The sequence below is a fragment of the Schistocerca cancellata genome, chromosome 6 (assembly GCF_023864275.1).
Source record: "Schistocerca cancellata isolate TAMUIC-IGC-003103 chromosome 6, iqSchCanc2.1, whole genome shotgun sequence".
NCBI lineage: Eukaryota > Metazoa > Arthropoda > Insecta > Orthoptera > Acrididae > Schistocerca > Schistocerca cancellata.
The window spans coordinates 432,581,749-432,870,106 of NC_064631.1; the positions used below are offsets into that span (position 1 = coordinate 432,581,749).

The following is a 288,358-nucleotide window of genomic DNA, read 5'->3' on the forward strand; positions in this document are numbered from 1 at the left end:
TATCTACATTTATCCAGTCAAAATAATATAATTACTCTAAATGAATAAAGTAATTTTCATTTACAATTCAACTCTAATCAACATCAGACTCATAATAAATTTGGGTTTTAATATTACTTCTACACAATGGGCAATTATTTATTTCCTTTAACCATTCATCAATACACTCTTTATAAAAATTATGATTACACTTTGTTTTTCCAAATTGCCGATTTTCATCACTTAAACATATAGAACATTCAATATCGTCAGGTTGTTCAATATTTTCTAAGAATGAAAATTTTTTTGTAAGAGTGAATCTGATACATATTGACATTTTAAAATTAATTCTGAAATAAATTAATCTTGAAAGCTTTGCATAAAATCTTCAGTCTGATTTTGACTACATGATATACTAGCCCAATCTAATTTATCCTGAAATTCTCTCATAAAATCTTCAGTCACTTCTTCTCTATATGATATACCTCCCCAATTTACTTTATCTTGAAACTCTCTAATGAATCCTTCAGACAATACTTGGTTAGATAATATACCATTCCAGTCTAATCTGTCTTGAAATACATGAGAAAATCTTCAGTCAGTTTTTGGCAGAATGATATAATATGCCAACCTAATTTCTCTTGAAATTTTCTCATAAAATCTTCAGACACTTCTTGTGAGTCTAATATAATAACCCAAGTTACTTTACCGTGAAAGTCTTTAATAAAGGCAACATTTAATTTTTGATTAGATGACGTACCTTTTCAGTGTAACTTATTTTGAAATTCTCTCTTAAATTCTTCAGACAGTTCTTGTGAATATATAATATCCCACTCTAATACGACTTGAATTTCTCTCATAAGCTCTTCAGATATTTCTTATTGTTCTGATAAGTATTCCCAATCAGTTTCACTATTTCCTTTTGCTTCAACTTCCAGTTTGCAGACTTCCAGGTTGTTGAGGCTCGCCATTTATAAGAAATAATTTTTATTAGATTTGTAAAAAGTGAAAATAGATGAAGATGATAAACTAAAATATGAAAAATATTTCTAGACCCAGTAAACTGTGACCCAGTGAATTGCTGGGTCTAACGTATAACAAAGAACAATTTTCATCAACGAATCTGGTCTTTATAATTTAGTTATGAGCTCACAATTACATCCTGCAAAACATTTTAAAAGATGGGTTACTCATGCAAGAAAAATGTGGTGAATACAAACTACAAATTTCAGGTACTGTTTATTTTTTGCAAAACTAATAACAAAATGTTTCTCGTAAATAGCAGCTTCCAATGCATTTGTCGCAAATTCAAATTCGTTAATGCTGATAATTTTCGAATTGTTTCGAGTGAGAAACTATGACTTGGGCTCTTGGTTCATCGACATATGGGTGCCTCTGTATGAGGAGAAGAATGTCTTGATCACTAACGACATTCTTAGCTTTATTTATGGCAATTGGGCCTGTATTACAGGGGACAATCATTTGTACTCTGGAAAGAAACAAATGAAGATACATTATGTACCATTTCTCAAACAAAATAGTCTGCCATACATAGAAATAAAACATGACAAATCTCTTGTGGTGGAGTATGAGTACATCCAAAATGAGGCCAGAAATCTGAAGCACAACAACCTCGTCCAGAAGTAATGGATCCTCTTGAGCGTCGACAGCTTCAAAGAGTCTGTGATGATGGCGAACAATGCAAATACTAAACGTGTGCTATCTGACCATAGAGAAGATCTCCGTAGACTATCTCAAGTCATGAAAGAACAGCAAATGCAGCAACTTACCATCGACTTCCAAAATCAACTGAAGATCAAAGACCGTGAACTGGAAGAGTAAGAAAAAGAATGTCTTCACTTGAAAGACGTCGATTGCAACGTTTTAAAAATGAAGAAAGGAGAAACTGTCTACATTGCGACAACCAAACATTATGCAAAGAGAAATTATTTTAAAGTAGGCAGTGTGTTGTCTAAAAATCATCTTTCCAGAAGATTTTCTACTGACAGTAGTGGTCGTTTGGACGACGACAAATTGTTTTATGATCCATCCAGAAATGAAACAACTATAAAATGATCGAGAACATGAAAGAAAAAATATTAGGTGTCCACAAAGACATCAAAGAAAAAGAAATGTTTCAAATTCACTATGACAGTCTGTAACATTACGTTGGTTTGTTTTGCGCTGACTCGAACATGTATGTTGACTTAGTCATCTCTCATCGACGCGAAATTTATGGAAATGCCAGAAAGAAAGAGCCTATAGAGTTCGATCCTATCGTCATCAAACAAGAAATAATTGTCCAGTTGCAGATTGGAAACAAAGTACATTAAACAGGAACTATCGTGTCAGACAATTTAACTAAGGAGACACTAGCTGATATTGTTTCTGAAATCTTCAAAGGATGCCAAGCAATAGACAAAAATAAGAAGCAGTCTGGCGATTGCTTTAGCTGTCGCTATGTGGATAAAAAAACATTCAGTGAACTTCTAGAATCAAAGAGCTACAGAATTAAAGGGAAGATGAAGATTTGGAAAGAAATTGCAGGCATCTTGAAAATAAACCTTGCACAATAAGATGAATGAGAATGTAAGTCAGTCACTTACATCACCCAGCTATTATGCGAATTGTTGATGCCCACCTCTTAACATACACTTTATCTCCATTCTTTCTCAAAACTTTTTCAACAAGATATACATATGGATATTTTGTTTTCTGCAGTTCTTGTTCATAAAATTGCCTTTGATATCTTTCAATTTATATGTGATTAGATAGGAATGAATAACATCTTCAATTTCAAAAATATCTGTTGACCAGTTAACAGTGTATCCTTTTTCAAAAAGTCCCTTAAGTTTGCTAATTCTCACTTTATCTCACTTTTTTAAATTTAGCCTTATCATTAGGCACAATGATGTCTATCTTATAGTACATTTCATAAACTTCTATTGGCTTCGTTTTTATAGTTGAATGTTTTGTGTTGTTGTATTCATTGACTAATTTTGAGACTAGTTCAATCGATTTGTAATTTCCTAGTACGTCAAATCTATTGCACATCTTTTCTTTAAGTGTTCTGTTTAATCGTTCAACAACAGATGTATTTAGCTCTGAAAAAGTTGAATAATGATTAATCTTGTGTTTCTTCATCAGTTGTTGGAATTCTTTGTTGTAAATTTCTTGGGTGTCTGACAGTAAATATTTTTTGAAAAGCGTCAGTTACATTTTTACCTGTTTCATCTTTAAGTGGGATAGCCCAAGCAAATTTCGAAAAGACATCAATAACAGTCAATAAATATTTGTATCCTTTGTTTATTTTTGAAATTCCTTTCAAATTACCAGAGTCGGTTTCAACTAGATCAGCTTGCGATAAATCGAGCTTGCCATAAATCGTCTATACCAAGAGAGACTATCTGTCTTCTTTTAAAAATTTTTCTCATAAGTTTAAGTAATTTGTTAATTATTTTTACACGAATATTATTCAGACCTTCACCACATATAATTTTTTTAACGAATTTACTCTTTTTAGTTTTACATATTGTACAAAGACCTTCAATTCTTTGTCTTCCATTTTATGTTGTTACTCTGTGTGGATTATGTGTCTCAGTAAATTTTTCACACTTCAAGCGATAAATCTGATCGTCTTTAAGGACTAAATGCGAAGTGTGAATAAAATTTATTAAATTTTAAATTATTTCACCAGCTATAATTAACTTTATATCTACAGGAACAGTTTTCACTGTATTTTTCAATCTTAGAGATTTGTGTACCATGATTGACTGATTGCCATTCCTTACTTCATATAGCTTATCACCCGTGCTTACAGTGATGTCAAAGTCATCAAAGTACAAGTCTCTATTTATATTCTTAGCAATAACAATAACTCTTTTAAGCCTGAAATCGTATTCGAAATTGTGCATAAAAGTAAATTGAATCATTTGTCTATTTTGTATTATATTTTCTAGTCTATTACACCTCTCTAAAGCAAATGTAAGACGAGGTACTGGCAGAAGTAAAGCTGTGAGGATGGGGCGTGAGTCGTGCTTGGGTAGCTAAGTTCGTAGAGCACTTGCCCATGGAAGGCAAAGGTCCCGAGTTCGAGTCTCGGTCCGGCACACAGTTTTAATCTGCCAGGAAGTTTCAACTGTAAGATCTCTGTGCATATTTTTAAAATTTTGATCAAAATGTGTGATAGTGCTATATGTATCATTATGAAGCTGTAGAATTTTTTCATCAAGCTTTATTTTAGTGACATAGTTAGTAAATTCTTTTCCTACATATTGTTTAGTAACAGCATCATAATCATTTACTGGATGTTTTATATCTACTAATAGTCTGCCTCTAAAATCAATAAAAGTTTTACATATTTTAAAAATGCCCCATAATCCTTCTGGAATTGTTTGATAAAATTCTCTGTTTTTGGCCCTAATTCTCCTATAATTTTTTATTTCAATGTGCTTAAACCATAAGGTGGCTCCTCATCAGCGTTGATTTTATTCCCAAAAATGTCCATTTATTAGATTCAAAATATCATTAAGCTTATAATTCTCACATAAATATTTTAAAACCAATAGACACAAATAGCCACATATTACTTCATCGAAATTTTGTATTCTCTCAGTGTTGTAGTACAGATCAGTTTTTCCTAAATATTTAACGAATTATTTTGGTATATTGGCACCAAATGAATCAAAACCATATTTTTTATCATTATTTTTATAGTAACAAATCCAGTGATTACCAGCGTGGTCATAAGTATCTAAATTTACTATTCCGCAGTCAATTTTTGATGTTTTATTTGGTAATTCATCAGTCATGAATACACCATGGAATTGTTTAATTTTCAATTGTTTAGCAAGTTCTTCTATGTCAAAATTAAATAAAAGACTTAAATTTTTCGATCAACTCTTCAAATTTTTGTGCTTTCTTCAGTCTGACACCAACATTTTCCTCCATTGTTTGATTATATCTTTTCTGTTCTAATTCTTTGTCGAATTTCTTCTTATTTATGACTTCATTTGCGACTGCTGCAGATCCGCCAGCAAGTAAACCAATAGTTGCTAGATACGGTAATGCAGCCAAAAGTAATGGTAGAAATCCACTTTCATGTTGTGTTAGTCCTTTTCCTTCCTTCATATTTGTTAGATACTCAATAATCTTTTTCACAAGAGGAATAGTTGATGTAACAAGTAAATTTCCTCCAGTTTTCTCTTTCTTGCGTTTTTGTGGGTCAGTCAAAAATGTTTCAATCGCATTAAAATGTTCTTATTCAGTTTTAATTTAATTCATTTTGGTTTAGTCTTGCCACTAGGTAGCAAAGTATAATCGATTGTAAAGTTATTCATTTATATAGATTAAAAGTCAGTAAAGATTAATATTTTTTAATATTTTCGTCAAGGTCTAAGCCAGCACCAGCCGAAGCAAGCTGAGGACTGCATCTCATTCCTCTAACTAATTTTGCTGCAGCTTTTTCTCCTGATCAAGCATCAGTACCATACATTCTTTCTCTTGCAGCTAATTGAAGTTCTTTATCAGCTTGGTGTCTAGACTCTAAATCTTTATGATCATGATAAGCAATATCATGTCTTTTACAAGCCTCGTCTAGTTGATTAATTCCTGGATTACCACCTGCTAGTCTTTCTTCAAGATTAGTGTACAGTCTACAGTAATTATATCCTGGTAGATGCTTCTCTGAGAATGGTAAATTCAAAGCCCAGCTGACTAATCCTTTCCCATATTTATCACTTTTCTATAACGTATGTGGCAAATTATTCAAAAATCTAATCAGATATGGAATTCCTTTTGGATTGTCGATTATGAAATCACTAAATTTATTTGTTAACATCTGCGATTTGATAACTTTTTCATTGTGAAAATTTTTATTCTCCACTAGTTCTTTGTCATGGATTACTCCATGACTTCGTCTGTGACTGACAAAATAAGCTTAGAAGGACCTATTTTTAACACAGGAAAAATAAAGATTAAGAGAAATGAAGTCCTTTATCGGTTGTCAATGCTTGGTGGATTTTTTAAAGACTACAAAGAAATTATGTGGGAAGGAGATCTGACTGCAATTTTTACGCATAGCTCAAGTTCTGGAGATGCTATCCTTCGATGGTCAGACTATAATTAGGCCAGAATTGAAATAAAAGACATTCTTCCAAAAGAAGGAAAAAGCGTCATAGAATCGATGGCAATTCGTGTACCAGTTGTTAAATACGAACCAAATTACGAGCTTGAACAACGAGAGAATATTCTGAAAAATCCGAAAATTCAGATCTCTTTTTATGAACTTCAAACTGAAGAAGTTTCCCGCTTGTCTGGCAAGATGAACTTTGATCTCGATATCACAAATTACTATAACTCGACAGAATTTGATATGCAATATTTCGTATTCGTTGCATTTCAGGCAAATAGTAAAAATAATCAATTAGTTGACTCTTCATTATTCGATCACGTTAAACTACAGAATATATGTGGAAAACGATAGAAGCGAAATTTTTCCATAGGAAATGTGGAATATTAATCCATCAAATAATTTTCTCAAAGCATGCAACTCATTTCTCGATTTTAAACTAATTACTCTACTGAAAGCAGTCATCGATATTAAGGCATTTAGTTTCATAACGAATTATCCGATTTATATAATCAATATGACTTGTAGAAAGAATGTTGTAACTGTACAGAAAACGATTATGAAACTTTGTACAACTTTTAACGAGAAACTTCCAAATGATACACTAGCTTATATAGTTATGTATGGTAAGAAGAATCTTACATACGATGCACAACATAGAATATTTACTGAAAATTTTTAATTATTTAAATAAATAAAAAAAACTAGAAGAAGCTATAGAAGTGTTAACTTCATGTTTCCAATTCATTCTGAAATGTTTTCAGAAAGATAGAGAAAATAATGAAGTGACTTCAGGATAGCTCTATGTATGTAGATTATGTTATCATCTTCCATTTTTATAATCGCTTAAAATATCGACCGCCGCTGACCGCTGCATGTGCAAGAAATCGCATAGCTCTTGTCCGTATGAGATCGCTAACTGTAATGATGTCTAGAGGAAACAGCAAGCTGTTATAAAGCAGGTGGCGCAGCTTTCAGATAACTAGCCACGCCTCCCTATCTCTGTCTGTCTCAGTCTCATCTACACTTGTCTTGCAGCAGTTCAGCAAGGTCTAAATAGATGTCTCTGACTGCAGAAAATTAATGTTACGATAATTCTGCTCTTTCTGAACCGATTTTGATGATTTACACTCTGACATGAAATTAATTAAACAGTTTACTATAGTTTCTAAGTGATTAAAATCGATTTTAATGATCGTTATATAGCTCGAAACTTTTTGATCTTGTACCAACTTTGTCACTCAGATACCAACTATATATATACAACCTTCGAGACTCTTTACTCTGTCAAACGTCGTAACTGAGTACGTAAACTAAAGGATTTTGGCCATTATCTCATGGAGCCATCAAGTGTCAGTGGTTTGAGGAGAGCTAACCATTTGACAGGGCCTTTTATATCCTTGCTTCTGTACGACTTATCGTCATCCATGGGCAGGTGGCATGTTTCAGCCCAAAATACTGGAGCACTCTGTTAACTCAGAGGCGAGTCTCTGGGATGTGCTAACGTACAGAAGGCAGAGGCCTGAAGCTCAGTGATCACTGAGTGGAAGGTGTTTGATAGGGCATGTTTTGCAATTTTTTTTCATACATTCACCTTGGGAAATGAGTCATTTACTCTCGTTCACCATTATTTACTTACATCACCTTTTTTATTTCCTTACCTCCACCAAGCTGAGAAAGTGAGTGAGTTAGACCTGAATAGAGGGGGACAGTAGAAGGATTATGTAAGTTCTGGCTAAGTTTTGGCGAAATAGCGAGTGAACGGAGTGAGTGACCTAGTAAGCCAAAGGTGAGCCAGAGCATACAGAATCCTTCTACTGCTGCTGCCTCCATCATACGGTCATGCCTTCTGCAGTTGCTTCTGAGAACTTTGTGCATTGTTGACTGTCATGGCAATAGCCGCAGCACCCCGTAGCCAGTGAACTCACCGCTGATAGTCTAGCTAAGGCAGGAATAAGGAAGGGGATAATTACACCCGATATCCTGGATATTCGTAGAACCCTGGGTGGTTTAACCAATCTTTTTTTCCTCACTCCTTTCTGATTCAGGGAGCTTTTAGCTGCATACAACGCTGTCAGGATACAGTTTTTCATGCACCCTTGGATTTTCATCTTCTTCCTTAGCGCCCTACGTGCAGCGCTCATAACTTGGGTGAACTTCTTCACTCCCAAACCCAACTTAACTTTACCACACACATTTTTTTTTTCAACTGCAAATGCTGCAATGCTTTATCCTATACCAATATCCTTTTTCGTACATATTGCCTTAGCTTTATCAGCTAAGATTCGATCTGTATTTGCTGCATAAGCGATGTTGTGTTCCATACATGCTTTGTCGAGTAGATTTATTCCCTTAACACCGTGTGCTAATCGTTTTAGAAGTTTTGTTCCAGGTCTACAGTAGTTGCATCCAGGAATGTGTAATTCGACTGCTAGTTTGTCGAGAATACCTCCTCCTTCTCTAATGCGTCTCCTATCACACATGTTATGCTACTGAGGTGCTTGTGGTCTGCGCTCCTTGTTATATAATAAATTGTCAACGTCGATCCAGCTGTTTTGTGATGCGGGAAAACCAAGCCATTTAACCAACTGTCTATTCCCCCGACGCCGTATGACCCTCTCTTCGAGATACACATCTGATTCCGAGCTCTTCTGTAACTCTTGTGTGTAAAAGCATCCTGTAATTTCAGTATCACTGCTGTCCTTTAAGAGGTATGTTCTAGGATTGATTCTCTGCACTTTGGAAACTGTGAATATCTCAGCTGACCAGTTTGGCATGTATGATTTCTCAAATGTTGTTTTGTATTTTGAAATACATACTAAATCACCTACATTAAATTGCCGTTCGCTCGGATCTACCATTTTAATAGGATTGTATACTGTATCTAGAAGTCTATTATCACGAACATCGATTGGTCACATTTTTATTGTGCGATGTTTGGTTTGATTATACTGTGCAAAAATTTGTGTGAGCCATAAAGATTGAATTGCATCCACTTCTGGATTTTCACTGTTTTGTTCACACGTCTCCGTCACAGCCTTGAAATATTTATCGTAAAACTCACTATCGTGATCTGTTTGAAGGTTGTATGGGCTTCGATTCGACCCAATCTGCAGCAATCCATCAAACACATATGCAACTTCCTTCCCTGTTTTTGCTTTCACAGGTAATGCCCAGGCATATTTAGAATAAGTATCAATGACCATTAAAATATATTTGAATACGTTATTCACGCGTGAATATTCTCTTATGTCGACAAGATCCGCCTGCCACAGGACGTCGTAGCTTTTAATAATAACATATCTTCGAAGGTATGTTTTGCGTGCTGATTTGTGCAGTTCTCGAACTACGGTCTCCATATTTATTCGATGGTGGCTCTCTAAGCTCTGAAATTACTAAAACAACTACATTGGAATGAGCTGCATTACCAGCGGCAGCTGATGCCATGAACAGTCATAGCCAGTCTATTAGATCATTGGGGTCGTCGTAACTGCGGGAGCCGATTGCTCACTCTTTTATGCTGAATGTCAATACCATCGCCACTGCTATTTTTTTCACCATCCCAAATAGGTAGTACAATCGATTTGTATTTCACATTTCTTCGACTTTTTGCATTCTTATGCAGATCAGTTAAAAGCAATATTTCAAGATATATTTCCAGGTCTTAATTAACAGTTTTTGTGGGCCTTAGGAAATTAAGATTTAGTAGACCAGGTGTTCTTTGAAATTGTTTATCAGCGATCTGTATCGGTTCTTATTTAAAGTTATAGGCTGTGTGCCCACCATGTATGGTTTCTCACCACTCACACCGAATGTTTTGTCTATCCTAGCGTCACTCTGATGGTTAATGAAATCGGCAATAGCCTCATCGTCGTCGTTGAGGAATTTCGCTGAGAGTTCATCAAGATTCAGTAACTGGTTTGAAGGTTTCTCGCAATGTCTGCTCCCGCTTCAAATGTCCTAACCACACCAACCGTAACTTCTCGCGAACGGCCTTCCGTGCCTTGATGATTTTATGCTTAGTCGACATCTCGGTGTACACTAATCGGACTTCTGTGCAGCCTGAGGTTTTATATATCCGCTATTCTTCTACTTATGCTGCTCCCCTTCCTCGGTATCAGCTATTTTCCCTTTAGTTAAGTTGCCTATTTTCTTTTCAATTGCGTTAACCCGTTCGTACAATGTCCCATTCTCAATGACAGCTATCCCCACTTCAGTTAAACCGTTTAATTCCTTCTCGATTGCATTAATACGATAGTTCAGTGTATTGCACGGTCTCAGAAGGGTTTGACAATATGTGTCTAGTTCCTTGCGTACACCTCGAACTTTATGTTCGAGAGTTAGAATTTTCTCGTCCACGTACAAGCGAATGTTTTGTCTATGTACACCCATCCTACCAAACTGAGCTCCCGGCAAGCGTGCAGATTTATCCATGGTGATGCGTATACTGATGTACTCGCCTCTTTGCATAGCTATATATATAGGAACTCTTGGAAGTTCCATCTGTACCGGCCAACATTCAGTTTTCTTGTTTTATCAATAACGAGGAACCCATACAGTGATTGATTCCAGCAATCTGCACATATCCTTACAAAATCACTGAACGACATGTCGGTTCCTACATGAGCCTGGTAAATGTGTTTTAAATTCCGAGTGTCCTGTTTTGACACTATAATTAGGTTTGCATTTTCCCTCATCAGCTGTTTCGGGATTCTGGGATATGTTTGAATCAGGTAAAATAAATCAGCCATACGGCGGCCGGAACAGAAATATCGCCTAATTTGATCTTGGTTTTCCACAGCAACATCATCAAATATGAACAATGTGTTTGGCTTTAATTTTTCCGGTGAAGGGATATCACTCCTCTCACTGAATGTCGTGTATGTCACAGCATCTACACCCTGCAGAATATCCTGTAATAGTTGGTATTTCGGCTGAAACAGTTTTTCTGAAACTACACATACATGCTCAAAGCGGACACCATCCAGATGTGTTAGTACCGACAGGAGAACATTAGTCTTGCCGTGATTGGATGCACCTACAATTGTTACGCGTATGTTGTCGAGGATTACGCCATTTTTCTTCTTCCGATCTTGTTGCTCGTGTCACTGCTCCAGTCTCTTACATCGAAGTCTTGATGCTTTACCCACTCTGCCATGACACCAACTACGTCAAGTACTGGCGTGCAATGGGTTTTTATAGATAGTAATGAACACTTCGCCCTTTCCATGATACTGGCCATTTCAGGTATTAAATGACATAATTTTCTGCTATTGCATGCATCCAATGAAAATACTGGGGCAATATCTTTATGACTTGCAATATAATAAGAGGTAAGAAATAAAAAACACATACATGGTAATATACTATTTTTTTATTCAGTAATCATACACAAGATGCGCTACATAAACTGGTTCTTTCTTTGTGTTAACGCCAGTACAGAATATAGAAAATAAAGCCTTTTTGTAAGCACAGATTTCAGCCTGTATTTCTCTCAAACTTATTGGCAGTATATTAGTTTTCGCCAGCACCATACTGACCCACTGTTGGAAGTCGTCTACATGCACACTGTTCATACTTAGATACACAGATTTAACATAAGGCAGCCAACTGTTCAGTCTTTCCAACACAGTTCATAGCACCATCTATAGATCGAAACAATTTTTAATGGTGGAGTGCTGTAAGATAAACGGGTGTGATTTCACAGGGAGTGCAGTCATTGTACACTTTTGTAATGGCTAGAGTTAGAGCAGCACAGTAAATGTCCAGAGAAGGATGGCTTGGGTGATACTCGGTGGTCAAATGCTGCATGATATACGCTTTTGCCTCCGTAAATCGCACTTTAACACTTTTAGCTGCATTCTCGATTTCTACCACAATAGCCACACTCTGTCTATGGCTTCTTCTATACCAATATGTAAATTTTTCGAACCACTAGCGGTTAAATTTGACACTGAAGAGAATAGTAGTGGTGCACAATGCTTAATTGGTATCTTCTCATCCATTACATCCTCACTCTGTCCATGTAATAGCACTGGAATATTCTGCGATGGCGCATACGAAGGAGTCAGTACCGAGCTGCGTCACGTTGATTAGGACCTCTGGTGCACTTTAGTGAGTCAAGGGCTGACTGGGTGCCCTCAACCGACAATAGCAGCAGATTGTCCTGCTCCATCAAACTGATCAGGTGTGCGACTGGATCCCAGGATGCTGCCTCCGCTGCGGGTCCCGATGGGCTAGAGGACGTCGCATCCGCTTATGAACGAAGAAGAAAACCCTTACAAACGATGATAGAAGCACAAAGGCCCTCACACAGTATTAGACACAGACATTAAGCAGGGGCCCCGCCCACGACCTCCCTGAGTGATGTCATGTGTTTTTCTCAGCTGCACGTGTGCCCCTGTCCCTCTCTCCCCCACACTTATCCTATAGGCGGGAATTTCGAATTTTGGCGGGATTTTCGAATTTTCGTGGGAATTTCGTTTTCCCAGGGCTGTGCTGACATCCCATCCCACTCACCACCTGGGAATTGGCATGAAATTAAACTTGGCGGCATCCTTTTCGGGACTCGAACCCCGGTCCTCCCCCCGGCGGAAAGCCAAACAGAACCCCTGCCCTCCCCCCCCCCCCCAACGCAATTAAATCACCAGAGGCGCTTGAAATTTGTAGTAGCCAATAGGAGCGCAGGATCCTATCACAGCAGGGACATAAGGTGGGCGCAGCAGCTCTTCAGCCTCAGCTGTAATCAGTTAACCAGAATGAAGCGACAGTCGAGATCGTCCAGCGCCGTACAGCTGCAGCATCAGCGGAATATGAAGAAGCCACAGAAGAGTAAGTCAGTGGTAGGGGTGGGTGGGGTTGGGCAGAGGTGATTGATTGATCAATTTAAATAATTTTAATATCAATTTGACGTCAAACTTGCGACCGTAACCCCAACTCGATACTAGTAACGTCTTGCTGCATCAATAATTCACCTTCCGTGTACTGCTTCCCTCGGAGTTCAGCCTTCATTGGCGCTCGGAAGGTGCGAAATTCGGGCTGCAGAATGGTTGAGAAAGAACAGTTCAATTTAGTTTTGTGAGCTACTTTCGGGTGTGCAGATTTGTGTGAGGCTTTGGGTTGTCGTGGAAAAAACATAAGTTCGTTTGCATTTTTGTGGTGACGAACAAGCTGCAGTCTTTTCTTCAACTTCCTGAGGGTGGCACAATACACTTCAGAGTTGATCGTTGTACCATGAGGGACGACATGGAACAAAATGCCCCCCTCAGAGTCGCAGAAGGCCGTCGCCATGACTTTACAAGTTGAAGATGCGGCTTTGAACTTTTTCTTCGGAGGAGAGTGATGAACCCATGTTTCATTGACTGTGACGATGTTCGACAAAATATTGCCACGATCAGCCTCGTAACGTGTAAGCAATTCCGCACAGACGGCCTTTCGTTGCTCTTTACGGTCTTTTGTTGGGCACTGGGCGTTCATCTTTGAGTGAACGCTTTGAACACTGCAGGAGTCACAGCTGTGTGCGGCTGGCCGCAGACACATTAGCGCGACCTTGTTGCGATGATGACAGACACGTCGCCCAACGACTCACGGTGGTTTTGTTCACTTCCAGGTCTTCGTAGACATTCTGCTAGCGCCTATGAATATCTGTGATGCTCTGCTTTTTCGCGAAAAGGCAGTCAATGACAGCTCTCTGCTTGGAATGCACCTCCATCACAGATGTCATTTTGAAGACTGACTTGAGTGCCGCCACCTGTTGGAAGTTCATGAAGCCATAAGGGTCGAAGTGGGAATATTCACGAAGCGGCGATATTCCACAATGTCCCACAACAAATTCCGCATTTTTTTCAACCGAAATTGACAGAGAATAAAAATTTGTTGCATTACTTATTGAACGCCCCTCTTGCATCAGTGTCTTCAAAACTATCCAGGGATTACCTAATATGTTGGAAAACTGTGCTAGAAAAACGTAGGTCAACATGCCACAAAATTCACGAAATGCAACTGGATGAGGAGGAAGTTCCTGGTGTACCTTATTTAATATCGGGTTGAGTCTTGTCCGACTACTCACACAGATGTAACAATATAAGAACTAAATGATGATATGGCTTTATGATTCATAGAAAATGACGGACATAGAAATAAACACGGAGACGGACACATATTGCCAGTTTGTAGTGGCATTCCTCACAGCAGAATAAAGCTGTTCGCCAGTGCTAGGTTCTAATGAGTTCTTTTCTTCTTTTTCGTTAGTGTATATGTCGTCTAGCTACGGAGTTCCATGCACTCAAGTTTCTCCAAATTTGTTTTATTTGATTTTGTGGCCGGAAGCCCTTCCTGTCACCGCAGCCTCCAGTTACCTAAAGGAGGGAAGTCAGACTGAAAACGGAGACTATCCCAAGATTTGCCTAAACGGACGTGGGAAACCGCCTAAAAACCACACTGAGGCTGGCCGATGTTCCAGCCGCGGTCGTTAGATCACCGTGTGGATTCGGTCCGTGTCTGCCTCACCCTCCTGTTTCGCAAACTAGGTCGCTCTGCATTACCCAATCCCAGCAGGTGGCAGTGTCTGCTGACTACATATGGTAATTAGATTCTAAGCACTAAGACGCATTTAAAAATTACCAATTACTTATAATTGTGTACGTGAACTCTTGGCGTTTCACTTATCGTTAACAGATGCCAAGTACTTCACCATCATTTACTTTCTTTTAGGCTAATATTAGAAGTACAGTACAACAGTGTCCGTATCTGCAGCGTCTGAATAGTTCGACACTGCTGACGTCTGGCAGCCCTATTTAACTACGAAATGCATTCGCAGATTGAGAATGTGATTGTAAAACAGTTATATGATTTACTAGTAGCATATGAACATTTGTGCTGGACCGTCTAACAACCCTACCACAACCAAGGTCCAAATTTTAATAACAATTGTGGTGTTGCTCACGCTACTAAATACTGCATTTTCGGGCAACATCAGTCATATTACGTGGCAGGTGTCATTAGAGCACAGTTAATAGTCATTTCATGCAATAATGAAAAAAACTAGGCACTCATCTTTTCGTGTTTCCCACGCTGATCTCGTCGCAAAATCATGGCTCAATCGTTGAAAATCTAGGTGTTTATGATTCCAAGCTCGGATGCAAAGAGGCCTAGGTTTTATTCTGCTATATTCAAAAGTTTTGTAGATGCGCTTCACTAACCATCCTTGAAGATTACACTTTTGTTGAAAACATCTTCCTCACAGTCACTGTTAAAGTTCACATTTTATAAGCTGACGACAATATTCTTCTTTCCAGCATGACGTCCACGACTTGACTTTCTCAAAGTCCGACTCTCTAACAACTTAACAATTAACTAGCAATCGCTTACGCGCCCAAAAATCAGAGTTACAAGTACGTCAAAGATCATAGTGACAAAAGAAAGAATACACATAAGAATAATATCATTGCAATATAAATATATCGATGTATCAAAAGTGAAATCAAATCTGAATATTGTCTCAGAAATATGTTAAGTAGTTAACAGAAATACAGTAGAATATTACTGGTATCGAGAGGTGCAGGTGAGGTACCATAATGGTTACGTAATTCAAGTACCATTGCAACTGGGACGCAAACGCAGATTTTCCGCTTCAAGTGAGTGATCGCCTAAACCGCCTCGGACATTCCTGCTCGGTTCTACGACCTACCCAAACTTCCATATGCGCTGGCGTACAAATTGTTTAACTCCGACACAGCAACAGACATTGTTTTTCTCCCCAGACTGGCTTGATTTGGCATGATATTATACAGGATGTATGTATTTTACAGTGTATGTATAGTTTGATTCAGTGTTATTTGGACATTTATGCACAGCTGAAGGACATATGGAAGTTAAGGTTAAGGCGATCGCTGGGATAAAGTAGTAAATCCGGGTTCGAGTCCTGGTCGGGCACAAATTTTCATACGTTACTAGTAAATCCTAAAGCTGTTGTGCAGTCGTATTCACAAATTCCGAACGATTTTCGTAATATCAGAGGATTGCATTCCAATTTATCTTCAGGCGCTTCTCGTCATGTACTGAAATTGAAATAACTGCCTTTAAAAATTACTTTCTTTTTACACAAGTTTGATAATGATTCCCTGTCATTGTTGCTAAAGCAGCTCATTTTAACGACGTATTTTATATGTTAATTGTGGGAGAGTAATCCTCAGCCACAAGGCCGCATCGCTGTTTCTAACAGGAACAATATTTTGGCAAGCGATCCATTTGCAATCATCAGGCACGCTGTGGGATCAGGGTGACGACAGCTGACACTCAGTGCTGTCCAGTAAAACTGCAGCACCATGAAGGGTGCTTGCAACAAATGTCTAATTAACCAAATTATACAATAAATTGCGAGAACCGACGAAGTTGCAACATTAATTTCCTTTATTACTTAATAACCAGTTTCAAGCCTAAGCTCATTATCAAATTATCCTCAAAAACGGAAACCAAATATTAAGCACTTTGTACATATAAAACTGTGCCACAGGACATAGATAACTGATGACAATTGGTAAACACCAGTAGGCTATGCAATAACTTACGTTACAATAGCCACATGAATCTTCATTGTATTCATAGTTCAACGCATCTTTAGTATAAATCAGTATGTGGCTGAACTTTATTCTCCTAACTAAGGCTAGTTAGATATTTTATTTTGTAATGCTTTTAAGATTTATTAAGAGAGCTATGTGTACTTTCATCATTAGTATTTATGTTGGATTAATGAAGTTAGATGATACTTGCTGTTTAAATCTCAATGTTTGTAAATCAATTGTGAGTAATGTAGCTTCAATCGTCAGATGTTTTTGAAAAGACAAACTTATATAATTTTGCTAAAAAAACTGAGTTAGTAATTCACCATAATCAGTACCGCCTCGCAGTCCAGATCATATATTTTTTAAAGAAGTTGAATTTTCTAAAACGTTCTCTTTTGTCAGCCAAATGAATTTCAGGCGCATTTCATTATGGCCAGCACTGCACAATGCTGAGCCTGTAGCTAACATTTACATTTTTTTTAATGAGAGGCCAGAATATATCGCGTTCCACCCTCGCTACTCCAGAAAAAAAAAATTAATTTATTTGTTTTGTGCACAGGGACCAAGATTATCAGTTTTGAACAGGGCCAGATGATTCAACCTCCAATGTATAAATAGGACGGGACATGTTTGTTTGAAGTAATGCGGACGCCTTTAAGGACGAGGTATGTGCTGAACTTAACCCATGCACCGAAACACAAGGGCGAAGCTTCGGCAGCACTTCGTTCGGAGTTATTTCGAAAGAAGTTCGAAAATCCAGATCGTCCGCAAACCCAGCCTAGTATAGTCGATCTCTATAGCACCCACATTACCATCCGAGTGGCAGAATTTGACCACGTTTTTAGTCTCTAGAAGGATCCTGTCGCAGACTGCATCATTGGGAAGCTTGACATACACCACACTGCTGATATGGTGTATACCAACTAGTTCGTCACTCGGGATGTTTACTTAGTCTCGGAGAAACAGTTCTACTTTCAGAGCTTTTAGCCGAAAAAATACACTCCTGAATCTGAATTTCTAATCGATGACAACACTACGACGCTCGAAACGACCGAAGCAAGTAGACAAAAACGAGGCACGCTCTCCGCGTCACGGACATGAACAACACTTCCGTGCCGCACGCCTTCCCGTGCAAAATGTCAGCTATGCATCCCGTGACTGTATTAAATGCAGCGCCTCGGAAAACTATAAAGCCGATTATTTCCGTAAATTTGTGAGAGACATTAAGAATAACCTGTTTCTCGCCACTTTTTAATGGTGTTCCACGCGCGTGTTTCACTACGGAGCAGGAAGAAACGTCAGCTATTTTCAAAAAATAGTTCAAATGGCTCTAAGCACTATGGGATCTAACATATGAGGTCGTCAGTTCCCTAGAACTTCGAACTACTTAAACCTAGCTAACCTAAAGACATCACATACATCCATGCCCGATGCATGCTGCGACCGTAGCAGCAGCGCGGTTTCGGACTGAAGGGCCTAGAACCACTCGGCCACTGTCGCCGGGCTGCTATTTTCAATCTGTTTATTAGCAACTCGAAGATCAGAATACAAAAGTATAAAGATTGCGACTATAAACGACTGTCTAAATATAAGCCACACAGCTACAAAAAGAAAAACTTTGATGGTTGTTAATACATTAGAATACTTTAAAGCCTCATTTACTGTAACTTAGTTCAAAAATGGCTCTGAGCACTATGGGACTTAACATCTGAGGTCATCAGTCTCCTAGAACGTCGAACTACTTAAACCTAACCTAACCTACAGACATCACATACATCCATGCCCGAGGCAGGTTTCGAACCTGCGACCGTAGCGGTCGCGCGGTTCCAGACTGAAGCCCCTAGAACCGTTTGGCCACACCGGCCGGCTGAAACCTAGTAATTAGGTAGCTAATACATAGGTAGAACCTACTCCATCAGTGTATGTGTGCTACGGTTGCTGACGAGTCATCACCTTTTTATTTGTTTACTTTAGGTTTATTCTTATGATCAAGAAACTATACCAGGGCTCGACAACAGCAAAAACTGTTGAATCCAAAGACTCTCCTCTATACATGTACTTAGGAAATACACTTTCTGTGAAAATGTTGCAAACAAATCTGCCATATCACATAATACAGAAATCTTACGCACTTCAACAAGGCTCGGACCGAACACTGCAAGGAAATAAATTACCTGAGACTATTTCCCTAATAATCACGACACACATTGAAAGAACGTCGCCCAATGTTGGCAGCACAGCAGGAAGAAACAAGATGAACCTGAGAATACCCTAGTTACTGCTTTTCTCCCATACCGGGCGTTGTTCGGGAAAGAGCACCAGAATAATACAATTTACTGATCGGCCGCCAATATGTCGCGAAAACTAGGTAGCTTGCAGGACGACTCCGGACTATGCCAGTCTGGGGTGCATAGTACCTCATACCATTGCGGTAAGACGTGTTAGCTCAACCGGCGAGCAGTATTGAATATTGCTGCTACGAAAATCAGTAACGTACTCTGCTACTATCGTCAAACAAATCTATAGTCCCAGAGAATCGTCTGTCAGAGCGACACGGAGCAGGCACCGCCTGTAAAAGGCCCCCACTGTTCGTATAAAAGCTATCGATATTCGAGTAAGGGACAAAACAATCAGTCTCGACGATGACCACAATCTCAACATGCCCTGCGAACTTGCGCTTGGATCAATTAAAAGTCCTAGAGAGCTTCGGTGAAAGAACAATGAACAATGTGAATATAGACTTCCCCAGCACACACTACTCTTGAAATTTCCCAGACTGGAAAACCACGGAGCTTCGACGAGTGTCATACTTATCATGCTCGGGCGAAGTCAGAAGATAATGAGCATGAAACTTGTCGAAATGTCGCGGTTTTCCCACACTACCACCCTATTCATAAACCTGAGAACCTTCCATCAACAATGAACTGTTTTCCGATGCGCGTCCTTTGCGCCGATGATATGGTCGCTTGCCGCGCTATTGTGCTCGTTGAACACAAGAGGTCCGTTGTACGACTGACACTTGTTATCTCTACCCATTTTTCTTTGTAATATACATAATCCACGAGGCGCAAAGTATGGCGGTCTTTGAAACGTGGACAGTGAACGGTAAGAGCTAAATCTGACAGCAATGATGCCTCAGCGAGCTCCTTATCTTGAAGCCATTACACTTAACGATGATAACGCAAGAGATTCATGTCGGGATTGGAGCCGAATCTAATTTAACCTGTAAAAGATACGATAAAATGCTAGATAACTTTTATAAGAATTTTAAACGCAGGAGCCATTTATAAAACCTCTTCGCTGGCACAGAGTATATGCTAGTATATTTAACAACTGAAATAAAAAGGCAAATACTAAACAAAGTATTTAAGGCACCAAGAACCAGAAGAGCCCAAAACACAGACACAGAGTTTAGAGAAAAATGGATGTTTATGATTTATAGACAAACCGCCAGTCTCAACATTTGAAACGTCCCCTTCGAAAAATTATAAATGACTGTGCTTAAACTGACACACAATATTTTTAGCGCAACGCAATCTGACTTTCAAAGATCCCCACAAAAGAATGCCCCTGACTAACAATAATCTATACCTTTCATGAATCACTTACCTCACAAAAATCTTCGTTGCTCGAACTACTGCAATACAGCGAGCGCCAATACTGCCAGCTAAATAAAAGATTCTAACTACTGAAGGCACTAACTACTGATAGGCATAGTTAGCAAATGAAAGATGTTGATAGAGAACAAACAATGTATTTACCTTAATAGTGTTCAAAAGTTATAATATATATATCAGTTCATGATATCCAGTAATACAAATTTACTCTTTCTGGAGGACACACGTCCAGATCGTCCGCTCTTAAAATTCTGCCATCTCTCTCCCCACATCCACCACTGCTGGCGGCTCACCTCCAACTGCGCAACTCTACGCGCTGTTAACAGCCAACTGCCCAACACTACAATAGCAAATTCCAACAATGAAAACCAGCCACGGACTTCACACAGCACAGTCAGTGATTTTCATATAGAGCGCTACGTGGCGTTACCAATATAAAAACCTAAACAGCCTACTTACACATTCCATATTTCCTATGAAGAAATAATGTCACCACTTTATATTATGACATTTTAATGAATATTTAGATTGTGATTATTATTAATGTCAATCACAAAATTTCTAATATATATCGCTAGTGACAATAGTATCTTCTCGAGAACTATTGAGTTGTACTTGATATTGAACTACAATCAGAACAGAAAGAACAGCTACCGTTCGCTTCAGGCATGAAACCTAATAGTTTTGTTAAGTCTTTGTGTTTCATGGTTGATATTTGTCATCCATCTACGTATTTGGGCACTTGATTTTGTGAGGAATCTACAGACTGCATGGAAATGACAAATTACTCTCTCTGTTGATGTGTTGGCCTCCCACGATTCCAATGAAGAATGTTACTTTAAACAACAGTTCATGACAACCTGTTGAAAACTTCACCATTGTAAAATTTATGAAATTTACGTTATTTCCTTGAACATCAACTTGTGGTATGGTAGTAAGGTCTGCACACTCATAAAGTTTCTGAACTCCTCAGCGCCCATTTTACAGACTTGAATGATGAAGCCATGAAAATTGAGCTTATGGTGGGGTATTTCTTGAAGAAATTTCAGCGTTTATGAAGAAAGGGGTGCCATGACTGCCAGTGAGCATTCCTACAGCAATGAAAATATGTGCTTTGTGCCAGAGAAAGTGGTGAGACATCTTTATGAGAATATTCTTATATACAGTGTGACCTAGAGGACAGATAAAGCTGGTTCAACGTAAGGTCAGTAGATGTCAGGAATATGCATACATATTACAGTCTCAAAATCACGAACGTTGTGCTTTAGGACCTTCTGATTCTCAGCGCGTCGTTCCAGTATTCCCCACACATTCCATTGCGGAAGCGAGATGTGAAACACGGAGTTCCAGAAGTTATTGGTGCACGTACGCCAGTGAAGTTCATGAAGATTATCTGTTCAGAGGCTGATATAAAAGCATATGTCTTTCCACCTCATCCCAGGCGTGTTCTATGTACAACAAATCAGGGAATGGACGGGCCAGCGAAGCTCCTGCACATTCCTCAAGGCGTAGTGTGTGCGAACCGCAGTGTTGGTGTTCCACTATCCTGCCGGAAATGCCGCTTCGTACCCTGGTGACATAGGGTTTACCATTCTTGCCGCGTACTAGCGAGCATGCAGAAACTCTTCGACAGTCACCAAATCAACCCTGCTGTCATATGAAATAGCTGCCCACAATGTCATCTGGTAGTTGTACACGTACGGACCCTGAGAATCGCTCCTGGGACCTATCACTAGATCGTCCATAGAGGCATTGGCGTCGATCTGAACGCCATAAACACAACCAAAACTCAACACCGAACCTCACAGACTGCCCCTCACTATCCTAGTACTCTCTCGTCCTACGCTTGAGTTTATCTCTTGTCTGTGGTATAGTGTCAGGGGTAAGCGACATGTGGAAAGTCGAGATCTCAACCAAATTTCCAGAATCTGTACCCGACGATTCGTAGCAACATTCTACCTCTAACCTAAACTCTGCCTGTATGTTATTTGTTGTCTGTTTTTCTATCCATCTATTTGTCAGAGCGAACTAAACAACCCAAGCGTTTTCTCGTGCTGCAGTCCTTCAGGAAGGATCTGTGCCTACTCTTCTTGACATACTGTTGTTCCGCGTTTACCAATAGTTCCATACTCATTGCACTACAGCTGAATGTCTGCATGACTTGTCACCATGTGCCCCACATGCCAACGATTCGACCTATTTCTAAGTTCAAAAGATTTTGCGAAGCTGCTCGTACATGTACTCTGGTCGCGCTGTGTTGTGATATCCCATGAAGAGTCACAGCAATGCTAGGTACACCCCTTACCGTTACATACTCAAACCATTTTTCATCTGTAGGAATAGCTTTTTTGTGACTGAAAATAGTCTCGAATATGGATGAAAGTTTAATCAACACATCACACAGGCCTTCAAATACTGCTGTGTCAGTTTGGTAGCGTTCGGTCAAGGTGTTCGTGGTGTAACACTTCCCATCTTTATCAGAGCATTTACAAAGGAAGTAAAAAAAGTGAAGGGACTTTTGAGAAAAGGAATATTTATTCTAATGATACAAAACGGAAACATACATCATTTTTGTACAGAACCTCCCTGCGCTTCAACGCAATTTGTCCAAGGTCTTACAAGTCTTTTTTATTCTGCCAGAAAAAAAGTATTTTGGTTGCACCAGTAACCAATTTTGCACCGCATCAATAACTTCTGTGTCGGCTGCAAATCTTCTTCCCCTGAGCCTTTCCTTCAATGGTCCAGACAGATGTAAATCGCTTGTATCCAGGTCTGGACTGTATGACGGGTTTTCCAGCAATTGGAATACCAATTTCTTTATTGTTTCGGTTGTCCGTTTGGCAGAATGTGACCCAGAGTTACCTTGTGGCAGTTTTTCGCGTCGTTTGGATCAGGTGAAGATTTCAGTTTAGTTCAAAACATATCACAACATTTCTCACTGTTCAGTTTCTCCTCTTGAAGTGAAATGAACGATTGCCACACCTTCCATGTCCCAGAATAGTGTTAGTATAATCTTACTAGCAGCTGGTTGACGTTTAAGTTTTTTAACTTCTGGTGATTCTGAATGTTTCCAAACGATGCTCGCAACACAACTTTCCGGGACGTGATGATGAACCTACGCTTCGGTTACAGTAACAATTTCCTTTAGAAATCTGTCTCACTCGCAATAATAATGGGACAAATGTTTACAAGAGACGTCCATCGTTGGCGACTTATGCTGCGTTGACAGTTCTTTTGGTATCCGCTTTGCATACACTTTCTGAAAATTTAGCTTGTCGTGTAAGATGGAATACGCTGAAAAATGACTGATATGTAAAGTACTGGCGATTTCGTTCACTGTGATTCGTCTCTTTTTCATCACCATACCCTCAACGACTTCCAAACAGTCCTCAGTTGTTGACGTCAATGGTGTACCCAATTTTTCCTCATCACACAAAGGATTTCTTCCCTGTTTGAAGCGCCCTATGCATTCGTAGATCGTGCTTCGCAATAAATAGCTGTCACCATACTGTACTTGCATTCGACGGGTAATATCCACAGGTTTAACATCTTCCAAAAACAAAAAGGGCATCTCATTCCTCATTTCACCCCTGACCTGCCACCATGTTTCACGGTCTGCAACAATACTACAACTAACACGATAAAGAGTGATACGTTGTACAGAATTGTTGCGGACGACAGTACTTCAGCCCTGGATAGAGTAGTGTTTTACCAAGCCCTATGGGCAGAAATTGCAAAAGTCCATTTACTTTTTGACTTACCCTCGTTCAGACGGCCGGGTGGCCGAGCGGTTCTAGGCGCTACAGTCTGGAACCGCGCGACCGCTACGGTCGCAGGTTAGAAGCCTGCCTCGGGCATGGATGTGTGTGATGTCCTTAGGTTAGTTAGGTTTCAGTAGTTCTAAGTTCTAGGGGACTGATGACCTCAGAAGTTAAGTCCCACAGTGCTCAGAGCCATTTGAACCCATTTTACCCTCGTTCAATCTAGCTATGGATAATATAAAGAAAACAACTACGTAATGCAAGCATATTTTGGGCTCAAAATAGATTCGAAAAATTGTTATATTCACGCATAAACTGTTTGTAGTGCGGACGAAAAAATATTTGACATTCGCTTCGGCACTGTAGTGGGTCCTATTTTTTTTTTATGAAATAGAGCATTGAGAAAGAAAGGGAAAGGATGGGTGGGAAACTCGTGACTTCCAGCTGCACAGGGCAGTGTGGTAACACATTAGCAAAAATTGATTTGTGTTTTTAGTCCAGTCTTAGATCACAATTAAATTCCTTTGACGATGACCAGTTTTAGTCAGTAATTACCATCTTCAGATCTACAATATAAAAATTATACACACCTAGCGTGCAGTCTATTTTTCAACACAATACAGGATTTCATATCACAGTATACTACCATACAAACTAGTTTTTTTTCTTTATAGGATTTCGATTCTCTCCCCCCCCCCCCCCCAGAGGGGAGGAGGGGGGGGGGGGCTGACAGCAGCACAATACGCCGCTCTGCAGCCTATAGAAAAATAAAAAAAAAAACCAGAATGAGGACATATGAGAACAATGAAAGTAGGTGATAAAACGGTGAATGTTAAAAACTGAAACATGGAGAAAAAGATGCGAAGAAAATATAAAAACAAACAGTCGGTGATGCTGATTGAGACACATAATAAATAGACAGGCACAATTAAAAAACACGGCGCCAGTCTGGTTTCTGTTCGTACGACATAAAAAACAGAACTAGCTTCAGTATGATGGCTGTTAACCACACTGACAGGGGTTATAGAGGCCAATTGTGATAAAATAAAAGACGAATACAGCTAACTGTATAAAATTACTAAAAGGAAATACAGGGTGGCGCACGAAATGTGTTACCAATTGTTTCTTTCACAATTTTCGACGCACATTAGATATCCCGCTGGGATCTCTACAGCAGTACCAGCAGAGCTTGGAAAAACAAATGAGTTGCGAAATGACGTGTAATTCACGATACTGGCGCTAGGAGACTAGTAAGCAGCAGTGGCTGACAATGGAAGACTGACGACACAGCAACGATCGGTAATTGTGTTACTTTTTCATGAAACGAAAAGCCTTGTGACTCAGAGGCATTTTCGACAACAGTTTAACACACGATGGGTGCCTTGCAAGAAGACCATCCACAGGTTGTACGATAAATTTGTACAGGAAGGAACAGTATTGGAAGCGAAGCGACCTCGGCATAAGCCTGTTTGTTCGCCGGAGAATACTGAAGCGGTACGAATTGCTGTACAGAGAAGTCCCGGGAAATCGTGTAGAAAGGCAGCAGTGCAACTGGGAATATCCAGACGCTCCGTTCAACGCATTCTTAAAACTGACCTCCGTATGTACCCACACAAGATGACCTGTGCACGATAGCTCACTGAAGAACACAAGCAGCAGTGACTACTGTTTGCTCAGTGGGCGGAGGATAGGGAAGAAACTCTCAACAATGTTTGGTTTTCAGACGAGGCGCATTTTCATTTAGACAGTGTGGTTAACAAACAAAATGTACGCTTTTGGGACACTGAAAACCCACAAGTGCTTCATGAACGACAACATTACGCTCCGAGGATTGCAGCATGGGCAGCAATTTCCAGTCACGGACTTATTGAACCCTTTTTCTTTGAAGACACTGTGAACAGCGAGCGTTATTTGAGCATGCTTCGCAATAGCTTCATTCCACAGCTTCTTGCTACTGCCTTGCCCTTCAACACGCAGTGGTTCATGCAAGCTGGAGTAAGGCCACATACTGCAAACACTGTGTTGGAGTTTTTACACGAGCATTTCGACATGCGGATCATTTCACTCAGGTTTCCAGGTCACTTCAACGACGGACAAAATTGGCCTCCCAATAGTCCAGACCTCAATTCATGTGCCTTTTTGCTTTGGTGGCACCTAAAGGAAAAAATTTTCCCGAAACATCTACGTGATTTAATGGAGCTCAGAAGACGTATTCTTCAAGCTTGCAATGAAATTATGGAAGACATGTGGCGTAGGGTAATCACTAACTTCAGTGTTCGTTTGAAGGAAGTTAGGAAACGAAATGGTGGACATATTGAGCATGTGCTGAGTTAGAACAAATCTTCATGGACAGCTCGTCATTGTAGTATATATTCCTTTCAGATTGTATTGACAATAAAGTTTATGTTCAAAAACAAAATGGTAACACATTTCGTGCGCCACCCTGTATATAAAGATAATAGGTCTAACACTTCTAAGGTGAAGTTACGAGCAAAACCAAAATATATGTAGTAATTGCCTATAGCAACCTATAAATTACCTATGAAAGATAAAATGTCTACATGACAAAAAACTGAAGAAAGGACACATCAATGATCAGCGCCCTCTGTTGGCTCGGCCGCCAGGACGTTACGTGGGTGCGCAACGATTGTAAGAACTCAACCACTAGAGGGCTTTTCATACATCGTGATATCTCTCCCACAGAAAACGTTTATACAACATATTAACAGTCAATAAATAAAGTCATATAGTCTATCCATGAATACGTGGGATATAATCAGTTACAGGATTAGAGCGACGAATGTATGGAAGTAAGGCAAATGCATACTGTTTTTAACATAAATCAGCACGAAGGCTAGGTATAAATAAGCGAGGCATTAATTGATTGTTGAATACGATCTCATCCCCTTCCCCCACCTCCTCCTTTTCCTTGAAAGGATACAGATCCTATACACCTCCCGTAAACTCGGTCCTCCTCACCCGCTAGTCTCCCCGATCCTCTCCCACCCCCGCCCGCTGCCGCGCCTGTACTCCCACGTCCCACCCAGTCACCATCTCTCAACTCTCCTTACCCTCTCCAAAGGTGGCTTCCACCAGCTCCCCCTCCCTGATGATGTCCTCCTCCCCTCCATGTACCCCTCCTATCAACTTTGACCCTGCCCCACCCCAACTTCCGGTGTCCTTTCCTTTAGGCACCCTCCCTCCCTTCTCTTCTCTTCCCTTCCCTTCTCTTTCCTTTTCCCCCACCCCTCCCTCCACCCCTCTTCCCCCAGGCTTCCCCTCCCCCTTCCTCCCTCCCCCTATCTCCCCTGACCGTGGCATCTCTGCTCTCCCCTCTCGCTCTCCCACTCCCCTTCCTCCTCCTCCTCTCTTGGCAGGTTCCCAGACTCGCACACGCACAGTGAACATTCGCGCGCCGGAGGTCATCGCCATCAGTGTCTCGTGTGTGTGCCTTAGATTGTGTTTAGTGTTTGTTCGCCGTCACGCCGCCACTGTTCACGTGTACCGTCGCCATCATCCATGTTTTGTGCGCCGTGTCAACTAGTGTCAGTGATGTTTTCTCGTCCCGCGTGAACGGCTCCATGTTTTTTGGTTTTTAGTGTCTACATTGTTCTGCCCGCCGTTTTGATTGTATTCTCTGTGCCCCCTCTATGTATTACTTATTGTAAACCTAAAGGTTGAAGAGCGGCCTACTCAGCTGCTGACAGCCCGCCTTGTGTAAGGTGATAAAAATCACAATAAAGAAAAAAAAATTGATTGTTGAAGGTGGCTTCCATCAACTCCCCTTCCCGGATGATGCCCTCTCTCCCTCCATTTATCCCTCCTATCAACTCTGACCCTCACCCCCCCTCCTTTTCTCTGGGCTCCCTCTTCCCCCCCTTCCATCCTGTTTTCTCCCCGCCTAACATCTCCCTCCCTACCTCCCTCCCCTTTTGTATTCCCCTTCTCTGCCTTCCCCACTCCCTGTCGCGTCTGCCCACCACCCCCACCCCTCTTATGGGTCCTCATCCTCCATCGGCACCTTTCCGCCCTCCCCCTTCGTTTTTAGTCTCCTTCCCCCCTCCTTTTATTTCCCCATCATCTCTCCAGTTTCCCACCACCCGCTCTCGGCTGTGGTGTGTCATATTTTGCCAACATTTTTGTGCAGTGTTCAAGTGAATGTTCAGTGATGTTCGTCTTTCCAGAGTGTTGCGAACAGAAACCATGCTGTCGCTGGGTTGAATTTTATGTCTTTTGCGAAAAGAAACCAGACTGTCGCCGTGTTTTTTAATTGTCTGTCTCTTATTTTACCTGTCTGCTTCATATGTATTTTATTAGCATCATCATCCCTTTGTTCTATGTTTTAAGTTCCACGAGTTTTTCGCCATGTTACCATTTTAGTCTCCGATTTTATCGCCTGTTTTTCTTATTTATTATCTTCATCTTTTTAAAATAAAGTCTTTAGGCTGAAGAGCGGCATACTAAGCTGCTATCAGCTCGCTAAAGAATAAATAATAAAACAAATAATAAAGAAAAAAATTGATTCTTGAAGTATGATATCACGCAAAGTAAAGTAGGTGTTGGGTACAAAATCGCTTTGTCCTTTGAATATGCTTGTGTGCTCATGCTTTTTTGGTCTTGTAAGTCTCCAACAACTCGACAACTCGACAGCACGACGCTCCTCAGCTCTGTGTACCTTACGCATACAACTCTCAATATTCCTAAAGTGTGGCCAGTCTCTGCTAAATGCATTCCCAATGCAGTTTCGTTATGTACCTGCAAATGCTCCATGATCTTTATTTTAAAAGAACGGCCAGTTTGACCCATATAAAAATTTGTCACAACTGCTACAAACAATCTTGTAAACCTCAGAACCATCAAATTTATCAGCATTATTACTCAAATTCTGTTTTACACGAAATTTCAGAGCTTGATAGTATTGAATCACTGTTCATATTCGTGATTATGTCGCAGCTGGTGAAAATTGAAATATGTGCCAGACCGGGACTCGAACATGGATTTACCGCCTCTCGGAGCGGTTGCCTTAACCATTTCGGCCATCCGGGGGCGGTCCCTGACGGTCTCAAATTTCCAACATCGCCCATTAACCCCTACTCGCAAACTGTTGATTCCCGTAGGAGTTCGTACGATAGTGCATCACACTGAAGCAAACGTCAAGGAGCCGTTGACAATAGACACCACCCAGATTATTCAGGTATATGGAAGCCTAGATTTACTTCTGGAGGAGATCGAGCAGACAGCACAAGATACTAGACCACTTCACTAAAAATGAACAATCTGAAATACTTAACTCGGGAAGTATCCATGTTCACAGGAAAGACAAAACGTATTTGTTACTGTCACTGACTTTATCACTTACTACAATACAGAATGACGGTCTTATCTCTGTGTACAATTGACTGTAAGCTTCGATATGCAGCTCTGGTTTCTAATACAACTCGCGCTGCTGGATCTGTAGTAAAGACGATGCTGTCGTCGTAAACGATGATTGCACTGCACTCTAACGTAAGTAACTTCTGGCAGCGATGGCGTATGGGACCTCTTGAGGACTTGTCTTCGCCGACGTCTCTCACGCACCTGACAGCGATTGACCTTACCTGTGGCTCCAAAGCGAGGTAGTAACTTTAAACATGGGATCCCGTCCTTCGGACCAAACCACAATATTAGAGATGAATAAAGTGTGCTGTCTTACGCACATTATTCTGCGTGTAGCCACACAGCTATAGTTTTAAACCTCTAGAGATCAAACATTTATAGTTTCCGAGAGTTTCTAAAGTGTCCCTATGAGAGCGATGTCTTGATTCTTCAGCAAGCGGATGGGTATATGACATCGATGCAGAACTACTTAGAAACTGAGAGATGACTTTCTCAAGACTTTGACCTAACCAGCATTCTTCAGAGCCGTCACTGAAATAGCAAATCGGTGCACTAGTTTAGCACAGCATGAAGTACGTGAACTTTATGTGTGATTACTCTAACCAACAGTACCACAGTAATAATGGTGTCTCACCTCCACAGTAATTTAACGCAAGTGATCTCTGGGAGTCAACCAGTGTCACACTGGTACGACTGGACTTTCTTTCGAGAGGACTGAGGTTCGAAGCGCTGTCCGGTTATCCAGATTTAGGTTTTCCTTAACTTTACTAAATGGCTTAAGTCAATGTCCGAGAGGGTTCCGTTGAAAGGGCGCTACCGATTTTCTTTGCCACCTTTCTGAAATCCCCGTGTCTAATAATCTTGACGAGACTTCAAACGCCAAATTATCTGCTTTCCATCCTTCGGAAACCTGCTTTCAGCGCGACATGTGCACAGAGAGTGGAACTACAAGCAGTAATGTGCATCATGAGAGCATGACATTGTACAATGTTCCGTCCCAGGATTGGAGTTTGACGGAGGATTGGGGACAGAGTCCTTGAGGTTAGATACAGCCTGTTGACTGATAAAAAAATGTCGTGTGACTATTGTGAGACATTTAGTTGGCTGATAGGAAATTACACAGGTACTCTCGGCAAGAGAGCGAGCTGATACGGTAAATGTAAATTGCTAGTTCATTCGAAATGAAATACGCTACCCTAAACGGAATACCTTTAGGCCGAAATGCCAAATTTAAAACCAGACATTGTGACAGTCTATCACTGGTCTCGCTCTCAGAGCAAAATTACACTCCTGGAAATTGAAATAAGAACACCGTGAATTCATTGTCCCAGGAAGGGGAAACTTTATTGACACATTCCTGGGGTCAGATACATCACATGATCACACTGACAGAACCACAGGCACATAGACACAGGCAACAGAGCATGCACAATGTCGGCACTAGTACAGTGTATATCCACCTTTCGCAGCAATGCAGGCTGCTATTCTCCCATGGAGACGATCGTAGAGATGCTGGATGTAGTCCTGTGCAACGGCTTGCCATGCCATTTCCACCTGGCGCCTCAGTTGGACCAGCGTTCGTGCTGGACGTGCAGACCGCGTGAGACGACGCTTCATCCAGTCCCAAACATGCTCAATGGGGGACAGATCCGGAGATCTTGCTGGCCAGGGTAGTTGACTTACACCTTCTAGAGCACGTTGGGTGGCACGGGATACATGCGGACGTGCATTGTCCTGTTGGAACAGCAAGTTCCCTTGCCGGTCTAGGAATGGTAGAACGATGGGTTCGATGACGGTTTGGATGTACCGTGGACTATTCAGTGTCCCCTCGACGATCACCAGCGGTGTACGGCCAGTGTAGGAGATCGCTCCCCACACCATGATGCCGGGTGTTGGCCCTTTGTGCCTCAGTCGTATGCAGTCCTGATTGTGGCGCTCACCTGCACGGCGCCAAACACGCATACGACCATCATTGGCACCAAGGCAGAAGCGACTCTCATCGCTGAAGACGACACGTCTCCATTCGTCCCTCCATTCAAGCCTGTCGCGACACCACTGGAGGCGGGCTGCACGATGTTGGGGCGTGAGCGGAAGACGGCCTAACGGTGTGCGGGACCGTAGCCCATCTTCATGGAGACGGTTGCGAATGGTCCTCGCCGATACCCCAGGAGCAACAGTGTCCCTAATTTGCTGGGAAGTGGCGGTGCGGTCCCCTACGGCACTGCGTAGGATCCTACGGTCTTGGCGTGCATCCGTGCGTCGCTGCGGTCCGGTCCCAGGTCGACGGGCACGTGCACCTTCCGCCGACCACTGGCGACAACATCGATGTACTGTGGAGACCTCACGCCCCACGTGTTGAGCAATTCGGCGGTACGTCCACCCGGCCTCCCGCATGCCCACTATACGCCCTCGCTCAAAGTCCGTCAACTGCCTATACGCCCTCGCTCAAAGTCCGTCAACTGCACATACGGTTCACGTCCACGCTGTCGTGGCATGCTACCAGTGTTAAAGACTGCGATGGAGCTCCGTATGCCACGGCAAACTGGCTGACACTGACGGCGGCGGTGCACAAATGCTGCGCAGCTAGCGCCATTCGACGGCCAACACCGCGGTTCCTGGTGTGTCCGCTGTGCCGTGCGTGTGATCATTGCTTGTACAGCCCTCTCGCAGTGTCCGGAGCAAGTATGGTGGGTCTGACACACCGGTGTCAATGTGTTCTTTTTTCCATTTCCAGGAGTGTATATTTGCCAAACAGAAACAGCAGTCAAGGAAGCAAAGTCCCAGAGGCACTGTACGATGTTATGAGCCCATGCGTCTCAAAACACACTGTCAGTTTCAGAGTAAATTGCCCGTACTAAAGGATACCGATAGTCTTACATCTTGCATAGCATCGGCAATCGGAACAGGAAAGCGGACAGCACAGTACTACCAAACAGAAAAACTGCAGCGAGAAGTCAAAATAATCTACTGCTTGAGGACAAATTCCTATATGTGGCTGAAGTAGTAAAGACGAGAAAGAAGAGGGGACAGTAATGAAAATATTGGTCAGTAAAACTAAAGTCATATCAGGAGACACTGAAGAAGCTATATTTGTAAACGTCTGTTAGTGCAACAGGACATTTTTGATATATGTTACACTTGACAAAGATGATGCTAAAATGTATTTCAGTATTACATTAAAAAACAACGCAATAAGTGAAATGAAAAGACAAAATATACGCAATGAACAAACCTGAGCTTCACAAGTAAAGATAATTTTCTGGAGGAGGTGGCTGAATGATGAGTGGTGCAAATAATAGGGCTGCTGGATAGATAGCGTCAATTAGGACGACCGCCCTCTGACAAAGAAAAAGAGAATGTAGAAATAAAACATGAAGTCAAATGTAGAGATACGTAGTAGACTCTCATTTTTTTTTTCAAATTGAGAAACATCGGTAAAGCCCTACAGCGAAGTACTTCACTCAATTCGATGCTTTTTAAGGGTCCGCAAATGTCGTAATGTTACTGTATTCCATGTGACGTTCTGGTGACGGAATAGGTTAAATGCTGTAGGGCCATCCGAGAGTACAGACATGATCCAAGACGGGGTGTAGCTGTCAGCCACTACCAGGGGACTGAGTTCTTGGCCACTGACTGAGCATAACCGACGGCCAACGAAGAAAGTAAGACACAGAGAGAAAGATTATTGACGGCGATTGCTGAAAATTAATATAAAAAATCAGTAATAATATCTATTCTGTTACATTATTCATGCAACAATGTTCTAACAGCGCCTATAAATCTTGTCAAGTGAACTTTGATTATGATTACTGAACTTGTAATATTGGTAATTTTCGCCTCACAAACATTAGTATACGCTCAATAGTAAATTCCTGATGGCCTGAAGTTATCAAACAATTGTAATGTAAAAGAAATGAACCATCGCATAGCAGCAACAGAATCTATTATTCTTTATTTTTGCCGCTCCTGCGCGGCGGCTGTAAATCTCTATGTACACTATCGTTAAATGACATAAAAATAATTCTGTTGTTTGAAGACAAATGAGGCCTTGAGCACTTCACCTTTTAGTGTTTCTGTTCAATGAAAGGCGGACGCGAACTTGCTGCGTTCCGCAATTTGTATTTTATAATTTGTGCAAAATAGTCTGTAAATGTGCTTATTGTCTTCTCAATCAGAAAACATATAGTTTTATGTAATTAATTACGAGCAGGCACTATCAAGAGGACATTAATCTCAAGTATTGCCTATGATGTGCAAAGTTTTTGTTAATACGTACCAGCTATTGTAATTGTAATATAAAAAGGTAAGTAGCATTAAAAAACGTATGTTATATATAAAGTGTGCCGATTTAGACAAATTATCCTTAAGTATCTCCATCTCCTCAGTACTTGAATGTAAATCATTTTGTATCAGTTTATCTCCAGAAGTTACGATCACGCTGATGGAACGAACGCAGCCTTGAGGCAGGAGGAACATTGTCGTCTTCCTATAATTACTGAAACAATCCTTTTCATTTGTGTAGTGTTGATTTCTTTTAAAATCAGTAAATTTTTTGGTCCCTTAGTGTCGATCCGGGTAAGACTGCATCGCGGTCATGAAAACGCGCCGAACTGATAGTGTTACTTCCTACCAAACTCAAATAAATTAATGTGCTGCTTCATGTTCAAAGAATGTCAGGTATCTAGTGACTTGTTACTACAAGATAATTCAATCAGTCTCTGATTCTGTCGCCAAGTTACACACAAAACATCATTATATCTTATAACACTACAAACTTCATAGTTAAGGATTGGATGTCGCAAACTTGTATTACATATTATAAAATGTGAGAGTGTTAATTGGTGTTGGACGTTATTCAGTAGTTCAGGCAGTATGGCTTAGAATAGATGAGCAGTGCGTGTGTATAAAACACTACACTTCATTTCACGAATATGTTTAAAAAATTTCAGTTCTTGATCTCATAACTGTTTCCTTTTTTCATGTGGATGCAATTCATCCAAGAAAGAGAAGTGAGAGAAACTACTTAATCGATCCGGAAGAACGAACGCAGGAAATACCAAAAAACGCGAGTATCCAGCCGTACCGCTATCAAGACAGCAAAAAGTAAGTGAAATTTTCATACGCAGTAGCCAAGCTTTCGTAGTGACGTAGCATCTTTCGAGTTGATCAAAACTTACCCCTGTCTTTTGCCGCCTTGAAACTGCTTTATTTCATTTTTTCTATAGTTCTGTCTTCGGTAGTTAAATTCAGTGAAAGTGTACTATTGTTTTCAGTGCAGCGCAAAATTTTTACAATATGGCGGATAGTTACGCTCAAAAGTGATAATTGTAATAAATAGGAACCATCTTGTCTTCTTGACGAACGTGAACGTCAATTGTTACCCGCAGTTAAAATTTCATCTCAGGTCCCAGCAAGCCATAGCACTACGTCACAGACAAACGACTGACAGCAGTGACAATAATATCTGCAGCATTTTGACGTTTGACAAATAATTCGCGAACATGGCTGATGGTAAACAGCGGACACAGACAAAAGCACATAACGGCGGTGATCCGAATGGGCCTCACTATCCCTTACGATCACGCGCTAAGTGTGGTCTGGCTGCAATGACCGAATCAATAACGGAAAGCAAGTTCGAAAGTCAGAGACTGAAACACAAAGAAAGGAACGTGAAAAGCAGGAAAAAAATGGATAAAAAGGCTCGCGAAGGAAATGAGAAGGCCGAAGAAAGACGGCGTAATAAAGACCAGTTCCTTGCAAAACTTAATGAAAAGATAAATCCAGTAAAACAGACATAAATTCAATAAAAACAGACATAAATTCAGTAAAAACAGACTTGCAAACAGAGATAAATGACCTAAATACACGGTGAAACTTGGTAAAGACCGAACTAAAAGTAGACATAACAGCTGATTTAAATACCCAGTTGCCGGTCGCGGTGGTCTAGCGGTTCTAGGTGCGCAGTCCGGAACCGCGCGACTGCTACGGTCGCAGGTTTGAATCCTGCCTCGGGCATGGATGTGTGTGATGTCCTTAGGTTAGTTAGGTTTAAGTAGTTCTAAGTTCTAGGGGACTGATGACCACAGATGTTAAGTCCCATAGTGCTCAGAGCCATTTAAATACCCAGTTGGGTAACGCACAAAACCAAATCAATAGTCAGATCAAGGCCGAGGTTAGAAATTGCCCCACAAGTAGCATCGAAATTAGAGGGCATATCCAAACGGTTAGATGCTAAAATCGAAGCAGCCAAGGGAGAGATAATTTCGAAAGTGATGGAATACCATCAACAAGCTGCGACATTAAAAGAAGATTATAATGCAATCTCTGATGACGTAAAGGGAGTTAAAACCGCAGTAGACACGATCGATAATGTTGTCGATGATCTTTCCAAACAGATCCAAATTTAATAGAGGATCAAGTAAAGACTACTGTAAAGGCACACGCCGAAGCATTGTCCGACCTCTACCAAGAGTGGATTAGAAACGAAGACAGATTCATAGAAATGAATGTCAAGAATGAACTCAGGGAAACTGTCAAAAATGTAACCTTTGAAATACTGGCAGCCCCTGGAAAAACAGGAGACACGCCAGATAAGACGAACGTTAGCTCAGGATTTACCTGAATGGTGTCAGCAGATAGTTGAAGTTCGTACACTCAAATGTCGAGTTGAAAATTCCCTACATCGCGCGTCAGGAGAGTGGAATAATTCACCACAGGTGGTGAACAACAGCAGATACATTACCATTCACCACTTGATAACTCTCAAACCCACAGTTCTATAGCAACACAATTCAATCAGAGTATCAGCCCACCAAGTTTTATCAGGTTGATGCAGAAGGAAAGCGTGATCAAGCATCGTGTTTTTACGACTTTTCACCCACAGAAAAGAGAAATTCGTCCTATAGTATTCCTCCGAAATTTTTCAGGAATTTTTCCGAATAGCTGGAGTGACCGCCTTCGTTACTGGTTTTATCGTAGGAGACGCTGCCTTATGGGGAACCGAAATGGTCGACTCTTACAGTTACAAGGAGATCGAACAGATGTTTTTAGCTAAATTCTGGAGTTCTGGTGTGCAGCAGCGCCTGAGAAAAGAGGTTTACAACGCCAAAGTGTTTAACAGCCAGTGAGGTAACCTGAGGAGATATTTCGAGAAATATTTAGCGAAAATTAAGTTCTGGGATTCGCCAATCACCGCCAAAGAAGTTTTATGATCACATAAACAAAGCTACCTATTGCGACCAGAGAAAAGTTAGTAAACGTCTCTGAGGAAGATACTGATACCTTCCTAGCAGTGTTAGACTCCTTAGATCTGATTTACGAGGAGCTACAGTTAATGTTCGCAACGCCCACTTCAGTGCAGGCAGCCAGCACAACACAGAGTAGGCTGGCAACAATGGTAGCCGAGAGAAAGCGCCCCACAGCGACAGCCAGTACCAACCCCACAGCGGTTTTAAAAATAAACGCAGCACGTACTTCAACAGTAAATACAAAACTAACTACAATAACGGGCAGAGATACAATCCAATATATAATTCGCCACCACAGCAGTATGGAAACACACATTATAACACACAGTCCCAGCAATATGGAAACACGCAAACGACCAACGGCAATTATCAAAACGATCAGTCTTGCAGTTCAAATCGCCAGTGTAAAGGAAATAAGTGGCATAATCAAGGTGGAGGCCAACATACATCTTTCAACAACGGTTACACTCCACGAAAGCCACAGCAAAACAATTTTCGGTCACACAATGTACACTTCACGCAACAAGTGAATGGACCTCCGGGAAGTCTGAAACCTAAGTGAAAACACCAGAGGTACAAGACCCAATCCCACCCGAGTTCGTGCCACAAAACCAACACCAGTTTGAGACGGAAGAAACTTTGAGAAACATGAACCAGCAGGAAAGTAAACGCCGAGCGGAAAATTAAATGCAGCACCTTTTGAGCCTCCTAGAGGATGCTGCAGGTTTGAATGGGGGCACCATGTTCATTAGTCCACACAAAATTAATGCAATCAGGTATGACAAAGACACGAACTTACGGGATGATCTATTAGCAGACACTGAGACGAAAGACAATGATGGCGCTTGGGATGAACAAGTTCAAGCTTCCATGAGAATATCAATAACCAACATACCGGTAACAGCCATCGTAGATACAGGAGCTAATATAAATGTCTTATCTTTATGTTTATTTAAGCAAATATCTTCTATATGCAAAGTTTTATTACTTCCAATTCAAGGTTGCACCGTTTCGGGAGCAACTGGTCCACTAACACAACGCGTAAATCTTCAAACTCAGCTTCAAATCCAGATAGAGTCTCTTTCAGTAACATGAATTTTCCTCATTGTTAAAAACCTATCAGTGCCGTGTCTCCTGGGCATGGAATTCTTGAGACAGACGAAAGCTAAAATTGATATCGAGTGTGAGACCTGTACTCTAGTAGTAAGTCAGCAACAGGTAACAGTAAATTTGTTAAGAAGTGAAATCAAAGTTTATCGGGCTTCAAATAACAGTACGACAGGGAACTAAAAGACAACGGTACGCTCAGTCAAGAGACAGGACAGAGTTTGAAAGTGTTAATGACGATGACTATAAAGACCTAATGCCCGATCAAAATGAATTAAACGTCAAAGCTAGTGAATTCACTGAACTTGTTCAAATGCGTGTAAAACCTTATGGGACTTAACTGCTAAGGTCATCAGTCCCTAAGCTTACACACTACTTAACCTAAATTATCCTAAGGACATAACACACACGCCCATGCCCGAGGGACGACTCGAAACTCCGCCGGGACCAGCTGCACAGTCCAGGGCTGCAGCGCCAAGACCGCTCGGCTAATCCCGCGCGGCTCCACTGAACTGTCCAGACCACAGTAGAATGAACTTTACAATTTGTTAATAGATTACGTTCAAGTATTTTCTAAGAAACCTGGACTAATAAAAGCCTTTGAATATCGAATGGAGGTACTGCCTCACTCAACCTACTGTAAAACAAGCTATTCAATTCCATGTGCAAGACGGGGAGCGGTCAAGTGCGAGATTTGGAAAATGCTAAGCTGAAATGTGATACAATTATCTCATTCACCTTATTCGAGTCCTTTATTATCTGTACTAAAATCAGATGGTAGCGTAAGGCTAGTCCTAGATGCAAGTTTCAGTACCCTAAAAACGAGACTTGTGGTTCTTGAAGAGCATCTGCAGAAGTTTCATGGAGTTAGGTATTTGAGTACCCTTGATCTGAAAAGCAGTTACTGGCAAGTAAAACTTGCGCAGAAATCTAGGAAGTACATGGCGTTTATATTTGCAAGTAGATCTTACCATTTCAGAGTCATGCCGTTTGGACTAAATGTGAGCTCCGGAATTTTTATTTCAGCTCTTCATTACATTACTGCATTTACTAGGCAATCTTGTATTTTAATAACCGTTTAAATTTTGTGCCGAATTGTTTGTGCTCTCTGTAGATTAGTTCAGACGTTCTTTGCACAACAGTTTTTAGCATGGATGGGGACTGCAACTGCTGTGTTCGGATGCAGGCTGAGTTGGCATCCCTTCGCTCCCAGCTTCAGGCAGTGTTGGCTTCGGTCACACAGCTTGAGGCTGTTGCCAATGGGCATCACTGTGGGGGTCCGGATGGGGCTTTGTCAGGGACGGCCAGCTCGTCCCACGCATCCCCCGATCGGACTACGACTGTGGCTGCCCAGGATACTGCTCACATTAAGGCTGATCCCTCACCTGTGGTAGAGTGGGAGGTCGTCTCGAGGTGTGGCAGGGGGCGAAAGACATTCCGGAGGGCTGAACGGAAGGCCTCTCCAGTTTGTCTGACGAACCGGTTTCAGGCTCTGTCACAGGCTGATACTGATCTTCGGCCGGACATGGCTGCTTATCCTGTTCCAGAGGTTGCCCCTCAGTCTGCAAGATCCGGGCGGTTGCAGAGGGTGGGCTTACTGGTAGTTGGGAGCTCCAACGTCAGGCGCGTAATGGGGACCCTTGGAGATATAGCAGCGAGAGAGGGGAAGAAAACCAATGTGCACTCCGTGTGCATACTGGGGAGAGTCATTCCAGATGTGGAAAGGGTCCTTCCGGATGCCATGAAGGGTACAGGGTGCACCCATCTGCAGGTGGTCGCTCATGTCGACACCAATGATGTGTGTCGCTATGGATCGGAGGAAATCCTCTCTGGCTTCCGGCGGCTGTCTGATTTGGTGAAGACTGCCAGTCTCACTAGCGGGATGAAAGCAGAGCTCACCATCTGCAGCATCGTCGACAGGACTGACTGCGGACTTTGGTACAGAGCCGAGTGGAGGGTCTGAATCAGAGGCTGAGACGGTTCTGCGACCGTGTGGGCTACAGATTCCTCGACTTGCGCCATAGGGTGGTGGGGTTTCGGGTTCCGCTGGATAGGTTAGGAGTCCACTACACGCAGTAAGCGGCTACACGGGTAGCAGGGGTTGTATGGCGTGGACTGGGCGGTTTTATAGGTTAGATGGCCTCGGGCAAGTACAGAAAGGGCAGCAGCCTCAAAGGGTGCGGGGCGAAGTCAGGACATGCAGGGGCCAAGCAGCAATCAGTATTGTAATTGTAAACTGCTGCATTGCTAAAGTACCGAAACTTCAAACGCTGATAGAAAGCACCGAAGCTGAAATCGTTATAGGTACAGAAAGCTGGCTGAAGCCAGAGATAAATTCTGCCGAAATTTTTACAAAGGCACAGACGGTGTTTAGAAAGGATAGATTACATGCAACCGGTGGTGGCGTGTTTGTCGCTGTTAGTAGTAGTTTATTCTGTAGTGAAGTAGAAGTGGATAGTTCCTGTGAATTATTATGGATGGAGGTTACACTCAGCAACCGAGATAGGTTAATAGTTGGCTCCTTTTACCGACCTCCCGACTCAGCAGCATTAGTGGCAGAACAACTGAGAGAAAATTTGGAATACATTTCACATAAATTTCTCAGCATGTTATAGTCTTAGGTGGAGATTTCAGTTTACCAGATATAGACTGGGACACTCAGATGTTTAGAACGGGTGGTAGGGACAGAGCATAGAGTGACATTATACTGAATGCACTATCCGAAAATTACCTCGAGCAATTAAACAGAGAACCGACTCGTGGAGATAACATATTGGACCTACTGATAACAAACAGACCCGAACTTTTCGACTCTGTAAGTGCAGAACAAGGAATCAGTGATCATAAGGCCGTTGCAGCATCCCTGAATATGGAAGTTAATAGGAATATAAAAAAAGGGAGGAAGGTTTATCTGTTTAGCAAGAGTAATAGAAGGCAGATTTCAGACTACCTAACAGATCAAAACGAAAATTTCTGTTCCGACACTGACAATGTTGGGTGTGCATGGAAAAAGTTCAAGGCATTCGTAAAATGCGTTTTAGACAGGTACGTGCCGAGTAAAACTGTGAGGGACGGGAGAAACCCACCGTGGTTCAACAACAAAGTTGGGAAACTACTGCGAAAGCAAAGAGAGCTTCACTCCAAGTGTAAACGCAACCAAAACCTCTCAGACAAACAGAAGCTAAACGATGTCAAAGTTAGCGTAAGGAGGGCTATACGTGAAGCGTTCAGTTAATTCGAAAGTAAAATTCTATGTACTGACTTGACAGAAAATCCTAGGAAGTTCTGGTCTTACGTTAAATCAGTAAGTGGCTCGAAACAGCATATCCAGACACTCCGGGATGATGATGGCATTGAAACAGAGGATGACACGCGTAAAGCTGAAATACTAAACACCTTTTTCCAAAGCTGTTTCACAGAGGAAGACCGCACTGCAGTCCTCCTCTAAATCCTCGCACACACGAAAAAATGGCTGACATCGAAATAAGTGTCCAAGGAATAGAAAAGCAACTGGAATCACTCAACAGAGGAAAGTCCACTGGACCTGACGGGATACCAATTCGATTCTACACAGAGTACGCGAAAGAACTTGCCCCCCTTCTAACAGCCGTGTACCGCAAGTCTTTAGAGGAACGGAAGGTTCCAAATGATTGGAAAAGAGCACAGGTAGTCCCAGTCTTCAAGAAGGGTCGTCGAGCAGATGCGCAAAACTATAGACCTATATCTCTGACGTCGATCTGTTGCAGAATTTTAGAACATGTTTTTTTCTCGAGTATCATGTCGTTTTTGGAAACCCAGAATCTACTATGTAGGAATCAACATGGATTCCAGAAACAGCGATCGTGTGAGACCCAACCCGCTTTATTTGTTCATGAGACCCAGAAAATATTAGATACAGGCTCCCAGGTAGATGCTATTTTTCTTGACTTCCGGAAGGCGTTCGATACAGTTCCGCACTGTCGCCTGATAAACAAAGTAAGAGCCTACGGAATGTCAAACCAGCTGTGTGGCTGGATTGAAGAGTTTTTAGCAAACAGAACACAGCATGTTATCAATGGAGAGACGTCTACAGACGTTTAAGTAACCTCTGGCGTGCCACAGGGGAGTGTTATGGGACCCTTGCTGTTCACAATATATATAAATGACCTAGTAGATAGTGTCGGAAGTTCCATGCGGCTTTTCGCGGATGATGCTGTAGTATACAGAGAAGTTGCAGCATTAGAAAATTGTAGCGAAATGCAGGAAGATCTGCAGCGGATAGGCACTTGGTGCAGGGAGTGGCAACTGACCCTTAACATAGACAAGTGTAATGTATTGCGAATACATAGAAAGAAGGATCCTTTATTGTATTATTATATGATAGCGGAACCAACACTGGTAGCAGTTACTTCTGTAAAATATCTGGGAGTATGCGTGCGGAACGATTTGAAGTGGAATGATCATATAAAATTAATTGTTGGTAAGGCGGGTACCAGGTTGAGATTCATTGGGAGAGTCCTTAGAAAATGTAGTCCATCAACAAAGGAGGTGGCTTACAAAACACTCGTTCGACCTATACTTGAGTATTGCTCATCAGTGTGGGATCCGTACCAAATCGGGTTGACGGAGGAGATAGAGAAGATCCAAAGAAGAGAGGCGCGTTTCGTCACAGGGTTATTTGGTAAGCGTGACAGCGTTACGGAGATGTTTAGCAAACTCATTTGGCAGACTCTGCAAGAGAGGCGCTCTGCATCGCGGTGTAGCTTTCTCGCCAGGTTTCGAGTGGGTGCGTTTCTGGATGAGGTATCGAATATATTGCTTCCCCCTACTTATACCTCCCGAGGAGATCACGAATGTAAAATTAGAGAGATTCGAGCGCGCACGGAGGCTTTCCGGCAGTCGTTCTTCCCGCGAACCGTACGCGACTGGAACAGAAAATGGAGGTAATGACAGTGGCACGTAAAGTGCCCTCCGCCACACACCGTTGGGTGGCTTGCGGAGTATAAATGTAGATGTAGATGTAGATGTACTAGGTCCTGAACTTTTAGATGAAGTAACAGTCTATGTAGATGACGTTCTTGTGGCATCGAAAAATTGGGAAGATAATGTGGCCATTTTGCAAAAGGTATTTCAACGATTCGTAGAGTATGGTGTTACAGCAAATCTTAAGGAATCCAAGTTCGAGAAAAGTGAAATTAAATTTTTAGGACACATCATCATCCCTGAATGAATTAAACCTGACCCGGAAAAACTGTCTGCATTCAAGAACATTCCGACCCCTGTTACAAAAAGGCAACTGAAAGGATTTATCGGTCTCAAGTCATTCTTCAGACGTTTTGTTTCCAATCAAGTATTGAACAATCCCGTTCTTCACAACCTTTTGAAAAAGAACTGACATTGGAATTGGACGCCGGAGTGCCAGGACGGATTCCAGAAAATGAAAGACTAGTCTGATTAACATTAACGCTCTCTATCATCCTCAAATGGATAAGGAATTTTGCATTACATCTGACGCTTCCTTTGTGGGTATCGGCGCTTGTCTCCTACAGATCCAAATAGTAGATGGACACGAGCAAATCCAAAGGATCAGCTTCGCGAGTCGAGTATTATCTGAATGTAAAAAGTCTTATTCAGTTACAGAGTTGGAGGCACTCGCTGTTGTATGGGCTTTCACACGACTCAACTATTATATCTACGGAAGAAAAATTAAAGTATATTCAGACCATCAAGCCTTATCATTTCTCCTCACATGCAACTTGTAACATCCCTGTCTTACTCGATGGTGCTTATTCCTACAGGAATACGACTTTGACATAGTATATACCGGGTGATCAAAAAGTCAGTATAAATTTGAAAACTCAGTAAACCACGGAATAATGTAGATAGAGAGGTAAAAATTAACACACATGCTTGGAATGACATGGGGTTTTATTAGAACAAAAAAAAATCCCATATTGCTAGACGCGTGAAAGATCTCTTACGCGCGGCGTTTGGTGATGATCGTGTGCTCAGCCGCCACATTCGTCATGCTTGGCCTCCTAGGTCCCCAGACCTCTGTCCATTCGATTATTGGCTTTGGGGTTACCTGAAGTCGCAACTGTATCGTGATCGACCGACATCTCTAGGGATGCTGAAAGACAACGTCCGACGCCAATGCCTCACCATAACTCCGGACATGCTTTACAGTGCTGTTCACAACATTATTCCTCGACTACAGCTATTGTTGAGGAATGGTGGTGGACATATTGAGCATTTCCTGTAAAGAACATCATCTTTGCTTTGTCTTACTTTGGTATGCTAATTATTGCTATTCTGATCAGATGAAGCGCCATCTGTCGCACATTTTTTGAACGTTTGTATTTTTTTGGTTCTAAGAAAACCCCATGTCATTCCAAGCATGTGTGTCAGTTTTTACCTCTCTATCTACATTGTTCCGTGATTTATTCAGTTTTCAAATTTATACTGGCTTTTTGATCTCCAGGTATAAAAGGTAAAGATATTATTATAGCAGACGCACTTTCTCGCTCACCTGAGGGCTTACCAGAAACCAGTGAACTGGTGGAACAAATGTCTAATTATAAAATTTTGTTAATGGAAGATCCAATTCACAGAAAGTATTTTCTTCAGTTATGTAGGCAGATTCAGATTCTTCAAAATACAGATCCAAAATGAAAGAAGGTTAAACAAATTATTTACGAAAATCCACCCCACAAGTTGTCAAAGTTTTATAAGTTCATAGCCAAGTGTTATTTCATAAGACGTCGGAGTCATCTGAAAGATGGTGTGTGTGCATCCGTCGGAATTTCATCTAACATCTTCTGTGGTACACCCACATTTTATGGGGCCACTATGGACCAGAGAAATGCAAAAGAAAAAACTCTACTTACTATTATGTTCTGAATCTACATCAGAGAATCTATCAGTTATTGAGGAACTATGTTATCTGTCAAAACCCTTAAACATTTCCACTTCAATCCCATTAAATCCAATAATTACTGAAAGGCCAAACCAGCTTCTTAGTATCAATTTGGCAGGTCCATTACCCACCGGTAGGGGAGGCGCTAAATACTTAGTAGTAATTCTCGTCAATTTTTCTAAGCACATAAGACTGTACGCAGTGCAATCTTCCTGTGCAAATCCAATAATTCGTTGCATTGAACATGATTATTTCCCAAGATTCGGTGTTCCCCAGTCAATCATGTCCGATAACATTTCAAATTTCACATCACACCAATGACGTGCATTCCTTGTGCGCCATGGGATCAAACAAATTTTGATATCCCGATTCCGAACCCAGTCGGATCCGATAGAAAGAATATTCAAAGAATTTAACAGATTAATAAGGACGTACATTCCGGATAAACTATCTAAGTAGATAGTCTTCGTAAGAACTTTCGAACAGATCGTAAACCACTTTCCCCATCTATCGACCGGATTTATGCCTCGTGTGTTAATGTCAAGATCAAAAGAAAGGAATGAGTGGATACACCCTCTTCCAAAGTTACAAGACAACGAATCGGACCTAGATGCAAAAATCAAGCAAGCTTTAATATCATTGACAACGTATGCTAATCTCCGAAAAAAGGCATTTGATAAGAAAGTAAACAGAGTTATCGATTTCAAAGAAGGTGAAAAGGTATTAGTCATGACTTACTTTAAACCATCCCTGTTGTTAAAGAAGAAGGTACTTTTGTGATAATGAGGAAACCCCACATAGGTAACTATTTGTTATCTGACCCTGTCACGAATAAAATCAAAGGATTGTTCCACCATCATGATGTAAGAAAATTTTATAACGCCAGGAATTAAGTTAATTTAAGCTGTAAGAAAATTCTAAGGTACTGGAGATTAGGATTAGCCATTGAGTGTAAAGAACGGACGTTAACCGGTGCTAAAGGGAAACCTTATGTATTAAAACAACGTGTCTGGAAAATAAAATACAGAATAGGCTGCAGACAAGTATTTATTTTAATAAACTTTATGCAAGAAGGAAAACATGTTCGAGAGGCGATTTCCAGGTTTAGTTATAAGTTAGTATGTAAGAAAAATGGTGTACTCGAGAGATATTAGCCCCGAGATACTAAAATGAGGAAAGAGTCAAGAGCGAATAATAAACTTATCTCGCGAAATAGTAAAATGAAAATGATGATTATATGCTCTTAGTATTAGTAAGTGAAATTTAATCGAGGACAAATCAAGTGACCTGTTTTGGAAGAAAATACCTAACGTCCGACACAAAGAAGGAAAGTAGTGTGACAAGATTCGATTTAATGAGGTTATTCCCTAATTTAAAACACCAAGTTAATAAGGCACCACCCGTTAGCTCAAAGCCGTCGCTAGATTTAACTTGTAAGTTCCAGCACAGTGCTCTGCCAGCGAGAGATTGATATCTCTTTTGAAGTAAACCGATACCTAAGATTAAGTAACAACAGATAGATAACGCAGCGCAATCATTAAAAATAAACCGGACGCTAACCAAAAGTAAAAGAGTGATGGAATAAAAAGGAAGCTGATTATATAATACAAAATAAGATGAGCCCAAGCTATGAACAAACTGAGGAAAAGAATGCATGTGCAACATGGTTTATTATGGCAACTTCACGGTACTACATAGCATCAGCGATAACTGCGAACTCGCAAGCTAGCAGCAAATAGAATAAGAATCTCGCCCAAGCTTCACAGATCGCCACAGCAGCAAACAATAACGATCTGGTGAGAGGCTTATATAAATATACAAATGACAATTAATACCCAAATGCGTAATGCATTAACTTGACATAGGCTAAGAAATGAAGCAGTAAGCAAACTGCAGTAAGGCGCATATTAAATTTACATACTTGAGGTGATAAACTTATTTTAAGTGCGCACTGCAATATTAATTGTTTTCTCTGTGATTATGCGAATAATGAATCCCTTTCGTGTGCTTGGCAAGTGAGGCACTACTTATGAAAATGAATAGGTTAGAGACGCGTAAATTCCTTTTGCATTGAGTAATGTAAATTAATCTTCGACCCCGTTTGAGGAGTAATTTAAATTTCGTCGACGATCCAGGAGTAGGCCCGCTTTGCCCACTGTTCTTTTTAGACTGTTTGTATTTCTACACGATAACATGAGGCGGATCTATTGTTTCCAAGTCTTTCCTCGACCTTTTTTAAAAGACAAGCACGAGGCACTTCTCACAAGTCACTAAGTGAGATGAGCATTAAATACGTATTGGACCTTCAAAATGAATAAACAAGCGTGATAAAGATTACTATGAAAGAAATTATTTGTAAAGGGGATTGGAATGAATTAAGTGAAAGAAAAAGGACTTTTGAAAGCTTTTACATGTGGCCGTAGGCGCAAATGGTAAAAAGGCGAATTAAGAAACAGTTGTTCTGATTCAAAGTGGCCAATTAAATTAATCCTAAATTTTAAGTGAACTCTTGTAAATATTAGTACGTAAGTCAACTTGTAAACACAGTGTAATGTTATGAAGTGAGAATTTCACCGAATACAACTTTCACGCAGATGCTCACCACAGTGCAAGTGAAGTTGTAAAGTTCGACGATTTTCAATGGCAGTATTGTACTGCACAGTACGTGTGAAAAGGTGCATCGATGTGTGCAACGAGAAATATAAACCGTCCCATTTCACACATGCAGTTGCAGCGATAGCTATCACTTACCTGTAAATTCGTAACTGGATAGTAGACAGGAAGTAATGTGATGCTGCTTCAGTGGAAGGAGCTCTCTCCAGCTATTTAAAAATATATAAGTACAAAGCCACAATCCGACGAACAAAAGCGACCCACGGCACATCAAACGCGATATCAAGTAAGCTCCGGTAACGTGCGCGCACACTGAATTATGACCGTTCGCAACACTGGAGGCCGAATGCCACCGTGTAACGAAATAATACAAACATTCCACCGCCAACAGCCGTTACTGTGCGCTAGACCCTGTAGCAAAAACATTGTCACCCAGTACTGAAAACATTTTTTGTATATACAATGAACATTCTGAGAGACTCTAAGATAGAGAAATTAGCGTAATTAGTCCAATGACTGATCCTTTACAGAAATAAGTCACAAGGTCACCACAGAACACTGTTGACATGTAAACTTTAACGAAAGGCCACTATTAAAATTAAAATAAGCACACGATAAAACGTCAAAGGATCCGATCCTTTCTATATCTCATCCCACATGTACATAAAATTAGTTTTCTATGCTATCCTAATATAAGATATTTATCTGTTTCATATGTGAAATAATTCGGAGAGCCACTCTTGAGCGCTGAAAGTGAAAGATACAGACTTCCTTGTCGAAGCCATCAGCAGTGGCCGCTCTACAATCCAAGTCTATGATAAATAGTGTATGTGCGACGGAAATAAATGCATCATTAAATGCGACCGAGCTAATGAAGCTCGACAAAACGACAAAGCAATAAACTGAAAAGAGGATGAAAATATAATGAATACTGTTAAAAAAAGTTATGTAGCAGTTGTAATTGTCAAATTGCTTTTGCTGTGCCGAAAGATGAAGTGTGATTTTTTTTTCTTGCAAATTTGTAAATATGTATACTTACAGCTTTTATTTTAAGAATCATCGGGATGGACTGAAACCACGCAAAGACTGAAAGAAATACAAAACAAATTCACACTGATCTCCGGTCAGTAACTGCAAATTGTAACGTCAATTCTTTTATTATAGAATGAATATGAGATGAAAATGTTTTTTTTTAATAACCTGTATGTTACACCTGAAAGTTACAAATATTCCAATGGGTATGAGGATGAAAGTAATACCTTGGGTATTCCTTCCCTCCTCATGGGAGGCAGTGTAATATTGGTAATTTTCGCCTCACAAACATCAGTATACGCTCAATAGCAAACGCCTGATGGCCTGAAGTTATCAAACAATTGTAATGTAAAAGAAATGAACCACCGCATAGCAGCAACGGAATCTATTATTCTTTATTTTTGCCTCTCCTGCGCGGTGGCTGTAAATCTCTATGTACACGTATCGTTTAATGATATAGGAAGAATTCTGTTGTTTTAAGACAAATGAGGTCTTGAGCACTGCACCTTTTAGTGTTTCTGTTCAATGAAAGGCGGACGCGAACTTACTGCGTTCCGCAATCTGTATTTTATAATTTGTGCAAAATAGTCTGTAAATGTGCTTATTGTCTTCTCAATCAGAAAACATATAGTTTTATGTAATTAATTACGAGCAGGCACTATCAAGAGGACATTAGTCTCAAGTATTGCCAATGACGTGCAAAGTTTTTGTTAATACGCACCAGCTATTGTAATTGTAATATAAAAAGGTAAGTAGCATTAAAAAACCTATGTTATATATGAAGTGTGCTGATTTAGACAAATTATCCTTAAGTATCTCCATCTCCTCATTACTTGAATGTAAATCACTTTGTATCAGTTTATCTCCGGAAGTTACGATGACGCTGATGGAACGAACGCAGCCTTGAGGCAGGAGGAACATTGTCGTTTTCCTATAATTACTGAAACAATCCTTTTCAATTGTGTAGTGTTGATTTCTTTTAAAATCAGTAAATTTTTTGATCCCTTAGTGTCGATCCGGGTATGACTGCATCGCGGTCATGAAAACGCGCCGAAATGGTAATGTTGCTTCCTACCAATCTCAAATAAATTAATGTGCTGCTTCATGTCCAAAGAATGTCAGGTATCTAGTGACTTGTTACTACAAGTTAATTCAATCAGTCTCTGATTCTGTCGCCAAGTTACACACAAATCAGCATTATAATATAACTCTACAAACTTCATAGTTAAGGATTGGACGTCGCAAACTTGTATTACATACTAGAAAATGTGAGAGTGCTGTTGTTAATTGGTGTTGGACGTTATTAAGTAGTTCAGGCCGTATGGCTTGGAATGGATGAGCAGTGATGTGTTACGTGAATATTTTTCAGTGATGCTTCGCTGAATCTAATTATAATGTTTGAAATAATGATTAGTTCACGAGGTATGTTTGATTTGTTCTGTGCAAGTCGATTACTTCCTGACTTTTGGACTTTTCTCACGCATGTGGTGTGAAAGGGCTGGTTTTACACTCGACTTCTTCGGATTAGTCAGATTACACGAGAAGTCATGGCCTGTTATAGATTAGCAAAAATCATTTTTGTAGCTTAGCCCCTGGTTTCTGTGGTCTCCCCCTGAGGCGGTAATTACGACTAGATGCCCGATGGTTTCAAGGTGGTTGGACGGTCGACAAAACAACTACTCCCGAGGATAATACCAAGCCGACTGACATGGAAATCGCGACAACTTTCGTTTATGGACTGATGGAATCACGTACTCGACATAGGTATCGAGCTGAGGAGACCCTTCCTGAGAGAAATGTGGCTAAAAACCATATACCTGTAATGTCAGAATCGTCAAAAAAGAATGCCTAAAAGGCTTACACAGGAACGGAGTGACAATTCTAACAGCATGAAAAGAGTGGTTTGGGTTTTAGTGAGTTGCACGTACATTATACTAAGCTAATGAAACCTAGTAAAGTGTCAATATCAGTAGCACTCACACAAACACACACCATTCCTGTATTATGGCTCAGGTTCTCGTGAATTGCTAACTGAACAGCTATTGGTCATTAGTCTTAGCAACTGAAGTCAATTCAAGCTACAAAAAGAACGGTCCTTGTGTTATTGAATACTTCGATGAGTATAATTAGTAGCTTCTGCAGTTACAGAAATAACTGACTTCGATTGCCGTTGACGCGTCTGCCAAACTCAAAAAGCAGAAAACGTAAAATCTACGACATACTTGCTAAGGTTGCATGACAGTCGTAATAGCGCAGTACTTGCCTGAACGGTCAGAGTGATTAACACAGGAACGTGACTTTCAGCTCGACTTTCAGAAAAAGTATTGAGACTGCACACTTTAACTACCTAACAGCGAACAATGTCCATTTCTAGAGGAACTTCGTTTCGATATGATACCGGTTCCAGATTCAAGCCCCAGCGATTCACTTAGACAAATGGCTTCAGAGTTGCTCTCAAGAGTTTCATTCTAACTGTAGCTGACGTAACAAGAAAGAATACCCTGGTCTGATAATGTTCACTTGAGTCGTGAGACTGAGCAGTGGAAACGGGTTATCGGCAAGCAGATGTACAGATAAATCAATGACCGTAGTTCTCCAATATCAACATTTGGACTCTTATCGGGATGTCTCACTTCTGTTCGATGGCCTCCAGTTCATGTGACCAACCAGAGACAGTAAAACACAATAACATAGTTCACTGGAATCATAGTGGTATTTCCTGATGACACCGTGATGTATCAATCAAAGCCGTATATAAGGGAGCACACTGCGAGGCGAAATCACTCCCGGAGAGCAGGGAGAGCACGGAGAGATGTTTCGTACAGCGCTTTTTGTGCTCCTGGTGGTGGCCCTCAGTGGCGCCAGTCCGCTGGTGAAACCCATCCCGGGAAGCAAGCCCTGGAGGTCACGTCTGGACGGCAGGATTGTCGGGGGTTCCGCTGTCAGCATCTCCCAATACCCATGGCAGCTCTACTTCACCATGTGAGTTCTAGTCCATTATGTTTTGAATGTTACCATTTCTAAAGAGAAACTGAACCATGCAAATATGTGCAAATGATCAGCACTTCGAAAATACACTCCTGGAAATGGAAAAAAGAACACATTGACACCGGTGTGTCAGACCCACCATACTTGCTCCGGACACTGTGAGAGGGCTGTACAAGCAATGATCACACGCACGGCACAGCGGACACACCAGGAACCGTGGTGTTGGCCGTCGAATGGCGCTAGCTGCGCAGCATTTGTGCACCGCCGCCGTCAGTGTCAGCCAGTTTGCCGTGGCATACGGAGCTCCATCGCAGTCTTTAACACTGGTAGCATGCCGCGACAGCGTGGACGTGAACCGTATGTGCAGTTGACGGACTTTGAGCGAGGGCGTATAGTGGGCATGCGGGAGGCCGGGTGGACGTACCGCCGAATTGCTCAACACGTGGGGCGTGAGGTCTCCACAGTACATCGATGTTGTCGCCAGTGGTCGGCGGAAGGTGCACGTGCCCGTCGACCTGGGACCGGACCGCAGCGACGCACGGATGCACGCCAAGACCGTAGGATCCTACGCAGTGCCGTAGGGGACCGCACCGCCACTTCCCAGCAAATTAGGGACACTGTTGCTCCTGGGGTATCGGCGAGGACCATTCGCAACCGTCTCCATGAAGATGGGCTACGGTCCCGCACACCGTTAGGCCGTCTTTCGCTCATGCCCCAACATCGTGCAGCCCTCCTCCAGTGGTGTCGCGACAGGCGTGAATGGAGGGACGAATGGAGACGTGTCGTCTTCAGCGATGAGAGTCGCTACTGCCTTGGTGTCAATGATGGTCGTATGCGTGTTTGGCGCCGTGCAGGTGAGCGCCACAATCAGGACTGCATACGACCGAGGCACACAGGGCCAACACCCGGCATCATGGTGTGGGGAGCGATCTCCTACACTGGCCGTACACCACTGGTGATCGTCGAGGGGACACTGAATAGTGCACGGTACAACCAAACCGTCATCGAACCCATCGTTCTACCATTCCTAGACCGGCAAGGGAACTTGCTGTTCCAACAGGACAATGCACGTCCGCATGTATCCCGTGCCACCCAACGTGCTCTAGAAGGTGTAAGTCAACTACCCTGGCAAGCAAGATCTCCGGATCTGTCCCCCATTGAGCATGTTTGGGACTGGATGAAGCGTCGTCTCACGCGGTCTGCACGTCCAGCACGAACGCTGGTCACACTGAGGCGCCAGGTGGAAATGGCATGGCAAGCCGTTGCACAGGACTACATCCAGCATCTCTACGATCGTCTCCATGGGAGAATAGCAGCCTGCATTGCTGCGAAAGGTGGAAATACACTGTACTAGTGCCGACATTGTGCATGCTCTGTTGCCTGTGTCTATGTGCCTGTGGTTCTGTCAGTGTGATCATGTGATGTATCTGACCCCAGGAATGTGTCAATAAAGTTTCCCCTTCCTGGGAAAATGAATTCACGGTGTTCTTATTTCAATTTCCAGGAGTGTAGTTTTTATCTGTATCTAAAGCCACAACTAACTGATGAGTTGATTAGAAAGACTACCTACCCAAAAATAACAGTTCGTCAAAAGGTAAAAAATCTTTGTACCTATTTTATATTGTCTTTTTCAGAAACTGTCTCTTGTTTCTTATACGTACTTGAAACGTTCCTCAGACGTGCTATTATATTGCAGCCTAAAAACAAGAAATATCTTCGCGCACTGACGTTTTTGTCATAAATTAGCCCTGGCAGCATGAAGGAACTAAAAGATAATTTTTTCCGCTATGCTTTACATGAGTCAAAACCTGCTAACATTTACCTGAAAGAGGATAAACTATGTTTTCATTTTCTCCACTACCATTGTCTAAATGAATCAAGTCTAAGCTCGGTCCTGTTTATTTCTCTCTCGACGCAATCAGTGTGTTCATGTTTCTCCTGAGAAAGAAAGAAAGATTTGAGGTCCTGCGCTTTCGATCATTTAATCTACATTGCATCTTGGCAAAACTTGTCGAAAGTCAACTGTTGCTTCATATTCACATTGCTTTGGAGTGTAACTAATGACTGCAAGTACGAGCGGATGTTCCTCAGAAAAATGTACTTACTGGGTGCATTCTTTGTCTTTTGAATGTAATGGTTTTCTTAGCTATGGTGTGAAGTACTGGTCAAAAACTTCCTTCACACCTAATATCAATAATTAGTATGCTTTTCCACATCTAAGAGGTACGTGTAGTTGTGGAGAATAAGTAATAACTCTATCATAGTCATACCGTAACTCAATTACGTCATTTTTTCGTAATTTAACCGAAGTACGAGTTGTTATTGTTACACAAAAACGAACGGCCCGTTATCGGAACGAGATAAGACATTCGGTAGAATATTTTCTGACTGGAACCAGTATTTATGCAAAGAAAATCATTACAAACAATTTCTTCTGATCAGTGTCTTTATGTGCAATTAAAATTTTTCAAATATTGCTTGTTTTGCAAGCACTGATACAATTGAGGTTTCACTTAGTCCTGTGCTTTTAATTGAGTATTTCACGATACGTACACACAGCGTCTTCCTCAATTGTAGGGTCACTAACATTCTTCCTAAAATAGCCACTGTCAAATCTCTGACGCTTTCTTGTAAGTAACTTTTGGACTTTCATTGTTTTCGTAGAACCGCACTATCTTTGTGCCGCAATAATACAGGACAGTAAGTGTTACGGTAATAGTGGGAGTTGGCCAGGTCAGTCACAATGAGAAACTGACAAGATTTGTTCTTTATATACATTTTAGAACTGGATAGTACGTGCCTTCCGTAGTAACATCAGTAAAATATCTACCCCCTCATTCAGGTCGCCACTTAAGATTCCTTAAATTAATGAAAAAAAATATTGCGATGGTCATATGCAATATATGATACTCTCACGAAACATTAGGTGAAATATTAATGGTTCCTTGGAATTCTGCTTTCGGGATGGCATCTAACATGGCATTGAGTTTGATGTGCCCATTTCCAACCATTGTGGTAACCTGATTATCAAATCTTTCAAGATATTTTTGTTTGCACGATACTCCACAGACTAGATTATTTTTGAAATAAAATCATTGTCCATTGCTGGCTGACAGTTTTGAAATTCGTTTGATATTGCCAGGGTCCGACTATTAGCAACACTCAGATTTTAAGAAACTTCTGGAGTGCAATTATTTCTATCTCCACAGCGTGAGCACTGAAAATGACGAGTTGCACAAATTAGTCATGTTAAAGACCGATTTCACCTTTTCTGATTACTTTTAAAGGTAAAATATTAATTATAGATGTCCTTTAGCATATTTTTAACTTTTCCAGTCCGTATCAGCAAAGATCTCTCTTTCCTATCAATGTCAAAGAATAGAATTGCGATATTTTCTGGTGATGTTGTTAGTTTCCTGATTTGGTACGACATCCAGCTGACTGGTGACAAAACTAGGCTCACAACGGTAGTTTATATAACGTGATTTCTGTGTTTTCGATTATTATTCCATGGTACTGTTGCGTGCTGTTAGGATTTTCTCTCCAGGATATTCCTGGTGCAACTACAAACCGTAGTCTCCAAACTAGGTCACTTCATGAGCTAATGGTACCGATGTCGCTAAACTTTCTTCTTGGATTTAATTTGAGTTTACGTTATTCCAAAAGAAAAGAAATACATTTGAAACACATTTATATACACACCCTTGCAATTTTATTCGATGATGTAAGACAATTGAATGTTTAGATGATGGTTGCTGGAACATTAACATTTATAATTATTGCGAAATTGAAGGAGATCTACAAAACTGTGCTGTTCTCTGGGTGACACTGACGACCAAGCTTGTACACCTTTATGAATGTGTTTTACATTCTGTTCCTGCTTTCAACACATTACTTAATTTTCTTGCAACAGATGAACTCGGTTTCTTTGAGTTATTGACATGGTGCAGATTCATAAGGTGAACCTCTTAAAGTCCTTTGTTAATACTGCTTGTTCTCTTCCCCTCAGTGGCAACTACATGTGCGGCGCCTCCATCATTAGCAGCAACTGGGCTCTCTCTGCAGCTCACTGTGTGGATGGATACTCCATCAGCCAAATGCTGTTGCGGGCTGGCACCTCCACCAGGGGTAGTGGAGGTACCACGCACAGCATCGCCACTGGCTACATTCACGGAAGCTACAGTGGCAACGACTACGACATCTGCGTCGTCCAAGTTTCTAACGCCTTCAGCTTCAACAGCAACGTTCAGGCCGTGGGTCTCGCATCGTCAGAGCCCTCTGCCGGAACCTCAGTAACAGTCACTGGCTGGGGAACCACCTCGTCTGGCGGCAGCGTCTCCAACACGCTACTAGGTGTCACCGTCCAGATCATAGACCGCAACACGTGCAACCGCTCGTACGGCAGCATCACCAGCCGCATGATCTGCGCTGGAGTGACTGGAGGCGGCAAGGACTCCTGCCAGGGAGACAGCGGCGGTCCTCTGGTGTCCGGCTCTACCCAGGTGGGCATCGTCTCCTTTGGAGAGGGCTGTGGCTTGGCCAACTATCCGGGAGTCTATGCCAACGTAGCCAACCTGAGGTCCTGGATCCAACAAGTTTCTGGCGTCTAAACCATGGATCAGCTACACTGCACAAATAATTGTCATTTACTTGAACTTGGCGTTAATTTTTTGCAGGTTTGCTGTTGTGAACATAAATAATGTCTGCATGTAATAAATCTCACATTCAGTACGCTTAAACTTTGTCTTAATTTTCTTATAATGCTCCACTGGCTATTAAAAAGTTTAACAGTCTAACGGTGATACACATTCGTGAACTCTGGTACATTGCAAGTAAGTTACAAATTTCTGTAAAGCAAAACTTGATGGTATAGTAGGTTTTAAGATTTATAGATTCGGAGTAAGTTATCAAACCTGAAAAATTTATACAATGTTGTGTGTCCCACTCTACCCCAAACGGCGTCTACTTTAACCAAAAGTGCTAACATCCGTTAAATACGGCGAAACAGACTAGAGGTTGATAACAATGTAAGCAATCTATTGAAAACATGGTGACAGTATTAAATATCACAGTGAAGATCGCAGTTAATCCTCAGAAGTTAAAAGAAAAATGGGTACGTGCGTCGTTAACAATATTTGATTTTCAAAAACTCTAAAGTAACATAATGAAATTTCAGGACCACTACAGTAAGTCCTAGAAGTTTGTAATGGGAATTTCACACCCTGTATGTAACAATATTTCTGCAATGATAAAAAGTCACTTGTTAGAACCACAGTTTATTAATTCTTGAGACATGTAAGTGGTCTCCGTCAGTCTCACATAGTCTGACAGCACTGATTTGGTCTAACCACAACGAAAATCTTAGCTTGAACATTACGTTCACGAGGATAAACTGACTCATTAGCTCAAACGAGAACTTTTTCCAGCATCCGATATATTGACGGTCACTTTAATAAGTTTCAGACTTCCACTTGGCCGGCCGGAGTGGCCAAGGGTTCTAGGCGCTACAGTCTGGAACCGCGCGACCGCTACTGTCGCAGGTTCGAATCCTGCCTCGGGCATGGATGTGTGTGATGTCCTTAGGTTAGTTAGGTTTAAATAGTTCTAAGTTCTAGGGCACTGACGACCTCAGAAGCTAAGTCCCATAGTGCTCAGAGCCATTTGAAGCATTTTTTCCTTCCAATTTTAACTCTAGCTGCTTTGGAAATACGTAAACAGAACTTCCTCCACATTTATAAAACACTTCGTCCATTCAGTGTACTTCTCAATATATCAATAACGCAAATAATTATTAGCCATGTTAAACTTTCTCCAACACTGGGGCCACAGTCCGTCCGTCATCACCGCCCATGCGTCCAACTGTGAACTGCGTCTGGCGCGTCTGCCCAAGCGCACGCGATCTATTAGAAGAGTTCTTGTCTTTTGGCCTCATCTGTTCCTCCTGGAACCTTCTAGAATGCTAACGATAGGGTATCCACCTGAACTGAGTGGTCTTACTCGATTATTTCAACAAATTTATCTACAGCGGTATCCTTACACCGCCATCCTTTTTTGTGCAAAACGATAAAATTTTTGGCAAAAAACAGAACTCGTATCTCCAAAAATCAGCGCCCTTGACTGTTAATGTGTCGTCAAACTCTCAATTGTGGCTTTACACTTCCATACTCCTTCGAGCAACGGAATCGCGCTAACTTGTTTACACTCCTGTGTTTACATACAACTGGATTATTAGCATAGAATCAATTCTCAGTTCACTCAAATTAATGAAATGTAAGGAACGTTAAGCACAATACTGATACGAGTAGTCAAGCAAAACAAAATTCACCTGAAAATCATGAATATTACAAAAAAGAAAATATCAGTACTAAATACGACAATAATTGCAGAACTTAAACTAGCCCTCACCTAAGAGAAATCCTTCCATAGAAACTCTTACTTGACCTTTAAAAGTTTATTCCTTAAAATATCCTGGGTAGTGAGGCTTGTTGGTTTCTGGGACAACTTGCATTGTTACCAAATTTATCCTAGATGACGGATCAGAGATGGCTGACATTGATGTGGCAACATCACAATGATGTTATGGGTGGAAACTCAAATTTTTGTGGTATATCGGGCATTTGGAGTGTCTCCACTAACTTACCTCCCCCACCACTCCCCCATTCCTATGATGTCACCCCTCCACCACCCCACCATTGGAAATGGCCGCCATCAGTCAGCTGTTGGATGGGAAGGTAAGGTTAGTGTACTTTTTTCGGCGAGAAATGTTTTTTGTGGCGGTATTATCTTGCTTCATGTGTGTCTTGAGTGTGTTTTGTTCATTGTCGTCACGTCTACTTGTTCTCCTCTAAAGCGTCGAGCAGCCTTCAACTACGTGGTAGAAGGAGAATTCCGAGTGACATACACTTTCAGTCATGTGTAGTGGCTTTAGCATCTGTGTACATGGAAAATTCCTCAAGTTTATCTTTATCAGGGCTGTGAAGCTATGTCTTTTACATGGGGGTTACAATGTGATACCAGTTTTAACAGTAGGTAACAACAGCAAAAAGCATCTAAAGATCCGTGATAAAAAAAGTCGGAAATAGCTGATGTGTTAAAAATTGCTCTTCTGATGAGGCAGCTGTCTTGAATATCTCAGTAGCTGCAAGTTCATACAATTTCTTTCCAATATTATGCTTATTTTCTTAGAAGTTCAACTGTATTCACCACCTTGATGGAAATCCTCCTTCCTTGCAGCGACTGTGTTACAGACTCTTCCCAGTTCTCCTCTCCAACAAGTGGACAGAGACTGACAGTTTCCTACCATTTCCAGGGTGGTGGTGGTGGGTGGCTGACGTCAAAGGAATGGTGGGAGGGGTATGGTGATTTAGGTTAGTCGGGGTACCCCAATTGCCCTATTTCAAGCCAAAGTTTGAATTTCCCGCCATGACATCAGTGCGATGGTGCCACATCTAGGGCCGCCATATTGGATTCATCTTCTTGGATGAATATGGCAACAATGCAAGCAGCCCCAAAACTGCCTAACCTCACCACTCCCCTTACTTCAGTCAAATATCAAATTTATCACACTAATTAGGCAGAGAGCTCAATAGTTTATATACTTAAAGAGAAATGCATAAAATTTGTTCTTTACTTCTAATCAGTTCTTTCGTTAGCTATTCACTAAACCACACTGTGACATTGTACTAATTCTAAGTACAACATCAGAAAATTGAGAAAATGTTTCTTCAAGATGGTAAAATTCATACTTTTTTGTTTTAATGTTAGCTGCAGCAAGAAATCTTGCAGTCCCAGAGACAACGACAGTGTAAATATTGTTTGAAAAGCACAGTGAGACAATCTTGCAGATCCACTAGCACTGTCATCAGAAGTACTAGGTAGAAACGAGCAGTGCGGAACAATCTCGCAGCCCCACTGGCACCGTCAGGAGTGTATGGTATTTTTGGCCAGTGAAGGACAATCTCGTAGTCCTACTGGCACCAACATGAGATGTGTTTGATATCACTGACCAGTGCAGGACAATCTTGCAATTCCACTGGCACCAGCACCAGTAGTATTTTATATTGACAGTAAGGTAGCAAGTTAAGAATGTGCTAAAAATAGTCCATCCACACTGTAGCAAGAACCTAACCACTCATTACAAACGTGTCTTCGTGAGACCTCATAGTACGTATAATATTAAGTGCAGTAGAGGCTAATCACAAGCCAGGGAATAATCAAATAAAATGTGAGAGCTAACAGTGGCTCGAATGAAAATATTTCAATATCCGTGCAGACGTAAAAAAGTACAAATGCTTCATATAAAAGAAGAGGGTATGGTTCAAATGGCTCTGAGCACTATGGGACTCAACATCTGAGATCATCAGTCCCTTAGAGCTGAGAACTACTTAAACCTAGCTAACCTAAGGACATCACACACATCCATGCCTGAGGCAGGATTCGAACCTGCAACCATAGCGGTCGCGCAGTTCCAGACTGTAGCGCCTAGAACCGCCCGGCCACTTCGGCCGGCCAAGGGGTATGTCCAGGCAATGTACTTCAATGGTGAACTAGTATACATTTACATCGAGAAACAAAATGAGAAAGATGTTACTTCAAAGAGTAAAAAAAGAAAAAAATCAGAATACAGTACATCTTAACACTGACTAAATGTCTTAAAACTAAGCAAATAATCAGTTTTTCAAAGTTATTTAAAAATCCACATGTCAGAGTAATGTACAAACCTAGTTGCTGTGTGACAAAAATTTTTGACCTTAGAGAGCAAAAATATCAAAACGCAGCACATATTAACATTAAAGAAGTGGCTTAAATCAAGCAAATAATCAAAGTAGCAATACTAGCAAGAAAAGAGTATATATAAAATCCCATATATCATGGTAGAGACAAATGGCATGGCAACACCCCTTTATATTCACTGTAATGCGCAAACTTAGTTGCAGTATGACCAAAAATCATTGGATAAAAAGTTATAGTAGTGGCATGTGAAAAATAGTTATCAAGAGGAAAGTACATCACATTCAGTAAAATGAGTAACATAGTACTATGAAATAGTTATTGTATACATTCAGAGAAGTGTGCAAACATAGTTGCCTTATGACAAAACACTTTCCATATGGTTGCAAGAAATTAGTATAAATAATATTTAAACTAATATCTAGGCTAACTATCTCTGCCTAGTAAACACACACAGGAGAAAAATAGGAGCTCCACTAACATGTACAAGCACAAGGTGGGTCTGTAACAGTTAAGTGCATAGGATTAAAATTTGCTACTGGTAAAATAATTGCAAGGATAAGGTTCATCACAAATGGCAAAGAAAATATATACCATAGTCTATAATGTAAAATGCCTGTAGGTAATAAAACAATTGCAAAACACTCAACAATCTATCCAAAATATAAGATAAATAAAGCATAATATTACCTCCATACAACATTCTTGAAAAGACAGAGCATGAGTATGGAAAACGATAAGACACAAACCCGGCGGGCTGGGGTGGCCGAGCGGTTCTAGGCGCTACAGTCTGGAACCACGCGAGCACTACGGTCGCAGGTTCGAATCCTGACTCGGGCATGGATGTGTGTGATGTCCTTAGGTTAGTCAGGTTTAAGTAGTTCTAAGTTCTAGGGGACTGATGACCTTAGAAGTTAAGTCCCATAGTGCTCAGAGCCATCTGAACCATTTTGAACACAAACCAGGTGTAGTAGTGTGTGTTGTTTGTCAAGCTATGTACTGGTATGTGTTTCCTAATTCATCCACTACATATGAGAAAATCATGGTTTCCACAAGAACAAATAGTCAAGGTAATGCAGTAGGTTATTATTAGGCAATAAAAAATGTCATAGTATATAGTAGTAATTAGACCAGAAATCTACACTGCTGTAAGATGTAGCCTGGCTGTAGCCTGTAGTGTTGCTCTCACATAGAAAAGAAAAAAAAATTACCAAGTATATCCAGGGTTGCATAAAAAGCTCAAGAAAGTGACAACCGCATATCATACAAAAGAAACTTTAGTAGAGTAGCAGACAGCTGCAGAACAGTTACTACAGGTATTGCCAACCTGCCATGACTGATCCAAACTCATCGTTTATACTTATAAACCAGAAATGTCATCACGTGAAATAAAATCGACTTCAAAGAAAACAGGGTTCTTAAGCCCTGACCAATACCCCAATATTATTCATCATCATCAGTATCATCTCATGAGTAACTTCACATAATACATCATATACGTAAGCCACATAAATCATGATCATGTGCCTCATTAAATATCATTAGTAATCATCATCATCATCAAATACACAAAACTTCATAATACATCTCAGCTGAAATATACCAAAATAAAATTCCCTGTTCTGTCTACATCAATATTGTCTCCCACATGAAAAACACCTCATAGTCGTCCAATACTGTACACCAAACACTTGCAATGACAATAGATACATGAAATCCCTGGGCTAGTAGGACAGGACTTTATTTGTTAAAACACACAATCACACAAGCAAGAATAAAAAATTCTCAAGGTTTTAACGAAAGACCTCCTTTGATTTAATTTAAATCGGCTGAAGGCCACATCGAAAATCCAAGGCACAAGGCCTAAGCAAAGAAATGAGGTACAAGAGTTCTTCTGGAGGTTTCACTTCTTTAGAAACAAAAAAAATCTCCATTATAAATAGGCTGAAAGCCTTAGCTTAAATTTTTCTCATAGAACTCGGTTGGAAAGCACACCACAGAGTCTATACAAGGGCGATGTACTTGAGGACAATATTGTGGAAATGGAAGAGGATGCAGATGAAGATGAAATGGGAGATACGATACTGCATGAAGACTTTGACAGAGCACTGAAAGACCTGACTCGAAACAAGGCCCCGGGAGTTGACAACATTCCATTAGAACTGCTGATGGCCTTGGAAGAGCCAGTCCTGACAAAACTCTACCATCTGGTGAGCAAGATGTATGAGACAGGCGAAATACCCTCAGACTTCAAGAAGAATATAATAATTCCAATCCCAAAGAAAGCAGGTGCTGACAGATTTGAAAATTACCGAACAATCAGTTTAACAAGTCACGGATGCAAAATACTAACGCGAATTCTTTACAGACGAATGGAAAAACTGGTAGAAGCCGACCTCGGGGACAATCAGTTTGGATTCCGTAGAAATATTGGAACACGTGAAGCAATACTGACCTTACGACTTATCTTAGACGAAAGATTAAGGAAAGGCAAACCTATGTTTCTAGCATTTGTAGACTTAGAGAAAGCTTTTGACAATGTTGACTGGAATACTCTCTTTCAAATTCTAAAGGTGGCAGGGGTAAAACACAGGGAGCGAAAGGCTATTTACAATTTGTACAGAAAGCAGATGGCAGTTATAAGAGTCGAAGGGCATGAAAGGGAAGCAGTGGTTGGGAAGGGAGTGAGACAGGGTTGTAGCCTCTCCCCGATGTTATTCAGTATGTATAATGAACAAGCAGTAAAGGAAACAAAAGAAAAATTCGGAGTAGGTATTAAAATCCATGGAGAAGAAATAAAAACTTCGAGGTTCGCCGATGACATTGTAATTCCGTCAGCGACAGCAACTGAAAACGCTGCTGCCCCTCTTCAGGAACCACACGTTTGTCTGGCCTCTCAATAGATACCCCTCCGTTGTGGTTGCACCTACGGTACGGCCATCTGTATCGCTGAGGCACGCAAGCCTTCCCACCAACGGCAAGGTCCATGATTCATGGGGGTAGAGCGGACCATGTGCTCTACAATATGTGCAGAATGCGATGTACCGTTTGTTGACCCGTTGTCGGCATCATCTCACGTCTGGTCCGCTAGTCATTGTTGCGTAGCGTCTGTACCATTCAGTGCGTTGGCAGATGCGACTTCAGTGATTTGAACAGTGCGCTGAGGTCCTGAATGATTTTGATTACCTTGACGTGGATGAAGCATAAAGCCTGGTTGTTATTAAAGTGCCCTTTATTCCTGAATTATGATTAAAATTCCTATTTCCCGGCTTATTTCCATTGCGACCTTGAAAATGTTGGCCATTGCCATAAGAGTTTTGCTGGTACGACTGTAGTTTGTAATTACGGAAAGTGTTCTGCGCATAAAATTATTACTAGAATCATTTTACGAGAATGAGTGCTGCTGTGACAGTTGTTGCGGCAAAGGCTGATTTATGTGTTGTCCGGAATTAACGTATTGCTGATTAGACTGTTGAAAATTGTGATTCTGCTGTTCGTTGTTCTGTTGAAAATGTCGTTATCGATCACCATTAAAATTCTGGTCGTCGTCAAAATTCCTGTTACGCCTTTCATTCCCGAAGAAGTTACTATTATTGTGATTAAAAACATACCATAATGACCACCATTGTGTTTGTAGCGGAAATTGCTGTTGTTGTTAGAAAAGTTATTATTATTCTTCTGCTGAGAAAACGATTGATCAATCTCAAGTAAATGTAGAAAGTCACGAAAAGCATGTATGTTAGATTTTTGTTGACCTGCTCTTAACACACATTTCAAATTTTTTGAAAGTTTTGAAATACAGAGGTGGATCAAACCTGACGGGCTGAATGGTTCAAGCAAATGCTGGTTTTGTTGTACGATATATTCGAAGCGTTGTGTTAACGTTTCAAAATTCGAGTTGTTGAAGTTCGGTAAATTTATCAATTTGTTTTTTACAGCAGTATGTGTCGTCTTAGACCAGTACGCTGCGAGGAAAGCCCTTGGGAATTCTTCAACTGAAAAACATTGGCGTGCAATAGGTCGCATTCTCGTCGATGTTTCCCCTTCCGAAAAGCTACAACTAAATTCTAATTTGTGAGAGACAGGCCAGTTTGGCGGCAAAGAAAAAGTAAATCTTGTGTAAGGGATGTAGACGATTAGGACCATTACGAAATACTTTGAATTTCCTGACAGATAAAAATGCTTGTAGTCGAATCCAACGGTTCTAAAATTATCATAAGAATGCTGTCGGCTGTAAAAGGTGCGAGAGTTCTCATGTGATTGTAAAAAGTCTCTTTCTCTGACCGGTTTAGTAAGCTGAGGTTGCGAAGAATATTCTATATTCTGATTGATACAATGCGTGGCAGAGTTGTTTGAGCAGTGCAGGGAAAGGGTATCGTTCTTATTGTCAGACAAGCGAGCATTAAGTTTATTAAGTTCCTGTCTGATTTGATGATTAATTTGCATCTGTACCTGCCGAAAGTTTTCAAGTGATTGAAATTCTTCTGTGTCAGTGAAGTGTAACGGTTGTGTACCATCAGAGTAATTGTCATGATTTTATTTTAATTGTGCTACAGTGTCGGTGAGTTCATTATATTCAGCTTTGAGTTTGTATTGTTAGTGAATTTTGGTAGTATCATCTTAAAGTGAGTTTAACTGTACAGCATGATTACGCATTTTCTTTTGCAAAGTAACAACAATTTCATTGGGTATCGACTTTCTAATTTTAGCTGCTGACTTTCAGAAATGGTATTGAGTCGGTTATCAACGGCTGCTTCTCTGTGTGACATGTTGGTTAAGGTCGTCTTGAGCTATAGTTAGTTCGCTTAAACGAGATGTGACATTGGTAGCCTCTGTTGTAATATCATTTATACGGTCTGTTAAAGTTTTGTGGCTGTCTTTTAATTCGTAAGAGTGTGCTTTCTGATTGTCACGGAGTGCATGTGAAGATTTGTTTTGCTCTACAAATTTGTGATTAAGCTCTTCCCGCTGAGTAGCCTGTGTATCAAAATGTTCTGTAAGAGAGTCAAGATTTTTAGTACATTTATCATTAAGTTCTTGAAATTGCTTTGTAAGGGGCTCGTTGCTGTTTTTCAGGTCGTCAAAACGACTGGATTGTTCATCAAAACGTTCATTATTCTGTTTTTGCATTTCACCTAAGAACTGAAACAAACGGTCGAAATGAGCTTGCGGCGAGAAATTCATACTGTGTGTAGTCAAATGAAGCTGTTGCGTAACAGCTCTGGCGGAAAAATTCCGTAAAGGCTAGGTGTAGGATTTTGGAAAATCTTCCATATTTATGTATGTGATAGTAGTATTCTCCGAAAATAAAATATCAGAATTACCACAAACATTATTATCTGAATGCCGAGCCATGTCAGTATCAGGAGTGTCTACAATGTTTGTGTCTTGACTGTCCGGTTGCAAAGAGACAGCATCTTGCATTACTGTGTCAGAAATATGGTTAGTATTAATAGCAACAGAACGATCAACAATTGTTGCTGTCGGTAACATTTTGCAAATCAGATTTTTGTTAATTTGTCGTAGTGTGTGATTTGCTGACAAACGTACTACGCGGCACGATAATAGAGAAATAATAAAAAAATTAAAAAAATCACAAAATCACAGATGTAAAAGAGATGCTGGAGAACAATAATATCAAAGCTGAAATGAAAAACACAGTATTAGCAAACTATATGTTTCGCTAAAGTGCAATAATAATTAAAGTAAGGCAGAGCAGTATACAACTTCTGCCGGTTTCTCAGTCGCCGTAACAAGGACATCACCAAGTGAAAGGTATCAGAATAAATAAAAATATGTCTGAAGTACTCTCTTTCTGATTGTAAGCCTGAGCTGTGATAATAAATGGACTGTCGAATTGTGAAAGCAAATCTGCACTGTAACAGTAATTAACTGGCATAATGAAAAGGGAAGTCTTTCATACTGCAAAAGTTAGCAGTCTGCCCCAGAAAATCTGCTTGAATAATTAACTTGGACATGAAACCTAGAGTAAATGGCTTTGCAAAATTTGATCACAAAAACTGTCTCTGAATAATATAAGTTGGCCCTGATTGAATAGATAAAAAAATCATAATATTTTCTCCTTACCTCTATTCTGCGCAAATCTGGATAACGCGTTGCAGTGCTGCTCTGTTTTGGGCGCCGCTATGCGAAAGCTGCAAATTACTGTATCTAAACAGACACACTGGAGAGGTGCAATGAGTTCTCTGTCAATTGCAAATCGAATAGTTTATCGAACATACTTGGTTGGATGATCCATTAAAAAGAATTGTAAGAGAAAGGTTGATAAGAGAATGAAATATGCGCGAAAATGACAACACTATTTTTTTTTGTGTATTGAGAAAAAGTGCCCAAGGCAGATTTTAAATTTAATGAACTTCTCAACATCCGAAAAATGCACTTTCCTATCTCTCAAATCTAACAACTTTCAACGCAATAACCAAGTTGGTTCCATGGCGCAGCAATAGTGAAAAAAAGTAACATCATTATTGTATTTACCTGGCATTTCATCAGATTTCTTCCTTCACAAATCAGTTTCATAATCATGTTGATTGAACAAAATGATAAATTGAGACATTAAATTGGAATCATAATATTGCAATAGCTTCCTCACTCTTAACATTATCTGCCTAACTCTCAACACAGTTGAACTTCGACTCTCTCTCTACTAAAGCTAAACATTGTTTATTCCTCTGCGCCCTTGCCCAGCTCAGAGTTACTAATTTAACTTCTGCGATACAGCTTACAACATCGCCGCTCGCACACAATTGATTCAGATGCCAAAAAGACAGATACCAAAATTATATATGACACCTATCAAAACGATGTTAACTTTCGAGCACCCTAAACAAAATATTTAAGTACTTTCAATAACAAAACCACAATACAAACACTTTCACAGATCATTGTGTCAAACCCGTAATGCCTCTCCAGTTGTGCTCTCACTTGTCTGGCTCACCAGCTACCCCAGTGCCATCACATTGCTCCCCAGCGCTGTCAACACTAGACTGACTTGGTGTGACCTCTTGTCTGCCATCAACCACAACCCATAGGATGCCATTTGACATGTCGTCATCAACGCAGACCCATCGACTGAAGCAAGCTGCCGTGTGGCTGTTCACCACCACACGTGTAACGATTTATGTGTGGTCTCCGTACCAATCCTCACTGTCCATTCGTGTAGAGCCAACTTATGTAAAAAAAAAAAAAAAAAAACAGTGTCCCATCATACACTGCTATTTGTTGCTATATAGTGGAACTACTGTTTGTGTGGTACAGCCAGGGCACTGTTGCTTAAATTTAAACACAAAAAAAGTTTAAGAGTGCAGATATTACTGTAGTCTGTGTTTACATCACTAAAAATAAAATTGCTCATTGTCACTGCTTTCATCACTACTGCCATTTTACTTGTCACTGTCTTCTTTAGCATAATATTTCATCACGTGTTCATTTTTGCAGTACACTTCAGTTTCAGATGCTTAAGGTGAAGTGTATTTTGGATGACCTATCCTAACAATACTATAAGGTCCTCTATAAGTTCTATAAATTTCTTGATGCATTGTATTCATGTAGATAAGCACCAGTACTATGTATTCTTGTTTATACACGACTGGGTGCACTGGCTTATCATGTGCTGCCTTTCGTTTTGCTGCTGTTGTTTCCACCTTTTCAATTCACACAACGCATATAATAACATTAGCAAGTAACTCTGTAATTAATTCACTTAGTAAAATGTCAAGTATCTGGTCAATCAGTACTTCAATTGCAGCATATCCAGTGGACTTATGTGGTGTATTATTTAAAACATCTGCACATTATATGACAAATTGTCTCACTTTTTTGGCAATATACTGTGGGAAGCATATTCAGTTCCTTCATTACACGCCCATCTGGATTAGAGGCTGGTCTACAGCGTGATACATACACTGGCTGACATTAAATCGTTCGGTTTCTCGTTGCAAGTCATTACAGCGAATTGGCTCCCAGTGTCACTAATCAGTTTCGCAGTTAGAAGTTCGTAAAGCAATTTTTTTGTGAATTTTGGTGTTATGACTGTTTCAACTCGTACGTTCAGAAATATTGCACCTAAGCTAATCTTTTCCCACGTTAAACGGTGGTGTCGCTACACCCCAATGCGAAGTTACGCATTTCTGCCATTCATATTTGTCTCATTCAATCTGAGCATTTTGAAATAACCTTTAAGGAAATCCTTCACACTGAACTCTCATAATTTTAATTTTCTTTTTTGCACACTGCTGTTCATTGTTTTGTAGCCTCAGTCCACAGGGAGGCCTGGACAACGTATCTTACACAGTTTTTCGTATCTTTGTTTGTATTAATTACTAAAACTTTTGAAGCGCTAAATTTCAATTTGTCAACTTACTTTGCCTCAAATTACAAGTGAGCAAGAATGATAGCGTTTTATGGTCGGTTACTGCTGCTAATTTCCGACCTACCAGGTAATACATAAACTTCTAAAGTCGGTAAACTATGGCACTTACTTCCTTCTTGCCACACTGTGTTTTCTTTCTCCACTAGTTAATATTAGGCTTGTGAAGCCAATCAGATCTGGATGACACAAAACTGGGGCATTAGTTAGCTTACTCTTGATGTCCTGAAAATAATTTTTACAGTCGCTTGACTAGTTTCAGACATGTTTGTTTCTCAGACAGATTATATAATGATTCACTACTTCATCCTTACTCATCCAGGAATCTTTACCGTTATCCTGTGATTCCAAGAAATGCCTTTAATTGTTTCTTCTTGGTAGGTACTGGGCTATCTTTAATGGCTTCTATCTTCTCAAGGCTCAGATAAATTCCTTCAGTTATAAGTACAAGTTCTCGAATGTTTGTAGAGCTTCTTCTAAATTCTGATTTATATAAGTTTAGGGTTACACTAGCGGAACTAAACATCTGGAAATTAGCTAAAGTATTATAATACGATCTTCCCATGTTTCGACTGCCACCAGTAGAATTACATACGTCGTGATTTTACTTAACAGTTCTTCTCCTGTTGCCCTAGCCAACGTTTGTATAAGTGCTGACGCAGAGACAGTCAGTCTAAACGGAAGCTTTCAGTACCTGTAACATTTACCTTCATACATAGTTCGCCTAACTATATGTGTTTCTACGCAGCAGTTAGATCTAGGCTGTTAAATACTTTTTCTGTTTGCTTCTCTACCGCCCAGTACCTGTCTATCTACTCCTCCTCTTTTTGTCTACTACAAAGAGAGGATTAAAAAAACTGGTTACGACTTCATTCTGCTATTCCTGTCGACGACATCTTCATTAATTTCTTTTCTACCGTTTCCGTCGTAGCTTGTGGTACTTGGTGTGGGGACAATGGAATGGCTTGTGTGGTATGATGTTGTCTGGTAACTTTAAGAACAGATATTCATACTTGAATAGCATATTGGATAATTTATCTTTCATATCAGCTTGTACTCTGTCGATTTCGTTTACTTTGTTACCAATTTCTTCCTTCTCATTTGTCACAAACTCTTCTAAATCTTGACGAATCTTATCAGTAACATCCTGTTCAGCAATCTGCAAATCTTCTATTTTTACATCACATATTTCGACCATCAACCATTTTAGCTGTCTGTCATAGTGGTGGTCCTCCGATTTAACTGGGTAAACTAGTTTTTTTCATTATTAGTTCCTGTGGCTTCATTACGAGAATTTAAACTTACTCCATGCTCTGACATCCAGTATGCATCTTTAAACATTGACTCACAAAGGTGTGGACGTACTATCGCATCAAGATTATGTTTCTACTCTCCCACTTCAGCTTCCAATAACATTTGCTTCTTAATGGACTTACTTTGTTCTCTCACCACTCCTACTAACTTGTATCCGCTGACTGCTAATTGAGGAATATCTGCCTCTTTCTTCAAAAGTTTATTCCAGGGTTTTTTTACTTGCAGAATCCAAAAGGATAAAAGTTTCTTCTTGACAATTTTTCTTACCAATACTAGTTTCCTATTTAAATGTTCCTTGTTCTTCACAATATAGTTCATCCTATTCATCTCTCGAGCCTTCCATTTAAATCACTGTAACCAGTCTCTTTCCATAGTTTCTATTGTGATAGTTGCTTGAAAATTATGAGCATTTTAGTTGTAGATGTGAACGGCGAACTGTTCGTCGTTTTCCGGCAGGTCATTCACCTTTCGTCCCGGTTGGTCAGGCGGCCTTCTGTCATCAAATCGGGTATTCTCCAAAAATGATCCGTTTTGTTGTTGTTTTCTCTTCTAATCTATACTGAAATTCACCGTCTCTTCGATCATAGTATCTTATTTCTTGAAAACGCGGTCGATGATCCCATTGCAGTCTCTGGTTCTGCTTATACATGAATCTGTTGTCGTATCTGCATCGATTTGGTTCTAGACCATTAGTATAATTACCTAGCTGCTGCATCTCTAAAGATCCTGTAGTTATCTTTTTCTTTCTCGTACTCCATATGAATAAAAAATTTGTCTTCGCTGATCAGCTCTATTGATAATAATTCCCAGTAACTGCCTTCTTATCCTGGAATGTGGACCCATTACAAGCCATATTATGACATCCTTTTACTCAAATACTTTATCTAAATATCCTTATCTAGCTTCTTCTCCAAAAATTCTGTGAATATTCCGTTAGCCTCTCTAGGAGAGACTAGTATGCAATCCTACCAGCATTTTGACCAGAGCTTCGTCTAAAAATTAGCACACGTCATTCTTACTTTATCTTGTTGCTTTCACCAATGTCTATCCAAACGATTAGCAAGAAGAAAGGTATTTTCGGCGTCGGTCCATACTATTGGTGCTATATTTCTAAAACAAAAGCAAGAGTAGGGACACCAGCTTTCGGTTTGAATCTATTTAAATGCGTGCTGTGTAGAAAGCCTGCCTGTCTTCGCTCATCGTCCTTTACACCACAGTGCACAGATGGCAAGGTGGAATCTTCAGTCAGTTCTGGAGTGTGTAATGCCACAACGAAGCATAGCCAAGGCGCAGCAGTTGAATAAGTGAACGCTCATGCCATCTGTTGGATAGTTGCACAAACAAAAGCACAGGTGCTTCCGCCTGGTGTCAGTCAAATGAAATAGCGCTACGAGTAAGACAGTATCTGAATAGTGCTGCGCCCGGACGACGAAATAAAGAAGCATTGAACTAGGATAATATCATTATGTATAGTAAAAATATTAATTTAATATTAGTTTAATATATATATATATATATATATATATATATATATATATATATATATATATATAATGATTGTAATTGAATATGGTAATGTTATGGTATGTCCATTTGTAAATAGAGAACTTGGCATAGTGTAAATTAATGTTTAAATGTGAGGGAAATCCCCGAGAACGCAGACAATGCAGGTTGGCGCGTGAATTTGGCAGTAGAGAGAGATGTGTTCTGGAACTGTTCAGATGCAGAACAGAGATTACGCAGCGCGAAAGTGACAGTTTAAGTACGGTACGGTAACGTTGCTTATAGACAGTTAAAAGTGAGCTTACAACAAACACGAACTGGATTTATGGTGTGTCAGCAAGTCAAATGGACAATAAGGCTTGCAGGATGCAACATTTCGACGGAGACGGCTTGTGAGCGATATAGTTTCTGTTCCCGCTCAAAAAGCACATGACACGCCTTGTGGAAATCTGCGTAATTTACGACGGACTGCAGCGATCAGCAGCAAGGTATGAAGTAACCAGTGTCTGCAGCTAATGTTGCAATGTGATCTTTCTACCATATGAGATCCATTGATGAGCTCACGCCAGCACAAGCAACGAACTAGTAGTTATCGTACGACAGTGTTTTTATGAACACTGCATTTTATACCGCCGCCATAACAAGTACATTTATCCGTAGCGGACCAGTTTATGTATTTATCAAGTCAAGTTCCCTACAGTGCAATGTCTGTGTGAAGTAATAAGTTTCTGATTCAATGTGCATTCCACGCGTGTCATCAATTATTTACAGAAAATAGTTCATTATTATCCCAAATCCATCACTGTGTGTGCAGCAATACCAGTAAAAAGGCTATATTACGTGAGTATCGGCGTATTAATGCAACAAGAGGATATAATCGGAGTTAACGCCGAAAATTTCCAACAAACGCCGGATTATGCAATTGACAGAAGACGCCAGGTACTGTGCCACATTAATTATAGTTCAACTCGAAGTGGTGGCTTCTCAATACATTATCAACGTAATAACTCATTCAGTTTCATTAGAACAAAATGATTCTAAAGTAATCATCAGTTCTATAGTGCTCATTGATTATTCAATTAAAGAATTTATTGCCACCACAGTACTCACTGTACCTTTAGTACAATGCAAATTCAGTAACATTAAAATCATTACTGACAGTTGGTGTAGATCAATCTAACTTACAGTATGTTCAAGAGTTTGTCATATGTGTGTGTATATTGTGTTACGTAAATGTTGTTCGCCTGGTAGGCGTGATTAACGTACACCAGTTAGTGCATTCTGTTCAGTCACTTCAAAGAGGTTATTTTTGTTAATGAAAATCAGAACATTCGATTTCTTGTACGCCATCTCCAATATTTATTCAGTAATTCCGTGTAGTAGTCTGAACTACATAGCAAAGCTATTCAGGTTATTACATGCGATAGCCGATTTCCAGACGTCCGATGCCGCATGGTCTAAAAATATTACAGTACATTCGTATAGTGGCATCGCAAGTGACACATTGGGACATTTAGGGTTGCATTGTTGTTGGAGTATTTGCAACTGTCGCATAGCTTTTGTTCAAGGTCACACAACGATTACCTTTCCTTACTGCGAGATGTGCTGTAGCAGTCACCCTTCAGGTCAGAATTTTTAGTGGGTGTGGAAAATGAGTAGGTAAACTGGTTATGCTACTGGTGCAGGAGGCACAGCTCGGGAGCTAGTGTGGGTAGGTGTCATATGCCCTTGCCTAGGACATCAGAGAAACATCGTTTTCTGGAATCATATTTAGTGCTTATAATTTACTATACGGATTGCCTTCTCCGGCGTAGTAGAAGGCGCGCTGCTTCACGTACTCACGAGCAACATGAAATGCGGACGCAGTGCTTAGTCGGCTGTGGCCGTCGTTCGGGTCAGGACCGAGTGGCAGTGTCGTGCAGGTGGCTTGGACAGGTGTCTATAGGCGGAAGCTTACCGGAGCTCACTAGCAACTAATGCGGCCTGCCTCAGCGCTCTCGAAGATGCATGTGCACTTCAGTGACTACCAACGGCACATCACGGATGGCCGGTGTCGTGAAGGCGTTTGCCCATGACCCAGATCAGCAACACTGTGTGTAACCAGGGATGTGGGACTCAGGTGTCTCGCCAAACAGGTTGCAGCCGGTAGTTTGCACTCACTTGGTATAGCCCTTCACCAGGGTATTCCCAGGCTCGTTCACGTTTTCTTCAAACATGGTGGTGGCCAAAACAGCAGTAACGGCTTGCAGTGGCTAGGTCTCACTACAACCGCAGGCTGTGATCTCAGAGCTGAAGTCCTCTCGGCAGCAGACAGGACATCACGATTTGTCATGTTGTCCTGTAACTAGCGAGCCTCTCATTCCATCGGAATCAGAGGTGCAGACAGGCTGACCAGACGCTGAAACCAAGACTTCGGTATCGGTCGTATTTAAGCTGGACATGTCAGCATTGCTGCTGCGGTGAGGACGTTTACTGCAATTATCCAAACGTGTCAGCAGACTCCTCCCCACAGTGTTGCCTCATTTATTGTCAGTTCCACATCCCTTAAGATATTCCGTTAGTGCTAAGCAGCATTGGAGTGGCTGAGCTCGGAGGTTACATGTTATGGCTCTATAGGGAAAGACTCAGAGAATGACGAATTAGGTGTTGTCGTTAGGAATCATTTGTACTTCTTAATTACGGTTCATTTCAGTGTGAAAATGTATCATAAGCGGCGCCTTGCTCTCAGCAATGTTACACTCCTCGTAGTATGTACCAGATCCGATTTACTGTAGTCTACGGCAAGTAAAATTTTAAAAATGTGTAAGTGCACCCTGGAAGTCAATTTTCTGTGCGACCATCCAACCTTCTTCAAGAAATTCATTCCTAAAATTACATCTAAAATTCACGTAGATTACTTTGACGCTATTCCACATTATACAATGCCTGTTAATATTTCATGAGACTGTTACGTTACTTGTTCCTACTTAAATCAAGGTTTTAATCTACAGTATGGCAGAAATGTGTCGCATTCTACTTGCTATAACTAATTGCTGTATTTATTAAATTCGTTTCAGTTCCTGCTTCTTAGCTGTGGCGTCAAGACATTTCACGGAAACGTGGCCCAAAGGTAGGTCTGGAGGAATGACAGTTTTATGCCTCATCCGTAGGTAGAGGATACTACCTGCTGTAAGAAGCATGGCTATACTAGTAGTAGAAACACTTATGGTGATGATCGAACCTCTGAGACTGTTTTTTGTGAACTGTTGGACATGTTCGAACAGACGTTCCATAGTAATACGCACCTTTTCTAATGCAATGAGATCATCTATTGAGGCCGGCTGGAGTGGCCGTGCGGTTCTAGGCGCTACGGTCTGGAGCCGCGTGACCGCTACGGTCGCAGGTTCGAATCCTGCCTCGGGCATGGATGTGTGTGATGTCCTTAGGTTAGTTAGGTTTAAGTAGTTCTATGTTCTAGGGGACTGATGACCACAGCAGTTAAGTCCCGTAGTGCTCAGAGCCATTTGAACCATTTTTCATCTATTGAGTGTAGGAGTTCTGCACTCAAATTGTTGTTAAAGGCTATATTGTGGGTAAGTAGGATATCAACTCTGGCCAGTACAACATGGGTTTCGATATCTTGATCGTGGTTCCGGTCAATTGATACTTACGTCAGTTATATCACATGCCGCTGTTTTGACGTTCGAGACTTTCCGTGCCTGTCGTTGTGCCACCCAGGGACAAGGAGCATCTAGCAAGTCCCTTCGTTCTTCAAAAAATAGTGCCTACAAAACACAAATAAGCGGATAACTTTCAGGAACGTCAAGCTAACCCTTAACACATAGCGTATGTATGATAGTACACAATAAAGGGAAGAAAAAATTAAACTGAGAGGGATAATACACTGTAACAATACGTAATAACGAACTCCTCGTTTCGAAAGCACAGCGCTTAGGGTGCCTTGTTCGAGTATACGTATTGGTATGACCATTCCTCCTAATCCTAATAAGTTTTCAGCTGTTCGGTAACAATGGTACCAAAATCTGTGGGAAAGCAGCGACTGCACCATCGAACGGTTGTATTGTGCTGATATGTACAATGGAAGTTGTAGTTGACAAGGAGATCTTACCATCGTTTTGGGACGTCATTTGACTGACTTGGTACAGACCGTTTTCTTATTCATCAGAAATTTTTTAGTATTCCCTTTTTTCAAATTTACTTTTCCCAAACTCCTTTATTGACATGACGCCGGATCTAACTTAGGTAGTAAAACATCGAAGGGACAAGTTATTTTACTTCTATAGACAGCCTCGTACGGTGAGAGACCAGTATTGATTTGGGCATTTGGAACTGTATGCACCGACACAGATTGGACAAATGTATTCCAGCCTGTATGTTATGTGTTAACATAATAACTAACCATCTTCGAGACTGTTCTATAAATACATTCCGTTTGCTTGCAATTGGGACTTGTCCGTACATCTACATCTACATTTACATACATTCTCCACCGTATGGTGCGTAGTAGAAGGTACCCTCTACCACTAACAGCCATTTCCTTTTCTGTTCCAATTGCAAAAAGAACGAGAGAATAACGATCATCTACGTGTCTCCGTATGACGCCTAATTTTTTATATGTTACCTCCGTGGTTCTTACGCGGAATGTGTAATGTGTGTTGGCGACAGTAGAACTGTTTTGCAGTCAACTTTAGATGCCGGTTCTCGAAATTGTCTCAGTAGTGTTCATCGAAAAGAATCCATCCAAGGCTTGTCATTCGAGTTCCTGAAGGATGTCCGTAACCCTTGCAAAGTTATTCGGTCCCGCAGGTTACAAATCTAGGAGCCAGCTTCGGGATTGCTTCGATATCTACCTTTAATCCGACCTCGTACAGATCCGAAACTCTCGAGCAGCACTCAATAACAAGTCACACTAGCGTCCTACATGCGATCTGCTTTACAGATGAATCACACTTTCCCAAAGTTCTCCCAATAAACCGAAGTCGATTATCCTCCTTCCCTAGTACAATTATCAAATGCTCATTCTACACTCCTGGAAATGGAAAAAAGAACACATTGACACCGATGTGTCAGACCCACCATACTTGCTCCGGACACTGCGAGAGGGCTGTACAAGCAATGATCACATGCACGGCACAGCGGACACCCCAGGAACCGCGGTGTTGGCCGTCGAATGGCGCTAGCTGCGCAGCATTTGTGCACCGCCGCCGTCAGTGTCAGCCAGTTTGCCGTGGCATACGGAGCTCCATCGCAGTCTTTAACACTGGTAGCATGCCGCGACAGCGTGGACGTGAACTGTATGTGCAGTTGGCGGACTTCGAGCGAGGGCGTATAGTGGGCATGCGGGAGGCCGGGTGGACGTACCGCCGAATTGCTCAACACGTGGGGCGTGAGGTCTCCACAGTACATCGATGTTGTCGCCAGTGGTCGACGGAAGGTGCACGTGCCCGTCGACCTGGGACCGGACCGCAGCGACGCACGGATGCACGCCAAGACCGTAGGATCCTACGCAGTGACGTAGGAGACCGCACCGCCACTTCCCAGCAAATTAGGGACACTGTTGCTCCTGGGGTATCGGCGAGGACCATTCGCAACCGTCTCCATGAAGCTGGGCTACGGTCCCGCACACCGTTAGGCCGTCTTCCGCTCACGCCCCAACATCGTGCAGCCCGCCTCCAGTGGTGTCGCGACAGGCGTGAATGGAGGGACGAATGGAGACGTGTCGTCTTCAGCGATGAGAGTCGCTTCTGCCTTGGTGCCAATGATGGTCGTATGCGTGTTTGGCGCCGTGCAGGTGAGCGCCACAATCAGGACTGCATATGACCGAGGCACACAGGGCCAACACCCGGCATCATGGTGTGGGGAGCGATCTCCTACACTGGCCGTACACCACTGGTGATCGTCGAGGGGACACTGAATAGTGCACGGTACATCCAAACCGTCATCGAACCCATCGTTCTACCATTCCTAGACCGGCAAGGGAACTTGCTGTTCCAACAGGACAATGCACGTCCGCATGTATGCCGTGCCACCCAACGTGCTCTAGAAGGTGTAAGTCAACTACCCTGGCCAGCAAGATCTCCGGATCTGTTCCCCATTGAGCATGTTTGGGACTGGATGAAGCGTCGTCTCACGCGGTCTGCACGTCCAGCACGAACGCTGGTCCAACTGAGGCGCCAGGTGGAAATGGCATGGCAAGCCGTTCCACAGGACTACATCCAGCATCTCTACGATCGTCTCCATGGGAGAATAGCAGCCTGCATTGCTGCGAAAGGTGGATATACACTGTACTAGTGCCGACATTGTGCATGCTCTGTTGCCTGTGTCTATGTGCCTGTGGTTCTGTCAGTGTGATCATGTGATGTATCTGACCCCAGGAATGTGTCAATAAAGTTTCCCCTTCCTGGGACAATGAATTCACGGTGTTCTTATTTCAATTTCCAGGAGAGTATGTCATATAGTTTTGCAACATTATGTTCAGATACTTAAATTACATAGCTCTGTCAAGTAGGGTACAAGTAACACTGTATTCGGACATTACTAGTTTGTTCTTCCTACTCACCCATATTAATTTACGTTACCAACACTTAGAGGTAGCTGCTTTTCATTACACGTATTGGAGATTTTTTCTAAGTCAAGTTGTATCCTCGTACAGACACTTAACTTCGACATCTTCCCATACTCCCAGCAACATCAGCAAACAAATGCAGATTACTGCCCAACTTGTCCACCAGATCAATGCTGTATACAGTAAACAGCGGCTGTCCTATCACACACTCGTAGGGCACTCTGACGATACACTTGTCTCTGATGAACATTCGCGTCGAGGACAACATACTGCGTTCTATTACTTAAGAAGTCTTCGACCCACTCACATTTTTAAGAACCTATTGCATATGCTCGTAGCTTTAACACTCTCAACGGGCACTTTGTGAGAGGCTTTCCCGAAATCTAGAAATAGGGAATCTGCATGTTGCCTTTAATACAGAGTTCGCAGTATATGATGTGCGAAAAGGGAAAGCCGAGTTTCGCACAACTGATGCTGTCTAAAATCATGGTGATTCGTGGAGATAAGCTTGTTGGTCTCAAGAATAATTACTATATTCGAACTGGAATATGTTGAAGGATTCTGTAGCAAAGCGATGTTGGGGATACTGGTGTATAATTTTGCGGGTCCTTTCTTTTTGCCCTTCTTGAATACAGGAGTCACCTGCACTTTTAGCACAAATTGGGTATTGGTGCTGCGCGAGAGTTTCGCGATAAACGAAATTTAGGTAAGGAGCCAATATTATACAGTACTCTCTGGGACTCCATCCGCACCTATTGACTTACTAGTTTTCAACTCTTTTAGATGTTTCTCTACGCCAAGGATGCTTATTAATAACTCGTCCTAGCCGTCCGTTGTAGCGAGCGGTTCTAGGCGCGTCAGTCTGGAACCGCGAACCCCGCTAGAGTCGCAGGTTCGAATCCTGCCTCGGGCATGGATGTGGGTGATGTCCTTAGGTTAGTTAGGTTTAAGTAGTTGTAAGTCTAGGTGACTGATGACCTCAGATGTTAAGTCTCATAGTGCTCAGAGCCATTTGAACCATTTGAACTAACTCGTCCATACAGGAGCATGCTCGATGATCAAATGAGTATGTCTAAACGATTTTCCTGCGTGAACAATTTTTGGCCGCGAAATTTAAAACTTTGTCTTTCGCGTTGCTATCTCCTTCTGCCACACCAGACTAGTCAACGAATGAGTGATTGGAAGCCTTACAGCCGATTAACGATTTTACACAGGTCTAGAATTTTCTCGGATTTTCTGCCAGATCTTTTGCGAAGTTATGATATCGGTAGTTTGATGTATGTTTCATGTATAGATCTTTTCAAGGGACTCACCAACCTCTTCCAAACTATGCCTGCGTCATTTGCGCCTTCTCTGCTGAAACGAGATTGCAACAGCCTCTGCTTCCTCAGCATTTTCTGAATTTCGCTGCTAAATCGTGTCGTGTTGGGCCTTTTCCTTCCTTAAGCAACTTACTAGGCACATAGTTCTCCAGATCATGATTTGCAATCTGCTTAAACTTTACCCACACTTCCTCAACTCCATCTTATTGGGAGTAAGTTATGCCAATTCGGTGTCTAAGCGAGATGCTGATAACTGCTTATCCGTTCTTTCTATCAGAAACCCTCACATAGCCTTCTTGACTGATTTATTAAACTTTGTAATGATAGTTGATCAATGACAATCCCCATCTCTATACCGACTCTGTCGATAAGGTCTAAAATATTTCCATTGTGTGAAGTCCGCAGTACTTTCAGAATTATTTAGCAATGAATGTCTCTCTGTACCTCCCGCACCAATGAATCCATACACATCCCAGTCTAGACTCGGTAGGTTAAAGTCGCCTGCAACCAGTATGTCATGATCTGGGTATTTACACATTACTGACTAAATTTTGTTTGAATAAGTCTAGAACTGTTACAGCGCAATCTTCTGGTTGGTAAAAACATCCAACAATTAACTTGCTTTCATCTAGACCCATTACACATGACAAGATAACTACACTGTCTCACTCTGACCTTAATAGAGGTAAAATTTTTGTCAACTTCAGTGAACACTCCCACTCTTAGGGAGTATAATCTGTCTTTCCAATATATGTCCCATGAATCCCTAAAGATCTCAGAGCTTTTCACATTGGGTTTAGCCAGCTCTCAGTGTGAATATTAATTGGTGCGTGGTGACTTTCGTGGAGGAGAGTAAATTCAGGAAGTTCATTAGGAATACTGATAAAATTTTGACACACGTATTGTCTTTCCTCTGAACATGGTCTGACTTCCCTTTCTGAGTACCGATTGGCTAGTGTTCATCAGAGAACCTGAAACTATCGCCTAGAATAAAAAATCCTCATGTGCACTCCACAAATCCTCTGCTACCCAAATAGCTGCTTCCTTTGTATATTGCACCCCTGATTTGCCAATAGGCGTTCTATAAATCACCACTCGATAATGCAGGACCAGAAGTCTATAACCAAGACTATCACAGAGACGACGACGCTTTGGTCGAAATCCTGCACTTGTCTGCAAACCAAAGGACCCATATCAACTTTGGGAACATTGCTGCAAACTGCTAGGTTTGCTTGTACATCCGGAGCGAGGCGAGCAGACTTTACCACTTCCGCCAACCTCCTTTATGAACTGATGCTGGTCTCAGAAACCTTATGACGGGTGTCATTAGTGCCGACGTGAGCAAGAACTTGCAGGCAACTGCCCCCTGCACTTTCAATAGCTGCAGACAAGGTCCATTCCACATCTCAGAGAAGACTCCCAACAGACATACTGAGTGCACATTGCTGGCTTCCTTTCCAGTCTTGAACGATGTCTTCCTAAGTGTACCAATAACGTACATGTGCTTGCTCGAATTCTGCATAAGGAAAGCCATCTGTTCACTCACTTGGCGAACAGGCAACGCTAGACAACCAGCTTTCACAGTGGCCCTCCATCCTGTGCAGTGCAAAAACGTTAACACCCGCCACTCACCCTACTATGAGGGCAGATCCACTGCATCGAGTACACTAGGAGTTGCATCGGCAACAGACCCTGTGGGTGAAACAAGCGAAACTGGGGTGTCCCATGTGACAAGCCAGATTCTCCGCCATCCCTGTACCCGAAGGCTGCTGCCTTTAGCTGACTGTCCTTAGCCAAGAGGGCATTCAGATGTTCGTGAACTATTATGACGAGCTCTTCCTGCGTCCGCTCCGACCGAAGTGGTCGGACGGTTCTAGGCGCTTCAGTATGGAACCGCGCGACCGCTACGGTCGCGGGTTCGAATCCTGCCTCGGGCATGGATGTGTGTGATGTCCTTAGGTTAGTTAGGTTTAAGTAGTTCTAAGTTCTAGGGGACTGATGACCTCCAATGTTAAGTTCCATAGTGCTCAGAGCCATTTGAACCAGCCTGCGTCCGCGCGCAGCATGCACACAGCCTATCAATGTTATCAAAACTAACCGAAGAAATAAGTTATAGAAGGAGACAGAAACTTAGACAAGCAACTTGCTACCCTCCTGATGTGTAACCAATGGACACTGATGTCTTAATGAGCTATGTAGCTGGCTGTTCAGAAGAAATTAAATTGCGATACAGACTGCATGAATTTACACTTACAATTAGAAATGCGAGATGTAACCTCTTAGAGCAAAAACACGAAATTTAAGAAACATGTTACAAGGAAAACACAGGAAATCGAAATGCGTAACTTGACGTTCAGAAGATGTGTATCAGCAGACGACTTTGGACTGACTGGCTTACTAAATGAACGGATGCTTGTCTTGGAAACAAAACAAATGAGCAACTACTGCCCTACAGACTGCCTAAATTTACACTTACAAAACGTGAGATTAAACCTCTTAAATAGAAAAAAAGGCTCAAACGCAAAGTACACAGCACAGGGGTGTCATCATATCAGATAAGTTCTTACCCTGATCAGTCAGTAAAGTTATTGCTAAGCCTAATTTAAGAATCCAGTTATTCACTAATGTTGAAGGCAACGTAGCAGCCTGGTGGCAGAGATTGCGGTCGTAGATATAAACATAGAAAAATGGTAAATAATCGTCAGTGCTTACCTGTTACCAGTTGGAGTTCTGTTAAATGCACACAAACTGTGAAGTCTAACTATCTGAAAAGGCTTTGATGGCTCATCCAACTTTTGAAGAGGGATTTTTTTCTTTGGTAAAAATTGGTCGTTAGGCGCGTGGTGTGCAATTTCGTACATACTGCTCCACATCACGTTTTCTCGCCTCGCACCAAAATGTTTCGACTGCGCTTCTATCCCCCACTCTTCGATCACCATTACCTGACAACATATGGTCATGTGCTTGTTGCAATACTTTGTTTCTGAGCGGTAACGGAACCACTACGCGCAGTCCACATTTTGTTGACTTGCATAGTAAGTCCTTGTGCATTGCAAACTGCGGCTGCATCATTTTCCTGCATCCTCTGCCAGCCACTCACAGATTACCCAAGTGCGTGCGTCACTGTGACCTTGTCGCTCAAAGTATCCACATTTGGATGTTCTACCCATGTATATGAATGACCGTAGTCAAACTCAGTCAACTTAAGAGCCAACCTGGTCAACCTGCTGGAGGGATCCTTCAAACCAAGCAAGCATTTCAGTCTGTTACAACCTTAAATTACTGCCAATACACGTCATGTTGGAAGTAAGTGATCCCATAGATCACGGCCAACATTTCTTTCTGTGTGGTAGTGTAATTGGGTTCCAATCTGTTTGGCTGTCGAGATACGCACGCTGCAGGATGCTCTTTACCATCTAGAGTGCTTCCTAAGCATCCTATAAAATGTAATAGGACATAGAGAATGCCCCACTGAACAATTTGAGTCAGGGAACCTGCGGTCAGAGAAGCCAGCTTAAGGAGATATGGAAGTAAACTTGCCTACCGCTTTGTCTGGCATTACTATTTTCCAGCTTATTTACAACCAATATGTGTACGTGTTTACACATACTGTGCTGTTTATTTACATGTACATCCTTTATTTCCTCCAAGGAAACAATGAGGACGAGCCTGATTACTAGGAAGTCATGATGCGGTTTTTGTTTACTTTACTTGTCCATAACGTGGATCTGTTGTATCGTATTTACACCATAACAGTAAGGCGGGCCGCAAGATGAGACGCAGGCCCGTGAGGTGACGCAGGGGGGCTCACGCCAAATTCCTCACGGCAACGTGAGTCACGGCGACAATCATTGCAAGTTGGATCGCAGTTTCAACACACAGTTTGCTGAGGAACTTTGGCTCTGGCATAGATGGCAACTACTTCTGCTATGTTAATAGATATAAGTTCAGAATCGGATTACGATTCTGAGTTTGAGTTCGAAACGGTGTGTTACATCACTTTGATGAAACAAAAAGCGGAAAAAAGTGCGTACAAGACTAAGTCATGGGGAATTCGCTTTAACTAAGGAATATGATGATGAAAAATTCACGAACTATTTTAGATTAAACCGCGATCAATTCCAAGAAGTGCATGGTCCCATCAAGAATGAAATGTACTCGGACGACAGTTTCGATTCTATATTGATATCAAAGAAGTGGTTAAATCCATCTACTCCGTTTTCACTGGTAGATATGGAGGGCTACACGCTAGTAAGGAATGATATTGTAAGGAACCCAGGCATCTTTTCTGATAAACCAAGACAGAGCACATCACGAAAATTTGCTAGAGAGTAGCAGAATGTTAACAAAGAATTACACTGCAACTTATCATTTCGTATGTCCGTTTCCTTGGCCACTTCCTCCCACTTCTCAGCTTTCAGCTTCGTTTTCAAGTAATCTTCATGGCTTGTATGATACAGAACTTTGCGAACACGTACGGCTTCAGTTAGCTTTTCCTCCATTTCGAACAACCAACAGCCAGAACCACCGTGAGCCTCGCAGTAAACTGCGTACAGGAGACTGCGGTCCGCAGGGTCACCAAGCGCAGGAACTGCGTCACGTCACGCTGCGCTCTAAAGTGCGCAGGACCTTTCAGTTGTGTGGTTCGCAAAAACTCACCGTGAGTCACCCTGCGTCACCTCACGAACCTGCGTCTCATCTTGCGGCCAGCCTAACGTGCTATGAATCAACAACAGACCTATTCAACATGGCGGTGCACCGTCTCACTTCAGTGTAAATGTTCGGAAACATCACAATGCTGCATTTCCTGGTCGCTGGATTAGGAGGAGAGGTCCTGTTCCATGACCTGCGAGGTCACCTGACCTGGATCCTCTTGATTATTTCCTATTGAGATGTCTAATGTCACTTGTGTATGAGGCCCCAGCGGATACGAAAAGGAATTAGTTGACAGAATTGTTGCTGCCTGTGATTTGATTCGAAACACACCAGCGATATTTGTCAGGGTGCGTCAAATCCTGTTTGCCAGCGGTATGCTTGCATTGAGGTTGATGGTCGTCGGTTTCAGCTCATTTTTTGACACAGAGTACAAATCGTACGTTCATTTTGTTAGTGGTGGTATTTGCAGTTAACTGAAGCTAACGTAAATAACAAAGTACAAATTAAAGTAATTTTATTCATTTTACCTCCTTAAGCTTGCTTCTCCGACCCCTGCTGCAGGCAAGCGGGGTGCTCTCAATACTTGTGAGGCCAATTGAGGAGCTACTTGATTGAGAAGTAGCGGCACTGGTATCGAAAACCGACAACGGCCGGCAAAGCATTGTGCTCACCACATGCCCCTCTGTATCCGCGTCCGGCTACGCCTGAGGGCTGAGGATTACACGGCGGGCGGTCAGTACTGTTGGGTGTTCAAGGCCTATTCGGATGGTATTTGTTCGTTGGTTTTAGGCTCTTCAATCAGCCGCAAACTGGCCATACGAAGGCTAATTTCGGCAGCCTACCTGCCCAACTCGAGTGCAGCTGCGACGTTTTTGACAAATGCGAGTATGTCCTCTGTTAGCTTGCCAGATAAAGACGATGTGAAGTTTGCTACTGCAGGATCCATAGGACGAGAGGATACATTCGGTATGGCCTTAACTTAGTCAAGATGTTCCAGTACTTGATTCTTCTCGGCTTCAGAGCCTCTGCCTGTCACTTGTAATATGCTAATTCACCATCTTTTCGTTCGAAGGTTGCTTGTAACCTAAGAATCTGCTCTGTCATTGTGGCAACAGAGTTAAATGGTTCAAATGGCTCTGAGCACTATGGGACTTAACTTCTAAGGTCATCAGTCCCCTAGAACTACTTAAACCTAACTAACCTAAGGACATCACACACATCCATGCCCGAGGCAGGATTCGAACCTGCGACCGTAGCGGCCGCGCGGTTCCAGACTGTAGCGCCTTTAACCTCTTGGCCACCACGGCCGCTGCAACAGAGTTACCTGTACTAGTGGAGCATGTTTCTGCCAACATCTTGCATGCTCCATTGCTACCCAAAAAATTAAATAAATACAGGGTGTTACAAAAAGGTACGGCCAAAAGCTGAAGATGAGCAGATAGAGATAGTGTATGAGGATATTGAAAGGGTAATGCAGTATGTAAAGGGGGACGAAAATCTAATAGTCATGGGCGACTGGAATGCAGTTGTAGGAGAGGGAGTAGAAGAAAAGGTTACAGGAGAATATGGGCTTGGGACAAGGAATGAAAGAGGAGAAAGACTAATTGAGTTCTGTAACAAGTTTCAGCTAGTAATAGCGAATACACTGTTCAAGAATCACAAGAGGAGGAGGTATACTTGGAAAAGGCCTGGAGATACGGGAAGATTTCAATTAGATTACATCATGGTCAGAGATTCCGAAATCAGATACTGGATTGTAAGGCGTACCCAGGAGCAGATATAGACTCAGATCACAATATAGTAGTGATGAAGAGTAGGCTGAAGTTCAAGACATTAGTCAGGAAGAATCAATACGCAAAGAAGTGGGATACGGAAGTACTAAGGAATGACGAGATACGTTTGAAGTTCTCTAACGCTATAGATACAGCAATAAGGAATAGCGCAGTAGGCAGTACAGTTGAAGAGGAATGGACATCTCAAAAAAGGGCCATCACAGAAGTTGGGAAGGAAAACATAGGTACAAAGAAGGTAGCTGCGAAGAAACCATTGGTAACAGAAGAAATACTTCAGTTGATTGATGAAAGGAGGAAGTACAAACATGTTCCGGGAAAATCAGGAATACAAAACTACAAGTCGCTGAGGAATGAAATAAATAGGAAGTGCAGGGAAGCTAAGACGAAATGGCTGCAGGAAAAATGTGAAGACATCGGAAAAACTATGATTGTCGGAAGGACAGACTCAGCATACAGGAAAGTCAAAACAACCTTTGGTGACATTAAAAGCAACGGCGGTAACATTAAGAGTGCAACGGGAATTCCACTGTTAAATGAAGAGGAGAGAGCAGATAGGTGGAAAGAATACATTGAAAGCCTCTATGAGGGTGAAGATTTGTCTGATGTGATAGAAGAAGAAACAGGAGTCGATTTAGAAGAGATAGGGGATCCAGTATTAGAATCGGAATTTAAAAGAGCTTTGGAGGACTTACGGTCAAATAAGGCAGAAGGGATAGATAACATTCCATCAGAATTTCTAAAATCAGTGGGGGAAGTGGCAACAAAACGACTATTCACGTTGGTGTGTAGAATATATGAGTCTGGCGATGTACCATCTGACTTTCGGAAAAGCATCATCCACACAATTCCGAAGACGGCAAGAGCTGACAAGTGCGAGAATTATCGCACAATCAGCTTAACAGCTCATGCATCGAAGCTGCTTACAAGAATAATATACAGAAGAATGGAAAAGAAAATTGAGAATGCGCTAGGTGACGACCAGTTTGGCTTTAGGAAAAGTAAAGTGACGAGAGAGGCAATTCTGACGTTGCGGCTAGTAATGGAAGCAAGGCTAAAGAAAAATCAAGACACTTTCATAGGATTTGTCGACCTGGAAAAAGCGTTCGACAATGTAAAATGGTGCAAGCTGTTCGAGATTTTGAAAAAAGTAGGGGTAAGCTATAGGGAGAGACGGGTCATATACAGTATGTACAACAACCAAGAGGGAATAATAAGAGCGGACGATCAAGAACGAAGTGCTCGTATTAAGATGGGTGTAAGACAACGCTGTAGCCTTTCGCCCCTACTCTTCAATCTGTACATCGAGGAAGCAATGATGGAAATAAAAGAAAGGTTCAGGAGTGGAATTAAAATACAAGGTGAAAGGATATCAATGATACGATTCGCTGATGACATTGCTATCCTGAGTGAAAGTGAAGAAGAATTAAATGATCTGCTGAACGGAATGAACAGTCTAATGAGTACACAGTATGGTTTGAGAGTAAATCGGAGAAAGACGAAGGTAATGAGAAGTAGTAGAAATGAGAACAGCGAGAAACTTAACATCAGGATTGATGGTCACGAAGTCAATGAAGTTAAGGAATTCTGCTACGTAGGCAGTAAAATAACCAATGACGGGCGGAGCAAGGAGGACATCAAAAGCAGACTCGCTATGGCAAAAAAGGCATTTCTGGCCAAGAGAAGTCTACTAATATCAAATACCGGCCTTAATCTGAGGAAGAAATTTCTGAGGATGTACGTCTGGAGTACAGCATTGTATGGTAGTGAAACATGGACTGTGGGAAAACCAGAACAGAAGAGAATCGAAGCATTTGAGATGTGGTGCTATAGACGAATGTTGAAACTAGAGGGAGCAGTAGAGGGCAAAAACTGTAGAGGAAGACAGAGATTGGAATACGTCAAGCAAATAATTAAGGACGTAGGTTGCAAGTGCTACTCTGAGATGAAGAGGTTAGCACAGGAAAGGAATTCGTGGCGGGCCGCATCAAACCAGTCAGTAGGCTGCTGACCAAAAAAAAAAAAAAAGAAAAAAAATATAAATACGGCCAAACTTTCAGGAAACATTCCTCACACTCAAGGAAAGAAAATATGTTATGTGGACATGTGTCCGGAAACGCTTACTTTCCATGTTACAGCTCATTTTATTACTTCTATTCAAATCACATTAATAATGGAATGGAAACACACAGCAACAGAACGTACCAGCGTGACTTGAAACACTTTGTTACAGGAAATGTTCAAAACGCCCACCGTTAGCGAGGATACATGCATCCACCCTCCGTCGCATGGAATCCCTGATGCGCGGATGCAGCCCTGGAAAATGGCGTATTGTATCACAGCCATCCGCAATACGAGCACGAAGAGTCTCTACATTTGGTACCGGGGTTGCGTAGACAAGAGCTTTCAAATGCCCCCATAAATGAAAGTCAAGAGGTTTGAGGTCAGGAGAGCGTGGAGGCCATGGAATTGGTCCGCATCTACCAATCCATCGGTCACCGAATCTGCTATTGAGAAGCGTACGAACACTTCCACTGAAATGTGCAGGAGCTCCATCGTGCATGAACCACATGTTGTGTCGTACTTGTAAACACACATGTTCTAGCAGCACAGGTAGGTAGAGTATCCCGTATGAAATCATGATAACGTGCTCCATTGAGCGTAGGTGGAAGAACAAACTAAAATGAGCTCTAACATGGAAATTAAGCGTTTCCGGACACATGTCCACATAACTTCTTTTCTTTATTTGTGTGTGAGTTTCCTGAAAGTTTGGCCGTACTTTTTTATAACACCCTGTATACAGTACAAAACGCATCGACACCAGGTTCATCCAACAGAGTGCTTAATACACAATAAGTTACCCTAGTTCTCATGGTCTATTAAAGCCGATCTACATTCAGTATGATCTGTTGTCAAATGACGCTAACATCTACAAGCGTAACATATTTCTGGCACAGATTTCGTACATGGTAACTCGTGATCAGAAGGTCTGCAAAATGTACAAGTGTCAGGTATTAAATATGACCCACGAAAGTTACCCTTAAAAGCAGGTAAGTCAGGAGGTTCACATGGTTCTAGAAGAGATACTTTCAGATTAAAACGACTGTCCTTGCCATCTAAAATGGCCAACGAATTACGGAATGGAAGCGGCCAGTTACAAGGTTAACAAAATGCTCCTCACTCACCGACCTGTAACGTGTGAAACATTGATTGCAAGATGAGTGAAGCTCCTGTGGTGACGATGGTGACGTCATAAACTGACGCCAGTCTTACTGGTGCTGGCGTAAGGCGGACTCATCAAAAATGGTTCAAATGGCTCTGAGCACTATGGGACTTAACATCTATGGTCATCAGTCCCCTAGAACTTAGAACTACTTAAACCTAACTAATCTAAGGACATCACACAACACCCAGTCATCACGAGGCAGAGAAAATCCCTGACCCCGCCGGGAATCGAACCCGGGAACCCGGGTGCGGGAAGCGAGAACGCTAGCGGACTCATCATCTGTTGCAGCAGCGCGGTATAAGGCCAACTTCTTGACACCAGCTTCAGCGGTCGTCAGGATTTTTAGTGCGTTTGGAAGCTGCGCGGGTGAGTTGATGACACAAATGGTGCAAGTGTGTGGTGTAGATGGCTATGATACGCCCTGAGGTGTCAGTGACACGGCGTAGTCTGGAATCATGTTTATTACTTGTAATTTACAGAAGACTCGCTGTTACGCACACTTACATGCAACAAGGAAAGCTGATACAGCCCTTCGTTGGCGACAGCAGTTGTCTATTAACATTTGCTATAGGCCCTCTGCTGTTTCTTATCTATATCAAAGGTTTAGGAGACAATCTGAGCAGCGGCCATAGATTGTTTACAAATGATGGTGTTGTTTATCGCATAGAAAAGTCATCAGAAAACCAAAACAAACTGAAAAACGAATTAGAAAAGATATCTATGTGGCGCAAAAATTGACAATTGAACCTAAATAATGACAAGTGTGAAGTTATCTAAATGATTGCTAAAAGGAATTCCTTAAACTTCGGTTACACGATAAATCAGTCAGATGTAAAGGCAGTAAATTAAACTAAATACCTAGGAATTACAAGTACGAAAACTTAAATTGAAAGGAACACATAGAAAACGTTGTGGGGACGGCGAACCATAAACTGCGATTTCTTGGCAGAAAACTTAAAAGATGCAACAGATTTACTAAAGAGAATGCCTATACTACGCTTGTCCGTCCTGTTTGTGAGTACTGCTGCGCGGTGTGCGATCCTTAACAGACACGATTAACGGAGTACGCCGAGAAAGTTCAAAGAAGGGCAGGACGTTTTGTATTATCGAGAAATAGGGGAAGTAGTCACGGGCTCACCAACTTTCTTCTCCTATGGCGAAAATGTTTTGCTGACACCGTACTTTACAAGGAGAAACGGTCATCATAGTAAAATAAGGAAAATAAGAGCTCTCACGAAAAGATATAGGTGTTCGTTTATTCCGCGCGCTGTTCGAGAGTGGAATATCAGAGAATTATTGTGAAGATGGTTCGGTGAATCCTCTGCCAGCCATTTAAGTGCGATTTGCAGAGTATCCATATAGATGTAGATTTAGTATGGGCGAAAAACCACTTGAGATTCGCATCGGCACTGTAGCGGGTCCTAGCAAGCCTAGATCTTAGTATGAAATAGAGGACTGGCAAAGAAAGGGAAAGGATCGGTAGAAACTCTTTACTTCCAACCGCAGAGTAGACTGTGGTAATGCATTGTCGAAAATTGATAATGTGTGCTTGACCGGGACTGGAACGTGGATTTATCGCTTCCATGAGCGGTTGCCCTAACCATTTCTGCCTGTGGTTCCTGACCGACTCAAATTTCAAACTTATCGCACGCTACAGTGCAGCGTCTCTCGCCCATTAACAACCTACCCGCAAGTTATTGTTTCTCGTAGGAGTTCGCATGATATAAATTCATACCACTGAAACAAACGTCAGGAACAGACACCACTCAGATCATTCGCCTAGATTTGCTTCTGGAGGAAATCGAGCAGGTACTATAACACACACAAAATATTAGAACACCTTAGGAAAAATTAACATTCTGAAATTAATTTGAAAAGTGTCCATGTCCGCGGGAAGAACAAAATCTGTTTGTTACTTCCACTGAACATTACGACTTTTATCATTTGATACAATTCTGAATTATGGTCTCATCTCATTGTACAATAGATTGTTAACTTCGATAGTCTTTTAACACAATTCGAGCTACTCGATCTGAAGTAAGACGATGTCGTCATCGTAAGTGCTGATTGAGACTGAACGGCACTGCGCTCTAACATAAGTAACTTCCGGCAGCGGTGGCGTATGGAACTTCTTGAGGGTATGCCTCCGGTGACGGCTCTCATGCGTATGGCAGCGACTGTCCTTACTTGTGGTTCAAATGGTTCAGATGGCTCAGAGCACTATGGGACTTACCATCTGAGGTCATCAGTCCCCTATAACTTAGAACTACTTAAACCTAACTAACCTAAGGACATCGCACACATCCACGCCCGCGACAGGATTCGAACCTGTGACTATAGCAGTCGCGCGGTTCCGGACTGAAGCGCCTAGAGCCCCTCGGCCACCACGACCGGCACCTTACTTGTGGTTCCGAGGTGAGGTACCAACTTTTGACATGGGACCTCGTCCTTCGGACGATACCATACTGTTAGATATAAGTACGCTGTCTTACGCACATTATTCTTTGTGTAGCCATACAACTATAGTTTTAAAGCTGTAGCGTTCAAACATTTATCGTTTCCCACTTCTAAAATGCCCCTACGACAGCGATGTCTTGATTGTTCAACAAACAGATGGGTAGATGATACGGGTGCACAATTGCTAAGATACTGATATATGAATTTCTCAAGAAGACCTTCATCTAATCGGCATCCTTCAGAGCCATCAGTGAAATAGCAAAAGCGGTGCACTAGTTTAGCACAGCTTGAAGAACGTAAACTGTATGTATGATTAACAGTATCACGCACACATTAATGATGATGTCTAAGCTCCACAGTAATTTAACGCAAATGATCCGCGGAGTCAACCGAGCGAAGTGTTGCACTGGCACTACTGAACTTTTCTTCGTGAGGAGTGCGGTTCGAACCACCGTCCGGTCATCCATTTTTAGGTTTTACTTAATTTTGCTAAATCGCTTAACCGCTAACCACTTAGGTTATGAACCTCTGGGATTAACTGGCAGAGGATCTCCACCAGCTGTCAGATTTGTCCACCTACAAATCCTGCCACAGGGACCTCATTCCTGAAACTCAGCAGTATCACCAATTACTTTTCACATCTGTAGATCCGTCCCAGAACTTCTCTTAAGTCTACCACTCTCCTCACCTCATCACTCCCTGCACTTGTACCGTCTTCGTGCTTCCTAAATTCCATAAATCAAATCATTCAAGATGTCCCTTTGTGACTGGTTACTGTGCTCCCACAAGACGCAATCTTTTCCTCTTTCGACTCTCCACAGTTTCTGTTCCTTTACCACCTGGCCCCCTGTTTGTGTGTCAATGCCCTTCGAAGGGCCACTACCGATTTCATTCACCACCCTTTCAAAATCTCCATGTCTAATAACCTTGACGAGACTTTAACCACAAATTACCTGCTTTCAATCCTTCGGAAACCTGATTTCAGCGCGACATGTGCACGGAGAGTGGAACTACGAGCAGCAATATGCATCATGAGAGCATCACATTCTACGCTGTTCCCTCCCAGGATTAGAGTTTGACGAAGGATTGGGGATAGGATCCTTGAGGTTAGATATAGCCTGTTGATCGACGTGAGACATCGATTTGGCTGACTGGAAATTCCAGAGGTAATCTCGACAGGAGATAAGCTGGTAAGGGAAATAGGTGCAAAAATTGTAAATCTGTGGTAAGAAACTATGGGAGTAAACTGCTAAGGGCATCGGTCTCTAAGCTTACACACTACTTAATCTAACTTAAACTAACTTACGCCATGGAAAATTCACACACCCATGCCCGAGGAAGAACTCGAACCTTCGACGGGGGAAGCCACGGGGACTGTGACAAGGCGGTTGCCCCGCGAGGCTGGAAATAGGTACATCCATTGCACGTAGATTACTAGTTCATTCGAAATGAGATTCTCAATACTAAACATAATGCTTTAAGGACGAAATTCCAATTTTAAAACTAGTCACTGTGACAGTCTATCACTGCACCCCTCTCAGAGTAAATTCATATCTGCCAAACAGAAACACTAGGGCAAAGTCACAGACGCACTATGCGATATTAGGAGCCCCTATGTCTCAGAATTCTGCCAGTTTCAGAGTAAATCTTATGTAATTTCCATGTGCTGAAACTAGAGGAATTAAAGCTCATACCAAAGAGCAACGATAGCCTTTCATCTTGTATAGCATTGGAGATCGGAACAGGAAGGCAGAAAGCATAGTACTGCCAAACAGAAGAACTGGAGTGAGAAGCGAAAATAATCTACTTCTTCAGGAGACAAATTTCACTATGTGGCTGATGTAGCACAGACACTGAAAAGAGGCAGGACAATAATCAAAATATTGCTCTGTAAAACAAAAATCGTATCCGGTGACAATGAAGGAACAATGTTTGTAAAGGTCTACTCCTGCAACGGAACGTTTTTGGTGTATGTCACACTTGTCAAAGACGATGCTAAAATGCATTTCAGCATTAGATTAAAAAACAACGTACTAAAAGAAATGAGAAGACAAAATACACGCAATTAAAAACCCTGAACTTCACGATTAAAGTTAATTTTCTGGAGGAAGTGGCAAAGAATAGGGCCGCTGGATAGGTAGTCTCAATTCGGACAACCATCCTCTGACAAAGAAAAAGAGAATACAGAAATAATACAAGAAGTGAAATGTAGAGATACGTAGTAGAATCTCTATTTTTGTCAAATTGAGAAACATCGGTGAAAGCCTTCAGCGAAGTACTTCACTCAGTTCGACACCTTTTAAGGGTCTTCCTAGTATCATAATGTTATTACATTCCACGTGACGTTCTGGTGACGGTATCGGTTGAATGTTGTACGGCCATCAGAGAGTACATTTAATGTATGAAAAACATGTTACAGAGCGGCGAAATGCAAGTGGGCGAAGCTGTCAGCCACTACACATGGAGTGAATTCCCGGCCATTCACTGCGTATAACCTACGGCCAATCCAGGAAGTAACACACTGTAATATCTCTTTATATTCGATGAATTACTCTGATATAATTCTACCCTTGAATGACGTTTACTAATTTTCTATCTTCATACTCGAAGAATCCATGCGCAAAGTAGTTTCATACAATAGCTATGCCATGAGCACATAATTATTCTTTGTAGTACTCTCTCTGGTGGTTGTTAGAAAAAAAGCTTCCGAGATTGTCTTCGTGCCGATTAGCCTGAGCTTGGTTTGAAGAATTGTAATCTGAATATTGAGATTTATGACAAAAGATAACTGATACGAAATTGTACGAGTAAAAGGGATATATATATATATATATATATATATATATATATATATATATATATATATATATATATATATATATATATATATATTGCTCCTTCATACAAAAGGTGTGTATTTGACATTTGAGAATTAATGATATTCATCGATATATTGCGTAGTCGTTAAACAGAAGGGAACTTCCGAAAGACTGGATACGAACCTGCATTTAATAATCCAAGAGCGCCATCACTTCTTCGGAAGGTTAAACTTCATCAAAGCCAAATATCCGCTTGATCTGAGGTTTCCCGACTGATTATACAACGCTCCCAAAATTACGAGGCATTTTATTTGTACAGATTAGCAGACTGCCGCAAAGCACGAGCCTGCAGAGAAGAAGAATCATCGCCTGATTTCATTCTAACAAGTAAAATTTCTGAATCATTTTGAGTGACTGAGCTATGACTGTGTTTCATATTATGAATGATTGATTGCTCGAACGAATTGAGAACTACATAATTACATAGATAGGAGAAAAAATTACAACACAAAGAGTAAGATTATCGACGGGCGCCGCTGAAGATGAATATGAAACATTGAAAACAGTATCTACTCTGTTACGTTATTAATGCTGCAATGTTCTTACAGCGCCTAGAAAGCTTGTCAAGTGAACTTTGTTTATGATTATTGAACTTCATAGTTAGGGATAATTATAATGTGTGAAATAAAGGTTCGCGGGTTATGTTAAATTTATTATGAGCAAATCAATTACTCCTTGAATTTTACGTCTCACATGTGGTGAGAACGGGCAGAGTACCACGGGAATTCGGGGCCTATTATCGATTAGCGAAAGTCATTTTTGTAGCTTAGCCCTTGGTTTGTGTGGGCTCCGTCTGGGTCGGTAATTACGACTAGAAGCCTCACTGTTTCAAGTAGGACGGACTGTGGACAGAACAACTACCTCCGAGCAAATCTGACAAGGGAATCGCCACAACTTTCGTTTATGGGCTGATGGAGTCACGCACTCGACTTAGGTATCGAGCTGAGGAGCTCCTTCCTGAGTGAAATTAAGTTATAAACCGTATACATGCGAGGTCAGAATCGTCGAAAAAGAATGCCTAGAAGATTTACGTAGGAAATTAACAGCATGATTAGAGTGGTTTGATATTCGTGAGTTGTACGAACGGTAAGGCACGGGAATCTAGTAAAGCGCCAATACCAGAAGGACTCATACGAACACACATCATTCCCGCATTATGGTTCAGGTTTTAGTGATTATCTAACTGAACAGCTATTATGCATTAGATTTATCGGCTATCAACTGTACAGATAAATGAATGATGTAACAATCAAAACCGTGTATAAGAGAGCATACTGCAGGGCGGAATCACTCCAGGAGAGATGTTTCGCACAGCGCTTTTTGTGCTCCTGGTGGTGACCCTCAGTGGCGCCAATCCCCTGGTGAAACCCATCCCGGGAAGCAAGCCCTGGAGGTCACGTCTGGACGGCAGGATCGTTGGGGGTTCCGCTGTCAGCATCTCCCAGTACCCATGGCAACTATATTTCGAACTGTGAGTACTAGTTCATTATGTTCTGTATGTTACTATTTCTCTATAGCTGAAGCCACAGATTATGTTAACGGAGTCTTACAACTAACTGGTGAGTTAATTAGAAAGGCAACCCTCGCCAAAAATAACAGTTTGTCAGAAGATAGGAAAAAAATCTCCCAGACCTTTTTATATTGTATTTTTCAGAAATTTTTCTTAGGAGTACTTGAAACAGTCCTGAGAAATGCTAGTAAATTGTAACCTAACAACAGGAAATATTTTCGTACATGGTTGTTTTTGTCAGGCAATAGCCGTGATAGCACGAAAGAACTAAATGATAGTTTTTCCCACTATACTTGTTAAAACTCGAGGTTAACATTTCCCAGAAAGAAGATAAACTATGTTTAAAATGGTAATAATTTTTCTCATTTTCTCCACTACCATTGTAGAAATTAATCAAGTCTAACTTCGGTTCACTGTATTCCTCTCTCCATGCTATCAGTGTGGTCATGTTTCGCCTGAGAAAGAAAGAAAGACTTGAGGTCCTTCGCTTTCGATCACTTAATCTTGATTGCATCACTGTAAAGATTGTCGAAAGTCATCTCTTCCCTCATATTCACGTTGCTTTGGAGTGTAACTAATCACTCCGAGTATGGGCGAATGTCCCATACAAATATGTAGTTACTGGATGCACCCTTTGTTGAATGTAATAGTTTTCTTAGCTGTGGTCTGAAGTACTGGCCAAAAACTTCCTTCATACTGAATATGAATAATTAGTCTGTTTTTCTACATTAAAAGGAACGGGCAGGTTTGGAGAATGAGTAATAACTCTATCACAGTCATACCGTACCTTATTCACGTCATTTTTCTTCATAATTTAAACTAAGAACGAATTGTTATTGTTACACAAAAACGAATGGCCCGTTATCGAAATCAGACAAGGCATCCAGTAGAACGTTTTCTGGCAGGAACCATAATTTATGGAAAGAAAATCATGCCAAATTTTTTCTTCTAGTTAGAGGAATTAAAATTTTTAAAATAGTGCTTGTTTTTCAAGCAGCGAAACAATTGAGGTGTTACTTCGTCCTGTTCCTTTGATGAACTCTTTCACGATAAGTACGTACAGCGTCTTCCACAGTAGTGAAATCACTAACATTCTTACGAAAACAGCCACCATGAAATTCAGAGGTTTTTTGTTGAGTGAGTTTTGAACTTCGATTGCTTTGCTAGAACCGCACTATCTTCGTGCTGCAATAACTCAGGGCAGGAAGTGTTATGACAACAGTGGGATTTGGCCTTGTCAACGAGAATGAGCTAAACTTACGAAAAATGAGGAAGTCGCAAGAAATACATTTGACAACTGGATAGTACGTGCCTTCAATAGCAATATCAGCGAAATATCTACGTACCTATTAAGGTCGCTCATCAGATTCCTTGACTTAGTAAAAAAATTAATACGATGGACATACGCAATTTATGATACTCTCATGAAAGATTAAGTGAAATACAAATGGTTCCTTCGGATTCTGCTTTCTAACATGGCACTGAATTTGATGTGCCCATTTCCAACCATCGTGGTAACCTCATTATCAAATCTTTCAACATATTTTTGTTTGCACGATAGTCCACAGATTCGATATATTTTTAAAATAAAGTCGTTGTTTGTTGCTGGGTGTCGAGTTTTCAGATTAACTTGATATTGCCCAGGTTCGACCATTAAGCAACATTCAGATTTCAAGATACTTCTGGAGTACAAATTAATTGTACCTTTACTGTGTGAGCGTTGAAAATGACGACTAGCATAAATTAGTCACGTTAAAGACCCATTTCCCCTTTTATTATTACTTTTAGAGGTAAATTGTTCATTATAGATGTCCTTTAGCATATGTTTAACTTTTCTATTCTATATCAGAAAAGATTTATTTTTCATATACATGCCAAACAATAGAATTGAGATATGTGCGGATGTTGATGTTATTTTTCTGATGTGGCACGACTTTCATCTGACTGGTGACCAAACCAAGTTCATAAGAATAATTTAAACAACGTGGTTTCTGTGTTTTCGGGTATTATTATATGGTACTATTACACGCGGATAGGGTTTACTGTCCAGGATATTCCTGGTGTGACTACAAACAGAAGTCTTCCAACTATGTCACACTGTTCGTTCGAGACGACAGGAAATGGTTCGTAAGTTAATGGTTCCGATATCGTGGGGTCGCAAAACTTTATTCTTGGATTTAATTTATGTTTACGTTATTCCAAAATGAAACAAATTTGAGGCACATTTTTGTACATATCCTGAACTTAAAATCGATAATGTAAGACAATTGAATGTTCAGATGATGGTTGCTGCAACATTAACATTTATAATTATTGCGAAATTGAAAGAGATCTACAAAACTGTGCTGTTCTCTAGGTGATGCTAACGACCAAGTTTGTACACTGTTATGAATGTATTTAACATTGTGTACCTGTTTTCAACCCATTACTTAATTTCCTTGCAACAGATGAACTCAGTTTCACTGACTAGGGGAGGCCACGTTTGGAACGCGGATTTACTGCAAACTTCGTACACTCGTAGTAATCCATGATGACAACAAAATGTGTAAGTAGTAACGCGTACTTCTCAAGCGTTACTGAGAAAATCGCAAGATAATTTCGGTCGTCAAATATACACTCCTGGAAATGGAAAAAAGAACACATTGACACCGGTGTGTTAGACCCACCATACTTGCTCCGGACACTGCGAGAGGGCTGTACAAGCAATGATCACACGCACGGCACAGCGGACACACCAGGAACCACGGTGTTGGCCGTCGAATGGCGCTAGCTGCGCAGCATTTGTGCACCGCCGCCGTCAGTGTCAGCCAGTTTGCCGTGGCATACGGAGCTCCATCGCAGTCTTTAACACTGGTAGCATGCCGCGACAGCGTGGACGTGAACCGTATGTGCAGTTGACGGACTTTGAGCGAGAGCGTATAGTGGGCATGCGGGAGGCCGGGTGGACGTACCACCGAATTGCTCAACACGTGGGGCGTGAGGTCTCCACAGTACATCGATGTTGTCGCCAGTGGTCTGCGGAAGGTGCACGTGCCCGTCGACCTGGGACCGGACCGCAGCGACGCACGGATGCACGCCAAGACCGTAGGATCCTACGCAGTGCCGTAGGGGACCGCACCGCCACTTCCCAGCAAATTAGGGACACTGTTGCTCCTGGGGTATCGGCGAGGACCATTCGCAACCGTCTCCATGAAGCTGGGCTACGGTCCCGCACACCGTTAGGCCGTCTTCCGCTCACGCCCCAATATCGTGCAGCCCGCCTCCAGTGGTGTCGCGACAGGCGTGAATGGAGGGACGAATGGAGACGTGTCGTCTTCAGCGATGAGAGTCGCTTCTGCCTTGGTGCCAATGATGGTCGTATGCGTGTTTGGCGCCGTGCAGGTGAGCGCCACAATCAGGACTGCATACGACCGAGGCACACAGGGCCAACACCCGGCATCATGGTGTGGGGAGCGATCTCCTACACTGGCCGTACACCACTGGTGATCGTCGAGGGGACACTGAATAGTGCACGGTACATCCAAATCGTCATCGAACCCATCGTTCTACCATTCCTAGACCGGCAAGGGAACTTGCTGTTACAACAGGACAATGCACGTCCGCATGTATCCCGTGCCACCCAACGTGCTCTAGAAGGTGTAAGTCAACTACCCTGGCCAGCAAGATCTCCGGATCTGTCCCCCATTGAGCATGTTTGGGACTGGATGAAGCGTCGTCTCACGCGGTCTGCACGTCCAGCACGAACGCTGGTCCAACTGAGGCGCCAGGTGGAAATGGCATGGCAAGCCGTTCCACAGGACTACATCCAGCATCTCTACGATCGTCTCCATGGGAGAATAGCAGCCTGCATTGCTGCGAAAGGTGGATATACACTGTACTAGTGCCGACATTGTGCATGCTCTGTTGCCTGTGTCTATGTGCCTGTGGTTCTGTCAGTGTGATCATGTGATGTATCTGACCCCAGGAATGTGTCAATAAAGTTTCCCCTTCCTGGGACAATGAATTCACGGTGTTCTTATTTCAATTTCCAGGAGTGTATATGTGTGCGTGGTCATTTTAACCATAAAGCGGCTGCAGCCGAGAGGTGCCGGCACGGTAGCTCAGCGTGTTCGGTCAAAGCGTTAGCATTCCTTTCTAATAAAATAACTGAGCGAGGGTATGGACGAAAAAACTGAGCGGGTGTCATCGGACGTCCGCTGTTAACAAATTCAGCGAACAATATAGAACAAAAATTAAAAAAAAAAGTGGTTGGCGGTCAGGCCGCTAGATCGCGGGATCGAGTTCCGTTCGTCAGTTTTTATTTTTATTTTCAACACATTCATTTTCTTTATTATTTATATTACAATTGATATAATGGGGAAAATACGTCTAATCGGATGAACTTTTATTAAATTTACAATGTTATTTGGCAGTCTACTAATTTTTATTATCACAAATAATTTAATATTCATAACTATCGACCAGTAAACGACCAAACGCATGAAGTGATACTGAAAATGTATTACATTATTTGTGATAATAAAAATTTGTAGACTGCTAAATAACATTGTAAATTTAATAAAAGTCCATCCGATTAGACGTATTTTCCCCATTATATCAATTGTAATATAAATAATAAAGAAAATGAATGTGTTGAAAATAAAAAAACAAAAAAAAAACTGATGAACGGAACTCGATCCGGCGGCTTCAAGGCCAACCACTTTGTTTTACTTTTTAAAAAAATTCTGTTTTATATTATTCGTTGAATTTGTTCAGGGCGGACATCCGATGTTACCCGTTCAGTTTGTTAGATAGTCCGTTCACTCAGTTCTTTTATTAGAAAGGGAAGCTAACGCTCTAGCAGAACACGCTGAGCTACCGTGCCGCCACCACTCGGCTATAGCCGCTTCATGGTTAAAATAGCCACGCACAGATATACGAGGTTTGTCCGGAAAATACGTGTAAAAGTTAAATAATAACTTTATTTTACAATTATTCAGGTATTGCAATATGGTCTCCTTCAAAGTACTCGCCCTGAGACGCGATACACTTCTGCCAACGCCGTTTCCACTGTTGATAACACTGCTGAAAGTCTTCAGTTGTGATGTTGTTCAGTTGCCGTGTCGTTTCCGCCTTGATGGCTTCCACATCTCCCAAGTGCCGCCCCCGAAGCACCATTTTGCATTTCGGGAGCATGAAAAAGTCGCACGGGGCTAAATAGGGTGAATAAGGCGGGTGGTCTCTCACGGTGATTGAGCTTCGGGCCAAAAACTCGCGCACAACGAGCGACGTGTGAGCGGGCGCATTGTCATGATGAAGGATCCACCTGCCCCCTTTCGCCAACTCCGGTCGAACTCAGGCCACACGAGCTCTGAGACGTGTCAGAACTTCAACGTAAAAATTTCCGTTCACTCTCTGGCCGGGAGGGACAAATTCCTTGTGAACAATGCTCCTAGAATCAAAGAAAACAATCAACATTGTCTTCACATTGGACCTTGATTTTCGCGACTTTTTTGTTCTCGGTTCTCCTGCTAGTTTCCATGACTTGCTTTGAGATTTGAGCTCCACATCGAATTCGTAAAACCAAGACTCGTCTCCAGTGATGACTCGGTTGAGAAAGTCCCCTCGTTCCTCTGCTTCCAACCAATCCTCACAGCACTCGACCCTCTTTGCTTTCTGTTCTGGCGTCAAGAGCTTCGGTACGATTTTCGTACACAATTTCTTCATTTCAAGTTTTTGTGTCGGGATTTCGTGAACGATTGTTTTGGAGATTGACAGCTCGTCAGCAATCATTCTGACTGTCAATCTACGGTCTTTAAGAACACAAGCCCGAATTCGTTCAACATTTGCATCGGAACTCGATGTCGACGGGCGTCCTGGGCGAGGGTCATCGTTCACTTCTTCTCGGCCATCCCGGAACCTTTTTAACCACTTTTTCACGGCTGGTTCCTTCAGAGAATTGTCTCCGTAAACCTGTTTCAAACACTCAAAACTCTCACGGCCATTCTTGCCTAGCTTTGCAAGAAACTTGATGTTGACACGCTGTTCCTCGATCAGAGAGAGCTCCATGCCGACGGTAGGTGAAAAAGGGTAACTGTCAACAAGCTGCTGCACACTCCCACCTTCACGCAGAGTGCTTTGACTCGAACTGAGCGTTGATTGACTTATTACAACAGTAGTCCCACCTGTCGGTGACTGCAACATAAAGACATTCCTCAACTTTTATACGTATTTTCCGGACAAACCTCATGTATTTGACGACCGAAATTGTCTTGCGATTTTCTCAGTAACGCTTGAGAAGTACGGGCTACTGCTTACGCATTTTGTTGTCCTCCTGGATTACTACGAGTGTACGAAGTTTACAGTAAATCCGCGTTCCAAACGCCGTGGCTTCCCCTTGTGAGTTAAAGACATGGTGCAGATTCATAATGTGAACCCGTTGAAGTCCTTTGTTGATATTACTTGTTCTTTTCTCATCAGTGGCACTTCCAACATGTGCGGCGCCTCCATCATCAGCGTCAACTGGGCTCTCTCTGCAGCTCGCTGTGTCGATGGCGTCTCCACCAGCCAAATGCTGTTGCGCGCTGGCACCTCCACCAGGGGTAGTGGTGGTTCCACGCACAAAGTGGCCGCTGCCTACATTCACGAAGGCTACTTTGGCAACGATTACGACATCTGCGTCCTCCAAGTTTCTAACTCCTTTAGATTCGGCACCAACGTGCAGCCCGTGCGTCTCGCCTCGGCGGACGCCACTGTTGGAAGCTTAGCAACAGTCACCGGCTGGGGTGCGACTTGGTACAACGGCAGCCCCTCCGACACGCTGCTGGCGGCCACCGTCAAGATTATAGACCGCGACACGTGCAACCGCTCGTACGGCGGCATCACCGACCGCATGATCTGTGCAGGTGTGTCCGGAGGTGGCTACGACGCCTGCCAGGGAGACACCGGTGGTCCTCTGGTGTCCGGCTCCACCTATCAGGTGGGCATCGTCTCCTGGGGCAACGGATGCGGCTTGGCCGACTATCCCGGAGTATACACCAACGTCGGCAACCTTTGGCCCTGGATCCAGAAAGCTACTGGCATCTAAGCAGTGGAGCAGCTATACTGCACAAATAATTTTCCTTTTCTTGAACTTGGCGTTATTTTTTTGTGCACGTTTACTGTTGTCAAAATAAATAATGTCTGCATTTAATACATTCGACATTAAATATGCTTTTACTTTGTTTTCATTTTATAATAATACTCCACTGGCTACTAGAACTTTTAAAAGTCTAATGGTGAAACAACTCCGTGAACTGTGTCACATTCTGTGCGAGGTATATATTGGTTTAAGCATCGATGCATATGGAGGCACAATAACGTATTACAACATTACTGCAAGTAAGTTACAGAATTTTCGGAAGCAAATACTTGATGAAATAGTAGGTTGAAGATTCATAGATTCTAATGTAAGCAATCAAACCTCAGAAATTTGTGCAAGCTTATGTATCTTCTTGTATATCAATCTTGCGTCCTCAGCATCCTTTTGTTATCATCGGAAACATGGACTACCTATGTCAAACAAGAACGTCGCCTTAATGCTTTCCACATGCGGTGCCTGAGATCCATCCTCGGACTAACGTGGAAGGACCGAGTGACCAACGAAGCAGTGCTATCTAAAACTAACTGCAACAGTATTTCAGCTATCTTGAAGCAGAGACGACTCCGCTGGCTGGGACATGTCCACCGTATGGATCCTGACAGATTACCACGTGAGGTGATGCTTGGAGAGATCTCTATAGCCAAAAGACCTGTAGGACGTCCTGTATTGAGGTTCAAGGACACCTGTAAACGAGATATGGAGAGCTTTGGAATCGACACAAACAGATGGGAGGTACGGGCTAGCATGAGACCAGAGTGGCGTGATGATATATCATCTTGTTAGACAGATTAAGGCAGATAAAGCTTCGCAATGCTACCACTGCTCCTGCCTCAGCAGCCAGATACACTTGTGACAATTGCGGCAAGAGATGCCGTGCTGCCATTGGCTTGACAAGTCATATGAAAAAATGCAACCCATAAACACACAGGCACTGCAACAATCATCTACCAAGATGTCTGGCCAATATATATATATGTATCCCGCTCTACCCCTAACGGTGTTTACTTTAACCAAAAATGCTAATATCCGTTAAATACAGTGAAACAGAACAGAGGTTGATAACAATGTAAGCAGTCTATTGAAAATACAGTGACGGTATTAAATGTCGCAGTGAAATTGCAGTTAATTCTCAGATGTCAAAAGAAAAAGAGTATGTGTATCGTTAACAATATGTGATTATTAAAAAACTGTAAAATATCAGAATTGAATTTGAGAACCCCCACAGCAAGTATGTGCCAGTTTTCTAGATGATAATTCTCTATGAAATCGACGTATCGACGTGCTGTTGTTGAGTGGTATCTTGCCCATTGAACCCATCCTTACAGACAGCCCTTCACATTGCTTGCACACTGGTCTCATAAATTACAGGATCAGTCAAGAGATCGTTAGACTTCCAGGAAAAACTTTTGTAGAACAGCTCGAAGAACAGATTGTCCGTATCATGTCCTGTGGTGAAAAAGACGTAGGGATACATGCAGAGTCTTCGAAAATTCACGTTAAAACTGCTATGACTTGTAGGGGGGAGTGACTAGATAATATTTTGAAGTAGAACCCATGTCCGAAAACGTACCGTTTCCGTGCTACAACTATTTGAAAACATGTTTGTAACTGGATCACTTTCATAAGTTATTGATTAGGCGTGACCCAGTATATATCACTTGTTTCACATTTCGACTCATTAATAGCTAAAGAAATTGCTCGTGTACTCGTTGACGGATTCCCTTCAACGTGAGGCAATACGGCCTCTTCCAATTCGGGTGCGCGGAGTTTCCTTGGAGCACCACAGTCACGCCTGATGAACGTCAAGGCACTCTTCTCGAAGCCGCTGTGTAACTGGGACGGAAAGCATATGCGACGTATTCGGACTTCTTGGAGAACTATCTTGACAAAGGTGACAACTAGCTATTTTATTACCGTGAGCTTCACCATTCAGAAGCATCATGTCGCTGTATACTCTGCAAAGCTTTACTCAACCACGTTGCTCTAACACTCACAAGTATGTAAAGGAGGCGCGAACCATGTCAGAGACGTACCACAGACGTCAAATAGCGTCAGTCAATCCGACATAGCCAACCTCCATCGTAACGACCGTGTTGCATACCTATATAGCAAACATTTTTTGATATGGCTGTAGCATGGAAACATTGCGTTTTCGGAAATGAGAGTTCCTATTCAAAATATTATATACTCGCTCCTCTCTACAATTCCTAGAAGCTTATGACGGGAATTTCCTAACACCCTGTTTAACAATGTTTCTTAAATGATAAAAAGTCACTTGCTAGAACACAGAAAAGAGACAAGTAAATAGTCCCCGTCTGTCTCACAGTCTGAAAGCACTAATTTGGTCTGCGCTACAACGAAAATAATAGCTTGAGAATTGGTTCAGAAGGATTAAACTGACTCATTACCTCAAAAGAGAACTTTTTCCACTATCCGATAATACTGACGGTCACTTTAATAATTTTCTGACTTCCATGTGGAATTAATGGTGGTCACACTGGTAACATTCCCGGATCTCCCTTCCACTTGTAACTTCCGGTACTTTACAGCCACGCGGAGTGGCCGCGTGGTTTGAGGCCCCATGTCACGGATTGCGCGGCCCCTCCCGCCGGAGGTTCGAGTCCTCCCTCGGTCATGGGTATGTGTGTTGTTCTTAGCATAAGACAGTTTAATTTAGTTTAAGTAGTGTGTAAATCTAGGGACTGATGACCTCAGCAGTTCGGTCCCTTAGGAATTCACACACATTTGAACATATGGTACTTTACAAATGTGTTTAAAAAACTTCTTCCACATTTATAGAAACAATTCGTCCAGTTAGTGTATTTCTCAAAATATCAATAAAACAAATAATTCTTCGGCATGTTAAACTTTCTCCAACACTGGGGCCACGGACGGTCCGTCATCACCGGCCATCCTTCTAACTGTGAACTGCTTCTGCCGCTCGCGCACGCGATTTAATAGGAGAATTCTCACCTGTTGGCCCGATCTGCTCCTCCTGGAACCTTCTAGAATACCACCGATATGTTATTCACCTGAATTTGGTGGTTGTGCTCGATTATTTTAATAATCGTTTCGACAACGGTCTCCTTACACCGCCATTCTTCCTTTTTCTGAAAAAGCGTAAAATTTTCGAAAAAAAAACAAAACTCATACCTCCAAAACTCAGCGCCCTCGACTGTTAATGTGTCGTCAGACTCTAAATTGTGGCTTTTCACTTCTATAATCCTTCGAGCAACAGAATCACACTACCTCCTTTACACTCCAGAGTTTACACACAACTGAATTATTAGCACAGAATCAACCTCAATTCACTGAAATCATTGAAATGTAAGGAACGTTAAGCTAAATACTGATATGAGTATTCTATTATGATAGCCAAGCAAATCAAAGTTTGTGTGAAAATAATGAATATTACAAATATTCGAAATATCTGTACTAAATACGGCAATAATTGCAGAAGTTAAACTAGGTCTCGCCTAAGTGAAATCCTTTCATAGAAACTCTTACGTGACATTTAAAAGTCATGTAATGTATTCCTTCAAAAAGCCCCTGGTAGTGGGGTTTGGCGGTTTCTGGGACAGTTTGTATTGTTACCAAATTTTTCCAAGATGACAGATCCAAGATGGCTCTCATAGATGTGGCAATGTCGCACTGACATTAAGGCGGAAATTTTAATTTTCATTGGAAACAGGGCAATTCTAGTGCCTCCAGTAACTTAAGTCTCCAACCTATCCTCCATTCCTTTGATGTCATCCATTCCCCAGTACCACCCCACCCCAGGAAATAGCAGTAAACAGTTTTAGTCCACCTGCCGCACGAGAAGGTAACGTTAGTGTACTTTTCTTGGCGAGAAATACGTTTGTGCTGGTGTTATCCTGCTTCGAGTGTGTTGTGAGAGTATTTTGTTTGGTGTATAAGCATGTATGTGATTCATTATGTCTATCTGTTTTGCTGTAAAGTGTCGAGTAGCCTTCGACTTCGTGGTAGAAGGAGAATTCCAACTATCGAAGACTTTCAGGTGTGTGTAGTGGTTTTAGCAGCTATATTCATGGTAAATTCCTCAAGTTTATGTCTACCAGGGCAGAGAAGCCATGTCTTTTATTTATTTATTTATTTATTTATTTAACCTGATCAGATTAGGGCCATCAGGCCCTCTCTTACATCGGACCAGTGTTTCACACATGCAGCATTTCACACATCAGAGTTACATCATGAACATAGTTTAAATGAGAAAATTAGCTTACTCTAGTGACAATATGAATAAAGAGTAGTGACTAAGACCTAATAAAGTAAATGCGGAAGTATTTTTACAACAGTTGCTATACATACAGATTATGATAAAAGCAATAATAATAACAGTAAAACAAAAAATCAAATAATAATGATGAATATGACTAAGACCTAATAAAGTAAATGCTGGCAGTATTTTTACATCAGGTGCTATACATACAGATTATGGTGAAAGCAATAATAATAACAGTAAAAAAAATCAAATAATAATGACAAACATGAGAAAGAGTGGCAATAATAATGAAGGTTTGTGCAGATGTACATTAATATATTGGTGTGTAAAGTAGATGTTTACTAGTATAGCGAGTTTTGGGTAAGGGAGGTTTAAGGAGGGGGAGAGAGGGAAGTAATGAGGTGAAGTGCACTCATGTACAGAGGAAGGCATTACTGTTGCTTAAGTAGATACGTCATTAACTGTTTTTTGAAGCCGGTCATGTTTTTAAGTTCTCTAACATAACGAGGGAGGTTATTCCAGAGTCGGGTTCCCGCTACTGTAAAGGACTTGGAGAAGCTGACTGAGCGATGCAGTGGAACGGAGAGGATTTTATTATGATGGGAACGTGTGTTTCTGTCATGTTGTTCCGACATGAGTGTTAGGGAAGAGGAGAGATATGAGGGACAGTGTACATTTATAAGGTAGTAGATGAGACAGAGTGTATGGAAATCTCTGCGTTTGTCTGCACGCAGCCAGGACAATTTTGCATATGCTGGTGAAATGTGATCAAAAAGTCGAACGTCACAGATATATCGGACGCAGGCATTCGTGACCAGTTCTAGACGTCGGGAATTTTCCTGAGAGAGGCCTTGTAGGATAATATCGCTGTAGTCAATGATTGGGAGTATAAGCGTTTGTACTAATTTCTTTTTCAGATCGAAAGGGAAGAGTTTTTTATATTTTTGTAGGACATGAAGGGATGCTGATGCTTTTTTGCACACTGCAGTTACGTGCTCTGTCCAATTTAGATTTTCATCAATTATTACTCCCAAACTCTTTGCTGATGGCGAGAAGTTAATATTTGTTCCATTTAGGATAAGAGGTGGTACGGATTCCCGATGTTTTGGGCTAATGAGCTTAGAGTGACCAACAAGTACCGCTTGGGTTTTAGATGGGTTTAGTTTTAGACCTATGTCCTGTGCCCAGTTTGACAGCGCATCGAGGTCAGTATTGAAATTTTCAATAGCTTTCTTGAGATTGCTTGGTTTCGCACTTAGATACAACTGAAGGTCATCAGCATACATATGGTATTTGCAATAGGTCAGGACCGATGACACATCATTGACATAAAGAGAGAAGAGTATAGGACCTAATACTGAGCCTTGGGGAACGCCTGACACTACCTGCCGCCATTGTGATTTTATATCCCCAGACAGGACGCGTTGCTGACGAGACATCATGTATGAGCGAAACCATTGCATTGCGCTTTGTGAGAAATTTAGACCGCTAAGTTTGGCTAGTAAGATGTCGAAGTCGACAGTATCAAATGCTTTGCTGAAATCTAAGAAGCAAATAATAGTCGCTTCTTGTCTGTCCATGGCAAGTTTCAGGTCATCTGTCACCTTTATCAGAGCGGATGTTGTGCTTCGATGTTTACGGAAACCTGATTGGTATTCGTCTAGTAGGTTGTTAGTAGTTAGGTAGTTGGTGAGCTGGTCATGAACTATATATTCTAAGGCCTTTGATAGTGCAGGAAGAAGGCAGATGGGGCGGTAGTCAGAGGCTGCTGTGGCGATGTCCTTTTTAGGCAGTGGCTTAATTTGTCCCAGTTTCCAGGCCTCAGGGAAAACACTTGTGATTAATGAATCGTTGAAAATGTCTGTTATAGAGGGCAGTAGTTTGTCATAGGGGTGACAATGTGATTCCAGTAGGAGTACTAGATAACAAAAGACCTATGATCAAACAAGTTGGAAATAGCTGATGTTTTTAAAACTGCTATTCTGATGGAGCAGCTGTCTGGAATATCTTAGTAGGTGCAAGTTCGTACAGTAATTATTCCTATATTAATCTTATTCTCTTAGAATTCCAAATCTATTCATCACCTCGTCGGAAATCCACCGTCCTGGCAGCGACTTTGTCACAGACTCTTCCCACTTCTCCTCTCCAACTGTTGGATAGAGACTGTTTGCCACCATTTCCGTGGGCGAGGTGGTGGTGATGGAAGTGGGTGGATGACGTCATACGAGTGGGGGGATGGTGGGATGAGTTAGGTTACGATTGTGGACGAGGCCTTTTACAGTTACACATATTTATTTTTTAAAAGAGTAATTCCAGACTCAACAAAAAATAAAAAAGCCATACGTTATTAAAACAACTGTATAAGTATGAGTGTTTTCAGTGTGTTACAATTTAGCGAATCACAATATAATACAGATATAGATAATGTTTTAAAAGAACAAGCCACTGTGATCACGGCTGAAGGCCCTACACGCCAGGAATGGCAATAATACAAAAAAATTTAAAAACCTGCTGTAAAACAGCCAACAATCGTAAAGGTTAATTTAAAAAGATAAGCAACTGATCACCAAACGAGTGAGATGAAATGATGGTAAACTTGGTAACACAACCATTTAAAAACCTACTGTAACGCCAAGAATGGCAATTATACAAAAAGTTTAAAAACCTGCTGTGAAACAGCAAATACTATAGCAAAGGTTAATTTAAAAAGACAAGCAACTGATCACCACACGCCAGGGACAGCAATAATATTTTTAAAAAATTAGAAATCTGCTGTAAAACAGGAAATACAATAGGAAGGGTTAATTAAAAAACAAGGAACTGACCATCACGAGGGATTAAGATATTGAGATAATAAAACACAAGAACCAAGTGGCCACAGACGGTGCTCCGGGAATCGACCTCTGAGAGGATCCGGCAACAAACTTTATCGTGAGCAATGAGACAGGCAGCCAAGAGTTGCATTCATTTCACAAGATTGTAATTCAGTGGCAGTCTAGGAATGACTAATGATAATATTACTGAGGTTACCTGACGTCCGATAAACCAAATGCAACGATGGAACAATACGCCAAAAGCACTCCACTCTCTGCTCTTCGCCTCGGCGACACTACGAGCAGCAACACGAACCCAGAGATCTGGAGAATCGTGAGATATCACAATGGTGGGGTTTCTTTACTTGAATTGAAATGGTCTCATCTTAATGCTTGCGTTATCTGGTTTACCACGAGGTCGTGTACCCTCGTGACCACAACCCTTCCATGTAGCAGCCCATGTGCGCCGCCAGTGGTCCCGGCGTGTTCCAGCACTGCGCGGACATGGCTCCTCCTGAGTCCCCAGCCGAACTGCGACACTCACACGACACGGACAAATAACCACGTCGCCCCAAATATAGGGCAACAGTTACTACATATCGATAACCGCCGCTGCTACCACTAGTGGACAGGCAACGCTTGCAAAACGAGTGGCGACAGTCAACATGAAGACAAACAACCACAACCATCTCATCTAAACATAACGGTCTGGCCTCCAACCAAGGGGGGAACCTACCAACAGCGCCAACGCGAGCGGCAGCACTGCTCAAAGTAACTGCTTACAATGATAGTTTTGCAATCGTGTAAGCATGCATTAACGGTCTTCGCAATATGTTACCTTTGAATACGTTGAGGGCCGATTACCACTCTCTGCACCAAGCGTCAATCCTCTGAAGGCTTCCTGCATTTCGCTACAACTTCCTAGAGGCTTGACTTTTCTGTATACAACAGCATCATCTGCGAAAAGCCTCATGGAACTTCCGACGATATCTAATAGGTCATTTATATATGTTGTGAAAGTTAATAAGCCTATAACACTCTCCTGGGGCACGCCCAGAATTACTCTTCTGTCTGAACACTTCTGCCCATTCTGAACGATATGCTGTGTCCTGTGTGCTACAACCTCTTCAATACAATCACACAGCTGGCCTACTGTTCCATACGATCGTATTTTGTTTATTAGGCAGTAGCGAGGAACTGTACCGAACGCCTTAGGCAAGTCAAGGAACACTCTGTCTACCTGGCTGCCTATATGTACTTCTTTCTGGTCTCGTGGACAAACACATCGAGCTGACTTTCACACGACCGTTGTTTCGGAACCCATGTTGGTACGTACAGAGGAGATTTTCAGCCTCCAGAAGTGTTACAATACGCGAGGAGAAACATGTTTCAAAATTCTACAACTGATCGAGGTCAGAGATGTAGGCTTATACTTTCGTGTGTCTGTTCGACGACCCTACTCGAAAACAGGAAGGATCTGTGATTTATTCCTGACATCAGGAATACTTCACTTTTCCAAAGGTCTACGGTACATTTATGCTAGAAGAGGGTCAAGCTCTTTCGCATAATCAATGCGTCAGGTCCAGTGCCTCCCCCACAGCTGAACTATTTTAGCTACTTTTCTATCGCATACACTTTCTCTTTCGTTCGACGCTTAAAGTAAGCACTACAGTTTCATCTGCCTCTGTGAAACAGTTCTGGATAAAGACGTTTCGTATTTCGGTCTTTTCTGTGTAGTCCTCCGTTTCAGTGTCATTGTGGTCACAGAGTGTCGGGAAAGATGACTTCGATCTGTGAAGATTATTCTTATTTCTGGTTTCGATGTCAAGAGCTGAACTGTTGTTTTGAAAACGAAACATTTTAGTGAAAAATTTCATAAAGGAATAAATTTATTGGGAAACTGTAGTTAGAATCCCTTGTTCGATAAACAGAGGGTTGTAGGATTTTCTTGAGTTCACACCACAAATAACTCATATCACCGTTTCTGAACCCAGGCACTTTAGCTTGGCTTGATGAGTTACCTCAAAAATCATCCAATATGGCACTATGAAATGAAAGTAAACATAGCATGCCAGCTTTTTTATTTTGATATCACTTATGTCTGACAACATTCGTATTGCAAACAGAAATTTGTTGAGGCACTTCAGCATTTCTGTGATATGCACCTCCCAGTTTATTATCAAGGTTTAGTCTCAATAATTTAACACTGTAAACTTCTATTTGTTTGCAGTCATATTTTAGGCTTATAAAGTTAGGAAACATCTTACAACTTATAAACTGCTTGTAGTGTGTCTTTTTTTAAACGCTTAGTGGCAAATAAATGGCTAGAAACCATTTATTAACGTCTATGAAAATTTCTAATTTACTTAAAAGGATGTTGTGATTTCGCAGTCAAATGCCTTTGACATATCGCAAATTATGCCAGTAGCCTTTCATTTATTGCTTAATGAATTCAGTACTTTCTCGCTCTATGTGTAAATAGCCTTCTCAATATCAGGAGCCTTTGGAAATTCGAATTGTGGCTTTGGCGATACATTATGGTGTCGGATGGTTAAGAAGTCCACTATGTATTATCTTTTCTGAAATTTTCGGGAATTCTAGCAAAAGTGAAACTGGACGTAAATCTGACGATATTTCTTCATCTCTTTCTTAAACAATATCTTAACTTTTACATAATTATTTAACCCATTCAGGAACAGTTCCACTGATAACTGACTGGTTACACAGATACGTTACTATGTTACTGGACTTGGGAGCAAATTGTTTAAATAACTTTGTTAATACTTCATCATAACCACAAGAATTCAATGATATTTAAGATTTTACTGAGGAATTATTTCTACTGGTGTGGTGAGGGTCATATTCCTATTACTGAAGTTATCTTGAATGACTTGTCAGAGATTCCCGTGGCAGTTTCTGCTGAACCCGACAACCTCATCTTTTCAGTAACAGCTACGAAATGTATGTTATACAGTCTTGCAACACTGCACACATTTATTGCCAATGTATAATTTGCCTTTCATGATTCGATCTACCAGTCACCTCCTTCACTATATCGCATATTGTTTTTATTGTATCTGATGTGATTGTTCTACTCTCGTAATGCATTTTCTTCGATGTCCAGATTACTATCTTTAATGCTTTGCAGTATGACTTGTAATGAGCTATAGCATCAACATCAGAGATTTTTCTGACTGACAGATACAGTTGTCTTTTCGTTATACAGGGTATCTTTATTCCTAGAGCAATCAGTGGTTTCTTTGTAGAATTTGGTCTGCTCTGTGTGAAGTATAGGGGAAACAGCATTCAAATAAGGGGAGAACTATAGTAACAAAAGTGTATTTTTCATTTATCTCGTGAGCACTATACACATTTTTACGGTTCATGTCTTTGAGCAGTGCCCTAAAACAATCAATTTTTGGCCTACTGATTACCATGCTGAATTTAGTAGATTGTGTATCCTCTTCAGAGGGTACTATCATTTAACAAATTAAATGGCATGTCATATGTTGAGAGGCCATTCTACATCTACATCTATACCCTGCAAACCACGGTGAAGTGTATGGCAGAGAGCACATCCCATTGTACCAGTTATTAGGGTTTCTTTCGGTTCCATTCACGTATGAAGAATCATTGTTTCAATGCCTCTGTACGCGCTGTAATTATTGTAATCTTATCCTCACAATTCGGAGTAGGTATTAAAATCCATGGCGAAGAAATAAAAACTTTGAGGTTCGCCGATGACATTGTAATTCTGCCAGAGACAGCAAAGAACTTGGAAGAGCAGTAGAACGGAATGGACATTGCCTTGAAAGTAGGATATAAGATGAATATCAAGAAAAGAAAAACGAGGATAATGGAATGTAGTCAAATTAAGTCGGGTGATGCTGAGGGAATTAGATTAGGAAATCAGACACTTAAAGTAGTAAAGGAGTTTTGCTATTTGAGGAACAAAATAACTGATGATGGTCGAAGTAGAGAAGATATAAGATGTAGACTGGCAATGGCAAGGAATGTGTTTCTGAAGAAGAGAAATTTGTTAACATCGAGTATAGATTTAAGTGTCAGGAAGCCGTTTCTGAAAGTATTTGTATGGAGCGTAGCCATGTATGGAAGTGAAACATGGACAATAAATAGTTTGGACAAGAAGAGAATAGAAGCTTTCGAAATGTGATGCAACAGATAAATGCTGAAGATTAGATGGGTAGATCACATAACTAATGAGGAGGTATTGAATAGAATAGGGGAGAAGAGGAGTTTGTGGCACAACTTGACAAGAAGAAGGGACCGGTTGGTAGGACATGTTCTGAGGCATCAAGGGGTCACAAATTTAGCATTGGAGGGCAGCGTGGAGGGCAAAAATCGTAGAGGGAGACACTAAGCAGATTCAGAAGGATGTAAGTTGCAGTAAGTACTGGGAGATGAAGAAGCTTGCACAGGATAGAGTAGCATGGAGAGCTGCATCAAACCAGTCTCAGGACTGAAGACCACAACAACAACAATATCCTCACAATCCCTATGTGAGCGATACGTAGGGAGTTGTAGTATATTCCTACAGTCGTCATTTACAGCCGGTTCTTGAAACTTTCTCTGGATAGTTAACGGCCATCTTCGAGAGTCTTCTAGTTTAATTCCTTCAATATCTCTGTGATACTCTCCCACGGATCAAACAAACCTGGGACCATTTGTGCTGCTCTTTACTGTACAGTCCAATATCCCATGTTAGCCCTATTTGGTATGGGTTCCACGCAATTGAGAAATGTTCTAGAACCGGTCGCACAACTGATTTGTAAGCAATCTCCTTTGCAGACTGATTGCGCTTCCCAGTATTCTACCAATAAACGAAGTCTGTCACCTTTTTTACTCATGACTGTGACAATATGATCATTCAATTTCATATCCCAAAGAAGTGTTACAATTAGGTACTTGTATGAGTTGGCCGATTTCAACAGTGACTCATTAATATTATAGTCATAGGATATTAGGATTTTCGTTTTCTGGAGTGCACAGATTTTACATTTTCGAACATTTAAAGCAAGCTGCCAGTACCTGGGCCACTTTGAAATCTTATCAAGATCTGACTGAATATTTATGATACTGCTTACAGACAGCACTTCGTCACAGATAACTGCATCATGTGCAAAAAGTCTGAGATTACTATTAACATTGTCTGCAAGGTCATTAATATACAACATGAACAGCAAGGGTCCTAACACACGTCCGTGGGGCACACCTGTAGATCCTTCTACATATGACTATGATTCTCCATCCACGATAACATGCTGCGTCCACCCTACTAATAAGTGCACAATCCAGCCACAAATTTCGCCAGAGACCCTACATGATCGTGTGGTACTGCTTCAAATGCTTTTCGGAAATTCCTTAGAGAATATAATTTTGTTCATTACATCTTTCTATAAAGATATTATCCGTGACTATCTATAAACAATTAGTTGGGAAGTTTATGGTAGGAATGAAGCTGAAAGATAGTTTTGCTGACTGTAATAAATTCTGATGGAAAGAGGTTTTAAGAAAATGTACATTACAATCACCAGAAACCACCACTGATGTGTTTTTTTATGTTAAACAGTCCCCATAAAGCCTGATTGATTTATGAATAGATTAAAGTCACCTGAACGTGCTCAGTATACGCCTAATGTATACTTCTGGCACACATGTTTCCATATGCTGCTCAAGACAAAATTTATGAATGTTTACGTTCTTGAAGTTACGACAACTTCTGTTAAACTCACCAACTCCTCCTTTCTACATTCCTGCTCTACTAAAGTGAAATACTAACTTACATAATGTAACAACGCATCTATACCAGTGGTCACATGACCACCTCGCCATTGCACATGGCCACCTTCCCTTGTCGCTACGCCTCTGCACATTTCAGTTGTCGCAATTGGTCAACCAGTACACCTTTGTGATACAAGATTATCAGGTAAAATTTCCGTATAACAGTTGAGGTCTCTGGAAAGACTCTGAATGGATATGAATATTGCAAAATTATACCCCTCAACACAATTAATTATCATTTAACAATAACCAACTTCTCTTAGCTTGTAAGGCCGTTTGAGAGCACCGCCTGCCTAAATTAACCTTCAGTAAATCGCCATGCTTATAAAGTCGATGCTATGCTAAAGTGGAAGAGGGAAGGATTGTACGGCAGCCTCTCATTTGGAGGGTGTAGGAATGAATCACTTAAAAATTTTTAGTTCGAAATAAATTCACTGAATGCCAATGCCTTGAGATCATGCTGGATACATAGATGTGCTACCTGTTAGTGACTTATGAAAATCTGTGCCGTACAGGGACTAGAACACGGATTTTCTGCTTATTGCGAGTGGACACCTTAACCACTTTAGCTTACGTTCATCACTTAACGGTCTCAGATCTTCTCTGTATTCCCACACTAGTGAGGACAAGACTGTAATGAATCGAAAACCATGGCATTATCGTCTTGTGCCCAACTTCTCATGTAATTACCTACTTGCGTATGTGGATGAAAAGACATTAATGACGATTGACAAACGACCTGGCGGGGGTCCTTACCGCTCTTGGGGATGGCAACCACTTCCGCGTGTTTCCACGCGGTAGGTAATGTCCCAGAGCAGAGGATGCTGTTGAAGATGTCCGCCAGAGACTGGTGTACGTCTGGCGGTAAAAGTCTCAACAGGCAGTTGGTGACACCATCCGTGCCACCTGCCTTCTTGGGGTTGAGGCGACGGGGCTGCAGATCGACTTCTGCAGCCGTGATTTCCCCGATCGTGTCGTCCTCCTCACGCGCAGTGAGGAAAACCGGTAGGCGGTCTTCCACTAGGTGGACGTGGTCGGCATCGAACACCCCAGTGGCGGGCTGGAAATTTTCCGCTAACGTGTCCGCGAAGATGCTGGCTTTCGTATCCGGTTCGCAGACAACGTTCGCACCCACGTGGAGAGACGGGACTCGCTGGTGACGGCGAAGGAAGCGCCTGGCCGTCCGCCAAGCACTGCCATCTGTCGTCGTAAGGGTAGCCACAAGGCCCGCCCAGATTCCGGTGATCTACGGCGGCCCGAATCTCGCGCCGCGCCCTGTGGAGGCGGCGCTTCGTCTAGGGCAACCGCGTGAGCTGGCACTCCCGAAAGAGGCGATTTTTGTGTGTGATCGCCTCCAAGATGTGCGGCGGGACATGGCGCGACATTTCTCCCGCCTGGGAGTGGTCGCCTTTGCTGCACCGAGAGTGTGTCGGGTGAAGAAGGCCAATGCTGCATCGGCCCCTTGTACATCCGGATCGGGCACGCCTTCGAGGCGATCTAAGATCTCGGCACGAAATCTGGCCTCATCTATGCCGCGGAAGTTGCGGCGGTCGGTCAGCATAGAAGCACCAATGACGTCCATGTCGAAGACCACCGGAAGGTGGTCGGACGACATGGCGCATCTAACGGTGGCAGACGTGAAGTGCCCGACGCCTTTCATTACGGCGACTTCGAGCACGTAAGGTTGGCCGCAATGGGGGAAGACGATCTGGGCCGCCACGGCATCAGCTCAGTCGCCTGAGCTGGCCCCGACGAACGACGATCCACCACACCCTTCGCATGTAAAGACACCTATCTCATCGACATCTCGAGCAGCACTGTGCGTTTCTGTCACTGCCTCTCAGGTGATATTTATACATGGGCGCAGCGGACGGTCGAAGGAAACACCTGCCTTCATCTGCTGTATGCCCCGGTAGCAGTATCTAAATGGCCGCTTTCTCGGGCACATAATAACACTGTTGTATATCAGTTTACAATCTTCGTAATTTTTATACGAGTGGAGTTAAGTTGCCTTTAATTATAGAAAACGTTTTAGCTCGATTGCATTTAAACTTTGTCGGTTAGAATTTTTAGAACGGAACCGACGGTACAACATGGCCTCTGAGCTACAACTTCAAGAGACCTTGTATTGATTGGTATTTACATCAAAGTCTTGACACTTGTTACAGCTTTATTATTTAATGTATTTAATCAAGTGCTGTAATCAGAACTTTCTATCATTAATAAAACTTATATTTAATCTATTAAATGTATGGGCGTTTATGTTCCAAATTTAATTTTCATTAAATTACTTGAAAACTATTAGGGGTAGGTTAATGGGATCATATAGTTGATGTTTTTATATCAAACTGAAACTTCATACAATTTTCATATTTCTGATCTAATATTTAGTGCCTTAAATTTTTCGTAATAACCCTGATTTCAACCAGAATATTGTTCTGATCCAGTAGAAACTTGATTGTGACCTACATTTGCACATCCTGAACAATTTTAGGCTTTCTAGCTTTATTGTTTAGCGCCCTTGTTTGTTATTTAAAACAATGGATTTAGGGAAACATATTCAACTGATTACTCTGAGATTTAATAGTGTAACATTGGTATACTGAAGAATACATTGACAAACTTCGGAAAGCTACTTTAATTTCATTCTTAGATTACGGCGCAATACTTCGTATGCTACGCACAGGCGCGTTATGCTGACGTATCACTAGTAGCAGTGAACTGGGATAAGACCCGGCACACTCGCTGGCCGGGATGGCCGAGCGGTTCTAGATGCGTCAGTCTGGAACCGCGCGACCGCTATGGTCGCAGGTTCGAATCCTGCCTCGGGCATGGATGTGGGTGATGTCCTTAGGTTAGTTAGGTTTAAGTAGTTCTAAGTTCTAGGGGACTGATGACCTCAGAAGTTAAGTCACATAGTGCTCAGAGCCATTTTTGAAACTCGCTGGCCTCTGTATCTCTCAAATGACACAGCGCTTGTTTCGCCACAGTTTGTCTGATGAAGAATGTATGAGTAGAACTGAGGAGCGTAACATAGCATGAATGAAATTATTTCAGAGAAGAACTAGAGGGAACCTGAATGAATATAATGAGAAGCACGACGTAACTAAGAGGGTTTGCAGACAGAAGAAAAGTGCAGTAGAAAAGAAAAAAAAATTGAAGGAACTGAACAGTTAGGAGAAGAGAAGCAAGTCCGTGAGATGTATCAAAAGGTTATAGAAGAAGAGGCTGGGTATCAGGCAGGAACAAATATATGTAGTAGTGAAGAAGGGGATTTGATAGGAGATAGTAATGAAATACTTTACAGATGGGCAGAATACTTCCAAGACTTACTAAACCCGTAAGTAGAAGGACTAGAACAAGAAGAACTGATGGAAATAACTTACTATGGACCAGGGGTCTTCACACCAGAACCCACACTGGAGGACGTGATACAAGCCATGAAGACCTTAAAAAACAATAAGTCACCTGGAGAAGATCAGATCCAGGAGGAATTTGTCAAATATGGTGGGAAAACACTGTGGAAAGCAATACATAAAATAATAGTGAGCATTGGGCAGGAGGAGAGCATGCCAATAGAGTGGAAAACTACTATTATGTGGCTCACACATAAAAAGGGAGATAAATGAAACTGCCAGCACTATCAAGCGATCTACATGCTAAATACTACGTAGAAAGTGTTCTCCAAGGTCCTAGCTAGCAGGCTTACTCACTATGTGGAAGAGAGAATTGGAGACTATCAGAGTGCCCTTAGAGGAAATAGGTCAACAACTGACCAAATATTCACATTGCCATACTAACAAAAAATGTTATGAACATCAAATAAACATACACCAGCTTTATATGGATTTTAAACGAGCCTAGGACAGTCTCTCAAGAGCGGCATTGCGGAATGTAATGGAAGAGACTGGAATACCTAAGAAGCTCGTTAAATTTACTTTGGTGACCTTCAGTGGACAAACTGCAAAGTAAAAACACATGGTGAAATCTTCAGCGGTGTGGAAGTGAAGAAGAGACTAAGACAAGGTGACAATATCTCCTCACTACTGTTCCACATATGCCTAAAAAAAGTCATTAGTCAGATACGGTTACAAAGAGGAGGAACCATTTAATCGTTCACTGCAGCACCTAGCCTACGCATACAATGTGGCATGACTCACACGAAAGACTGCTGTGCTGGCCGATGCCTATCAACAATTGAAGAGAGGTACAAGGGAACTTGGCCTGGTAGTCAACGTCGAAAAGGCCAACTATATGGCAACGACCGACTAGCGAAACCTACCAAAGCTCAGGACAGCGGTCAAGCAGTTTGATAGAGTGGGAGACTTCAAGTACCTCGGATCGTCCACTGCAGAAACAAATGACATCAGCAGCGAGGTGAAAACTAGAAGAACAGCAGGTAACAGATACTACTTTATCGCACTACCCATGCTTAGGAACTCGCTTCTATCACGAAAACCCAAAATTCTTATCTACAAAACAATTATAAGACCAGATACTATGTATGACGCCGAGACGTGGACCATGACTGCAGATGAGGAAAGGATACTTGGTATTTGGGAAAGAAAGGTCCTGCGTAAAATATATGGCCCAATGTGCGGTCAAGAAGATTGGCGCATCCGTGTGAATGTAGAATTAGAAAAACTTTCTGAAGAACCTGACATAGTCGCCACTACTAAAATAAAGACTGCGGTGGGTAGGACACGTGGTCAGAATGGAGGAAGATAGAACATGTTAGAAGATTTTTGGTGGCAAGATTGGAGCAGACGACAGAAGGGACGTCGTAGAAAGAAATGGATGGACGGAACTGGAGAACATATGAAACAGCTGGGTGTTAGAGGATGGAGATGGAAAGCCATGGATCAGGTAGAATGGCAGGATATTGTGAGGCAGGCCAAGGCCCTTCAAGGGCTTTAGAGCCGAGGAGTAAGACTAAGTATATAAGATTGTCATAACTTACTATTTATACATATGTTTAAGAGAATATGAGTGATGTGTGCCTTTGTAATAATAAAAGATCTTGAGCAGTGCTAAAATGTGCTGTTTTGAAGAGCGCGCCGCAGTGCGTAGTGTAAAGCAGTCGCCTTCCGTTTCTGGCGGTGGCGCCACTGTGTCGCAGCTTTGGTGTCTCCCTCTGGTGGGAAAGGGGAAAAGTTGCCTGTTCACGTGCATTTAAGGGGCGCTATGAGCTCGGCAAGGGGGTCAGTCTGTCAGTCTCACGAGTCTGGTCAGTTGGTCAGCCGGGTCAGTGTGGGGCAGTCAGTGTCTGTCTGTTGTCCGGAGTATAAGTATGTGTTAGGCCGCCAGTCTGCTCGAGTTTGTTCAGGCAATGGTCATTGGCGGTCGTATCGATCGGTTGGTTTGTCGCGCACTGGGATACAAGATGACTTGTCCGTCTTGAGCGTCGGCGCATGTGAGGTCTCCACGTCAGTCCAGTGGGCCGCGCCGTATAGCGAGGGGTAGTGGTTACGCGGCCGACACGAGAGCAACAGGAGTCAACCAACGACGTCGGACTGGCCGGTGCGAGCTGCGACGCCGTGAGACGGGAGATCGGCGCGCCTTCATGCGTCCGTTGAAGCAGCTGGCAGCGGACGGTTCGGGAGAGCGTTTGGGGGTGCTGCGCCAGGTTTTCGACAGAAATCGCGGTTTATTAGAAGTTAAGTGATTCGTGATATGTTGTTTCATTTACTTGTCAAATTTTACTACTTTTCTTGGTCAGTCTCTCGTCACCAGCTTGCTCGTCTATCTCTCGTCCACATTTGTTAGGCAGTTAGTGTGTGTCTGTCTGTCTGTCGGTCTGCCGTAAGTTAATAGCTGCCTCTGTCATGTTTGTCAGATTCGGTGTTAACGAATTTATTGCTTAAGGTGTAAAGGTCGAATTCCAGAAATATGTTTTTATCTTGCCTATCATCTTGAGAGGCGGTATATGTGTAGTAATGTAGAGCATGTTTGTACATTTTATGTAAGACTGCATTTCATGGCTTTTTATTTAAATGGTCATTTTAGTATATAAAGTTGCCACCCTTCCACCGTAAGAGTTTTCTTTTAAAAACAAGTTGCACTTTCGGTGGCAAGTAATTCTTTTTTTTTTCTTTTAATGTGAGTGTTTTGTAACATTTCTATCCGTCCTACGGGGTGCATAGTTTATGTGTTTGTGTGAGTTGTTAAAATTTTTAGTTTAAAGTAATGTTAATGTTCTTGGTCAATCGTTAGTAAATAAGGTAAATTCTTAAGAAAAGGTTTTGAAAGTAAATCCACGATTCAGACCTAAATACATAAATTATGGTATATAAATGGAAACGTCGTGTGGCTAGGGCCTCCCGTCGGGTAGACCGTTCGCCTGGTGCAGGTCTTTCGATTTGACGCCACTTCGGCGACTTGCGCGTCGATGGGGATGAAATGATGATGATTAGGACAACACAACACCCAGTCCCTGAGCGGAGTAAATCTCCGACCCAGCCGGGAATCGAACCCGGGCCTTTAGGATTGACAGTCTGTCACGCTGACCACTCAGCTACCGGGGCGGACAGCACGTGTAACAGAAATTTCTAAAATGTAGTATAACTTTAAATTAGTTTCATAATTTCACCATAAATTATGGTGAAATTATGAAACTAATTTAAAGTAATACTACATTTTAGAAATTTCTGTTACACGTGCTGTATATTTCGTTATGTTTTTGGAAACATCCACAGGAAACTGGTCAATTGTATGTCTTACAGAACGTGTTAATTTTTTCCCATTTTTGCAAGCGTAAACAGTATTCTGCCATTGGGTCACGCTCTTGTAGCATGAGCTGCACGTTTTCCTGCTACCACTCTTCTGCCACCTCATATTCATTCAGCAAGTATTTAGGCTTACAGCTGAAAGGTCTTGGTAAGTTTGTATCCAACGTAGATGTTTTGTATAGAAAAGGCAAGACTTCTCGCCTACTCTAAAATATTGTACTGCTTTGTATGGCTTAAGGCCCCAGAACACGACGCTTCACTCTTTCCTATCTGGTCAACTCACAAAGAAAGAGGCTGTCGTGAGACTTCCATGAAGCCATGGCTTAGGTTGTGAAAGAGCGATTAAGATAAATGGAAATACTATTGAAGGTTCATTGTTAAGGAAAATCCACAGTTATTTCAATCTTTACTACTTCGTAGATGGCTGAATCTAGCAACTGTATACCCAGAGGTGAGTTTATATATAGCGAAAACACCGACTGACAATAATTAACTAACAGCGTAATAATCGTTAATCTCAACTGTTGTCATGAATACAAACTTTACTGTGCGATATAGATCCCCTTATTACAGCAAAACCTAATGCAAGAAAGTATGTTCATTCTTTGTGGTACCAGTCTGGGTTCTTAGACAATAGACAAAATTCTGATGTATATTCTAGCTCGAAATTAGCTTCGGCACCTTTGTCCGCCACAAGCCATCCAGAATACGGACACAGCAATGTTTAGGGAATGACATATTATTCTGCTGGATATCAGCTCATTTTGGAATTTGGACCAGTGAAGTTGAGAATGTTGCTGCCATGTGATCCACGTAACATCTACTCTTTCGCATTGTGTCATCTCTGTTCTTTCGAGGACCTCGCACTTGTGTCACAGGATCATCGGAGTATCTCGTTTTGGCCGCAGAGGGAAACCCAGGTGTTGCCAAGCAGTCGGTGCACTGGACCCTGTCCACAGATGTATATACTCCTTTTTCACTGAATATATTTGGCTGTGCTGTCTGTTGGTCTGTACCCCACGATTTCGACAAATGCACCCAGTTTTTTAATAAAACAACAATTGATGAAGGTGTTCCCTCAATTGGTGGAAAAACTCAAAATGTCAATCGCCTATTTAATTTTTGTTAGTCACCGTTCCTCATTTTGCGCATTACTAGACATGGCTAAAACTTTTGTGTACTTATGTTTGTAGGATTTTTACTTTATTGATTAAAATTAATTTGCTTTCACAATATATTAATTTACCTGAGATGTTACACGCCGACAGTCGTCTGCCAATAAAACAAACAACAACCGATAAGGGAAACAAAATTTTCGTTTCGTTATGTGTAGACAAGAATTACGTTCCAAATTGAGATTTTCACTCTGCAGCGGAGTTCGAGTTCGAGTCTGGGTCCGGCACACAGTTTTAATCTTCCAGGAAGTTTCCTTAATTACGTTAGATGAATGGTTCTCTGGTTGTTCAAATGGTTCAAATGGCTCTGGGCACTATGGGACTTAACATCTGAGGTCATCAGTCCCCTAGACTTAGAACTACTTAAACCTAACTAACCTAAGGACGTCACACACATCCATGCCCGAGGCAGGATTCGATCCTGCGACCGTAGCTGTCGCGCGGTTCCAGACTGAAGTGTCTAGAACCACCCGGCTCTCTGGTTGTGTCTGATATGTTACACTGGGTCATAATTCAATAAAAGTTTCTAAATCAAATACATCCTAAGTTAGATTATAACCGTATTCTGTATTTCAAGTGGGACTAAGAAATACGGGATGAAACTTTGTTACAACGGTAATTATACGAAATTGTATCAAAGTTTGAGACGTAATTCTATATGCATTGTAGAGAATGTCCTGAAGGCAGTGCCAACTTATTAGAGCGATGGATGATACACAGTATCTCTTCGGAAGTAGTTTAGCAAACTCGATGTAAGCCAACCAAATTCCAGATAGAATGAAACGCAGCGACTAAAGAATGAAATAAATAAGCAGAACGTCACAAATATAGTGTAAATGGAATGAATCTAAAGTATGTCGAAAGAACATGAATAACGTACGAACTGTGGCATGAGTACAGTATTATATGAATACCACCGTGTTCTCAAGTCTTACAAACACGTTACATAACGTTTCAGCAATTAATTTTCTACAGCTAATATCTGTCGCATTTCTCTGAAATCTTGACAGATTGCCAGTTACTTTTCCTGGACATCTTCATACAAATTCTTTCGCAAAACATTTCCGTCATCCATCTTAAATATATACAAGAAATTTACAAAACTAAAGCTCCACGTATGACATAACACTTAGGTGTGCACAGCAGCACAAAAATCTGCAGTGATAAGGTATTGTGCAGGCGAATTTGGCAATAAAAACAAGGCTAACGGTATAGAACTTCTTTTGATGAACGTGTGGTGTGTGAGGAGCACTCGTCATTCAGAGATGGTAGGTGGGAATTAACAGTAATCGCCTGCAATGTCGCAAAATCAGAGGAATTTTCGCAAGCTGACTTTGCAGTCGGGAATTATTGCTGGAGACTGAGATCAAGCTACTGAAATGTTTATTAGCCAGAGGTGATCACAATTTGGTCCATATTCCTCGATTTCAACACTCCCATTAGTATCTTCAGAAATTTATCCAGAGGGGATTGGGGGCAAGACTCTAAAATCGCCATTCTTTATGGAAGGAGAGCAAAAATTCTTGCTCCCAAACACTACAGTGCGATTCCTTACATGCTAACAGTACAAAAATTTCTGTAACAAAATTTCGTTGCATCTGTATTTCCAGTAGGAAAAGGACATCATAGGAAGGTATTCTAGCAGCACTGTAATGAAATGTATGATGGGTATCTTGCTTAAGTATTGTGTAACTGTGCTGGTCAGTCGTTGCAATGGGTAGCGATTTGCTTTAGAATACTCGAGTTGGAGGGTCAGTTTACTGGTCTCGGTATAATTTTTTTTTATTTTACAAATATTAATATTCCCAATAACCTGTGGCGTACACTGTTCCTTAAATAGTACATATACTACAGCTTTTTTAACGTTAAACGTAAAGCAGCGTGCTTCGTACGCTGAGGGGTAAATAGATGCTGGTGTCAGACTGTGGACCCCAGGGCAAACACTGCAAACAGTTACAAATCACTTTTACTGACTTCACGACGTTGTGACACAGGCATGACTCTCCCCGTTCGTTGGCCCGCGCTGGGGCTGATTAATGGCCAGCGTCTCCCCCTCGGAACTGCTGAGCTGGTGCCCTGCGCTACTGAGGCCAGCAGCCTTTGGAGACTACGGCCGTTGATGTCAGCGTCGCTATGTGTTTTACTGCAACGGCATTCTACACGGGAAACGGCCCCCTCGGCTCCGCACGCGGCTGTGCATTGGGTTCAACCTGCTGCCCTCAGACAGGAGTCGGTAGGCAGTTGGTGCTGTGTGCCAAGTCCCACTACTAACTCAGCGTCGGTGATGCAGGCACGGACGGCAGGAGCACCAAGTCCCATGGAGTGCAGACAGCGGGCACAGCCCAGTCTTGAATCTAAGGCTGCTACTGCTGGAACCTAGTCGTCTCTCTGTCCGGCGTCACTCTGGCAGCATGGTGGTGCTACCACTGTGTGGTGCCATTTACCGATGAACTCGACTATCCTTATCTCACAGTCCGCTGATGCATCTGTTGTAGTGACACACATGTCACCACACTGGCGGCTACCGACTCACGGCTAATAATGCAACCCTCTACAGTGGCTTCCACGCTACTTCTCCTTACGTTTGTTAAAGTCTTAATTTCCTGCCCAGAGACTGGGTCGCAGCACTACAGTAACATTTATTTTTCAGACGTTTCAGAAATATTCATGAAGAACAGTAATCAGTTAAAAATAAAGTACCATTCAAAGGACAGAAATAATTACATAGCTTATCAGCGTCATGATGTTAAATGTACATAATATATTCAAGAGAAATGTTGTAAATACGCTACCAGTGACTGCTCGTGTTTCACAAAACATGCATAGTTTTCAGAGCAGATTCTCAAAAAGACCTTCCTGATTCTCCAAACATTTAGCGACTGCTGGGATCATGCTTCTCTGAGCTCTTCACATCAGAGCTGCAATCACAGTTGCAAAAACAGCATGAAAGAATGTTTCCAGTTCTTCCTCATTCATCTGTAGAATAGAATAAAGAAGACTTTGGTAATTACCTGTGAAACGGTTTACTAGACCTTCTGGTGACGTAATACACTAAAGAAATGCAATTGACATGAAAATAGTAAATATGATAATTGGTACTATACTGTCAAACGCAGGACAATATACTGGAAACTGGGTTCGGAAGAAGTTGATGAAATAAAGTGACGTAATACGTTTAAACGATGCGCCTACTTGATCTGATTGGTAGCAGTGTGTGTGTTTCTCAACAATGTGTGCGAATTTGGCAAGTAATTTTGTCATACGTTCTGGACTTGGAACTTTCTCATGCACTTAGAAACACTACGTATCCTGGTTAGCTGGCAGCTGATTTGATGGATTTGGACGTTCGTGTGCGTTATCAATAGGAAAAAATTAACTGGCCTCTGTCGAACAACAGAAGTGTTGACTAGTTTTTCTTAAATCCTGACAGTGAAGAAACACTGATAGTCCTGCTGCTTGCGAGACATCCGAGTTTTTGCTCTCTCGTAAAGATAAGTTATTTAGATGGTAATAACAGTTTAGTACAAATTACTCATTAAATACGTGTATCAGTGTGTTTTTTAAACTTGTTATTAAATGTATCACTTTCTTTTACGTATTAGTCCAGAAAATGTGAAAAGATCATAAGGTCGGTTTGTAATAGCATATTTGTTTACGTTTTGGCAAATTAACATAGAGAATTCCTCCTTTCATGGGGGTGACCGTAGTGGGGAACTGAATGAGGAACTCAACGAGGCTCTCCTATGGAACTGTACGCTTTGCAAAAGAGACAAGAGAATCGCTAAGCGGGATGAAAAGATTTGTTCCCTTCAGACTGAATTAGATCACGCGAAATTTGAAACAGGTAAGTCGAAGGGGGAAAAAATCTTGGGGAATCGGTTAAGATAATAAGTAATGGTCAAACGGAGAACAGCTCTTCAACTTTATCTACATTTGAGCTAACAGTAACGAATAAATTTGATTTCTTACCTGAAATAGGTGGGGAAGAGGGTCACCCAGCTGGAGGTCACAGTAGTGTGCAGCTGACGTTTAGCAAAGGAACTCAGTGTACGTCGAAACCGAAAGAGAGTAGGAAGAAAAGAATCTTGCTGGTAATTAGTAGTCATGGGAGGGACGGGGAGGTGGGATGCCTAGGCCAGATGGTTCAGGAGAAATCAGGGTCAGCCTTAGCCAGATGGCAGAGGACATTGGGAATTTGTGCAAAGGTTTTGCAAAGCGGATCAGTTTTTATAGTTGGTGAAAACAGGGGACAGCCTGGCTAAGAAGAGTAATTACGCCATTAGGGGTGACCTGGTCGAAATAGAAGCAGCAATTACACACACAAATATGGGCTTTGTGAAGATCCTGCAGCGCCATGACCAGCCGTGGATGAACACTACTGTGAGCTGTGTAAACACAGAGTTGGGCAAGCTGCTGCTGACTGAAACAAAATCATATCATATGAGTGCAACGCCAACTGCTACAACTGGGAGATGGGAATGTACTAGACATGGCCTACACCTGAGTAGGAGAGGGAAACATAGGTTGGCTGAGCTCCTTTCAAATAATATATTATCACACATAGCAAGAACCCCATGATTACTGGTGTCAGAGTGATACTTTTTTATGTTAGAATCAGGACTCCGGCATATTGTTTTGAAATAAGTGAAAATAACAGAACAGCCAAAACAAATGCTTAATAATTCGGAGAAAAGTAAGATTAGCTTATTTCATCAAATTATTAGAGGATTGAGTAATAAGCTAGAAGAGCTTGTTGTCTGGAAAATTTAGAAAGCTCTGAAAAGATAGACATCATGTGCCTGTTTGAGCACCACATAATTACGGGGTTTGATAAGTTACATATACAAGATTACACTATTGCAGCTTACTCATGCAGAAATAACATAGCAAAAGGAAGAGTTGTTACATAGAAGTTCAAAAACATTGAGACAAGTAGATTTTGTAGTGATGAGCACACAGAAATGTGTGCTTGTGAATTAATTCTGAAAAATAGTTCACTTTTACTTGTAGCCATACATAGATTCCCATTAGGAAATTTTGAACTACTTATGAGGATTCTGGATTTCTTACTGCACTATCTATTAGAGAGCAGCAAGCAGTTAACAGTCTGTGGTGACTTCAATGTAGATTTTTCAACGGATTCTGAATGGAAAAATGATATGGAAACTTTATTTGGAGCCTACTATTTGGTCTCAGTAATTAACTTTACAACATGTTTGGATAAAGATAGTCAGACCCTGATTGATTATGTTTTTCTTTGGTGAAGCTCACAGTAAGAAAATACTGCTTAGCCAGTATCAAATGCTCTCTCTGATCGTGATTCACAGTTAGTGAGGATAAAAACATAGCGCCTTGCAGTATAGATACTCCTCAGCGAAAATGAATTGGAATAATTAATGACCCAGGACAAATATTTTTGAGAATAGTTTACAGGAGATAACACAGGATGTAATCTGCAATGAACCAAATGCTAAACATAAAATTTAATCTGTTCCATGATAAATTCTTATTCTTACTTGAATATAAGTTTCTGCATAAGCTAATCAGAAAGGACACTAAACAGCCCTGTAAAAAAACCATGAATCACTAGAGGGATTAAAGCATTTTATGAAATGTAAAGGGAAATGTTTCTTATGGGAAGAACGAATAGGTATCCTGTAGTAATTGCACACTACAAAAACTACTCAAAATTACTAAGAAAACTTATTAAAAATGTCAGTACTTCCAACAACAGACTCATGGCTGTATGGAACGTGGTGAAATGAGAGACAGGACAACCAGCCACAGAACAAGACAACCATCAATACTGAAATGAATTGAAGATCTATAAATGATGAGTAAGAGATAGGAAATGCATTTAACAATGATTTCTTAAATATAGCAGGAAGCAGAGGAACAAACAGTTCAAGAGCATAATCACAGTAATGTTTTGAAAAATGTAGCTTTCATAAATATCAGTCATACGAATATATCACCAACTTCTCCTTCTCAAATTAAGAAAATTATACATTTTCTCGAAAGTAAAAGTTCATCTTTTTTGGTGGTGTTTCCCCGAGTACTAAAATTTGTTCTCATGTAATAAGTCCAGTCTTATCTGAAATATGTAATATATCACTAACAGAAGGCTTTTTTCCAGGGAGACTGAAAAATGACATTGTTAAACCCCTCTTTACGAAAGAACATAAGACATATTCAATAACTACCGACCTGTTTCGCTGCTGACATCATTTTCTAAAATTTTTGAGAATATGATGTACTCTCACTTTAATAGCAATAGTATCCTTAGGAAATCACAGTTTGGGTCTCAAAAGGGTTGCTCTACTGAGAATGCCATTACATGTTCACTCTTCACGTTATCAAGTATTAAATAATAAAATAGTAGTGACTGGTAATTTCTCCGACCTCTCTAAGGCATTTGCCAGAGTGAATCACAGTATTCTCCAAGATAAACTGACATTTTATGGCACTAATGGTAGAACCAACCAATGGATAACGTCATTTGGAATCAAAAGAATATAGGGAGTTGTACTTAATAATTCAAGCAATATAGTCCAGGGACAAAATTCTCATTTGGCATAAATCACGTATATCTTAGGTTCACTACCGTTCCTCGCATATGTAAACGATCTTCTGTCTAGTATACAACAAGCAGAACTAGTTCTTTTGGAGATGAGAGAAGTACTGTAATCAATCCAAGTATATGGAAAAGCCACAGAAGGAATGGTAAAAAGTTCTTAAAAGTATCATTGAGCGGTTTTCTGCGAATGATCTCAACCTTAATTTTAAAAAGACACAACATATTAAGTTTTGCATATCTAGAGGTACTATACCAATGAGAATTGTAATACATGGCGAGGAAATAACAAATACGGTGGGAACTTCAAAATTCTTCAGGGACCATGTTGATGAGAATTTAAACTTGAAAAAACACATTTTGAAACCCCTAAAGTAACTTCGTTCAGCCACGTTTGTGCTTCGAATCATTGAAAAATCTTGGGGAGAGTCGAATCAGTAAGTTGAAGTATTTCGCATGGATTCATTCAGCAATGTAATATGGAATAATGTTCTGCGGTAACTCATCTTAAAAAGAGAAAGTCTTCATTGCGCAAAAAGGTGCACTACGAATAATATGTGGTGCTCACCCACGAGCATCTGGTAGACATCTTCTTGAGGAACTGGTCAATCTGACTACTACTTCACAGTATATTTATTCCCTCATGAAGTTTGTTGTAAGTAATCGACTACAGTTCAAAAGGAACAATGAGGTACATAACTAAAAGACCAGGAGGAAAAATGACATTCATTACTTCACATTAAGGTTGTCTTTAGCACAGAAAAGGTGCAAAGTTATGCAACATAATTTTTTTTCACTTACCCAGTGATATAAAATTTCTGACAGACAGCAAAGAAAAATTTGATAACGAACTGAGACTGTTCCTCCTTCACAGCTCCTTCTATTCCGAACCAGAATTTGTATTACTGTACCGTGTAAAAGGTGATGGGAGAATTACATACTCACATCTTCATATTTTTTCTTTTTGCATAAAAAATCTTACAAATGTTTAGAATGTAACCATATGTACAAGGTAATTTGCGATGTGATTATAAAATCAAGCATTTTACCTCATTACGACCTGTGGTGCAAAATTATCAGTGGAACTTGTAACTAAGAAACTAACATAAATAAAAGTTGAATCACTTCATAATGATTTCTTATAGTTGTGTGAGTCCACTCCTTGGCTTGTCAACTCTAACAAACAGATTATTTGCATTTTTAAGATCCTTGTGGACGAAAGTACTTTCTTTAGTCTTGTGGGAATACGCTGGAGGTTTCACATGATTCATCCTTTGCTTCAGTTCGATGACTTAAGTTGGAAGGTGAAATTCCATAGTGACATGAGGTTTTTGAAAGATATCGCCAGGTAATTTTACTGTAACACCAAACAACATTTCTTTCACTGCAGAATTGCTTTCATTCCATAAGGAGCAACGGAAGATAATTAATACCGTGTGTAATATATTAGCCTATCTAGCTGTGGCAAAGTTTGCACACCACCAGGTCAGCACACAACTTTTGATATACCGTTAAACCTTTGAATTTTTCCGTTAGCCTGTGGGCAGTATGTAGCAGATCTATCAGTTCACACACACGAACTTTGCTAACGCTCGGAATATGCTAGACTGAAACTGTGTTCCTTGAGCTGTTATTACCTGTTGTGGTACTCTAGATGTGGCAGTTACAGAATAAAATGTTATTTCTTCTCTCTCTGCTTCTGCGTTTCGAAGGACTAGACTTCTGTCCTGTTGGTGAATCCGTCTAAGTACGTAAAGTGGCAGAGACAAAACTAGGTCACTACGTACCAGCTGAAAACGTTCATCGACAACAAGGAAGTCCCCAATGTGAGGTTTCGGATACCCTGTAATTTTGCTCTTCTGACAGGCTGCATATACCTTAGTCTGTTGTTTGGCCCCTTACGTCATGCGAAGCCTGACGAATGTGATTATATGAAATTTACTGAAAAACTCACATCTGGATAAGGCATGTTGTGGCAGTGCCTAAAAACTGTGATTCTAAATTGTCTGTGAATATGTGGACAAATGGTCTCAGTTGATACGTCACACCAGTCTTAATTTAACAGGGACTGAGACTTCGAAGTTCTTAATAGTTTTGTGAGGTACGTGTTTCATCACAGTTCATCGTTTTTAATTATACCTTCTTAAATGATCAACTACCATTGTCTATGCTAGACCCACGAAACAAAACACCTAAGAAATATACTGGAGTTAACGGATTTGGAATTTGAAGTTTTCTCTTTCTTCAGTTTGAAAGCAAAAGGTAATGGGACGTTATCTGTGTGGATGGAAAATCTTCTTCCTTCAATTTCGTTTTCCAAATAGGTTATTGATAAATATAGGCTGGGAAGTTCTCTGTTATAAGTTGAGCAATACTTCTGGGCAACGGAAATCTTCTTCCAAAAGAAAACAATAGGCTTCCAAATTGCATAATATTTGTGTTGCTGGACACATTCTTTAGGCGAAGTATGATGCATCCACTAACAACGCAAGTTAACTTACAAATTTGGGAAAGCTAGTAATGTAGCTTGGGTTAGGTTTTCTTTACAGTTTTCAAACTATTTTGCTGCTTCTGGAGTCTAGTGGATGTTCCTGTTGTCTTTGTTCTCACTTCTCTTCCACTAGTCATTTAAAAGATCTTAATTTTGTGTAGCTTGTTCTAGATTCAGCTAATGGCTTCGTCAGAGTGGTAGCACCGTTTCTCGTCAGATCACCGAAATTAAGCGCTGTCGGCCTGCGCTAGCACTTGGTTGGGTGACCATCCGGTCTGCCGAGCGCTGCTGGCAGGAGGGGTGCACTCAGCCCTTGTGAGGCAAACTGAGGAGCTACTTGATAGAGGAGTAGCGGTTCTGGTCTCGGAAACTGACATACGACCGGTAAGAGCGGCGTGCTGACCAATGAATCCAGTGACGCCTATGGGCGGAGGGTGACACGGCGACCGGTCGGTCCGCTGGGCCTTCATGGCCTGTTTGGGAGGAGTTTCGTTTTTGTTCTAGATTCGACTATAGAAACTGAGTCTGTCAAGAAATGCTAGCATTTGTTTTACTGTTCCTGGACAAGGTATCCTTACAGTGCTTTTAGTCTGCTCAAGTCTGTTACGGTGTTATCTAGGGAAGTGATGTACCTCAGAAAATTATTTTCTGATTGACGTCCCAAGATTAATACTCATAAGTTCCAAAATTTTAGTTATAAGAGCAAGTATTCTTCTTCAGAACTAGATATAGCAAAATGTAGCCTGTATTGGCACAACGAAAACCTAATCGTTGCTCACTTCGTTCACAAATCTTTGAAAAATGCTACATGCATTCCTAAATGCCAGTGGAATGAAATTATTTTTATAAAGATCAAATGAAGTAACATCTGCCGTTTTTGCTTTATCTTCTTCCGCTAGTGGGATTTAATATTAGACATTTAAGAGATTTGTCTTTGAAATATTTTCTTTCTATGAGGCGTTAAGTTGACAACTATTCATGGAACTGGATAGTGGTCTGGGAAGGTGTCGTCATTTAGACGGCGATAATCTACACACACAGTCGCCATCTGATTTTGTAGCCTTGTGTAGTGGACTGGCCGCCTATGGTTATGACGTTTGGTTACTGCGGTACAGGTATTGGAATTCACAATTTAGAGATTGTATGGGTCTAATCTGTGAGCTTGCAAAAGATTGGAGGACCACTTTTTTGGCGCGACACATTGTCTTATTTAGTCAAATCACCAAATTTCTTTACAATTCCGGAAAATTTGAAACGTCCCCTTAGAGCAACTTATACATGACTGTGCTTAAACTGACACACAATAATTTTAGCGCAACGCAATCTGACTATCAAAAATCCCTGCAAAAGAATGGCCCTGAGTAACATTAAACTATACCTTTCAGAAATCACTTACCTCACAAAAATCTTCGTTACTCGAACTACTGCAATACAGCGAGCGCCACTACTGCCAGCTAAATAAAAGATTCAAACTACTGAAGGCACTAACTACTGATAGGGATAGTTAGCAAATGAAAGATATTAATAGAGAACAAACAATGTATTTACCTTAATATTCATAATATATATAGCAGTTCATGACATATTTCAAAACTCCGCCATCTCTCTCCCCACATCCACCACTGCTGGCGGCTCACCTCCAACTGCGCAACGCTACGCGCTGTTCACATCCAGCTGCCGCTCTACAATGGCAGACAACAATGCAAACTAGCCACAGACTGCACACAGCACAGCCAGTGATTTTCATATAGAGCGCTACGTACCGTTGCCAATAAGAAAACATAAACAGCCTACTTACATAGCCCCCATGCTCCCCACAAAAATTTTTGCAAATTGTTTTGGCCAGTGGCCAATAATGATTTGAAAAAATTTTTCATAATTACAATAACAAAGATATCAAATGCACACACTTATTTATACAATGTTGGTCAAAAGCTAAAATTTTCTCACAGTCCATAAAGACAGTCCAGATTGTTCATCACAGTAAAATTTCAGTGTTCTACTCAAAGTCTGAGCAGTATAAGAAAATGCACATGGAAGTAGTGGATTTCCATGGAGTCTTGCAGAAGTAGTGTTGTCCTTCCAACGGAACGACATGCAGACAGGTAATGGGCCACAACAGAGTAAACCCACAGCAGAGTCATTCGACGTTTTGAAGAAGATTGGTAGGTAGGTCATCACAGAGCAGACCCACTGTAGTCCTGGTAGAGATTACGGTATTGGTGGGCCATCAAAGATGCAGACCCACTGCTGTCCTTGTAGAAATAATGGTACTGGTGAGTCAGCAAAGGTGTAGACCCACTGTAGTCCTTGTAGAGATAATGGTATTGGTGAGTCAGCAAAGGTGTAGACCCACTGTAGTCCTTGTAGAAATGGCCAGCAGCCATCTGCTGCGACTGTGCAGGTGCACAATCACCATCGAAGAGTCTTGCAGAGTAGATAGCAAGTCCATAAACCACCACTTGTGCACTCACAAAGTTTTTGGAATTGTCCTTAGAACCAGCAATGCTGTTATCCAGTCCCTTGCTGAATTATTAACACACGTGCAAACACTAACAGTCCCTACTTCTCACATACTGTCCACATACTATGACCAACAGAAACGTGCGCAGTGAAATGTAACGTACAAGTTACTTAATTAGATGAACTGGTGTCAATTACCATTTTATAACATGAGAATACAATTACAATGGTACAAAATACATCATTAAAGAACATAACAATACAGATAACATTTGTAGTACAGGCTTTACAACAGAATAGAAATAAACATATACATCAGTGTTACAGGAATTATGACATAAGTAAATACATAAAAGATCAGAATAATTATTGAAACATCAACTTCACACATGAGCATTAAAACAGAACAGAATACATAATGTCTAAACAGCTTTACAAAGAAAATACCATATTATTAATGCAAAGTATATTTGAGGATAACAGTATTCCTCATCATGTGAATGTAGCTGAGTATTAGAAAAATTCTACAACATAAGTCTTATCAGATAAACATATAAAGACAGGAAGAACATAATTACACACGGGTACCCAAACACATAGTGGGATAACACAAAAGGAAAGGACAGGGTTTGTTTCATTGCAGTATTTTGCAAACAAAACTTTCTTTGCTTCTTGGAGATCTCCCTTCAGTCATCATTATTCCCAAAAGTCCTATCTAAGCCTGCCTTCTGTATTCTGTTCACATCCTCTGTCAAAAATAGTTTTTCTCCACTGTACAGTATCCTTCTTTTTCGCCCAAACCATTTTCATATAGCTTCTCAATAAATTTCTTCCAAGTCATCATAGTTAGTTTCTTATATAGTCTACCCCTCTTAAGCTAACTTAAATCTACTGAGCTCAGATATATATACCAAGGGACGAGGCAATGCAGCATCACATAAAACAGTTCATATAAACAGCAATGAAAAAAAACGCAGATTTGCGAAGCAAGCAGCATTAAGAAATTAGCAAAAGTCAAATTCTATAACACTATGCCTGGCAAACAGCAGCAACTTATACCTAAACATGACATAGCTCAAGCAGAAAAAAATATTACAGTAAAGACAACAATGCAGACAAAGGAAATGTATATTCACATCTTATTGTCTATGTAATTAAAGTGGTCATCTTAATGTCTATGTAATTAAAGTGGTGCACCACAACAACTTATTGTAAAAAAATATTACCATGTACTTGAAAAGAAAATTATGTGTTACTGTTACTAGTTCCTTCTTATTGTTCTTTCCTTTCCAAGTGCTCCTTTTTTTAAAGAATGTGGATCATAAAATAATTATTTAATAGATCTGTTGACAGAAAGTGTTCACATTAGCAAATGCATCTTATTTTATAAAAGCCATGCTGCAACACAGCTGGGAACCAGATATCAAATGAAATAAGCAATTACGCAAACCAAAGCATAAAAATATCATTCAATAGTCATGTGGCATTTCGTAAGTCAGTAGCTCTCATCTCTCGTAGAAAGACACTTGTCATAATCAGGTGTGCAGATGTACGAATATTTCCCATCAATTCATAAGCATTTCAGTAATTAGCACAAAGTACAAGTAATCATATGTTTTCAGGTAATGAGCGTGTAATATTTGCGATGCTTTCTACAAAGGAATGTCAACAGCAAGGTTAATGGAAGTAATGAGGGTGTCGCATTTGCAATATTTTCTCTAAAGGAATGTCAATGGCGAGGATAAAGGCCTGCCTTTTTTCTTTTTTTTTTACCTGTGCTTCCGGAAAGGCACACCCTAATGGCTTGTTCTCCAGGTGTTTGACACAGCTGTGTGCCCACGACGCATTACGTGCAGGTGGTCACTTAACTTTCTTACGGAAATATTTATGACGGCAGTTTCCGCTACAGTGACAGTCTCATATAAAAATATTTCACAGGTCAAGAATTTGCGTTGCAAATGTGTAGAAACAAAATCCTATAAATATAACATTGTCCAAAAAATTTTCGCCGGCATTGTGATACATTCACGCATTTACACACATTTCATAACTCTTAAAGTACGATTCTTGGTTTCCAACATCCTTTTTCACAAGTCCGCGTCCCTAAACACTATTCATTACTCCTTACCTTATTCATTGACACTTCTTCAATATTGCATCATAACAGATAAGTAGCATAATCAAATAACTCATATAGCATCAACCTATTAATCATAAACATACCTCAGCAGCATAATACACATCGTCATCGTAATAATACCATAACACCTCAGTCAAATCTCAAAATCGTCGTAGCTTCCTCCAATAATTTCAAAACCTAACAAAATTCTCTGCTCATGTCAATAGTGTCATATACCTCAAATGTACTTTAAAAATCATGATCCCATACCAAATACATCATTCAAAGCTCTCATAGTATGGTTCCAAAAAAATATGAACAGTTCACAAAGTACAGACAAAATACAATTTCGTAAGTGTGAAGTAATCCAACGGTGTAATTGCATAAACATGTGTCACTGACGTAATAAAAAGTTTGTCTCTCTCAGTGAAATGATCAGATAGCTGTGTAATTTGTGTGTTAGAGAAATATGGTACCGATGTGTAAAGTTGTATAAGCAAATACCATATTAGTTAGGGCTCCTTGTGCTTGCCAAACACATGGTACACAAAGTAAGCGTGTACCCCCCCTGAGGATTATTGTAATTATACCCTCAGGTGTTACAGATTACAGCAATGGAATGAAATGTATCACGGTAAACCTTTGTATCATTGTATTTCAAATATCTTTGAAAATAAATGTTTTTAGTACAAAATTAATCACTCAAATACGTGTCCTGTAGCGCTAAATATGCGTCTTGCTGTAAGATAATCTCTGTGGGAGTGTCGTAGTTATCGTCCTCCGAAAGCTAAGTTCAGCAGAAGCCAATGTACTTACCTCATGATAAACAAAGTGAAATGCTTTGCGTATAGATATCATACTTATTACGCTTATTGCCGTGATGAAGAAAGTGCTGTGCTGTGACGTATTGTTGTGCTACAGAAAAGGCTGTTTCCTTGTAGCTATACCACAAAAGTTACTACTAAAACATGTTTTACTTTCCAGAATAATACAGAAAAACTGTGCAGATATAAAACAGAAACACCGCAAAAGCAACATTGTAAATTGTCGCTCATTAGTAGCGTCGTGATAAAATCGTGTAGCTGTCACATAAACTAACCACTGTCTCATCTGGTATCTCACTGAAACTACCTTAAATCCAGAATCCACTCTCAAGCAAACCAAAATGTTGCATGAAAATTTCATTACCAGTGCCGGTATATGTTCCAAGTATGTGAGCCTTATAGTCATTACATAATCGTGCAACTAACAAGCAAGAATGCACACACACAATAACACTGTGTCGCCTGTTCACAATAACAATGCATTCGTAATTTCTGTTTAAATAAGTTCTCTTGGTTCTTGACTGGATATTTAACTTCAAACATTGTTGCATGTTAACAGTTTCTCAGTGTGACAAATTGTACAAGTAGCGTGAAGTGAAAATTGCAAAGACTAAGTTAAAAAGCAGATTATGTTTCAATAAATGGTTTTACATGTGAAATGTCGTGTAACCCTTTACTCTTCCTAGTACACAGAGTTTCAACTTGAATGCAATTATCATGCGGTATTCGTCCGTAAAGAATACTGGAATTTTGCTCAACGTTAGCGACAATGTTATTTTTCCCTGAGCCAGCCGGCACACGCGGCTGCCTGCGGTGTGAGTCATTGTCTGTTTCTTCGTTGGCGCGCGTCATTACTGGGATTAGGAGGCCTAACTTCCACAGATTCGCCTTGCTGAGAGGGCCCAGCTCTGTTTAAAGCTCGCCAGTTCTGATGAAATTCACGTCTGTCGTTTTGTCGGTAGTTTACATAGTTTCTTGTTTGTCGGTCATGTGGTGTAGAATTTCTCCCTGAATCGTAACTGTGCGCTGGACCGTTGCGTCTAAAGTTATTCTGTCTCCCTTGATAATAATTATTTTGGTTCCCATATTGTCTGTTTCTCTGATTGTCTCTATGATAGTCATTACTGCGGAGAGGTGATCTTTCCCTGTAATTATTACTACTCTGCCAATGGTTGTCATACGGGTGGTGTCTATTTAGGTCACGATTTGTGTGGTGAGAATAGCCTTGTCGCGTCCAGTTATCGTTTCTGTCATCACGGAATTGTGACGGATGTGACCTGTAGTGATTGTTTTCCTGTTTTCGCATCCCGCGACTGTCTATGTCAATTTCTAATTCTTGTAACAGTCCCTGAAAAGCTTCAATGTCGTCTTTGCAACGTCCTGCTAAAATAATATGTCATAAATGTTCAGGCAGTTTGATTAAGCAAATGCGGATGAGTTCTGAGGGGCTGTATGGGTTTGACAGGTATTGATTCTTGTGCAACATGTCTTCAAAATATTTCACAAGATTGGAAAATTCAGATTGTTCGAAGTGTTTCATCATTATGATGCTATGTTTTACTCGGTCTTGTGTAGCTTGAGACCAATATGCTGAGAGGAAGGCATGATAAAAATCTCCTTCACTGTGACAATCGTGAATGACCGATCGCATTCTTACACCTGGTTCATTCACCAAGTAGCCACACATAAATTCTAACCTGTGCTCCAATGACCAGTTGGGAGGGAAACAATGAGAGAATTGATGGAGCCACGCTTGTGGATGAATGTCGTTGGCAGAATTCTTAAACGTTTTGAATTTACGTGTAGTAATGAACAGCTTATAGTCAAAATCATCATGTCAGGGAGTAGCATATTGGTCATTGTTACGTCGTGTCGGCGGTTCCATCTCAAAATTCGGTGTACCTTGCCAATTTCTTTCATAATTACCGAAATGCCCTGTGTTATTATTTTGTGGCTTTTCCGTATATCTATGTCCCTCTTCCCATACTGGAGCGTGAGTGTCCTCTGAAATATGTAATTCTTGTATTACCTGTGTCAGCTGATCTTGTACTTCCCGGATTTCTCTTTGGTGTTGCGTATTAATTTGATTCTGATTTTGTTTGAATTTCCTAATTTGTTCGCACTCTTCTGTGTCATTAAAGACTACTGGTTTTGTGTCATTCAGATTATCATCTACCTTCATAGATAAATTATTTAGCTGATCCGAAAGTTCAACTACTTTCTCTGATAATGAACTAATTTCCCCCATGTGTCTTTCTACTGTGTCCTTTAAGTTTTCCTGAGTTTTCGCAACTGAGTCCATTTTACCTTGCAAGGTCTCATGATTTTCATGAACAGTAGTCTGCAGCTCTTTTATGGCTGCTTCGTGATTCTGTAACGCATTCTCATGACGCGAAAAAATAGGTTGGAAATGCTCACAAATTTGTGTACTGGCAGAAGTAAAGCTGTGAGTACCGGGCGTGAGTCGTGCTTCGGTAGCTCAGTTGGTAGAGCACTTGCCCGCGAAAGGCAAAGGTCCCGAGTTCGAGTCTCGGTCGGGCACACAGTTTTAATCTGCCAGGAAGTTTCATATCAGCGCGCACTCCGCTGCAGAGTGAAAATCTCATTCTGTGTCTTGACTCATTGAGAAAACGGTGAGGACGCAAAACCTGAATCTACAGTATTTGCAAAATTGTGTCCTATCATTTCGGATTCCTGAGGCGAGCTATTGCCGACCGATCGATCGATAAAGCTTCCCTGTTCACTACATGTTTCACTGCCTACGCCATTGTTTGACACCCGCTCCATTTCCCTATGCACAGTTACCAAATTACTACTTTGAATATTAGTTAATTCATTACATGGTGGGGCCAACACACTGCTTTCGTCTTCACTGTCATTTCTCAGTTTACTTTGGAGCCGAGTGTTACGTTTTTCACACGCCATTATTGTCACAATATTTCACACGATAACACAGAAAAGCACAATTTGAATAGCAAAAATAAGAGAACACATTAACATAGCACTGAAAATAATATGTAGTTAATTACAAGCGCAGCTGCGAAATACTTGGTGCAAATCTACATGCATGCCACAACTGTTTTACAGTACAACAATGAAAGACTGCAACTACAAAGGAGATTCTCTGTACAATTACGCGCTAGCAATAAACAAAAGCTACACTAAATACACAAACTACAAGAAAAAATCAGAAGATTCCAGTGAGGTATCTTAGGCTAAGGGTCGACATATGAAACGTCCCCTTAGAACAATTTATACACGACTATGCTTAAACTGACATACAATATTTTTAGCGCAACGCAATCTGACTATCAAAAATCCCTGCAAAAGAATGGCCCTGAGTAACATTAAACTATACCTTTCAGAAATCACTTACCTCACAAAAATCTTCGTTACTCGAACTACTGCAATACAGCGAGCGCCACTACTGCCAGCTAAATAAAAGATTCAAACTACTGAAGGCACTAACTACTGATAGGGATAGTTAGCAAATGAAAGATATTAATAGAGAACAAACAATGTATTTACCTTAATATTCATAATATATATAGCAGTTCATGACATATTTCAAAACTCCGCCATCTCTCTCCCCACATCCACCACTGCTGGCGGCTCACCTCCAACTGCGCAACGCTACGCGCTGTTCACATCCAGCTGCCGCTCTACAATGGCAGACAACAATGCAAACTAGCCACAGACTGCACACAGCACAGCCAGTGATTTTCATATAGAGCGCTACGTACCGTTGCCAATAAGAAAACATAAGCAGCCTACTTACAAATTTATAGCAGATATGAAAAGAATTAACTCTATCAGCTGTTTCAGTACATGCAACCTACCATTTCACTTTCAACCGACCGTGTCATCAGTCATTATTTTGTTTCTTGACATCAACCAGAAAGTGAAAATGATTAAGAGCTACGGCGTCTATATGCGTTTTGAAGTGCCATAGCTTTCTTCGAGCCTGCACGCACCTTCCCTGAGGCAAGTCTTGTTGATCAGAATCCCATTCAGACTGCGGCTGCCAATCCGGTCATTTCAGGAATCGGATGAGTCAGCGACTTGTCTCATTTCTGTGCTGAGGTTACTGAAATGCGCCCACCCGACAGCGAGTAAGGCGTTCTGGAAAAACGGCGAATAACCTGGATCTAGTAGGCAATTTATACGAAAAAGAGTGTTTCATTAGTAATAAACTTAAGTATAATTAAATATTCATGAGCGCGCTGTTCAAGAAGTGGACGAGATCCTTGGCTCTGTGTTTTATGTGATCTCTGGTGCTCTTGGTCGCCAGTCTGTTGTGCAGATCTGGGGCATTTTATTTGAGGCGTAGGCCTAATAGCGAGCCGTTGAATTTTAGGGAAGGAGATGTGATGTTCTTGACTCTGGGAGAAATTGTCTGGAATATTATGGAGGTGAAAATTTGTTTATGATGCTATTTTATTGATTGTATTGATGGAGAAAATTTTTTTACGAATATTTCAAAGTAACCCATGCACACGCAATAAAGAAATGTTAGTCTGTCAGAACTACCGATTGAAGGAAATATTTGCCCATTAGATAACTGATAATATTCATGACTTGTCCTTCAGATAGCAAGTAAGATTCGTGATTATGTTAATTCGATTTCTCTGTTTTCATTATCTCAGAAATTATACAATTAGTTGAAATGTCTGTAAAGTTTGTAAAGAGAGAGTAATTGTTAGAGTCTTTTTTGTTGTACAGTCTTTTCCGACAACTACCAGAGTTTAATTTTCAAGAGCGCTAGTCATTGAAGTAAAACCCTCTTCCATCATTCTTAGTAAAGCTTACAATATTTTGTCGTCTGTGCATTGCACCTTACACCATTCGCAATTACAGACTGTTTCTGACAAGCAAAGAAAAATTTAGAGTAAAACTATTGTCTCTTTAGTCGCTGCATTTGCTAGTTTCAATTTGCTTTCGAGAACATTAGTACACGAGACACAAATTGCACGCCAAGCAAGAGATAAGTGACGCTTTTTTCAAGGGAGATCTCATTTTGGATTCTTGTGAACAAACAGTGCATCGTCAGAATTTTCAGTTGTTGTGCTAAGTAAGCAGTTTAATTACAGTGAACAGAGAAAGCAATATTAATCAGATATTTTCTTCCGTGTTGTGCTGTCTTTTATTTCGTGGATGTCTTCATAATGTATTCCTACATCAGTGTCGAGTGTCAGTTAAGTAGTTTTACTGAGGACAAAACGAGCTTCTTTTGGCATTGAATTAGAATCATTTCAAATTCAGCTTTTCATTAGGAATTACATATTGTTTCAAGACTGTTCACATGCCCGATAGAAGGCCAATGAACGGTCAGTTTTGCTCAGCAGTTGAATACGTAGTATATCCTATGTTTACTAACGGCTGGATAAAGAATTAGAGTTCTTGAATTGGAAATGTTGTGTGACTTAACTGTGAAGCCATAAATGGAAGTTAATGAAATGTTTTTACGACGGTCTGCCGAACAAACACCATCGAAATTATCTCAAGTAAATTTTCTAGGAAATTTAACAGTAAACATTCTTAGTAGTATTTTCTTCTCAGTGAGAAACTTTACCTCTTCTGTCTGCTGCGATGGTCGTCTTGAATACAGCCGCTGTAGAAGGTGTTAATTATTGACTGTGTCACCTAATGAAAGACACTCATGTTTCGGTGAGATGAACTGTTTCTCAAATAAATAGACAGGCACTTTAATTTACTTGACGTTTTTACATTAACCCAAAATCCAGTTTTAAACCTTTCATGACCCATGGGACATACATGTCCCCTTCATGTTGAATTTGGTATTACCGGCCCTTGACGTTTTGCTATTAACGATATGCCGAAATGAAAAGCTAAATAGTGAGAGGGACGGATTTCGAAAAAGATGAATTTTTTGACAAATCTGGATGCACGACTGTGATGTACATAAAAATCATAAGACCTTTCTTTGAAATTTATTCTAACGCAGAATCTGTTACCGTTTCAATGGTATTCATTCAGAAACAATAAACTCATGTTTTTTTCCAAGGGAGTGTTGTAACTCCTTAGCGACCATATGGGCACGTATAAAAACTATGTAACTCTTATTTTGCTCTTCACTACAGCATATTCAAAGTCGATCAAAGTAAAAGTATGTCGTTCGGGTGGATTTACTTGTAAGAAAGTCTCAGCTCGATAGTAGATGGAACTACTTGAATTTATAGGCATGTAACGACATCGATCGAGATTAACTGATATCTCACCACTGGTAAGGTAAACTAGTGGTCAACATTGTGTTGTGCATGCAGGATGAGAAGAATAAAACTTTGCTGGAAAATATTTTTGCGTCTAGGTAACCCAAGTTGCACTGTGTGCCCCAAGTGTGGGTGATGTAAGTTGGGTAGCTTATCCTAAGGTGCAAAAAATGCTTTATGGGCCAGTTTTAGTTCGCCTCTTCTTTATTGATACGTTGGACGCATCATTTTATCAAACAGAGCTTTTTTGTCGAAATTATTGATTTGAGTCCACTTATAGGCTTTCGAAAACGGTTAACCAAGATATGGTGCCCAACTTTTTGTCACATCAGAGGGCACGTTTAGACCTTCACAAGATCTCGTGATGGTTCTCACCTTCCTGTATAAACGGCTACATAAAGCATATAACGCATTGATTATGCTCCGGAAATCTAGAAAACATGTAGGAAACAACCAACGACAAGTTTCAAGGAACAGATTTCATTTTATAAAACATAGATATTTTGTAACTTGCACACAAAACTGAATGCATCACACTTACTATGAAGTATGAGCTAGATGGAAACGTAGGTGTTAATGTTTCAGAAAACGTATTTGCAGACAACTGACGAGTTTGCTTGTAACACGCCCGGGATTACGAATGGGTGTGTGTGTGGGGTAGAACTTTAAACTGACTTCTCGATTCGTGACCATGCGCCCTGTCCACACCACGTACCTGGTAATCCCGCGGCGGTCGTACTGTTCTGCTCCACACTGCTGTTGACTTGCCTGAAATTATGTATCGAAATATGCAAGAGGGTTTAGGGGAGACACTCAACGTTAAAACACAACACTGTCCTATATCTGGTACGAACATCTATATTCTGAGACGATATGGAAACCACAGGTTGCACTGTTTACACTCTAAATCGTAAATGTTTATCCCAATTAACAATCTTGATGATTAACAGTCCAAAAATATAATTCAGACGAGCGTACGCGTAACCGACACGACACGGGTGATTGTTGATGATGCGGTAGCCGAATGATCGAACGAAAGTTCTTGTGCTTGTCACACATACAGATATCTGGTAATAGTCCTCCTTGTCACTAGTGATGATATAACACTGTTCGAAAAGTTAACTTTTCAGTTTTCAGTTCTCACTTGTACGAGCGTGCGCGTAACCGTCGCGGCGCGGATGATTGTTGATAAAGCGGAAACGCGATGATCGAACGCATGTCCTGACGCTCGCTACAAGACACTGGCACTTGACTGCACTCTATGATGGTAACTAATTTCTACTGATTCACATCAGTTCATTCTGGGAGATCGAACACGGCGTGGATGATTGCTACTGTGCGACACGCAACGAGAGTACACACAGATACGTTATCGGCGGCACTGCTCATTTTTAATTACATCTTGACGCACTTTCCTCTGAATTACTTCCATATTTAATCAGTTTACTGTAATAGCACTTGTAGCAACACTTCAACCTAAATACTAAAAATCTTCTACATGCAGAGCTACACACTACACAACATAACAGTTTCGTGTTCCGTGCTAACCTACATCAGCACTAGGCTGTCAAAATACAGAAAAAAAATAATTTCACTACTCACAGCACTGCGTCATAAGGGAGCGTTCCTTGCATTGAAAGGGATGGGGGGTGACTAGCGTCGATGCTGCGCCGAGTGGCAGATGTGCAGTATAGTCGTCACCTCGCCACTCTCGCCTCGCGGTAATCCGTCCATTGGCGTACATGAAACAGGATAATGACTCTCTCAGTGTTGTCCTAGCAATGCCTATCCAACTTACTCATAGTCTGTTACTACTACAGTAGATATTACGATGTTCTGTATGACATAATAAATACACAGGCTATTAAGAAGAAAAATATATGGATGTCCACTAAGTTAAATTAGGTTACTAAGTGAATGGTACAAAAAATGATAGCAAGCATTAAGCAGGAGTAGTAAGAAACTTTCAAATGAAAAATCTTTTGGATAGCACAACCTGTAAACACAAGACACTAGTAATCACTCAAACCATAACACTGTATGGGCAAGAAGAAATGTAATACATATAATCTAGATTAAACAGATACAAAGCGAAAAGAAAGAAAAAAATTATATTGCAGATGACGGGAACACACCCTGGTTAAATCTCACTCGATTAGAGTGTCCTCATAAAACCTCATAATAATCACAAATTAATGTCTGTACTTAAGGACAGCAGCAGCTGACATATATACAGATTCAGACACGTCACAATATATCACTCAGTCATTAATCTTGCCCACTACAGTATAGTTTAATGTTTTCCACTTGGTGTTTTCCCATGTGGCATGAGGTATGCTGTTGATTGCACACTCAAAATATGTTATATACGCTTTCCGCCTGCTATGTTTCTAGTTTCGCACCTGATCATCAGATGCACTGTGCGTTGAATTCTGATATCCGTGGCTGCCACCGTCGCCTCTGTGACCACCATGGCCACATAAACCACAGTAATGTCTCCTGTCATTATCATTTTTCCAAAGTCGTCCACTATGTCTATTATTATCGTTTGATTGGTCATCTGCATTGGGTTCGTTGCTCCCTGATACTCTTCTATCATCTACTCCTCCTCCTACTACCTGTAGCTCATACAACGTGTCTAATTGTCCTGAGGCTGACTTCATTGCCTCTACGTCATCTTTAGGGATTGCTAACAACTTATCCTGAACTCCAGTTGGTTGTTTACTTATGGTCAGGGACACTATTTCTTCTGTCGTCACTGGTTCACCTAAATACAAGTTCCTCTCATAATTATCCTGAAAAAAATTCTTTAATTTCTGGTCACACCCTGTCTCAAACCTTCTACCTTGGTATAGACTGTTGCGTACTTCATTTTGCACCCGTCGCAGACAAAATTGTTGCAAAAATTTGTTTTCAAATTCAGCAAAGGTTGTACACTTATGTCCTATTCTCATACCCCAAGTACCAGCTTCACCTTCCAATCTTGCTGCAACGAAGCGTACCCTTCTTTGTTCGTCTCATAATTCAGGTAACACGCCCTTAAATTGATATAAGAAATCTTTGGTATGCCATCTCCCATTTGGTTCGAAGTTCTTAAAATTCCCTATGCCAAGGAAGACATCATTTTGTATACCAATTAAGCTACCTCCAGCAATGCTTCCATCACATAATAGTGATTTCATTTCACTCTTCACTCTTCCTTGGTCTTGCCTACCTCACTGTACACCTCTTCTACTCGACGTGCATAAACATCCTGGTTTAGTGTAACAGCTGACATCCTGTGTTTACAGGGTTGCACTTCCTCACCCAGTTGTTCAAAATGCTCATCGTAAGCCTCAACCTTTTCAGAAGTTCTTCTTTCACTTCTTTGACATCCGATTCTACCATTTCAAAACGTTTAGTATTGCCTGCAACATTCTCCTCAAGCGGAATGGTAAGTTCATTTATCCTTTCATGACTTGATTCAGCCCGCTTGTTTAGAGCCTCATCAGTTTCGTCGATGTTTTCATTGAGTCCTTCGTTTATATGCTCCACTGATCGCTTAATATCTTCCCTTAGTTGCTTGATGTCTTCCTTTATTTGTTTGTTATTATTCAATAATGTTCTGTTATTATTCAGTATTGTTTGGAGTATGTCCACGATAGACAGGTCCGGCCTGAGTTTACACTCATCCCGTCTGGGCGTCTCCCTGATTGGTGATGACACTGCATTAGGACTTCCCATCTCTGTTGATAGACTACTGTCCCCTCTACCGGAATCCGACACTTCACTACTCCTTGCTTCTGTTTTCGTCTCCACCTGATTACTTTCGCCTAAAGAGTCTGCTTTCACCTCTCTGTCTACTGCAGTTGCACCAACCTCATTATTTGCCATATTGAACCACCGTAAAGTCACCCAAGCAAGAAATAAACAAATCACAATAACACTCGTAGCACAGAATGAATGGCAATAACTACAACCAAACTACAACGCGGTATGCATTCAACGCTGTAATTCGTGCTCAGAAGCACACATAACATACAAGATCAAGTAACAGAAGAAAAAGAATGAAATTTAAGCTAACGTAAATACAGTTCTGCAATTGTATTAACTTTTGTTAAAATTAGACCACTAAGTAAACAAGGTCTGGCAGTGACATTTACCTTACTATACGATCGGAAGTAAGCAATGTCTCGTAATTTTGGTTATACAAAAGAATTTAATACTGTCACTGTTTGTAATTACGTAATTATAGAATGCAGTCTGCACTGCCAGTTAATTACTCTCGTTGCTTCAGTTGCGTGAGGTAACGTTGTGATGCGCGACTTACTTTCCATTGTCTTCTGGCTCCGTAGTCGCGGCTGTTGCGTAGCGCCGACTCAGTTGACATCGTCCGGCTGTAAGCACTGCACCCTCTTTGCAAAGCGTAGTAATATTTGCTGCGTCGCTCCTAGGCGCCGCTCACGACGTATACGGCGATGACAGCCAAGAAGCTTTCACTTTTGCCCATAGGTGTCACTAGCGTCGTCTTCGGTAATGGCTGCCAAATAACTGTTCCCTTCGCACATAGACGCCTCTAGCGTCGTCAAAAGCGCACCACCGTGGAGTATGTTTACTTCGTAGCACTATATAGTTCTTGCACTGTCACGGATAGGACGAGTATATACACTGTGTCACAAGTTCTTTGCCGTACACATCCCACAGCTCGCGTGACGTAACTCAATAATATAAACTAACAGTCAGTGTTTGTTCACTCTCCTAATAAATTATACGGCACATCTTATCCGAAAATTGCAAGTCCTCACCATGTGACACGCCCGGGAGTACAAATGGGGGTGGGGGAGCCTTTAACTGTTTGTCGTTTCGTGACCGTGCGCCCTGTCAACACTACGTACCTGGTAATCCCGCGGCGGTCGAACTGTTCTGCTACACACTGCTGTTTGCTTGCCTGAAATTATCTATCGAAATATGCAAGCGGGTTTATGGGAGACACTCAACGTTAAAACACAACACTGTCCTATGTCTGGTATGAACATCTATATTCTGAGACGATATGGAAACCACAGGTTGCACTGTTTGCACTCTAAATCGTAAATGTTTATCCCAATTAACAATCTTGGTGATTAACAGTCCAGGAATATAATTCAGACGAGCGTACGCGTAACCGACACGACGCGGGTGATGGTTGATGATGCGGAAGCCGAATGATCGAACGAAAGTTCTTGTGCTCGTCACACATACAGATATCTGGTAATAGTCCTCCTTGTCACTAGTGATGATATAACACTGTTCGTAAAGTTAATTTTTCAGTTTTCAGTTCTCACTTGTACGAGCGTGCGCGTAACCGTCGCGGCGCGGGTGATTGTTGATAATGCGGAAACGCGATGATCGAACGCATGTCCTGACGCTACAAGACACTGGCACTTGACTGCACTCTATGATGGTAACTAATTTCTACTGATTCACATCAGTTCATTCTGGGAGACCGAACACGGAGTGGATGATTGCTACTGTGCGACACGCAACGAGAGTATACACAGATACGTTATCGGCGGCACTGTTCATATTTAATTACATGTTGACGCACTTTCCTCTGAATTACTTCCATATTTAATCAGTTTACTGTAATAGCACTTGTAGCAACACTTCAACCTGAATACTAACAATGCTTCTACATGCAGAGCTACACACTACACAACATAACAGTTTCGTGTTCCGTGCTCGACTCCGGGTCTAGTGAAGCAGGGGATACAACCCGTCGGCTTTGAACAATGACGTCATTCCTTAGTTATGGATAGTAATGTCTTCACTTCGAGGCATAGATAATAAAGCAGTTCTGTGTTCTAATAAGCGCTATCATTAAAATAATTGACTGTGAATCTAAAAGCGATCGCTTGATATTCGCTAAATCATTAAACCTGTGATTTAATTAAGTTAATTGTTTGTTTCTTATTCAGAGGTTGCAAATGTATCGTACGTGTATTTCCACCTATTCGTAAGTAGGATCAGTTTATTCTATCTCGTGAGATTTTTTTTTAAAGCCAAAAAACACTTATCAGCTACTGAAGCATCTGTATCTTAGGATCAGTTTATTCTATCTCGTGAGATTTTTTTTAAAAAGCCAAAAAACACCCACCCACCTCCCCAGGAGTCGGAACTCCCGCACCCATTAGAAGATACAGATGCTTCAGTAGCTGATAAGTGTTTTTTGGCTTTAAAAAAAAATCTCACGAGATAGAATAAACTGATCCTAAGATACAGATGCTTCAGTAGCTGATAAGTGGTTTTTGGCTTTTTTTTTAAAAAAAAATCTCACGAGATAGAATAAACTGATCCTACTTTATGTTAGTAATAGCGGAGACGAAATAAACAGCACATCTACAATTTGTATCCCGTGTTCTACTTGGGGTTTACTGAAGCGGAGGATACATCGTTCAGGCGAAGAACAGGACAGTAATGCTAGTGAAAACGAAGAAATCGCCTTACGACAAACTCATATTCCGGACTGTACTTAAGCAACACACTTCGAATCAGCTTTTAATTTGTATCGGGTGTTTCATTTGCGGTTTAGCGAAGCAGGGGATACATAGTTCAAGTGAACAACAGGACAGCAATGCTAGTTGAAACTAAGAAATCGACTACGCTGAACTTGTATCCCGTACTGCACTTAAGCAATACAGTTCGAAAGACTTTCGAGATACAACTGACATACATGTAACGTTATGTATTCTTTGCTAGTAATTTCATTCATTTCTTTCCATTGTATTTTGCGGAGGAATACTAAGATACAAACACGCGTTATCGTTAACGTGAAAATACTACTGGCCCTTACATATGTAAAATAAAGTTTAGCTCTCTCGCATTCCTTTGTTTCTCAACATTCTCCGCAGCTCTTTCATCTTTGTAATATATGCTCTCTGGCGACTTGTGACGTCATTGTTCAAAGCCGATGGGTTGTATCCCCTGCTACACTAGACCCTCGACTCCCTACAGACGCGGCTGCCCGCAAAGATACTCCACAACTAAGCCAGCGATATGACAATACGCTTACATGCTGAACGCTTTTGGTTTGCGGGGGATCGACAGAAAGAGACTGAGGGTCATGTTGCAGAACTGTTATGCAGAGATTTGTGTTTAGATCCTCGATTTAGACCAGTGCGAGGACACATTTGCGCCAGTGGAAACGACGTAATTTCCCGTGAACAATGTGACATTCAAAGACACGTAAGTTATGCTGTAATTTCTGCAGCTATAACTTGCTGTGGCCGCTATGCTTGAATTTATTTTTAGAAAGATTTGAGAAATTTTTACTGAATAAAATGTCTGTACTCCAGACTACGATCTAGCAAGGGACTGGAGGCCGAGGTTGATCTGTAGTGTCCCCTTACAATCGCGGATGCCCTTATCAGCCGTTAAGAGACTGTTAATTATTAGCACGTTGATGTGCCATTCAAGGACAGATAAGTGATTTTTCCATAGGCAATAAAGAAGAAAGAGTTGTGTCGAGTATTCTTATCAGATTCTGTTTAATGTAACAGACGAACATTTACGTAAGTGAAAAACAAATAACCGTGTACAAAAATGACATACTGAAGTCCACCTACTCGTACTGTGGGTTTTTCCTATCTCTCTATGACGTAAATTCGTGGGTATATATAAGCGTACACGTTCGCCATCAGCACAAGGCGCTCCTGCAGAGATGTTGCGAACTGGTTTGGTCTTACTCCTGGTGGTGGCCCTCTGTGGCGCCTCTACGTTTCCCCTGGTGAGACCCATCCAGGGGAGCAAGCCCTGGAGGTCTCGTCTGGATGGCCGGATCGTCGGTGGTTCCGCTGTCAGCATCTCCCAGTACCCGTGGCAGCTCTACTTCACCATGTAAGTTCTCAGTCAGTACAACTTTTAGGTTTCTAGAGGCGAAGAAGAGCAGAACAGCCTATTCCGTTTGTAAATTCTGTATGCTCGAAAATATTAAATGTTACTTACCTTGAAGCCTAGGTTGTGCATGTTTAGAGCCTGTCGCTGAGGTATCCTTAAGTATTTCAGAGCAAAAGCAAAGATGTCCCTGTGCCTAGAGAAGACTTAAACTTAATGTAACGCATTGTAGGTGACACTGGCAAAGTGGCAACATCGTCCGAAAAATATTGTTCCTTACAATACGTGAGGTAAGACTAGGAACATTCTCTGTCGTTACATACTAAAAGCGACTAATGTTGTAACGCAATTTCAAAATCTGATTTCCTATAGCAGATGTATAAATCTGTTAGTTTCCAAAATCTGCTGAAGTGCTACGTCTCTTGTATACTTTTCCAGGTGACACTAATGGACATCCAAAAAATATAGCACTGCCTTACGCAGTTCATTGTTTCCTGTCTCTACTGATAGGCGTCTGTGCGTAAAGGAGAGTTGTGACGGAACAGGCAGGCATATGTCCACGTTCAAGCGATTTAGCTTTGTGGTGTTGGGTGCCTTTTCTGCCTAACCTGCTGATCTGCAAAGAATCTCGGTTGAATTGTGTGGAATGTGCGCTTAGGATGTGAAGTGGATACTGAACACATCTTTTAGAAATACAAAGACGGGAAAAACATCGTAATACGAAGAAAGAGTTGAGCGACATAAGCGAAAGTTGGTAGGCGTCTTTATACCTCTGAAAGACGCTGAAAGATGATTTATATTCACATTTTGTGCCAGTCGCGTAAGATTGACACTAGTAGCAATACTATGAAGATGCAGAGCAGGTTTGCTTTAAATACACGCTGTAGCGGTCGTGAGTGTTACTTACCTTTGAGACTGGACGTGGCGAGTTGAAGTCAATCAAGCATGCCTTTAAGGCGACAAAGACGCCGTTATCAATATCTTGCTGAGTAACGAGGTCGTGTAGTAGGGCTGCGAGGAGATGAATGTTGCTTCTGCGATATCGCAGAATGAGTTGGGAGGAATGGAGCCGCTGTACACAACTGAGAGCAGCGGTGGTCAGCAGAATGTGTGGTCGCAAGAAAAACGAGTACCGGACGGCCACAAGGCATTATCATCAGAGAAATCATCACGTTCGACACGTGGCCCTTGGGCATCGTACTGCATCTGCTGCAGCAATCTAAGCAGCAATTGGCACCACAGAGACACAACGAACTGTTACAAATCGGTTAATTCAATGACATCATCGTAGCGTGTTTTCCACTGACTCGAAACCATCGCCATTTGCGACTTCAGCGGTGTCAAGCGAGTGCTAATTGGAGGGCAGGGTGGAGGTCTGCGACGTTTTCTGATGAGAGTTGCTTGTACCTCTGTGCCAGTGAAGGCAGTGTGTCGGTTAGAAGCTGGGTGACTGTTTCCAAACTCCAAATAAACTTATGTCGAGCGAATGCTGAGGTGGATTATAAGCCCGAGACAAGCAGAAGCGTGAGAAACAGTCTAGACGCACGCGAGCTACTCTGGTTACGACTACGTCATCGCCTTCCTGCTCCGTATTGTTACACATTGGAACCCTGATATAACTGAATGAGTATACAGTTCTCCAAACAGGACTGCTTTTTTTTCCGAATCACTACCATGTTACGTAGTTCACATTTTCAGTGTAGAAATTTCCTACTCTAGTGGCCTTAGAAAATAACCTAAAGGATCATGCTTTTGAAAATATTTTTACTAATTATATTGTATTGCCATGGTTAGGGAATTCCCATTCAGAAACAGGTGCAAATTTAACAACTTCAACCGGCAGGAAAATCCAGAAAACGTTATTATTTTGTAACCTAGTGAGACTGCATATCCAAAGGTATGAAACGACGCAAATGTTACTGACGCACCTTGTCTTTCCCTCGTCAGAGGCAACTACATGTGTGGAGCCTCGATCATCAGCAACACCTGGGCTCTGTCTGCGGCCCACTGTGTAGACGGCTACTCCACCAACCAGATGCTGCTGCGCGCAGGCACCTCCACCAGGGGTAGCGGTGGCACCACCCACAACATCGCCACCGGCTACATACACAGTAGCTACTCTGATCCCGACTACGACATCGCCGTCGTGCAGGTATCCAACGCCTTCAGCTTCAACAGCAACGTGCAGGCCGTGAGTCTGACCTCGTCGGAGCCCTCTGCTGGAACGTCGGTAACAGTTACCGGCTGGGGTGCGACTTCATCTGGCGGCAGCGCCTCCAACACGCTGCTGGCAGTCACCGTCCAGATCATAGACCGCAACACGTGCAACCGCTCGTACGGTTATATCACCAGCCGCATGATCTGCGCTGGAGTGACCGGAGGCGGCAAGGACTCCTGCCAGGGAGACAGCGGCGGTCCTCTGGTGTCCGGCTCCACCCAGGTGGGCATCGTCTCCTTTGGCAACGGATGCGCCTTGGCCAACTACCCGGGCGTTTACACCAACGTAGCCAACCTGAGGTCCTGGATCCAACAAGCTACTGGCGTCTAAGCCATGGATCATCTTAGCCAAATTTTGCTGAATACTTGATCATGGTATCTCAAATAAACAAATAAAAAAACTGTTATCTACATTGAATCAAGTTGCTACCCATCAAGTTTTTAAATGTTCTGTACAACCAACATACAATTATGGCACAATATTGAATTTCAGTGCTCTTAAACTGAGCCTATGATCTAGCATTACCAGTTCACTCTTACATATGCCTGTGCTAGGACAAATATGCTCACATGATACTCATCCAACATGACTAAGGACAAAAATGCCACCATGTAAAAGAATATGGCCAGTGCCCAAATTGTCATAATTTTAGAGCATTCTTACAACAATTCCTTATGGGAAATTTCACACAGAATTACAGAACATGTCAATCTTTTTAATTAATCTTAAAATAAAAAGTACATAAAACGAGGCTAAATGAGTACTGGGAATGTTTTTCCAAAAGGATTTCTAAAAATATCTTAATTATGCTTAATATCAGACTAAAAAAACGAACCTAGACCTTTTTTAAAAAAAATTCTTCTCTCTGTCTTATAGTGCCATATGTGAGCTAAATTTATCACACCGATAAATGCTCGAAATCAAAAGTGCAATTAATACATTATGGTATTTTTCATAGTTGCATATGTAATGTACTATTCTCTCACATGGACGTGCAATGGCTCTTATTGAGCCCATGATCTATCTAACATATATTTGCTTTTTTTAATGTGATACATAGAAGTGCTTACTTGTGACAACGTGTCTGAGTGTAATCTCGGCACCAATGTCTAGGTAAATTCTTTGCTTTATTTGTGACCTGACTGTCAAGGGAAGTCAGGATTCGGTTACGATTGTCGACGGGGCCGTAATCAGTTACTATTGGTTGCCTTTTTCAGTCACACACAATTTATTTTAAACAAATGATTCCAGACTCAACAGCAAATAAAAAATACCACACGTTATTAATGAAGGAATAAACAACTGTGTAAGCAATAGTGTTTTCAGTGAGTTACAATTTAGCAAATCGTCATTAAATACAGATACAGCAGATAATGCTTTAAAAGCAAGCCTCTGTGATCTGGGCAGAAGGCCTTACACGCCAGGAATGGCAATAAATTAAGAATTGTTTAAAACTCTCTACAACTTACAAAATGGTTCAAATGGCTCTGAGCACTATGCGACTTAACTTCTGAGGTCATCAGTCGCCTAGAACTTAGAACTAATTACACCCAACTAACCTAAGGACATCACACACATCCATGCCCGAGGCAGGAGTCGAACCTGCGACCACAGCGGTCGCTCGGTTCCAGACTGTAGCGCCAAGAACCGCACGGCCATACAAATTACAAATTACAGGTATTGAAATGTTAAGGTAAGTCGCTACAAACACAGCAGCTGGCAACAGACGCCAGAAACGGCAGTAAATATGGTTTTGAGGCTTACTGCTAAAATACAAATACGAAATTAGAATTTTAAAGCAAATGACTACAATCACGGCTAAAGGCCTTACACGCCAGGAACGGCTATAATATTAAAAAATGGAAACCTGCTGTAAAACAGCAAATACATTAGCAGAAGTTAATTAAAAAAAACAAGCAACTGATCCAGTCGGTGCTACAGGAGTCGATCACTGAGAAGATCCGGCAACAAAAACTTTTGTGAGCGATGAGGTAGGCAGCCAGGAGTTCAAGAGTTGCATTCACTTCGCAATATGGTAACTCAGACTGGTAGTAGTCTTACGAATGATTAATGATAATCTTGCTGAAGCTACCTGACGTCCGATAACTAAATGCAACGATGGAACAATACACCAAAGCCGGAACCGGCGGTCTGCACTACGTCCAGAATACTGTGTTTAGAGTGCCCAGAACGATAAAGGAATCACTACCACAAGAGTAGAAGAACCACAGGGAGTAGACAGTAATAAGAAGTCGAGGTAGCTCCGCCACACACCGTTGGGTGGCTTGCGGAGTATAAATGTAGATATAAATGTAGATCCGCCTTCCCCAAGCACTCTACTCGCTGCTCTTCCCCTCGGCGACACTACGAGCAGCAACACGAACCCAAGTTACTGGAGAATCACGAGATATCACAATGGTGGAGGGGTCTCCACTTGGATTGAAATGTACTCATCTTAAAGCTTGCTGGTTCCGGCTTACGACGAAGTCGTGCACCCTCGTGACCACAGCCCTTCCACCCGGTTACTACGCGTGCCGCCAGCGGCCACGGCGTGTTCACGCCCTGCGCGGACTTGGCTTCTCCTCAGTCCTCTACCGAACTCCACACTCACACGACCTGGCAAAACAACGACTTCGTCCTAAAGATAGGGCAACAGTTACTACATATCCACAACCGCCGCTGCTGCCGCTTCCGGACAGGCAACGCTTGCGAAACCGAGTGGCGCCAGTCAAATCGGGAAAAAGACAAACAACTGCAACCATGCCAACTAAACGATACCGTCTGGCCTCCAACAGAGGGCGGAAACCTACAAACGGTACCAACGCGAGCCGCAGAACGGCTCATTATTTGATATAAAAACATAGTTATAAGCCGGCCAGAGTGGCCGTGCGGTTCTAGGCGCTTCAGTCTGGAACCGCGTGACCGCTACGGTCGCAGGTTCGAATCCTGCCTCGGGCATGGATGTGTGTGATGTCCTTAGGTTAGTTAGGTTTATGTAGTTCTAAGTTCTAGGGGGCTGATGACCACAGCAGTTAAGTCCCATAGTGCTCAGAGGCATTTGAACCATAGTTATAAACAAATTTCGGACTGTAACTGCTCTTAAACTAATCAGTCATCTCGCATTGCTAACCCTTCATAGACATGTGATATTCTCTCTAGATGACTAATATCAAATGTGCTGTCATGATATATGGTCGATGGTTAGGTTATTCTTCCTAGGCCTCTTGATATATCAATAGTTATTAATGTAAATCATAACAGAACATGTAAAAGGCAAATGACCCAAACCAATCAACAAGACTTTTGAATACATAAAATTGTAAACTGCACAATTTTAGATCAGAGTCAGCAGAATACAACCTGCTACACACTAGAAATTTTTATTACAGATTTTAATTTAATTCCTTTCTATTCAGATAGAAGCCAACGTTCTGAAAATATCTCAATCGTAAGCACTTACAATCGTCACCTGCAACGTGACTCATGACCGGTAATCTTTTTGAAGGATCAAAATACGCCACAACAATTTTCTTTGTACTTGTATTCTGCTCACGATTGGAGTGTTCATCTTCATTCTCCTACGTTTCCGATGCCTTCATTTCACTTAAGAAACAATTTCACGTACAATCGCGGTAATAGTAACTCGTATGTGTTTCTGCTCGAACTACCGAGAAAACTACATTTCCAGTCTACTTTGGGTGCAGAATATGGCGCAATTTTGTATCTGGTTTTGCTCTCTTACTAAACAATGTAACAGTTTGACCTTCGTTTACGGTGTGTGAGTAACTAGCAAGTTTTGGTGGAGAGCCAGAAGTATGATTCTACAGCGTTATATAAAAGGAGAAGAAAAAAGCAGAAAATGCGTATCGACTGTTCTTCATCAGCACCGAGTACTTCTCAAGTACATCAAAACTTCAGCACACATTTTCGAGCCCCTTGATAGAACTTAAAAAAAAAAAAAAACTTGCAACATTATAGTATTTCCAATCCTCTTAAGATTGTATTCTAGACTAAATTTTAAATTTTGATGGATTTTGATCCCGTGTAAACTTCATATATAGACACTATATCTTATTTTATGCACACTTATGTTCATGATTGTATCTGAGTTCATTGGGAAAAATTCGATCTGCTGCATCATGGATGAATTAACAAATAAAAGCCGTAGTCGCATGGTATCCTAATACCGACATTAGTGCAGGCTTTTGTTGTTTGAAAACCACAAGATGAAATTCAAAAATAAAACCAAGCAGGTTACTCCTGAAAAACTGACGCAGAAAGGTCTTCGAAAGAAATATTTCAGCAAATGAGGCAAACACGGTACTAGCAGAAAGAGAATTTCCCTCTGCAGCTGAGTGTGCACTGATATGAAACTTCCTGGCGGATCGGTCCGGCACACAGTTTTAATCTGCCAGGAAGTTTCAAAAAGCATACTGTTTGTGGGGTCCTACCCACTCGTCTCTTTCAGGGTGCCTAAAGGATGCTGCTTTCTCGGATAGCTATAAAACAATTCAAGCAAATCACATTAATAGCTTTTATTACAATAAAGCAGATTGACAATACTTGAGTTTGTTTTACAATGAGTTGTCGCAAGTGATGGGCGACATGCAAATAATCTATGTCCTTCGCTACAGACAATGTCCAAACAAGCAATTAATATAAGGCACTTGTCTCAGCAAAACAAACCCGCCAGGGTAGCCGAGAGCGCTAACGCGCTGCTTCCTGGACTCGGGTAGGCGCGCCGGCCCCGGATCGATTTAACGACGAGGGCCGGTGTGCCAGTGAGCCTGGATGTGGTTTTTAGGGAGTTTTCCACATCCCGCTAGGTGAATACCGGGCTGGTTCCCACGATCCGCCTCAGTTACACGCGTCGCAGACATTTGAAACACGTCCACACTATTTCACGATTTAAACTAGAAGCACACAGTTGGGGTACACTGATTCCGTCCTGGGGGGGGGGGGGGGGGGGGGGTACAGGGTGGCGGCAGGAAGGGCATCCGGCCATCCCTACAACTAACATTGCCAAATCCATTGTAACCACGCCGACCCTGCGATCGTTGTGGGACTATGGCGTACGTGAAAGAAGAAGAAGAAGAACTTGTCTCAGTAAAACAGTTAGGACTGATGGCTCTACAGGTGCTGTCTTATAGTGTCCGGGTCCACTAGCGTGCGACTTACACCGTCCGGCCGCGGCTGGCAGGAGCCGCATTTATATTCTCTTCTTGTAGAGGCCGCTATTGTCGTGGTGATGTCCTAATCAGCTTGCTATTGGCTGACGTCGTCTCACAGTCTTCTCTGCTCTTGTGTTCTTCACCTTCGTGTTACGCCAGAACACTGTTCATAAGATAGAATAATATTTAGCGTGGAAACAAAATGTGAAACTAAACGCTATTAATTAAATATTTATTAAAATATACGTGGAATATCTGTCTAGATGACATGTATGTATTGCAGAGGTTAGGCTGTCATTACTAAAAGAAAATGAGTTTCATACTTGTTGAAGCAAAATATCCATTTTACCGGATCTGGGCTATCCAAACCATTACTTTATACACAATGCGATCGTTTGTATAACTAATGCGAGACATTAATTTAAATACTCATTAATACCATCAGAATTGCCCACTGGTGACATTTATTGAAATGGGAATTGGCACACGATTTCAAACATAAATTTATCGTTTTTTGCTATCATTGGACAAATTCTGAATGACACTTCGTAGGTAAGATTTCAAAGCGAGAAGATGTGTAAAAAACAATGACTCTGGGGCATTGACAGTCTATTAGAACAAGAACTCAGTGCTGTGCGGGGGTATACCTCCATGGGGTTCCTTCGACATTTCAAGAATTTTTCACATTGTTGACAGCCACAAATCATGACAGCGTATCTTGCTTACTTCTTTCTTCATTTATGGGGCAACAAAGGAAAAGTAGGTAAGTTTTTTTTCAAAACGTGAACATTAAACTATATTCCCCAGAACATGAATCTGCTGACACGTCTTTTCTTCCACCTACCACTTTAATTAGATCTACACTCACCTTACCTTGTCTTTGTGATCCATCTTGTAAATGTTACTACCTGACATAAAAAGTTATGAAAGCTGAAAATGTAACGAGTAAGAATCAATACTAGTACGCAAAGAGGTATTGTTTTCGTAGTTCCAGCTTCATGAGCTATCGTCACAAATACTGTAAAAGAGGATTTAAATGGTTTACGAAAGCATCCTTTTCACAACATATATTTCTTTTCTTGGTTCTCTGATATGTATAACCAAAAAGAAAGTTACATTTACAAGGGAAAATGAGTGTATTATGTGATCAAATACGCATTTTATGCCAGAAAGACGTTTGAAAATGCTTTCCTGGAGCTATATTATTGATATTTACTATTTAAAACAAATGTCGCGTGCACATTGCAACAATAAAGAATAAAAACCAATCATAAATAATCATCATATAAAGCATGGTGTGCTAATGTTTTGGGACATCTAACATGGCATCGCCGGCTTCAAAACAACGTACAGCACAAGTCTGTACTGCCGTCTCCCCTTATTTTTGTCTTCCATGATTTTTGGCGCAAGTTATTAGTTATCTCAGCTGTAATTATTACGCTTTCGTAAAATTCAAATTTGAAGGACAATCTTCTGATCATCTGATAAATTCAGTTGAGCTTCCCTTAAAATTTACTGTCTGCATCCACAATTTTGTAAATCTATTAATAATTCAGGATTCAGTAGGTGAAGAAATTTTCTTTCCTTTTTCTTTCTCTTCACGTTTTATTACATTCGTAAAGTTGAAGTTGGCTAATCACAAACTTTAACAGTTTGACACCAAAATACAGGCTGATCCCAAATACGTGGCATGTACATTGGTGATACATTTTCGATTTCATCTTTTTAGTTAATTACAATAATTAATTAGCATCGGAGACAAGAGCCATGCAACACTAGGCTGCAGGATGTTCTTCATGTCTCTGGCGTCCGCTTGGGCTGCAGTAGTTGTCGGTTTACTGTCACGAATTGCAGCACTCTCACTCTCGTCATGCAACATAAGAAATGAAACACTCTTGTACGAACAATAATAACAAATAACATAGCTTCAATTAAACGTTGACTTCTTTACATTATACATCAGTAAATTTACTATTATGGCTTCTCACCTGTAGCACTGTGCTGTAAGAATACTGGTGAGAGAGCGGTTAAATTTTGTTTCATTCTACAGTTTGGAAGCATTTTGATCTCCATCAACTAAAACTATCTTCAGCTCAACTATATTCCCCAGAACATGAATCTGATGACACGTCTTTTCTTGCACCTGCCACTTTAATTAGATCTACAATCACCTTACCTTGTCTTTGTGACCCATCTTGTAAATGTTACTACCTGACATAAAAAGGATCGTAACACAACACAGTAAAGTATCCTGGACCATCTGAAGACCGTGTTTCGGAGGAACGGTTACAAGGAAGGGCAAATTCGGAAGGCTGTACATCCCACACCTGCAGCACCGGCAGAAACTGAGGATGAACCTCAGGAGGAGGCGGCCTTGGCTATTATTCCGTTTTGTGGGGCCTCATTCGGAAAAATTGGACGCATTTTATGTAAACACCAAGTGAAACCATCTTCCGTCCTCCAAGCAAAACCAAGATCCTTCTCGGTAGTGTCAAGGACAACGTTGGTCTACGTAAATCAGGGGTTTATCAGACACCTTGCCAATGCGGGAGTGTATACATAGGTCAGACCATTCGTACCATTGAGGACCGATGCCGAGAACATCGACGGCACACTTGACTACAACAGCCCAGTAAGTCGGCAATCGCCGAGCATTGCCTGTCGGAACTCCACAGCATGGATTATTACCAAACCAAAGTCCTGACACAGACTTCCAAAAACTGGGACTGTGTCATCAAAGAAACCATAGAGATTAGAGTAAGGGAGCCACAACTTAATCGTGAGAGCGGTTACATCCTTAGCAAGGCGTGGGAACCCGCGATCACGCAGATTAAGAAGAAAAAGGATATTTCCCAGAGTGTACCGACTTTGGGGGAGGAGGGAAGAATAACGAGAGCGGTGCCGGAAGACCCTCCTGAACGAGAAGACCTAGGACGCAGCGCCCAGACGGCGGGAGAACGGACGCTGTACATGGACCGCGCGCGGGGCGCGGACTTCACCGACTCGTAGGAAGCGCCTGAGGGAGGAGGGAGATTGTCCTATATATACCTGGCGCCGGCCCACCGCCGATCAGTACATCAGCGCACCTGATGATGGCAACGTAGTCGACTGCCGAAATATTGTGTCCTATGCAGGCTGTTCACCCGAGATTTATTTCGTCCTGTGCAACATTGTTTTAATATTTGCACCACACTATTTCCACCTTTAATCGTGCCTATTAGCAGCACAGTCCCATCCAGTACAACGGCCTTTCCCCAGTTATGTGCGACACTTCCTTTCGCTCGTCCATTGCGATGACTGGTAGCTTTTACGAATTACTGGACATGCAATATGTTACGATTCGATTGTCCTGCAACTCGTAACCCAAAGGCGATGAAAGTTGCTTCCCACATATGCACTATTACCGCTTGCATCTATTGTTCCTAATTCTGTTTTTGGTACACTGTCTCTATTTAATGTCTCCGATTACCTCTGTACCGAATAGTATTGTCATTTGATGCACACATGTAAATTTCTTATTTGCAAATCGTTATCACAGTTCAATCTGGCACAGTCTAATCCGCTTAAGTTCTCTTTCGTAGCACGTGCCACTACCTTTACTTAACGTAGATGCAGTTAATGTCCACAGGTTTCTATTTTTGTCCTGAAGAGCAGAGTTCTGTCACACAGCAACAGAGGCACAGTTTCTTCATCAAAAACAATTTCTTCGCTTTTCCATTACTTTATCCGGAGATTGCATTAATTGAGTCATGAATGTGTCAATATATGCGACTGCGCCCTATTGTTTATTTAATATTTCTCTTGACTGCCGGCGGAATGAGAAAAAGGGGCGGCAGTTACTGAATTACATCCAAAAACAGAGACGCTGACTGAATTCTACAGTGTGCCTGAATCAACATACGCACTGATTCCTATGCTTCCATTCACTTAATGGAAATACGATTTATTAATGCTTGAGACAAATAAAGTGTCCCTAGCCTGTTTCACACAGTCTCACATCACCCATTCTGATAATATCGACGGTCACTTTGATAATATTAAACTTTCACGCGGCATTAATGATGGCCACATCAGTGTAACCACTTCTTCCATTCACTGCACTCGTCAAAATCTTAATATACGAATACTTCTTCAACAACTTACACTTCCTCCAACACTCGGCCGCAGCCATTCCGTCGTCGCCTGCCGACAGTCCATCCTGAACTGCTTCTGCTTCATCTGCCCTAGCGACACAAACTAGCAGGGACTCGTCGCCTGCTGTCGCGATCTATTTCTTCTGGAACCTTCCACAAGGCCAGAGATATGCTATTTACCGGAAGTAGTCGGTGGTTATCGACTGTTCTTAAGGGTATCGATAACAGCTCTATTGCGATACATTTCCACATGCGCTCCGTTTATTGCCCGTAGAACGTCTAGGGGATAGTCAGCTTCTATCTGTGTCTTCGCCAACATGTCTCCTGTCACTGCCTCTACAGCACTTCGTGTTCGATATATACATCGGGAACTGGTGCACTGTACACTTTTGTCCTTAAGTAGCCCCCCCCCCCTCAAAAAAAAGATGAATTATGGGCGTGGTGACCGTGATGTTGGACCATACCGATCCATCTGTCCAGAAAGATTTAATACAAGACACAGCAGTGACAGCATCATTCCAAAATTATGCCACAACAGAGAGTGAAAAGAAATCAGACGCTGTCACCTGTATGCATTGATTTATAAGATTACAGGTGAGAGAGCGGTTAAATTTTTCTACATGTGCTCTGACAGCGTCTGATTTGCAAGAAGCTATGCATGTGGTAAACTATCCATAAAATACCTTACGAATCAAGCAACCATTTGCAACAAAATGGCTAGCAGCATCTAGCGTGGATCCTTTGAAATAAATGTTTGTAATCAGGAATAGGCCCGACCGATTGGTCATGCGGTCTAACACACTGCTTTCCGGGCGGGAAGGAGCGCTTGGTCTCCGGCACGAATCCGCCCAGAGGATTTGTGTTGAGGTCCGGTGACCCGGCCGGTCTGTGGATAGTTTTTACGCGGTTTTCCACCTGCCTCGGCGAATGTGGGCTGGTTTCCCTTATTCCGTCTCAATTACACTATGTCGGCGATTGCTGCACAAACAAGTTCTCCACGTACGCGTACACCACCATTACTCTACCACGCAAACATAGGGGTTACAATCGTCTGGTGTGAAACGTTCCCTGGCGGGTCCACCGGGGGCCGAACCGTACAATAACCGTCGGTTCGGTGTGGGGCGGCGGAGGGGTGAAGTGGACTGCGGTGGTCGTCGTGGGGTTGCGGACCGCTACGGCTGCGGCGGGGACGGAGCCTCTCCGTCGTATCTAGGTCCCCGGTTAACATACAATACAATACAATCAGGAATAGATTTTGTATTCACTGTATATAAGAGGTGGTCAGGAAGTATCTGACAGCTTGTGAGGAAGCTGCAGGATAGGTCATGGTAGAAATAATTGTTAAGAAAAAAATTCCTTCCGTTGCGCCTTTTCAGAGTTAATTAGCAATGGAGTTAACCAATCAGGCCGTTGCGTGTACAAACTTACGCAGCCTGCCAGATACAATTAGTGTCAGTTTTTCTGAAAGCCCTGGTGTTAGCACATGAGACTGCTCAGCGTTTGGATCGGATCCGATCCTTACTGCGGGCCCATGTCCTATTTTTGAATCACTGTAGTGTTCGGTTTTAGGAAACCAAAACAAGAACACGTTTGGAGACACTGCCTCTGGAGGGACGCTTGAATTTACGCTCACAGCGGCCTCAGGTTAACTTCAATGCTAATTAACTTGGAAACGTCGCAATCTATTGAATTTTTATCTTGCCATTTATTTCTCAGTACAACCTACCATACAACACACTTACAAGCATTTATGCAGACTGTTGCTGACCGCGCTGCATACCAAACTCCTGCTGCTCCGTGCCTGAGTAGTCCGGCCTCTCAGTAATTTGGCCTACATTCGGCTTCCAGTCGCTCAAGCAGGAATGACGCACACAACAGTCAATTATCGTAAGCCACAATGTTGTTAGTTGATTAGAATGTTAGACAATGCTACAAATGTTTGAAATTGGGGCTCTGTATACAGTTCAGTATCGTTGCTACTGAGGAGAAACATGTTACGCTAACCTCAAGTAGACATTCAAAATGTTACATAAAAAGAACTGACACTGTTCACGTAATGCCATTGCTGCTGAGCACATTGTTCGACGAGCAATGTCTATGGCATCACACAGAAAGATATTATTCGACACTAAGCAACCCACAAAGGAAATCAAGTTGTGAAAAGGAAGGTTATGCGAAAGAATGAGAATGAGGAACTGTTTATAGGAGGTTGATAAACAATTCAGTAAAGCAGTTCCATTTATTGTCCCGATAATAAAGTGTAAAGCAGTAGTATTTAACAAACGGCGATAATAACTTGTTTGTAGTAAGGGAGGGCGAAATAAAAGACACTACGTGCGGCAGCTGACAATCACAGTGGAAAATCGCTCAGATTACGAAAAAGTTGCAGAAGAGATCGTGAAGAAGGTAAGGAAGTTAACAGACGAAGAAGATTTAACTGCTGATGTCTTGAACAGTGTTGATGAAAGAGACCTCTTTTATAGGATGCTGACTTACTGAACATTAGCTGCCAAGAACGAGAATGAAGTCTATGGGTGACAACAACAGAAAAAGCGTGGAACGAAAGTGGGAGTCATAAGCTACTGCTCGTGGGGATTGTGAAAAGCCATTATCCACGTTATTTTCAACACAATGACGAAATACGCTACCAGTGAAATACTGGGCTCAGAAGAAATCGTGAACGGGGAGCGAAAATTTTCACTCGTTGGTTTCACGAAGTATTTGTACCAGCTGTGAGAAAAGAGTGGAAGAAGCAAAAATTCCACTGAAAGGTAACCTCGTAATTGACGACTCTCCCATTCATTCTTCTGATGTGACTCTCAAGTTGGTTGGTATAAAAGCACCCTTCCTTCCATCCAATGTAATAGCCCTGATCCAATCTATGAACCAGGGAATTTTGGAATCAATTAAACGTCCTTATCGAAATGCGCTTCCTGTCTCAATGGTGAACGAACATGAAAACGACTCTAGTGGGGCTATGTTGAAAGTGTGGCAAGTAATCACTTTACGAGATGCTGTTTTCCAAACAGCAAAGGCATAGGATAACACGAAGATCGCTACCATAATGCAGGGCTGGAGTAAAGTGCAGAATTGGAGCCAGTACAGAAGGACAGTGATGAGCTAGTCAATTCACAAACATTGGATACTGACTCTTAGTAGACTGACAAATCCCACAAGCTTCCAGAGAAGCAGAAACTGGTGGCGAAGATGTCGCTAAGCGGCTGAATAAGGAAAACTGTGAGACAGACCAAACTTTAAGAGATGAATAAATAATCTAAAGCAGAAAGGAAAGTGATTATGAAAGTGACGAAGAAGAGGACAAGTTTGGAGAAACATGAAGATTTTTCATACTACTGGTCCTGAAACGTCAGACATCTTCCGGGAATGGCTTATGCAACAACCAGATAAATGCTGTGCCGATGGAGTACTTATAAAGTGAAATTAGAATTATATATTAATAGGTTCAGCTGCTGACAGGCGTTGATATATATCAACGGGGACAGGTGAAAATGTGTGCCCTGACTGGGACTCGAACCAGGGATCTCTTGCTTACACGGCAGACCCTGTATATATGACACAAGCAGACATATTAAAAGGCCTTTTAATGTGTCTGCTTGTGTCTGTATATATGTGGATGGATATGTGTGTGTGTGCGAGTGTATACCCGTCCTTTTTGCCCCCTAAGGTAAGTCTTTCCGCTCCCGGGATTGGAATGACTCCTTACCTCCTCCCTTAAAACCCACATCCTTTCGTCTTTCCCTCTTCTTCCCTCTTTCCTGACGAAGCAGCCGTTGGTTGCGAAAGCTAGAATTTTGTGTGTATGTTTGTGTTTGTTTGTGTGTCTATCGACCTGCCAGCGCTTTTGTTTGGTAAGTCTCAACATCTCTGTTGAGACTTCCACGTAGGAAAAATATATCTAAAAACAGAGATGTTGAGACTTACCAAACAAAAGCGCTGGCAGGTCGATAGACACACAAACAAACACAAACATACACACAAAATTCTAGATTTTGCAACCAACGGCTGCTTCGTCAGGAAAGAGGGAAGAAGAGGGAAAGACGAAAGGATGTGGGTTTTAAGGGAGGGGGTAAGGAGTCATTCCAATCCCGGGAGCGGAAAGACTTACCTTAGGGGGCAAAAAGGACGGTTATACACTCGCGCGCGCGCACACACACACACACACACACACACACACACACACACACACACACACACATATATATATATATATATATATATATATATATATATATATATATATATTGCATTTTGTTCGTTGTTGATCGTTTGTGTTTGGTCGTTGCACACGTCACATGACATCCGTTAAAGTTCGTTTGTTGATCATTCCACTCAGTTCTTTATTACAGAGGCCAACCAGCACTCTGCCAACACTCTGAGCTACCGTGCCGGCGCCCATCTGAGCCACCGAGGGCACAGAGGATAATGCAACTGCAGGGACTATCCCGCCCACTCATCCCGCGAGACCCACGTTCTCACCTTATAATGTCCACACACCACATTCGTAGTGTCCCTACCCAGCACACTCATTACTCGTGGAAGACATTCTTACCAAGTCCCTTAAGAGTTCGGGTAATATGTGTGCATACGCACAGAAGAAGAAGGTCATAGGCAGTATTGCCAGAACTATATACACTACTGGCCATTAAAATTGCTACACCAAGAAGAAATGCAGATGATAAAGGGGTATTCATTGGACAAATACACTCCTGGAAATTGAAATAAGAACACCGTGAATTCATTGTCCCAGGAAGGGCAAACTTTATTGACACATTCCTGGGGTCAGATACATCACATGATCACACTGACAGAACCACAGGCACATAGACACAGGCAACAGAGCATGCACAATGTCGGCACTAGTACAGTGTATATCCACCTTTCGCAGCAATGCAGGCTGCTATTCTCCCATGGAGACGATCGTAGAGATGCTGGATGTAGTCCTGTGGAACGGCTTGCCATGCCATTTCCACCTGGCGCCTCAGTTGGACCAGCGTTCGTGCTGGACGTGCAGACCGCGTGAGACGACGCTTCATCCAGTCCCAAACATGCTCAATGGGGGACAGATCCGTAGATCTTGCTGGCCAGGGTAGTTGACTTACACCTTCTAGAGCACGTTGGGTGGAACGGGATACATGCGGACGTGCATTGTCCTGTTGGAACAGCAAGTTCCCTTGCCGGTCTAGGAATGGTAGAACTATGGGTTCGATGACGGTTTGGATGTACCGTGCACTATTCAGTGTCCCCTCGACGATCACCAGTGGTGTACGGCCAGTGTAGGAGATCGCTCCCCACACCATGATGCCGGGTGTTGGCCCTGTGTGCCTCGGTCGTATGCAGTCCTGATTGTGGCGCTCACCTGCACGGCGCCAAACACGCATACGACCATCATTGGCACCAAGGCAGAAGCGACTCTCATCGCTGAAGACGACACGTCTCCATTCGTCCCTCCATTCACGCCTGTCGCGACACCACTGGAGGCGGGCTGCACGATGTTGGGGCGTGAGCGGAAGACGGCCTAACGGTGTGCGGGACCGTAGCCCAGCTTCATGGAGACGGTTGCGAATGGTCCTCGCCGATACCCCAGGAGCAACAGTGTCCCTAATTTGCTGGGAAGTGGCGGTGCGGCCCTCTACGGCACTGCGTAGAATCATACGGTCTTGGCGTGCATCCGTGCGTCGCTGCGGTCCGGTCCCAGGTCGACGGTCACGTGCACCTTCTGCCGACCACTGGCGACAACATCGATGTACTGTGGAGACCTCACGCCCCACGTGTTGAGCAATTCGGCGGTACGTCCACCCGGCCTCCCGCATGCCCACTATACGCCCTCGCTCAAAGTCCGTCAACTGCACATACGGTTCACGTCCACGCTGTCGCGGCATGCTACCAGTGTTAAAGACTGCGATGGAGCTCCGTATGCCACGGCAAACTGGCTGACACTGACGGCGGCGGTGCACAAATGCTGCGCAGCTAGCGCCATTCGACGGCCAACACCGCGGTTCCTGGTGTGTCCGCTGTGCCGTGCGTGTGATCATTGCTTGTACAGCCCTCTCGCAGTGTCCGGAGCAATTATGGTGGGTCTGACACACCGGTGTCAATGTGTTCTTTTTTCCGTTTCCAGGAGTGTATATTATACTAGAACTGACATGTCATTACATTTTCACGCAATTAGGGTGCATAGATCCTGAGAAATCAGTACCCAGAACAACCACATCTGGCCGTAACAACGGCCTTGATACGTCTGGGCATTGAGTCAAACAGAGCTTGGATGGCGTGTAAAGGTACAGCTGCCCATTCAGCTTCAACACGATACCATAGTTCATCAAGAGTAGTGACTGGCGTATTGTGACGAGCCAGTTGCTCGGCCACCATTGACCAGACGTTTTCAATTAGTGAGAGATCTGGAAATGCACTGGCCAGGGCAGCAGTTGAATATTTTGTATATCCAGAAAGGCTCGTACAGGACCTGCAACATGCGGTTGTGCATTATCCTGCTGAAATGTTGGGTTTCGCAGGGATCGAATGAAGGGTAGAGCCACGGATCGTAACACATCTGAAATGTAACGTCCACTGAACCCACCGATCCAATATTCTGCTAACAGTGATTGGATCTCGACCAACGTGAGCAGCAATGTCGCGATACGATAAACCGCAATCGCGATAGGCTACAATCCGACCTTTATCAAAGTCGGAAACATGATCGTATGCATTTCTCCTCCTTACTCGAGGCATCACAACAACGTTACACCAGGCAACGCCGGTCAACTACTGTTTGTGTATGAGAAATCGGTTGGAAACTTTCCTCATGTCAGCACGTTGTAGGTGTCGCCACCGGCGCCAACCTTGTGTGAATGCTCTGAAAAGCTAATCATTTACATATCACAGCATCTTCTTCCTGTCGGTTAAATTTCGCGTCTGTGGCACACCATCTTCGAGGTGTAGCAATTTTAATGGCCAGTAGTGTACTTATATGGATACGCTTGCAAAGTGGTTGCATGATGAAGCACGCGCCGTCACGTGTCATCATTGCGATAACTGAAAATTCAGAACATGTTTAATAGTGTGTGAAACTACTGTCTATTTGCACATTCAAGGGCTAAGTTTTCTATGAACGTGAATGTACATTTGGGCTTAAGAATGAGTAGTCCCTATGCGTTAAACTAAATTTCTAACACTATCAATAATGCGGAACTTCAACTAATCTGGCAATGTATGTGCAAGGAATGGCCGGATTAGTGAGAGTCTAATATATACACCGTCCAGTCACATTAATGCGACCGCTTGCCAAGCGCCCGGACTGCTGCGAGACGTGCACTAAGGATACTGGAAGGTACTGACGGGGATGTTGAGCCATGGCGTCTCCAGTACCATGACCAGCTGCTCTAGGAGCCTCGGATGAGGATCCATGGCGACTACAGCCCGATCGAGGTGGACCTACACATTCTCGATTGGGTTTCACTCTGTGGAATTAGATGGCCAGGGCAGTACGGTAAACTCATCTTGGTGCTCTGCGAGCCACGCACATGCTAGGTGCGACAATAAAGTAATTACACTGATTTTATTTGCAAGATGTGGCAATCCTGCACACTTGCGAAGGCACAATATACACTCCTGGAAATGGAAAAAAGAACACATTGACACCGGTGTGTCAGACCCACCATACTTGCTCCGGACACTGCGAGAGGGCTGTACAAGCAATGATTTTTGACCTCAACACAAATTTCCGTACTACCACAGCCACTTTATTCACCAGCTATCGCACAGTGCGACTTTTTTCTGTTTCCAAGAGTCAAAACAGCGGTCGAGGGACACCGTTTTCAAACAACACAAGATGTCCAAAAAGGTATGACGAGGGTCTTGGAGGAAATTACAGAAGGTGAGTTCAAAAAATGTTACCATCAATGGCAGAAGTGCTGAAAAAAGTGTGTGCAGTCAGAAGGGAACTACTTCGAAGGAAACAACACTAAACTTGACTAAAATGGTAAGCAACATTTTTTTTCACATCAGTCTCATTACTTTATTGTCGCACCTCGTATGCTGCGAGCAATGTGACACGTTCAATGTCCTAATGGTAAATGCCAAAGTTCATAGAAAAAACAAACTGCATGTAAGGATGGACATGATCTCCAAGCATAATACATACTTGTGCTGATCATTGTGCCCTTCTGAATGACGAGATAACTCAGGGACTTACAAGAAAACACTCCCCAGGCTCCCTCTTTCTGCGTGGACCCTTTTGTCGATTGTTGCAGGGTGGTTGTTTTTGGGTGTTCTACGCCGTACACGCGAACGACCATCCATCCGATGGGGCATAAAACGCTATTCACATGAAAAGGCCAGCTGTCGTAACTCAGTGGTCATCCAGTAGCTGCAAATTCCAGAGTTCGTCACCGATGAGCTACAGTCAGCATGCGTTCATGAACCGGGACCCTGTTGCGGAGGTCTATTCGCAGCGACGTCTGCTGGACGGTTGTAGAGACGGTACTGTTGGTAGCCCCTTGGTTGATCTGGGCAGTCAGTTGCTCAACAGCTGGACGTCTGTTCGCCTGTAAACGACCCCGCAACCGTCGTTCACACCTGTTATGTACGGCCTGTTGCTTTCGCGCTGATTTTTGGTAGCACCATTTTGTCACGCACACTATGCTCTAGCCACGGCGACACACAAAGGGTTTATAAACTGACAAGGGAACATTCCCCATGAGGAAACTTGGCCGGTGTATAGAGGGGGCAAGATAATGCAGTACATGTTTTCTTTGTTTGTGCCCAGTTTCACTTTTAAGGAGTAAAAATACACCTAGAAAGGAACTCGACCTACAAAGGGGTAAAAATACACCTAGAAAGGAATGTTAAGTTGAAAGGGAACATCTTCCAAACGACGATTCATTAAAAAAATTTTCATATCGAAGTTGTTATGCAGTTGATGTTCTTAAAAACTGTATAATGACCTTTCGTAATAACTGTAAATTTTGCAAAATATCCCACCACCACTAATTAATTTTGAAAAATGAAAACCTTTGTTAGAAAGTAAGTTAAAAAAGATTTGATGCTGCATACAGTCATGTATAATAAAGCTGTTTTCTGAAATACTGTGTTTGGAAAATGGGCTGCAAGTAGTATTTTCAGTATACAATGTCAAAATATCAAAATATATTACTATTCTACTTATTCATCAACTTATATTTCTTTTACGTTTTAAATTTTTAATTTATGTTTTACATACATTTTTAGACTACTATTTCTAATTCCTGTATGTTCTTAATTGAAAATAATAAGCAACTCATTATTATGAAATCATCACAATAATGATGATCTGTAGAGAAATGCTTAAAACATAAAATTTTTTTACACGTTGCACGTAAAATGAAGTAATTCCTTCACATAATATACACGACTGAGAACTTAGTGCGACACAAAGTTCAGCAGGATTTCAAGTTGTTGCAGGTGCTTGTCTGAATATCCTACTTTGTACAAGGCAAATTTTAGCCTTGATGGAGAGACCTGATTATGTAAAACTGGTTGCACCTTGATTTTCAAGTGATGATCAACTTCGTAAGCATTCAATAGAATTATATCTGAAAATCTTCTCACAAAATTCTTCCAACACAGAAAGCAATATACATCCTACGGCTGTATCTGTGCCATCTAGCGGTTTGGGATCAACAGATGAATAAGTTCCTTGTCCTAAGGTACAACGACCTAAACGGTTCTTTCACATGGACCACCCCTAAAGAATCTAACAATAATACGATTTTTCCCTCACTCGGAAAGAAAACATGTTTCAAAAATTTTTTTGACTTGGTCAGCTATTTGTTTACCAGATTAAGCTGCTGTCACTAGTACATTTGGGGTTCCAGAGAGACATCCTCGAATTCTCGGTTCAAACTCACAATTAGTTTCTCTCAAAAGTTTGGAGAGGCGCGCGGTCATTGTGAAAAAACCATTTTGAGCGTCGTACTCGAGGACAAGGAGCGTCTTCATCCTGTGATCCCACAAGTCTCGGCGGCGCAGATAGAGTCGTGGGACGCGTAACGACTTCCGATCTTAGAAGAACTGTGTAGGATGATCAGATCTAGCTCAGCAGTAATGCAATCTCCAATCGAGAAACAATATAACCAGCTACAGTCTGAAATTCATAATCAAGTCTCTTGGCAAACGGTTACCAACGAACAGAAATATGCATGATAGAGATCAGGATGTTTAGAAAATCACCTGCGACGTTCTGAAATCCCACTGAATCTTTCATATATCTTGTTCCCGTCGTGTAAATTATGTGAAGAAATATCGTTCATTTTGTAAGAAAACCTTATGTTTGAATTTTTATTGCAGTGATTTTGTGTCATAATAATTAGTGATTTGTTATTTTCAATTAACAAGATACACCATGAATGAAAAGAGTAAAATAGCACTTTAAATTCATAACAATAATGTAAGTAAAAAGTTAATTAGAATAATAAAGAATCTTTGGATATTTTAATTAGGTATGTTGAAAATTCGCTAATAGAACATTGTGTACAGCTCATTTTTCGAGCATGGGATTCCACAAACCATCTTCATTAGACACGGATGTACGTGACCTGGAAGCTTCCTTAACTTACGTTCAGACAACAGTTTTCGTCTTTTATAATTAACTAATGTTCGTAGGATATTTTGCAAAATTACAGATTATTACAAAAGTTTATCACACAGTTTTCATGAACGTAAATTATATATCAATGTTCATATGAAAAACATTTTTTCTGCGTCATCTTTTCGAGGATACTTCCTCTAAACCTAATACACCAAATCACCTTCAGGGTGTCTTTTACCCCTTAAAAGTGAAACTGGGCGCAAACAAAAAAAATCCGTATTGCATTATTTTGCCACTTCTACGCATCCGTCAAGTTTCATCGAGATCGTTCATTGACACTTTAGAATGTTCCTTTGTCAGCCGTTTCGGAAATGCTTACACCCTTGGCCTGAAAGCCAATGACCATGCCATTCTGGACGTCAGATATATCGCTCTGTTTCCCATTTACGACAATGACTGCACAGTTTTTCGCAGCCCCATCAACCTCTTTAAATACCCTCCACTGCTAATTCTGTCACGTGCTGTCTGTCAGTGGTTATTGCACGTTAACGTCGGAATTATGGTCACACTGATGTTCCTGGAGAGAGTGCATACTGTACATATATTCGCTAGTATACTGAATCTCAACAGTATCTAGCTTTGCGGAAAAGGATAGGTTGCGTAAAGTACTCCATGATTAGGGCTAGTGTGTCCACTGGAAATTTCATTCAGAACCAATTGTTAACTCTTGCCAATGGTTCACTGAATCTGGTCCAAATATACGAACTTTGCAGGCAATGGAGCTACACAGAACAGTAACCTAATTGTCAGCCATTATCAAGCTGTTTTGTGGACATCAAGCAGCCTATTTATTAGCACCCTAACTAAAATGTTGCTCTCTAAACACAGAATGCTAAACCATTGAAAAACTAAGATTCTCGAGGTATCTTTCTAGTTCACACTAACACGCTATACCACGATGAACTGAAAACTTTATACAGACACCTTCTATGTATTTCTTTTGCAAATGTTCTTTTTTTCAAAATTCAATTCAAGTAATACATTTTTTTTGAGTAGGTAATACTTCAGAAGGAAAACAAATTCCATGTCTATATTCCGAAAGTCAGCGGAAAGTACTCTTCGTCCCAATGTCATGTGGGTCTTTCCCAGTCGTGAATGGTGTGCGAGAACAACGACTGTTGTTAACCTCTGTGCAGAGTCTAATCTCCCCTAATCTCCCCATTTTTGTTGACACTGCCCTTCAGAGAGTTATATCTAGGAGGAAACAATGTAATGGTTAAATTTTACGCACCATACATTCTTATATTATTAACAGTAAACCAAATCCCAAGGCACAACATCTCACTTGTAACTTGCGAGCTACTACTCTCTTTTATGATACAACAAGATTATAATGTTCTATAAGACTTGCTAGCTGCGTTTGATTAAAATTAATGTAGCGGGAGATGTATTTTGCAAATAAACTAGGCGACCCAGAAAATATGTGTGTATACTGGTCTATTCCTAACATCATTTTGTTATTGGCACTAATTATTTCAGTCACTTCAGCAGCAACTAATTTGCAAGTCAAACGCAAAGTATCCGTTACAATTTGCAACAAACTGTTCCAGCTGATCCTGTGTTGAGCACTCTTTCCAGTAAACCTGTAAACCGAAACGTGTGGACTGTCTAGAGTCCCTGAACGAAGTCCTTTCGTGTCTCACATCAGTTCCCAGCTAAACGTTCCATGTCACTCGGTTTACTATTGACTCTTGCTTCCATGCTTTCCCCACCATTTCATGTCATCGTAGCGCTAAGCAATGAGATATAAATCTGTAGAACAGAGAACCAATTTCCCAAACTTCATAAATATAACAAAATAAAAGTAATCTCCTCAATCGCTTTAAACCAAGATTCTAGTGACGCCAAACATTGTATATTTACTATGTGCAATCTCCCATAAAACTTACGTTTTCTGCAATTTTTCCATCGACATGCAATAATTTTGTCATTGAGTTAAATACGTTAGGGTCATGCACATTTCACTGATAGACACTGCAATTCATGTTTCTATTTAATAACACAGGTTACTAAAACAGAAAAAAGAAACAGCCAGATTAATGCTGTTCGTACTGATATTACTTAGTCTTATGCGGGCGATTTCCCTCAAGCAGAGACAACAACATAGCTCTGGGAAGCGTCACGAGACAGGCCGCTTTCCTGGTGTTTCTCCTGCTGCATTTAACAAATATGCCACTGTCAGCCTCGCCCTTATAGGTGGCGAAAGTGGGCGACCATGTTGCGTGGTCGAACACAGACAATATTTCTTTGTGGATCCTTTTCACACGCATCTTGGAGGCATTTGGGTAGTCTATGGAATCTAGAAAACGAGCCTGTTTCATAACCCCTTGATTTGGAAAGCGTGTGGCCAGCACCTGTCTATGTAAAGGTATAGTTCCTTTGGTAGCGCGCTTTAAGACAGGCGTCCCTTTAGCGACGTGTAGCCCTTAGAACACGTGAAGTAAGTAACAGGACAAGGAGTTTAGCTCGGTGTACTCTCAAAGAGTGATCTGCTGTGCCGTAAGAAACGAAAAAATGTGTATTTTGTGGGGCGCTTTAAAACATGGGTATCTTTGGCGCCGGCGACGCCTATAGACTTTCATGAAACAGATGGGTGATTGACAAAACGATTTTCTAATCTGTTGCTCAAACTCATGGGTGACCCGTCCCGAGTGTCGCTCGTAAAAGACACGTCTCTCCGAGGTCCGAGACAGCCCTGGGAGAGACACAGAGCTTTTGCAAAACAGACAGTACGCCACGTTGAGCACTCAGCCCTGGGGGCCCTTCGTTCTGCCCAAGTGGGTCTCAAACCACCACTGGGCATTCCTTCATTATCTCTCAAATCTCTGCTGCTGGAGTCATCTGAATGTGTCCGTCTCCGCTTAAAAAGCGCATAAGGAAGTATTTTTCACTTATAAAAAAAAAAACAATTAATGCGTTACTTGAACGTATTAGAAGTTGCAATGAAAGTAGTTGGCGGCTGTTTAACGCGTTGTTTCATACGAACCTTCCGTGGTACTAATGGCTGTTTTTTTATCAATCTTGGGTTTGAAGATAATGTGTTCAAATGTGTGTGACGTCTTATGGGACTTAACTGCTAAGGGCATTAGCCCCTAAGCTGCCACACTACTTAACCTAAATTATCGTAAGGACAAAGACACACACCCATGCCCGAGGGAGGACTCGAACCTCCGCCGGGACCAGCCGCACAGTCCATGACTGCAGCGCCTCAGACCGCTCGGCTAACCCCATGCGGCTGAAGATAATGACTTCATATTGTTTATCCATCTGCTACGGCTATTGTTCTTATGTTCTTATCGTCAAAAGTTAAAAATGCAAGCTTTTACTATCAGGACGTGTATAACGTAAATGTAAAACACACACATAATTGCTCAGCGTAGGCTATAATTTCCGGAAGAAATATCTGAGAATGTACGTTTAGAGCACAGCATTGTTGGGTAGTGAAACGTGGGGTGTGGGGACATCGGAACGGAAGAGAATCGAAACGTATATGTGGTGCTATAGAAGAATGTAGACTATTAGGTGGACTGGTAAGATAAGGAATGAGGAGGTTTTCTGCAGAATTGTCAAGGAAATGGATATATAGAATACACTGACAGTAAGAACTCTAGAGGGAGTTTTCAATCTCAGTCTTCGTCTACAGTTTTTGCCCTCTACAGCTTCCACTAGTACTTTGGAAGTCATTCTCTCATGTCTTAAGAAAAATCCTATCACCCTGTCCCTTCTCCTTATCAGTGTTTTTCACACATTCCTTTCCTCTCCGATTCTGCGCAAAACCTCCACGGCCGGTGGCTGTGGCCGAGCGGTTCTAGGCCCTTCAGTTCAGGTTCGAATCCTGCCTCGGGTATGGATGTGTGTGATGTCATTAGGTAAGTTAGGTTTAAGTAGTTCTCAGTTCTAGGGAACTGATGACCTTAGATGTTTAAGTCCCATAGTGCTCAGAGCCATTAGAAACATCAGAACCTCCACGTTCCTTACCTTATCAGTCCACCTAATTTTCAACATTCGACTGTAGCGCCACATCTCAGATGCTTCGATTCTCTTCTGTTTTGTTTCTTTCACATACTTTGCTACAGTACCATACAATGCTGTACACTCTTATTATTCCGTCTTGGCCCTTATACGTATTGTATATTAGCCGTCTCTCTCTATAGCTTACTCCCATTTTTCTTAGAATTTCGAACATCTTGCACCATTTAACATTGTCGTACGCTTTTTCCAGGACAATAAATCTTATGAATGTTTCGTAATTTTTCTTTAGCCCATTATCAACGGCAACTTCAGAATTGCCTCTCTCGAGCCTTCACCTTCACGAAAACCAAACTGATCGTCATCTAGCACATCCTCAGTTTCTTTTCCTTTCTTCTGTACATTATTCTTGTCAGCAACTTTGATGTATGAGCTGTTAAGCTGATTGTGCCACAATTCCCGCACTTGTTAGCTCTTGGAATCTTCGGAATTCTGTGGTTGATATTTTTCCCAAGGTCAGATGATATATCGCCAGATATATATATTCTACGCACCAAAGTGAACAGTCACTTTGTTTCCATTACCCCCAATGGTTTTACAAATTCTGATGGAATTTTATCTATCTATCCCTTCTGCTTTATTTGCCCTCAAGTCCTCCAAAGCTCTCTTAAATTCGGATTCTGATCTGTATCTACTTTCTCATATAAATCGACTCCTGTTTCCTCTTCAGTCACATCAGATAGATCTTCCCCCCTCAGAGATCCCCTGCTTTACATATCATTGTCTATTCTGTACCTAATCATTACCGACTTTTACTCTGAATACCAATTCATTCCACTCCTTGTACATTACGTAGCTGTATCGTTATTGTTTTACATTTATCGACCATAGCTGAAATTAAGAAGTATGTGGTGTCGAACCATACTTGCTTTCAGTTCTGCTAATATTCTGTTTGCCGATGAACCTAGTAATTGCCCTTACCATCATGGTGTGTTTAATAACTGTATGTCATGTCACAACCATTGAAATGAAAGTGACAATTAGACCACAAGAACGACTAAAGCTGAACCTGTATAGTGAGTGCAAGAAAGAATCAATTTGTCGTAGGCTGTATTAAATTCTGGCGTAGCACAATGAAAACAAAAAAAAAAAATGGTACAAATGGCTTTGAGCACTATGGGAGTTAACTTCTGAGGTCATCAGTCCCCTAAAACTTAGAACTACTTAAAACTAACTAACCTAAGGACATCACACACATCCATGCCCGAGGCAGGATTCGAACCTGCGACCGTAGCAGTCGCGCGGTTCCAGACTGTAGCGCCCAGAACCGCTCGGCCATCCCGGCCGGCACTAAAAACATAGCTATGGCATATTTCAGTCTTCAGTGATGTATATTCTGTAATGAGAGAATTGTTACTTGAGAAAGTGTTTAAGGTAGCGTTACTCCAGTAAATAACACAACCATATTAATTCAGTTACATCCCTTAAGCAATCGTCAAGCCGAATTTCCCGCTACACCCTCTCTATCAGAGATTATAGTCCCATAGGTGAGTTTATACGACGAATTGAAGTTTTGCGATATGTGCACTATTAGCATAAAAGGTAGCGTGCTATCTAAAAAAGGAGAGATAGGTGTTGCACTACCACTTCAACTCGGAGCTAAAATGTGTCACAAAAATTTGAGATTCTTTTTATTGCTGCTCATCTAGTGAACATTCAGATATGCCCTTCTATAATTTTGGGTAGCTATTGGACAGTATGGAATCTCAAACATGTATTTACACGTCCTCAAAATTAATTCTGGTCAATTGCTTGTGAGGTAATGGCAATAAATTTTCATCCTACTAAAGGCTTGAAACTAGTGCACACCCACCTCTACTCAATCCGTGCTACCGCTAAGAATTCATAAAATAATTACTTTTCTTATCGCTCAAGAACTTACTTACTTACTTCCTTTGTATTTTTCCATGCCATATCAGAACAAAACATCTTCCATCCTCGAAGCGATTGACGTAATGTCACAAGGTTGTATCAAGGCCAAACATTTTGCAATATCATTTCCTGTACGAAACAATAATTTCAACAAGAAGACAGATCGACCTGCCAGCAACAGCCGTGTCCAATATGCAGTCAACGTACAACGATTCCAATTGTTATAGCTATCGTTTTGCGGTTTCAATCACTATCATACCTCAAGGCACTAAAAATATTCACAAGAAATGCTTAATTCTCATTAACAGGTTTTTCGCTTATCAAATCTGCTGTCCATCTTTCTGTTAAGTGCAAATGAGCTCATTGACACTTAAAAAATTCACTTGAGTGGGGTGTTTAAATAGTATTTTGTTGTTTTTAATTTTGGCTAACATCGAGAAATTAAATTGCTGTTACCATTCTGTGACCACGCCACTGTCCTTGCTATGGGGAGTATTTCACTTCCATAAAAGAAGAGATCACGACTTTTCGTTGGCTTTAAAATTTGTACTGCTATGCACGGTTTAAGGCCCCCTGAACCCAAGGCTTCACCCTTTACCATCTGATGAACTCAGAAAGAAACAGACAGACTCGAGACTTCCACGAAGCCATGGGCTTAGGTTGACATAAACAGAAACAACACTGACGTTTCACTGTTAAGTAAGATCTATACTTGTTATTAGAGTTTTCTGCTACCGCGTAGATGGCTGGCTCTAGTAACTGTTTACCCACTGGTGGTTTTATTTGTAGTAAAACACGGACTGACAATTATTAAGTACCAATGTTAGTACAAAACTTTTCTTTTCAGTTGTTCTAATGAATACAACGCTGCCGTATGATGTAGATCCCATTATTCCAGCAAATTGCAGTGCCAGGAAAGATACTACACTCCTGGAAATTGAAATAAGAACACCGTGAATTCATTGTCCCAGGAAGGGGAAACTTTATTGACACATTCCTGGGGTCAGATACATCACATGATCACACTGACAGAACCACAGGCACATAGACACAGGCAACAGAGCATGCACAATGTCGGCACTAGTACAGTGTATATCCACCTTTCGCAGCAATGCAGGCTGCTATTCTCCCATGGAGACGATCGTAGAGATGCTGGATGTAGTCCTGTGGAACGGCTTGCCATGCCATTTCCACCTGGCGCCTCAGTTGGACCAGCGTTCGTGCTGGACGTGCAGACCGCGTGAGACGACGCTTCATCCAGTCCCAAACATGCTCAATGGGGGACAGATCCGGAGATCTTGCTGGCCAGGGTAGTTGACTTACACCTTCTAGAGCACGTTGGGTGGCACGGGATACATGCGGACGTGCATTGTCCTGTTGGAACAGCAAGTTCCCTTGCCGGTCTAGGAATGGTAGAACGATGGGTTCGATGACGGTTTGGATGTACCGTGCACTATTCAGTGTCCCCTCGACGATCACCAGTGGTGTACGGCCAGTGTAGGAGATCGCTCCCCACACCATGATGCCGGGTGTTGGCCCTGTGTGCCTCGGTCGTATGCAGTCCTGATTGTGGCGCTCACCTGCACGGCACCAAACACGCATACGACCATCATTGGCACCAAGGCAGAAGCGACTCTCATCGCTGAAGACGACACGTCTCCATTCGTCCCTCCATTCACGCCTGTCGCGACACCACTGGAGGCGGGCTGCACGATGTTGGGGCGTGAGCGGAAGACGGCCTAACGGTGTGCGGGACCGTAGCCCAGCTTCATGGAGACGGCTGCGAATGGTTCTCGCCGATACCCCAGGAGCAACAGTGTCCCTAATTTGCTGGGAAGTGGCGGTGCGGTCCCCTACGGCACTGCGTAGGATCCTACGGTCTTGGCGTGCATCCGTGCGTCGCTGCGGTCCGGTCCCAGGTCGACGGGCACGTGCACCTTCCGCCGACCACTGGCGACAACATCGATGTACTGTGGAGACCTCACGCCCCACGTGTTGAGCAATTCGGCGGTACGTCCACCCGGCCTCCCGCATGCCCACTATACGCCCTCGCTCAAAGTCCGTCAACTGCACATTCGGTTCACGTCCACGCTGTCGCGGCATGCTACCAGTGTTAAAGACTGCGATGGAGCTCCGTATGCCACGGCAAACTGGCGGACACTGACGGCGGCGGGGCACAAATACTGCGCAGCTAGCGCCATTCGACGGCCAACACCGCGGTTCCTGGTGTGTCCGCTGTGCCGTGCGTGTGATCATTGCTTGTACAGCCCTCTCGCAGTGTCCGGAGCAAGTATGGTGGGTCTGACACACCGGTGTCAATGTGTTCTTTTTTCCATTTCCAGGAGTGTATGTTCATTCTTTGTCGTGCTAATCTATCTTCGTAATCAGCAAATACGATTCTGACCAATATTCAGGCTCGTAATTAGCTTCAACACAGTTTGTACACTACAAGCCACCCATAATATGCGGACAGCAATGAATGGCTGGTGTTGCTGCCACGTGTTCCGCATAATATTTGTTCTTTCGCATTGTGTCGTCTCTCTTCATTCTACCTTCTCAGAGTTGCGCCACAGAGTTATCGTACACCTTCCAATATAGGAAGATCCTGGATGTAAGACAAAACACCGTTGTTGTCTGTGAAGACGTGTTCTTAGCGACGGGGTAGTTCATGTCGGTCGCAGAGGGAAATCGAGGTGTTGCTATCTCCAGACTAGGACCTGACCACACACGTGTGACTCCTTCTTCAGTGAATATGGTTGTGTAGTCGGTTGATCTGCACACCCCAGTTTTGAAAAAATGCCCCTGTTTTGTAGTAAGACAACAGTCGATAAAGGTATATCCACATTTGGTTAAAACGCTCTTAATGTCAATCGCCTATTTAATTTTTATCATCTTTCCAGTTTTTACTCATACTGCAGATAGGAACAGTTACTGTGGTCAAGTATGTTATCATAAAATTTGTCCATTTTTCGACCACTAGACGTGGTTATACTTTTTGTGTACTTATGACAGCAGAATGTTTGCTTATTAAATAAAATTAACATTTTTCATCAAAGATTTGTTTGCCTGAGATGTTCAAGAGCATGCAGTTGTGCCAATGCAACAAACTACAAACGATAAGCCGAATAAAATTTTTCTTTCGTCAAGTGAAGTCAAGGGTTCTTTTAGGTGGGTGGTTATGTGGTTGCTTCTGATACGTGTACACTGGGTTACAATTCCATAGAAAGTTTCTGAAGCAAATAGATCCTAGGTTAGATTTGTTAGATTTCTAAAATGTAGAACCGTATGCAATATTTTAAGTGGTACTAAGAAATACGGATGAAACTTCGTTACAATAGTTGACGAAACTGTGTCAGAGTTTGGGAGTTATTTTTATATGTATTTAAGAGAATCTCCTGGAAGGCAGTGCTAACTCAGTGGGGTGATAGGTGATGTACGACATCCCTTCGGATGTAGTTGACCAATCGTGATATGAACCAACCAATTGATTTTCCATAAATTTGATTATACTGCTGTTGTAGACAGAATGAAGCACATAAACAAAATAATATAAAAAAAGTATGCACAAATGTAACCTAAAGGGAAATATTTCCGAAGAAACCTGAGATTCGAATGAACTGTGACGTGACTATACATTTACGTGAACACCACTGTTTTCTCAGGTCTTACAGGACGTTACATAATGTCACGGAAATTCATTGTGCAGTGCTGATATCTGTGTAATACCTCTGAAATTCCAACTGTTAAGTTATTTTTCGTGCACATCTTTATATCCGACTTCCGCAATACACAACGTCTTATGTAGAATGTGTAGTATTCTTGTGATGTCTGTCCTTTAGGATCTCATATATGTAAATGAAGCTAGAGTGGTCAATGATCTTTTCAGACTCGAACCTCAAGGGAATTGGCGAAATGCCGTGAGTAAAGAGCATAATAGGCAACGGGAACTGCTTTCGTAGTGCGTGTGTATGTTGAGAATTGGGGTCTGATTGGAGGCGTGCTGTGGTAGTCCTTGCAGCTGTGATGGCCATTGTGTCCGGATGCCTTAGTGGTCAGAGTTGCTGCCTAGAGAGCAGGAGATCCATGTTGTAACCCTGGTCCAGATTTTCAACTTGAATCAAAACCCGCTCACAGCGAATGTCTGTATCTTCGAATCTTTGAACATTAGTAGCCTGCATCGTCTCAAAATCAGAGGAAACACAAACTGTTCGATAAATCGCTTTGTAGTAGGGGATTACTGCCTGAGACTATACTCATACCCCAGAATGAAATTTTCACTCTACAGCGGAGTGTACGCCGATAAGCCCATACCCGTTAGAATGAGATCCTTTCACTTCCTATTGAAAGCTGAAGGATCAAAATTGCTCTCGATTCATAACACACATAAATGAAGCTAATCAAGGTTATCGACATCATATCTCATACCGAGCTAATTAATTTCGTCCATTTGACAACGACTTTGTTGTAGTGAGACTCAAAGTCACGAGATCCGACGGTGTGTAAGTCACAGGAAACTTAATGTCTGGTAATGCAGTCTTGTAAGATCTTCGACAACTGCTGATATTTCGAGAGGTGCACACACAGTCACTTTTAAGGAATAACTGCAACAAGTAAGCGCTGTGAAAGGAATTTGTAACTTCCCAACACAAAAAATAATTATAATATTCACATTTAGTGTAACCTCCCAACAAAAAAATCTGGTTTATGTTCCTAATAGAAAAATTTCTTTCCAATAACAAAATTTCAAGTTTTAATGTGACCTTCCATTAAAGACTGACTGCATATCAAGATCAATAAGTTTTGACGTCAGCAGCGCTGCTTCATGGCCCTGTGAAATCATCCAGAATAAATTGAAAAGTTCTTAAAAAATGGTTCAAATGGCTCTGAACACTATGGGACTTAACTGCTGTGGTCATCAGTTCCCCTAGAACTTAGAACTACTTAAACCTAACTAACCTAAGCACATCACACACATCCATGCCAGAGGCAGGATTCGAACCTGCGACCGTAGTGGTCACACGGTTCCTGCCTGTAAGACCTAGAACCGCTTGGCCAGAAAAATTCTAACCTCACAATGATGTTGCCGGATAACTCTATCTATATAACTGCTACTATAACAAATTTTTGGGACAGCCCAGTGCAGTGCTGGCCACTAGATTTTAATGTGTAGGAAAACAACTGAATTTCTTTTTCTTAACCAACATGAGTATGCATGGGAAAAATTCGTCAAATCTTTAAACTCAGATAAATGACTGACAAACGTATTCTTCAGAACAAAAGTTGTTATTGAAACATTTCTGCAAGGAAGTATATGGAACTTAAACGTTACAATTGTAGTTAAATCATTTGTGGCCAATAACATTTGCGCGGCAACAAAGAACAATTATATATATGTTTTTTACCTTATACTACATCGCTCAGGCACTGCTATCGTTCTCCAAGAACGGCCCAACACAAGTAAACCGCTGAACTGCCCTGTCCGAACTCCAGAACTCAAATGCTCTGTGCGAGCTACAAAACACGACTGCTGTCTGCGAGCTACTAAACTCGACTTACTACTAACACTGCAATGACCTGCGATTCTATTGTAGCGTAGATATTCCATATCGCAGGCAGCGCGTGAGCAATCCATCGAAATTACATCTGCTCAAGTGCGCTAGCGACTAGTAATGAACCCCTTACAATCTGAAACACTCGGTTTGCAGATAATTTTCGGAAATATAACACACACACAGATGAACGTCCCAGAGCCACTACACAACGAAAGATGAACGACGTCAGAAGTTACCAATAGAATTTTAAAAACCACCAGGTGAGGCAGCAATAATTGTGTCCCTCTGTTTCTTGACAATGAAATGAGTAAAATTCCAGGCAGAATTTAAGCAAAATCTATTTATAAGACCATTTATATGTTCATTTATATGATAGTGCCATACAAAAGAAAAGGGGTGCAAGACTCCTGCATGAAAAACAAGACCACACCATAACACCACAGTCTCCGAATTTTACTGTTGGCAATACACACGCCAGCAGATGACAATCACGGGGCATTCGCCTTACCCATATCCTGTCATCGGGTCGCCACATTGTATACCGCTATTCGTCACTCAGCACAACATTTTTCCACTGTTCAATCTCCAATGTATACGCTCCTTTCACCAAGCGAGGCGTCGTTTTGCATTTACCGGCATGATATGTGGCTTATGAGCAGCTGCTCGACCATGAAATCCAAGTTTTCTCACCTCCCGCCGAACTGTCATAGTAGTTGCAGTGGATCCAGATGCAGTTTGGAATTCCTTTGTGATGGTCTTCATAGATGTCTGCCTATTACACATTACGATCCTCTTCAACTGCCGGCGGTCTCTGTCAGTCAACAGACGAGGTCGACGTTTAAGTTTTGTGCTATACGTGTCCTATACGTTTCCACTTCAAGTTCAAATCGGAAACAGTTGGCTACGGATTTTTAGGAGTGTGTAAATCTCAAGTACAGACATATGACACAATTGACAACTGATCACCTGACCATGTTCGAAATCCATGAGTTCCGCGGAGCGCCCAATTCTGCTGTCTCACGATGTCTAATGACTACTGAGACTTCTGCGCCAAGTGGATCTCCACGTGTTATCAAAAGGGGGAGAGGTTTATCTCAAATTTCGGTCTCTCTAAGAGTGCGGTGTCTGACGGTCTTGTTCTCACGTGAAGTGTGTATCGAGTAGGTGATTAAAACAGTTTACGACAGTTAAGAGGATCAGGACTCGGGGATATAGTCTAGGCGAGTTTTGGGGGACAGATATGTAGTACAGGCCACAAAATCGTCGGCAAGGTTTTTTTGGTGGTATTCAGCAAGGGTTGAAAGAAGTCTATCTTTAACCCGTTGAGGAATGGGATGTCCTGGTAAGAATAACGTAGCAGTACGTATAGAGAGTGTAACGAGACGTCAGAGATGCCACCCCGCGAAATGTCAGAAGGATTGAACACTTTGTGGGTTATCTGGCTGAGTGCGTGTTCTATAGAGTATATCATTCGAAGGAAGTGTTATTTTACTTTTTCGTTGAGGCGAGTAAACTGCCTCCATCCAACTCAACTCGATCTCAAAAATTCCATTGAAGGCTGCTGCAAACATAACTAGTCATTCGGGGAAACTTCCTCCGCCATTATAGGATTATGAAATCTCGGTATCCCTTGTTACCCTACAGTTTGTTTATTACTTTGAGACATTAACGATGCTCATTTTATTCGTGCCGTATGTTCCTTCAACGACAGTGTAATGTGGTCGGCTGTCTACATTATGTATCTTGTGCTCTGCTTCTGCGCTGTGATCGGCTGAAAAAACCAAATCGCACAGAGGAATCTAGAGTTCAGTGTTCGGAAGGTTATGTGCTGTAGTTGGTGGACTTCGTATTTATATTTCCGTATTAGGAATATTGGCACTTTAAATGATGCATTGCATTAAAGCTCTCTCCAAAACGCATCATTTTTGGTACGGTTTCATTTTATAAAGAAGCGGGTATCGTGATAACGCTACGTAGAATCGTAACTACAAGATGTAACAATTTTGTGTAGCAAATGTTTCAAAACTGCTAACGTGGAGTTCTCCATTACGTGATCGCTGTTGGAAAAACGTATTTGAACAAAAACAAAGTAAAATAAGGGCAATGTACTTAACAATTCAGTTAAATCGAGGAGTCCATGAAGATTCATAAGCAGGAACAATTTCCGTGAGTCCACAAAACACCATCTGATGATACCTGCTTGTATTTTATAGGAACTAAATACAAATAATGGCCTATTTTACACCCCTCAGAATTACAAATTCAGCCATAATCTAAGAGAATACGAGTTAAATTCTTAGAATTCAATTTAAATAGTGCAATTCTTACTCTAAGCAGTAAGGAGGAACATATTTGCGTAAATCTGTAGAATATTAGCTCCTGTTCTGAACATAACAAAAATAATGATGCAGGAATTTACGTTAACCAATAACAAAACGCTGTGATAGAGCTTGCAGTCACCCAGTGGCTTGGCGGCAAACTAAGATCGGTTACGGAAGTCCCTATACCGTTTTCACGGCCTTGGGTTGCAGTGACCGATTTAGTCGCCTTAAGGCGTGTTCTTGAACAAACATATGATACTGGCGGCCTTAACAACGCTGTGTACAGATATCTGGCCATTACTGTGTCTGCCTGCGTCCATAGGTTGAACACATTTTTCTCTGTACTTCACTTCGCGTCAAAACGAAAATGGTAGTGGTAGTACTCTCCGTCGTTTTTATATCTTGTTAGCATCTGCACCCATTACGAGAACGTTGTCGTCTTTAATTCCGGCAAATAAGCCGAAAGAAAAAAAAAGAAAAGAAAAAGACGGAAGACCTTGCCATGGGCGGAGCTCGCTTAATACGTATTTCTGCCGCTAGGCGTGTATAGCGCAACTCATTGCCAATTCAGTGTCGAATGTGTTGTCGACCTGGCTTCTGTTCAGCTACAGTGATTGTTTTTGATAGCGCTCTTCTGCTCTCGCTTCATTCTTTATGATTAAAAGTGTAAGAGAACAACGTGCTCCTCTGAAAAATTGTTTTCTACTCAGTAAAAACGCTGTTGAAACTGTTTAAATGTTGAAAGCCCTTATCCAGATGACGCTATATGAAAAACTCAATTGTACTAATGGTTTTCTCGATTTAAAAATGGCGATATGACGATTGATGGCAGATATTATTTTGGACGTCCATCAGCTGATCGATTCAACGAAAACGTTGAAAAAATTAAAGAACTTGAGCTAACAGACCGTCGACAGACAATTGATCAACTGTCAGAGATTAGTGGGTTATCTTGGAGCTCGGATAAGAGAATTTTAATGGAAAACAGGAGACTCGTTCTTCCATACTTCCACCTCGACGCCGGCCGCGGTGGTCTCGCGGTTCTAGGCGCGCAGTCCGGAACCGCGCGACTGCTACGGTCGCAGGTTCGAATCCTGCCTCGGGCATGGATGTGTGTGATGTCCTTAGGTTAGGTAGGTTTAAGTAGTTCTAATTCTAGGGGACAGATGACCACAGCTGTTAAGTCCCATAGTGCGCAGAGCCATTTGAACCATTTTTTTCCACCTCGACAACCCACCTGTGCCCACAGCCATCTCCGTTCGACAGTTTTTCAATACTGATGTCATGGTTTCGCTGCCCCATGCACTTTAGGCCACGTCCTACATAAGTGCGCTACAGCTTCAGACGACGAAATGCCACCCCAGCTATGGTCACGGAAGCGTCTTATGTGGCCGACGTCCGTGGCGCTGCCTGTTCTCTGCTACAACTGGGGATATTTTGATTCAAACGTGTTAGTATCTTGTCGCTGCAGCATGCGCGAAAGTGAGAGCGACAGCAACTTGTCTTCTCGGCAAAGCACTGGAGCGGACACGACGGCAGCTATGAAATACTCGTCATCCGATTTTAAGAAAAATATTCGGTGAAAAGGTTTGATTCAAATGGTTCAAATGGCTCTGAGCACTATGGGACTTAACAGCTGTGGTCATCAGTTCCCTAGAACTTAGAACTACTTGAACCTAACTAACCTAAGGACATCACACACATCCATGCCCGAGGCAGGATTCGAACCTGCGACCGTAGCAGTCGCGCGGTTCCGGACTGCGCGCCTAGAACCGCGAGACCACCGCGGCCGGCAAAGGTTTGATTCCTCCGCATCTTAGAGATTGATATCTTTGCTCGATAATGGACTGAATTTATTTCCGTTATTCGTCATAGTTACTGTGTTGCACGAAACTGAGTACATCGCTACTTGAAATATTTAAGAATTTGCCGAGGTAAAATCAAATTGCGTAGACTTTCCGTACAGTTCATTTAAGGCCATAAATTATTGCATGTGAAATGTAGCCAATACATCTAAATTGTATTTAAAGTTGAGACCGGAGTGATATCTAGTTTCATTCTTGAGATATTGGTTGTTATATCTGCGGACATGTTGCTCGCGGCGCGTCCGAATCCTTTCCGGCGCTTCGGGAATCAAGTGGTCATAAAAATCGTAGTATCTCATAAACGATTCAAGGTATCCAAACAACGTTTTTTGAAAATGGAAGCACGCAGAAAGGACTAGTTTGTCGTATGATTAACGCTCGATACGTTTTATTAAACGCGTGACCAGACCGAAAACAAGACTCCCCATCAAATTATACCATGAGCTTCTCTCAGAATTTTCATAGCCAAACAAAGAGAAACAAATAGGTAAACGGGTATAAAAGTGACCTGCGTGATGCCTAGTTTTGCATGAAAATATTAACTGCATGAAAGTAACCAGAGTAATTAATGAAAACTTAATTACTGAGATGAAGCAAAATTGAAATATTTCACGAAAAGCTACTGCCAAGCTATGTAAATGGAGTGCTATAAAGTTCATCTGTTCAAAGTCTAGCTATTTTTAGACTTCCTTCTAATGAAGTACCAAAGTTAGGATTTTTGAGAACAGAAGACGTTAGGAAGGCAAACGGGGAGTAAGTAAGATCAACCTTTCCGAATAAAACATGAAAATAAAAAATGAAAGTAATCGGTCAAATATTTATGAAATGATTTGTGTAAAAGAAATAAATAGATCAGGAACATGTTTTACAGTCCTCTGAATGATGCTCGAAATCGTGAACAGAAGATGAGGTGCATAAAACGTTTAACTGATTTTTTAAATTCATTCTTTTAGGCAAATCATTTCACAAAACGTATGACTTTCTTTTCAAGAATTTTGTATACTTCAATTTTACAGTCTATTTAGATTAACTGAAACGCTTGGCCTTAACACCGACTGCTGATGAATTACTGTCGCAGCATCAAATATCTGTAAAATGTCATGTTTGTTCATTGCAATTTATTAGGAATTTAATGTGTGTGATATACTGGGATAGGCGTGTATACATTTAAAGATCAAGCACTTTTGGCAAGACCTTAAAAATATACTTAGCGATGAAGTGTAAACAGTATACATCAAACTTAGTAGACAGAACTGTAGCTGAGTCAGTTGCTTCTTTTTGTAATCATATATATTTGTAAAAAATTTCTAACAACGATACATTCTTACCATTTTTGTCTATTAAGCTATTATATTCCTACAGTTGGTAAACATTACCATCGTTTTTATAGTTTTTCGTTTCTATATTCTTTTCCTTGTTTGATTTTCTCTAATTGTTCTTCCTCAAGTCTATTTCCATGGCCATTTGTTTTTTTGTAGATAAAACATTTCAGGACAGGCGTAATACACGTATATCTAACTCAACACTTCAGTGATTATTGAGTTAAGATTTTGTGTGTGTGGTGCACTTTATGATGCTACAGGCACGTTGTGGATACTTGTCGGATTTTCTTTCTTTTGTCAGCAATGTAAACTGGGATGGTATGAGTGAGACCAGCATGACAGATGTTACAGAAGTGGAAAAAAAAATTTATACCGCAAAAACTAAAGGGCAAATTGAAAAGCAATGTCACGTTATAAAAGAAGGAGAATGTGAGTATACAATATATACATTTTGTAAAGAACATAATAAAGGAAAGCATTCAAATTTTATGATTAAAAGACACTTTTCACTAAGTAAAGCATGTATCCTAACGCAATATAGTACACATAATGAAGTATACCTAGATGCTAGGAAAACTCCATGTGAAGAAGGTAACGTTGCCATTTTAACAAACACGCATGTTTGGAAATCAGTGGTAGTACTGTTGGAAATACTTTCGACTATTTGGATTTGTGTTTATGAAAGATGGTGTAGTGCAAAAGCATTTTGTTACACTGATATTATTGAGAAGAAACAGCTTTAGATCACTATACTTGATTGTTTGAGGCGGGAGGACAGATCGAACCCAGGCCCTTAGCCGCAGTCACATGCCGGGAACGCTACCGTTACACCACAGCTACTTAGTGTGCTGCGCTCGATCTTTATATTTAGGCTAGTCAGTCTTTCTTCCACATTTATCGGCTGTTACAAGTTCTTGATCATGTAAAAAAAAAAAAAAAACATTCGTCTTTAATTGATTGATGAGATAGTCGAATGCTCCTCTGCTCATTAACGTGTATTCGAATAATTTATCTGGTGATCTCCGTAGTTGATGACGTAAATTATGAAATTCTCCATGAAGATTCCTCCCTTTGTAAATTTCATGCACAGCACGCCTTTTCGCTTTATTTTCCTAAGTAAAGCTAATTTTGTAGCCGTACTCTCCAGCTACAGTATTCTGCAGTTTAGGGGCGTCGTCTTATACAGGGTGTTACAAAAAGGTACGGCCAAACTTTCAGAAAACTTTCCTCACACACAAAGAAAGAAAATATGTTATGTGGACATGTGTCCGGAAACGCTTACTTTCCGTGTTCGAGCTCATTTTATTACTTCTATTCAAATCACATTAATCATGGAATGGAAACACACAACAACAGAACGTCCCAACGTGACTTCAAACACTTTGTTACAGGAAATGTTCAAAATGTCCTCCGTTAGCGAGGATACATGCATCCAATCTCCGTCGCATGGAATCCCTGATGCGCTGATGCAGCCCTGGAGAATGGCGTATTGTATAACAGCCGTCCACAATACGAGCACGAAGAGTCTATACATTTGGTACCGGGGTTGCGTAGACAAGAGCTTTCAAATGCCCCCATAAATGAAAGTCAAGAGGGTTGAGGTCAGGAGAGCGTGGAGGCCATGGAATTGGTCCGCCTCTACCAATCCATCGGTCACCGAATCTGTTGTTGAGAAGCGTACGAACACTTCGACTGAAATGTGCAGGAGCTCCATCGTGCATGAACCACATGCAGTGTCGTACTTGTAAAGGCACATGTTCTAACAGCACAGGTAGAGTATCCTGTATGAAATCATGATATCGTGCTCCATTGAGCGTCGGTGGTAGAACATGGGGCCCAATCAAGACATCACCAACAATGCCTGCCCAAACGTTCACAGAAAATCTGTGTTGATAACGTGATTGCACAATTGCGTGCGGATTCTCGTCAGCCCACATATGTTGATTGTGAAAATTTACAATTTGATCACGTTGGAATGAAGCCTCATCCGTAAAGAGAACATTTGCAGCGAAATGAGTATTGACACATTGTTGGATGAACCATTCGCAGAAGTGTACCCGTGGAGGTCAATCAGCTGCTGATAGTGCCTGCACACGCTGTACATGGTACGGAAACAACTGGTTCTCCCGTAGCACTGTCCATACAGTGACGTGGTCAACGTTACCTTGTACAGCAGCAACTTCTTTGACGCTGACATTAGGGTTATCGTCAACTGCACGAAGAATTGCCTCGTCCATTGCAGGTGTCCTCGTCGTTCTAGGCCTTCCCCAGTCGCGAGTCATAGGCTGGAATCTTCCGTGCTCCCTAAGACGCCGATCAATTGCTTCGAACGTCTTCCTGTCGGGACACCTTCGTCCTGGAAATCTGTCTCGAAACAAACGTACCTCGCCACGGCTATTGCATCGTGCTAATCCATACATCAAATGGGCATCTGCCAACTCCGCATTTGTAAACATTGCACCGACTGCAAAACCACGTTCGTGATGAACACAAACCTGTTGATGCTACGTACTGATGTGCTTGACGCTAGTACTGTAGAGCAATGAGTCACTTGTCAACACAAGCACCGAAGTCAACATTACCTTCCTTCAATTGGGCCAACTGGCGGTGAATCGAGGAAGTATAGTACATACTGACGAAACTAAAATGAGCTCTAACATGGAAATTAAGCGTTTCCGGACACATGTCCACATAACATCTTTTCTTTATTTGTGTGTGAGGAATGTTTCCTGAAAGTTTGGCCGTACCTTTTTGTAACACCCTGTAGAAACAGCTGGTCGGATCTCAGCAACCATCTAATAGCGCGAGTTGGTCGCTCGCACGCAGGACACCCGAGCTTTTCGCCTGATCCTGATGGTTGTTGCTGGAGTGTCCGGCATCCAGACGTCGCTGGCTGTCGGTCGATTCTGACGCTTGCTTAGAACAAGGCCTTTCTCGCCTGACCTGTCTCCGTGCGACTTGTTCTTATTTCCACACATGAAAAGCAGTGTGACAAGACACCGATATGACAATATCGTAGAGCAGTCAGCCATTTCAAAATATGACTACAAAAACTGCTTCGAACAGAGAAAGTACGGGTGGAACAAATGTATTATTTGTATTGGAGAGTATTTTTAAGTGACTAAGATTATTTTGGAAACAATTTGAAAATATACAGCTTTTAAAAAATAATTCCCGTATTTTTACGGACCCCTAGTACTTCCAGCTGACTTTCTAATTCCTCCCATTCACCGGCGCAATTCATGTAGTTACAATGTACAATCTGCAGCTGATTACAGCTCAGTTGGTTAGTGGCATACAGGTGCAACGTAGTATTGCTCCTTTTGAGAAATTCAACGATTTGTGAAACACTGTACAGGAAAATCTTGAAAACCTAACAGAAGTAAATATAGGGGTATCAAGTCTAACAAGGGACATTAGTAATAATGGAGCGTAAATTAGGTATAAAATATTCATATTATCTCCATAATTATTACAAAGTCCGTGAATTCCACTCTGGAGTAACAATGCTGAGGACAATTACGTGCTGTAATATGAATATTGTCATAATAATTGAGAACAGATGGCAGGAACTTCAACTTGAGTAAACACAGAAATACGTCTCGGTTACCCTTGTCTTCAAAAACTCCTTTTTTTTTTACAGTCATCAGTCTGCTGGACGGTTTGATGCGGAACGTCAGATAACAAATTCCTCTCCGGAGCCACCCTCTTCGCTTCAGAGCAGCACTTGCAACGTCCTCAGTTAAACTGGTGTCCAAAATTACAGCAAGAAATCGTTATTTCCCCTTAACGATATAATCATCAACGATCAACAAATATCCGTACGATCGTGTTCTGAATGGAAGATGGCATTCCAGTCTAGTGACAATTACGCCAGCGATGACGTCCGGGCACCCATCATGATATTCTATCATCCTGTCCCTTCTCCTTATCAGTGTTTTTCACGTATTCCTGTCCTCTCCAATTCAGCGCAGACCCTCCACATTCCTTACCTTATCAGTCTACCTAATTTTCAACATGCGATTGTAGTGCCACATCTCTAATGCTTCGATTCTCTTCTCTTTTGTTTTTTTCACAGACCATGTTACAATACCATACAATGCTGTGCTCCAGACATACATTCTCAGAAATTTCTTCCTCAAATTAAGGCCTACGTTTGATACTGGTAGACTTCTCTTGCCCAGGAATGCCCTTTTTTGCAGTTGATAGTCTGCTTTTCAAGTCCTCCTTGCTCCGTCTATAATTGGTTATTTCACTACCTAGGTTGCAGAATCCCTTAATTTCATCTACTTCGTCACCATCGATCCTGATCTTAATTTTCCCGATGTCCTCATTTCTGTTACTTCTCATTATTTTCGTCTTTCTTCGATTTACTCCCAGTCCACATTATGTACTCATGAGATTGCTCATTCCTCTCAGCAGATCATGTAAATCTTCTTCACTTTTACTCAGAACAGCAATATCATCAGTGAATCGTATCACTGATATCCTTCCACATTGAATTTTATTTCCGTCATTGCTTCTTCGATGTACAGATCGAACTGTAGGTGCGAAAGACTACATCCCTGTCTTACACATCTTTTAATGCGAGCACTTCGTTTTTGGTCGTCCAGTCTTATTATTCCGTTTTGGCCCTTATACGTATTGTATATTACCCGTCTCTCTCTATAGCTTACTCCTATTTTTCTCAGAATTTCGCACATCTCGCACGATTTAACATTGCCGAACGCTTTTTCCTGCTCGATAAACCTTATGAACATTTCTTAATTTTTCTTTAGTCCATTACCAACAGCAACTTCAGAATTGCCTGTCTCGTGCCTTCATCTTTACGAAAACCATACTGATCGTCATCTAGCACATCCTCAGGTTTCTTTTCCATTCTTGTGTACATTATTCTTGTCAGCAACTTGGATGCACGAACTGTTAAACTGATTCTGCTACAATTGTCGCACTTGTTAGCTCTTGAAGTCTTCGGAATTCTGAGGTTGATAGTTTTCCTAAAGTCAGATGATATGTCGCCAAACATATACATTCTATAGGGTGGCTCACGAAATGTGTTACCAATTGTTTCTTTCACAATTTGCGACGCACATTAGATAACCCGCTGGGATCTCTACAGCAGTACCAGCAGAGCTTGGATAAACAAATGAGTTACGAAATTACGTGTAATTCACGATACTGCCGCTAGGAGACTAGTTAGCAGCAATGGCTGACAATGGAAGACTGACGACACAGCAACGATCGGCAATTGTTGTGACTCAGAGGTGTTTTCGACAACAGTTTAACACACGATGGGTACGTTGCAAGAAGACCATCCAGAGGTTGTACGATAAATTTGTACAACAAGGAACAGTATTGGAAGAGAAGCGACCTCGGCCTAAGCCTGATTGTTCGCCGGAGAATATTGAAGCGGTACGAGTTGCTGTACAGAGAAGTCCCGGGAAATCGTGTAGAAAGGCAGCAATTTAACTGGTAATATCCAGACGCTCCGTTCAACGCATTCTTAAAAGTGTCCTCCATATGTACCCACACAAGATGACCCGTGCACAATAGCTCACTGAAGAACACAAGCAGCAGAGACTACTGTTTGCTCAGTGGGCGGAGGATAGGGAAGAAACTCTCAACAACGTTTGGTTTTCAGACGAGGCGCATTTTCATTTAGACGGTGTGGTTAACAAACAAAATGTACGCTTTTGGGCCACTGAAAACCCACAAGTACTTCATGGACGACAACATTATGCTCCGAGGATTACAGCTTGGGCAGCAATTTCCAGTCACGAACTTATTGGACCCTTTTTCTTTGAAGGAACTGTGAACAGCTAGCATTATTTGAGCATGCTTCGCAATAGCTTCATTCCACAGCTTCTTGCTACTGCCTTGCCCTTCAACACGCAGTGGTTCATGCAAGATGGAGCAAGGCCACATACTGCAAACACTGTGTTGGAGTTTTTACATGAGCATTTCGACATGCGGATCATTTCACTCAGGTTTCCAGGTCGCTTCAATGACAGACAAAATTGGCCCCCCAACAGTCCAAACCTCAATCCATGTGACTTTTTTCTTTGGGGGTTCCTAAAGAAAAAATTTTCCCGAAAAGTCCACGTGATTTAATGGAGGTCAGAAGACTTATTCTTGAAGCTTGCAGTGAAATCACGGAAGACATGTGCCGTAGGGTAATCACTAACTTCAGTGTTCGTTTGAAGGAAGTTAAGAAACGAAATGGTGGACATATTGAGCATGTGCTGAGTTACAACAAATCTCCATGGACGACTCTTCATTGTAGTATATGTTCCTTTCAGATTGTATTGATAATAAAGTTTATATTCAAAAAGAAAATGGTAACACATTTCGTGTGCCACCCTGTACATACAAAAGTGAAAAGTCTTTTTGTTGTTCACTGCCCCCAGTGATTTTAGAGATTCTGATGGAATTTTATCTATCTACCCCTTCTGCCTTATTTTCTCTTAAGTCCTCTTAAGCTCTCTTAAATTCGGATTCTAATCTGTATCTCCTGTCTCATCTAAATCGACTCCTGTTTCCTCTTCAGCCACATCAGACAAGTCTTCCCCTTCAGAGATCCCTTGCTTTACAGATCACTGTCTATCCTGTACCTAATCATTACCAACTTTTACACTGAATACCAATTCATTCCACTCCTTGTACATTAGGTAGCTGTATCGTTACTGTTTTACATTTATCGACCACAACTGAAATTAAGAAGAGTGTGGTGTCGAACCATACTTGCTTTCAGTTCTGCTAACATAGTGTGTTTGCCGATGAACCTAGTAATTGTGCTTACCATCATGGTGTGATTAACAACCGTATGTCTCGTCACAACCATTGAAATGAAAGTGACACTTATGACCCCAAGAACGACTAAAACTGAACCTGTATAGGGCGTGCAAGAAAGAATTAATTTGTTATAGTCTATATTGAAGTCTGGGGTAGCATACTAAAGACATAGCTATCGCATATTTCAGTCTTTCGTGCAGTATATTCTGTAATGAGAGAATTTTTACGCGAGAAAGTGTTTAAGGTAGCGTTACTCCATTAAATACTACAACTATATTAATTCAGTTACACCCTTTAGGCAATGGTCAAGCCTAATTTCCCGCTACACCATCTCTAACCGAGATTCTAGTCCCATAGGAGAGTATATAAAACTAATTGAAGTTTAGCGATATGTGCACTATTAGCACAAATGCTATTACCTACCTGAAAAATGTGAGATAGTTACTGCACTACCACTTCAGCTCAGAGCTAAAATGTGTCACAAACATTTGAGATTCTAATTATTGCTGCTCATCTAGCGAAAATTCAGATATGCCCTTCTACAATTTTGGGTAACTATTGGACACTAAGGAATCTCAAACATGTATTTAAACATCTGAAAGATTAATTCTGGTCAATTGCTTGTAAGGTAAGTGGCAATAAATTTTTATTCTAATAACTTCTTGAAAATGGTGCAGTAACCTCTACTCAGTCCGTGGTATCGCTAAGATCTCATAAAATAATTACTTTTCTTATCGCTCAAAAACTTAATTGCTTACTTCATCTGTATATCCCAGAACAAAACATCTTCCATCCTCGAAAAGAGACACGATATGTCACAACCTTATATCCAGGCCAAACATTTTGCCCTCTCATCTCCTGTACGAAACAATAATTTCAACAAGAAGACAAATCGACCTGCAAGCAACAGCTTCACCCCGTGTCCTATACGCAGTCAACGTACAACGATTTGGCGTTTCAATCACTATCATACCTCAAGGCACTAAAAATATTCACAAGAATTATTCACATTAACAGGTTTTTCGCTCATTAAATCTGCTGTTCATCTCTCTGTTAAGGCTCAAATGGCTCTGAGCACTATGGGACTTAACTTCTAAGGTCATCAGTCCCCTAGAACTTAGAACTACTTAAACCTAACTAACCTAACGACATCACACACATCCATGCCCGAGGCAGGATTCGAACCTGCGACCGTAGCGGTCACGCGGTTCCAGACTGTAGTGCCTTTAACCGCTTGGCCACCCCGGCCGGCTCTCTGTTAAGGGAAAATGAGCTCATTGCCACTTATGAAATTCACGTGAGTGTGGTGTTTACATAGTATTTTGTTGTTTTTAATTTTGGCTCCCTATGAGAAATTTAAATGCTGTTACCATTCCCATGTTTCCGTCTGTGACCACGCTACTGTTCTTGCTATGGGGACTACAAGTTCCATATAAGAAGAGATCACGACTACTCATTGCCTCTATAATTTGTACTGCTATGTACGGTTTAAGGCCCCTTAACCCAAGGCTTCAGCCTTTACTATCTGATGAACTCAGAAAGGAACAGACAGGCTCGACACTTCCACGAAGCCATGGGCTTAGGTTGCGATAAACAGAAACAACAATTACGTTTCACTATCAAGTAAAATCTATACTTGTTATTACAGTTTTCTGCTACCGCGCAGATGGCTGGCTGTAGTAACTGTTTACCCACTGGCGTTTTTATTTGTAGTAAAAACATGGACTGACAGTTACTAAGTACCAGCGTTAGTACAAAACCTTTCTTTTCAGTTGTTCTCATGAATAAAACCCTGTTTTACGGTGTAGATCCCATTACTCCAGCAAAATTCAGTGCCAGGAAAGATACTGTGTGCATTCTTTGTCGTGCTAATCTAACTTCGTAAATAGCAGACGCGATTCTGACCAATATTATGGCTCGTAATTAGCTTCAACACAGTTTGTACACTGCAAGCCACCCATAATATGCGTACAGCAATGAATGTCTGGTGTTGCTGCCATGTGTTCTGCATAATATTTGCTTTTTCGCATTGCTTCGTTTCTCTTCACTCTACGACCTCACAGCTGCGCCACAGAGTTATCGTACACCTTCCAATAAAGAAAGAGCCTGGATGTGGTGTCGGTGAAAACGTGTTCGTAGCGACGGAGTAGTTCAAATCGGTCGCAGAGGGAACTCGAGTTGTTGCCATCTCCACACTTCGCCTTTCCACACAAGTAAGACTTCTTCTTCAGCGAATTTGTTTGGTTGTGCTGTCGGTTCGTCTGCACTCACCAGTTTTGAAGAAAGCCCCCTGTTTCATAGTAAGACAACAGTCTGTAAAGGTATTCAATCTTTTGGTTAAAAAGCTCAAAATGTCAATCGCCTATTTAATTTTTTCATCTTTCCAGTTTTTACACATATTGCAGGGAGGAACAGTTAGTGTGGTCAAGTAGGTTATCAACAAATTTGTCAATTTTTCGACTAGACGTGACTATACTTTTAGTGTACTTATGCCTCTAAAATTTTTACTTTATTGAATAAAATTAACATATTTTCATCAAAGATGTGTTTGCCTGAAATGTTCAAGAGCATGCAGTCGTGCCAATACAAGAAACAACAACCGATAAGTGGAATGGAATTTTTCTTTCGTCAAATAAAGTCAAGGGTTTTGTTAGGTGGGTGGTTATGAGATTGCGACTAATACGTGTACACTGGGTTACACTTCCACAGAAAGTTTCTAAAGCAAATAGATCCTAGGTTAGATTCGTTAGATTTCTACAATGTAGATCCGTATGCAATATTTCAAGTGGTACTAAGAAATACGGATGAAACTTCGTTACAATAGTTGACGAAATTGTGTCAGAGTTTGAGGATTAATTTTATATGTGTTGAAGAGAAAGTCCTGGAAGGCAATGCTAACTCAGCAGAGTGATAGGTGACGTACGGTATCCCTTCGGAGGTAGTTGAGCAGTCGTGATATGAATCAACCTATTATTTTTTCGTAAATCTGAGTATGTTGCTGCTGAAGACAGAATGAAACACATCAACAAAATAATATAAAATACAAGTAGTTCACGAAGAGAACCTAAAGGGAAAGCATCAAATATATTTCCGAAGAAACGTGAGATTCGAATGAACTGTGACGTGACTATACATTACGTGATCATTACTGTTTTCTCAGGTCTTACAGGGCGTTACATAACGTCATGGCAATTCATTGTGCAGTGCTAATATCTGTGTAATACCTCTGAAATTCCAACTGTTAAGTTATTTTTCGTGCACATCTTTATATCCGACTTCCAAAATACATAACGTCTTTTGTAGAATGTGTAGTATTCTTGTGATATCTGTCCTTTAGGATCTCATATATGTAAATTAAGCTAGAGTGGTCAATGATCTCTTCAGTGCGGATGGGCACCAGGCTCGAACTCTCAAGGGAATCGGCGAAATGCTGCGAGTAAAGAGCATAATGGGCAACGGGAACTACATGCGTATTGTGTGGATAAGTTGAGAATTGGGTCTGATAGGTGGTGTGCTAGGGTAGTCCTTGCAGCTTTGATGGCCACTGTGTCCGGATGGCTTAGTGGTGGGAGTGTCTGCCTAGAGAGCTGGAGACCCGTGTTCTAATCCTGGTCCATATATTCAACTTTCCCCATTGAGTTGAATCACAGTCCGCTCACAGCGAATGTCTGTGTCTTCGAGTCTTTGAACACTAGTAGCAGCCTGAATCGTTTCAAAGTCAGAGGAAAACCAAACTGTTCGATAAATCGCTTTGTAGTAGGGGATTATTGTCTGAGACTATGCTCATACCCCAGAATGAAATTTTCACTCTATAGCGGAGTATGCGCTGATATGCCCATACCCGTTAGAGTGAGATAATTACACTGATAGGGCAAAATTGCTCTCGACCTACACATTTAAGTAAAACATACATTCATGACACACATAGATGAAGCTGATCAAGGTGATTCACATCACGTCTCACAACCACGTAATTTCTTACATCTGACAACGACTTTGTTGTAGTGAGACTCAAAGTCAGGAGATCCGACGGGGTGTACGCCCCAGAAAACATAATGTCTGATAGTGCAGTCAGGTAACATCTTAGACAACTTCTGATATTTCGGCAGGTGCACACACAGTCACTTTTAAGGCACAATCGCAACAAGTAAGCGCTGTGAGGGAACTGAAACCCTCGGTTTGCAGATAAGAGTTGGAAATATAACACACACACAGATGTACATCCCACAGCCAGGACACAACCAAAGATGAACGACGTCAGAAGTTATCAATAGGATTTTAAAAACTACCAGGTGAGGCAGCAATAATTGTGTCCCTCTGTTTCTTGACAATGAAAGGAGCAGGATTCCACGCAGAATTTAAGCGAAGTCTATTTATAAGACCATTTATATGATCATTTATATGATAGTGCCATGCAAAATAAAAGTGGTGCAAGCCTCCTCCATGAAAAATAAGACCACACCAAAACACCACCGCCACCGTATTATACTGTTGGCAGATGACGTTTTCCGGGCATTCGCCTTATCCACATCCTGCCATCGGATCGCCACATCGTGTACCGTGATTCGTCACTCAGCACAACGTTTTTCCACTGTTCAATCGTCCTATGTTTACGCTCGTTACACCAAGCGAGGCGTCGTTTGGCATTTACCGGCGTGGTGTGTGGGTTATGAGCAGCCGCTCGACCTTCAAATCCAAGTTTTCTCACCTCCCCCCTTACTGTCATAGCTCTTGCAGTGGATCCTGATGCAGTTCGGAATTCCTGAGTGATGATCTTTATAGATATCTGCCTATTACACATTACAACCTTCTTCAACAGCCGGCGGTCTCTGTCAGTCAACAAACGAGGTCGGCATGGACGTTTTGTGCAGTTTGTGTCCTATACGTTTCCACTTCACGTTCAAATGGGAAACAGTGGGCTAGGGATGTTTAGGAGTGTGGAAATTTCACGTATAGACATGACGCAAGTGACAACCAGTTACCTGACAATGTTTGAAATCCGTGAATTCCGCGGAGATCCCCCGTTCTGCTCTCTCACGATGTCTAATGACTGCTGAGGTCGCTGATATGGAATACCTGGCAGTAGGTGGAAGCACAATGAACATAATATGAAAAACGTATGTGTTTCGGGGTGTCCGGATACCTTTGATCACGTAGTGTATTTCCGCAAAACGCTACCACTCCTGTTGGAAATGCTTGTTGTGTAACACAAAATGCCGTTGGCCTTCGTGCAACCTCAGTAGTATTATCCTTCACCAGGTGAACCGTTACCTATGTATAACGAACGTCTGTCTTTCAGTATAGCCGTTCTGAATAAAGGTAACTTCAAAATTGGTTGACACAGCTAACAGATATTCAGCGTCTGAGACGATGTCGGTCTTATAAACCAAAATACGCTTTACCTCTTCACTCTGCGCCGAGTCGTGACAACTGTCAGCCTAAAGATACAACGAAAAAAAAAGTATAAATACAATTCGGTGTGAGTTCGCCCTCTATAACGGCAGCTTCCCATCTGCTATCTACCGTCCTTCCCTCAACACATCAAGGAATGGAAGGCAGCCACCCTTTCCCACCTCCGTCGTGAAATATAGCGATATAGATTCAATTCAGATGTTCTGAAAAACGGTTTAAATTCTCAGTACCATGAGGCCGCATATCAACGACATCGTCTTCATATCTAAAAACGCTACACAGGTTTTAATGTCACCGACTCCTTGCAACGTTCCTCGAAGTCTTCCACAAACAGATTAGCAAAAATGGATGACAACGGACTTCTCATCGCAACGCCGTCTTTTTGCTTATGGTACTGGTCATTCAATAAAAAGTAAGCGGGAGTCATACATGTCTAAACAGGTTCGTTAAATCAGCACCAAGCCTAATCTCAGTTAACCATAACGAACCAGAGGAACGCGAGTGAGGAGAGACACCACATCCGTCATATAGATGCAATATTTCTAATCGACGAATACAGTGATGCTTACAACGACCTGCTACTGGGCTTCAGGGAGTAGGAAGTTGCTTTCCTACACTATATGTCAGAGCACCAACATTACTCACAATACTGGCCTAAGAGGAACACCTTCCTTGTGTTTCTTCGGAAGGCCATATGATTTAGGGGAGACTCCACAATAAGGAACAAAATCTTTATAATCTTCTGCAACAATGTACGAGCAGTGACATTTGTAATCTTTTTTCCGAACATGTCGCGATTATCAAGGTTGTGGTTGACAGGGACCAAACAGCATAGTTCAAGAATTACTATAGCTAATGACTGTGTACTAAGCGATACAGAAAATAATATATATCTGAGAATTATGTACGGCTATTACGTCATGAATTAATAAAGGAAACAAAGGCACAAAGCAATAAGCATTGTGCTCTGACCACAGTATTTACCGCATATTGTCCAGAATGGTTTGCAGTGAAGTGTCCTTGGTGAAATGGGATAATACAGAGTGAGTAAAGTCAACTTATGGTAGTAGTTGGTTGATCAACAGACTGCCCTAAATATCGCGATCCATTCAAACAGATTGCGCGAATTGGTAATTGGTCAGGTATTTCATGTTGGCAGCCAGAAAAATCTACAACTTCTTAACCAAGTTGATCTCCACGCGTTATCCAAAGTGGGAGATACTTATCTCAAATTTCGGCCTTTCGAAGAGTGCGGTGTCTGACAGGTCTTCTTCTCTCGTGAAGTGTGTATGCAGTAAGTGGTTAAAACAATTTACGACAGTTAAGAGGATCAAGACTGGTGGATATAGACGAGAAGAGTTTTGGGGGACGGATACGTAGCACAGGCCACATAATCGTCGGGCAAGGGTTTTTTGGTGGTATTCAGTAAGGTTCGAAAGAAGTCTATCTTGAACCCGTTGAAGAATGGTCTACGATGTCCTGATAAGAACAACCAAAGAAAAGATCCTCCGTGGGACAATGATCATTAGCGACTATTGGAAGTAACACGAAACTCTCGGTGCTGAAGGTTTTCAGCACCTTAGAGTGAACCGTATTGTGGACTTGGTAGATCCGAAAGAAAATTCTCTACATAGGCAGTACGTGCAGAGAGTGTAGCGAGGAGTCAGAGATGCCACCCCGCGAAGTGGCAGAAGGATCGAACATTTTGTGGGTTGCCTGGCTGAGTACGTGTTCCGTAGAGTATATCACTCGAAGGAAATATTATTTTACTTTTTCGCTGAAGCGTCTAAACTTTCTCCAACCAACTCAACTCTAACTCAAAAATTCCATTGAAGAATGTTGCAAACATTACTAGTCTTTCGGGGAAACCAGCGCCATCACTTCCCCCGCCATTATAGGTATATGAATGCACAGTATCACTTGTTACCTGCAGTTCGTATATTACTTTGAGACGTTAGCAATGCACATTTTATTCGTGCTGTCTGCTTAATGCTTTTCCGAATGTTCATTCAACGACAGTGTAATGTGATGGGCTGTCAAGATTACGTATCTTGTGCTCGGGTTCTGCGCTGTGATTGGCTGAAAAAACAAAATTGCGCAGAGGAATCTAGATTTTAGTGTTTCCGAAGGTAATGCGCCGTACTTGGTGGACTTCGTATTTATATTTCCGTATTAGGAAAATTTGCGCTTTAAATGATGCACCTCATTAAATATCTCTCCGAAACGCATCGTTTTTGGTACGGTTTCATTTTTAAACGGCGGGTATTGCGATAACGTCACGAAAATCGTTACTACAAGACGTAACAAAGTTGAATAGCAAATGTGTCAAAACTGCTAACGTGGAGTTCTCCATTACGTGATCGTTGCTGGAAAAACGTATGTGAACAAAACCAAAGTAGAATAAGAGCAATGTACTTAACAATTCAGTTAAATCGAGCAGTCCATGAAGATTCGTAGGCAGGAACAAATTCACGTGAGTCCACAAAATACCATCTGGTGATACCTGCTTGTATTTTATACGAACCAAGCACAAATAGTGGCGTTTTTTTACACCACTCAAAATTAGAGATTTAGCAAAAGTCTAAGAGAATACGAGTTAAATTCTTAGAATTCAATTTAAATTGTGCAATACTCATTCTAAGCAGTAATGAGGAACATATTTGCGTAAATCTGTAGAATATCAGCTCCTGTTTTGAACGTAACAGAAACAAATATTCAGGAATTTACTTTAACCAATAATAAAAAGGCTCTGAAAGAACTTGCAGTCACCCAGTGGCTTGGCGGCAAAGTAAGATCGGTTACCGGAAGTCCCTATACAGTTTTCACGGCTTTGGGTTGCAGTGAGCTATTTGGTCGCGTTAAGGCGTGTTCTTCAACAAACATATGATACTGGCGGCCTTAACAACACCGTGTACAGATATCTGGCCATTACTGTGTCTGCCTCCCTCCATAGGCTGAACACATTTTTCTCTGTACTTTACTTTATCTCAAAACGAAAATGGGGGTTTAGTAGTCTCCTTCGTTTTAATATCTTGTCTGCAGCTGCTCCCATTACGGGAACGTTGTCGTCTTTAAATCCGGCATATGAGGCAAAATAAATAAATAAATAAAGACGGAAGAACTTCCCATAGCCGGAGCTCGCGTAATACGTATTTCTACCGCTAGGCATGTATAGCGCAACTCATTGCCAATTCAGTGTCGCCTGTGTTGTCGACCTGGCTTGTTCTGTTCAGCTGCAGTAATTGTTTTTCATAGCGCTGTTTTGCTCTCGCTTCATTTTTTATGATGTCAAGTGTAAGTGATCGACGTGCACCTCTGAAATATTATTTTCTACTCCGTAAAAACGCAGCTGAATGTGTTTAACTGTTGAAAGCGCTTATCCAGATGACGCCATATGAAGAACTCAAGTGTACTAATGATTTTCTCGATTTAAAAATGGCGACATGTCGATTGATGGCAGATATTGTTTTTGACGTCCATCAACTGTTCGAATCGATGAAAATGCTGAAAAAATTCAAGAGCTCGACCTCACAGACCGTCGGCAGATAATTGAATAACTGTCAGAGATTAGTGGGTTATCTTTGAGCTCGGATCAGCGAATTTTAACGGAAGACAGGAGACTCGTTCTCCCGAACTTCCACCACGACAACGCACCTGTGCACACAGCCATCTCTCTTAGACACTTTTTGGATAAAGATGCCATATTTCGCTGCCCCACGCACCTTATTCCACGTCCTACGTGAGCGGCAGAAGCGACCGACAACACGCGACAGCTTCAGACGACGAAACACCACCACTGATACGGTTGCGGATGTGTCCTGTGTGGCGACGTTCGTGGCGCTGCCTGTTCTCTGTTACAACTGGCGACCTTTGGATTCAAACGTGTTAGTATCTTGTCGCTGCAGCTTGCGCGACAGTGAGAGCGACAGCAACTTGTCTTCTCGGCTAAGTACTGGAGTGGACACGACGGCAGCTATACTTGACGTCTGATTTTACGAAAACCATTCGGTGAAAAGATTTGAATCTTCCGCATCCTATAGTTTGATATATCTGCTCGATAAAGCTCTGCATTTATTTTCATTATTCGTCGTAGTTACTGTGTTGCACGAAATTGAGTACATGGCTGCTCGAAATATTTAAGAATTTGCAGTGGTAAAATCAAATTGCGTGGATTTCTGTATAGTTCTTTCAAGGCATAAGTTATTGCATATGAAATTTAACCAATACATTTAAATTGTATTTAAAGTTGAGACCGGAATGATATCTCCTTTCATTCTTGAGATATTGGTAGTTATATCCGCGGACGGGTTGCTCGCGGCGCATCCGAATCCTTTCCTGCGCTTCGGGAATCAAGTGGTCATAAAACTCGTCGTATCTCATAAGCGATTCAAGGTATCGAATGAACGTTTTTGAAAACGAAAGCACGCAGAAAAGACTAGTTTGTCGTATGATTAACGCTCCATACTTTTTAGTAAACGCGTGACCAGAGATAAAACAAGATTCCCCTACAAATTACACCATGAGGTTTTTTCCGAATTTTCATAGCTAAACAAAGAGAGACAGACAGGTAAACGGTTATAAAAGTGACCAGCGTGAGGTCTACTTTTGCATGAAAATATTAAATGTATGAAAGAAAACACGGTAATTAAGTAAAACTTATTTACTGAGTTAAAATTTCTTAATCATGTAAAAAAAAAATATTCGTCTTTAATTGAATGATGAGATACTCGAATGCTCCTCTGCTCATTCACGTGTATTCGAAGAAATTTTCTGGTGATCTTCGTAGGAGATGACGTAAATTACGAAATGCACCATGAAGATTCCTCCCTTTGTAAATTTCATGCACAGCACGCCTTTTCGCTTTATTTTCCTACGTAAAGCTAATTTTGTAGCCATACTCTCCAGCTACAGTATTCTGCAGTTTAGGGGCGGCGTCTTATAGGAACAGCTGGTCGGCTCTCAGCAGCCATCTACACTCATGCTCATAAATTAAGGATAACTGCAGAATGTGGTGCCATACAACGTGGCACTACACAAAACTGGCACTAATAGCATAGGCACATAGGGAACACACACGACACGGATCTGTAAGTCCACAGTATTGGTGATAAGTTGGAGAAAACCGTCCCGAAACACTTGTGCTACAAATCGTCACTGTTTCCTGCGCATGTACCCTGACATCAATATGGGATATGATACCGTGCACACATACACAGGCCGCACAACAGTTGGCCTACTCTGGATCAGGTGGTCGAGCAGTTGCTGGGGTATAGCCTCCCATTCTTACACCACTGCCTGCCGGAGCTCCTGAAGTGTCCTAGGGGTTTGAAGAGGTGCAGCGATACGTTGACCGAGAGCATCCCAGATGTGCTCGATGGGGTTTAGGTCTGAAGAACAGGCAAGCCACTCCATTCGCCTGATATCTTCTGTTTCAAGATACTCCTCCACGATGGCAACTCGGTGGAGCTGTGCGGCATCATCCATCAGGAGGAAGGTGGGACCCACGGCATCCCTGAAATGGTGGACATACTGGTGCAAAATGACATCCCGATACCGCTGACCTGTTACAGTTCCTCTGTCAAAGATATGCAGGGCTTTACGTGTACCAATCGTAATCCCTCCCGACACCATCAAACTACGACCTCCATACAGGTCCCTTTAAGGGACATTAAGAGGTTGGTATCTGGTTCCCGGTTCACGCCAGATGAAAACCCGGCGCGAATCACCATGTACTGAGAATGACCATGTACTGTGTTCTTGACAACAGGTTTTACGGGCTCTCCTGTGACCAGGGGTCAGTGGAATGCACCTTGCAGGTACTTGGGCGAATAAACCATGTCTGTTCAGTCGTCTGTAGACTTTGTGTCTGGAGACAATTGTTTTAGTGGCATGTTTCCCGTCTGCTGGAATCGTTGCCATAATCTTGACGAAATGGTTCAAATGGCTCTGAGCACTATGGGACTTAACATCTATGGTCATCAGTCCCCTAGAACTTAGAACTACTTAAACCTAACTAACCTAAGGACAGCACACAACACCCAGCCATCACGAGGCAGAGAAAATCCCTGACCCCGCCGGGAATCGAACCCGGGAACCCGGGCGTGGGAAGCGAGAACGCTACCGCACGACCACGAGATGCGGGCACCATAATCTTGAGTCGCACTTTGTGGCACATGGAAGGCCCGTGCTACGACCTGCTGTGTTTGACCAGCCACCAGTCGCCCTCGTATTCTACCCTTCATAACGTCATCAATATGTGTTCTTTGAGCCATTTTCAACACACTGTCACCATTAGCACGTCTGAAAACGCCTGCACGCTTACTAGATGCACCGTACTCTGACATGCACCAACACACCTCTACGTATGTGGATTGCTGCCAGCGCCACCGTGCGACGACCGCAGGTCAAATGCACCGCATGGTCATACCCCGAGGTGATTTAAACCCGCAAACCGCCCACCAGAGCTTTTTTTTTACTATGTATCAGCATTATCCTTCATTTATGAGCATGAGTGAAGTAGCGCGAGTTGGTCGCTCGCACGCAGGACATCCGTGCTTTTCGCCTGATGCTGATGCTTGTTGCTGGAGTGTCCCGTATCCAGACGTCACTCGCTGTCGGTCGCTTCTGACGCTTACTTAGAACACGGCCTATCTCGCCTGACATGTCTCCGTGCGACTTTTGCTTATTTCCACAAATGAAAGGGGGCGTGACAGGACACCGATCTTACAACTTTGTAGAGCTGTCAGCCATTTCTAAATATGACTACAAAACTGCTTCTAACAGTGAAAGCACTGGTGGAACAAATGTATTAGTTGTAATGGAGAGTATTTTCAAGTGGCTAAGATTATTTAAAAAAATAATTCCGGTTATTTTAGGTATCCCCTCGTAATACCAGCTGACTTTCTAATTAATGTATTAGTTGTAATGGAGAGTATTTTGAAGTGGATAAGATTGTTTTGAAAACAATTTCAAAATATACAGCTTTTAAAAAAATAATTCCCGTTATTTTACGTACCCGCTCGTACTTCCAGCTGACTTTCTAATTCCTCCCTTTCACTTGCGCAATTCATGTAGTTGGAATGTACAATCTGCATCTGATTACAGCTCAAAGGGTTTGTGGAATACATGTGTAACGTAGTTTTTCTCCTTTTGAGAAAGCCAACGTTTTGTGAAAGACTGTACGGATAAATCAGGAAAACCTAATAGAAGTACATATAGGGATATTAAGCCTAACAGGGGACACTAGTAATAGTGGAGCATAAATCAATTATAAAATATTAATTTTATCTCCATAATTATTACAAAGTCCATCAATTCCACTCTGAATCAACAATACTGAGGACAATTAAGTGCTGTAATATTAATATTGTCACAATAATTGTGTATAAATGGCAGGTATTTCATCTTGAGTAAACACAGAAATACGACTCTGTTACCTTTGTCCTCAAAAACTCTTTTTTTTTTACAGTCATCAGTCTTCGGTACGGTTTGATGCGGCCTGTCAGATAGCGAATTCCTCTCCTGAGCCACCCTCTTCGTCTCAGAGTACCCCTTGCAACGTCCTCAGTTACACTGGTGTCCAAAATTACAGCAAGAAATCGGTATTTACCCTTCACGATATAATCATCAACGATCAACAAATGTCCGTACGATCGTGTTCTGCACGGAAGATGGCATTCTGGTCCAAGGACAATCACCCATAAAACGAGATAGTGTTTGTCGGGTAGTCCCACATCGACAGTCGCTGTGTACACAATCAAAGAAGTTGCAGAATGGCACAGAGAAGACCCCTGCCAGACTCTCTTCACTGGAGAGGCGCAGAAAGAATGGAAGCAGGATTGTCGCAAACAGATGTGGCCTGAATCGTTCTGTTGTTTGTCGGATGTGGCTACGGTTTATGGAGACCGAAACTGCATCCCAAAGACCAGGGTAGGGGCGAACACATGTGACATCAGAAACAGACGAATGTTATTTGGCTATAAGTGCACGCTTTTAACTGTGGAATTCCCGTCGACCACCTTTGATTTCGTCTTTCCTATATGCTGAGTCACTCCTTTTGTCAAACACTTCTTTTTTAATCTTTTCACATTTTTCATGCAGCCATTTCGTCTTAGCTTTCTTGCACTTCCTATTTATTTCATTACTCAGCGACTTGCATTTCTGTATTCCTGAATTTCCTTTCACATTTTTCAACTTCCTTCTTTCAACGATCAACTGATGTATTTCTTCTGTTACCCATGGTTTCTTCACATCTACCTTCTATGAATCTATGTTTTTCTTTCCAACTTCTCTGATTGCTTTTTTTAGGGATGTCCATTTCTCTTCGACTGTACTGCCTACTGAGCAATTCCTTATTGCTGTATCTACAACCTTAGAGAACTTTAGGCGTATCTCGTCACTCCTTAGTACTTCTGTATCCCACTTCTTTGTGTAGTGATTCATCCTGATTAATCTCTTAAACTTCAGCCTACTCTTCATCACTACTACATTGTGATAATTGGCTGTACAATGCAGTGCCAAATATCGTGGTCTCTGTCTGGCCATGATGTAATCTAACTGAAATCTTCCTGTACCACCCTGCCTTACAACTATATCTCCTTCTCTTGTGATTCGTGAACAGAGTATTCACCATCACTAGCTGATGTTTATTACAGAACTCAATTAGCCTCTCTCCTCTCTCATTCCTTGTCCCAAGCCCATATTCTCCTATAACCTTTTCCTCTACTCCTTCCCTTTCAACTGCATTCCAGTCCCCCATTACTACAACATTTTCATCTCCCTTGACCTACTGTATTATCCTTTCAATATCCTCATATACCGGGTGATCAAAAAGTCAGTATAAATTTGAAAACTGAATAAATCACGAAATAATGTAGATAGAGAGGTACAAATTGATACACATGCTTGGAATGACATGGGGATTTATTAGAGCCAAAAAAATATAAAAGTTCTAAAAATGTCCGACAGATGGCGCTTCATCTGATCAGAATAGCAATAATTAGCGTATCAAAGTAAGACGAAGCAAAGATGATGTTCTTTACAGGAAATGCTCAATATGTCCACCATCATTGCTCAACAATAACTGTAGTCGAGGAATAATGTTGTGAACAGCACAATAAAGCATGTCCGGAGTTATGATGAGGCATTGGCGTCGGATGTGTCTTTCAGCATCCCTAGAGATGTCGGTCGATCACGATACACTTGCGACTTCAGGCAACCCCAAAGCCAATAATCCCACGGACTGAGGTCTGGGGACCTGGGAGGCCAAGCATGACGAAAGTGGCAGCTGAGCACACGATCATCACCAAACGACGCGAGCAAGAGATCTTTCACGCGTCTAACAATAGTTTGTTTTCTTTTCTTTTGTTCTAATAAAACCCCATGTCATTCCAAGCATGTGTGTCAATTTTTACCTCTCTATCTACATTATTCCGTGGTTTATTCAGTTTTCAAATTTATACTAACTTTTTGATCACCTGGTACTTTATCGATCCCTTCATCTTCAGCTTGGTTTTCAGCATGTATACGTTAACTATCGTTGTCGGTGTTGGTTTGCTATCGATTCTGATAATAACTGTCACTGAACTCTTCACAATAACACACACTCTTCCCTACCTTCGTATTCATAATGAATTCCCTTTATACCATTTTCTGCTGCTGTTGATATTACCCTATACTCATCTGACCAGAAATCCTTGTCTTGTTTTCATTTCGCTCCACTGACCTCTACTATATTTAGACTGAGTGTTTACATTTCCCTTTTCAGATTTTCTAGTTTCCTTTCCACGTTCACGATTTTGACATCCTACTTCCCGACTCGTAGAGCGTTATCCTTTCCTTAGTTATTCAGACTTTTTCTCATGGTTACCTGTCCTTCCTCCCGAAGATTCGAGTGGCGGACTGTTCCGGAATCTTTCGCCTATGGAGAGATCATCATGATACTTTTTTAATTGCCGGCCACGTGATAAGGTTGCTTTAATGCAGTGCTTTCCTTTGCGTTCTGCATCCTCATGACGTTAATCATTGCTGATTCTTCCACGTATAGGGGCAGTTTCTCACCCCAAAAGCAAGAGAATGCACTGAACCTCTGTCCGCTCCTCCGTCCCCTTTGACAAGGCCATTGGCAGAATGAGGGTGACTTCTTATTCCGGAAGTCTTTGGTCAGCAATCCTAATTATCAATTACAATTTAAGCGGTGGAGGTTTATTCCTTTCAGAGAATAAAAAAAAAAAAACACATATTGAACACGAGAGAGGCATGGTAACAGGTGTCTAATATGTCCTTTTCCTTCGAATTACCGACTGATCTTATTTCACCATATAGTGGCTCCTGTTTTATACTATTGAGCTGGACTTTACATCCTTTCTTTCCATTTTGTAGGTCCAAGATGTAAAACTTCATATCAGCATTCAAAGTAATAACGTATCTTCACAGATTCTTATATACTGCAACCTTTGAATTTGTAGCCAAGACACTGGACACTTTAATTAATTAGTTTCGAAAGATACCGTCAGTATAGATTCCTTTTTCTTCACCTGAACTACTATAAACGACTTCTTTTGTCGTGATTGAGCAATGACTTCGTACTAGTCTGATGGTGTGTAAATAGTTTTTCGTTTTGCCTAGGGTACCACTGAACCAATGCCAATATCGTTCGGCAGACATATGTGTCCACTTATCATAAAAATGTGTTCAAGAAAGTCCACTTGAAATAGTTGATTTGTCACAAGCGCCATTTTAAAATTCCTATTTTGTCTAGTACAGATATCACTATCCATTATTATGTGTTTTCTTGTGCTAACCAGATCTTCCATGTACTTCACTATGCATGATATAATTTCCTGCGACCTTCTTTAAGCTACAGTTTCGTCCCATACATACTCGAAAGTAGAGTCAGTTCTGAAATCGTGACAGCCAAGTTTATATCAATATAACTTGTTAACTTTGGAATTGCCAGGTTTTGTTCCAAGTCAAATGCAAAAGCATAAACATTGTTGGAGTTAGATTTTGATCATTCTTTATATGAATTGCAAATAACTCTGAGGTCCGATTCAGGATTCAGGTAATGTCTATTATGATTTTCTGATTGAGGATACTGTGGTTGGCTTCAAATGGCTCTGAGCACCATGGGACTTATCATCTGTGGTCATCAGTCCCCTAGAACTTAGAACTACTTAAACCTAACTAACATAAGGATATCACACACATCCATGCCCGAGGCAGGATTCGAACCTGCGACCGTAGCAGTCGCGCGGTTCCGGAGTGCGCGCCTAGAACCGCTAGACCACCGTGGACGGCTACTGTGGTTGATGACATGGTATTATTTTAATGTGGGAATGAATACGATCAACAGTACCTTCTAGAGCTTTACTAGACAGTTTATGTTGACCTCTTAGATTACTCCCCTTTCTTTACTTTTTGTACACATCGAGTCATCCTGCCATCGGAAATTTGAGTAGTTCTCAGCAAATAGTTTTTACAGGCTTCAACTGAATAATTCAGAGCTCATAAATAATATTTGGTAATACAAGACTTTGGAGATCAAGATACTGTTCGTGGTCTCGTTGCTGCTGGAGATGATGATCTAATTTGTCATCATAGGTAGGCATTTTGAGATTTAAAAGAAACAATTTTCAAAAAACTATCAGAAAGTTCTTTCCTTTCTTCTTAAGTGATTTTTGTAATACACTGTAGTCTACAATGGAAATCATCGTTACAATATATTTTAGCAGGAACTGTTTTACCTTTCTTGGCACTGTATGTTTCACTAAGATTCATTTTAAGTTTCGTCTCTTGTCTTCTACTTTCTCTCTGTCGGTTCTTCCATGTGATTATTGTTGACCTTCTTCATTAGACTCACTTTCGAATGGATGATATTCCGATGCAGAATCCGAAATTTCTGCCTCTGCGCTAATAATAACTCTAAACCTTTCTGAGTCATACAAATTACCGTAAACAAAAGCTCATACAAACACCGGTAACAAATGTTAAATAATCAAGGGAACGGTTTAGCCAGCAATATAATAATATAAAACTTGTCTGTAAACAGTCCAAACAACGTCATCATACAAAACTTACCTGAAAACTGTATTGTTAATGTTAAAATGAATCTTTCTGAATAATAATAATAATAATAATAATAATAATAATAATAATAATAGTAACAGAACCACCATTATAACAGATAAAACAACACCACATAACAACCCTGACATCATACTCACCAATAAAAAAAAAAGAAATTAACACAACTAATCGAAATATCCATACCCAATACAACAAATATAAAAAGAAAACAGGAGAAAAAATCGAAAAATACATCCAACTGGCTGAGGAAGTCAAGGACATGTGGCATCAGGATAAAGTTGACATCATACCAATTATTCTACCAACTACAGGAGTCATACCACTCAATATCCACCAGTACATCAACACAATACAGCTACATCCAAACGTATATATACAACTACAGAAATCTGTAATTATTGATACATGTTCAATTACCCTAAAGTTCCTAAATGCAATGTAACATATACCGTACAGTTAAAAGGAAGTCACGCTTGATCAAGGTCCGTGTCACTTTCCATTTTTAACCAGACGTAACGTCTGAGAAAGGAAAGAAATAATGATAGAGAAAGGAAAAATTTCCCGTGGTGGAACTGAAACCAATTTTGTTTCATGGCATTGTGGCGCAAGACCCACATACTTCACTGAGACGTAATATGCAAACAGAAAATCTAATTTTGTTTCATGGAATTGTGGTGAAAGTTAGACTTACTTCATTTTTCGATAAAATGTATCATATTTCACAGTTGAACTAGTGGTGCCATCTGTAATGCTAGTGTACATACATCAGTATGTAGCAGTTTCTGCTACATAACACAGCACTTAATACATTTTGTTCTGCACTTCCTGATCAATCATTTTACTTGGCGCTCTACACTCTCCTGCAAGACTGTTTAGATTCTGTCTTTATCTAAACATTATTTAACTGGCTACCATATCCCACATGTTTTCAACAGATCGTTGCTCCAGCTACACTATTAAAAAATTAAATTTCGTAATTTCAGTTGTTATGCTGGCACCCTATTAGAAGTATTCGGTCTTTCCGCCGCGGATGCTGATAACTTAATACTTACCTTGTTCTGGGACTGCACCACTCTCAACGGCGGTGATTATGGTCTTTTACTTTTTTGTCCTGCCTTCTTGATCACGTTGGGATCGTGATTTGATGGAGCTATTTCCTTACGTTTAGTACTATATCGAATAAACCAAACAACGTTTCAGATTGCAACACTTTTTGTTTCACAAATTACTTCCTAATTTTTTTACCAGATTAGCTCTCAAATAATTAAATGTAGACCTAGTTACCGTTGGAGCTTCACACAGTATTTGCAAAGTGTATTCATAATATAAGAAAACATACAATGTGTGACTGCTTTGCCCTCAGTGTTTACTTCTTTTATGTGTTCCCACAACGTTCTTTTGTGCAATGCCGACTCCCATTATTGCTTTGATTGTTGGGTTAAGCACATTCTGCGTACTTTGCATTGCTAAATCATACTTTGGGCGTGGTGTAGGCCCTAGATACTGCGCGATTTCCTAAAATAAGGTGTTTGGCGTACCCCAGTTATACGTGCTCTGTCGATAGCAATTGGGAGTACTTGAATCTATGGGGAAGTAATGAAAGATGTCTGACTGCTGCTAAGGTGAACTAGTGGGCGACATTTCGTGGCGCATACAGAGTGGTCAGGGTAAGAATTTCCAGGAAAATACATCTGCGCCTTAAGATAGACAACCTACGTTACTTTATTCACCCCAGGTGTGAGTGATGCAAGTTAGCTTACCAGACTCAGGGTGTGTGAAATAGTTTCTGAGCCAAATTTATTTTGCCTCCCAGATCGGTGAAATAATGTGTATAATTAATTTGAGAGTTATCTTATTTATTGATATTTTGGACACGTTAAACACAGTGTTGTCTGCCGTCTAAAGTTGATAGCGATGAGGAAGGAGTCAGTACCAGTAACTAGCGTTAGATTTCAACTGACCCAGCTACCCCATTCGAGAGACTTCTCAGAGTGCAGTTATATTATGCTTGTGCTTAAATTAGATGTTATGTTATGAAACAGAGCTTCCTTTGTCTAACTACAGTCGCAGGTTCGAATCCTGCCTCGGGCATGGATGTCTGTGATGTCCTTAGGTTAGTTAGGTTTAAGTAGTTCTAAGTTCTAGGGGACTGATGACCTCAGAAGTTAAGTCCCATAGTGCTCAGAGCTATTTGAACTATTTGAACCTTTGTCTAAATTATTGATTCGTGTCCAGTTACAGGCCCTAGAAAACGATAAACGCAGATATGGTGCGCTTTTTGTACTCACATCAGAGGGCACGGAGAGACATACGACAAGATCCCTGGTGGCTCTCACCTGCCTGTATAAACGGCTACATGAAGTATATTATGCACTGATTATGCTCTTGAAACAAGTGAAGAAACTAAAAAATTGTAAGAAACAACTAACAGCTACTTTCAAAAAACGAATTTTTTTCTAAAACCTCAAGAAATGTCTAGCTTATTATGGACTATGGGCTCGTTGTAAACGTATGTGATACTGTTTCAGAAAATAAAAAAAAATGGCTCTGAGCACTATGGGACTTAACATCTGTGGTCATCAGTCCCCTAGAACTTAGAACTACTTAAACCTAACTAACCTAAGGACATCACACATATCCATGCCCGAGGCAGTGTTCGAACCTGCGACCGTAGCAGTCGCGCGGTTCCGGACTGAGCGCCTAGAACCGCTAGACCACCGCGGCCGGCTTTCAGAAAATAATCTGTACCTGAGAGACTGAGCAATTTGCAGAAAGTTTTGCTGTGATTTAAAGAAGCAGACTTAGGGTGCCACACGATCGCAGTCTTCTTGCGTCAGTAAAACGATCTGCCGGTTACAGCAATTACTTCTCAGGCTCCTACACAGCATCGAGTGACAACAGGTACGGGGAATCGACAGAAAAATAGATTCAACGCCATGTCGCAGGACTGTCCTGCAGAGATTAGCATTTATGACTTCGATTGAAATCAGGGCAAAAACGTAATTGCGTCGCTGGAAACGATATAAATTTACGTGAACAGTGTGACAAACAAAGAAAAAAATTGCAGTGATTGCTAAAGCCATAACTCATTGTGGCCCACCAAGTTACGATTGAATTTATAAGAACTTTCAGTATTGCAGCGCGTCAGCGATCGTAAGTATCGAAATAATTATGGAAAATCCGCCCCGATTGTACAAACTACCTGGTAATTACCTAGGTTTCAGTGTTGGTAACCACGCCTTTTTCAGAACAAATATAAAACAGCTTGCCTTAATAGGCATAGTCAAAGGCTAAAATCAACACCTACAGCGGCAAAATCCCATAAAAAGTTTTTACAAATACACGGTACATATGTACCAAGTCAATAATATTACTTACCTCAACCCTGTGTGGGCTGCCTCGCCCCAGCCAACGTACGATGGTCACAGAGTTCGGTGGAGAGATAAGTAATACTATTGACTTGGTACATATGTACCGTGTATTTGTAAAAACATTTTATGGGGTCCTGCCGCTGTAGGTGTTGATTTTAGCCTTTGACTATGCCTATTTAGGCAAGCTGTTTTATATTTGTTCTGAAGAAGGCGTGGTTACCCACTCTGAAACCTAGGTAAACATCAGGTAGTTTGTGCAACCTAGGCGGATTTTTCATAATTATTTCGCTTGAATTTATGTTTAGCAATGTATGAGAAATATTTGTTGGGTAAAAATTGGGGAAAGGGGGGGGGGGAGACATGTAGTGCCAGCTCCCACTTGAGGACACTCATCTGACACGTTAACTGCATATTCATCGTGAGCGCTGCCACGTATCATTTAAGGACAGATAAGTGATTTTCTGCAAGAACTCAAGAAGAAACAGCAATATTAAGAACTCTTATCAGATTCTCTTAAATCTAAGAGATGACCTTTTTCGATAGTGAAAAACAAGGAACGGTGAAATAGTAATTAAAAAAAAAAACAGCTCAACTCGACCTTTAGTGGGTTTTTCCAGTCTCGATATGACGCGAGACTGAGATTCGTAGCCATAAATATGCGTGCATGTTGGACGTTAACGCAAGACGCTCCTGCAGAGATGTTGCGGACTTGTGTAGTTGTGCTCCTGGTGGTGGCCCTCTGTGGCGCCACTCCCCTGGTGAAACCCATTCCAGGGATCAGGCAATGGAGGCCTCGTGTGGATGGCCGCATCGTCGGGGGTTCCGCTGTCAGCATCTCACAGTACCCGTGGCAGCTCTACTTCACCATGTGAGTTCTCAGTCAAGTGAATTTTTAGGTTTCTCTCTCACTAGAGATGAAGAAGTCCAAAGCAGTGTATTCCGTTTGTAAATTCTAAATTGTTCGAAAATATTGAATGCTAATTAGCTTGAAGCTTAGGCTGTGCATAGCCACTGAGGTATCTTCGAACCTTGGAGGGAAAAACCAAAGATGTCCAACAGAAATAAGTGCTACCTGACGCGTTATTGGCGACACTGGCACAATGACAAAATCGTTCGAAAAATATTGCTCCATAGAATACATGAGGTACCGGAAGGAACATTCTCTTTCAATACGTATTAAAGGTCACTAATGTATTGCAGTTCCTAAATCTGACTTGCTACAGCACACGTATACGAGTAAAATCAGCTGATGCGCTACATCCGCTCTGTACGCTCTTCCTGGTGACAGTATTCGTCAGACGAAAGGATTTAATATTATCTAAAGCAGTTCATTGTCTCCTGTCTCTGCCGATAGGTATGTGTGCATAAAGGGGAGCTGAGGACGTTAAAGACAGGCATATGACCACGTTGAAGCAACTGAAGCAATGTAGCGTTGTGGTGTTGGTTGCCTTTCCTGCCTTTAACCTGCTGGTCTGCATGGAATCTCAGTTCATTTTGTAGATAGAGTCCTTAGAATGTAAGATGGATGCTGACCACATATTTCGAAATACTACGAAGAGAAAAAAATCGAACACGAAGAAGGAGTTGTGCAACATGAACATAAGTTGGTTGGAGTTTTTATACATCTGAAAGATGGTAGCTATTCAAATTTCGTGCCAATCCCATAAAAGTGGTGCTAGTAGCGCCACAGTGAGGATGCAAAAATGCGTAACGGGTTTGGTGTCGGCCACGTGGCATTACCGAGACACAAGTGTTCGGCGCATGGTTTTGGCGCTTCACAGTGCATCTGCAGCGGCAATGTCAGCAGCAGTTGGCACCACAGTCACACAACGAACTGTTACAAATCGGTTACTTCAAGGACACCTCCGAGCCAAACACCCTGTTGAGAGCATTCCATTCACCCCAAACCACAGCCATTTGCGACTTTAGTGGTGTCAAGCCATAGCTCATTGGAGGGCAGGGTGGATGTGTTGTCTTTTCTGAGAGAAGCTGGTTCGGTCTTGTTGCCAGTGATGGTCGTATGTTGATTAGAAGGAGGTCAGTTGAGAGCCTGCGGCGTTCTAGATGCACTTCACCAACACCTGGGGTTACGGTCTGAGGTACCATTAGTTAGATATCAGGAGCTCTCTTGTGGTTAACCCACGCACACTGACTACAAATTTGTACATCAAACTGGTGATTCGATCTGTTGTGCTGCCATTCGCGCACAACATTCCAGGAGTGTTTTCCAACACGATAACGCTTGTCCACATACAGCTGTTGCATTCCAGCATGCTCTACAGTATGTAGACATGTTGGCATGGCTTGCTCGATCACCAGATCTGTCTCCAGTCGAGCACATGGGTTCGTCATTGGACTAAAACACTAACATTATTCGCAAACAGTGTTAACTGTCTTTGTATTGACCGGCCAAGTGCAACAGGCACGGAACTCCATCCCACAAACTGACATCCGGCACCCGTACAATGCAATCAATGCATGCTTGCATTCAGCATCCTGGCGGTTACATTGGTTTTTAATGTACCAGCATTTCACATTTACAATGGCCTATCTCGCTCTTAGTTTAACCTATTATCTTGCGAAACTTATCACTTACATACAGAGATCAGCCAGAATATTATGACCGCCTACTAATAGCCGGTATGTCTACCTTTGGTACAGATATCGGAGGCTACGCACCGTGGCATGGAAGCAACGAGGCACTGGTATGTTCCTGAAGGATTTGGCACCACACCAGACCACAGAAGTCACCTAATTTTGGGGAAGTGGGCGATGATCTCTGACGTCACGTTCAACCACATACCAGAAGTGTTTGACTGGGTTCAGATATAGTGAGTTGGGGGCCCAGTACATCAGTAGGAGTTCGCCACGTGTTCTTTGAACTGCTCCATCACACTCCTGGCCCTGTGACATAGCGCATTACCATGTTGAAAAATGTCACGGCCGGCAGGAAACATGATCTTCCCAAAAATTCATTAACGCACATTAATTGTTTTTGGTGTTGGGATTCTTCTTCCGTCAGCACGCATTATTTTTGTTGAGCTTATTAGGGATAATAGTCATTAGAAGCTGGATGATTGTTTCCAAAATCCAAATAAACTCATACTGACAGAATGATTTAGGTGTATTATAACATCGAGACAAGCATTCGCAAGAGAAACAATCTAGACCGTTCAGGAAGTTAATTTCATAAGATTATTCCAACACTAGCATGAGACTTCGGTTGATGCTCCGAACTGCTAGAACAACCTTCCGTATTGTTACACAAAGGGAGCCTGACGTAAATGAATAACGCAATAGTTCTCGAGAAAGGTTTGAACAAATTTGCGAATTACTGCCATGTTATGATAGTTCTCATTTAAAGTGTCAATATTTCCTACTCCAGCGGTCTAGACATTAACCTAAATGATCATGATTTTGAAAATATCTTTAGTAATAATTTTGTGTTGCCGTGTAAGTAATAAACAAACAGTAAGCGATCGTGTCAATGTTCAAGGAGTATTCGTCTCGGAGCTTATGAATATTTAACAACTTGGCTCGGATTGAAACACGAGAAAATCGTACTTGTTTACATCCCAATGAGACTACATATGTAAACGTAGCAGACAAAGTGAATGTTACTGACGCCTTTTGTCTTTCCTTCGTCAGGGGCAACTACATGTGTGGTGCCTCGATCATCAGCAACACCTGGGCTCTCTCCGCGGCCCACTGTGTAGACGGCTACTCCACCAGCCAGATGCTGCTGCGCGCAGGCACCTCCACCAGGGGTAGCGGTGGCACCACCCACAACATCGCCACCGGCTACATACACAGTAGCTACTCTGATCCCGACTACGACATCGCCGTCGTGCAGGTATCCAACGCCTTCAGCTTCAACAGCAACGTGCAGGCCGTGGGTCTGACCTCGTCAGAGCCCTCTGCTGGAGCGTCGGTAACAGTTACCGGCTGGGGTGCGACCTCATCTGGCGGCAGCGCCTCCAACACGCTGCTGGCGGTGAACGTCCAGATCATAGACCGCAACACGTGCAACCGCTCGTACGGTTATATCACCAGCCGCATGATCTGCGCAGGAGTGACCGGAGGCGGCAAGGACTCCTGCCAGGGAGACAGCGGCGGTCCTCTGGTGACCGGTTCCACGCAGGTCGGCATCGTCTCCTTTGGAGAGGGCTGTGGCTTGGCCAACTATCCGGGAGTCTATGCCAATGTAGCCAACCTGAGGTCCTGGATCCAACAAGCTACTGGAGTCTAAGCCATGGATTATCGCAGCCAATATTTTGTCTAATACTCGAAGATGGCACCACAAATAAATAAATAAAGTATTGTTTCCCGTCAATCAAGTTGTTATGCGTCAAGTTTTTAAATTTTGTTGTGTTTCAGGGCAATGCCATATCCAATTAAAATTTTCAAATGTTGCAAATCTGGCACTCAAACTGCTATCTAAGAACTCGTATCTTAGAGTGACTGTGATACATGTCATGTTTATTTAGACGTGTAAGTTCCAATGCTGAAATAGTTAAAGTTTACGACGTACATATTAACAAACTACATATTAACAAACACATAAGAGCAAAGGTACACAAAACTGAAAGTATACCTCAAGCACAAAACTAAGATTTTTTCCAATTCTAATCACGTCAACTCGAGCATTTTTTACCGTCGGCGTCAGTGACCCGGAATATATCTAAATATCAAGATACGCTAACTACTAACCACAGCTATAAAAAATTTGGTAGATCTTTACAGAGAACCAAACAACGCCTGTGTGCTGAAACGAAAATTTACCTTCGACAACAAGAGATAGTGAAAGAATGGAGCCCCATTACATTTGCTAGGGGGGCGGGGGGGGGGGCTTGAAATGGTAAACATGCTGGACATCATTAAGGGTAAATGGATTACCTGATAAGGAGATGCTGAATAAAATTGTAATGGTACAGCTTGGCTAAAACGCGAGATCAATTTATATGTCCCAGCCTGAGGCAGCAAAGCAGTTGTCGGTTTAGTAGTAGAAGGACGTACGGTAGGGAGAGTGCTGTGTACGTAACACAGCAGTACCATGAGATGATGCCGCCATCTAGGCAAACTACACGCTAGGCGCCTCCCAGTTCCGAACAGGCAGCTTTATATGGAGCTTACATTACAGAACTGAATTTTGCTTTCCGTCGAACCTGTTAACGCGTCATATCCATATGCACGTGGTGTTGTGCACTGCTACAGATATAACTGACAATCGAGACTACTTCGCTTCCGCAAAATAGAGGGCACACCGAGATACTTCCGCCAGTGGCGGATATGACAATACGCGCCACCGACACTCGTCCATCTCCACCGTTCAGACAATACCGACTCAGCAACAGTTCCACAGTGCCAGCAATTCCGCCGACGAAAATAATCATTGATCATAGTAGCAGTTAGTGCTGTTTTTCTGGGGGAACGCTGGGGGATGCGTACCCCTAAACTTTTTCGTCGACAAAGTAATTTTCTTACGATGTTGAGAACCTGGAAGAGTGCTAAAAATCTATTTCACGGACGTGAATATTTTATTTCATTTTTTTTCTTGTTGGTAATTGCAATACGAACGATACCAGTGATGTTTTTGGTGGTAGAAGCGATACCATTGACTGTTTCAAGCATTTCGAAGCTGCGGCAACCGTTCTCGACAACTGAATCGCTGGCGGCCAGTTCGACAAGCATGGAGTGGCCTCGACCGCTAATAGTGGGGGATGGTAGTGCTAAACGGATATGCGTACGCTCAAACGCCGAGCTACTGATAGATGTCTCTACGGTTCCGCTTCCATGATTTTTTGCGATTCATTGCAGAAAAACTTTAAAGCTTTTGTTGCTCACTTCACAGCTGCAAAAGATGATCAAAGCACGAAATAAACTTGACAGAGGTATGTGCGGTGGTTTATTGAAGTAAATTACCAAAGTTGACTTCATTCTCGACTTGGCTCTAATGTGTGATGCCCTTCAAGAATTATCACACTGTATTCTGCCCAACAGAATATCAGAAATCAGCTGTTGGTGTTTGAACAAAAAAACTGAGCTGTGGTCCTCATTACTGTGAAGCTCTCAAATCAGTCCAAGAGCTGAACTTCAGAGAAATTCACTGGAAAAGGGGGCAAGTATCAGATATCTTGAGCCCAGCATATTTTACGGTTGTCTGGAACAGCGGATGGAGAATCGTCATCTGCAGACAGAAGATATTGCTATCTCTGAATGTGCGAAAGTTTTGGACTCATCAAATTGGCCTGAGACTCCTGGAATGACATATGGTGAAACAAATATCCATGTTGTCGTTTTGCTCTTCCAGAGAGATAAATACACTCCTGGAAATGGAAAAAAGAACACATTGACACCGGTGTGTCAGACCCACCATACTTGCTCCGGACACTGCGAGAGGGCTGTACAAGCAATGATCACACGCACGGCACAGCGGACAAACCAGGAACCGCGGTGTTGGCCGTCGAATGGCGCTAGCTGCGCAGCATTTGTGCACCGCCGCCGTCAGTGTCAGCCAGTTTGCCGTGGCATACGGAGCTCCATCGCAGTCTTTAACACTGGTAGCATGCCGCGACAGCGTGGACGTGAACCGTATGTGCAGTTGACGGCCTTTGAGCGAGGGCGTATAGTGGGCATGCGGGAGGCCGGGTGGACGTACCGCCGAATTGCTCAACACGTGGGGCGTGAGGTCTCCACAGTACATCGATGTTGTCGCCAGTGGTCGGCGGAAGGTGCACGTGCCCGTCGACCTGGGACCGGACCGCAGCGACGCACGGATGCACGCCAAGACCGTAGGATCCTACGCAGTGCCGTAGGGGACCGCACCGCCACTTCCCAGCAAATTAGGGACACTGTTGCTCCTGGGGTATCGGCGAGGACCATTCGCAACCGTCTCCATGAAGCTGGGCTACGGTCCCGCACACCGTTAGGCCGTCTTCCGCTCACGCCCCAACATCGTGCAGCTCGCCTCCAGTGGTGTCGCGACAGGCGTGAATGGAGGGACGAATGGAGACGTGTCGTCTTCAGCGATGAGAGTCGCTTCTGCCTTGGTGCCAATGATGCGTGTTTGACGCCGTGCAGGTGAGCGCCACAATCAGGACTGCATACGACCGAGGCACACAGGGCCAACACCCGGCATCATGGTGTGGGGAGCGATCTCCTACTCTGGCCGTACACCACTGGTGATCGTCGAGGGGACACTGAATAGTGCACGGTACATCCAAACCGTCATCGAACCCATCGTTCTACCATTCCTAGACCGGCAAGGGAACTTGCTGTTCCAACAGGACAATGCACGTCCGCATGTATCCCGTGCCACCCAACGTGCTCTAGAAGGTGTAAGTCAACTACCCTGGCCAGCAAGATCTCCGGATCTGTCCCCCATTGAGCATGTTTGGGACTGGATGAAGCGTCGTCTCACGCGGTCTGCACGTCCAGCCAGCACGAACGCTGGTCCAACTGAGGCGCCAGGTGGAAATGGCATGGCAAGCCGTTCCACAGGACTACATCCAGCATCTCTACGATCGTCTCCATGGGAGGATGGCAGCCTGCATTGCTGCGAAAGGTGGATATACACTGTACTAGTGCCGACATTGTGCATGCTCTGTTGCCTGTGTCTATGTGCCTGTGGTTCTGTCAGTGTGATCATGTGATGTATATGACCCCAGGAATGTGTCAATAAAGTTTCCCCTTCCTGGGACAATGAATTCACGGTGTTCTTATTTCAATTTCCAGGAGTGTATGTAGAGGATGTCGGGATTATTTGATAGAGAAAGTCAACTGAAGAGTCCGATACCCTTTTTTTTTTAGTTTGAAATGTTGATGACGTCATGGCTAAGAGCAGACAGGTGGTATCCCATGCTTCAGTTATAAGTAATTTTCGCTGCATTATATCCAATGTCGGAGTACCCTCAAACATTTTTTTTTTTTTTAAATCACTGGTAACAGCTGTTTATGGACTTGTAGTCGAACTGTAGAAGCTGAGTGTTCGCCAGAGGTATATTCTGCTCAGTTAAAGTTACTGTGAATCAACAGTGAACTACCAGAGACAGCAAAGATACCAAGAAAGTGAACTACTACTAAAGCATATGTGAGGGGCTGAGAGCACAAGTGGTACAAGAGCTTGCCAGAGTATATTGAGTAAATGGCTTTTCATAAATTACTTGGAAACATCAGACGTTCTTTTCTAATTGTCAGTTAGTAGGTATGGTTCGAAATTTTATTGCTTCTAGAGTATTTTTTTAGTATATTAAAAAGACTTACACTTTTTTTAGAGTGAAACAGATGCAAGTTGAAAAACATTATCTTTATTGTGCGTAATTTTTAAGATTATTTTGGTGCTACACACATGGTACTCGTACTTCAGTATATGTTCACTATAATACAAGAAAATGCGTAATTAATGTTTGATTAATGTAACGAACAGAGAAACGAATGGTAAATAACAAATAGAATAAAAATACGGAAACGAAAATATAGTGCAGTAGTTGCAAAACGTATGAGAGATTATTCGGTGTCATTTTGTAGAACACTCGGACAGTTAGTGCCTTACTGAAGATCAGGAATCGTGTTCTTGTGTGGCATCTCTTGAAGAATATGTTTCCTGGGGCAATACTTGTGCTTTAACATTGTGTTGTGCATTTTTCATCTCTCTTTGTCCCCTTCTACGACCACATGCTCTTGTTTCCCCACTACCTCTTCGTTCACCCATGGCAACTGCCTTCTGGGAATGGGACATATTATTATAGAACGCTTGATAAATTGGAGGGATGTAGTTATTTCCTGAAAATTTGTCCACTTCTGAAATTTTATTTCATACGCATCTTGATGCAAAGGTTGAAGAAGTGCGACTAATATTGCGCCTCATATAACCCGCTTCAATAAAGTGAAGTTCACGTTTTAGTGAATACTTCAACAGCATTGTTAGAGGTTGACGATTGACACTCGCTGCAGCATATCCACGAAAGTAGGACGTCTAGTCGTACTGACGTGCGGACTCTGAGCAAAACAGTTGGTAGCTGTCCGCAGCCGTTCCCGTCGTCTCTTTATGAAAGGTGAGAAACATCGGAGGGTTTGCACCACAGGTAGGGGTCCTTCAGTTCCTGGTTATAGTCCACGCCCTACATGCATGAATTCTGATTTTTGGAAACTGACCTCGCTGCCAGATGCCATCCCACACGTCTGTAGCTAATTCAGGTCTCCCCATCTTTCTAGACGAGGAACACAATCATCCGCGTATTCTCTACATTTGAATGATAGATGCCGCAGGGAGAGCCCGGTAAGACGGAGGCGAAGGCCTGCGAGGCACGGTTTTAAGGTGATCGCATGTAGGAGGGCCGATATGGGACAACCCTGTTTGACTGACCTTTAGATGCTAAAATACTCTGCTCTTCCTCCGTCGGTCACCATCGCTGATCTAGCGCCATCCAGCAGCAACTTCACAGCAGTGGTCAATACTGGCGAGACACCCATCCTACTCATCACCGCCGCTAGGTACACATGATCCACTCGATCAAAAGCATGATCGAAGTCTGCAGCAACTAGTGCCCCCGGAGACGGCATGCAGCCGTGAGGGCGACGACGTCACAATAGTCTCCCAAGGCTGTGTGGATATTACTGATGCCACCAAGACAAGTCTGATCGACAGGTATTCGATGCGCCCGCGACGGTTTGATACGGCTGCTCTGTATGGGCATAAAGATCTTGTAGTCACTATTAAGGCGGGTCAAGCGGCCATAATCACAAGGCCGTCTGCCACCACGTGGCTTGGCTACCGGGATCATGAGCCCTTCCGTGAATTTTATGGGAACCGGTACTGCTTGCCGCAGAAGCTCATTAAACATGTATAACCTCATCGGTGTCATAATGGTCACAAAGGCGCCGTAAAATTCCAACGGGAACCCACCTCGACCTGGGGAGTTGTTGGAGGCACCTCCTGTAATCGCTTCCTCCAGCTCCTCACACGTAATTTCAGATAACACGTCCGCTACCCATTCACACGCGTCGCGGCTTGGATCTCTTCCAGGACGTTCCCCAGCTCGCTCTGGCCCTCCCCGTCGCTCGCATAGAATCTGCTAAAATGATCCTTGAACGCTTGTGCTATGCCCCTTTGTGTTGAAAAACGGTGGCCATCGCCGAGATTGATCTCACGAATTAACGTCCCTCGTCTTCTTCTGCTTTCCTTTATCACACAATGCATCGAGGGAACCTAGTTGGGCAGGCAATCCTGCGACCTCGCGCGTATCATCGTACCCGCCATCCTCAGCGTCGCAAGTTGCACCAGCTTCGACTTGACTCCGTGGACGGTCGCCTGGCGTTCTGGTGTAGGTGGTCGAGTGAACAGTTACCGGAGGGCCGTAAAGTAAATGTCTGAGGTCGTGCGCTGCTATCGAGAAACCTCCTTCCCATAACCTATTAATGTCCTCCGTGAAGCAAGCTTCGCGCACTCGATACATCACTATCGGACAGAACCGTAAGAATTTCGTCGATGGAGGCAGCCCTGCCATGCGTCCTCCACCATGCGTCGGCATTCAGCATCACGCAGGTGGGAGACGTTCATCTTTCAATTACCCCTCCAGTCTCCATACATGCTGTCTAGCAACATTATCGGTACAAATACACTCCTGGAAATGGAAAAAAGAACACATTGACACCGGTGTGTCAGACCCACCATACTTGCTCCGGACACTGCGAGAGGGCTGTACAAGCAATGATCACACGCACGGCACAGCGGACACACCAGGAACCGCGGTGTTGGCCGTCGAATGGCGCTAGCTGCGCAGCATTTGTGCACCGCCGCCGTCAGTGTCAGCCAGTTTGCCGTGGCATACGGAGCTCCATCGCAGTCTTTAACACTGGTAGCATGCCGCGACAGCGTGGATGTGAACCGTATGTGCAGTGGACGGACTTTGAGCGAGGGCGTATAGTGGGCATGCGGGAGGCCGGGTGGACGTACCGCCGAATTGCTCAACACGTGGGGCGTGAGGTCTCCACAGTACATCGATGTTGTCGCCAGTGGTCGGCGGAAGGTGCACGTGCCCGTCGACCTGGGACCGGACCGCAGCGACGCACGGATGCACGCCAAGACCGTAGGATCCTACGCAGTGCCGTAGGGGACCGCACCGCCACTTCCCAGCAAATTAGGGACACTGTTGCTCCTGGGGTATCGGCGAGGACCATTCGCAACCGTCTCCATGAAGCTGGGCTACGGTCCCGCACACCGTTAGGCCGTCTTCCGCTCACGCCCCAACATCGTGCAGCCCGCCTCCAGTGGTGTCGCGACAGGCGTGAATGGAGGGACGAATGGAGACGTGTCGTCTTCAGCGATGAGAGTCGCTTCTGCCTTGGTGCCAATGATGGTCGTATGCGTGTTTGGCGCCATGCAGGTGAGCGCCACAATCAGGACTGCATACGACCGAGGCACACAGGGCCAACACCCGGCATCATGGTGTGGGGAGCGATCTCCTACACTGGCCGTACACCACTGGTGATCGTCGAGGGGACACTGAATAGTGCACGGTACATCCAAACCGTCATCGAACCCATCGTTCTACCATTCCTAGACCGGCAAGGGAACTTGCTGTTCCAACAGGACAATGCACGTCAGCATGTATCCCGTGCCACCCAACGTGCTCTAGAAGGTGTAAGTCAACTACCCTGGCCAGCAAGATCTCCGGATCTGTCCCCCATTGAGCATGTTTGGGACTGGATGAAGCATCGTCTCACGCGGTCTGCACGTCCAGCACGAACGCTGGTCCAGCTGAGGCGCCAGGTGGAAATGGCATGGCAAGCCGTTCCACAGGACTACATCCAGCATCTCTACGATCGTCTCCATGGGAGAATAGCAGCCTGCATTGCTGCGAAAGGTGGATATACACTGTACTAGTGCCGACATTGTGCATGCTCTGTTGCCTGTGTCTATGTGCCTGTGGTTCTGTCAGTGTGATCATGTGATGTATCTGACCCCAGGAATGTGTCAATAAAGTTTCCCCTTCCTGGGACAATGAATTCACGGTGTTCTTATTTCAATTTCCAGGAGTGTATATGCCTCATGGTCTGTAAACGCGCCGCGCGGGATTAGCCGAGTGGTCTGAGGTGCTGCGGTCATGAACTGTGTGGCTAGTCTCGGCAGAGGTTCGAGGCCTCCCTCGGGCATGGCTGTGCGTGTTTGTCCTTAGGATACTTTAGGTTAAGTAGTGTGTAAGCTTAGGGACTGATGACCTTAGCAGTTAAATGTCATAAGGCTTCCCACACGTTTTTTTTTTTTCTCTTTTCACGTCTGTAAACGCTGTCGGCTAGATTTCTGCGTCCACCGTGGACATCGCGAACTCTCTTGAAACGTAGATCCGATCCAAACGTCTCGCGGAGTGGCTCGTAAAAAACGTATATCCTAGTTGGTTGCAATACTTAAGATCCCGTGTATCGACTAATTCCATCCCGTTGACCATCTCCAGAAGTTCTTGGCTAGCAGTATACTAAGGATGTTGGTCCTCTCTGCCGAGCACACAGTTAAAATCTCCACCGAGCATGCAACTATCGTATCGGAACAACGGTGTAACCTCATGGGCGTAAAACTCTGCTCTGTCCCTTCTCTTATCCGGGCCTGACGGTCCATATATACTGATCAAACGTATTCCACCTATGTTCACGGTCGTATCACGGGCAGAAGGCAAATAATCTACTTCGTCTGCACGTATTCCTTCCTTCGATAGTACCGCAGTGCCAACGCCTCTCTCGTCACACGGGGAACAGTAAATATCGCAACCGTAGAAATCCGAGGAGAGAAGCAACCGAACTTCCTGTAACAGCACTATGTCTAAATCTGCAGCCTTTATCATGTTGAAACGGTACAGTAGTTTCCGCTCTATAAGCAGCAGGTTTCGCTGCTCGCTCGCACCGGGAAATAGAAACAGATGCGGCTCCACAGCCATTTTATTACACGACGCGGCCAGTCGAGGGTGCAACAGAACCCATGTGGACGGGTGGAAAGAAATGTGTCAGGCTTCATAATATGTATTTATATGTGTCGTGTATTATGCATTTCTTGTACGTGGAGGTGAATTTCCACATGAACTTTCCTAATCCTCCTCACACCTTTCCGTAAAGCGTGGCCAAATCTTTGTTGGGAAGTAGTTCTGTAGTATAGTAGTGCCAACCTTACTCTTGGCTAGGGGATCAGAGAGACAGCACAGGCAGGTAAAAGTCAAAGACTTTCCAGTGTCACAAGATTTGGTGTGGAGAGGTTGGTCACGGCAAAGTGGTTCGACCACCCCCTCCACCGGGGCCCAGGAAGACCTCCGGGTGCCCGCCATATTCTAGGGGTGTTACAGAAGACGGGTAAGTGAGCAGACGTGCCCTCAGTGCGTGTGTCTCAATGTTCACGCATGGAAGAGAGGTATTTGAATATTTGTACTAATTCTTATATTTCCAGCTTCGGATTGTGTAAGGTAATGAATATGCTCGTTTAATTCCGGAAATTTGACCCCCTGTGTTAAAGTATATGGTCCCCTGTTTGCCCGTTATCCTCCTCACATAGTGAATGTCCTATGTAAAATATTGGGAGACTTTGGTGGTATACATTTGGCCAACGCAATCCCGTCTTACCCGTAGAAATGTGCGTGCAGACCAGTATATAATATACCCGAGCTATAAGTTGTAAAATTGTAATATCTGTAAACTGAAACATTGCTGCTATCGCTGTAAAGTCGAGTGATAATGTTTAAAATAAATAGGAAATCAACTGTCCTCAATCTTTAACATACCTTAAAAATCACAAAGAAGTCAAGTTAAAGGAATTTATTTAAAATAAAAGCTATAGAATGCAGGGACCCCCACATCAGCGTGTGAGCCCTCCAGCCCCTTGCCTAGTATCGTACAGAAAGGACACGCTTTCTAGGTAGCGCTCTCAAGCTCCTCTCCCCAGTTATCCGTTGCGCAATTTTGATTCAGGGCTTGACATCAACTTTCATCTGGCGTCCGTAGGCAAGGAGGTAAGACGATAAACTTTCACCTGGCGAATACTGCCAGGATAGATTATTTAATCGCCGAATCCTAGGCACTTCTGTAAAACAGCCAGATAAAATAATTATTCTTCTTGTTTCAGGAATTCGTGTAGATTAGCATAATTAATAATTTTATCTTCAGGAACTGTTCTATGTTGCTTTGTTGAAGGTTGATCAGCGTTGTTTTGCTCGTACTCAGCGTTGTCCGAAACGAATGTGTAGAGATTTTCAATACTGTTGATTTTATTTGTCATTGATTTTGTGAAAGTTGTAGGGGAGATATTGGAGAGGTAGAGCAAGTTTTGGTTGCTAATTTCGTGGTTGCTATAAGGTTATGAGCGTAATAACTAGGTCACGGGCAAAGAGTAACGCGAACATGGAGGCAGAAAATTTAGCCGAGTTGCGTGATGTAGGCGAACAGGAAATGGCCGCCAGTGGCGACTTCCCCCCCCCCCCCTCCCTCCCCCTGAGCGCAGGTCGTTGTCCCAACGCTGGCAGCGATCCGGTTTGTGCTGGGGAGGGTGGACAATGGCCTCAGAGGGGGCAGTCGAGTTTACCGTTAGGCGAAGTCGCTGCCGAAGAGCGCGAGACAGGGGGAAGCGCCTCGCCAGGCTCAGAAACAACAAATCGTGATGTTCTAAGTGAGGCTCATGTCAGCTTGGATGAGCGTTCTCCTGAAAGAAATAGGACAGAGGTTTGAAGAGATAGATAAGAAGTCTAGCCAGAGGTTTGAAGAAATAGGACGGAGGTTTGAAGAGATAGATAAGAAGTCTGGCCAGAGATTTGAAGAAATAGGACAGAGATTTGAAGAGATAGGCAAGCGGTTTGACGATTTGAGGGAAGAACTTAATAGGCAATTTCAGGAACAAAAAATTATAATATATTCACTACAAGAGAGTGTCGAGGGGAATGAAAGGATAGTTAACGAAAGATTCGAGGCAGTGAACGAACGCATAGAAGGCGTGATTGCAGAGGGCGTTGTAACGACGATTACTGTCGAAAAGAAAATTAACGAATTTGGTAAGCGACTAGATGCGCTACAGGCGCATCATGTAGTAAAAGATAGTGAGGAAGTGCAGTCGTTAATGAGTTTCCGTCAGGCACAAGAAGATATCAATCGCTGGAACAGGGAGGTGATAGCGAAACTGTTGAGCGATGAGACGGCACAGCGATATGAAGAGGCAAATTCGATGAATGCCGATGACTCAATGGGCGCGCGTAGGCGACACCGCACTGAATCGGAGGAGATAAAAGAATTGGAGGAGCGTCTTTGCGAAATAAGAGAGCCAGCAACAGGCCCCACAGTGGGAGCCCGTTCACGAGAAGTCGATCAAGATGAGGAGGAATGCCGCAGGCACTTTGTGTCAGTACTAAATTATTCGATATATCCTGACTCGAATAATCCACAACACCCGCGTGTGTGGTTGGGGTAATTTCAAGATACGATGCCGACTTCATGGGGTGATAAAATGAAGATACGCTTTGTATGCACTCACCTTCGTGACGAAGCAAGTGCCAAGATGCAATTAGCGACAAGAGACTGTGTGACGTATCAAGATTTTTGTAAAGCTTTTCTGAATGAGTTCTGGTCGAAGAGCATACATGATAGGATAAAAATGAACATTTTAATGAAAGAAAATTGCCAGAACCATACTGAGAAGAATCCTGTACGGTACTTCCAGGAAATGGTCAAAGATAACCAATACTTGGATGTGCCGTATGCAGACGCGGAGTTGATCAGAATATGCCCGACGAAACTACCGTATAGACTTCGTAGGGAGATAACAATCGCGGGAAGGAGCATGCATGAGGTGGCTGCCTTCCAGCAATTTTTACAAGAATTAAGGGAAGAAAGTGTGCCGAACCAAGCGCAAGAAGTGCGGAAAATGAGCACGAACGCCATGAGCATAACGGCTATCAGCAAAGGTACAGGAACGTACATTATGTGTTATACCCGCAAAATGGTAACGGACGTGGGAGAGGTTTTGGCCCTTCAAATAACCGGGGACGAAATCAACGGAGACGGAACTATTATGGTAATGGAGCGAACCATACTGGCTACTCGGACTCTCCTGATGTCGAAATAAGGCCAGCAGATCCACGACAGGATATTAGGGAGAACGATGCGGCAGTAGTGGCGAGCGAAACAATTTGACAGACAAGCGCGGCTCCTGAGTCTGATGATAAAGGGGATAATAAGTTAGATTTGTACACAGATTATGGTGAGATGAGAGAAGTTCTTTTGGAAGAACCGGAGGAGTTTTCGGGATTTAAATTACCAATTGTCAGCGTGGATGTAAATAACGTAGTAATTCCTTGTGTCTTAGACTCAGGGAGTCAAGCGTCTGTTATAAGGGAAGACGTATTTAATTGTTGTGGGGGAAATGTGAAGTGGCCGACGTTGCCACTACACCGTACAAAGGTGCGAGGTGCTGTGCCTGGGAAAAGCATCGAAGTGAAAAAGCAAAGTCAAGTTGAGTGTGTGTACAAAGAGAAAACTATTAGTGTTGTGTTCTTGGTTGTAGAAAGAATGACGGTTGAGGCCATATTAGGGATTGATTTTCTCGGCCGGTACCAAGCCACCTTGGATCTGCAACGTGGATTTGCCACCATAAAAATTGGTGACGAAGAAATTAGGATGGAATTCGATGACGCTATAAAAGTAGACGCGCATATAGTCGAGTCTCTTAGACTGTCAGTGGACACAGGACATTTGGGCCAAGGCAACGCGAGGATCAAAATAGAAACACAGGATAACAAAGAATCAGATGCGATAGATTTGGAGTCTGTAATTAACGAGAAAGTGGGTCACTTTAAAGATGATGGGATCCGTAACGACGTGAAAGGGATTTTGCAAAGAAACGGCCGTGTGTTTTTGGGACACACAGGCACTATAAGAGGTTTTACCTACAAGTTCGGGGCTAAACCCCATAAACCATTTTTCGTACGACCGTGGGTCGTGCCGCTTGCGTACAGAGAGGAAGTGTCACGTGAGATAGAGTCAGTGTTACAACAAGGAGTTATAGAACCGGGTGTTAGTTCCTGTAACAGCCCGATTTTATGCATCCCCAAGAAAAATGGCTCAGTGAGGCTAGTCCTTGATTCACGCCAAATAAATACTATCATCGACACTTAAACGTATAGGCCTGAGACACTAGATGAGCTGTTGCCGAAGTTTCATGGCGTATCCGTTCTCAGCTACCTTGACATGAAGTCGAGTTACTGGCAAGTGGAATTGGACGAATCCTGTGGAAAATATACGGCACTCTTATGGTGTGGGCGATGTTATATTTACTGGAAACTCCCATTCGGACTCAATGTGTCTTCCGCCGCATTTATCCGGGCGTTAGGTACAGTGTTTCCCGAGTCGTTGCGGCGTAGGATTACACTTTACGTGGACGACATACTCATCGCGGAGAAGACGTGGTACGACCATAATGACGTCCTGAATCAAGTTTTACAGGCTTTTGGACGATGTGGGGTGACAATAAATTTACGGAAATCTGAATTAGGGCGACGAGAGATCAAGTTTTTGGGCACATAGTAACCACTGACGGGATTCGTCCAGACCCGAAAAAAACTCCGGGCAATCAAAGAGTATCCAGTCCCTAAGAGTAAGAGACAACTGCGGGCGTATCTTGGGATCATTAATTTCTATAAGAGATTTATCAAAATTAAAGGAATCTCGACACCTTGTTTGTGTGCCCTGACGGGAAAAATCACTGTATGGAAGTGATGCTGCGCAACGGGAATTTGAAAGTTTAAAAGATGCGTTGATGTCATCTCCTCTGCTTGTACATCCGGATTTGTCCAAACCCTTTTGTATGGCGACGGATAGCTCCCGGGCGGGCTTAGGTGTTGTTCTATTCCAGGAGTGGGAAGAGAACGATGGTGTGGTGCCAAAGCCCGTTGCCTTCGCGAGCCGTGTGCTCAATAAGGTGGAGGAAAACTACACGGTGACTGAACTAGAGGCGTTAGCGATGGTCTGGGGGTTTCACAAATTCAGGTATTACTTGTTTGGCCGTGTCACAAAGGTATATGCAGACCATAAGGCTCTACAATTCGTTATTACAGCAAAACTTACTCACCAGCGATTGATTAGATGGGCGCTATTTCTGCAGGAATTTAAATTTGAGGTCCACTACGTGCCTGGCACACAGAACATAGTGGCAGATGCACTATCTCGAGGTCCGATTGGACTCACAGTACAGATGGACACTGATCCTAACGAAAATGTATACGACCTGTTTTACATGAAAGGTGTGCCGTTTGAAAGGTACGTAGGCGATGCTTTGTCTAGAATAGGTAGGGAACAAGACAAGGGCCGGCCAGTGTGGCCGTGCGGTTCTAGGCGCTTCAGTCCGGAACCGCGTGACCGTTACGGTCGCAGGTTCAAATCCTGCCTCGGGCATGGATGTGTGTGATGTCCTTAGGTTAGTTAGGTTTAACTAGTTCTAAGTTCTAGGCGACTGATGACCTCAGAAGTTAAGTCGCATAGTGCTCAGAGCCATTTGAACAAGACAAGGAAGAGAATTGGCGGGTGATCAAGGCGAAGTTGAGTGTCCCGGCCGAAGATCGGCTTCGACGTTTTTTACCTGGTAAGAGGCGGGGTCTTGTTCTATCGAAAGAATCCGAACCAGCATCAGTGGTTAGTGTGCATACAGGATCAGCTGGTCAACAAGTTAATTTGGTATTGCCACTTGAGTTATTGGCATTTTGGAGCGCGCAAGTGCAGTGGGAAATTGGGATAGTCGGTATACTTTATTAGTATGGAGCGGAGGGTAGCGAGGGTGCTCCGTACTTGTAAAGTATGTCAGAGGGCCCAATCCTCTACTGTATCCTGTCGTGCCCCACTATTTCCCATAGTTCCCGCGCGCCTCCGAGAATTCGCGGCGACAGACCTGTTCGGGCCGTTGCCTCGCACTATGAACGGATTTCAATATGTGTTCGTTGCTGTGGAGCTGGTTTCGAAGTATGTAAGATTCGTTCCTTTCAAAAAGGCCACAGCGAGAACCGTAACGGCGGCGTTCATAAACCGTTTTGTGCGAGACGTTGGAGTGGTCGAGAAAGTCATCGCAGATAACGGGCCGCAGTGTAGCTCAAAGTTGTGGCAGGACACCATGAGAAGGTACGGCATTAAGACCGTCTTTATATCAAAGTACCACCCGGCGTCGAATCCTGGGGAGAGGGATATAAAAGAATTAGGCAAGCTTTGTAGGATTTACTGTAGCCGACGGCACAGGACATGGGATATGTTTCTGGGCGATTTCCAAGATGTTATCAACGAGATTCCTCATGGGAGCACGGGGATGGGTCCACTGCTGATCTTGATGAATAGAGCACCTCCGGATAGAGTAAGAGAGCTGGTAAATTTTCCACCCACTGGTAAGGAGAGGTATCGAGGGATTGTTAACGCTGCGCTCAGAATGATTCAAAGGGAAGCGCTGAGCCGCCAAAGGAGGCATAAAGGGAATGTACGGCGTCTGACGTTGAAAACTGGTGACAAGGTTCTTGTAAAAGGACATCGATTGTTCAAGAAACACAAGTTTCTAGCTAGTAAATTCTTTAATGTTTATGTTGGACCATACCGCATTAAGAGGAAGGTTCATGAGAACAGCTATGAGATAGAGACTCTGAGATCTAGGAAGAGTCGCGGATTACACTATATATCTAATTTAAAACTTTTCCGTTGATAATTATCCTGGTGGAAGTAGCCCCTTGTTTTTCATGGATGCCGTACTGAATATGTTTATGTTAAGAATTTCCATGTAGACTGTTTATGTTGTTGTTGACGGTAGGGATTGATCCTTTAGATGTGCGGGGACGAGACAAGGTCATACTCGAAGGTTTCTGGTCAACATGTACAAGAATGAAGTTAAGTTTGGTGTAGGAGTTAGCGCGAATACTGCGCATTTGTTCGTAATTTATGTCTAATAATTTAATGTGTTTCAGGAGATAAGGATGTGGCGCCAGAAAGAGCGCTGATTTGTGGGGCATGGGGGCCTGGGGTTTAATTCTTGAAGTTTCCAGAGTGAGAGAGAGTGAGTATCAGAGGTAGTACCCGCAAGGACTAGGAGAAGCCATGAATGCAAATGGATGCGTGACTCAGTCGATGGAAAGCAGTGAGGAGGCTGCGGAGATTTGTACGTCATTCCAAGATGAACAGGGAGTACTTAAGATGATGTTACCTGTAATGTTTTATTAATATAGATTCTTTGGTGTGTCCTGAAATTTGAAACCATGTGGTGCACATGTTGATGTAAGTGAATTTCTTTTGTTAGCAGGTTCTCACGTCATTTTGTAGGTGGTACCAATTTAGTACAAGTAAAGAGAGATTAAAGAATGACAACCAGGCAATGTTTGGTAAGGTGGAAGGAAGTCGTGTTTGCAGATCTAATGGCAAGAAGCAGTGAAAGAATGATCTAAACGCAGTTCGAAAAAAATGGGGGGAAAGGAGAATTATTTAATGACTGACAGTTGTGTTGCCAGTAGCAATGGATGTAATGTTGTACTATTTTCGTGTGTTGTGTTCTGAGGGGTTAGAACAGATTTCCCATGTTTTGTAATATGATTTCATTGGTAGAGGGTTATTCTTCTTGTAAATTTTGGTGTAAGGACTGGAAGTAGTTAGTGGAATAATTTAACTAAGCAGCCCAATTTCTTTCACGATTGTAAACAAAATGTGGAAACGGTATCAATGTAGTGAATTGCGGTTGCGGTGTAGGATGAGGGACAACCACAATCCCATTCCATTCCTATGAAACTTCAATACCTGATCAGGCGAACGTGTGTTTAGAAAATAGGCCTAGATAACTTAAGTCAAACTGGTACCTCAATTTAATTGTAAAAGCTGTGAGGTAAATCGGTGGATGTCAAATTGTTGTAAATAGGTTTAGATTTAATATCTGTTTAGGCTCTAACTGGTACCTCAATATTTTATTGTAAACTTATGAGGTGGTCCACAGGTCTACAATTGTAGTTTGTAACAGCTTGATTTTTTTTATCTGGATGTTATTGTTTTTGTCACCTCCAATTCTATAAAATCAGGGTCGATATAATTTTTGTAATAGGAATACTTTTAATTTTACTGTAAATAAAACCCTGTGGATAAGTTGTGATGAACAATGAGAAAGTTGTACTTTGTAAAATCTTATTTACAAAATTGTGTTTGTCTGTGTGCAAGTGGTGAAGCGGACGGAGAGTGGCTGGGGCGGCGTGGAGAGGGAGAGACATAACTGGACTTCCTACCTGGAGCTGGCGCGTGTCTCGCTTCCTCCTGGCCCTGTCTCTGTCGCACTCTCCCACCACCTGGCGGGACGGAGACGGCGAAGCAATCAGCTGAGGGCAGCTACGAGCCATCCTCGCGTGAAAGGGAAAGTTGCAGGGGGGAGCCTCTGCTGACGTCACTCACCCCAGCTGAGCCTACGGCCAGTCTCAGGGGGCCACACCGCGCTAGCCGGCAACTGCATCAGACACGCCCCACAGCCGGCATCACAGTGGTAGCCGCTGCTGACGCCTCTCGCCCCAGCTGAGCGGGCTGGCCGTGGCGCGCCACTCAACAGCTGTGTCATCACACCCCCACGGCAAGCATCGGCGGACACCGCTCGCCTTAAGTTGGGTAACCCCTGGGGTGAAGCAGCAGACTATGGCGCTGAAGCACCTATATGCAGCGGGGAATGACGACCGGATGACTGTCACCCTGGTCTCTGGTAGTCCTCGCTGTCATCATTATAATTGTCGTCGAGACATTATGGGACTGATGAATGATAATGTGTTTCAAACTGCTCTGTCGTGAAGAAGGAGAGAAAGGAACTGTTTACGAGATATGATTGCTGCCAAGACTAAGGTACCTACGAACAATTATTTACTCTGTGGATCGCTAAGTAGGCATAAAGTAAAGAAGGACTGAGACAGGCGCCATTGTGAATGGTTCGACAAAGGAAGAAATGGTCTCTCAGGCAATGTGATTGTGATGACTAAGTGAAAAAGTAGAGCATGATGAACTCGCCTAGTTTATCGGTGATCCATAGCTCAGGTCATAGTAATATTGAAAGTTTACTGACAAAGGTTAACTGAGGAGTTTTGTTCAGAGATAATCTGGTTGGTGATAGGCACAGGTGGCGGAACTGATGAACAGATGTAAGAGGAGTGGGCCATGCTGTTATGTCGTGTTTTGCGAGGTACATTATCACATAAACAGACGGCATTTGGAGTCACCGGCACTTGGATGTGAAATTAGGTTGTCCTCCAAGTATCTTTGGAAGAATGCCCTCCCCATCGCCCCTAGGCTGTGGTACATTGTCGATTGGCGTGTGACTATATGAAAGTAGGCAAAGTGCATTTTGTGTTTGATTATTTTCAGGTTCATCGATTTTTGTAACAACTTTTGGCTGTTCTAATGTTCGCCACTATTTTTACGTTTATTTTAGTGCTATGTGGCACAGTGTTGTGTTTGGATAATTTATCTTTATGATAGTTCACTTGAAGTTTTTTGTTGACGTTTTTTATCATGTTCATTTGGAATCTGTCAACAGGTTAGGTTAGTGGTTCTTTAATTTTATTATGTAGCTGAAGTATGTGTCTTTTGTTGTTGTTTCTGTACTATGCACAGTGTTTTTACCATTGCAGATAACTTTAGTGTTATTTTCTTTGTGTATCTAGGTTATGAACTTAGTTGTGACGTGCACAATGTGGGCGTTGTCCCATATAGTTTAGAGGCTTTTGTCTTTGTTTGTGTAATAAGATAACATTTAATTTCAGTATCAAATAACTTGGGTTCTTATAATTGTCATCGTTTGTTGATGTTCCTTTATGTGAATTAGAATAGTTCTATTGTAATTTGTTGATGTGTGTCTGCACACGTCCATGTTGGTAAGGATTTAATGAACATAACTTTATTGAAAGGTGTTCTTCTATTTCGTGATGTTTGTGATATTACCTGGAAAAAACTTTTGTCTCCATTATAATAGCACAATTTTCACGAATAACTTGATATTTCACATGAATTTTTTAGTTTTGCGCTTACATTATAGCTAGATATGTAAAATTAGTTGTCTTTAAGGTGTGTTTGAGAAATCCTTTGATAATTGATTGCTAAGACACGGACGTCTTGATGTGGTATAGTATTGTGTTGTTCCATAACAATATTTTGTTTTGTTTTGCCCTTAGTGTAAAACGGGCGCCCACTGAATTTTATGCCTAATTTATTTGTTAATTTTGCACTTTTCACTCAGACTTTTAGTGTATGTCAACATCATTTGATTTTGCAAATATTTCTTTGGCTCATCTTAATGTAAATTCTCTCATTAATTATTTTAGCATTATTGGATTTATTTGTTGATCTTGCACTTCTCACTTAGAATTTTACATGTGCTTGGCAGCACCATCTGATTTTACAAATGACATTTCTGTGATTCATTTTAACTTAAATATTCATCACGAAATGAATGATTTTGAATGGTCATCACTTGTTTGCCTAGGAGGTTAATTTAGACATTTCCTAAGTTATTCACTTGCTACGTCGTTTAAATGCCATCGCCTTATGCCAAGTGGCCGCATATTTGATCCGCTCATAGCGGGAATATTCATTCATGCCAGACAGCAGGATGTTGCAATTTTTTTATCCTTTTCTATAGCACAAACTACTGTTTGCCATTGTTTCCATTTTTCTGTTATGGAAGCATAGAACATAAGATTGGTAAAAGAAATGAACCAGAATTGTCCTCCCATGAGAAGAACATTCCGGATCATTTCTTTCCATCCACGCATGGGGTGATGAAACGGTACAGTAGTTTCCGCTCTATAAGCAGCAGGTTTCGCTGCTCGCTCGCACCGGGAAATACAAACAGAGGCGGCTCCGCAGCCATTTTATTACACGACGCGGCCGGTCGAGGGTGCAACAGAACCCATGTGGACGGGTGGAAAGAAATGTGTCAGGCTTCATAATATGTATTTATATGTGTCGTGTATTATGCATTTCTTGTACGTGGAGGTGAATTTCCACATGAACTTTCCTAATCCTCCTCACACCTTTCCGTAAAGTGTGGCCAAATCTTTGTTGGGAAGTAGTTCTGTAGTATAGTAGTGCCAACCTTACTCCTGGTAGGGGATCAGAGAGACAGCACAGGCAGGTAAAAGTCAAAGACTTTCCAGTGTCACAAGATTTGGTGTGGAGAGGTTGGTCACGGCCAAGTGGTTCGACCACCCCCTCCACCGGGGCCCAGGAAGACCTCCGGGTGCCCGCCATATTCTAGGGGTGTTACAGAAGACGGGTAAGTGAGCAGACGTGCCCTCAGTGCGTGTGTCTCAATGTTCACGAATGGAAGAGAGGTATTTGAATATTTGTACTAATTCTTATATTTCCAGATTCGGCTTGTGTAAGGTAATGAATATGCTCGTTTAATTCCGGAAATTTGACCCCCTGTGTTAAAGTATATGGTCCCCTGTTTGCCCGTTATCCTCCTCACATAGTGAATGTCCTATGTAAAATATTGGGAGACTTTGGTGGTATATATTTGGCCAACGCAATTCCGTCTTACCCGTAGAAATGTGCGTGCAGACCAGTATATAATATACCCGAGCTATAAGTTGTAAAATTGTAATATCTGTAAACTGAAACAACTGCTGCTATCGCTGTAAAGTCGAGTGATAATGTTTAAAATAAATAGGAAATCAACTGTCCTCAATCTTTAACATACCTTAAAAATCACAAAGAAGTTAAGTTAAAGGAATTTATTTAAAATAAAAGCTATAGAATGCAGGGACATCAGCGTGTGAGCCCTCCAACCCTTTGCCTAGTATCGTACAGAAAGGACACGTTCTCTAGGTAGCGCTCTCAAGCTCCTCTCCCCAGTTATCCGTTGCGCAATTTTGATTGAGGGCTTGACGACATCAACTTTCATCTGGCGTCCCTAAGCAAGGAGGTAAGACGGTAAACTTTCAATGTCACTGAGCATCTTGATTTTTACCGGCGTCCCAATGCTATTGATTTTAACAGGCCCTATCCAATAAGCTTGTTGCATGGCTGTCAACGTAGACAGGGCACCTTAAGGTAGCAAATTCTCCTTTCAAACGTCCCCCGCCGTCCTCTCATGTGGTCTGCCGTTATTCCGTGCACTCTTCCAGTCTTAAACACCGGGAGAGTGTGTGGGAGCACTTCCTCCAGCATCATTTGTTCTCAGCTGGGGTGGGGTTTTCTGACCGGCCCTCTAGCGTCCCATCGTTGTCGTGGGTTGTAGACCCCGTAGCCTCATCAGTAGCCTGTTGCCGTCCATCGAACTCCTCAGCTTTTTCTAGTGCATTGTCACCGGAAGGTCGTGTCGCCGTCTCGCTGGCCACCCTTGCATCCATGCTAGGCAGTTCTTCTGTATCCGTGGTCATCTGCTTTGTACTCGTAAACGCCTCAGCATTGCCTGTTGGATCTGGTCGGCCGTTCTCCACCGTGAGGCGGTGCTCCTTCCGGCGTTTTGGTGATCGCTTTTGTCATTCGTAGATGACAATCGCCATACAACCAGCGATGTACACGGATGACGGAACATGTTTTCGGGGTTAGATCCGTATTTGTCTGACGCCACTGAGGACAGGATACGTTTTGAAACTCACCCGTTTTTCAGCCACGTGGAATAGGACGGTTGCGTAAGGACGCAGGGCGTTTGTCAGCAATCCTTCTGGCACTTCGAATGGAAGCTCAAATACGAGGCGTGTTCGACTGTATCCGCTCCAACATTCTTCACCAAATGACAGAAACGAAGTTCTTGTCGGTGTCAGAGTAGTAGTTAGTCACATGGCGTTTCATTGATGAGCTTGACATAGACCACGCTGCTGACTATAGATATGTGTATTCCAACTAGAAAGTCAGGTTCGATTTTTACCTCGTCCCGTAAATAACGTTCTATCTCTTAGGCCTTGGGTCGATCTTATTCGTTAACAAAACTAAATTTCAGTGTCGATTTGCGGAACGACAGGGCCATCATGACTTGTTCTATGTATTACCATGGCTCACCGCTACACACTTAATGTAAACACCTCTCTCGCACACGTGTGGCAGGGACGTAAACACCGTCCGAACCGCTGTACTGCTGAAGGCGGACTATACTGAGCTACCCAAGCACGACTCACGGCCCCTCCCCACAGCTTCAATTCCGCCAGTACCTCGTCTCCTACCTTCCAAACTTCAAAGAAGCTCTCCCGCGAAACTTGCAGAACTAGCACTCCTTGAAGAGAGGATATTGTGGAGACATGGTTTTGCCACAGTCTGGGGGATGTTTCCAGAATTAAATTTTCACTCTGCAGCAGAGTGATGAAGCTTCCTGGCAGATAACAGTAGTACAAGTTTATATGTCAACTAGATCCGCAGATGACGAAGAGACTGCTGAAATGCATGATGAGATAAAAGAAATTATTCAGATAGTGAAGGGAGTCGAAAATTTTAATAGTCATGGGTGACTGGAATTCGATAGTAGGAGAAGGAAGAAAAGGAAACATGGTAGGTGAATATAGAATGGGTGTAAGGAACGAAAGAAGAAGCCGCCTAGTAGAATTTTGCACAAAGCATAAGTTAATCATAGCTAACACTTGGTTCAAGAATCATGAAAGAAGGTTGTATACATGGAAGAAGCCTGGAGATACTGGAAGGTATCAGATAGATTATATAATGGTAGGACAGAGATTCAGGAAGCAGGTTTTAAATTGTAAAACTTTACCAGGGGCAGATGTGGACTCTGGCCACAATCTATTGGTTATGCACTGCAGATTAAAACTGAATAAACTGCAAAAAGGTGGGAATTTAAGGAGATGGGACTTGGATAAACTAACCGAACGAGAGGTTGTAGAGAGTTTCACGGAGAGCATTAGGGAGCAAATTATAAGAATGGGGGAAAGAAATACAGTAGAAGAAGAATAGGTAGCTTTGAGAGATGAAATAGAGAAAGTAGCAGAGGATCAAGTAGGTAAAAAGACAAGAGCTAATAGAAATCCTTGGGTAACAGAAGAGATATTGAATTTAATTGATGAAAGGAGGAAATATAAAAATGCAATAAATGAAGGAGGCAAAAAGGAATACGAACGTCTCGAAATTGAGATCGTCAGTAAGTGCAAAATTGCTAAGCAGGGATGGTTAGATGACAAATGTAGGGATGTAGAGGCGTATATCACTAGGGGTAAGATAGATACTGTTTACAGGAAAATCAAAGAGACCTTTGGAGAAAAGAGAGCCACTTGTATGAATATCAAGAGCGTTGATGGAAACCCAGTTCTAAGCAAAGAAGGGAAAGCAGAAAGGTGGAAGGAGTATATAGAGGGTCTATACAAGGGCGATGTACTTGAGGACAATACTATGGAAATGGAAGAGGATGTAGATGAAGATGAAATGGGAGATAGGATACTGCGTGAAGAGTTTGACAGAGTACTGAAAGACCTGAGTCGAAACCAGGTCCCGGGAGTAGACAACATTCCATTAGAACTACTGACGGCCTTGGGAGAGCCAGTCCTGACAAAACTCTACCATCTGGTGAGCAAGATGTATGAGACTACCAACAGACTTCAAGAAGAATATAATAATTCCAATCCCAAAGAAAGCAGGGCGATGTTCTTGAGGACAATATTGTAGAAATGGAAGAGTATGTAGATGAAGACGAAATAGGAGATATGATACTGCTTGAAGAGTTTGACAGAGCACTGAAAGACCTAAGTCGAAACAAGGCCCCGGGAGTAGACAACATTCCATTAGAACTACTGACAGCCTTGGGAGAGCCAGGCCTAACAAAACTCTTCCATCTAGTGAGCAAGATGTATGAGACAGGCGAAATACCCTCAGACTGCAAGAAGAATATAATAATTCCATTACCAAAGAAAGCAGGGGTAGACAGATGTGAAAATTACTGAACTATCAGTTTAATAAGCCACGGCTGCAAAATACTAACACGAATTCTTTACAGACGAATGGAAAAACTGGTAGAAGCCGACCTCGGGGAAGATCAGTTTGAATTCCGTAGAAATGTTGGAACACGTGAGGCAATACTGACCCTAAGACTTATCTTAGAAAATAGATAAGGAAAGGCAAACCTACATATCTAGCGTTTGCAGACTTAGAGAAAGCTTTTGACAATGTTGACTGGAAAACTCTCTTTCAAATTCTGAAGGTGGCAGGGGTAAAATACAGGCAGTCAAAGGCTATTTACAGTTTGTACAGAAAGTAGATGGCAGTTATAAGAGTCGAGGGACATGAAAAGGAAGCAGTGGTTGGGAAGGGAGTGAGACAGGGTTGTAGCCTATCCCCGATGTTGTTCAATCTGTATATTGAGCAAGCAGTAAAGGAAACAAAAGAAAAATTCGGAGTAGGTATTAAAATCCATGGAGAAGAAATAAAAACTTTGAGGTTCGCCGATGACATTGTAATTCTGTCAGAGACAGCAAAGGACTCGGAAGAGCAGTTGAACGGAATGGACAGTGTCTTGAAGGGACGATATAAGATGAACATTAACAAGAGCAAATTGAGGATAATGGAATGTAGTCGAATTAAGTCGCGTGATGCTGTGGGAATTAGATTAGAAAGTGAGACGCTTAAAGTAGTAAATGAGTTTTGCTATTTGGGGAGCAAAATAACTGATGATGGTCGAAGTAGAGAGGATATAAAATGTTGACTGGCAATGACTAGGAAAGCGTTTCTGAAGAAGAGAAATTTGTTAACATCGGGTACAGAGTTAAGTGTCAGGAAGTCGTTTCTGAAAGTATTTGTATGGAGTGTAGCCATGTATGGAAGTGAAACGTGGACGATAAATAGTTTAGACAAGAAGAGAATAGAAGCTTTCGAAATGTGGTGCTACAGAAGAATGCCGAAGATTAGATGGGTAGATCACATAACTAATGAGGCGGTACTGAATAGGATCGGGGAGAAGAGAAATTTGTGGCACAACTTGACTAGAAGAAGGGATCGGTTGGTAGGGCATATTCTGGGGCATCAAGGGATCACCAATTTATCATTGTAGGGCAGTGTGGAGGGTAAATATCGTAGAGGGAGACCAAGAGATGAATATACTAAACAGATTCAGAAGGATATAGGTTGCAGATGGGAGACGAAGAAGCTTGCACAGGATAGAGTAGCATGGAGAGCTGCATTAAACCGGTCTCTGGACTGAAGACCACAACAACAACTTGTAATATATCAAGTTAAAATTTATGAAAAAGAATTACTTTATAAAATATTTTAGTTTCGATGTTATAATCGGTAAGTACTAGTTCTGAATGTATAGGTAATTTAAAAATAATTGAAATTACGAATTATGTGCACATTTAACATTTCTGTTATTAATTATGCAATCCTGTACTGTTTACTATGTTTATTTCTGGATTCATTTATGAAAGAATAATCAAAATTAATAATCTAACAAAAACCAGTATGGTTTAATTTCTTAAGAAAAATTGTAAACTCTTTGGAATACTGTTACTTCCGCAGAGTGTGAGAGTCGTAAGCTTGCCTCTAATGTGATCAGAAATATTTTTGTATAATAGGTGAAAACAATGTAATTTCTGGTTTGTTTATGTGAAAAATGAAAATACTGTTTGATATATTAAAATGTGAGAAAACCAGCGGAAAATATATTTACGAAAAAAATTCTGCAACAACAATCTTCCAATTTATTCAGTTCAAACCAACCGTGGGTACTTGTTTTTAGTCTTTCAGCTTCACGAATTAGATTCCTGGACAAGAAGAACTGAAGCCATCGCAACATAACAAGCTAAGTAAACTTGAGAGTTTATTATAATCTTCGCTCCTCTAAAATCTGCATTACAAGATTTTGTGTTCCAAGCTTCCTGATGTTGAGATGACGTTCTCCGAGTGTTAATAGCGTGGTTGTAGACTTGTAAACAAGCCTTTGCTCCTTCATACACATTTACAGTCTTTGCATCTTATTCTACTGCAACAGTCATCTTTCGGATATTTTGGTACCTGTCTGAAGGAGATAAAATTCCAAGACATGTTCGAGTATCTACAGAGGGCATAGTCTGTAGCGACAAGTCATTTCAAGCAACGGTAGCCAACAGTTCTGCGTAAGATATCAATGCTATCGTTGTATATTGTGTGAATTCGGCTCTGGTACACACGATTAGCCTTTCAGCATTGCCTCCAGGGGACATCCGCTCACTGATGACGCGGACAACTACTCGTGTCCATTCTTTTATCACCTCCAGTATGTGGCTCACAGAATGGATTCACTCAGGTCCAGTTACAGGTCACATGGAACCTATAGTGCTGACAAACTGCCGGGCTTCTGTTCTATAATGTACACTCATTCTTCTACAGTGGATTTTAAGAGGAGGTCATCTATAACAACTTTTTATTCAAGCACTATAGGACTTAACATCTGAGGTCATCAGTCCCCTAGACTTAGAACTACTTAAACCTAACTAACCTATGGACATCACACACCTCCATGTCCGAGGCAAGATTCGAACCTGCGATCGTAGCAGCAGCGCGGTTCTACACTGAAGGGCCTAGAAACGCTAGGCCACAATGGCCGGCTACTTAGCAACACGTTGCGTCCCTAACGTGAGTTGTTCGACAGCTGCTCGCGGCATATCTTGTGTAATCAACGTGCGATATCTCGTCGTATGCTCTCTTTCAGATAAGACAGATTCCGGATACATCCAGACAGAGATGACATTTGAGATATGCCCCGAACCAGAAAACACATGGCTTTAGATTGATCTGAAGACCTCATACCTTGAAACTGCTTCGAGATGTCGCTACCGTTATTGAAGGTTTCCCGAAGCAAATATTTCACTTGGCAAGCGATATGTGGTGTCGTTCTATTTTGCGTGAAAACAGTTGTGTCGAATCAGTTGCGTTGTTGCAAAGCTGGAATCACGTGTTGCACAATGAAATTCTTATGACGTGGAGATGTAACTGCACACCTGACAAGATCTCGAGGTGTCATCTCCTCAAAGAAAACATAAGTGCAGTGGATGTTCCTTCACAACGTATGATGGAGTAGAACCCCAGAGGTGACAGTTCTGTCCATGAACGGCATTGTACGAAGTAAAATGTGCTTCATCCGCTCAAAGAATGTCCCCCAGGTAATGTCATCCATTGTGTGCCAAAAACGAAGAGCAAAGCCATGGCTGTATAGCCTATCTTGGCGCTTCATTTGGTGCACAATCTGAAGCTATTAGGGATAACAGTGTGATATACCGGGTGATCAAAAAGTCAGCATAAATTTGAAAACTTAATAAACCACTGAATAATCTAGATAGGGAGGTAAAAATTGACACACATGTTTGGAATGACATGGTGTTTTATTAGAACAAAAAAAAAGTTCACAAAATGTCCTACAGATGGCGCTGGACAGCAAAACGTCAGTGATTGCGCATGACAATCGTGTATAAAAGGAGCTGTAACGAGAGAGAGAATCAGATGCGCCAGCAGTCGCAGCATGTTGACGTTACCTGAAAAGGCGTTTTTAGTGAAGCTGCATTATCAGAATGGGGAATGAGCTAGTTCAGCGTTACGATCCTATCGCCATAGGAAGGTGATTCGAACGGGTAAAGGTCCATTGACAAATGGAGCTGTGGCGAGAATGATTTCGAAGTTCGAAGCTACGGGTTGTTTAGACGATAGACCCCGTAGTAGCCGACCAAGCACAAGGCGTAATGCTGCTGAGACAGCTCAGGAAGAAATGGAGACTGTAGCGGGTTCGTCTATGCACGGGATAGTCAGCGCTCGTGCAGTTGCACGTCGCACCGGCTTTCCATACACTACTATTTGGTTGGCACTTAGGCGTACCATCCGATGCTATCCGTGCAAAATCCATCGGAATCATGAACTGTTACCTGGCGATTTAGTGAAGCGGTGGGCATTTGCGGTGTGGGCGTTTCAAAAGATGGCAGAAGATGACAATTGGTTGAGTAAAGCGTTGTGGACCGACGAAGCTCATTTCATGCTCCGAGGGCCTGTCAACGCCCTCAACTGCAGAATTTGGGCTACCGAAAATCCTAGAACTGTCAGTGGAAACTCCACTGCACGACGATAAAGTCACGGTATGGGTTGGATTTACCACATCTACCGTTATCGGGCCTTTTTTCTTCGAGGAAATGCGTGATTCTGGTTTTGTAACTGCTACCGTGATGGGTGAGAGGTACGCCGATATGTTACAGAATCGCATCATCCCCCAACCTGGCTTATAAACACCTGCTGGAACGTACGATGTTTATGCAGGATGGCGCTCCACCCCATTTTGCTAGACGCGTGAAAGATCTCTCGCGCTCGTCGTTTGGTGATGATCGTGTGCTCAGCCGCCACTTTCGTCGTGCTTGGCCTCCTAGGTCCCCAGACCTCAGTCCGTGCGATTATTGGCTTTGGGGTTACCTGAAGTCGCAAGTGTATCGTCATCGACCGACATCTCTAGGGATGCTGAAAGACAACATCCGACGCCAATGCCTCACTACAACTCCAGACATGCTTTACAGTGCTGTCCACAACATTATTCCTCGACTACAGCTATTGTTGAGAAATGATGGTGGACATATTTAGCAATTCGTGTAAAGAACATCGTCTTTGCTTTGTCTTACTTTGTTATGCTAATTATTGCTATTCTGATCAGATGAAGCGCCATCTGTCGGACATTGTTTGAACTTTTGTATTTTTTGGTTCTAATAAAACCCCATGTCATTCCAAGCATGTGTGTCAATTTGTACCTCTCTATCTACATATCTACATTATTCCGTGATTTATTCAGTTTTCAAATTTATACTGACTTTTTGATTACCCGGTACATTGATAACTCTTTTAAATAGTTGATCAGGGCAGAGACAATTCTCAGTGGCAGAAAGTGGTACTGTTATTTTGTTCAGCATACTCCATGAGTGCACCGATTAACGAACATACCTATTATGTTTCAGGAGCCTGCAATATGTACAGCCTTCACTGAAGCACTTGGATACCTGTCAGTTTAATTATAACCACCTAGTATGTATCATACCTCTTCCTAATCTACTGCATAGATTCCATACAAATTCCAAATTTACTACACATACTACTTATTATCTGGAAGGAGATAGTGTGGGGTAAGTAATACCTTGCTTCCATAGGTGTGGGCATGGGATGAAAAAGGGTTGTTAATGTCTGACATCTAGGCTGCCTTGGACAACTGACATGTTGTGCAGGTAGTGTTGGAATGCATTCCAGGGGATATATGGGTGAATAGTGATGGCTGACAGGAGAGGACGGAGGAGGAGGAGGGTTGTAAGATAAAGGAGAATGAGATGAACAGAGAAAGGAGGAGGAGGAGGAGGAGTAGGAGATGGGGAGAGAGAGGATGCAGGAGGAGATGGACAAAGAGAGAGGGGCTAAGGCTTTGGAGAGAGAGAGGGTGAAGGAGGGGGTGGACAGGAGAGTGGGGAAAAAAGAGGATGGACAGAGAGAGGCGTAGCACGAGATGAACAGAGAGAGGGGAAGGAGAATAAGTGTGCAATTTATGTGCCATACGTGTATCCATATGAAGGTGTACGCCATTGGAGTATGTCACATAGCGAAACGTTGTGTCCCACCTTCCTAAAACACCGCAACAACATTCAACAGCAGATGAACAGATGAGACTGAGGACACTGGTATATATGAGGAGATTTACCGCGATGAATTATAAAAACTGTACAACTGTGTCTTGTAGCGTAGTAGATGAACATACTGTAATGATACTCAGTGGCTGAATTTATAACTATAAAAAAAACCTAAAGTAGGATCGACTAAACAATATTAACTGAGCTATAGAAGATTCAGCGAAAAAAATTTCCTGTCAGTCGGCAGCGCTGCTGTCAGCTTTCAACTGCGAAACGCAAAAGGCTTTAGGTGAAACAATATACATGTGTAGAGCTGCGACAACCACAATGCATTGGCATATAGATGTATAAAAAATCGTGGTATGTGATTGTTTGAGTTATAGTTGTGTGAAGTAGCAGCACCAGCGCCCACTCCTACTGTCTGGAAGCTTATTTGGTCGACTCTACTACAGATGATCATGTCATTTAGAACAGCTTTAGAATGTAAATAAAATAATCTCTATTGATAATATTCTGGTTTAAGTTTGTAATTATACACAGTAGCTCATACTGGAATACAATATGTAACTAGAATGCTTGTGCCAGTTTGCAATACGAAAAATGTTGTTTGGTAAAATAGAATTACGTTAATGCATTCTTTAAACGATCAAAAAGTCAAAAAATGTTATGTCAGTAATCGATTATATTTAAAACTACTTCATAGTAATACGCAGGTAATCTGAAGCAATGTTATTGCTTTCAATTAAGAACCGATAATTGTCATTTTTTTTTCCTCAGACAAGAAGGCAACAGTCCGGTGTCTGTGACAGCACGGGGCCGCTATCGTGTGGAACAGGGGCGACTGAACGTATAGAAACACCGACAACGCTGTACATTACCATGCCTAATACGGTGTAGAAAAACTGGCAAGGGCCAGCAGGTGTTAGTTGGGGTAGATACCGGGGAAAACAGACAACGCTCGAAGGCCAATACCTTGAATTCGTGGAAGTTGTGGGGAGTACGGGTAGGCACCGTTTCTGTAATAAAAGTTTTTTTACCTTTAAAATTTTACAACTTTATTAACTTGATTTTAAAATAATAAGTGAACCTTCGTTATCATGAACAGCAAACTCCTCAATATAATTTGTTAATGAAAGTTCCTGAAGCATTATTTTAACAGATCAAAGAACAGCTCTCAGAATCAATTTAGAACGCTTAAAACTCAAAATCTCTTTTTATACAAAGGAAGAAATACAAATTGTATAATGAAATGCTAAGTAAAAGATTCTAACGTCACACGGAAACACCTAAATTTTCTTAGATATCACCTGTGATCTCTAAAGGCAATAAAATATTGACTACAAAATTTTAATTAAAACAACTTAAATTCAATAAAATCTGATTACTATCGACGTACTCTCAAACACCGTAGCCTCTACGATGCGCACCGTATCGTAAGATATTTTCTTTCCTTTTAAACAGTTTACATCATAAACCTCCCTACATGTGATGCATACTACACCCATAGAGTTATGACAATTATGCATAGATGTTATAAGTATCTAGGTATGTAAATCTTCTGCTTTCGAAATAAATCAGACACACAAATCAACTCTCAAGCTCAGTGGTTACATCCGTTAAAAAAATGTAGAATACATATCTTCTGATTTCGTCGTGGTCATGCGCTGTTGTGCACCGTGCTCTCCTTCAGATTACATGCGGGACGGCAAAGATTTTCCACAATTTACAAAACGTTAACAGGGCGCAACCAACTTATACAAATTGCATACTGGGATTATACGTCGGCTCACAAATTTTAATGCTACTTAACACTTCGACTATACCGCACCGCACCAAACAGCAGCACGTTGTGGCAGACAAGAGAAAAATGAGCAACTGTTGCAAGGAAACCTCAGTAAGGCAGTAAGAAAATATTTGGGGCTTTAATCTCTTGGGAGGGCCACACCAAACCAAAGAATGACGTCCCAAGCTAAATTATGAAAATATTATCTGCGATTTCACTACGACAAGTAAAACTGTAATATACCATAAGAAGTGAACTGCAATTAACATGATTCATAAGCGTGCGACTGAAAAGCTTCACAGTCAATCTTTCCCTTACTACACACTCTTAACAGTACCTCCTTAGTTCACTCATGGACACTACCAGAGTATCAGTTACTCGTCATAACTGTAGCTAACAGAGTTTAACACTCTGGGGGTGGACTCAGGTTTCTTAAAAAGACAAGCAATGATTCGGTCCCTTATTTGGACCCACCTTCGATCCAAACCAGACGTTTACTTTAAAGCAGCTAAATAGAGGGCGGAGGAGCGGATAGAGGTTCAGGGCACTCTCTTGTCCTAAGGGTGAGAAATTGCCCCTAAAGGCGGAAGAATCAGCAATGATCAACGATATGAGAATCCAGAAGGCAATGGAAACCACTGCATTAAAGACACGTAACGTGTATCATCACCAGCCAGCGGCGACTTCGCGGGTATGGGCATCTGACGGAGCGCAGCCAAGCAGTACGGTCACGCAGTTATTCCACGAGAAGGCGCATCTGTTGGGCAGCAGCTGAATGCTGCAAACCCCGAAAACCTTTTTCTTCCCAAACTAACAGGCCCAGTACGTCAGCTGGGGGGCGTTCTTCCGGTTGGTATTAGAGGTGTTGCTGAGGGCTTCGCCTGTCGACGGTGGGGCGGGGCGTGGTTGCAGCCAGTGGCGTCTCCGGTGTTCGACTCAGCGTCCTGCCTGTTGCGGAAGCGGGGTCGCAGCATCTCAGCGGTTGCATCGACGGCTGTTACATCTGCAGCAAATAGCGGGACACTTATCACCAAGAACTACAACCTACAATATTAGTGTCCGTTTAGTCTGTTTTAAGTTGGAAGTGGAGTGCTGTATATAGGGAGTGTGTTTTATAGGATTGTTGATTACAAGTCTGCGTGTGTAACTAGTTAATATCTTACAATAATGTCGGGAAGTGAAATGTCAGACGAAGAGCAATCCGTGTCCGATAGGAGCATGAGATCCCTTTTTAGGGCGATCGCTAAATTAAAACAATCTAATAGGGATTTTTTTAGCTGAATTAAAACAATCTAACGAAGAATCTACTGCTAAATTAAAACCAGGAATTAAAACAGTCTAACGAGGAATTTACTGCTAGATTAAAAGAGGAGCTAACAAAATCTACAGACAGGTTACAGGAACACCTTAATGAAACCAGTAGGATAACAACATTGACGAAGGTACAGAGCATTCACATCGTGAACACAGTGAAGAATCGATATTAGCCAACCGCGTATCCAATACAGAAATGCGAATGCAGGAAATTGCTAAACGGTTATCGGAATTAGATAATAATGAAAACATTTCAAGTAGTAGAAGTAATAACGTAATCAGAGACGACAGTCGCGTCGTGTTTGCTAGCTCGGACGACAACAATACACGTAAAGAAATCACGGCAAGCCAAACCGATGCAACTCCGTCTCTGCAATTTAAACAAAATCCAACTATGTCTCTCGCAGAATGTTGGGATGATATAACGACAAATTCAAACGTAGCGAGTCGATTTCCGTATTCAAACCAGGAGGCGAACTTCACCCTATAATCTTTATAAAAGCTTTTGAAACTTCATTGTCTCCTAAATGGAGTAATGAAAAACGGATTCAATTTGTAATAGGACATTTAGAAGCAGAAGCTGCGGAATGGGCAGTACTGCATAGAACTGAATTTAGGGACTGGGATGATTTTGTTAAGCAGTTTAAACAAAATTATTGGTCGAGAGGAAAACAACAACACTTAACTTTAGAGTTGGTAGACCCTCCTCCTTATTCTAAACGGTGGAGAGGTTATATGAATTATTTCGAATGGCATTTAAACCGTGCTAAATTAATTGGAGAACCAATTATTGAAAGTCATCTAATACGAGTCCTAATTAGTAGGTTCCGTATTATGTAAAGGAAAGAAAAATGTTATTCTACGAATTGTACATCCGAACGAGAAAAGGAAGACCGTGTATTAGTACGATCTCATCCTAAAAGTTCGAAGATCAATAAGGAATGTAGAAAATTCTTATTTATCTTTGAAGGTCCATATGTTGTGCATAAGACTGTACATCCCAATGCGTTACTTCTTATGGAACCTTTATCAGGTGTAATTAAAGGATTATATAGTGTCGATCAAGTTAAACCCTTCATTCCTAAATAAGTTAATATTTAGTATGTGTTACATATGGACGAGCGTTCATAGGTTATTCATGTGAAGTTTTTAGTGATAGTTACGTGTTATTTAAAAAAAATGACAGGAAGTTTAAACAAGTGTTTTACAATAATCTACCGGTACTTCAAAAAGGGAGAAGATAACTAAAAGGGGATTTATATGGAAGAAAGTTTTGTTATTAGGTCAGAAGGAATTTTGTATATATTATATTTACTCGGATAGTAGGAACCAAAGGGGATGGTTAATAATTTTAGGGACCATGGGCGTCCAGAGCTATATGGCTCACGAGAACATAGCAGAGTGCCTTTAATAGAGATTTGTAATAGTGTTAATGTAGAACAGACCAAACGGGGCTCTCTCGCTTGTTTCTCCTAAATAAATTGCCATTACCCAACAAAGTGTCCGAAGGTAAAGAAAGCCGCGCCGAGATTCTAAAGAAAGTTTTGCTTGATTTCTTCTTGATCTCAGGCATAAATAAAGCATTAGGGAAAAGAACGATGTAAAGTAAACAGTACTATTAGTTATTGTGAGAAACTTATTAGTAAAAACATTTGGGAAAGAATAACTCTAGTAAATGAATAAAACTGAAACTAACCTATCACAATTTGAACGCTCTGTCCTAATGTAACAACGTTAAAGAACGTACTAAATTATTATTTACCAGCAACTATTAAATGAAAAGGAGTAATCTCTATATATTCGGTGGTGAATTACCATAATAGCACAATTAAAAGTAAGTGATAAATAGTCACAACAATATTGTCATAAAAGGATTGAATCTATCTAAGAGCAAGGACTTTAGATTACGGAAAATGTGAGACAAATGTATAATATTAATAGTTAAATATTGTATATAGAAGAAGTTTTATTTTCGGTTAAAACCTGACAAAGTGAGCTTGTGGGTGGGGTATGTAGTGGGACGCGAAATTGAAGCGTCACCCATCCACCAGTGTCAGCCCAGTTTGCAGGTGAATATAAATTTAATATAGTGCTTTGTTTATGTATTTTTGTAATCTTTGTAATTGTTGTGAATTATCTAAAGTTTTGTATTTATTTTTTTATGTTTCATGTACGGATAGGGCGGCGCAACGAACGGAGACAGCATCTTCACTGCCGGGGCTAGAGAGAAAACTGCTGGCCATTATACGTCGCGGGTCGACAGCCAAAGAGCAACGGAAGATCCTGAAACCGAGTTGTTGCGTCGTGCTTCTAAAAACTGAAAAAATAAGATTTTGTAATTTTGTACAACAATGATGTCATAGAAAGTTTAATCATGTTGTAAATGGTCAGTCCTATCTTGTCAAGGCTCAGGTTCACGTCTATATGTAGGAAGATAATAAACTAGTGGATGCTACCAAAGTTTAAATACGTGTTCCGAGAATTTACACTCCTGGAAATGGAAAAAAGAACACATTGACACCGGTGTGTCACACCCACCATACTTGCTCCGGACACTGCGAGAGGGCTGTACAGGCAATGATCACACGCACGCCACAGCGGACACACCAGGAACCGCGGTGTTGGCCGTCGAATGGCGCTAGCTGCGCAGCATTTGTGCACCGCCGCCGTCAGTGTCAGCCAGTTTGCCGTGGCATACGGAGCTCCATCGCAGTCTTTAACACTGGTAGCATGCCGCGACAGCGTGGACGTGAACCGTATGTGCAGTTGACGGACTTTGAGCGAGGGCGTATAGTGGGCATGCGGGAGGCCGGGTGCACGTACCGCCGAATTGCTCAACACGTGGGGCGTGAGGTCTCCACAGTACATCGATGTTGTCGCCAGTGGTCGGCGGAAGGTGCACGTGCCCGTCGACCTGGGACCGGACCGCAGCGACGCACGGATGCACGCCAAGACCGTAGGATCCTACGCAGTGCCGTAGGGGACCGCACCGCCACTTCCCAGCAAATTAGGGACACTGTTGCTCCTGGGGTATCGGCGAGGACCATTCGCAACCGTCTCCATGAAGCTGGGCTACGGTCCCGCACACCGTTAGGCCGTCTTCCGCTCACGCCCCAACATCGTGCAGCCCGCCTCCAGTGGTGTCGCGACAGGCGTGAATGGAGGGACGAATGGAGACGTGTCGTCTTCAGCGATGAGAGTCGCTTCTGCCTTGGTGCCAATGATGGTCGTATGCGTGTTTGGCGCCGTGCAGGTGAGCGCCACAATCAGGACTGCATACGACCGAGGCACACAGGGCCAACACCCGGCATCATGGTGTGGAGAGCGATCTCCTACACTGGCCGTACACCACTGGTGATCGTCGAGGGGACACTGAATAGTGCACGGTACATCCAAACCGTCATCGAACCCATCGTTCTACCATTCCTAGACCGGCAAGGGAACTTGCTGTTTCAACAGGACAATGCACGTCCGCATGTATCCCGTGCCACCCAACGTGCTCTAGAAGGTGTAAGTCAACTACCCTGGCCAGCAAGATCTCCGGATCTGTCCCCCATTGAGCATGTTTGGGACTGGATGAAGCGTCGTCTCACGCGGTCTGCACGTCCAGCACGAACGCTGGTCCAACTGAGGCGCCAGGTGGAAATGGCATGGCAAGCCGTTCCACAGGACTACATCCAGCATCTCTACGATCGTCTCCATGGGAGAATAGCAGCCTGCATTGCTGCGAAAGGTGGATATACACTGTACTAGTGCCGACATTGTGCATGCTCTGTTGCCTGTGTCTATGTGCCTGTGGTTCTGTCAGTGTGCTCATGTGATGTATCTGACCCCAGGAATGTGTCAATAAAGTTTCCCCTTCCTGGGACAATGAATTCACGGTGTTCTTATTTCAATTTACAGGAGCGTATTTATGAAGAATCATGTTAATGAATTACTAATTTATTTGACAAGATTATTAATTCTGACAACGTTCATCGCGAGTTTGAATCTTTAAAGTTTATTCAATGTGGTTCTAATATTTATTAAAGCAGATACCTTGCATTAATATAATTTCTGAGAAGAAACAAACGACATCTAAATTGAAAAAGTTTGCACAAACAAATTGGACTGAGTGACGAAATTCTGCGCATACGACTCAAATGATGATGTTTTACAGTTTCGTTCAAGAACCATTCAGAGACAATTTAAAAAGAATTTAAATAATTTTGAAGTGTGTTGTAACTGACGTAGGTGACGATGTCTGCACATGGTCATATGTCAAAAGAAAATCATTTATACAAACCTTGCGTCGTTACACTACACCGATTAGAAGTCTGATGTAGGATTGTGTCAGTTGTTGTAGGTTTACAGTAGATTTCAAAGCTATGCTGATTGTTTTCTTTTTTAATCGTTATATCTAAAAAGATTATTTGGTTTTTCTGTTCTTTTTCCTTTGTGAATCTTATCTCTCTGTGTATTGTGTTTATATCTGTATGCTACTGTCAATTTTTGCCTGAGGTTCATCTATTAAACAAAGGGTGTCATCCACGCATCTGACCCAATAAAGTATGTTGTAATTCTTTTTGATAACATTTTTGAAAATTACGTTTTCTACATGGTTTGTGAAAATGTTTGCTAGGGCACCTGATACTGGGAATCCCATTGGTAACCGTCTTTCTGTAAATAGTATTCATGATTGAATTGAAAGTAGTTCTGTTCCGTTAACAGTTCCAACAACGTGTGTATTTCTTTGTGTGTTCATCTGGTAGCTGGCTGTTGTGCTTCACGTTTTGTTCTATGATATGTTGTTTCTGTTATTGGAATGTTAGAGTACATGTTTTCTATGTCTAAAAAGAATAGAGTAGCTGTGTCTGGGATTTTTATATCTTTTATAAGTTGTATTGACTGGGAGGTGTTCCTCATAGTTCTGTCATCTTCTATTTTATAAGTTTCTGTTAGTAATTTCAACACGTGTCCTGCAAGTTTGTAAGTGGCAGCTTTTTTGAAGTTTGCAATGGGTCTTACTGGGATATTTGGTTTATGGACTTTTGGTTGGCATCGGATGGTGGGTGTTGTAGGGTTGTACTGTACTAAATTTATTTTTTTCTCTGTCATCCAGTGTGTAGTCTATATTTTCTAACATATTCCTTACCTTGGCCTGAAATCAGTTTGTTGAGTTAGATTTCAATTTTTTAATATTATTTTGTGAAATGAACTCTTATGTTTTGCCAATTATAGTTCTTATGCACAAACAACAAAACAACCAAGAGTCCATAAACCAAATATCCCAGCTCTTTTGTTGCCTGTCTAATGGAAAGAAAATTCCGAGATATGTTCGTGTGTCTACAGAGGGCATCGTTTGTAGCAACTAGTCACTTCAAGCGAAGGAAGCCAACAGTTCTGTGTAAGATAGTGTAGACTCGGCTCTGGTAAACACGATTAGCATTTCAGCATTGTCTCCAGGGGACATCATCCGCTCGCAGATGACGCGGACAGCTAATCTTATATGTTATTTTATCACCTCCAGCATGTGGCAAACTAAATGCATTCACTCGGGACCAGTTTGAGATCACATGGGCCCCGCAGCACTGACGAACTGCCTGGCTCCTTTTCTGCACAGTGTCGTCGTACTTCTTTAGTGAATTATAAGGGGGGAAAATCTCATTTGACTTACGTAACAAGGAACAATCACCGTTTACGAATAATAAGTATCTCTGACATGAAACTGAAATAAACATTTTGGATCACTACGTACTTAGGCCACATATCTACTGACACTGCTCAAGTGATGAGTAGGCTATTACTTTCGTTTTCACTAGGTAAGAAGTGTAACGTTATCACTGGTTCATGTTTTTACCATTGTTGGTATTACACACAAGCAGAACTAACATTTTCCTGATTTTGTAGGTGAAAACTTAAACAGACTGTTTAGAAATCTGTGTGTTTATGTGTGTATGTACGTAACGGGTCATTATAATTAAACTTACGGTATTGCATGTGCTGCAGTGACAGCTGTATACATCGCAAGACTCGGAAATATCATAGGTATCTTCATTAATCTGTGTACACTGAAAGAAATAATAGTTCCAGTTTCTGCCACCAGATGAAAATAATGCGCTTTAAGCAGTCAAAATGTAGTTTGAGTGCAGGAAAAGGGGCGGCACGATTAAATATGTGATAATGGGGGTTCTGGCACGAGTTATTAGATTAAGGGCACAAGTTATAGTATGTGTTCAATACAGTTTCCTCACTCAGCAACACGTTGCATCCCTAACATCTACATCTACATCTACACCCATACTCCGCGAGCCTCTTGACGGTGTGTGGAGGAGAGTACCTTCTATCCCAGTCTCGTATTGTTCGTGGAAAGATGGATTGTTGGTATGCCTCTGTGTGGGCTCTAATCTCTCTGATTTTATCCTCATGGTCTCTTCGCGAGATATACGTAGGGGGGAGCAATATACTGCTTGACTCCTCAGTGAAGGTATGTTCTCGAAACTTCACCAAAAGCCCGTACCGAGCAACTGAGCGTCTCTCCTGCAGAGTCTTCCACTGGAGTTTATCTATCATCTCCGTAACGCTTTCGCGATTACTAAATGATCCTGTAACGAAGCGCGCTGCTCTCCGTTGAATCTTCTCTATCTCTTCTATCAAACCTATCTGGTAGGGATCACACACTGTTGAGCAGTATTCAAGCAGTGGGCGAACAAGCGTACTGTAACCTACTTCCTTTGTTTTCGGATTGCGTTTCCTCAGGATTCTTCCAATGAATCTCAGTCTGGCATCTGCTTTACCGACGATCAACTTTATATGATCATTCCATTTTAAATCACTCCTAACGCGTACTCCCAGATAATTTATGGAATTAACTGCTTCCAGTTGCTGACCTGCTATATTGTAGCTAAATGATAAGGGATCTTTCTTTCTATGTATTCGCAGCATATTACACTTGTCTACATTGAGACTCAATTGCCATTCCCTGCACCATGCGTCAATTCACTGCAGATTTTCCTGCATTTCAGTACAATTTCCATTGTTAGAACCTCTCGATATACCACACCATCATCCGCAAAAAGCCCCAGTGAACTTCCGATGTCATCCACAAGGTCATTTATGTATATTGTGAATAGCAACGGTCCAACGACACTCCCCTGTGGCACACCTGTAATCAGTCTTACTTCGGAAGACTTCTCTCCATTGAGAATGACATGCTGTGTTCTGTTATCCAGGAACTCTTCGGTCCAATCACACAATTGGTCTGATAGTCCATATGTTCTTACTTTGTTCATTAAACGACTGTGGGGAATTGGCTCAGCCACAACAGCTGCTGAGCCAGGTGGCCTATAGAGACATCAAATTACCATGTCTGAGCCTGCTTTAACCGTGATCTTCACCGAAATTATTTCATATTTTGGTTGTCCGTCAATTTCCTTCGATACTATTGCACTTCTTATCGCTATAAACACGCCTCCCCCTTCACTGTCCAGCCTGTCTCTGCGGTATACATTCCAATCTGAGTTTAGAATTTCATTACTGTTTACATATGGTTTCAGCCAACTTTCTGTCCCTAGTACTATGTGGGCATTGTGACCGTTTATTAATGAGAGCAGTTCTGGGACCTTTCTATAAAAGCTCCTGTAGTTTACTATTAGCACATTAATATTGTTATTCCCTGTTGAATTTGGCCTACTCCTACCTTGCCGCGTCTCCGGAGGCGTCTTGTCGGCCCTAGGGAGGGAGTTCTCTAACCTAAAATACCCACATGTGCACTCCACACGTATTCCGCTACCCTTGTAGCCGCTTCCTGCGTGTAGTGCACGCCTGACCTATTCAGGGGGACCCCGATAGCGGAGGTCGAGAAATTTGCACCCCAGATCTCCGCAGAAACATCTGAGCCTCTGGTTTAAGCCTTCCACCCGGCTCCAAACCAGAGGACCACGATCGGTTCTGGGAACGATACTACAAATAGTTAGCTCAGATCCCACCCCGCGAGCGAGGCTTTCCGCCTTCACCAACTCCGCCAACCGCCTGTATGAACTGAGGATGACCTTTGAACCCAGACGGCAGGAGTCATTGGTGCCGACATGAGCAACAATTTGCAGTCGGGTGCACCAAGTGCTCTCTATCGCCGCCGGCACGGCCTCCTCCACATCTCGAATGAGACCCCTCGGCAAGCAGACAGAGTGAACACTGGCCTTCTTCCCCGACCTTTCCGCTATTTCTCTAAGGGGCTCCATCACCCGTCCAACGTTGGCGCTCCCAATCACTAATAAACCCCTCCCCCCCTGTGCCTGCTCGGACCTTGCTGAAGGAGCGGCCACATGTCCACTCAGAGGAAGAGCGGGCGATGGCACACGGCCAGCCTCCACATTGACCCTACGCCTCGTGCGCCGCGAACGCCGCTGAACCCGCCACTCCCCTTGGGGAGAGGGTGGCCCAACCGCGCCCGGTACCCGCGAAGATGTCTCGACAGCAGGGACAGTGGGTGAAGCATGTAATACCTGGGGTGTACAATGCAACGCACCAGACTCCCCACTGCCGCTACACTCCGAGGCAGCAGCCTGAAGACGGCTGACCGCGGCCATCAACACGTGCAGCTGTTCGCGAACAGTGGCCAGCTCCTCCTGCGTCCGTACACAGCAGTCACACTTCCTATCCATCCTAAGAAATCAATTTACTGTAGAGAGTTAATCAACTTTTAACTAGACTGCTAATTCACTAAAGGCGGCTGATAGTTGATTAAACTGTGGTTGCTAGACACTTCTTGTAGAAAACAATGAAAGTAGCACTACCTGTCTCTGGACTGTATTCAGAACAAACACTAGCACTACTGGCACTATGGCTGACTAATGGGACTCTCTCTGTATTCAAAACAAACACGAAATCTATGGAACACTATTACCAGCACTCGACAATTAAAGCTTCTTGAAAGCAAAAACACACGGAAGAAGAAGTGGCAAGTAGGAAAAATACATGGCTTGTTCGACAGCTGATAGCAGCGCATCTGATGTAATCAGGGTGGTACCTCGCCGTATGCCCTCCTTCAGATAAGGAGGATTCCGGATCCATCAAGATAGACACGGTATTTCAGATATTCCCCCTATTAGAAGTCACATGGCTTTAGATCAGATGATCTGAAGGCCACACACCTTGAAACTGCTTAGAGATGTTGCTGCCGCAATTGATGGTTTCCCGAAGCAAATCTTTCACCTGGCAAGCGATATGTGGTATCGTTCCATCTCGCAAAAAAATAATTGCGTCGACTCAGTTGCCTTGTTGCACAGCTGGAATCATGTGTTGCACAAGGAGATTCTTATAATGTGGAGATGTAACAGTACACCTAACAGGCCATCGAGTTTCTTATCGTCAAAGAAAACCATACCGAAAACGAAGAACCTTGTGCACACTACGCAGTCGTATAATCTAAATGCAATGGATGTTCCTTCACAACATATGGTGGAGTACACAGTTCTGTGCATGAATGGTACCATGCAAAGCAAAATGTGCTTCATCTGTTAAAAGAATATCATCCAGCAAATGCCATCCATTCTGTTCCTAAACCGAAGAGCAAACACACAGCGCTGTAGCCTATCTTGGGGCTTCATTTGGAGCAAATTCTCAAGCTTGTAGTGATAACAATGTGAAATACACTGCTAAGTGTTTTGAGTAGTTGATCGGGCAAGAGACAATTCCCAGTGACAGAAAGAGGAACTCTTATATTATTCAGCACACTGAACGAGCGCACCGATTAATGAACATACTTATTGTTTCAGTAGCTTGCGATATATACAGCCTGCACTGTAGCACTTGGAAAACCGTCAGTTTAATTTCAACCACCCAATATGTGCCACATACCTTGCTCAACCTCTGCATCGTTTTCAAACAAATTTTAAATTTGCTATACAAACTACTTGTTTTCTGGAAAGAAGTAATGTGGAATCAATAGTACCTTGCTGCCATAGGTGTGGGCATGTTGTGAAAAAGGGTTGTTAATACCTGACATCTAGGCAGCCCTGGACAACTGACATGTTGTGTATGTGGTGCTGGAATGCATTCCAGGGCACATATGTGTGGATGGTGATGGCTGAGGAGAGAGGTTGGAGGAGGAGGTGGGTTGTAAGTGAAGGAAGAATGACATGGACAGAGAAAGGAGGAGGAGGAGGAGAAGGGAGTATGAGGTGCAGAGAAAAAGGGTGTAGGAGATGGAGGGACAAAGAGAGAGGGGCAGACGGAATCGGAAGGGAGAGGGAGAAGGAGGATGTGGACGGAAGAGTGGGGAAAGGAGGGAATGGTCAGAGAGAGGGGTAGAAAAAGATGAGCAGAGAGAGGGGGAGGAGGATAAGTGTGCCATTTACGTGCCATACACTTACGATTATGAAGGCATACTCCATTGGAGTAAGCCAAGTATCAATACGTTGCGTCCTACCTTCTTCGAGCACTGCAACATTCGACAGCCAGTGAGCAAATAAGACTGAGAACATTGGCATATATGAACAGATTTGACACGGTGCATTATGAAAACTGTACAATAGTGTGTTGTAAAGTAGTAGATTGGCATACTGTAATGAAACTTAGTAGCTGAATTTACAAATATAAAAAAAACCTAAAGCAAGATCGACGTAACAATATTAACTGAGCTGTAGAAGAGTCAGCGAAAAAAATTTCGTGTCAGCTTTAAACTGCCAAGCATAAAAGCCTTTAGTCGAGACAATAGACTTGTGTAAAAGTGCGACAACCCTGAGGCGTTGGCATAGCGATGTATACAAAATCGTGGTATGTGCTTGTTTGAGGTATAGGTGTATGAAGTAGCAGCACCAGCGCCCACTGCGACTGTCTGTTACTTATTTGGTCGTCTCTACTACAGATTATCTCGTCATTTAGAAAAGCTTTAGAATGTAAGTAAAATAACTTTTGTTCTTAATCTTGTGGTTTAATTTTGCAATACTACACAACAGCTCATACGGGAATACAACATGTAAATAAAATTCTTGTACCAGTTTGTAATACGAAAAATTTTGTTTAATAAAATAGAATTGCGTCAGTGCATTCTTTAAATTTTGTGTCAGTAATCTATTATCTTTAGAAATACTACAGAGACATACGCAGATAATCTTAAACAGTGTTACTGCTTTCAATTTAAAACCGATAATGGTTCATTTTTTCCTCAGACAGGTAGACAACACGGTCTGGCGTCCGTGACAGCACGGGGCCGCTATTATGTGGAACAGGGGCGACGAAAAGTATGTAAACACCGCAATACATTACCTTGACTAATTCGGTGTAGGGAAACCATTGACTTTCAAACCAGCTTCCAGTGTTTTCGGACTGGATAGACATAGGTCCTGTACGTTTTCAAGTGAATCTGATACCATTCTTGCTGCCAAGCCCCGGTAGCGATGGTGGATGGTTCAAATGGCTCTGAGCACTATGGGACTTAACATCTATGGTCATCAGTCCCCTAGAACTGAGAACTACTTAAACCTAACTAACCTGAGGACATCACACACATCCATGCCCGAGGCAGGATTCGAACCTGCGACTGTAGCGATGGTGGAGATGGATGCCCGTCACTCATCCTCTTCTCTAAAGAACACCACAAACACTCAATGATATTGAGATCTGATGTCTCTGGTCGGCAGGGGAGCTGCAACAGTTCACTCTCGTGCTCACAAATCCAGTCCTCGACGATGCGACCATTGTGAACAGGTCTGTCGTCTTGGAACGCACCGTTACCATTGCGAAAGAAACACTGTATCCTGGTTTCACAACCCTTGGGAGTAATACCACGTTGCAGAGTACTCATGGGGACCATGGAATATCACGATATGGCTGCCCAAATCATCACCGAACCGCCACCATGTTTCACTCTTGGATTCTAAACTCATCTGGGAATTGGAAACAAGATTCATTTGACGGAATGACATTGTTCCATTGCACCAATGTCCAGATTTTGTGTGTTCGCATCGCGTTTTTCTGTTACGGATATTTACGACACTGATGAGTGACTATGGAATGGCAACTCACGCTGCAGTTCCCCGCTCCCTGTCTTTTTGCTGGTGACAGGTTTCGATAGTGTGACATAGCGATCTGCAGTGACTTTCGGAGCTGTTGTCCTCATAGTTTTCATGTGTCACGATCACTCAACACACAGTTTCGCCCTCTTTGTGACTTAGCGGATGACGTTCTTCCGCTTCCATGTATGAGGAATCTTCGATACGGTGTGTCTTCAAATACCAAACACTTTGGCAATCTAGGATGTGGAAGCAACCATCATTAGGGCACAGACCATTTCGCCGGTTCGAAGTCACTTAGCTGTGACATAATACACTCACAACCACATTTTGATGAGCACGACTCATATTTGTACCGTATTGAGGTCGTTTCACAGGTGCTGTTGGTGGTCAAACACAACAGCTTAACATGCAAAGTCGGCTAGCATCTGCCTTCATGTCCAAGCGCACATTTATCGCGGTGTTTCCATATTTTTGTCCAAATCCTGTATATGTGCAGTATGGGTTAACCGTCTCACGATTCTTTGAAACATAACTGGTTCACAATTCGTAATTAGAGTGAAACATTCAATGAAATAACAGACTGAACTTCATCTGTACTCTAGTCAGTTTACACCAAAATCAAGTAACAAATTCCGTGTGGAAATGTATATCATGGAAAATGATGGTGTTGTTAGGGAATCACATAGCCATGTAAAATGCACACAGAGCTCTTGGTCGTAAATCGTTAACAGAGAATAGTAATAATGCCAAAGGAGAAGAAGTTGGGGTTCATGCCGTAGACAATCTGATGCATAAAAATCTTGGCCTATCGTTGGGAGGAATGTGAAAAATGAAACCCTAGACTACTTTCTCCGCTCCTACTGTAGCCTTTTAGGATAGGGAAAGTTAGTTTTGTGCGATTTTCTGAGCACAAGTTACAGCCAGGTGTGGGCCGGATTGCAGTGAGTTATGCATACCGGCAGGTTGCGAAGGCCAATAGGGGCCACAGGGGCATAGAACTGCCAGAGAGGGCTCACATAGCAGTTCTCATGGCGCAAGTCACAGTCAGAAGGGGGCCACTGGCCAATCTAAGTGTTATGAGTACATGACGTGAAGCGACGCGCTTGGCAAAACAGAGGCGCAAAGCCGAGTATAAAAAGGTGCTGTTATCTAACGAGATTCGTTCAAGTGTGGCAGCTCTCATGGACGGTGGGGCATGTCACACCACCAGCTACACACAGCAGCAGATGGAGCGCCACCTTTCCAGCCCACAGCGAGTCGCTGGTTTGACACTATGAGATCGATGCGGGGTCCGTAGCCAGTCAGCCAGCGGCAGGACACTCCTATGCTCGCTACTACGGGCAGTCATCCTGGCTTCCAAACACGCGCCGGAGGCATCCCGAGGCGAGGGCCGCAGATTGAGACACTGGATCGCAGGCGCTCCTCGCCACGATCCCAGCCACACTGGAGAGAAGGACACAGCTGGGCACCTGCAGTTCACACCGAGTGGCGCTCAGTCGGCAGGGACACAGACGACTGAGCCAACTCCTGGTATGCTGACGGTGCCGCAACTCTGCTGGCATACAAGGCCGGCTCGACATAGCATTGCATTGCACGGGTCACTGGGGTGCTTCCTCAGCATTTCGGGGCACTGTGACATAGACCAAGAGGAATGAGTGCACTGTAGTTGTGCCCGCATCTCGTGGTAGTGCGGTAGCGTTCTCGCTTCCCACGCCCGGGTTCCCGGGTTCGATTCCCGGCGGGGTCAGGGATTTTCTCTGCCTCGTGATGGCTCGGTGTTGTGTGATGTCCTTAGGTTAGTTAGGTTTAAGTAGTTCTAAGTTCTAGGGGACTGATGACCATAGATGTTAAGTCCCATAGTGCTCAGAGCCATTTGAACCATTTGAACCACGGTAGTTGGAAACAATAAATCACTTGGAAAGTTCTCACCGAGTTTTAATGCGGCACCTCCTGGCACCCATCTACTACACTACTTAGTCCAGTGTGTTGGGACTCTGTGTCGTGATAATGACCGCAGATGTTTAGTTCTATGAGTACAGAAACAGATTCCTTGAAATGCTGCTTCGGTGGTGATTGTAAAGTTTCTGAATGTCGATACGAGATTCAGATGGGTATGATCGTAGTAAAATTTCTTTCACAATCAAAGAGAATATCGCTATTTGATAATTACAATTCGAGAAGTCGATTATTGGCCCGAGTATTCCTCGTAACAAACGGCCATCGCACTCGAAATGCGCTGCTTGCTATGTGTTTTGCCTGTGATTGGGGAGTGCTTAAAGTTAATGGTCACTGCTGTGTTATGAGACGCCCCAGTTGCCTCGAGCCGCCACGAATAACCGGTTTCAAAGATCGAGACCGTATTTTCACATGGATCTGTGAACTGCGGAAGAGGTCTAGGTAGAATTTGTAAGAGAGTCAAATTTAGTAGGAGGGAGCATTTTCTCTTCAATCTGGGAGCTGGGAAACGATACGACAATCACCCAGGATACATGTACTCTGAATAAACTAGCAAAAAGATGCAATATAATTCCTATTGACCGAGAAGAACTACAGTTCTACTGAATTAAGAAATGGCTCTGAACACTATGGGACTTAACATCTCAGGTCATCAGTCCCCTAGAACTTAGAACTACTTAAACCTAACTAACCTAAGGACATCACACACATCCATGCCCGAGGCAGGATTCGAACCTACGACCGTAGCGGTCGCGCAGTTCCAGACTGAAGCGCCTAGAACCGCTTGGCCACCAGCGGCCGGCTACTGAATTAAGAGCCAAAAAGAAAGCGAGATGTACATGTGAGTTGAAGAGAGGATCTAACGAGAATTTTAATAACCAAGATTAAATGCAACTTGTATCGGAGCCGCTATTTTTCAGCGCACTGACCTTTTATTAAACACTATCATGGTAAACAGCGAGTGTAGAGGGTTGGATCTCTTATGAACTCAATATACAGCGGTATGAGAAAAAAAGTATGCTTCGTACTTTTGGTAGCCAATAATGACTCGCTGAGCCACCTTTGGTTCGGTAAGTGGATGTGCAGTGACATTCAAAATTAATCTACCTTGATTGTAAATTCATTTGATAAGTTGGTTAATACTGTGATGAGAGCGGCTGACAAGGGAAAAATAGCCCCAACGGGTCTTTACTCATTTTCTCACGGCCGTATTACACATGGTGAATGTGGTGTCACCGCCAGACACCACACTTGCTAGGTGGTAGCCTTTAAATCGGCCGCGGTCCGCTAGTATACGTCGGACCCGCGTGTTGCCACTGTCAGTGATTGCAGACCGAGCGCCACCACACGGCAGGTCTAGTGAGACGTCCTAGCACTCGTCCCAGTTGTACAGCCGACTTAGCTAGAGAGAGTTCACTGACGGATTACGCTCTCATTTGCCGAGACGATAGTTAGCATAGCCTTCAGCTACATCATTTGCTATGATGATGATGATGATGATGATGTTTGGTTTGTGGGGCGCTCAACTGCGTGGTTATCAGCGCCCGTACAATTACCCAATCTTTGCTCAGTCCAATTTCGCCACCTTCCTGGAAGATGATGACATGATGAGGACAACACAAACACCCAGTCATCTCGAGGCAGGTGAAAATCCCTGACCCCGCCGGGAATCGAACCCGGGACCCCGTGCTCGGGAAGCGAGAACGCTACCGCGAGACCACGAGCGGCGGACCGTCATTTTCTACGACCTAGCAAGTGTGGTGTCTGGCGGTGACACCACAGTGAAACTTTTGAGTTATCACATTTTGGACAATGGTTATACATTAAGTAACGAAAAAGTAATAACAAGACGCATAATGAAACAGTTATTCTTGAAAGGTAGCGGAGAATTCAAAAACCTAAGCGTACTGCTCATTCTCTTACACTGTCCGGTAAAAGACTGACAACTCGTTCGTCTTCGCTGCCTGCTCTGTATCAAAAGTGAATTTCAGCTGCAACACATTCAAGAGGTAGTACAGCGCGTCACGTTATGATATGGGCAGTGCTGGCCTACGGCGGCGGCTGCGGCAGTGGCTTCAGGGTGTCAGCGTCGCTAACCTGCAATCTTGTATAATGTCGAGACTGCAGCCAAATGCTCCAGCTCGGCGGTACGCGACTGCGAGCTACAGACTCTGGTCGTCAGCAAAGAGATATGTTCACTCAACGATGTATGTCCGGCGGCGATGACACCATGACGACTTCTTCGTAGTTTCATTTTCCCAAGAGCGGGATTCCATGTTTTGTCCAAATTAAAATCGTTATTTCTATTTATTAAATTATTAGCTAATCTAATCTCTATAGGTTCCTTGGAGAGAGAATCCCAAAAGCAAGAGGTGTATGTTAGGATCTTCACATCACTGTGGTTTTGTCCGCCTCGATAGCTGAGTGGTCAGCGCGGCCGAATGCTGTGCAAAGGGGCCCGGGTGTGATTCCCGGCTGGATCCGAGATTTTCTCCGCTCAGGGACTGGGTGTTGTGTTGTCTTCGCCGACCTATCATCCCCATTGACGCGCAAGTCGCCGAAGTGGCGTTAAAAGACTTACACCAAGGGACCGGTCTACCCGACGGGAGGCTGTAGCCACAAGAAATTTCATTTTATCACTGTAGTTCATGGAATGTCCTGTATCAATACAATGTTCGTCCACAGCTGACTTGTCTGGCTGTGATAAGCTTGTCTATCTTCGATGTTCCACACATCTCTTATGAACGATGCGTATTGTATGACTTCTCATAATTTCCGGTAGCAATCTGATACACACACGCCTTAGGAAGCAATAAATCGTCCTGTACAGAGCCGAGTAAAGCTTCAATCGTTGTTGGAGGCCGGAAGATCACCTTAACACAGCGTTTCTCGAGAATACGGCCTATCTTCGTGGAAACAGCACCCACACAGGGCAAAAACGCACTTGATATGAAGGAATTACTATCTTCTTCCGCATCACATATCACATACCTGTATTCTAGGTTTTACACTGAATGCTCCACGAATTTGTTGCGGAGAAAATCCATTCACTACACAATGCTCTTGAGGTATGTGAGTTCTTCTTGTAAATTATCTTTATCTGATATACAGTGCCACTATGTACTAAGGTCTTTAAGGACACCTGTTGTCTGAAGGGTGATGGCAGCTACTGGCATGTAGATATAGATTTATATGTGTAGTTTTACGATATACGGCGTGTCCTAATTTGTCGTCAACTTAACGGCGAACGACAACATCCAAAAAGGGGAGGCAGCCGTCTTTTTCTATTTCCGTAGTACATTTGATACTAGCTTGAATAGAATTCAAATTTTCAGGAAAGCGATGTAATTCATACATCCCGTGCGACCATATTACAAATGTTTCGCCCACGTACTTCCAGAAGACCGTTGGTTTAAAACATGGTTAGTCCAGTGCCTTGTCTTCGAAGTCTTGCATGGATAAATTAGCTACCAAAGTGGCGAGGGATCTTTCCATAGCAGCTCCAACAATCTGCTCATAAAATTCAGCATTACACTGAAAATAAAATCACAAAATCACGTATTCAGATAAGGCCGTGATGATCTTATCAAAATGTTGGCAGTTAAAAGATAAAGACTCCTTTAAAGATACCTTGGTATATAATGATGCCACGTCAAAACTAACGATCACGTCCGTACTATTTAGCCTGACATTGCTGAGTCTCTGAATAAAATCCATAGAATTGCGGATGGGGTGACTACATTTTCCTACCAATTGCTTTAATAAAGAAGCTAAATATTTGACAGTAAAATACGTTGGTGAACCCGTAGTGCTCGTTAGAGGCCTCATAGACAGATTCTCTAGACTCTCATCCTTATCCTTCTTGTGAACTTTAGGAAGCACATAAAATCTCGGTGGTACTGCACCTCGCAATTTTAAACTACTTATGACTTTCTTTGGTAGTGATGAAGCGTTCAGCAATGCTGCAGTCCTTATAGTCACCTTGTTGACAGAATCTTTGTTGATTTTCCAGTATGCACCAAATCTTAGTAAACCATATATCTTTTCCTTGTAGACTTCCTAAGGCAAAAGGAAGTTACCATTACCTTTATTAGCACGCAGGTCGATTGTGTCAATACCCTCGCTCAGCTTTCGTACCGCAAATCTTTCTTCCTTGGACACATTACTTTTTTGTGGATGACGTTTCGTAACATGAGATCAAGTTCGTTTTTGCCCTATGGGGTGCTCTTTCCTCGAATATAGTTCTTATTCCGAGAAACACTGTGTTAAGGTGATCTTCCGGCCTCCCACGAAGATTGCAGATTTTCTCGGCTCTGTACAGGACGATTTATTGCTTCGTAAGACGTGTGTGTATCAGATTCCTTGCGGAAATTGTGAGAAGTCATAGGACACGCACAATTCATGAGATATGTGTGCAACATCGAAGATACACATGCATATCACAGCCAGACAAGTCAGCTGTGGCCGAACATTGTATTGATACTGGGCAGTCCATGAACTACAGTAATATGAAGATTCTTACATCCACCTCTTCCTTTTGAGATTCTCTCTTCAAGGAAGTTACAGAGATTAGATTAGCTAATAATTTAGTAAATAGAGGTAATGGTTTTAATTTGGACAAAGAATGGAATCCGGCTCTTGGGATAAATAAACTGCAGAGAAGTCGTCATGGTATCATCGCCGCGGAACATACATCGATAATCGAATCGAATGTCTGTACGCCTTCACCACAGGCGGCATGAGTGTGAGCTCTTTGCTGCCGACCAGCGTATGTAACTCGCAGGTGCCGCAATGGAGTGTGTAAAGCCGTGCTTGGCAGTTTCTTATCAGTTGGCGACTGGATGTGATAGTAATCGAACGATACGCGGCTGAAAAAGAAATTTAATTTACCAGGCTCCATGTCCGAAACGTAGTGGGTTATTCCTTACGCCGCGGAAAGTTGAAGATGCACAACCTCATATTTGATCTATTCCTACTTATTAAGACATGTGTCGGATGCTGATAATGAAATGTCTTACTCTTCGGGATTGTTACATACAAGCAATGAAGCTGTTATTCAACGAACTTCTTTGTGTTCTTCTAATTATTAGCAAAAGTGCACCAAGCCTGGCAGTTAATTTTTTTGTCTAATATGTGTGTAGTTGTCCGGAAAAGAACCCCTCCGTCGCCAACACTATAATTTGTCAGTAGAAGAAAAATTTATAAAAAGTAGGCTTCATCTGGATAAAAAGTAAAATAATATTCTTCAGAATGACCTTCAAATGAAATGTATTTAATTAAAAGCTATTCAATACAAAAAAATCTCTTGCACAATGCTAAAACAGTGCTGCCATTTGCTTGTCGCGGAATAAAAGTATTTACCAAGGGATTTAAAGCTAATTTATTGCTAATGTAGCAGTAAACATACAAAACAGCGTTATCGTTGTCTCAGTCTTCGACCACTGTCTATCTTAAATATCTTTTGAGTCAGGTTAAAGAAGGAAAACCTCGTTCATTACAAGAGGATGATTCAGGAATCATATTGTTAAGAACGAGTTGCACAATATCTGTAGTTACCCATCTTACCATTTATATTTTTAAACATTCCAGATCTTTCCTCATTTTTTCGGCGTTCTCATTTCTTCTCTTCAAAAACTACAGAAAAAGTCTTATCCCTTATCAGGCTCTCTCCACCAAAATCATTTTTTAAGTTTTTACAATTTCATTGACGTCTGTAGTATTACTAAGAGGAAACTTGTAACCTCCCCCTCACTTACCGACCTTAATGACAGTGAAAAATGAAACCGCGTGTACCTAATGGGAGTTTTGGAAAAGCAATCGTCACCGAAGTTAACCTGTCGGTGAAGAGGGAGGAAAGGGTTACATCTAAATGAAAGGAAATGTGCTAATGAAACTGGTGGAAATTAATTTTGAAAAGGGGTAAAGTTAATAAAGACAGTAAATGTGCAGCCGTTACGTTGACAATTAATCAGCGGTAATTAGGTATTTGAGATTTGGGGGAAATCACGGTCGCCAGTCCTAAGGACAATTACTATAGTAACTGAAAAAGAAAGGTTATTACACATATAATTAGCACTAGAAGCGTGGCAACTGAAGGTTGACACGTGTAGTGTGAAAACTGAAAGTTTGTCAGAAGTAATAAATTTCGCTACACCGTGACTTAATTTAGCAAAAGAATTAATAAAACCGGAAAATCGAAAGTTAATTTAGTGACTGAAGTTAATAGTGAGCTTTCTTTCTGAAGCACATCGAAATTCAGTAAAATACGGTTAGTCTTGGACTACCTCAACAATCATTTCAAAAGCTACTTGAATCTACGCAATTTAGAAAGAAGAGATTTAACTTTGAACTTGAATTAAATGATTCTGAACAATTAACAATAGAAAAATTTAGTACGTACCAAGCACAGCTGCAGTCACAGGTAAGCTAAAATATGCTAACAAAACTCGCACTCTTAATTTGTGCTTGTGTAATCTAACTTTGAAATTAAAGCATTGAAATGATGTTACTTTAATGCTGGCGTCTGAATTTCAACGACACTCGGGCTCATTCCGGAAAAGGAAGGGACCCTGCTTGGCAATGCAATTGGGACAATGAGCAACAAAGGTTCATGCTAAGTTGCTGTAATTATAGTTACGAAAATGGTACAGTTTGAAAAGCTGAGGTCTGCCATACACTTCTAAAACTTTACTTGCTTCCAGTCTTCCTTGTTGGTTGATTGACGATTTGAAGCCGTCGGTCGAGGAGGTGGCGACAGTCACTCATTGTCGGCCGTCGCTGTTGCAGAAGCTGGATGTTGGCGCGCCTTCTTCTCGACACGGTCACCAGACGAAACGGGCTCTTGATGTGCGCCAGCTAATGCTTCCCGTCCGCGACACCATGTCAGAAACTATCATCGCAAGTCGAGCGCAATTACATGCTGCCAAACCCCGAAAGCGCGGCAACTCGCGGGAGCGTCACACAACACACCTGCTCCACTCGCTACTCCCGCCAGACTCCTTCTCTCAGCCCGCGCTCCACGCGGCAGAGTTAACACTACCAAAGATCCTACACACTTTGATTCTTCACACGACCTATCGACGTAATCGTTCGATAGCAGTTTTCCCTAGGCAAGACCCAGCGTAAAAATACAAATAATATTTACGAAACAAACCAATTATACATCGACATAAATGCATAAATATACAAATAGTAAAACAATTACAATATACAAAGAGACAGAAATGTCATATCTTGAGGTAACAAAGCAAGGAAAAAAAATAGTACAATAGATGGAAATAGGAGGATATACATTTCCGGCGTTACACGTGCCCCACATTGTCTGAGGATGTTCGTGTAACGTAAACAGACTCAGAAAATGTCCCAAAAAAGAAACAGCGGAAATGCATATGCTCAAAACATCAAAAAAAATTAGCATTCGTCTAATTAACCATAACCCAATTTTTTAGACAATAATAATTGAGTGGAGACACTCCTAATCTTCTTCCACTCTGTCATCTTGCACAAAATAAAACAGGTTGACAACATATCAAAATTCATAGAAAACATAGAAAATGGTTTAGCTATTCCAAAATCATTAAAATTCGTAACGCTATAAGAAATGGAATACTATTTGCAAAACTGATCAGAGTACATGGTCATAAAAAACAGGTATAGCAAAATACGCAAACTAATAATTAATAACATAGAATACACAATTTTATGTAACCTTTTCATAATTAATATTCTCGTCGTGTCCAATTAACGCTAAACAAGAAAATAATATACAGCAGATAAAATAAAACATAAATACTGACAGTAGAATTCTTTCAGCTGTCCAGGAAGAAAAACAGTTCCGCCTTCCGTACCCGCAAGTACAAAGAATGCCGACAGCGGCACAAGAGCCGACAGCGGCACAGAGCCGACAGCGGCTTCGCCTCGCAAGTATTGTTGCGCCCGCCTGTGCGGCACGCTTGATCTCACCTGCCTGTGTGACGGCATTTCCAGAACGTCCGTTTCACTGAATTCTTTAGGAAAAACTCACTCCCGAGTAATCTCAAGGAGTCCCTTAATACTATCACAGTGGATAACTCAACACTGTCCATCATCACACGCATGTACTAGCCTGAAACTTAAAACAGCGTCTAAGTACATCGGCAATGACTAATGAAAACACACATTCATGAAATATTACAGAATGTTACAAAATCATATTTACATTGCTTAATCTACTGTGACTCAGCTGAAAACTTAAACTAGCAGCTTGGATTTTTCAGATGATTACTAATCAGTTACTCTTAAATCATTTAGTCAAAATTAATTACTTATTAATTACAACTTCTTTAATGACCTCTAGGTCAGGCAAAAGCATCTTAACATGGCACATCCTTAAATCTTACACTCTATATTTACATACTGTACAAGTTACCCATTGTGTGGTATTAATCGATCCTAGGTTGGTACAATTTCAAGTCTACAATATTCCGTATACCTAATCGTTTTCCAGAGCTTGGATACTCTAAGCAATAAGCATTTGTGTGAGGTATACCAATGACTTTATATGGTCCATTATAAATAAACTTAAATTTAGAGATTTCATTGTCTATCTCGCTCGATTTCTCATGAGCTTTTACAAGTACTAAGTCTCCGATTGCAAACTTAGCAAAACGCGCTTTTGCTTCATGAGGACGTATGCGAGCATCGGCTTTTAGCTTCATTACTTCTCGCAAACGATCTTTTTTCACACCAATACTAATGTCAATCCGTGGAGGGAATTTGATTATCTCTTCCAATTCACTTTCTACACTTTTGTCACTGCCGAAATTCCTCACGTTACGGCAGTTCAAATTCATTCCTACGTAAATGTCATCCGGCCAGTTAACAATGTGTATAGGCTGGTATTGCTTATGCACACCGTCTCCTGCCTCGTCAAAACTAACTACTATTGTTTTATCTTGTGACATACATGTCAAAGTTTTGCTTTCGCAATTAATCACTGCACGGTACTTTAACAGCCAGTCTAACCCGATAATTACTTCCGTAGTCAAGTCTGGCACGACGACAAACTCTTGTTCAAATCGTGCCCCACATATCTCGAAGTTGACAAAAATCTGTTTTGTGAGCGGTTTACTGGCCTTCCCAGTAGCACCGATAATTTTCACTCCTGTTACTGGCATAACTACGATGCCAGGCCTGTCTTTCAATAACTCAAATATTTTCCCAGATACAGCACTCAATTCTGCACCGGTGTCAATCAACACGTTTAGTTGTAGGTCGTGCATATTAACAGACACTACTATCTGTCTACACTTGTCCTCGACTGTATCTTCATTTTCCCACAGTAAATCCTCGTCTATATCCAGGTCATTCCAGAAAAAACCATCCGGCTTTGATCCTAAGTACTGCTTATCTGGCGGCTTTTTCAGCCTCTGTTCACATACAGTTTTAATTTCAACACGTTTGTCCTGAGGCTTAGTCTGTAGCTTCGCCTCCAATACCGAAACCTTTTCCTCTAACTCGTCAACTAGTGAGTGTTGCTTTGCTATCAATTCACTAATTGTCACCTTCGTTGATTCCACTTTGGTCAGATTGATCTCATCTGCCAATCTACCTGGAGGAATGTGCCCAGTAGTATCTGCAATTACTTCCTCTAGATCTGCGCTACCCACACTGTTATCGTCTGACCGTATAATGTCAGCTCTAACCTCATACACGCTGTAATCTATGTGCTTTTCTACCAATCGTGTCCGGCTATCACTAAAATTCTCGTAATCTTTCTCCTTAATACTCTCGCAATGTTTAAACTGGAGGTTTGCGTCGGATGGGTCGGTTACTTCTACCACTGAAACTTTCGGTAAGGTCTGCCGGTTAGGGCCAGAACTTTCCGTTACTACTTCAACATCTAACTCCTGCGGGACGAAACACGACGAATCTTGCTCGTGCTCCCCCTTAACATCAACTATTTCTAGTAAAGTCTGCCGATTAGGGCCAGAACTTTCTATCATTTCACAAAATCTTCCTGCGGGACGAGACGCGGCAAATCCTGCACGCGCTCCCCATAAACGCTTCTCCCATACAGACCCCTATAATCTCTTAGTTCGTCGTATAAGCGACCGAACTGCCTTAACCAGACCTCATCCCTCTCTGCATCCCCTCGCTCGATGACGGACGTTTTATCCGACATCTGATATTCTCTCAACACTTGCGAATCATTCTTAAACTCAATCTCCAGTTCCGCTGTGGGTATTATAGCTGCCACTTTATAATCGATTTCCGGAACACTACTTAAATTGTTCTCACTGACAGTGAATGTACTACCTACTGCCGTGTATACAGCTGATCTACTACTTGTGGGTGCACTCCTTTCTCCTAACACTGGCACACTCTCCCGCCGTTGATTATTCCATACGGAATTTTCATAACGACGATACCTGGGTTTTCTCCTGTTATTGGGCCGCCAAAATTTCTCCACGCCCGCTCGGCCCCTCACCGGCGCGGCTAATGGTTTCCCTGTCTCGTCCCAGCAGATACGCTCCCCGGATGCTGCTGAGGCGGCTGATCACACCCTCTGGCGTTATTACTATTCTGTGAAGCCCGTATCACGTTAGTATGATACTGGTTTCTGTCATTCCTGTTATCATTTGCATTGTACCGATTGTTATTACGGTCCGAACCATTATTGTTATTGCTGCGGTATGCATTATTCCCATGGTTATCGTTGTTATGGTTGGGGTGGTACCCGTTTTTGTTACCACGGCCTCTACCACTGTCACGATTATTGCGCCAATTGTCCTCGTCCTCAACTCTGTCCAGGAAATCATTGATTGTCCTGTGATTGCTTCCTACGTAGCGTTTTGTGTCATCTGGAAGCTTCCTGTAGAGTTCCCAGACTATTTCGGATTCCGTGCGGCGATCACGCAAATATTCCAACTTGCGGATCCAGCCCTCACAAAACTCCTTCATCGAACCGCGCGAATTCGCATCGAAAGGCCTCGATACGACAAATTCGCGCCAGACACTTTGCTGTTTTTGCTCTGACCAGTATTCAGCCAGAAACAAATTTTTAAACTCGTCAAAAGTCAGGTTCGTAATGTTGAGGTTTAAGCCCCAACGCTTGGCATCACCAGCCAGCACATCAATAACCGCATTAATTTTTCTCTCATTAGTCCATGATCTGGGTAAAACTCTTTCACAATTTTTAATGAAATCCGTCGCGTGTATACCGCCTTTTTTCAAGGGGTCGAACCGCTCCTCTTTCGTCAACAATTCCGAACTATGTGCACAGATTGGCACATAGCTCTGTTTTTCGTCAAGTTTCTTTTCTAATTCCGACACTCTCGTAATTACTTGGCAAGTGGTTGTCGCAAGCGTTTCCACTTCCCTCTTTTTCTCTTCGCAGGTATTAGCCTGCTCCCTCACTTTAGTGTCTACTTCGGACACTAAAGCCTTTAAAGTTTCCACCTTCTGTTGATCCTCTTTTTTCACTAATTGAATTTGTTCCGCCACCTTATTCTCGATGATCGGAGCAACTGCTTCTCCTACACTTTTCTCGATTCTGCTAATTTCGGAATCAAAACGAGTATTTATGCTCGCAATTTCCGCCTGAACGCCTATCATTTCCTGTTTAAGATTACCGATTTCGGTATTAATTACAACAATATCTTCTTTGATTTTATCAACTTTTGTATTAACAACTCCAACATTGTTGTTAACAACGTTAATAGCTTTGTTCTGATTGTCTAGCATCCGTTCAATTTTTTCAGACTGAGCTTCTTGCTTGGCAGCCTGAGCTTCTTGCTTGGCAGCCCGAGCCCCTTGCTTGACAGCCTGAGCTTCTTGCTTGGCAGCCTGAGCTTCTTGCTTGGCAGCCTGATCTTCTTGCTTGGCAGACAGAGCTTTAATTTCTGCCGATTGACTCTTGATTTCGTTAATCAAAACATTCAATAAATCAGTTAAATTCCCGGAAACTACCGGTTTTACTTCCGTATCGGCTTCCTCTTTAATTGTCCCCCCGTATTCGTCATCAAGGGATTCACATTTGATTTTCACTTCCGATTCCGAAACATTTTCTAAAGTTTGGAATTCCATTTCTGCTCTTTGTTGCGTTTCGGCGGTCGCGTCTTTCATGCTAGCCGCCTGCCCCTGAACAATGGGTACCGCGGTGCGCGTTTCCCACTGTTCGACCGATTGTTCCGTATCCAAGTCTACCAAATTTTGGCAATTGTTGCCTTCACTCATTTTAATAATTTTCAATATAAATGCCAAACCTCAAATATAATTAGGATTACTCCCACTACTTATTCTCGCTGACGTAACGGCCTGTACGTAACCAGTACTTTGTTACGAGATTTGCACAATGCAAAATTCGTGTCCAGAACAACCTCGAATCCGAAGATTGTCCTGTCACCAGGTCGCCACGTGTAACCTCCCCCTCACTTACCGACCTTAATGACAGTGAAAAATGAAACCGCGTGTACCTAATGGGAGTTTTGGAAAAGCAATCGTCACCGAAGTTAACCTGTCGGTAAAGAGGGAGGAAAGGGTTACATCTAAATGAAAGGAAATGTGCTAATGAAACTGGTGGAAATTAATTTTGAAAAGGGGTAAAGTTAATAAAGACAGTAAATGTGCAGCCGTTACGTTGACAATTAATCAGCGGTAATTAGGTATTTGAGATTTGGGGGAAATCACGGTCGCCAGTCCTAAGGACAATTACTATAGTAACTGAAAAAGAAAGGTTATTACACATATAATTAGCACTAGAAGCGTGGCAACTGAAGGTTGACACGTGTAGTGTGAAAACTGAAAGTTTGTCAGAAGTAATAAATTTCGCTACACCGTGACTTAATTTAGCAAAAGAATTAATAAAACCGGAAAATCGAAAGTTAATTTAGTGACTGAAGTTAATAGTGAGCTTTCTTTCTGAAGCACATCGAAATTCAGTAAAATACGGTTAGTCTTGGACTACCTCAACAATCATTTCAAAAGCTACTTGAATCTACGCAATTTAGAAAGAAGAGATTTAACTTTGAACTTGAATTAAATGATTCTGAACAATTAACAATAGAAAAATTTAGTACGTACCAAGCACAGCTGCAGTCACAGGTAAGCTAAAATATGCTAACAAAACTCGCACTCTTAATTTGTGCTTGTGTAATCTAACTTTGAAATTAAAGCATTGAAATGATGTTACTTTAATGCTGGCGTCTGAATTTCAACGACACTCGGGCTCATTCCGGAAAAGGAAGGGACCCTGCTTGGCAATGCAATTGGGACAATGAGCAACAAAGGTTCATGCTAAGTTGCTGTAATTATAGTTACGAAAATGGTACAGTTTGAAAAGCTGAGGTCTGCCATACACTTCTAAAACTTTACTTGCTTCCAGTCTTCCTTGTTGGTTGATTGACGATTTGAAGCCGTCGGTCGAGGAGGTGGCGACAGTCACTCATTGTCGGCCGTCGCTGTTGCAGAAGCTGGATGTTGGCGCGCCTTCTTCTCGACACGGTCACCAGACGAAACGGGCTCTTGATGTGCGCCAGCTAATGCTTCCCGTCCGCGACACCATGTCAGAAACTATCATCGCAAGTCGAGCGCAATTACATGCTGCCAAACCCCGAAAGCGCGGCAACTCGCGGGAGCGTCACACAACACACCTGCTCCACTCGCTACTCCCGCCAGACTCCTTCTCTCAGCCCGCGCTCCACGCGGCAGAGTTAACACTACCAAAGATCCTACACACTTTGATTCTTCACACGACCTATCGACGTAATCGTTCGATAGCAGTTTTCCCTAGGCAAGACCCAGCGTAAAAATACAAATAATATTTACGAAACAAACCAATTATACATCGACATAAATGCATAAATATACAAATAGTAAAACAATTACAATATACAAAGAGACAGAAATGTCATATCTTGAGGTAACAAAGCAAGGAAAAAAAATAGTACAATAGATGGAAATAGGAGGATATGCATTTCCGGCGTTACAAACTTATCAAGTAAATTAAAAAATTTCGGAAAGTAATTGTCGAATCAGTTCTTGGGTAACCCAGTCACTTAGTCGATAACTTCGAAGTATGGCTTCTAGGAAAATCCTTGGGGCACTTTGAATTGATGTTTTTGTCATATTTTGATGAGGTGTTTTGGAAAGTTTAGAAAGACGCGGAAATTCAGGTTCGTCATGATCATAACATCAGCAACACATCGGTCATTTTTACGACAAATTTCCTTAAATTTAAAATCATGAGAGGCACTTAAAATATCAGTAAGTGCTTCTATTTTTTTCACACAGTGTCATGACACACAGATTGCGCAAGTTAATTCTGGGCTTGAAACTTCAGTAAGTACTGATACATGAAAATAGCACTCAAATATGTGCTAATAATCGCAGAATCAAGGTGCTTCGGTTGGTATTATACCATCGTTCTCTTGTCAATATAACAGTCATTCAAAAACTACGTCAGTTGTTTACAATTAATTCTTGTAAGCTTCAGATATGTGACTCGTACCATCAATCTGTAAAATACATCTATATATAAATATAAACATAAAACATCAACCAGAACTGAATAAGATTTTTGATCGTAGTATGTACCTTGTTGGACAGTGGTATGATAGAGAAGGTAATCATTTATCAGTTCGTTTCTCAGACTTAATCCGCATCTCTTTGAACTGAGCACAGCACTTCGCTGCATCCCGAAAGAACTTTATTAAATCAGTCATTATTCCAGAAAACTTACTTACCTGTAAAACTTTTTCAAATACACCCTGTACGACGAGATTAACATTATGAGCATTACGATGTAGAACTAATGCTCGTGGACCTTATGTGTCTTCTGTGTTCGTGTCTGCAATCCTGAGACACTGCCATAATCATTTTATGCCCTGTCGTATCACTGGCCTCCATGTTTGTGCAGTACTAAAATATCATAGACGATATTAAACTTTTTTTTTTTGCTGAGGTACCGTATGTAGAGTAAAATTTGGTGAAATATTCGTTGTCAAATCTGCAGGAAGGAATCTGAAGCAAACAGAGACTTGCTCAAGTTTTGGACAGGTCACAAGTTCCATCCAATAGAATTTAAAAATACTCAGCGGTTTTTATCTCGTTCATAATTACAGACAGTGCTGTAATTGCCCTCAGCTCGAAATTTCAGCTTTCCTGTCGTGATGAACCTTGTTGTATCCATCTGTATGTAACCAAGATTTTAATTCTGCCACGTCTTCTGCTCGAGGCATTAGAAACGTCATAAAGTCGGAATTTTTGTTGTTGTTGAAGCCTCGTATTTGGAGACCCTGAACCGCCAGTGCCTTTACCGTGCTGAGTATATTCAGAAACACGGTTCGAGGATCCATTATCTGCTTCAACTGCTCTGGTAGGTAGCACGCCGCGCCTCGTACACGACCACCGCGGCGCTTGGGCGTCACAGCACCAAGTTACGACACCTGAAGATGGGCTTGTAAGAGCCCGAAACCGGTCGTGTTATGATAAAAGAACTTTACGCCTGTAACGGTATTTTCAACCTCTGGTGAAATGAGTATATCCATTGTACAACATTAATAGTTTAAGCGTTATTTAATTCTTTGGTGCAATTAATATGAAAAACAGTAGTTGCATGAGTCCTCAACTTCTCTGCTTTATATTACCAGTTTGAAAATCATTCAACAACTCAAATGTTTGTCAATTTTAAGGCCTTCCGGTCGAAAGTGAATATTACCTTTCTCTCAAACACTTCAATACTGATTTGACAATTCCTGTATTATTTCTGTTGAGTGGAAGCCACGTATTATGCTTCCTTTAGTTTTCAAAAACTGAAGTCTGTAGAGTGTTCTTTTGAGCTGTAAATATATATATATATATATATATATATATATATATATATATATATATATATATATATATGGTTCAAATGGCTCTAAGCACTATGGGACTTAACGTCTGAAGTCATCAGTCCCCTATACTTAGAACTACTTAAACATAACTAACATAAGGACATCACACACATCTATGCCCGAGGCAGGATTTGAACCTGCGACCGTAGCAGCAGTGCGGTTCCGGACTGAAGTGCCTAGAACCGCTCGGTCAAAACGGCCGGCAATATATTTCTATGGGACGTTCAATAAGTATTGCAACACTTGTTTCGGTTGAAAAAATGCGCCATTGGGTGTGGGACATAGCGAAACATTCCCGCTTCGGCCCCTGCTATTTCACGAAGTTCCGGTTGGTGGCGGTGCTATATGTAGCCTTCAAAGTGACGTCTGTAACGGAGGTGCGTGCCACGCAGAGAACTTTCGTTAAGTTTCTTTTGGCGGAATACCAGAGCATCGCAGATATACATAGGCGCTTGCAGAATGTGTACGTAGACCTGACAGTGAACAGAAGCACGGTGAGTCGTTGGGCATGGCGTGTGTCATCATCGCAACAAGGTCCCACAAACGTGTCCGATCCTCCGCTTGCCGACCGTCAGCACACAGCTATGACACCTGCAACGTTGGAACGTGCGGACACTCTTAATCGAGGTTATAGACGGGTCACAACGAAACACCTCACTGCTCAATTGTACGTTTCTGTTAGCAATGCTGACACACTCGTCCACAATTTGGGGTAATCTAAAGTGTGAGCCCACTGGGTTCCTTGCCGCCTAAAAGAAGACCATAAATAGCAACGAAGGACCATTCCGTGCGGAATTGCCGGCGCGTTAAGAGGTTGATCAAGATAATTTATTTCGAACTTCATCACAGGCGACGAAACATTTCATCACGTCGAATCGGAAATAAAACGGCAGCTCATGGAGTGGCGTCACACCGCCTTCCCCTACCGATAAACTCAAGGCGATGGTCTTCTGGGACTCTGAATGGGCTTTTCTGTTGTCCTCCCTCATGGTTGAACTACCAACTCTGAAGTGTATTGGGCTGCACTCAGGAAATTGAACAAAAGACTTCAGCGTGTTCGTGTTTACAAAAATGCCCTTCTCCATGACAGTGCAAGGCCTCACACAAAACTGCGCATGCGAGAGGAGCTTACAAACTAGTGTATCAGAATTTCAAAGGAATAGTAATCTTCATATTCGAAATTTGTGAGAATTTCCTATGGGACCAAACTGATGAGTTCATCGGTCCCCAGCCTTACACACTAACTAATCTAACTTAAACTAACTTACAGTGAGGACAACACACACTCCCATGCCCGATGGAGGACTCGAACCTCCGACGGGGTGAGCCGCGCAAACAGTGGCAAAGCGCCTCAGACTGCGCGGCAATAATCTTGATATCTATGACGTTGTGGGTAGAGGTGTCCTTACTGTAACATTTCATTAAAATTTAATCCACACATACAGACCACTATAATCACTAAATAGAAAGACTTAACAATACGACAGTGTAAATAAAAACATAAAATAAATATGTAGCCTACGGTATGTCACAGATACTGAATATCGCGTTTTCCTTCATGGGCACGAATAGTCCACCACCAAATAGAAGATCGTTCCTACAACTTACCGACTCTAAGTGATCAGGACTTCGAAGATGCGATGTATGGAAAGATATCGAAATCAACTTTCCAAGTAGCATATTACTGCAAGAGCGTATGAGCACTTGTATTGTGGACAATATGTGTGGATGAAATCTTTCGGGTCTCCACTCGAATGGCAGCTTGAGGTTCCAGTATCTCTGCACCGCTACATACTTGGAGATGAGTGCTTCTCATAGGTATTTACGAGGGTAATCCCAAAAGTAAGGTCTCGTATTTTTTTTATAAGTACACAACTCTTTTTGTGTGGCAGTTGGTCGCACTGTTATGAAGAGTGCTTCACGCGCTGCGTGTAAACGCCGCGCTGAGGCGCTCATTCTTGGCTTGTCAGCCGCTGAGAATGGAGCTCCCGTTGGATGTTACCGCCAAGTGCGAATTGCGCGCAGTTATTCGGTTTTTGAACGCAAAGGACACTGCGCCGATTGAAATCCATCGCCAATTAACAAAAGTGTATGGTGAGTCGTGCATGGGTGTCAAAAATGTTCGTAAGTGGTGTAGAGAGTTTGCAGCAGGTCGGACCGAAATTCACGACGAACAAAGGAGTGGGAGACCGTCAGTTTCTGAGGAGACAGTGTTGAAGGTTGAGTAAAGCATGCGTGAAGATCGGCGGATCACCCTGGATGATCTCTGCACGTTGGTTCCTGAGGTTTCGCGAAGCACCGCTCACTGAATTTTAACGGAAACATTGAACTACCGGAAGGTGTGCGTAAGATGGGTGCCACGCATGCTGACTGAGGACCACATGCGGCAACGAGTTGATGCTTCCCTCGGATTTCTTCACTGCTTTGCAGCCGAACAGGACCACTTTGTGCAGTCAATTGTCACGGGTGACGAAACCTGGGCATACCACTTTCCACCTGAGACCAAGCAACAATCATGCCAGTTCAAAACTTTCTGAACAGCATGGCGGCGAGCTGGTATGACATGGGCATACAAAAAATGCTACATCGTCCACAAAAATGCATCGACAGGAATGGCGACTATGTCGAAAAATAGCTAAATGTTCAAGCTCTAAACAGATGTAAACCATTGTAGATATAAACAGGTCTATATACTTATAAAAAATGGGAGACCTTACTTTTGGGATTACCCTCGTACACCAAGAAATGCTACATTAATACGGCAGCTTGTTTATTATACACCCGCATTCTCTTATTTGTTGATTTAAATGAGTAGAATTTATATCATACACGTCTTAACACCGTCTAGTGCACTACATAGCCGGCGGTTGGTGTGGATACAGTGAGTAGTTGTGCAAACTCAAAAAATTCAGAGTGGATTTAAGAAAACATATTCGAGTATGCGGAGAGGTACGCCTCCGAATTTTTTACGTAGAACTTTTAAAACTTTTGAATTAAAGCAAACTTTGTTAGCAT

At 42.1% G+C, this 288,358-nt stretch overlaps 2 protein-coding genes across 4 annotated transcripts; both read left to right on the plus strand.

Annotated features, from left to right (window-relative positions):
- The first annotated feature begins 51,090 nt into the window (after positions 1–51,090).
- LOC126191326 (trypsin alpha-3-like) lies at positions 51,091–154,716 on the plus strand. Of its 3 annotated transcripts, none has more exons than XM_049932157.1 (2): positions 51,091–51,301; positions 55,317–56,046. In XM_049932157.1, the coding sequence occupies exons 1-2, from the start codon at positions 51,132–51,134 to the stop codon at positions 55,915–55,917; spliced, it is 771 nt and encodes a 256-aa protein (XP_049788114.1). In that variant the 5' UTR covers positions 51,091–51,131; the 3' UTR covers positions 55,918–56,046. The 3 variants fall into 3 exon arrangements, with proteins under 3 accessions (XP_049788114.1, XP_049788115.1, XP_049788113.1); XM_049932158.1 differs by lacking the exon at positions 55,317–56,046 and adding an exon at positions 154,029–154,716 and having other exon boundaries at positions 51,094–51,301; XM_049932156.1 differs by lacking the exons at positions 51,091–51,301; positions 55,317–56,046 and adding exons at positions 151,898–152,084; positions 154,029–154,716.
- Positions 154,717–219,643: 64,927 nt separating this feature from the next.
- On the plus strand, positions 219,644–223,123 carry LOC126191327 (trypsin alpha-3-like). Its single transcript, XM_049932159.1, has 2 exons — positions 219,644–219,739; positions 222,520–223,123. Coding segments are annotated over exons 1-2 (603 nt in total). The 5' UTR covers positions 219,644–219,737; the 3' UTR covers positions 223,121–223,123.
- The last annotated feature ends 65,235 nt before the right edge of the window (positions 223,124–288,358 follow it).

Excerpts from the sequence above, each read along its gene's own strand:
- LOC126191326 (XM_049932156.1), top strand. The coding sequence starts at position 151,909 with ATGTTGCGAACTGGTTTGGTCTTACTCCTGGTGGTGGCCCTCTGTGGC. Across the intron at positions 152,085-154,028 it reads TGGCAGCTCTACTTCACCAT|AGGCAACTACATGTGTGGAG; the intron begins GTAAGTTCTCAG and ends TTCCCTCGTCAG.